Here is a 288,358-nt window from a genome sequence, read left to right as displayed (position 1 = left end):
TCCTTATTTCCTATCTATCTATCCATCTGACGATGCCTATCCTGACAGCGGGGGGAACTTCGTTTACAACACGGTGTTTACAACGCACTACCTTAACAACGCTGCCATTACAACGCAAGTCGTTACTACGACTTGCGCTGGATGGTTCTGTTGGTTAAGGAATATTGTAATTTTATATTCCAACACCTTCCCTACTGTTACGTGAACTGGTGTTGGAATATAAAATTATAATATTTCACAATCCACGCCCTCCAACGCAAGTCATTGCAAGTCATTGTAACGACTTGCGTTGTAATGGCAGCGTTGTCAAGTACTGCAATCTAAAAGATCGCATTGTACTGTCTACCGGTCAATTTGGAATGCTGCTGAGCTGGGGGGTGACTGATTTCGTTCATGGAGATTTGCATGTGCTAAACGAAATTTGTTTTGCATTAATTATTTCAAAGCACACACAGGTCTCCATGAACAAAATCAGCCCCAACCGCAGTGAAATCAGCCCCCAGTTCGGCAGCATTCCAAACTGCCCGGTAGTCAGTCCAGCCGTGTGTCCGACGCCCGGTGGAGCTGGTCTGTTCAGCTATTGAGGAGATCGGCCTCGGTTCACCCCCTTGACTGTCACCTTCCCAGCCGGACTTTCGGTACAGTTTCCTCCCCATCTCCCTGTCTTCGCCCATTTCCCCCTCATTGTTTTTTGTAACTCTGTTTTTTCCCTTTACTCCTATCTTTCTATCTATCTATCCGACCGATGCCCGATGGAGCTACCGTGAGAGCTATAGGCATGATTGGCTGTGGATTCCCTCCTCGGCCCTCACCTACCTAGTTGGTCATTGGGCAGACCATCCCTTCATCTCTCATTCCTCCACCCCTCTTCCTCTCCCTTCTCATGCCCCCTCTCCACCTTTGCGCTCTATTTTGTCTCTCGCTCTTTAAGGTGACGCATTTATTTAATGTAACGTGTAATTGTTATCATTGTTGTAACATTGTTGATCCTTATGTAAAGTGCTCTGATACCTACCGGTCTAGCCAGCGCTATATAAAACTCTTTAAATCAATAAATAAATGCAGAGATGGTGCTGTGTGGATGCTGAGGTAGTGCTGTGGTAGTGCTGAGCGATCCTGAGGAGATGATGCACTGGTGCTGAAGTGTTGGTAAGCGGTTCTGTGGTGGCGCCGAGTGATGTACTGATACTGAGGAGATGCTGCATTGGTGCTGAAGTGTTGGTAAGCGGTACTGTGGTGGCGCCGAGTGATGCACTGATGCTGAGGTGGTGCTGCTTCATTGATGCTGAAGTGGTGCTGCTCCACTGATGCTGAGGTGGTGCTGCTTCATTGATGCTGAAGTGGGGCTGCTGCACTGATGCTGAGCTGGTGCTGCAGCACTGGTAGTGAGGTGGTCCTGCTGCACTGGTAGTGAGGTTGTGCTGCTGCACTGGTAGTGAGGTGGTGCTGCATTGGGGCTGAGTGATGCGGAGGTGGGGCTGTGCTGGTGCTGAGGTGGGGCTGTGCTGGTGTTGTGGCGGTGCTCAGGTGCTGCTGAGTGATGCTCTGCTGGTGCTGCAGTAGTGCTGCTGATATGGTGCTGAGTGACACTGACTGGTGCTGAAGTGGTTCTGTGCTAGTGCTGAGGTGGTGCTGTGCTGATGCTTCCATGGTGGTCGGGTGGCGCTAACGTGGTGTTGTGCTGGTACTGAGTGATGCTGATGTGGTGCTGAGGTGGTGCTGAGTGGGTGCTGCCCTTAGATGATGCTGCGCTGATGCTCGGATGGCGCTGAGTGATGCTCAGGTAGTGCTGACTGATGCTGCACTGGTGCTGGGGTGATGCTGCACTGGTGCTCAGGTGGTTCTGTGCTAATGTTGAAGTAGGGCTGTGTTGGTGCCGAGTTGCTGCTGAGGTGGTGGTGCACTGATGTGGTGATGATGCTGTGCTGGTGCGGAGGTAATGACTGGCACCAGTAGCAGCACCCATGCACATTCAGTGTGCTTCTCTGGGGATCTGGAAAGGGCTCATTTTGCTTTCGAACATGGCTGTCTGCATGAAACCTCACTTCACAGACAATCCAATTAATTTAGAGATGCAGTGGCTTCCAGGATGGGAACAGCTAGAGGTCAATCACAGAAGAGCTGGAATATCATACCTGGTCACCACACCCAGCAGCCTAGCAAGAGAAACAGAAATCCCTTGCAGTGTAAATTCACAAATTGCTGAGATTTACAGAAAATTCTGTTTTTTTCTCAACTTGTGTATCTGTGTAAGACATAACATCTAACCATGCTCTCTAAAAATGGCAGATATTTATTTCAGTAAGTGTGTATTCAGGTACATTATGTATATTCGTCAATAGAACAGGTGATACAAACTGTATTTATCACTACTAAATAAAAGCCATATTAACAATCGTACAGTAGCAAAATATTGAGTAAAAACGTATGCCTTCACATGCTACACGGAGTCTTTTAAAGTGCGAACATGTCTGGGTGATTTTATTAAGGAACCCTGCAAGAAAATCATTAGCCCATCCAATTTCGTAACAGAATATTAAAACAAGTGGCTGAAACCTTGAACTCTGCAGAAGGTACATTAACCCTCTGAGTTATTTTATGATGATTTAGACCCGTTACCAGCGAATGCACACCGATCTCTTGAATAAATGCAAAATTACCAGTTATCTCAGCAGCGTCACATTGTGAGCCCTGCTGGATGCACATGGACCTCAGCAGCAGGTGCCTTTACCTCCAAAGCTAGCTTAAAGTGCAGTCTGTTAAATACCGAGTAAGGAAGCCAGAAGAGCGTGGCCATCACATGCTGCCGTTGCCACTTGGGGCAGAATATGTCAAAAGAAAAACAAAAATAACACATAGGGTGTCTGTAATTCACTCATACTGCTCTTCTGGACTCCTCCCTCATCACTCCGCTCCCTTATGCCATCGTCCCCAAATGATGGGTTCATGGGGTACATTTGTTTTCAGCACTGAACAAAAGCGCGTTTTCATGACATTTGTTTGTAATATCTTCACAATCAACACCCCACACACCACCCCCCATTAAGACCGCCGTGAGCCGCGGTGAACTGCCAACAACGCAGCTGTCTGCAAAACGTATTGGCAGCAATTAAAAAAAAAATATATATAAATAAGTATTCCTGGCCTCATTCTGTCGGCAGTTTTGTGTAACTTTCTTCCTTCCCTCCAAGAGAGGATGTGGCTTAATGGCTGGAGCGGCCGACCTTCAAACTGGGAAAGGGGTTCTAGTCTCGGCGTCAGCTCAACATCCTGTGATTTTGGGCAAATTACTAAATCTCCATGTGCCTAACAAAATAAATGCTTCTTTTGTAATGTAACCGGTGCTTATGTATAGCGCTCTACAACAAAAAAAGTGCCTTCATCGGAATGCACGAGACACTCCTCTACATGTGAAAGTACACTTAGCCATCGAGTCACCAGTCACATCCAATCCCCAAGCGCATTGCCTACAATCCCCAAAGCATTGGCAAAGCCAACAGGACAGGCCTCCATGTGATAAGCAGCACCACCCACAGTGAACCGGAAGAGATCCCAGGAACAAAGAGACCAACACATGACACCCGACAAATGGGTGACCACAGGCGGTGGCACTGCGATCCCAAGGGACATGTACCACTCATAGTTGGGGAAACCACAGCATCCTGACAAAACCACCTGAACTCTCACCTTGCATACAGTGCACCACACAGCGCCCATGAAACGGCACTGCAGGGACACCAACGAACCCACAATGCTGCATGCAGGCACCAGCTCACACCAAGCACATCAGGCATGACAACGAAGCACTGTGAATGGTCAGGCCACTCACCAGCCCCCTGGAATTCGCCCAAACAGAGTTCCCACACATTTGGCGCCTCCAAGCAATGCAATTAGGCGCCACTGCCCTTCTATTGAATGGCAGCTACCCTATCGACCCCAGAAGATAGAAGGCCCACGTCCTCCTGGTCCGGCCCTCACTACGTGACCCCCTGTCCAGTGCAAACGACCGCAGCAGTCTCCACCCCGCTGAGCCTTTTTGTGGCCGCACTCCTGCCCCCATGTGTGCCCGGCAGCACGGCTGCTAGAGCCCACCCGCCCCAACTCCACGCTTATGTCTGTGCGGCGAGGCCCAGCAGAATGCAATTGCACAGACCTGCCAATCAAACACCATGTGGCTAACTGGGCGCGCGTTTGTGCCTTTACGATTTTTAGGCTGACACATGACATGTTTGAAACTCAATGTAAAAAAAGGCAACAGGGACACAGAATTTCTCTGCTCGGTGCGTGCCCCACCACTTTTAGGAATGCCACAAGACCTATCATTCAGTTTTAGTTACAGAAATTAATGACAGCTTAAAGGCGCCTTGGCAGCTGTAACTCTGGTTCAAAGTGTGGACAATTTGCAGTGAGCAGCCGGTGGACCATGTTACGGGACGAATGCCATCTAGTGATTACCATGTGTAATAGCAGTCAAAGTGTTTCAATAGCCACGAGGAACAAGAGCGGCCCCCCAGCCGCAAGAGGAGTACTCATGCAGACCGACCCAGAAAGCGTTTCCCTTGCCGGAGTGAGCAGGGGGCACCATCTGTTGCAAGTTAATTACAAACAGATGTCACCAAAGCTCGCTCCCGCAAGGGAACCGCCAAATGTACACACGTTGCCATTCAAAGCAATGCAATGCTTGCACGTTTTTGCCCTCCAAATCGAATCGATTACAAGAGGTCTCCTATCAGGGCATGCGCGCTGCGTAGGCGAGACCTAAAAAGGGAGGTTTTGCTCCCACTGCTCAGCGTATGAGCACAAGAACAGGAGCCGGTCCTCGATGCAGTGAGTGATGGTGTGAATGCAGTGTTCAGGGCATTCCTTACCTGATATGTGACTCTGACCTATGATTTGGGTGTTTGCTATTTAATGGGGACATTGTTTTTCCACTATATGGCCCGATTAAAAAAATAAACAAGTGGGCCAGCCATAGATGTTATAAATGCTCGTGTGAACATGATGTTTGGAGCTTATTTTGTTATCCCTAAAGATGGAGTTGGTTTGGGTATTTCATACCCTGATATGTCATTTCAGTCAACACTGTGCATATATATTTAAACAATGATAAAGAGCAGTGTATCCATTATAAGAAATTGCTCACTGGCATAATTCTCTGCACAAATGTACTGCATGTTTTCAAACTACATTGACTTAGGGCCATATGTATCAAGCAAATTTGCATTCGCAAAGGCCGAAATCCGCAATTTGCGAATTTGCTAAATGGTATGTATAAAGAAAAATCGGGTGCAAAAAAAGGAATCGATTCCTTATTTTGCTAATTGCATTTAAGGAATCGCAAATTTTGCGATTCCTTAAATGCAATGTATGAAGCAAAAAAAACCAGCAAATTGTCCTTAAGGAATCGCAAATTTACCACCAACTTCAAGTTGGTGGTAAGTTGCGAAATCCTTGAAAAATGCAAATGTTTGCACTTTTCAAAGTGCCATGTGACGCACATACATGCCCTTAGGGCATGTGTGTGCACCACATGTGCACGCATGCTTATTTCAGGGGTGCAACAGGGTGTCCTTTGGACACCCCTGCACCCTTGAAATAATTCTCAATTTGCCATTCTCAAATTGCGAATCGCAAATTGAGAATAACTTCCCATTCATTTCTATGGGCCTCCTGGCCAATAGAAATGAATGGGAAAGTATTCCTTAATTGCGATTCGCAATTTGCTAATCGCAATTAAGGAATACTAAGAATTCGCAAAAAAAATGCGAATTTGTACATACATCCCAATTAGCAATTTCTAAAAAATCGCTATTTCAGAATCGCAAATCAGCTTGATGATACATATGGCCCTTAGTTTCCTCCTTTCAGGCGACAATAACTTTTGCCCAGAAACCTTTTCCTATGGCCTACTGGTAGGGGTTTACCGGGGGGGGGGGGTCATATGATATATATTACATTTAAATGTTACAGAGAGTAAGAGTGGGTAGTGCGGTGTTTTGAGACCCACTTTAATGTGATTAGTATGTGTTTCCCTTCTTGTTTTCTGTCCACTTCTTCTTTTTTTAATGTAGGTCTGTTTGGCAATGAAACATGTCGGCCATTCACAACAAAAATAGTCTAAACATGCAATTTTGTTTTTACTCATGAGCATAGGCATAGAATAAAGATGTTGTAATATGTCTTATTTGACTCATTTTTGTTATTTTTATGAGGAAGACAGAATTGTCATTTCTTCCTTTTTGAAGTTTAAAGAGAGATCACACACAGTCAGCACCATTAGCTTCAGACATGTTGTTGGTTTGTTCTGTCAATACAGGTAAGTAGCTAATGATGATAAAGCGAGCAAGTTAGTGAGTAACATCCAACCAGCTCATGTTGGTCATTTATTTCATTTCAAAACTTTATTCGATTCATAAAATGGATCATAAAAGTACTGAACATACAATTCATCGTACCTCATAGAACAAGAAAAGTTTTTTAAATACACAATTTTCCCAGATTTATAAAAGACATAATAAAAATGACTGTTATAAAAATATATAATACATGATTTTCACCAGAGAATATTTTAAACAATTTGATGCTGACCATAGGCCTTCCTAATCTTTAGCGAAACTCTGATAAAATTTAGCATGGCACAGCAGGTTTCTACAGAGGATAGTGCTGACAGATAATCATACCCTTCCTTATAGGTGCAAGGTTGCCTCCCCTTCAAGATTGGTTTAATAAACCGGAGTCTTGGCTCTTGATATAAGGAGCAAAAAAGGACCACATGTATAGTGCTTTGGCTATCCCTGTTATTACATGGACAAGGGGGCAGCCTCTCACACCAACCCCCTTGTTTCGGGAAAGCAAGCAAAAAATGCAAAATGTCCAGTCTAAGCCTTGTTAGTAGGAATCGCCATTGCACATTAAGGGTAAATGTTAGATACAACTGAGGTTGGGGCTTACGAGCATAAACATTAGCATCGTCCAAAGATGGTGGATTCAATGATTTCCAATACATTGCCTTTATTTCCGCCTTATGGTTTCCCTCTATTTTTTCAGGATTGTCATAATAGGAACCCAATCCAATCTTATTTAACATGTTACAAACATAGGACAACCAGGGGATCTGTTTTGAATTTTCTAAAGCCATGCAATCAATGATAATATCTTTAGTGAGTTGCAGGTCTTCAGATTGCCATACTTTGCCCCATAACAGTAAAGGGGACAAACGAATCGTATCAGAAACACTGACCATTCCAATTTCTTTGTGGCAGAAGATGTTTGAGCAGCCTTTGGGAACTGATAAAACCCTTTTTATGAAATTATTTTCCACCACCTGTATCACGGATGGTGTTTCAGTCCCCCACACCCCTGCCCCGTAGGTGGCCACTGATAAACATTTTGATGTGTAGAGGGTTTTGAGGTGCGTAACATGTTTTTGCCCCAGTTTGCTACAGAAACGGACAATGCCCTCTATAGCCCGGGTCGCGTTCTGGGCTCGAACCTTTATGACTGGCGTCCAGCTTAATTTACTATTAAACAAGTTACCAAGGTAGTTAAAATTTTCCACTTTTCCAATTATGCGATTATTTACCACAAACTTCCTGATGTTTGACCCTTTAGGACCACAAGACATTACAAAAGATTTATCAAAGTTCACCTTTAAGTCAAGGTCAAGCATGAAAGTATTGAAGGCATCTAAACATACTTGCATGCTATTTCCAGTTAATGTCATTAAGACAGTATCGTCTGCATAAGAAAGCATGGGAATACTTTTGCCTTTAATTTTTGGAAAGTCACAACCCTGGTTTAATAAATACTTTTCTAGCCCATTTGTATAAACCAGGAAAAGAAAAGGCACCAAAATGCATCCTTGACGCACACCCTCAGTAGAAGGAATTGATTTTGTCATTTCACCTCCAGAGCCAAATCTAATTGATACAGTTGTTGCTGCATGTAACCTGCGAAGCAATGTGACCAAAGGTTCCTCAAAGCCCATGTCATCCATCATCCGCCACAACTTATGTCTACAAACAGTGTCGAATGCACTTGACAAGTCCATGAAGGCAAGATATATTGAGGACTTTTTTGCCTTCATGTACTTGCCTAGAATTAGTGCCAGGTTCAGGCACTGCTCAACGGTCCCCTTTCCACGCCTAAATCCGTATTGGGAGTCAACTATAAGTCCTGTTGAATCTGCCCAACTTTCTAATCTCGCTAGGATTACCCTGCCCAGGATTTTGCATGAGGCATCTATTAAGGAAATCGGGCGATAGCAACGTGGGTCGCACCTATCACCCTTCTTAAAGATCGGCACTACGATTGCCTCCTCCCATGTACCAGGGATGCGCCCGACCACAACAGCCTTGAAGACATTCAGTAATATGGGTGCCCACAAACTAACATTATGTTTAAAAAGGTCCAAGGGGACATCATCTGGGCCTGGGGCTTTTAGTGATGATCCCTTCTCTAAGGCTTCCTCAATCTCTATCAGTGTAAGTGAAGAGGTGAGGGTCAAAGCCGAGGGAGATGCCACCAGTTCCCCTGTCCTATCCGTACTTGCCATTATTGAGATGGAATTAGGATTAAAAATCTTAGTAAAGTGTTGAACCCACTGTTCAGCGGTGACCTGCATAACTACAGATTCTTTATTGTCGCTCTTAAAAAGGGGGCGATTTAGGACCTCCCAAGAGAGTCTACTATCTTTTAGTTCTGCAGCCTTTTCAAGGTCTTCCCAGGCAATGTTTTTTAGGTCCTGCTTTCTTTTTACAATAGCCTCCCTATAGGCCTTTCTGCTAGTTCTTACAAGCTCTCTGTTTCTTGGTTTTTGGCGCAAGGCTAATTTTAGCGATCGGTGTGTGGCAGAACACACGGAGTCAAACCATCTAAAGGCCTTTTGGCCACCCTTTCCCTTGGGTTTCCTAAGGTGCTTTGCTACATGCCCACACAATTTCTCAAAGCTCTCAATAACATGATGGGGGTCAGATACTGGGACTAGACATGATTCCATTTCCGTTTTGCAATTAACAAGAATATCTTCCTCCAATTTTATCGCGTTTAGCTTCCCCCATTTCAAGGTAACGCCCTGATTCTTGCTATACTTAATTGACTGTTCCCAGATCTTTGGTGATTCTTGTGCTGGCACGCACAATGACAACATTAGGGGACTATGGTCACTTGCGGGATTGGCCACCACCTCCAACTTATCAACGTATTTGAAAAAGCTACTGGATACCAAGACAAAATCAATTGTGCTCATCTCCCCCCTTGTACCCTGGAAAGTTGGTATATGCGGTGTGTCGGGGGCAGACCAAGGATCTACCACACATAAATCATTCATGATGATAATATTGTTCATAGCATCCCCCTGGGGTGTGTGTTTAAAGTGGGTCAAGGGCTGAGCGTTTGAGTCCTCCAGTCCACACACGTTCGAGCCTCCAAAACTGCACAACGTACAGTTGAAATCGCCAACCCAAATGACAGACGATGAAGGGTGCCTGATGCGTGCTTTACCCACTGCGTCCTCCAAACTTTGAATTATTGATATGTCATGTCCATTAAAGATGTTGTGATACCAGTTGATTAACAACACAGGTTCTGGGAAAAGATGTTCTAATAACAGCAGTTGGTACCAATTTGTGTCCACCAGTTTCGAAGTCTTCAACTTCTGTAGCTTTATAGACAGCGCTGTCATTATACCACCCTTTGCCCTCCCAGATGTCGATGGAACGGCCAAGACACTGAATGATTGAAAACCCTCAATGTCACAGGTGGTCCTAGTCCAAGTCTCCTGTAAACACAGGATTCCCTGGGCTCCCACAAAGTCCAGCCATGCATCATCTTCCAATCTGCCTGTTAGTCCGGCAATGTTCCAAGATATTAAGGATATTAAGGACGGCCCCTGTTTCCCATAGGTGCTTCCCAAAGCGTCACTTGTACTTGAGGGGTCTTGTTCAGGCAGTAATGTGTGTTTCTCACAACCCAAACAGGTATTTCCCCCAAAAGTGACAACATTCTCTACGTATGGGGGGCCAATACTCACAGTATCACAATCAACAGTCACCAGCGCTGAGTCATCATTGCCGGCTATCCCTAAGTATTCCCTCTTTCCCAAGTCTAGAACGATAGGCGCGTTGCCCTCAAACCCAGTTGATGGTCAGTCTACCCCGTCCATACCCATTAATGGATCAAAGCGGTTTCTCAATGGGATATTATTATTTGAGATCCATCCTGGGTATTCTACGCCCTGAAACCTTGGTCTTCGTGGGTTAAACGGGACTTGTGTAAAAAGGCCAATACTTGGTGGTCCCATAAAGGGGCCATTTGTCTCATGCCAAGGGGCACAATAATTTTGTGGGCCTTGATTCATGTTCAGGTTATGTGCCCAACCCAAGTGATTTTTGCCGTTTGTTCTATACCCACGGTGGTTGGGGTTTGAGGCAGTATGATAAAGGTTGGGGTAGAAATATTCGAGTCCCACACACTGGATGTCCCCTATCCTACCAAACCTCGCTTTACTGCAGATAATATCCTTAACCCAGATGTCTCTAAAGTTAATCAGGATGCAATCTCCCTCCAAATCTTTTTTGCTTGGCCCAACCCAGGGGACCCTCCGCACGCTTAGGATTTTTGTAGCAGTGTCTTCGGATAGGGGCCTGTTATTATTTAGTCAAAAATTTGTTTTATTTAAAAGGTCCTCCATTTTCTCATATTTGTTCTCTGCAATTAATGGAACACCTGTCAAAATTGCCATATACGGGGCAGCCTCAGGGGGTATGTTAACATAGATCTGTTTACCAGGCAGGGGTGTTTTGCTAGGGGCTAGAGGTTTACTAACTGGAGTTTCTTTCCCTTCAGTATTTGGGAGGGGTAGGGCAGCTATGTTTACTGGTGTGGCCACCACCATAGAGTTGTTTAACTTAGAGCCCGCAGTAGTCACCAGCTTAGTTTTGGATAAAGTAGCTGGTGCTATACAAGGGGTAATACCGTTAGGATCTACAAACACTGCAGTTTTAAGTTGCTGAGGTTGTGTCTGGTTTTTCTTAGCACCCTTTTTTGCTAAACTAGTATTATTACCACCAGTAGCAACAGGTTGTTTGCTATTACCTACAAGACTCTCCAGTAAAGCGGTGTTTTTAGATGTTAAAAACTCTAGTTGGTCTAGTTTTAGATTAATGATTTGGGTTTTTTCCATCAGGGGATTCAGCAGGCTTTTTATCAGCTTCTCAAGACTGGCCATAAGGTCCTTATCTAGTCTGTGGGTTGGTTTTTTATCTAAATTCAAAAGACTTTTTTCCATGTCCAAGAGCTGGGATCCTATCTGTGAAAGTCTCACTTCAAAGGGAGTTAGGAGCTTTTTGAGTGTTTCCCATACCACAGTCAAGAATTCTACGTCTTTCCCTTTTATGACGCAGAAAGGCACCCCACTAGTTTCATTCTCTATTACGAGATTATTATTTTCATGAGTTACCACCAGCGATTCTGTGTCAATTTCTGGTGTTGGTTCAGAAGGCTGTGTGTTGCTCATTGGGGGTGGATCTGGGGGTAGCAGAGATGGTGCCTTGGTGGATATCTGTGCCTTCGCAATCTTAGCCTTTTTCCTTGCGTATGCTGTTAAGTTGTTACGCTTCCTTTTGTTATGTGACCCTCGTTGTTTAGTACAAGAATTTCCCCCGCCCGGTTCTATGGATTTGGATCTTGGCGCCATTCCCAGGGGACCGCCCTCACCCTCCTTCTCTTCCCCGTCTACCCCGACCATAGAAGATTTTAGGGACTTAGAGGATACTAATGGTGAGCCCCCCTTTGGTATGGATATAGTGGGTACTAATGGCTGGTGAATATCTGCCTCAGTTACAATCAAGGTAAGAGGTGGACCAATTAAACGATCAGGGGTTTTAGCGAAGGCTATGGGCCCTAATGAGGATTTTTTGGCCACTGCTAACTCCTGTGACAGTCTCCTTGCGGCATCTAGTTCAATAGAGACTTGGTGCTGCATTTTAGCAATCTCTGTGTCAATGGCTGTGTGGGTCCTGGTGATAAAGTCATCTAGGGTACCATTTTTCAGTTTGGACTTGGCTGCCCTCTCTTTGTACTCACGGGATGACATATTGGCTAGTCAGAAAAACGAACTGACGGTACAGTTGGTACCGAAGGGTACGACCAAAGAAAGTGGCCCAGTCCAGTCTCTCCCAGCCTCTAACGGCCTCAAACGGCCCGCTCTTTGCCCGGTCTTCGCCCCGTGCTGCGTCCCGCGCTGTGGGAGATCAGAGCTGATTTGTAGGGGGCTTAGAGGGCGGTGGGCGTGCCAGCGGGGAGAGCGGACCGGAAGCTGGATGTCGGTCACGCAGGGACTCCTGGTTGTTGGAGTCCCTGCTACGCTCGCAGCCCCGCTGGTGTAGCTTGCCCGGTTCCGCCTTTCCTCCTCAGTCGACAAGCAACACCCGGCACAGCAAGGCGACGCGGCACCAGCGAAGCGGGTGCGGCGAGGTGTGGAGCCGGCTGTCAAGGAGTCCACGAGTGCACGCTCCCAACTGATGTCCTGCAGTGGCAAAGTTCTTTCGGTAGCAAAGTCCCACACTGGTAAGATGGGGGAGATAATTTTAAAGATCCTCAGGTGGGCAGTGGGCGTGCCAGCGAGGAGAGCGGACCGGAAGCTGGATGTCGGTCACGCAGGGACTCCTGGTTGTTGGAGTCCCTGCTACGCTCGCAGCCCTGCTGGTTTAGCTTGCCCGGTTCCGCCTTTCCTCCTCAGTCGACAAGCAACACCCGGCACAGCAAGGTGACGCGGCACCCGCGAAGCGGGTGCGGCGAGGTGTGGAGCCGGCTGTCAAGGAGTCCACGAGTGCACGCTCCCAACTGATGTCCTGCAGTGGCAAAGTTCTTTCGGTAGCAAAGTCCCACACTGGTAAGATGGGGGAGATAATTTTAAAGATCCTCAGGTGGGCGGTGGGCGTGCCAGCGGGGAGAGCGGACCGGAAGCTGGATGTCGGTCAAGCAGGGACTCCTGGTTGTTGGAGTCCCTGCTACGCTCGCAGCCCCGCTGGTGTAGCTTGCCCGGTTCCGCCTTTCCTCCTCAGTCGACAAGCAACACCCGGCACAGCAAGGCGACGCGGCACCCGCGAAGCGGGTGCGGCGAGGTGTGGAGCCGTCTGTCAAGGAGTCCACGAGTGCACGCTCCCAACTGATGTCCTGCAGTGGCAAAGTTCTTTCGGTAGCAAAGTCCCACACTGGTAAGATGGGGGAGATAATTTTAAAGATCCTCAGGTGGGCGGTGGGCGTGCCAGCGGGGTGAGCGGACCGGAAGCTGGATGTCGGTCACGCAGGGACTCCTGGTTGTTGGAGTCCCTGCTACGCTCGCAGCCCCGCTGGTGTAGCTTGCCCGGTTCCGCCTTTCCTCCTCAGTCGACAAGCAACACCCGGCACAGCAAGGCGACGCAGCACCCGCGAAGCCGGTGCGGCGATGTGTGGAGCCGGCTGTCAAGGAGTCCACGAGTGCACGCTCCCAACTGATGTCCTGCAGTGGCAAAGTTCTTTCGGTAGCAAAGTCCCACACTGGTAAGATGGGGGAGATAATTTTAAAGATCCTCAGGTGGGCGGTGGGCGTGCCAGCGGGGAGAGCGGACCGGAAGCTGGTTGTCGGTCACGCAGGGACTCCTGGTTGTTGGAGTCCCTGCTACGCTCGCAGCCCCGCTGGTGTAGCTTGCCCAGTTCCGCCTTTCCTCCTCAGTCGACAAGCAACACCCGGCACAGCAAGGCGACGCGGCACCCGCGAAGCGGGTGCGGCGAGGTGTGGAGCCGGCTGTCAAGGAGTCCACGAGTGCACGCTCCCAACTGATGTCCTGCAGTGGCAAAGTTCTTTCCTAGTTGACTCCTTTTTGAAATAAACAGAAAGTCAGATGCAGAATGTAGACATGGACTGGTGTGTCGACGTTTCGGTCTTATATGTTTTTATCCCAAGACCATCATCAGGACGGAGAATTTTAATGCAGTATGGATGACCCCTCAGCGCTCTCGAAGTCAGCCACATGAACAGAAGGTAGCCTTGACTCCAGATGTCTTATCTCATCTGCACATGGGAGGCTGTAAAGGAAAGAATGCGTCTGCTGTGTCAGTTGCAGGTTGACCACCTCACTCCAAGCCATGTTGGTCGCTTACGGTGGGCTTGAAAAAAGTATCACACAGGGTCTGACTCTAAACTGCTTCCGGAGTTTGACATACCCCTAATGAAACCTTTGGCTTGAGCGGCGTGTCCTAGAGTGATATATATTTTGTGTGACAAATATCAAGGGCTGTGTTGTTGGATTGGCATTTTCTGACTTTCCAGACCTGGTAAACCTGGGAATGTGAATCTAAATGTATGTGTATTGTGCACACCAATGTTCTTCTAATATGCGTCTTCTCCTTCAAATTTTTCATGTGGTGTGTGCAACACTGAACCGTGTGCTGCCAAACATACGTAAAAAAAATAACAAAAAGGCAACTACTGCTTGGTACCTTCGACTCAGTATGCACAGCATATGAATTTATCCTACAGCATAAATCAAATGTTACACTTATTTTGAGAGCAGTTTTTTAGTAGGTGCGCGGTTGCAGGTATTTATTTAGAGCATCCAGGCATATTTTGCTTATGCTTGTGGGTGCCTGTTGGGAAAAATTCATTAGTGGTGTGGTGTTTTTATCTTTTTTACCGCAAGGGATTTCCCAGAAGCCAGTGGTTAATATCCTATTGCGAGCACCGGCAGATTTCACTGTGTGCATGTTGTCTGGTGGTCCGGGAAGTATTTGTGGCTCTTGTGAGAGGCAGGCATTATTTGTAGGATATCATTGCTTTACACACAAAGATAGTTTTGATTTCTTGTTTCATGTTTTTTTTTTCAAACAGCTTGCACTTGTCAGCCACATCTGTGGAAGCTAAGAGTAAAAAAAGTGCAGTTGGATCTTATGAGGAACATTCTGGGCTATACAGATTTTAACACCAAGCACATTTGTGCAAGGTGGGTGGTGGATTCTGCAAGTCACTAGAACATTTTTGTCTAGTCTTTTATCCTGATGAGACCGTTGAGGGCAGCACATGTTTTATTGGTTTACTCACCCTGTTCACTCACTTTTATTTTTTCCTCGATAACTCATTGTGCATTTGATTCAAATGTTTTTGTCTAGATTGCTGCATGCCACAGTATTTTGTTACGTTCCTTTGTTTGGAGCTATGTCACATCAGGAACTTTGCAAGGATTCTTTTCGCAATATATCCTAAATTTGAGCAAGTAATGCTCTGGTAACACACCACTTGCACAATTGTGTTCTCTGTTCAGAGTGACCGCTGAAGAAGGGACTCCATCCTGGAATGCATTGGGCATTACAATTCTGATTGGAATGAACAGTAGATTAACCATTGTGTATTTTTTTCTTAACTAATGGTCTTAGGTTTATAAACACAGAATTAGTCTTTGTATTTGTAATAGTTTTAACTATTTTGATGTGTGAACAAAGATTAAAGCCTTAACCGCCGCGGTGTGGGCGTTCTACAGAGTGGGCGGGGCTACGTCGGCCGTTGGCCGACGGCAGCACCCGCGAGGTAGTGCTCCGAAGCATGGAACAGATTAATAGTGGAGACTTCACAATAAGTATAAAATCTGATTTATGCTGCAGGATAAACTCATAAGCTATGCACTCTGAGTCTAAGGTACCAACGATACTTGGCCTTTTTTGTTAAACTTAGGAATGTGCCAAAAAGATACACTTTCTTGGGAGAGGCGTAACAACGACTATTTAATTTAATTATCCTTGCTACTCTTTCAATGTGCGATGCATTCTGCAGCACATGTAGATGGAGGAATATGCCTCTCAGTATTCGTCTTATGCTGGAAAGTGCCCCTTCATGTACACATACATTCCTGCATGCAACACAAACACCCTTGCACTATGCTGGCCACGTTGGCGCTAGCCAGCCAAAACGGCATTGGCGCAGGGGAAGAGGCAGTAATACATTCAATTAGATACAGCACATTCCTGTCCTTTTGCTTCCACGTATAGCAGTGCATTAAGGTGACTCGCTGCGCTGCACTATGTTGCCAGGCACAAATTATGCCCCTCAGTGTACAGTCACAGGACATTCAGTGACGAATACTTTAATCCAGCTGTATGAGGCTGCCACCAGCACACTTAGGTGCAGTACAAACACTCAGTCACCGCACAGTGTTTCGTGCTACACGCCCTTTGAACTGTACTAGAGTGTGTCACGTTGAACACACACTACCAGTACACACACATTAACCATGAGCACACTGTTCCACATTTCAACCTATGTGTTGTGAATGTCTTGCACTGTGTAGGAAAGTGGGTTTCTGTTCCAGTAACCCCTCCACGTTTTGTCAAACTACTAAAGCACTTTCACTTGATGTGCCTTGGGTCCCTGCCAATCAGGTTCCCAGGGCCTGTGTCCTTTCCTTAAAACTAACCCAATTGGCATCTCTGGCCACGGGTCAGCCCTGGTAAATGGTACCACAGGTACCCACAGCACTGTTAACAGGGCAGGCCTCTGAAGGCTGCAGCACTTATTGTGCCACTCTTAGAGGCCTAGAACCTCTACACACACGCAGGCTGCATGTTTTGATGCAGAACAAAGTGAAGAGTCGACATGGCACACACCTCTGTGTGCCAGTCCTACAACCCACTGCCCTCACATATATTAGTGACTCCTCTAGCTGGGTGCACTATACCAGCGGTGAGGGTACAGGTGCATGAGCCCTGTACCCCTACAGTGTCTAAGTCCATTCTTAAACATTGTAAGTGCAGTGATGCCATTAAGAGTATGGTGCTGGTAGTTTGTCATTATGAACTCCACAGCGCCATAATGGATACAATGAAAACTGAGAAGTTTGGTATCAAACTTCTCAGCACATTAAACCCACACTGATGCTAATGTGGGATTTAATGAAAAATGCACACAGAGGGCATCTTAGAGATGCCCCCTGAAAACGAACCCACCAACAGTGTCCAGGCTGAGTGGCTGCTTTCAGCTGCCATCAACAGACATGTTTCTGGACCCCTGGGTCAAGAGCCTGCTGCTCTCTGGGCCCTGAGACAATGCACATCCTGGGACTAGGTGCCAAGCCTCCTCCCCCAGGATGGGCAGGGTTCATGAAGGGAAGGCTTCAAAGGCTTGCCGCCTTTGTGAGCTTCCCCAGGCCACTTGCTGCTCTCAGGAACTAGTCCCCACTGGTTCTGACCCCCACTTTGGGCGGGAGAACCACCAGGAAAAACAAGTGAGGAAAAGAGGTATGCCCACCTCTGCCAACTCCAGCCCCTCAGGTGGGGGAAGTGAGATGAAGCACAACTCAGTCCACGCCATCTTGAAGATGGGGGACTCAGCCAACCAGGGAAAGGCTCATGCCCCCCTCCCACTTGAGGGTGGCATAATAGGAGGTGTACCCACCCCAGGGAATGGTTCCATTGGTCCCTGCCTTTTACCTACCTGTAACACCCCTAAATCTAGTATATAGCGTCCCCATGAACCTTGCTTCCTCAGACAAGAACCTGCAAGAAGAAGAAGGACCGAACAGCCGTGCAGCAGCTAACAAGAGGAAGACGCCCACTGACTTGGCCACAGCCCTACCGGCCTGTCTCCCGCTCGAACTTGCTCCTGCGAAATCCTGGTGTGTCCTGCAGCCAGCAACCTCAAAAACCCCAGAGGACCTGCCTGCCTTCAACTACAAAGACTCACTCACCTGCCCTCTTGATTTTCCTGTCGGGTGACACTGCTGTTGGCTGCACTTTTGGGGGCACACAAAGACGGTTTGGCCTACGGCCCACCACTGAAGCTGCCATTCACACCGTGGGACTGGGACTGTATATCCCAGCAGCCCCTACCGGCACGTACCATCAACGCAGCAAGAAGCGCCGGGAGGCTGTAAATTGAGCAAGCGCCTCCTGCAGCGCGGGACTCACTCACCTGCCCTCTTGATTTTCCTGTCGGTTGACACTGTTGTTGGCTGCACTTTTGGGGGGCACACGAAGACGGTTTGGCCCACAGCCCACCACTGAAGGCGCCATTCGCGCTGTGGGACTGGGACTGCATATCCCAGCAGCCCCTACCGGCGCGTACCATCAACGCAGCAGGAAGCGTCGGGAGGCTGTAAATTGAGCAAGCGCCTCCCGCTGATGTATATAAAAGTACGCTTCTACTGCAGACCTATACACACTAATTTAAGATTTCACATGTATGTATGTGAATTTGCCTTGTAGGTGAATCAGTACTCATATACCTTGATTATGAATGACATCACTGATGTGGCAAGTGGGTGTTGAGTTTGAGATCCTGAGTACAATGTGATATCTTACCCTGGTTGCATTTATTCTATGCTATTTACTGATGTATGAAATGATTATTAACAACATATTGATTAACTGTTTCTGTTTTACATTGTACTGTGATGCCGGAAATGTAGACAACTTTAGCAACCAAAATGGTCATCTTGCACACTGATGAAGTATGTCAATGTGGATTGATAAATATGTGTATTTATGGACCTAGTCTTTAAAAATGGTTAAGACATATGTGTACTTTGTACTTTTGGTATCACATATGTACCTGGATTTAACATGTACACATGAATTAAGGCTACACTTTTGGCGCATGACATAAATGGAATTTACATCTACTTCTTCCATTATTGCTCTTGATACTTAGGGCAACATACAAGTTTGCTACCATGTGTGGCACATTTGCTTAGGAACACATAATTTGTTTAACATCAATTATTTTAGGGTAACTTTAACAAATTACAGAGCCTATGTACACCACTGAACATACACACATCTCACACTAAGCTAACATGCTCCCTTTCCTTTCATATTGACTTGACTTGTGAACCCCATGATTATTGTGTTGCTTTGGTGACCAGTGTAGAAAAATTGAATCTTTCCACTCACACTGTGCGAGTTGAAATAATATTTCTCAAAGTTGATTTTCCCTACTTCCAGTGCAGGATTAGTGAGGAAATGACACAATGGGGCATTATTATCCACTTTTTGGAGTCAGTTATTCCCAGGATGTGCATATGAATCATGATCCATACAGAAACACAGAGATGGCAATTATGCCAGACATTACAACTTCTTAGTTGGTATTGACTATATTTGTGGTTTCCTTACCAATGAGTAAGCCATTCCCATAAGTGCCATTCGGAAACAGCTGTTTGACAGTACTGTGGCGGAAGATGTTGAAATCATGTGCACTCCCATGATATTTCACCAGCACATTTAAAAGCATTCCCTGATGGCCCACTATGACCTGGACATTGATGGAGTATGTTTGCTTTCATTTTCTGTAGAGGTGGGATGTTGCATCAGCGAGAATAAATTGCACATTTGTGCAATCAATTTCACCAAGGACATAAGGAAATCCAGCTATGGCATAGAATCCTTGCTTTGTAGCCATTTGTTGGTGTGGAGGTTTGGGGAAGAGAATGTACTGGGGTGTGAGTCTGATTCTGGCATCTAAAACACAGAGGAGAAAGGAAGAAAATGCTCCCTGTGATATTTCTGCCAATCTGGATGTTGTGATTTGAACGGAACCTGATGCCAGCATGTGAAGCACAGTCATAAGTTTTACATGTGGTGGTATGTTGTAGATGGTGGCTGGAGACATGGCCCAAACTTTTCCAGCAATTCAATGATGGACTCTCTTTTGATCTGGTAAAACTGTATGACCTCCTCCTTCCTGAGGTCTCTGAGGGATATGCTTTGCCGGAAAATACGCTCCCTTCTCCTTTGCTGCATACATGGTTGTATTGGTGGTGGCGGTGATTTCCTAGGTCCTCTGAATTGCAGTATGACAACTTCCATGGTATAGTTGAGCTTGCCAATGGGTTTTGTGTTGTTCAGGAGGTATTTATACCATTACCACTGCATCATTTCCTACACCTGGTTTACCAATGAACAGCAATTCTGGTGCATTTCATGTTTTGTGTTGCGCTTCCCACGATGCTTGATGCAGTGCTGCGGCGCGGCCATAAATACCACTGCTTTACAGTTGTGTCAGATTTTGCTTATATTAAATTGTGTGCGACACAGCTCCTATCGGCACAGCTTCTGCCCCATACAACACTTAAAAAACAACTTATTTTTGCAAATGTGTCCATTTATAAACACGGCTTAGTGCTTGCACCGCCATTGCGTCACAATTTGTTGTGCACCGCCGGCACAAGCCTCTCATAAATATGCATCCAAGGGCTTATCCATCCATAGTGAAGCGCGTGCAATTGCACTGCAGTCCAGGGGTGTGATGAGACCACTGCATCTTAATGATGTCAGCTTTTTAGTAAACAGCCAGAGTATAGCAGGGCAAAATTTCCTTGCTTGACTTAGGGCCGAACGCATCCTAGATACATCACTGGTTGACACAAAATGTAACGGCATTGAAGGAGGTCCCCTGCAACTTATGCCACATTAGTTAAAGGGACTAGCTCATACACAAACTACAACATACTTGACACCACTACTATCAATTAATTATTTTGTCATTTGTACACATGTTAACATTGTTTGGACAAAGGATTCCCCTAGTTAGTACTAGTTTGATACCCAAATAAAGCAATACGCAACTGCACGGTAAACAGCCAAAATTTGTGAAGTGCCTTCCACTGCACAGCAATAAGCACCACCGCAATTTGAGTAACTTTTGACCTGTTTGAGCTAGAAACATATTTTTCTGTTGAAATCTGCAAAGCATACAGTAGATGATAGATTATGTGGCAAATGCGGTAAATCGATAAATGTGCAAAAAACACTGCAGCCACTGAATCACATAATTCCAGCGGCTCTGACTATAGTGAAACACATACGAATATTAACAATGAAAGTGGGATTTGCTGGATATTTTGCGGCTCAGAGTGATGGTTCCCTAAAGCATGGAGTTGTAGAGTGTGAGATTTTCTCGAATAAGAATGGACAGAGAATTGCTTCATTGCAAGGCAGTCGTCTTATGCTGTAATTCTGCAGATTTGAATCCTCCTCAGGTGGGTGAGAGTCAGCTCTGGTGTAAAGAGTTTCAGAGTCCCAGACAAAATGACAATTTGGGGGTTCCACCACCACAAACAACATTGAAAAGTTTGAGGCCATTTGCCACCCTATGTCTGGTGGGACTGTAACATAACTGGCTACTGTGACCTTAATGTGGTTGTAGCCCTGGCAAGAGGGAATTTATGACTATGTGTCCACTCAATCATTGCCCTCCTGGCAGAGACTGATATACTTGCCAACACTCATTATGGTTTTGTGGGTGCGGAACCCCAATAATCACCTGAACCCCACTAATTATAACGACACAATTTTTATCTAATCATTTCAGCTCCAAAGTCTCCAAATGATCTAGGGTTTAAGAGGCAACACTTCTCATTGTTAAAACACATAATTACCACTGTAAAACAACGTAAAATATGGTAGCATTAATAACTAAGTTATAATCAAAAGAAAGGGCAAAAATAGATATATTGCAGAAATAATAACAAATGCAGTAGAGAAAATAAATGCATGAATCGCCATGAAGGTTCAAATACAGAAAGGCAGTCATAGAACTCAGCCTAGTTAGTCAAGGCTAAGCAAAACCCACAGAGTCAAACTCATAGAGTACTGACAGCATCTCGCAAGAAAAGTGTAAGATAAATGGACATATTCTCAAGAAAAAAGAATGAAAGTCATCCCAGCAGCAGCTGATGCAACACTTAAAAATTATCCCCACAACTCTAAAACCTAAGAATATTTATACACAGTTCAGACAAGCTATGAATAGATTCTGCAAATTCAGCATGGTATGATCATGGTTAGGGTTGCACTGGCAAATATGAAACAGCAATGTAATTTTCTAAATCTTTAGTATTAACCCAATTCTTAATGTTAGAGAAGTCTTCCCCTGCTCCCTGTAGAAAAGAGGAGTATTATGTGGAGTGGTGGTTAGTCCTTACCAGGTTATTCTATTACAATACCCCAAAGATGGTCAGTCATTGGATTCACACTAATAAATCCTTAGCTCATTCCTGGTAGAGTGGCAAAGAGCAGTCAATAGAGGAAATGTATTAAGCATTTCAGAGTACCAACATGGACGATAAGTAATTGACATGACTTGTGAAAAATCTGACCCAATTTATAAAAATAAAGCGTATTGTAGCCAACTTTAAGCACCAAAATGAACCGAATTGCATACATACAACTGGAGTTATAGATTGTAGAAGTAATAGAAAATTAATACAAAATAATACAGTGAAAATGTAACATTGCGGTCAATGGTAAAAATCACCAATGACAATCGGTCACTTGCAGGTTGAGTTGCATTGTACCCCTGTAGGAAAAGGTGATGTGGGTCCCAGGACCAAGCCATGACAGTCAGTTCAATTTTACTTGGCCCATGGAGCCCGGGTGCTGAGTTGTCCTGGCTGTTTCTGGTCCTGAACGAGAGCAGCGTGGAAGCTGCTTTTACTGCTTTTATGGTGCTACTGGAAACAAGATGCAAAAACACAAGAGTAGGACCCTTCTCAACATGGGTCGCAGGTATTGTGGAATGCCCTTTTGATGCAGCATCAAGTTATGGGGTTGGTGACCGTACTGGTAACCATTTAGCCTTGGCCGGGAAGGGGGAAGGGTATGGGGATGCGGTATGTCATTGAGTTGTACAATGCAAACTAAAAGCAAAATATAAACTTACCTTGCAGCCGGGTCCCACGTCTCTGCTCATGCTCTCCTCATGGCCATGGGACTCTAGGAACAGCCAGGCTCCCCTGACCAATCACAATTCAGCATTGTGATTGGTTTTGAGCATCCTGGTTCGACGCTCAACCAGGGAAAGGAGGCCTGGGAATGTTCTCCACGCAGGTTGTAACACAGCCCCGCCCACCAGCCGGTCAGCAAAGGGAACATACAATTATAACAACTCAAAGTTATTCTTTTATATTTCATTTACTTTGCACTCCTCAAAAGCAGTGCGGGACACTCCTCCACCGTAGCAGAGAAGCGGCCACTGGGGAGGCAGGAGGTGAGACCTACCCTACGGCACAGGACTTTCTTCCTGACTCCTGGGAGTAATCACACTGCCTTGTGGGAGTTCAGAATCATGCCTTGCAGCATTCAAATGCGGGAAACGCAGACTTGCCAACCAGAGCACAGAGAAACTGGGACACCCAAGTGGACAACATCTACGGCAGCCCCCTGGGCCCATGCCAGCCTCCTCTTGTCACGAGATTCATATCAGGGGAGAGAAGGCATGTGGTTTGACACTAAGCTGGATATATTTAGGTTGTGCTGAGAGTTGTGTTTGCGGAAACCGCAGGTACATCCCCAATGAGGCACACCAGAAATGATCACACAAAAAGTGCTTCGTGAATTCCTTGAGTTTATCACGTTTATTTTCTTTAAAGTTACTTCTTTTTTGAATCGTTAGTTATTTGCTGATATTCAAAGCATATCAAAAGACAACATCATTGTGCATCCGAACTGTAATATCCTATGCATTTCGGGCTGTTTAGCCCTTGGTCACGGATAAGCTGAGGAGGAAGAGTAAAAAGGGGGGGTGTAAGGGATACTGCTCTAGAGTCTAGCATGGATAATATGTACAAAGTGCTCATGGTGCTGTTCAAACGGATAGTCTACGGTGGGAGGCGTGAGGTAGTAGTGACAAGTAAGGGTGAAATAATAACAAACTATGCGGGCACGGCTAACTCATAGCGTCAGATGCTGAGATTCGAGCAGAAGGGTAACATGCAGGTCTAAAGAAGAGTATTTAAGCCGGCGTGGGCGTGCTCCGCAAACAAACGGTTGCGTGTGGGGTAAAGGCGAGCGAAAATAGCGCGTTAGCATGCACTTACTTCAGGATGAAAAACATAGCGGCGTATAAACGCGTGCTAGTTCGAGTGGCAGCCGGTTGTCTGTCGTGTTGGGAAAAAAACACGGGTAGATAAATGCTTAGAAAAATAAAACTAAAAAGTGAAGGTGGACTAACGTATAACAGTGAAGCTCGAAAAGTGTGGCGGCCATCTTAGAATGGTGAAGTTATGGTGAAAATAGGAACAAGGTACATTCAATGTGTGAGCAATATCAGAATATGCATGGCAAAGTTATAAACACTATATACAAAATTATAGAAAACAACTTAATTCAGTACGATCATTAAGCCCGTTCGGCTTAAGAGTCTGTAGCATGTAAATCCATTCAAGTTCTCTCTTAAGTAGGAACTTGGTGTTGTCAGTTCCTTCTCTTTTCAAAACCGTTTCAAGAATGATGAATTTCATTTGAGCGATGGTGTGGCTGGCCTCAATGAAATGCATGGCAAGGTTAGATTTTTCAGATCTTAGTCTAATGTTAGACTTGTGTTCGTTGAGGCGTACTTTCATCTTCCGTTCTGTCTTGCCAATACGAACTCTCAGCAGTATCTAGTGGTGTGCAGACGGACAACACCACCCGGTGAGAGCACCCTAAAACGCAACAACTTTCGCATTAACTTCCTATATAACATTGCTGTGCACCTCCCATACTTTTTCTTGATATATTTAGGTTGTACCATAAGGAAGCCCGGGTCTGTCCAGGTGCAAGCTATGTTATCCTTTGGATGGCCTATCACTTATAGTGTACTTTAATGGTAAAGACACCAGTTGCGACCGGCATGACTCGCGGGTGGCAGGCGGACGGTGGGGGGGGGGCGGGGTGCTGTGGGCACGAGGTACCTTCAGAGAAGAAAAAACAAATTACAAACTTACCTTAACACTGTTCCCGCCTCCGTGTCTCTGCTCCTTGGTCCTGCTGTCTCATTGTGATGTGGGACAGGAAGCCAGGCACAACAACAAGCCTCCCCTAGTGAGACGCTCCACCGGGAAATGGGAGCCTGGGCTAGTTCTCTATGCAGGCTGTAATGCACCCTGCATGGAGAAGGGGTAAAGTGTGCATGACTGGGTTGGGCGGCCCGAGGGGGCCGACCAAACAGTCACTGCTCACTTTTAGGAGTGAGTGAACCACTCCTCTCCTTCCCTTCTCCACATGAGCAGAGCAGCCCGCCCACCCGCCTGCAAAGGAAGGAAACATAAATGAAAACTAAAAGTTATTATCATTTTATGTTTCCTTTCCTCACACTACTCAAAGCAGTGGGGCGACGCTCACCCCTGAAAGACACTACGGAGACATATAAGCTTGCACTTACATGTCTACACTCTTAATATACTGCACACTGCCTGGTGTATGGGACAGGAGACCATCTCTAGGGGTGCCTGACATATACTAGAAGCACATGGTGTGGACAAAGTCAAAATGGAGAAGTTGACATCTTTCCTGCAGTTTGCAATGGCAGGCCTGCTTTTCTTAGTTTACCTGGGTCACTCAGAGTGGCACAAACTGCTGCAACCCCTGGGTGCCCCTTTACCAACCATGCCCTGGGCACCACAGGTATCACCTACCAGGGACTTATAATGGAGGTATGTACTATGCCAAATGGGGATGGCAATTACATTCATCAGTTTTTGGGAGGGAGCACTGGCATCGGAGCCAGGTTAGAAGGCTTCAGAGCACTGTCAGAGTAAAAAACAGCATCTAGTAGTCCAAATGGGGGACAAAAGCGGGGACATCTACAAATAGCTCTGTTTTCTTACACTCCCTCAGTAGCTAAACTCTAGAGAAGTACAACACAAAATGAAACATTTCCTAAACATTGGCTCATAGACCTAACACTCCTGCAACTTCATTTCCAGTGAAAGTCCTTAAAAATTAGACTTTGGATACTCTATGAAAGCTTAATTCAGAATACATGTTACTTAACCCATTGTACTTCTTTGACTCTTTGATGTCATTCACTTGGTGCTCCGCGGAAAAGAGAGGAGAAATGCCTTCCAGTGGGACACTGATTGTGAGGGGGAAATGAGCAGGAGCAAGATGAACAGAACACCAAAAACTGCATCCATTTTTAAATAAATGTTCAACATGAATCTGTGACAAAACTACTTCACAGTATTAATTATACTTCCAAAGGGTAAAGCAAATTAATTTCAAGTGCAACATTATTAATTAATCGGTTAGGACTCCATGCATCATTAAAATCATAAAATTTCAAAAATAAGTTTCACACCTTGTTGGCATATTTGCAAAACTGCTATGGTTTTAAATAACCCTGGGCGTAGTTCGCGGAGTCGGACTCCGCGGAGCTACGCGAAGACGTAGTTGCACTCCGCGAACTACGCGTAGCTCCGCAAACATGCGGAGTTGCTTGCTGGGCCCGTTCGCGCGCCGTTTTTCGTCTTCGGGAGCGCGGTGCGCGTGTTCGGGGCGTTGCCTGCATGCTCGGGATGGCTAGCGCGCTAAATTACCACAGAGGTTTGTCCCGCCTGCTTGCGTTCCCTTATTTCCTGTTCCGGGTCACAATTAACGTGGTCGCGTTGTGCAAGACATGTTCGGGAACTCATCTTCTCGTTCGCACTACAAAAGTGCGTGATCGCGCTAAATATCGCGCGAACCTACCCATGCGGTCGCGATGGGCGCAGCCATCTTGTGGATCACACTCTGGCTATGGTTTTGGGCCTACTTTTGCATCCTGTTAAAATCTCTTTAATCCTTGTCTTTTTACCCACTTTTTCTAACTTTCTTTAGTTATTACCTATTTCTCTCTGTGCCTAGGTTTATATTTTTCATTTTATTTCTACTTTTACAACTTTTCTATTGCTTTTTACTTCCTTCTTGTTCTTTTACCTTGCTTCTTCTTTCCCCTACCTTTTTGTCTTGAACTTTTAGTTTTCTTCTACCCTCCACCCAGAACCATGGTCAAGGGCGCCAGCAGCAGCGGCGGCTCAAAGGGCAAGGCGCCAGTGCCCCAAAAAACTAGGCTGCCTTGCGGCAGAATGCGCCCCCAAGGGGTGAGGCCCCGCCAACTTTTTGGGGAGGAGGAGGTGGCTGCCCTTGTTTTTTTTATCCAGCGCTACCTCCCCTTGATGTTGGCAGCAGGTGGCAGGCCCGGCTCCGGCTACCAGCATATTGAGGAGCGTCTCCGGCGGTGGGTGAAGGTGCGCCGGGCAGTCTTCCGCTGCTCCGGTATCCGGCGTACCCACCACCAGCTGACCCACCGTTGGGCAGACATTTTGGACCGGGAGCAGGACCTGTTGGACCTGCTTGGCGTCGAGGTCGTGGGTCTTGGTGAGTGGCTACCCAAAAAAAAAGTGTGTGTAATATATCTCTATACTATAGTAGTATAAGTATTGTTGTTGTATCTTTGTAAATCTTGGCTGAATAAGTAACGCAATGACTGGTGCTCCTAGTTACATTTCCGGTGTATTCCGTTATTATATCTACTGTAATTGTATGCCACTGGTCTATGCTGCGCTTCTTCATCTTCACTGACTCTTGCGTGTTCAATTTGGCGCTAGCTTTTGCTGTTTATTGGTGTGAGATTTTCTTTATTGTAGAGAACTGAAGTTAGTTAATGCTATTAATAGAGTCTTCTTGTCCTTCCTTTGTCCGTCAGTGAAATAGCCGTTGATGGATAATTGTACGTGTTTGCAATGCATATTGTATCTTTTTTTCACGGCCTTCTCTTCTGCATGAATAATACTCCTCTGGCAATGAATGCAAAAGTTACTTTGTTCTTCTTACCTCAGCCAGGGCCGGATTTAGGCATGTTCAAGCTGTGCAACTGCACAGGGCCACCAAACGCCAGGGGCCACCCCACCAATATATATCCTTAATTTAATAATCCTCAGAGGATGGATACATATTTGCGTGGCGGCCCCTGGCAGGGATTTGGTGCCTCCGGCTCTGTTCCACTTCCAAACACCCTGACTCCCCCCTCTTCACTGGCCTCCGTGCTCCGCCCCGACCTCCTCTTCCGGGCCCCCCACCTACGCTCCCTGGCCAGGAGTCCAGGACCACCATGAGCCTATAGCTGCCCCTGCCTCAGCCCTCCATAGAACTGATGTAGTTTGTTTATTGAGTGGGTAGGGCAGCAGTAGCATTCAGTCAGTAGCAAAACAAAATATGATGCCATGAACGTACAATTTCGTGTTAGTTAGTATGCACAAAGTTAAGCTTGTCTCCTCCTTGCGATCTAATTATTTTGCTGGCAAAAAATGAAAAAGAAATGGCTACTTACATTCTTGAATCTGTGGTGTTGTTCAGGTCTTACTGCCTCTGTGTTACTTAGTAATCTGCAATCAGAATGTTTATGGAACATTTGATTTGTTTTCACCAAGTACACTAGTCAGTGAATCATGCAAGGCAGTAGTCATTTGGTAGACCAATGTTTGTTTCTTTTAATGTTGTAGCAGTGGTTTTTGAAATGCTTGCTGTCTATGTTTCACAGCACTCAATGTTTTCTCTTTCTTTATTATTTCTTACATGAACCACAGAACCCAGGGGCAAGCAGAAGGCTGGGACCGAGTCGGCGGGTGAACGTGATTGTGAACCACAGGCACAGAGCTCCTCTACTGAGGATCCTGCTGCTGTCCCTAGTAAGTCCAACAGTGTTTTCTTTTGGAACAATGATATTTCCCTAACTTTCTAACGGAGCTTTTTTTCCAACCGAATGACATTTCACCTAACTGTTTAGTTAAGGTATCAATCGTTTCAAAAAATCTGTGATCGAATAGCGGAAGGCACAGGGTCCACTCCTGTCTTATGCTTTTTCCTCTATAATGTCTCTTCTTTGGCAATTGACACCAACCAAGTATGCATGCAGATAATGGTCTACTATTTTGTAAGCGTTAGTAAGAAGAATACCACTACTACTCTTGCAGGTATTCTTCTATGCAGTGACATACATAACTATGTATGCACCCCAAAATTGGATGTTGTTGTTGTTGATAGGCAGGTTGGACCTTACTTACTTACAGTCTTACACCTCAGTCACAGAACTCAGAGGAACCCACAATTCAATGAACGACAACCTATATGGGCTCAGTCATTGGTCAATTATTCAATTACCCCTTTCCTGAACCCCAATATGAAGATGCCAAATGCTTTTTTTATTACACAATCCATAACCTAAGTAACCCCCTTTTTCTCACTCTCTCGTGTAAGTCTACAAGACAACAGACACTGAAAATATACTCCCGAGTCAATGTGGTACTTCAAAACCTTTATTTTGTTAGAAGTAACTAAGTAAGTAACATCAATGTTTTTAAGTTGTTCTGTCAAATACGTCAAGGGCAGGGCCACCAGAAGAAATCCAGAGTTAAAAAAGGCTCAATAAAAAGTATCCTACATTTGTACAGCTACCAGTGCACGATAGGGAAATGTGGGAAATGTCCGAGACCCCTCACCATTGAGCGTATACTGGTTGCATATGCCTCTTGTTGGTAAGCTCTGCAAATCTTTGCTTCGTAGAAGTAAATCTTCTCATCTGCCGAAAGATAATGACAAAAGTGGTGCACGTTAGACAGTATGAAAACATTACATACATTTATTCAACTTTTTAGCTGTCATGCAAAAAAGAAGGTGTAACCTGAGGCTGTAAGGAAACTGGACTCCACAATCCACATTCAAAAAGTAAATACGGGCCTCTATTTTCCAAACTCTTCAGGTGTATGCTTTGAACTATCATGTGGCCTCAAAGGCGTCTCCTCGTACTGCGCAACAAGCTGTGAGGTAGCATGCGCAAAACTGTAGACATGTCATTGATGTACAAAGTAAACTGGTTAGGTTACATGGTTCAGTCTAACTTTCCAAGGACTAGAGTACCAGTATAGAATAGATGAGATGAGCTTGGGTACCATACCATACCAAATAAATGCTGATATGTGTAGTGTGTTACTTAGTCTGCTGTACTAGGCAATGTGGACTACTAGTGATTACGTTGTACTTAACTGTTTTGCAGAACTCCGTTCTTGGTGAACAAGTACAATGGGGGCTGTGCATCCATCTAAAAAGGTGTACTTAATTACTTATTTTTATTTTTGCAGAACCGGTACCATCCACCAGTGCCGACGGGGGCAGCGGCGCTGCAACGCCGTCAGCAGAGGCGATCCCGGAGGGGAATGGAGGACCACCAGAGGCACCTACAGCAGCACCGGCAGCAGCGGGGGAGGAGACAACAACGGTGGGCGATGGTAAGTTACATTCAATAGTGATCCGCATTACTTGGTGGGTGGGGAAAACTTCCTCACTGTACTCTGATATTTATAGTGAACTTGAAGTTCTACTGGACAATATATGACGCCACTGTTCTCATTACCAAGCTTAGCAAAAGCATTACCACCGGCCAGAATTGATAAAATTAGTTATACATGCCTCTTCTATGTGACTACAACTCAGCTGTGAAAGGTTGGTGGCAGACTAAAAAAGTGTTATCCACAACATTACATGACCGCGATGGATTAACATGAGATTGATTTAACTAAAGTATGATGAAAGTTGCAAGGAAAAAGCTCTAATCATATAATATAGAAGGATACTTTGGAATCAGCAATGCAGGTGTTTGAGAGCAGTTGGATGCGTGGGTTGTTGTGGAAGCATAGAAAGTGGAAAACACAGCTGCCTGCGTGGGTGGGAGACACATCCAATATTGGTGGTTAGTGGACAGTGGATACTAGTGTTGGCAGCGGTGTTTTGGTTAAACACAAAGGCAAGGGAAGGAGGGGACCACTGGATGCATTCTGGGTCGTTGCTGGCGAAACACAAACCACCTAACGTTTGTTGGCGATATAAAGAATGATAGTCTCTAGTCTAGAGTAGACATTTATTAGTACTAGCTGGCCACTGTTAATTTAATGTTAGTTTGAGACTGTCACTTTTCCCGGAAGCACAGAGTATATGAAATAAAAGAACGAGATATGAAAAAGACAGGTGTTCGTATGTGACCGTTCAAGTACACCCATACTATGTTACTAGGGCAGGCATAATGCCGTGCCAAAAAGGCAGACAAATGAAGTATATAAGGCGTAGAATAGAATGTTCAAGATAGATAAAACAACATTTTAGGTACTCAACTTGCTTGCTATTGCTACTGTACTGTGCCGCCCACTATGTGTTGGATCCATTTTGCGTTCTTTATTTGCTGGGATTATTGATTACAACAATTCTGTCTCTTTCTTTATAGTTACTCCTTCTAAACCAACCAGGAAGGAGCTGGCAGTCCGGGCCCGTCAGCGGAAACTGCAGGCCATCGTTGAGGCCTACCGCCGGCTGGTGGCTCAGGCCGAGGAGGAGGAGGAGGAGGCGGCGGCAGCAGCTGCTGCCTCTTCCAATGCCCCGGCCCCCAAGCCTGCAGGAGTACGTCGGCGTGCTCAGGCAGCCGCCCGCCGCCAGATTTTCCCTGCATCGTCCACCCCCCCACAACAACATGGCTGCCAATGTAGGTGCCGCCAGTTCCAGCGCAAAATTCTCCTCCGGGTAGCCAGGCTGGAGGCTCAAAGCAGTCAGACTAAAAAACAGATAGAGGAGCGTGTCAAGATCCTGGTGGATCAACACTTAAAAGCCCGCCGGCTATGAGATGGACCCTGTTTGCCCCTTTTTCAATCCTTTTGTTGGTGGGTGGGAATTGGGTGTTGGGTTTTACTATTTTTTTACATGACATTGAGCGTGGGAATTTGGTTGGGGTTAGGGGAGGCGGGTAGGGGGACAGCTTGGTGTAGGATTTATATATATTTTTGTATCATCTTTAGTTTTATATATATATTACATTATGTTAAAATAAACGAGACAAAGTTATTGTAAAAAGAAAACATTTGAAGTTCATTTGCGTTTCTTGTGGGGTTGGAGGGGGGAGTGTTTCACCAAATAATGTACGTTGTGCAACCTCGCAAGGTTTAATTTGGCCATGCAGGTCGGCGGACAGTGCTTTTTAATAATAAAATATATTGCCCACATCTTTAACATGCAAACAGATAGATGCAGTAAACCCTCACCGAGTTATATTGGTAGTATTAGAAGAACGACCAGTCTGTCTTGCGTTATACCTCACTGCAAACTTATCTTACCTGTGATTGCTGATGAGATGATGATGATTTATCATGAAGTGTGGCACTGCAAGGGCTGCATTTGATTTCAAAGACAATGGCGAAGAATCTGTGGTTCAGAATCAGAACTTCTGTGATAGTAGACAGACCCTGCCAGTAGCGACAAAAAGAAAGAGACAGTCATTCGCGTGACAGTCAATGTGGGGGTAGTATAAGTAAGTACAGTACATTGCATGGGTGACCCAATATTGCAACTGCTAAACTGAAACAAAACAATGGTTTTGGGGACTGGAAACAAAGTGCAAGAGAAGATAAGAAGTTCAACGTTACTTGTAGTACTCACGGCAACGTCAAACTCTTCTAAATCATAAATGCTTTACACTTTAAACCCAAAAAATAAATTACGCCAATTCATTAGATGCATTCGTTGTTTGATGTAAAATGGTAAATTATTTGGCGTTATACACAGAGCTTGAGTTGGGAAGCCGCAGAAGATCCTGGCCATGCCTTGTTGACATTTCACTATTGTTGCTTTGACCACATCTGCCCCAGCAAGCGCGTGATCAAATTGTTGGTGTATATTTAATGTAAGAAACATCACACCTCAATGTAACCACGCAGCCCGGGGGAAGAGGGTTAGGGATTGTTTAATGGATGGGTACGGGGGTTTTGGGAAAGGTTTGAGAAAGAAAAACAGTACGCATGGAGATTGGAGACAACAAAAGCAAAACAATGAAGACGATGATTTATGATGTTGATCAGCTAGCTAATGATTGTGAGCAATGGACGTAAGAAAAGGACACGCTGAATATGATTCTTGGTTTCCCGCAATCCAATTGCTTGATGATGAGGATCTGTGGTAAGGATGAGAGTTGATGCTCATACTATAAAGCAGTGGGTGAACCGTGAAAGATGTCCAGCCTGAAAAAGAAAAGGCAAATACAAAAGAATGTGAATGACCTAAACAAATTGTAATACAGTGAAGATAAAAAAACAATACAAAACAAGAGGAGTAGTCGTATGAGAGGACTTTCAGACTGAGGCGGCTTGGATACAATTTGTATAAGTCTACTAGTTGCATATCATTTTTAATGTAGAAGTACAAAAAAAGACAGGAGCAAGCACACAACAACAGGCCCACGACGACACAGGTTTGGCCGTTATACAAACAAACTGCATTTCCCTAAAAATTTCAGACCCACAGAAAGGTGAATGAAATTGAAAAAGCAACCTAGCATTTACAAAATTAATCAACAAAATCAATGCGTCATTCTCAGTCATCAATCATACCACTATTGTACTCTACCACAGCACTGTGCACAAACATGTAGTAGCCTGGGTCTACTGTGCTGTGACTCTTATTTGTATTTTATTTATTACCTTGTATTCCACTCCAAGAAACATCGTGCATCAATCAGCTCAGATCCAACCGCCGGACAGCAAAGATAAATTAAGTCCTGACTGCATCTGTAGTAGTAGGAACACAAGTGCGTAAATAATTTCTATTATTAGTAAATAACATGGAAGAATTGGCTATCACGTGAGTCTGAACTGAAGTTACTAATATACTTCAACTCCATGCACATTAGCTCAGAGTCAGCCAAAAAATACATCCCATGCAATGCATGGCATTCATTTTTATACCTGTTTTGCTCTTCTTCTCTTTCACTGTCAGAAGATTGATCACAGATGCTGCCGAGCCTTTGTAATGCGAGTCATCATCACAACAAGTTGACTTCAGTTGTGGATGCCTGCTCAAGTTTCTTTTGACACCGAAGAGTCGTCTCTGAATGCCTGCAGACAGAGGTGGTAGCCTTAACAGTAAGACTCAGCAAGGCAGTTATTATGAGTTGCAGATTTCAAATGAAATAGAGGATGGCTGTAGTCATGTACGGTTCACTTATTATGGAGGGACTGTTAGAGGCTGCATTATTGTTATTGTACTATACTCCATCTACAACATCAAATGTATGGCTGCCAAGATGGAATTGTATTGACTTGAGTGGGAGTCAAGAAGATGCAGCAAGACTCTGAGGAGTGCAGTCAACATGGAACATAAATGCACAGGCGTGCAATTCCAGGAGGTAATTAAAAAAGATACAGCCAAAATAAAATGCACAGGTGTGTAACTCCAGTAGGTACATTAGAAGAATGAGTGGTGGGGATGGATTTGGTTGAGCTTTTTATTTTAAGATTAGCAGTTATGCACCAGAAAGTCATTTTTAATAAGAAAATAAATAACACAAATAAAAGAAGGGAAAAAGTCACAATTTAACAGCCTATTGGTCAGGGAAGAGGTGCTCGTCCTCAAACTCTGCGGGTCTGGACAGCAGTAGGTCATGTAACCCAGCAGTGATAAATTCTTCGGGCTCGCTTTCTTCATCCTGCTCTGATTCACGTACAGTATAGTCTGGTGGTATGAAGTCTTGATTCATTTTTATCATTGTCAGCCTCTCGACGCTTTTGGGGGAGAGACTGGTCCTTTTCGATGTCACAATGGCACCAGCAGCACTGAAAACCCGCTCAGAGGCGACACTGGCTACAGGACAAGCCAAATACTTTATCGCCAGCCTGCTCAGCACTGGCCACTGTCTCCTTCTTTCATACCAATAGACCAATGGGCTTTGCTCCATGAACACCTCTGTTGTGTCATCCAGATAGGCCTGAACCATCCGCTCAGTGTTCAATGGTGCTCGGCTTTGCTGCTCCTCTTTCCCCTTTGCAACAGCAACAGACTTACCCATTCCCTTCTGTAGAAAAAAAGCAGTTATGCTTTTGGTTGTGTCTGCTGAATCAGATCGTGCAGGTGCTGCTTTTGGTACTGTTGGTGCCTGCTGGGAAGCGGACGCACCGCTCTCATGCTGTGATGAACTTGCCAGAGTTGCCTCAGGAGGATGGCCTGGAGTACTTTGACTGTCCTGGGCTGGCACTGTCAGGCCTTTAAGTAACAGCCGTTCAGTTTCGAAATCATTAGCTTCCACAGCTATGGAACTTTTGTAATTGGCAACATCCCCATCTGAAAAAGGAATGACTGCGCTACTGCTGACAAACAATTTGTACCGTGGATCCAAGATTGTTGCAGTTATGTAATTTGGATCTGACACAATCATTTTAAGCCTTGCATTTACAGATAAGCGGTTGCGTAAGGCCTTGGCCAAGGTACATGCATCAACTTTTTCTTCGTCACCTTCGTATGCTTCACAGACCTCCTTCAGCTGTTGCTCGAGCATGTACAACAATGGGATTGCTTGGCCCATAGTACAGTCCTCCCTGCTAACTGCACGTGTGAACACCTCAAAAGGTTGTAGCATCTCTGTCAAGCATTTAATGATGTCCCACTGCCACATCTCAACGGTCAGGCTTTTAAGATTAACAGTAGGATCCACTAATCTTCTTGACATTACATAAGCATTCAGTGGTATGTACTGCTCAAAGAGACGCTCAAGCATGAAATAAGTCGAGTTCCAACGTGTTGGGACCTCCTGGATCAGTGCTTTGACTGGCAAATTATGCTCCCGCTGAATGACGCGTAGCAGCTTCCGCGCTTTGAAAGAATGGTTAAAATGCGTGCATATTCTTCTGCAGATGGTCAGTATGTTGCTGACTTGTTGTTCATGTTTCAGAAAGTCTTGCACGACTAAGTTAATGCAGTGTGCCAAACAGGGTACCCTGAAATACTTTCCATCTTTCATTGCCCTCACTACATTACTGCCATTGTCGGTGGCAACAAAACCAATCTTAAGGCCTCTTGGTTTCAGCCATTCAAAGACCTTGCTGTTAAAGTCAGACAAAATGTTGTCAGCAGTATGAGTTTTCTCCATACCAAACATGGCTACAGTTGCATGTTTGCGAGTGTCATTGAAAATCCCAGCAACATCAAGAAGGCCTGATGTTAACTTGTCTTTCACACCTGCAAAAGAGATCCAGTGTGCGGTGATGCACATGTAATCTGCTGTGGCTTCGCGACTGCTCCACATGTCGGTTGTCAGGTGGATACAATGGACAACACTCTGTTGTAAGGCTTTCCCAATCAATCCCAGCATGTCGTGGTGTAGTGCTGGAATAGCAACTCTTGCAAAATAGTAGCGACTGGGAACGTCCCATTTTGGGGCGAGTGTTGCCACTAATTGCCGAAATCCCACTGCCTCAACAAATGAAAATGGGAGAAGGTCCAGTGCCAACATTTTTGCAAGTTTCGCATTGTACAAACGTGCTGTTGGGTGGTTCCGCTCGTACTTTCCCTCCTGCCTAAACATGCCAGTAATGGTAAGCTGCTTGGTAATTCTGTCTGTTCTGCTAGACGGACCACCTTTCAACGCAGACTTTTCACTCCTTGCCCTTGGTGTCTCCGGCTGACTCTGGTGCCACTGAGAAGTTGCTGATGCTGAGGATTTGGACTGCACCACTCCAGTGCTGGCGACAGGGCTCATTGGTGTACCACTCCCAGATAGGTCATCGTCTCCCTCTTCTTCCATGAGTCGACCTTGTAGTACTGTATCCTCCCCACCAACACCAGTGCTTACATCTTTTTGTAAGCTTGCAAGGTGGTTCTCCCATACAATTGTGTGTGTTATTTTCATATGGGTCGTTGGGCCTCCAGTACCATAGTTTGTACCAATCTTACCACGACTAACATTGGTGTGACAAATGGAGCATATAGCAATGTTCTCCTGATGTGGGTGAACCGTAAAAAAATCCCAGACTGGGGAGCTAAACTTTTGTCTCCTGCCATAGGAAGAGGAGGACCCACTTCCAATCCCGGATGAACTGGAGCCTTTTGGTTGCATTTCCCTATGTGACAGTTCAGTACTAGTACTGCCACTACCTCCTTCTGTTGAGGTGGCGCTTGCGCTGGATGTCGCACGCTGCCGGGCCTTCGCTGATGCAAAAATGGGAGCTGGTGTTACTTTGGGCGCTGAGTGTGTAGGAGTTACACGTGCTACCTGCTCATCACTAATCGCAGCCCTTCTAGATAGGGTGAAAATGCTGGTCTCTACATCCTCTGCACCAGGAATAACGCTTGTGATGATGACATTGTCAGTGTCAGACCCGTCTTTATCACCATCAGCATCCTGTTCACCTACATCGAACTCCGGAAGTTCAAGCCTTGACGGATCCTTCCTTTTTCCCAGCCTGGTCTTTTGATGCCTCTTCTTTGAATGCTCAGTTCTTCGTCGTGGATGATACTCCTCATCAAGGTCATCTGAAGGGATGCTATGCGAAGAACTCGATGCACTGCCACTAACCCTCCTTTCCTTTCGTAAATTTAAAGACAGTAGATCACCTCCAGAAGTGGCTTCCTCTTCTTCTTGCTCGGAATGAGGCTCTACTTCCTGAACTGCCCCGACATCGGGAGGAACAACTTCCACTATTGCGTGTGGAGACGGTGGTTGTTGTTCTTGAGGAAGTACTATAGCGTGCTGTGGTTCTTCAACAACTACTACTGTGGGATTTGGTTGTTGTTGAACAACTATTGCGGGCGGTGGTTGTGGTTGTTGAACATCTACTGCTGGCGGCGGTTGGTCAGCACTTTCAGCTTGCATAGATTGTGTGCTACTTTGAGACAGCGATAAGTTAAGTTCAGGCTCAGTATCACTGCTTTGTAACACTATGTCGGCTACCTCTTCGACCCTCATGTGCTTGGCCCTGGGTTGGTGGCTTGCCCCCGCTAATGCCGATGTGCTGGCTCCAGCTTGCACCATGGACACCGCTGCTGCAGGCGTACGTTTTAGGGGCCCAAAAAAGGTTTGGGTGTCCATACCAGCCTTAAGTGACACTTCCTTTTTCTGTACCTTCTTCTCAGCAACTTTCTTGGTGGTGGAGGACCTGGTAACTGCTCTCTTAGGACCCATCTTCTTCTGATGTCAGCAGCACACAGCAGCACTCAGTAGCACAAATTGCAGAGATGTGTGGTCAGATGAGTCACACCCCACACGTGGCGTACAATTGAAGGACGTCCGTCTGGCAGTTGAACGGGCGATGGATGAAAACAGCCAGCACCTCCTCAGTCTTTTTCTGTGCACCTACAAGCAAAGAAGACAGAAAACGTCAGTCAAACAAGCAGTAAGTCAACAACACATGAACAATTGAAAGACACACAGGGCAATGTATAAAACACAAAAAAGAAGACTAATAGTACGGGCACCACAGCTCCCAGCTAGAAATAACCAATAATAAAGTCAAGCAGGCCTATCATATACCAACATGGATAGAAAAAGGAGGTTGCCTGCTACACATGAGTCATGACAGGTTAATGCAAGGAAAATCGAAATACACCATGGCTAAGAGTTTGTAAAACTTCACGGCAAAAACACATACAAGTCATAAAATTATTCCACACACAAAAAAGTTACCTACCCCCCTGCCCAGACAACCAACTTGGAAATGCAATGGCATACACACATGCCGTAATGATGGTAATTAAATAGACCAAATAGAAACAGCTACATAAAGCAGCCCCGTTCACTAGTAACTAACTACCACCTCTGGGAGTCTGCCCTACTATCAGATCAGACCAAAAGCAGGGAGGCCAATGATAAATGCACAAAGGAAGTACCTACAAAATGGCCGCCACCACATGGCCTGTCCAGGAAGACAAAGCTACAACCAAAGAAGTAAATAACACAAAAAATGAGGACTTTTTGGTAGCACAGGGGACACATTAAACATTTTCGAGGAACTTTTATGCAACTCGGGACATATTGTTCGCGAGAATGCAAAATCGGCGTGTTCGGCAACGCGAATCGAGTAAAAAGTCGTTATCGCGTTCCCGAGCCAGTACATTGAGCGCGCGAAAAAGACAAAAAAGGTAAGGTCGCGTTCCCACACGGCGCGACGTTACCAAAACTACCCGAGCGGTATTCCTAGGGTTACCTAATGGCAGGGAGTGCCATAATAGCTACACACAAGCAACCAAAAAACTAAAAGTACCACCATTACAAAAAAATGTGAAGCAATCCAAAGCCATACACGGTGTAATTAAAGTTACACCCCAAAAATAGTTGATTAACTTGAATGCACCTATGGCTTTGAGTGGTAGTACCTACAAAAGCCTTGGATGGCTATGGCAAAAGAAGAGGACCAGGGAAGGACACAGAAAATGGCCGCCTCCATAGGGCCAGGAGGACAGGGACACCCAAAGACAACATGGAAAGGGGATGCACCCAAAATGGCCTCCACCACATGGCAAAATCAGTCACAAAGGAAGCATACACAAAATGGCCGCCACCACATAGCCTGCCCACCAACAACAACATAGCAGAATCATCACAAAGGAAGTACACACAAAATGGCCCTCACCACTACATGAAAAGAAAGAGAGGACAGACAATAAATGCCTATGCCAAAGGGACAATGCTTTGCTTCACAAAATGAACACACCAGACACCACCCCCCAAATTGGTCACCCCAACCATAAACAAGAAATCATTACATAGAGGACAGAAAGGAACTGGGAGTGGCCCATGCTCCAGGAAGACAGAGCTACAACCAAAGAAGTAAATAACACAAAAAATGAGGACTTTTTGGTAGCACAGGGGACACATTAAACATTTTCGAGGAACTTTTATGCAACTCGGGACATATTGTTCGCGAGAATGCAAAATCGGCGTGTTCGGCAACGCGAATCGAGTAAAAAGTCGTTATCGCGTTCCCGAGCCAGTACATTGAGCGCGCGAAAAAGACAAAAAAGGTAAGGTCGCGTTCCCACACGGCGCGACGTTACCAAAACTACCCGAGCGGTATTCCTAGGGTTACCTAATGGCAGGGAGTGCCATAATAGCTACACACAAGCAACCAAAAAACTAAAAGTACCACCATTACAAAAAAATGTGAAGCAATCCAAAGCCATACACGGTGTAATTAAAGTTACACCCCAAAAATAGTTGATTAACTTGAATGCACCTATGGCTTTGAGTGGTAGTACCTACAAAAGCCTTGGATGGCTATGGCAAAAGAAGAGGACCAGGGAAGGACACAGAAAATGGCCGCCTCCATAGGGCCAGGAGGACAGGGACACCCAAAGACAACATGGAAAGGGGATGCACCCAAAATGGCCTCCACCACATGGCAAAATCAGTCACAAAGGAAGCATACACAAAATGGCCGCCACCACATAGCCTGCCCACCAACAACAACATAGCAGAATCATCACAAAGGAAGTACACACAAAATGGCCCTCACCACTACATGAAAAGAAAGAGAGGACAGACAATAAATGCCTATGCCAAAGGGACAATGCTTTGCTTCACAAAATGAACACACCAGACACCACCCCCCAAATTGGTCACCCCAACCATAAACAAGAAATCATTACATAGAGGACAGAAAGGAACTGGGAGTGGCCCATGCTCCAGGAAGACAGAGCTACAACCAAAGAAGTAAATAACACAAAAAATGAGGACTTTTTGGTAGCACAGGGGACACATTAAACATTTTCGAGGAACTTTTATGCAACTCGGGACATATTGTTCGCGAGAATGCAAAATCGGCGTGTTCGGCAACGCGAATCGAGTAAAAAGTCGTTATCGCGTTCCCGAGCCAGTACATTGAGCGCGCGAAAAAGACAAAAAAGGTAAGGTCGCGTTCCCACACGGCGCGACGTTACCAAAACTACCCGAGCGGTATTCCTAGGGTTACCTAATGGCAGGGAGTGCCATAATAGCTACACACAAGCAACCAAAAAACTAAAAGTACCACCATTACAAAAAAATGTGAAGCAATCCAAAGCCATACACGGTGTAATTAAAGTTACACCCCAAAAATAGTTGATTAACTTGAATGCACCTATGGCTTTGAGTGGTAGTACCTACAAAAGCCTTGGATGGCTATGGCAAAAGAAGAGGACCAGGGAAGGACACAGAAAATGGCCGCCTCCATAGGGCCAGGAGGACAGGGACACCCAAAGACAACATGGAAAGGGGATGCACCCAAAATGGCCTCCACCACATGGCAAAATCAGTCACAAAGGAAGCATACACAAAATGGCCGCCACCACATAGCCTGCCCACCAACAACAACATAGCAGAATCATCACAAAGGAAGTACACACAAAATGGCCCTCACCACTACATGAAAAGAAAGAGAGGACAGACAATAAATGCCTATGCCAAAGGGACAATGCTTTGCTTCACAAAATGAACACACCAGACACCACCCCCCAAATTGGTCACCCCAACCATAAACAAGAAATCATTACATAGAGGACAGAAAGGAACTGGGAGTGGCCCATGCTCCAGGAAGACAGAGCTACAACCAAAGAAGTAAATAACACAAAAAATGAGGACTTTTTGGTAGCACAGGGGACACATTAAACATTTTCGAGGAACTTTTATGCAACTCGGGACATATTGTTCGCGAGAATGCAAAATCGGCGTGTTCGGCAACGCGAATCGAGTAAAAAGTCGTTATCGCGTTCCCGAGCCAGTACATTGAGCGCGCGAAAAAGACAAAAAAGGTAAGGTCGCGTTCCCACACGGCGCGACGTTACCAAAACTACCCGAGCGGTATTCCTAGGGTTACCTAATGGCAGGGAGTGCCATAATAGCTACACACAAGCAACCAAAAAACTAAAAGTACCACCATTACAAAAAAATGTGAAGCAATCCAAAGCCATACACGGTGTAATTAAAGTTACACCCCAAAAATAGTTGATTAACTTGAATGCACCTATGGCTTTGAGTGGTAGTACCTACAAAAGCCTTGGATGGCTATGGCAAAAGAAGAGGACCAGGGAAGGACACAGAAAATGGCCGCCTCCATAGGGCCAGGAGGACAGGGACACCCAAAGACAACATGGAAAGGGGATGCACCCAAAATGGCCTCCACCACATGGCAAAATCAGTCACAAAGGAAGCATACACAAAATGGCCGCCACCACATAGCCTGCCCACCAACAACAACATAGCAGAATCATCACAAAGGAAGTACACACAAAATGGCCCTCACCACTACATGAAAAGAAAGAGAGGACAGACAATAAATGCCTATGCCAAAGGGACAATGCTTTGCTTCACAAAATGAACACACCAGACACCACCCCCCAAATTGGTCACCCCAACCATAAACAAGAAATCATTACATAGAGGACAGAAAGGAACTGGGAGTGGCCCATGCTCCAGGAAGACAGAGCTACAACCAAAGAAGTAAATAACACAAAAAATGAGGACTTTTTGGTAGCACAGGGGACACATTAAACATTTTCGAGGAACTTTTATGCAACTCGGGACATATTGTTCGCGAGAATGCAAAATCGGCGTGTTCGGCAACGCGAATCGAGTAAAAAGTCGTTATCGCGTTCCCGAGCCAGTACATTGAGCGCGCGAAAAAGACAAAAAAGGTAAGGTCGCGTTCCCACACGGCGCGACGTTACCAAAACTACCCGAGCGGTATTCCTAGGGTTACCTAATGGCAGAAATTGACAGACACCCGAAACCTGACATACCCCACACATAAACATAAGATTTTCTAAATCAATCCAGTCCATCCATGATTTCCTAATTAGAGGTACACCAGAAAAACAGTTGATTACCTTTCATGACCCTATGACTAGTACCTCTGGCCTACTGGAAGAGTAGGCCACAAGTTTGGAGGCCTATGGCAAGACCAAAGTGGCTGGGAAACATAAAATGGCCGCCAACAACACATGGCCAGGCCAACCACAGAAAGTTATTACAATGAACTCAAACATGCCTACACACTAACTACATGGAGTACTAGGGTCAGCTATTGGCTTAAAAAAATAAAAAAACTTTTTCATTACACAAACAGAAATTCCACAGCAGACATTGCTATTGCAGAATGATGACCATAATCCAATGCCAGCCATGATGTTTGTTTACAAACTTGAATAAAAATTTAAACACAGAATTATGATTTTACCCATGGGTACCTCTCTATGTAGCCTGGATGAAATTTAAAAAGAAATACAAGTTGGGACCTCATAAAAGTAGGCACCCATCAATAATTTAAATCAAGGAATGAATAATGTAGTTAAAACATTTTAAATCCAACAAACACAAGTCTACAACATCATACTCACTCATACATTACTGAACTTACTTGAAAAAGAGAATTCAAAATCCAAAAGTCCTCAGTAAGATTCAAAAAAAGCAGTAATGCAGCCAACACACACAGAAAGTGATCCTGCCAGCTCAAAATCCAAATGAAAGTGACCACCTCATGGACAAAGCACTGGGAGGAGCCTGGTGGACAGGAACAGGAAGTTGTAAACTCCAGAGCCCTTCCTCCTTAATATTCAAAAATACAGTAGAAACAGAAAGAGGACTCCTTCCCCCCAAAAAATACATCCAAAGGTACAACTTTGAGGGGTTTCTCACTTGTTTGCTAACCAAAATGGTAATTTATTATTATGGTTTAACTTTTAACATGCTCGCGAGATATTCTGTGCAAGATTGCAGGTTCTGCGTGTTCGGCAACTCGATCTTACCAACAAACATACTCGCGCGTCCTTATGGCTTTATCGCGCTTCCAATGACGTTATCGCGTTCGCACAGCTGCACGGAAGGGTTTACAAACATGGTGGCCGACGCGACCGGGAAAAAGCGAACGCAGAACCAAGGTAAGCCATTGCCGCGCACGCGATAATGTTATTTAGCGCGCGACAATGTTATTTAGCGCGCGACAACTACGCTCCGCACCGGATAGCGGAGTTATCGGCAGCTACGCGAACTCCGCGGAACGCGGAGTTGCCAAAACTCCGCAAACTCCGCAAACGGAGCGTAGTGCTTCGCCCAGGGTTAGTTTTAAAGTAAAACGTTTGGGTAAAGCGGTAAAACACATTTGAAAGAGGCATAGTAATTATGTTACAGGGATTTTTTTAGCAGTGCTGCCACCTATGTTTTTGTCTCAGTCTTTCTACTGCTTTTTTGAAAGATGTGCCTTTAACCTATTAACATGTAAATGCAGTGCTTACTTTGTAAAAAAAAGAATAAGTGACACCCTCGTCAGGAGGCCACCGCAGGTTTTCACCACACATTGCCACTGTACTTACACAACTGCTAACAATCACAGTGCTACAAGTGTGATAATTCAGACTGTTCGAGGCTGCCAAAGCTTTAAGAATGGCTTGGGTGGTAGGTACACGTTGTTTTTAATGTATGTTAAATTAACAAGCAAATATTTTTCAGCTCATCTTTAAATTACACAAACAACACCAGCACGTGGTAGCTGTCATAAGTGCAGGTTCAGGCAATTAAGTGCTGGTGCGGAGAACAGGAAACCAAGGTTCAAATTAAGCACTGGGTAAAATGACAGCCCCCTGAGCAAGATCAGAATCATCAAAAATCCCCTGAAGGCTCTCTAGTGCGTTGAAACACATGCCGCTGGTTTACTGAAACTTTGATAATGATGGTAAGGCAGGGCCAGTGGAATTATGTGACTTTGTGGGCGTGACGTTTTACCGCATAATTGTGTAATTATTGCAGCAGTCAAATAAATCAATATCTGCTGCAAAATCTGCAGATTTTAACCCCCAAAAAAGTTTCTAACTCAAACATATCCAAAATTACTAAAAACGAGACAACACTTGTCGATGCAGTGCGAGACCCTTCCCTAAGGTTGACTAAACATCTTTTTCTTCCTTATTGCTCTAGCTGTGTGTCAGACCGGTACTAATGACCTGAAAACGATTGCTCGGATAGTTTTAACGTGTAAAAATTTTAACATAATGAGATATCACCATCACAAAATGTATCACATTATGCCGCATAATTAGCCTTTTCCTGTCGCATAATTTGATGAACCCTGCCAAATAATTTGGTCATGCCCTGAAGCATAATTCCAGTGGCCCTTGGTTATGGCTAGCTAGAGTGATATGTCATTTAGATTTGATGATGTCATGTGAGTCAGAAGCCACACGGTCATATTGTGATCTGGATCCCATTTTTATATCATGAGTTGTGATATGATATCATGGTCGGAACAGCGATTCTCTGGTGTCATTTCCGGTGATGTCATCATTATCCTAATTAACGGTTTTGAAACCTTTACAACCAAACCTCTTGTTGATCAAAAATGTTGGTAGTGTAAACCATGGTGCACATAAATTATTTTTTCTCCACATGTGTCTGTAGCGAAGGCATACACTTGACCTGTTCATCTACCCGGCAGGTTTGCTGTACACTGAGTAAACAACAAAATGCTCAGCTGCACACTACTGAGGACGAAACCCGAATACAGCACAAAAGAAACGAAAACAATATGGTACAATCAAGGAGGCAAACCTAATACAAATGTGACATAATTTTTCATTGAGATGCTAGTCATGCTGAATAAACACTGCGGCATCTTTCTGTAAATACTGTACTTCAAAGCGAAACCGGCTTGAGCAAAGAAGCAGACGAGGCAGTGCTGGCCTGTCCACGTCCCTCCCTGTTTACAACTTTACTCTTTCACCCAGCCCAGCCTCCCAGGGACAGTCCCTGTCGGAAGCGCGCGGCTTCCAGCATGTCGCCGAGCTGCCCCCGAGTCCCAAGCAGCCCTCGTGTTCCCACGCCCGTCTCTTCAGAAGTGGCCTCTCTCTTTCCTGCCTTTCATTATTAGCCCGGGCATCCGACCAGGAGGGACGTGGTTCGCCGTCGTGCGGTGCTTCACTTGGGAGATTTTAAAGCGCGGAGCCCCCCGCACCATGTGCACTGCCAAGCTGCGAAAGAGCGTCCTCCTGTCCACCGGCTACCTGTGCTACCTGCTGGCCGGAGCGGCGGTGTTTCAGTGGCTGGAGCAGGGAGCAGAGACCGAGGTTAAACACAGGACCAGCCACCACAAACTCGCCTTCCTTCGCAATTTCACCTGTCTGCAGCTGAAAGACTTGGAGCGTCTTATTGAGGTAAGAAAGCTGTGACAGAACAGCCAAATTCATCGAGCTGCTGCCCATGTTTGGTTGACGCAGACTAATATTTTATTGTAACTGCATTTATATAGTGCCTCTTAGCCCTGACGAGGCGCTGGACCGTTTTCTGGATGGGTACTGGGTAGCACGCTACTCCCTGACTTAGTTGGAAAACTACGTCTGTCAAATGGCCCACAAGTGTAGTGTCGATATTGTCCACGTGGACAAAAGTTTTGCTCTAGTCTTGTTTTGTGGCTCATGACACCTATGCAGAAGTGAGAGATAGCATACTGAAAGTTAAGAAGTGCCTCATGCAACTATGCAAGCCCTCATGCAACTATGCAAGCCCTCGTGCACGCGACCTGCCAGTGGCTTACCAAGCCATAATGCTGGTGAGGACAGCAATACCAGGGCTTTACGGGCCCCTCAGCGTAAAGGGCCCTGGCGCCACTGCACCTGCAGCACCATTTACAGGTATGCCCCTGATACCTACCTACCAACATTTTATGTCACAGTCTCAGAATAGTGGAACGGCTTGTTCAGTATAGAATTTGGGCAGTTCAGAGAAGATTTGGACTCATTTGTGGGTTTTTTGTCCTGTGTTACATAGCTTACAACGATTGTCTCTCACTGCCCTGCAATATTTAAAAGTAATAAGTAAATAAATCTAATGCAGCCACATGTCAACTGTGAGTATTATACCCAGGTCTGGTTTTCGCTTTTCATTTTGATAGCTGTAAAGTAGTTCTCTGCTATAAATGTGCGACTGCACATATGATGTTGCTTAATGTGTGTTATGTTGTATGTTATCGTGTGCTGTGCTCCTTCCCCCTGGTTGAGCTTCTTATTGAGTTCTCTGGTACTATGGTTCTACAACACAAGCTCTATCACTTGAGTGAAATAGTTTGAGTAAGAGGAACAATTTTGGAACGGTCAGCTTTTTTTCCCAACTCTTTACAATATTAAAATGATGTGATTAGCCCTGGAAAGCCAGTCGTTCTGGCCTTTCTGAAGCATGTGCAAAAATGTACCACTCATGGTCTCAACAAATGCATCATAGGCGTGGATAGTTTGGTGGCTATAAAATGTGGTTCAAGGAGACTTTGTGAAGGAGTCAGACAGTTATTAGATGGCGTGGGTGTGTTATCTCTTTTCTTTGAAGTTGTTTTTATAGGACACATTCTAAGAAGTCCACATGGCTAGAAGATGTAGAGAGATGTATGAAGTTATGTCAGGTTATCTGGTACTTGCATTGTACCAGCTGCCAATAGTTTGACACTTCGCCTCTAGAATGGCAGGTGGACCTACTTATTTGGTTTGAGAAGTGTGTGATTTTATGAAGTATGTCGTGGGAAAAGTCTGGGTGAGAATCAAGACATCTTGAAGTGATCTGACCGAGTTGCGGTGTGTAAGTGCCCTGCTGGTTGGTGGCTATTGGTTAAAAGGCATGTTTGGCGCATAATAGATTATGTGGCATGCAGTTTATTTTACCTGCTGTTGTTGAGCTCTCTCCTGGAAGATGTATTATCATCTTTCGTGTTGTGGTTCACTAGTTTTGAGGTTGTCTGGTGGTTCCCTGGTGGATGCTCGGATATCACTTAGTTTCCAAAAGTAAAATAAAAAAACACGTTTTTAACAGCCTTCCCCACAACCAGTTGTTTTTTCTGGTGTACATGTGGCTGTAGATCCACAGTTTGCTTACTTGGATTGAGAAGAAGTGTTGGACTGGATTGTCAGGCACTCTGGCACTGCCAAATGGTCCAACTTGAAAGGACCAGTTTGTGGCCCATTATTGGACCTGTTACTGCCACAGGACTAAAGAAAACGGCCCACACAGTGGCCCTTTCAAGCTTGGTCATATGACAGTGCCAGACTGCCCTGCAGGGCAGTCTCACACTGCTGAGAAAAGAGATGTCTGAGCTGGATTTTGTTGAAATGTAATAGTTTGAGATGTAAGCGTGTTGCATCACAGGCTTCATCTAGGGCGGCGGGTCTTGGATTTTTGTCATAGGTATGGTGGCCCATTCCATACAGCGCGCAAAGTGTTATAAACAATGCTTTGAACCTGATCCTTTGAGACACTAGGAACATGTGCATAGTTTCAGAGAGAGCGTTTATGTGATCCCAGGGTATCAAGTGGCAGAGTAGCCTGGCCGCAGAATACTGCAACCTTGACATTTGCTTCAATACATTTCTGGCTCCTGTGCCCATGGTTCAGGCGAAAGGACAAGCTGGCCTGCATCTTTGACTGGCTGATGACATTTGTTGAGCATTTCCCTAGAGCATCTATCTGCATTTCCAAAGTAAGAACGACATTTAGGATGACTCATCGGTTTTGGTTGTGTTTCTATGTGGGAGGTCTTCTCCGAGATCTGCAGGCCAGGGCGGGTTATTTTGTGCCGGTGTCTGGGTTCCACATCTAAGAATGGCTGTTTTGACTGGGTTGAGTTTAAGATGGTTTATCGTCAACCAGTTTTTCACTATGGTGAACAAATCTGCAATCTATACCAATGTGTGTGTGTGTTTGCATAGGGGCTGGAAGTAGGGGTGCTGCAGCACCCCCAAAAACAACTATGTTGGAGTTCAGAAGGTGAATGAACAATAAAGATGCCTTTAGATTTTGCGTTCATCTTGTCACATTTGTTATGTGTTCAAAAACAGAGGTCAAATGTCAGGCATTGTCTTCTGACAATCTGCTGCTTATTAGGAAACGGGTGTTTACGTTTATTTCTCTGACTGCAAAGCCAGATAATTTTGTCAAAGTGACCTAAGTGACAACCTTGCTGGGGTACTGAAAGTAAAAAGAAAGGCTTCAGTATGTCAGTTTTTTTCTAACACACAAACACACTTAAATACCTGTAAATGAACACAAATACACTTATTTCGAGATATGTCAGCATTTGGAGAGAACAAATAAAACACATTTTTAGTAACTCTGAAGTATGTTTAAAACAAAGATTTTAAAGGGAACAAAATAAAATTAGACACTTTGTTTTGGGATGCGCAAATGATAAATATTCTCTGAAACTCAATTTCCGAACATTATTTTTGTGTGCTATACAGTTGCACTAGTAAACTGCACGTGTATGCATATTTAGTGGCCATGTCAATAGAACATGTGCTGTCTGTAAATGACAGTGCGCAACCACAACAGTGCTCCAAAACTCACCACGGGCTACATACCACACCCTCCTCACTTTCTTACTGATGGGCGTGATACATTTGCTACACTTGTTTTTGATGTGACCCTTGAATTTTTCACAATCGTTGTGACTTTAGTGATGTAACATTAATGGCAGCACCCCCACTCTGAAAAGTGTTCCAGCACCACTGTGTGTGTGACCCAGAGATTGCCTGTAAGGTATGGGAGGGTTAGTCAGTTTGGCTAAGGAAACTAGAGATCTAAAGAAAGTTTTATGTCCAGGGACAGAGGCTATGCTTAGAGCAGTGTTAACAGTGAGACGTTGTCTGCCTCCATGGGATAGATCTACTGTCAGTGTGCTACTCAGAGACAGGACTAGAGAGAGACAGAAAATGTTGGGTACAGGGTGTGGATGTGTGCCTCTGGGTGGCAGGTTTAGAGAAGTGCCATAGATCACACTCAGGGCCCCAATGTCAAAAGCCATCTGTAGCTTGGGAATTGTCAGCTGTGACTTGCAAGGCTCAGCTGTCTTTGGGCTACTTTTTCTAATCAGAATCAAGGGATTTGAGGTTCATTGACATCTCCTTTCTGACCTTCCCCTTTTTAGGTTGAGCCTGGGCAGGGCATTTGCTGCTCTGTGAGGCATGCTGTATTAGAGTATGGACATGAAGCTCCGCCTATTCTCTGCCCATATTTCTCATTGTTTTGTGTCACTGTCCTTTGTAAACACTGGCTTCTGATTTGTTAATAGGGTTGTTAGCCCCTCCTTAGTACCGCCTTGTCTTCATTTGTAACCTCCCATGAGGACTGGCTTTTTTTACGTCTGCTGTTACATGGTCTGTCTTATTTGGTCTGTAAGCACTATTTTCTTTAATGAGTTTATTCTACTGCAGGCTCTACATGCTTTAATGCAACATTCAGCGCGCCAAACACGCTTTCACTTTCTAAATCAGCCCGGGACAATGGCGGCCGCTTCTTTGAAATGAAATGGGTCTTGCATTTACAATAGTTTGAGCTATTGGCATTGTGAATGAAAATGCATTTTATTTATGTGTTAATTATCAAAAACAGATAAATAAAAGACATTGTCATTTACAATGCCAATAGCTTAAACTCTTGCAAATGCGAGACCTATTGCATTGCAAATGCATGTTTGTAATTCCAATAGAGCTCTACAGTCACTGTGTTTCCTTGCAATGGTTAGACTCTCAGATACTTAAGTAGGTTAGATTAAGCCACCTTTGAAGTAATTGATATTTACCGTAATGCCACATCACATGAGAAGTTTGAGGCCAGAAAACTTAAGGGGCATATTCTCAAGGAGCTATCACCACGTTAGCTGCACTTTTCTGCCGCTAATGCGGCGATAATTCTATCGCCCTATTACCAAGCTGTCGCTAACAGCGACTGTTTTTAGGCGAAAACCTCAGTTGTAAAGATCTCCACATCTGTTAGCGATAATTTTATGCAGGAGAGGCGTTCCCATGCAAAACACCAGCAAACCCCACTTCTCCATATTCACAAGGGGATCCCTGAAGTCCTGAAGACCAAAACAACTGGCTCTAACTGCAGTTAAAAACAGTTACTTAAGAGCAGAAAAAGCTGGTCTTAAAAATGGGGATAACAATGGGGGGCTCAGCTCAGCAGGTTTTGGTGCTGGACAGCTCTGCAAGCAATGTTGCAACGCTGCCCTGCGACAAAACTACAGTGCAGGAATGTGCACCATCAATAAGATAGTGCATATTCCTGGGCCCCAGTCATGAAAAGTGTTGCAGCGCTGCGACAAGACAGCGTTGCAACACTTCTCACTACACCCTTCCTGCGACAGCATGGATGCACTGTATTCACTGGACAGTGCTCCATGATGCAAGTAATGACTGATATGTCAGGAATCCTGACGTATCTGTCTGCGCTAAAGTCACATATTGCTGCAGTCATGTCACAACCATGACGCAACTCCATCAATGCATGGGGCCAGCCTATCCCTGAGACACTGCGTCACCCTACCATCAGGCAGGCGGAAGGTACTGACGCAGTGCCGTGCATGAAGGGGGCCCGATTGTCCGCGCTGTTGGAGCTTCATCTGTGGTGGTTGCGCGCTGCGGTGTCTTCGTGTGGAAGCATTGGTGGAGTGTTGGTGCGGCGGGATTTGACGAGACGTTCTTCAGTGGCCTTGATCCAGCTGCAAAGGGGTGCAATGATGGCAGTGGCATCTGGTGGGCAAGGTGAAGACATGATGTTACCAATGATGGTCGGTCCAGGAGAGTCCGGTTTTGTGGATGTAGTGGACGTTCCAACTGGCGGAGGTGACGTGCTCGACCATGTGCCTGCTATGTGGCTTGTTGAGGTGACTTGCCGCTTGCATCTGATGTAGGGGACCTTACCCAGGAGGGGGTGGTATTCTGGTCACTGGGGTTGTCCAGTCGGAACTTGAGTTCACCGAGTAGGATGTCGTCAGTGGATGGGAGACCCTGGGGTGCAATGAGGTCTACAATGCTATTGGAGAATGGGGGGCCATGGCCCGCGGGGCCTGCACATGAGGGTACCGGAGAGGGTGTACTTGGGCTTGGTCCGGATCTGGGAGTTGAGGTGGTCAATGTTCACCCCTGGGTCATCAGAGTGCATGGTCACTCATAGTGTGCTTCTGTAGGTGATGGCAATGCCTCCTCCGTGACAATCGGGGTGCTCCTTGCGGGTGATACTGGAGCCTTCAGTAATGGCGATGGTGATGTCCAGTCCGGAGCAGACATTGGTCCTGGCAGGTGAGGTGGCGTCCAAGGTTGATGGCGAGGAGGGTGCTGGCGTCGTAGCAGTGGAGTGTCCAAGAAGAAGGCTCCTTAGTGCTGAGTGTGGTCCAGGGGCAGACGGACGCAAACGGCATAGCCTATGGTTTGCCTTTGGCATGGAGACGACCATTACAATGCAGGCAGTACATCGTTAACAACGAAACTCCGACAACGCAAGTGTCTTTACATTGCATTTGATTACAACGCATTGTGAGGTCAGTAATGGGGTAACTAAAAGTTTTTCAGGTGGGTATGGGTTTCGGATGTCAGATAAAGAAATTGGGGTGTGTTTTTGGTTAAAATATGAAAATTGGGGTGTGTTTTGGGGTAAAATATGAAAATTGGGGTGTGTTTTGGGATACAATATGTATATTGGGGTGTGTTTTTGGGGTAAAATATGAATATTGGGTTGTGTTTTGGGGTTAAAAATAGATTTTTGGGATGTCTTTTGGGGCTCAGAAAGGAATTACAGGGTTCACGGTCGGGTTTGAGGTGCAAAGGTTAGTTTTGGGTTGCACTCACTGAAGTGGGAATAGTGATATTTATGTCTCCACTATGCAACACCTACTCTACTGTTGCAATGTGTATAGTATTAGTATGCATTGGAACAGAATGCTATGTTATGGCATGTTTTGCAACTACGTAAGTGCCTTTGGAACACTAGTGGTACACACGCTGTGCATGGGCGCACATCGGTGCCATTAAGAAGTGCTGGTGGGGGCTGGAAATCTGTGAGGGCAGCCAGGTGGTAGGGCATCGGGTGACTCGAAGGTTAGTTTGGGTGATTGGGACAGGTGCCGGCAAGTGTCCTCCAGTGTTGGGTCGCCCATCTACGAAGGGTGTGTGCTACTGGGCGGTCCTTCAGGGCTAATTAGGAGGGGGAGAGACGGAAAGCTTTGATAAGGGAAGGGCGGGGAATAGCCTGGGATAACGGCTTGATGCCAGGCAACCTTGAGCGTGGAGGGGCATAGAGTGCCCTTAGGGAGGGGCATAGAGTGCCCTTACGGGAAGGGCATAGAGTGCCTTTATGAGGAAGCACCAGCCAGCATGAAAGGGGCACAGAGGCAGGCAGTAAGAGCATATACACAGTGCAGCCTGAAAGGAAACCCCTAGAAGGGGGAGTGGAAGCAACACCAGGCTTCCAGGGAAGGTAGCTCATAAGGGCCATCTGGGAGCCTAGGCAGGGTGGCCCTTCAGGGGTGGAAGGGTGATCGTGGTTGGGCAGGGGTCGCGCGCATGCACCTTGGCTGGGGATGGCAATGGTCTAGGGCTGCAGGGGTGCTCAGCTTCAGATGGATGGACACGTGCATCGATGCACACATCACAAGAAATGGACAGGAACTGCATGGGTTTACAGGTGATGAGGGGCAGCAGAGGCCTTGTATAGGTGAGATATAGGGCTGGGTAGTAGCTTCATGGATGCACAACGTTTTGTGACTGGGCAGGTGCAGGGGAACACTGATCACAAGCAGTGGCAAGCTGCTTGCTACATGTGAGCACAAGACTGACTGGGTATGCAACTCCTGCACAATGAACCGAGATGCTTCTGTCTCACTTTCATTGTAGTGAATGAGGCCACATTGTTGCATATCGCTTGAGAAATTGAAAGAGGGCTGCATGTGTGCACGTAGACTATGAGGTGGAGAGAGAACTCTGGGTCCATACATTATATGGGACAGGGTGCTCATTAGAGTGCAAAAACATATTATAATGAATGATCAATGACCTGCATGGGTACCCATAGAATTAAGAAAAGCCATGAGGTTGCATGGAAGCCATCGTTAGGATAAATGGTGAGGGGGCTGTATGTGTGCAAAGACAACATATAATAGGCAGAAGTTATTGCGATGTAACGTGTTATGCAAGGAGTTGTGTGGGTGCCCAGTTCATGTGCAATATAACTGGGGTTGCATGGGTGCCCAGACCAAGTAGGATAGACGCAGGGTTGCATGGCTGTTCAGCTCATTTCAGTGTCCTACCTCATGTATCGCGGACACAGGGTTGCATGGCTGTCCAGCTTAAGTGCAGTAGACATGGTATTGCATAGCTGCCAAACTCAAGTGCAATAGACAGGGGGTTGAATGTCTACTGGGTAATGTGCATTAGACATGGGGTTGCATGACTGCCCAGCTCATGCGCTGTAGACATGGTTTGCATGCCTGCGCAGCATGTGCAATTGACTTGGTTGCTTTAGTGCTTAGGTCATTGGCTAACGCCCTGGTGTTGCATGACTGCCCATCTCATATGTAGAATGCGTGGGGTGCATAGGTGGGCAGGTCATGTGCATTGTCAGGTGGCTGTAGGGGTGCCCAGGCATTGCATATTTGCATGCAATGGATGGACTGCATGGGTGCCTTGACAATGAGAGGGGCACTCGGTATCCAGAAGCAGAAAAGCAGCAGAATGCGAGGGCTTGGCTGCGTTGCTTGGAGGGGAACCCTCTGTTCAATCATGTCTGCACAGTGCTTCACATAGTACAAACTGCATGTTGTGCACACGCTGACAAGCATCCGCGTGCTGAAGGGAGGGCAGAGAACAGGAAACGAAGACATTTTATACACAAAACCGAGGCAGGATCAGGCTTTGTACAAAGCTAGCACAACCGGTTTCACAATTAATTAAAAGGAGGAAATAGGTTTTCTTCTGAAAGTGACAGTCACAACCATGCAATATTGTTCGAGCTGGGTACAACTACTTTGCCACCAACTCCAAGTCCCTGTGTGGGCACGACAGAAGTCGTGGGGTGTATCAGCGTCGCACCTCGCTGCCTGGCACAACTCTTACAACGTCTTGCATCTCTCCAGATTTTTGGGGAGAGAACGAAGGGGCGGGGTTTAGAGAGAACAGCAACAACAATCAAAAACTTAATTTGAAGCCATGTATAGAAATAAACCAAAAATATACATCCTGAGCTCCACTCAAGTATAAACCCGTTCACCATCCGGTAAGCCCGCTCCAAAGAACTGCAAACTTTTATCAGCGCTGAAGTCATGTATGACGTTTAGAAAGGCGTATCTGCTCATCAATGGTTCACTAGATGCAACTCAATCACATCTTAATCTGACTTTAAATACATCACTGACAACGCCAACACTGGCACAGACGCCTTGCTTGTTGGGGCACCTCTGAAAGTATGGATGCCCATTTGGGACAATGGTCAGTCAAAGACCGTTATATGTATGGTCCTGTGAAGTTCAATAGGCGAGATCCTTCCCATAAAGGCGTACGTGCTGGTAGGGGCTAGGGATTGATGGAGACAGCTAAGAAATTGGTTGTATTTTATAAAGTAGTGAAAACGTACACAAAAGATTACTTTGCTGGTTTTTGCAAGACCAATGCAAAATAAAATTATCATTTATAATATTGACAAGGACCAACATCTAGTTGGGACTTTGCTGGATGAAACCGGATCAGAATATAACTATTGTGGAAAAAGTTTTGCGAGTATAGCAATCCAAACATAGGAAACTTGGGGGCATATTCTCAAGGACTTATCGCCGCGTTAGCCGCACCTTTCTGCCGCTAATGTTACTATCGCTAGGTATCACCCGCTAACGCAGGATTTCCTATGGGCTTCGCGCTGATGTTAGCAACAGTTTTCACAGCCGTTCCCTGATACTATTGCCATGTAGCGACGACTGGTTAATACGCCGCTAACATGGCGAAAGTTTTCAGGGTTAGGCTGCGATAGAAAAACTTCCGCTAATTGTCGTTTGCGATAGGTATCGCCGGTCCTTGTGTATATGCCCCTAAATGCTCCTCACTTCGAACTAATTCTCAAATAGTGCATAGTGAACAAAATGAGCATATCAGCCGCTTCCTAACAAGGTTTTTTCGGAGTAATTCTCAGTCAGAGAAAAGTTTGAAAAAAATTGGGCAAATGATACATTTTCAGTGAAAATTTGAAATAAGTTGGCCTAAACTACTTTTGTAGGCCAATTCAAGGAGCACTCATGGAATTATGCATGGGATCAATAACCTTCGCACTTGCCCCCACCTCCCCTATTTGTACAGTTCCCCATACTGCATTCCCATTCTGCAAAATAAACCGACATACACTTCCATCTTGTTGTGGTAATTTGTTGGCCGCAGTTTATTTTTTAGAATACAGTGACAATATACATAACTTTTGTACTTTTGCTGTTTAGTCTCTTTTGGCCCTTGCAGGTTGTTTTCCTTTGGTAGATTGGATTTGGGCTTCCCTTGTGCGGAGGGAAGGGGCAGCTTCTGTCCCAGGAGTTAGGCCACGACTCGCTACCTTTTCAGGTTCTGGTTGTGCCCTGCCATCCGGCGGGGGCTGGGCTGCGAGCACCGTCTCTGTTTTTGCTACCCCCCTCTATTTTGGTAAGCCGCCTCACCCAGCCGTGAGGCATCTGAAGGTGAGTGGTCTTACCCCCTGTCCTTTGGCCAGCTCTCCCAGCCGTGAGGCATCCCAGGTTAGTGGTCCTGTCCTGGCACACCGCCTTTCGGAGTCCCTCTTTACCAACCATTGCCCACGTAGTTCTCCACCACGCCGTCTGCGAGGCTTCCGTCTCCCGTCGCCCCCCTCCCTCCGACTACGCCCCGTGTCCCACTACTTGCTTCCTACTAATGCCATGGCGCCCCAGAGGTTGATCCAGAACAAGCCCATGCCATCGCCTGTCAGGTGAACGCCGTCTTTGGCGTATAGTTCCGGGCGACCTGTGTGAATGAGACCGTGCCTAACTGACGCCAGGCCATTAGCCCTGCAGTATTTGCTCACTGCCAGGTTCAATTTCTTGTGGGAATTATCGACTGCCTTTTGTGATTCAGCCCGTGCCATTCATGCCAGCTGATTATCTCAGACCACACTACTGCTGAGACCCTGAATGTCCTGGCTATTTCCGTGAGCTCCCTCTGTATGTTGTGTAGGAGTGTTCTCCTTCCGAGCTGTGCTAGGTCATTGCCCCCCAGGTGTATGATCAGTACGTCAGGGTGCCATGCCGTGTCCGCCCTCAACTCCTCGACGGTTGCCAGCAGCTGTTCCCATCTCATTCGCGGCCGACCAAACCACTGGATGCAAGTGTCCGCTGGTCCCCCTTTCGTCTTGTTGCCCCCTTCGCACCACCAGGTCTGCATCCGGGATATGAACAAGTGTCCCACCACCCATACCAGGCGTGGTCCCGTTCTTGTTAAAGTGAGGTAAATGAGTCACTCCTTGTTCAACCCGTTACAGGTTAGCCTGTCCTGCGGGTCAGAGCAGTTGGGGTCTTACATACGTTCAGTAGGCCTGTGACCTCCATCTCCCTACTGCCTTAATCCCTGCCTCGGTCATCCTGTGCAGTACTGCCCACGTGGCCGCCCCTATCCTGAAAGAGTATGACCTGAAGGCTGCCGGGCGAAATCCCACTTTACCTAGTGCGTTCCGCATGACTGTCGTGAATTGAACCCTGCTTAACTGTGTTCCATCTCTGTGTTTGAACAAGGGGCCCTCCCCTGCCGGTTGCACTGCCATGAAGGCGAGTGTGCAACATACCGCTTAACACCCCTGTTCTTTTATGCAATGCAGTCTTATCCTGGTTCCTTTCCCCACTTGATCGGTCTTTGACCATCTCAATATGATCTCCATCCCTGCTGCTGTGGGTGTTACATCGCCCGCCTGTAAGCATTTCCCTGCCGATCCCAATTTGGTTGGTGCTACTAGCTCGCTGAGGCGGAAAGCCCCAAAGAAGGCAGTGGAGAATGCCGCTCGAAACAGCACTAACTCGAAATCGTCTGTGATCACGCCCGAGTGTGCCGAGCAATACTCGCAGTTGTGTGAAATCTATGGGACGTCTGGTATCCTTTCTTGGGCCTTCTTTCCGTCTCCACCCCTTCATCGCTGCCTTGATGTAGTGTGATGCCACCGGGTCTTGCCCCGTCTCTATTCTTGCAAAATGGGCCACAACGGCCAAATGCGCCTGTGCCCAAGACCTAGATTTCCCTGCCTTGAACGCCCATTGTATAAACTGCTCAGGTGCCCTGCGTGTCGCGCACATGTCGCCCAGGGAACCAATCCCGCCTACCCTCATCACTGTCTCTACGTACTTTGTACCTCTTGGCTGCTTCGGGTGCGAGTGCATGGCGAACCAGCTCCGTCAGGTCTGTCCTGCCAGTTTCCACAGCTGCTCTGGAAATAGGGTAATGCTCTGCTCCGCCCTGGGTGCCAGCCTCCTGAACCTGTCTGTCTGCTGCTGGACAGGGCGTCTGCCACTTCATTCTCCACCCACGGGACGTGGCGTGCTCCCAAGTCCATGTTGCCATCCAGCTGCAATGCAACCAACCCATACATTAGTCGCAGCGTGTCCGGACATCTAGCTGAGCCCCTGTTAATGACCGCCACCAACCCCTTGTTGTCTGACCAGAGTGTTAGTTTCATGTTCTGCATTTGTTCACCCCATATTGTCAGTGCCACTAAGATCAATCAATCAATCAATCAGAGTACTTGTAAAGAGCACTACCTACCCGTGAGGGTCCCAAGGCGCTGAGGGGAGAGGGGGGTGCTGCTACTGCTCGAAGAGCCAGGTCTTGAGGAGTCTTCTGAAGGTGAGTAGGTCTTGGGTCTGCCGTATGTGGGTAGGGAGGGTGTTCCAGCTCATGGCGGTGAGGTAGGAGAAGGATCTACCGCCGGAGGTCGTTCGTTGGATGCGGGGGACAGCGGCGAGGGCGAGGCTGGTGGAGCGGAGCTGGCGGGTGGGGGTGTGGAAGCGGAGTCTGCTGTTCAGGTAGGCTGGTCCGGCATTGTGGAGTGCTTTGTGTGCATGGGTGAGGAGCTTGAAGGTGATCCTCTTGTCGATGGGGAGCCAGTGTAGGTATTTCAGGTGGGGGGGTGATGTGGCTGTGGCGGGGGACGTTGACGATCAGTTGGACGGAGGCGTTTTGGATGCGTTGTAGTCGTCGTAGGTGTTTGGCTGGGATTTCTGCGTAGAGTGCGTTGCCGTAGTCCAGTCTGCTGCTGATGAGGGCTTGTGTCACCATTCTTCTTGTTTCAGTGGGGATCCACTTGTAGATTCTGCGGAGCATGCAGAGGGTTTTGTAGCAAGAGGCGGAGATGGCGTTGATCTGCTTAGACATGGAGAGGGAGGAGTCGAGGATGAATCCTAGATTGCGGGCATTGTCGGTGGGTGTTGGTGCTGTTACCAGTGTGGGCGGCCACCAGGAGTCGTCCCAGGCTGAGGGGGTGGGTCCGAGGATGAGGACCTCCGTCTTGTCCGAGTTCAGCTTCAGACGGCTGCTCCTCATCCAGTCGGCGACGGCCTTCATTCCCTCGGGGAGGTTGGTTTTGGCGGTGTGTGGGTCCTTGGTGAGGGAGAGGATGAGCTGAGTGTCGTCAGCGTAGGAGATGATGTTGAGGTCGTGATGGCGGGCCACTTGTGCGAGGGGGGCCATGTAGACATTGAACAGCGTTGGGCTGAGGGATGAGCCCTGGGGGACGCTGCTGATGTTGTCGGTGGCTTCGGATCGGAAGGGTGGGAGACGGATGCTCTGGGTTCTGCCGGAGAGGAAGAATGTGTGAAACAGTTCTAGGAAGGTGATGCCTTGCCTGCGCCATTTGGTAGGCCCCTGCCCTGCACACCATTTGTCTCCCAGGATAGCCTCAAAGCCTGTGCTTCCAGATGCGTCTGTGTACAGCTAGATCTGTTTATTAGTTTTCCAGCCTTCATACCAAATTAACGTGCTGTTAAAGTTGGTCAGGAAGGAATCCCACATCACCAAATCCTTTTTTACCTCAGCCCCCAACCTGGCGTGGTGGTGTTTCTGTGTGAGCCCGCATGTTAACTGTGTTAATCTCCTAGCAAATACCGTGCCTGCTGGAATCACCCTGGTCGCTAAATTCAATTTGCCTATCAGCCTCTGGAGCTCCCGTAACGTTGCCTTCTCCTTCCCACATAGGCCCCTAATCTCCTTCCGGAAATCTTCTACTTTTTCAGGGGGAAGCCTGGAAGTACCTGCTACGGAATCCAGCTCTATCCCTACGAAGGTGATCCTGGTGGCCGGCCCTTCTGTCTTCTCCTCTGACAGGGGAATCCCTAGCTCTTTAGCGAGTATCTTGAATGCTGACAGAGTGCTTCCACACTCTGCAGATTCAGCTGGACCCGTGAAGAGGAAGTCATCCAAGTAATGGAGCTTTCCCCCCGCTGGGTGTTTGCCATGCAATGCTCACTGTATGAAGGTGCTAAAAATCTCGAAGTATGCACAAGACACCGAGCATCCCATTGGCATAGCCTTGTCTATGTAGAGGCTCCCTTCCCACTGGAAACCTAACAAATGAAAGCTCTCTGGGTGCACCGGGAGTAGGCGGAAAGCGGATTCAATGTCCGCTTTCGCCATTAGGGTCCCCGGCACCATAGCCCTCAGTAGGTCTATGGCATCATCAATTGTGGCGTAGCTTACTGAGCATATCTATTAGCTAATACCATCATTTACTGATTTTCCATCTGGGAATGATAAGTGGTGGATTAGGCTGTATTGCCCTTCTTCCTTCTAGGGAACCACTCTTAGCAGTGAGATCACCAAACCCTTGCTCATCCGAGCGGGAAGGGGACCCTCAATTCTACCCAGCATCCTCTCCTTCTCAATCTTCTTGGGTACCACCCCTGGGTGTTGCATCATGGGTTTTAGGTTCGTTTTGCTGCAAGGAGGGAGGTTGCCCGCTCCAGGTGCTGCTCCCCCTGCTCCGGCTGTGGACATGGAGCTCACCTGGGGGAGCAGGCCTTTATCCCCCCTTTCCTTTGTCTCTTGCCTACCTGTTGGCTAGGCCCTCATTGTAAATCGCCTCACCCCCATTGGCCGTGACGGGCGGCGCCTGGCCGGCGGTCACCGCAGGGGGGGGTCGGGCTAGGGTGGTGAGCCCGGGCTGTTTTCGCGACCAAAGTATGGACTTTGCACCATCGTTTTCTACTGTTTTGACTAAGAAAAGGAGCTTTTAGAAAAAGGCCTGAATATGTAGTCATTAAATATTCCATTAATTTTATGGTGTGCCAAGCAAGTCTGATCCTTCCTCAGAAAACAGGATTTGGGACACCTCACATGAAAACCTATTCAAATTAAAAGATTTTCAGTCATATCTTGACAGAGAAATTACTTGTAAGGCGTTGAGTAGGGAAATAAATGGATACACTGATCGCATACTCCCCCCAGGCAATAGGACACCTGGGCTATCCCTCAGGTCAAACATATCTTTTAAACAAGTGTTGCCACACAGGCTCAGGCAACCTACATTTTGGATGGGTTGTGCCAGTATTTCACGCTCCAGACTCAGGCAGCAGTAGCAACGATAATGTCATAAGAAACTTGATCAATAGAGATGTTGAAATGCCTTCGCGTGAATCATGAAATGACACCTTTGCAAAAAGCGCCCTTTGGCACCGAGGACATATTATCAACAGTAAGTGACACCAGCTCAGAATGAGCAACCCCATTCGACATCCACTTTAAATATAAAATGGAAATGCAATTTCCGCCCTCCAAAAATCAGCTAGACAAGTCCTTTGATTATCAAATAGAACACCTTAAAAATGCACACTTTTTATTTCTAAAAAAAGTTTTTCATTTTAGTTAAATAACGCCGAAGTCTTGTGCACTTGTTTTGACTATTTATAATCAAAATACCAGCTTTGCATTTTTGGAAATCAACTAGTTTTGTCCCCAAATATCAGCTGGGCATTTTCATCAAATGCTAACATGTACCATTGTCACACAAAACAGAATCTGACTCCGATATCTATGCACCACAACTTCATCAGGGATGGCCATCACATGTGTGTGGTGGTAATCAGACAAAATATCGAAAATAAAATATCGTAAAGACAAAATATCGAAGATAAAATATCGAAGGTCAAAAATATTGGGAAGCAAAAATATCGGATACAAAAATATCGTAATAGGTAAGTAAGTATAAATATCGAAAACAATAATATCGTATGACAAAATATCGACAATACAAAATATCGTGTAGTAATGGAAAAAATAAATAGTATAGGAAAAAATAAAATAATTGTACATAAAATTTTGATAAAAAGGTCTATCGAAAAAAATTCAAATATATTTAATAATTTATTTTTTTTTAAAAACATATCTAGTTTTAGGAGCGGGTAATTGGGTTTATAGGGGATAAGGGTGGGGAGTGTATTAAAATGTATGTAAAAAAACCTAAAATAATAAAGAATATAAAAAAATATTTAAATAAATTTTTTTTTAAATAAATAATATAAAAAAATAATAATAGATATCAAGTTTTAGGAGCGGGTTATTGGGTTTATAGGGGATAAGGGTGGGAAGTAATTTAATAATAATTAATTAATTAATATATGTTTGTAAATATTTTTAAATTATAAATAATTGGTAGTTAATTAAAATTAATTAGTTAATTAATTTATATAATTTTGTACATCTTTTTAATTAATTGGTAATTAATTAATATTAATTAGTTAATTATATTAATTAGCCTAATTTTTTTTAATATATATTTTTTTGTTATTGTTAATTAATTTGGAAAAAATAATATTTATTATTAAATTTAATTAATTACTGCTAATGTGCTAATATATTTACTTTATTGTTATTGTTAATTAATAATTAATTGGTAATTAAATAATATTAATTAATTTTGGGTAAAGGAGTATTTTTAGGGTTCAAGGTCAGTTTTCAGTTTTTGGGTAAAGGGGTATTTCTTGGGTTCAGGGTCAGTTTTCAGTTTTTAGGTCAAGGGGTATATTTTGGGTTCTGGGTCAGATTTCAGTTTTTGGGTAAAGGGGTATTTTTAGGGTTCAGGGTCAGTTTTCAGTTTTTGGGTAAAGGGGTATTTTTTGGGTTCTTGGTCAGTTTTTAGTTTTTGGGTAAAGGGGTATTTTTAGGGTTCAGGGTCTGTTTTCAGATTTTGGGTAAAGGGGTATTTCTTGGGTTCAGGGTCAGTTTTCAGTTTTTGGGTAAAGGGGTATTTTTGGGGTTCAGGGTCAGTTTTCAGTTTTTGGGTAAAGGGGTATTTTTTGGGTTCTGGGTCAGTTTTTAGTTTTTGGGTAAAGGGGTATTTTTAGGGTTCAGGGTCAGTTTTCAGTTTTTGGGTAAAGGGGTATTTCTTGGGTTCAGGGTCAGTTTTCAGTTTTTGGGTAAAGGGGTATTTTTTGGGTTCAGGGTCAGTTTTCAGTTTTTGGGTAAGGGGTATTTTTTGGGTTCAGGGTCAGTTTACAGTTTTTGGGTAAAGGGGTATTTTTAGGGTTCAGGGTCAGTTTTCAATTTTTGGGTAAAGGGGTATTTTTAGGGTTCAGGGTCAGTTTTCAGTTTTTGGGTAAAGGGGTATTTTTTGGGTTCAGGGTCAGTTTTCAGTTTTTGGGTAAAGGGGTATTTTTTGGGTTCAGGGTCAGTTTTCAGTTTTTGGGTAAAGGGGTATTTTTTGGGTTCAGGGTCAGTTTTCAGTTTTTGGGTAAAGGGGTATTTTTTGGGTTCTGGGTCAGTTTTCAGTTTTTGGGTAAAGGGGTATTTTTAGGGTTCAGGGTCAGTTTTCAGTTTTTGGGTAAAGGGGTATTTTTAGGGTTCAGGGTCAGTTTTGGGTTTTTGGGTAAAGGGGTATTTTTAGGGTTCAGGGTCAGTTTTCAGTTTTTGGGTAAAGGGGTATTTTTAGGGTTCAGGGTCAGTTTTGGGTTTTTGGGTAAAGGGGTATTTTTAGGGTTCAGGGTCAGTTTTGGGTTTTTGGGGTACAGTCGTACAGGGTAAAAATAAAATATATTTAAATTCAATCAATTAAAGGAAATTACAAAAAAATAAAATTACACCTACTCTAATTTAATGTAGACTGGAGTTGGAATATTATTTAATAATTAATTAGTGTCCAGCACCTACTACAATTCAATGTAGACTGGAGTTGGAATATTAATTATTACACAATTAGTGTCCAGCACCTACTCTAATTTAATGTACGCTGGATTTGGTATATTAATAATTAATTTATTAGAGTCCAACATATACTCACATTTAATATACAGTGCAAAATTTCTAATAAGATTGTTACATTATAGTAAGATAATGATACAAATAGTTCAACATGATTGTAGAAACATTATTTTTATTTATGTTTCACAAATAAAATGTTATTTCATAACAAAAATATTTTTATTACATTTGGTTTTAAAAACATATTTTATAAACACAATGATAAACAACTATACAGAAGCATTATTATTTTCTTAATTTTTGTACAAAAATGAAAATTATTTATTATCTCTTTTACATATTGTAATTTCAGAAAGAAATGTAGAAATATCAAAAGTATTTTTCTATTATGATTTTTTCTGCTTCATTTCTAAACATCAAATATTTATAATATAAGTCACACATTTTTAACACATTTTTAAATTATTATAATTTGTGACAATGTAGTTATATTTCTAGACATTGTTAACATAAATATTATTGTTTTCATAATATGTATTTATTACATTCATTTACATATTTGTTAATCAAATCATCGTAGGATTAAAGTAAATATTGTTTTACAATAATAGAAACTTAATGTTTATTTTTGCCAATTTAGTTAAGTATAGATATTATATTTTATACTTGGGACTATTTTATTGCATTTGGGTGCTTTATTTTGTAACCGGGTTAGGTCGTTTTGGGTTATTTGGAAGAAGGGCTGATCGCGGTTGGGAAACACTTCACGTCGCTTCAGGTAAGGTTTATTTTATATGTTTTATGTGTATTTTTATGATGTTTTGAGACTAGTGACCTTATATTTAGTTTTGTTGAATGTGAGGGAGTTATGTTTTAGATTTCGAAAACAGATAATTACTTATGGTATATACACGTAGTGTTAGTTAGTTAACTCATTTTTTATAGAGTGATTTTTAGTCTTTTAGGGTATATCTACAAGTGAAATCATCAATTTTAATATGTTTGTACCTAATTACTAGCTAATTAATGTGGGTGGGAATGTCTGTTTTCTATGTTTTTGTCATAGGTGTACGCTACATCGGAAGTTTTTTTTTTTAAAGGAAGTGTTTGTTTGTTTAATTCAACACTGCTTTACAAACACTTCTTTACATTTTTCGGTTTTCCAGGAGCGATTCTTTCTATTTTTCAACTTTTTCGGGTTTTTTATGGTTATTCGATGGCTCTGGACAACGTGGATTTCTTAATTTTGGAACAGTTGTATTTTTACATTTTTTTGGGGTTAATTTCGCTCTACCTGGATTACTTTGGTGGAGAAGGACGTTATTGGATTGACAACATGATTGGTAAGTCCTTGCTTTCTTATTTTGTGTGGGTGGGTAATGTTATTTTTATTATGGAATTGTTTTTTACTTGTTATTTAGTTTTAATGTGTGCATATATTATAATAATATCTCTATATATTGCATACATTAAATACTTTAGAAGCTCACGTTACATATTTTTGCATACTTAGGTGATAGTTTTAGTGTTTTATAACATTTTGGGAATTAATTAGAGTAGTGTTTTGGCTATGATGTTTAGGTATTCTATGCCTTTTGTACTAGGGTAAAGTTTTACTTGTTCTTCCAGGTACTTGTGCATTTGTTTATTTTGCTTTGATGTTTTAGGGACAAGTTCAGTTACAGATTGGTCCATTCTAAATTTCTAGTAGCTCTGTTCTTTCTGTAGGCATTTAATGAAATGTTCTAGAGTAGGTTTGGTTCTGCCAGTTGATTGTACAAATGCATTGTGCCAACCTTCCACTGCATTGTTAGTTTTTGATTCTTCGTTAAGGGTACTTTTGTAAACGTTCCACCAGGGTATGAGGAATTTGGGATTTCGTCTGTGGCCAGATCTGTGGAGTCTGCCTACCCAGGTGTCTTCAAAGTAGTCGAGAAATTGACTTAATTTAGCTTCATTTTGTTTGTAGAAGGGGCTGTCTATAAGAATGTTGTAGTGTTCAGCTACGTCTGTTTCAGGGACATAAGCAAGTGCAATGAGTTTTTTAATTTGGAAAGAAAACGATGAGTTTGTAGCATATTCGACACTTAGGGTAGTTTTTTGAAGGTGTCTCCATAAACACTGGTTTAAATGATAATAGCAGCCTTGAATGCAGGTATGGGGGTGGATTTTTAGGATAGTTAAGAGCATTGCATGATCAAAATCGAGAATGATTTTTTCTGGAGAAAAATCATTAGTTTTTTGTTTTATTATATTTAATAATTCCATATATGTGGAATTATTTTTGTTTGGCAATAGTGCATATAGCAAAGGTATGTTGCAGTTGTGGTAGAGGCCATGTATTGTGTATAATTGGAAAAATGGTTTGGGACAGATGTTAAATGTTCCATCCATCATCCAATATTGGCTTTGCTGCAGTTTAACTAAATTCATATTGGTACCAAAAATTATAAGCCTTTTGTCATTGTTTTCGTTGTCGTAAACTATAAATGGTTGTTTATTTAAAGTTATTATTTGGTTTGCAGTTAAATTTATATCCTGATATGTTCTGGGAGATGGTGTTGTAGCAGTAGTAGCTTTTTTAGTTCGTGCTATAGTTCTTTTTAAGGAGAGAATATTTGGCATTTGGGTTGTGGCTGTTTTTGGGATTTTAGGAATGGCTTCTTTTAAAATGACATTTGTTTGCTTTTGGGAACCTGTACTAGCTTCTTTTATATTTTCCAAAGCTGTTCTAACTTCTATTTCAGTAACATTAGGTGGATGATTGTGTTCCCTAGTATACAGTACTGTAGCTTCTCTAGTTGTTGCTCTTCCATAGCACTTGTTAGAATAATATTTACAACATTTCCAATTAACTTTCATGCCATATTGCTTTTCTTGTGTATAAGTGTAACCCATGTAGCATAGTAATAGTTTTCCTTTCTGGCTGGTCACAAATTCGGCCCCTTCGGTCATTTTGTACTTTGTATATCTATAAAATATATATATATAATAGTTAATGTCAAATTAAATGTGATAAATAATCTATGTTAGTGATAAGTAGGTATGTTTATACTTACGTGTTTTAGAATTTACAGCAAAATTAGGAGTTGCTTGCTTCTTTAGTTGGGGAGAATTGTTTGTGATGTTGTTGTAGCTGTTATGAAAAACATGAAAGTAGTATATTATTAATTAATGTTTCGGTACATTTGCAATGTTAGAGCTCATTTCTACTACAAAAGTGTATCTTCATGATTCACATTGTGAAGATACTTACATATTTTTTTAGGTTGGTCTTTGCCAGTATAGTTGTTTCTTCAGCTTCTGGAGAGTAGTTTGTAGTGTTATCTTAAAAAAAAAAGGAACATATGTGTTAGAATAATCACCATGTTGGTACGTTTTTTAATAGATTATCTGGTAATTATGTTCTTTAATATACTTACTTTGTGATTAGTATCTGTATTATTCAGAATGTGGAGTTCTGTATTATGTCTGTATATCTATTCGTCGTGTTTGCTCTGTAAATAAACAATATATAATAGAAAATAATTAGAACAGTTCTAAATGTTTGTATGGTTTTTCCACATTTATTTCAGTTGCATAATACTTACTTAGTAAAATGTATTGTAGAAATAGTACTGATGTCCTTAGTTCATTAGTAGTGCAGTTTTCAGTAGTAGAATCTACAGAAAAAAAGAAATATGTGGGACAAAAGTCATTATTTCTGTGTGTTTAGATTTATGTGCACATAATGAAACAATGTGAAATTACTTACATAGTTATTAGAATCTGTATTCGTATGCTTTGTTCACAGTTATTTTGAGTAGAATATTCAGTAGTCGTAGTATCTAAAAAAAATAGTTTTATATAATTATTTAGCATGTTAAGTAGTATGAATAGCAAAGGGGCACTGGGTATTTAGCAGGTAAGTAAGTAGTAGTAGCAAATAATGCAGTTTCTATGTTATTTACTTACTTAGAAGATGTAATAGTAGGTTGATAGTCTGGTTCTTCTACTTGTTGTGCAGCAATTCGGATAGAGATGAATCTCCTTCAGTGACTTTTGGCAAGTAGTTTGTGCTTAGATTTTAATTGTTTATATAGGGGAGTGTCAGTAGTAATTACTTTGCTATTGGTTCATTTAAAAAATTAGGGTTGTGATTGGTTAGTTAGTATATTTGAATTTCAGTTGTGATTACTTTGTAATAGAAGTGACAAACCAAAAAAATTATAAAATTATACAAACTAGCATAGAATATTTTTATATATGTAGGTGATATAATTATACCAATAGGATATTTTTGACGAATTAATAGTGTGTCTATAGTATTAATTTAAGTATTGTGTGTTTATTTAGATGTGAAAACATATAAAATGTTAATTAGTTATGCTAACAGATGCATATAAAAAGTCGATATAGCTGATAATCCGATATTGATGTGCACGATATTTTTGATGTCGATATTATAGTTAATGTCAATATTTTTTGTAGAAAGCGATATTTTTGTTTTCTGATGTTAATGTAGTCGATATAAAAGTAAACAATGTTTTTGTATATCGATATTAAAAAAAAGATATTTGTGTATATATCTAGTTAAGTATACGAAGCCGATATTTTTGATTTCGATATTTTTGTTCCGATATTTTTGTAAGTCGATATTGTGAATTTCGATATTTTGTCAGACATTCGTGTGTGGTAGCTCCCAATTGCATGGGATAGCTTCCTTAGGCGGCATACACAACATAAGCCAAGGGAAGCCACCATACCAGTATTGGCTACAGCTGTATCTGGAATGGCAACAATACTGCAAAGATTGTTGAAAATATGCAAGGCAGAGCCACCTGATTCCACGGTTGCCATCACACCAGAGAGGACTGAAATGATGCATAGAATTCCCACAATATGCAAATGACAACCACCTTTTTATTCAGTCACTCAATATTTAATTACGTTTACAGTTGTAAGCGATACAATTTAAAACAAATCATAAACAGCAATAAAACATTAAGATGCATAGTGCATAATATGGCTTATCCGTATACATATTTCTTTACCTATGAAAAAATATGATAAAACCAAAAATATAAAGTGGGCATATGAAAATGAGCACATTTCTGCCCCTTCAAGCATAATTGAACAATTTAAAAAACAACACACATAGCCGCATCATTACATCTTATGAAACCACCCGCATCACCATGATCCAAATGCCAAGTTAAATATGAAAACAGTAAGAGCCAGGCCAATATAGTGAGGAAAATCTTGTGGAAATAAATTACAAATATATCTCTGAATCAGGCCCCTTCTGGAATACAAGCATTGTCATATCCAACTGAACGGATGTGATGCCTCATATTTGGCACTAAGCATGCTAGTATGCATACCGTTCGGTTTCAGCTCATTGGAGAAAGGCATTCTAATGTTCATACTAACATTATGCAAGAACGAGACCGATAGGATGTGGTAAAAATATTTTAGAAACCTGATGGGAACTCTACTTGATTGGTCCTCTAGAACTTCCTGTACAGAATCCTTTTTGCTTGAGGTTTACTCTGGGGCACCCCTCTTCTCTTGGTCTGATTGTCACATGGATAACACAATTACACAGTCCTGCTAGCATTTGTTTCATACAAGCTCTCCTCTTATGATGGTGCATTCTGTAAACTGAGGTTCTAAAAGAGCCCCTACTTTAATGTGGGATGGTGAGTTCTAAGGCCTAAATTCATCTTTCTCAGTCTCCCTCTAATGTACTAATACACTAGTCTTGGAATTAGCTCATACAGGGCAAAATATCGCAGATCTATTCCTGCAAATTAAATTGCGGTGACATTTCCACAATCATCAAAGTTCTGCTCAGAAAGGGAATATACTGACTATCACACAGTACAAGATAATATCTATCTAGTGGCCTATCTGGGCACCTACACTCAGTGCTGGAAAGCTTTGCATGGCCGATGCTCTTAATTTTGTCATAATGCTTCATCAGTGCCTGCATTTCATGAACCTCTCCCTCCAGTTACCATAAAGATATTACCACACAGCAATCTTCTTTGATGTTTTAGTTCAGGACAATATTCTTCTAGAGTGGTGCTGTACATTTCCAAATAAGGTATTCAAGACAAACAAATATCTTAATTTACACATTTATATGACCCCCCTAATTAAACAAAATAAATTCATCAAATAGGCGGTCAAGCAGCTCTACAGGCGGCACGGATTTAGGTTGAGAGTCAGTTCGGAGGCATAAGGACATAGCTTGCAGTGTCTTATATTATATTTCTTGAAAAGGAAGCAAAGTAGAGTTTCCTTGCTGGCAGGGAAATAGTACAGAGCAGCACAAAATGCGGAACAGTTTCCTCGCTTCCTTGCATACATTTGCAGGTGGCAGAATTAAGGCATTTAAATGACCTGTGTTTTAGGGTAAACCGATACTGGCAGAGTACCTATCCTGATCCTTATATATATAGTGATCATTTTATTTCTGGCAGTAACTGGTCCAAATGTTCCTCGTAATTTAGGAATGGCTTCATTTCCTGGCATCGTGCCTTTAGTTTACCACCCTGCTTAACTTTCAAACATGATCAGTAATTCTTGTTTGTTACTTTCACACTTGAGGGGGGTTATAGTTTCTGGATCAGTCTAAAATTCGACACGTCCTATGTTGGGTAAATAGCCCCATCTAACTAGGAGCCAGAAACACCTCGTGTTGTTGTATTGTACTGCTAATTTTAGTGTTGCCCATACATGGAGGTGCCTCTTCTTATACTTGATGAAGTGCTTTTTGTTAAGCATGCTTCTCCATCTGATTGCTATGCCTCTTTTTTAAAGCGTTTGCTTGAGACCCCTTTAATTTAATACATTCGCAAACAAACCATTTAATTCCCATATATTTATTTGGGCCAGATCATGATGCCTACCTGAACTTCATGTTAGCATTATCAAGATTTCCAGTTTTTGGATAGCTCCTGGGCTTGATGTCTCCTTGAGCTTTAGCAGTCATCTCTATTCATATTGCCAATGATTCCCTGATATTCTTTTTTTTTGGTAATCACTTCTCTAGAGTGTTATCCAGGCCCCGAAGAGCATCAGACAGGTGTGCAGTATTTACAAAAGAATCTCTTCTTAAAAAGTAATTGTCAAACCAGTCCTACAGCCCCTTATTCCTTAGCACAAGGAGGTATACCGGTCCTACCAACGCCAAAGATCTCCTTACAAGAAAGTAAGAAGGCTTACAAACTCTTTTACCTGTTGGAGAAGAAGGATGCAGCTTTACAGTTGAACTTCAGTTTCACATTCCTCGATGTTGAAGGTCTAAAGCTCCAAACTCACTGATTTCCTTTTCTTTGGTCAATGGACATTTTATTAGTTGCCTGAGAGGTAAGAGGGAGTTAACATCTACTTCAATTTCGATATCACATGAATAAAGGTAGTCATGCGATAAAGCCAGGACTATTAGATTGAGTTAAAGTCTTTAATTACAGACTCAGAAACTAGCTGATATAGATGAGTCTCAAAAGCATATCAAGAAAATATAAAATGACCAGAATAAATCCAAATCTCCTAATGAAATTCAGTGTAAACAAAAGAAAGCATAGTAAAAACTCTGTGGCTGCGATACAGAAAATGAGAAAAATAATCTTAAGGTTTATTCGCAAAATTCGATCCTCCTGCCTAGTCATTAGTATATCTGTTACAATCTAACTTACAGTAACTTCGAGAGAACCCTAGTCAAGCTATGGGAAGTAAGGAGCAGGTGTCAGCATAATGGAGTCTTTCGTAAAAGTACTCCAAGTCTAAAGAGTATATCATGAAGTCACATAATGAGAGGACTAGCATAAGAGGTCTGCACCTCATTAAAACCTTGGGGTCTCTTCTCACCTGCTAACAATACAACAACTATTATCACACAAAATATTCAAATAAGCTATCTCCTGGTATCGGAAAGGCAAATAAATATTTCTCAAAAATGGACAGTCTGAATCTGTCTATAATAGGCCGAAGTAATGTTGTCAAAATTATGTTTATTTCCAAAGTGCTATATTTCTTCCAGGTCATCCCACTTGAATTAGGAAATCAATGGTTTAGGTTAATTCATGAGATGGTAATCAGCTTTACCTGGGTCTACTGTAAAACCAGAAGGGCTCTCAACAATTTGACTATCCTTAACGAAGAGGAGGATGGGCCGTCCAGAATTCTAAATTGTATTACTGGACGGCAGCTCTACAGTATATGGTTATTTAAATTGAGGAGGAGGATGGATCTCGAGCTGTAAGGGAAGAAATTCCCTTGTTTCTTTATCCACTGCTTGGAGCAGAGCCTAGGGGGTGCCTTCACCATCAAATGGAACCTAGTTATTTTCTTTTTTTTTTAAAAACGATTCAAGATCATACAGGGAGCTTGTAATATTTGGACAGCACTCCGGAAACAACTGAGACTGGGGCAATTTAATTTTTAGACACTCATTCAAGAAACCTTAGTCTCCCAGGGGTCTTCTGGGACTCTTATGTACTTGGGTGGCAGTGTCATGATCTTAGAATATTAGGGGACGTTTATACTGATGTGGGAATTATATCCTTTGAGGATCTAAGAACAAAGTATGAGCTTAATCAGAAGGATTTTTTTAATTATCTGCAGGTTAAGAATATTTTATTTAGGAGGTATGGGGGCGCTCAAGTTTTTTTTGGAGTAGAGCTCATGGATTTATTTGTGGGGGCCTACACTTTACGATTGGTTGGCTGTATAAGGGGTATTAAATTACCTCTCGTAGGATGACATAGAGAGGCAATCGTTCATATGGCAAACGAAACTTGGGGCCACAGACAGTTCTTTTTTGGAATCCCTTAAGCTAGGTCATTCTATATTGTTGTTAGCTATTTCAACCGCACAACACTATAAAACCATCTATGACCAATACTATACTCTGGTAAGATTGCTCAGTGGTTGGTGGCACACATACCAGATGCCCAAGATGCCAGTGTTTGGGGGTAGACCTGGTTCATATGTATGGTAGTTGTTCCTCACTCTAACCGCTTAGAGCAGAGATTGGTGAATTCCTTGACAAAAGTCTGAAACTCAAAGTATCCCCTACCCTCCAGCTCATACTACTGAGTGTGCATGGTGGAGAGGTCCCTAGTTCGGACCAGCTCTATATGCTCGTCGCAATGGCTGTATTTCAATTATGTATCGCGTTGGCCTGGCTTGATCAATCTCCACCCTCTTTTCATCAATGGCTAGCTCTATTATTGGCAGTCTACAATCTGGAGCTCTTGCTATATTCTTGCAAGGCTAGAAAAGCCAGGAAGAAAAAGAACCAAATGTGGGTTACATTTATAGAATGGATAACGGATCAGCAAGACTGATGACGTTGTCTTCTAGGGGATATATAAAGGGTGCTCTTGTCGTCACTGTTTCTGATTATTCCACTCTGGGTTAAACCTACAATGCACTATTGTATGCTGGTTGATTACACCCTGTGTGTATTCTATATATAGCATAACATCTATTTTATTGAGTTAAGGTTACATATAGTTGATTATATACTAGAGACTATCATTCCTTTATGATGTATTATAATGCTGTTAGACCGAATTCATAGGCTTGCTGTTATTTTTAAGGGAACCTGTAATGCATTTTGGGTTGTATACTCTCTTTGGTTAATTGATCACATGCTCTCCTCTTGTGTTGATTGGAAAAAATGGCAACATTTGTGCAATAAAATAAAAAAAAACTAAATCTTGTTTATTAGAAGGATAGAACATACAAAATAAAACAGATGACAATCTGCACCAATCAACGTAAATATGTGATGTTCAAGGGTGGAACCAAATTAAGCTGGTCCAGAAGCAACCAAGAAGTGAGGACTACATGTATTTATGGAAAAGATAGCCTTTTATATTCAATGTTATCATTTTAGAACAGTCGAAGGGTGTAGCAAAAATGATAATGAGTGCTTTTTGACCACATGAAGAGGCAACAGAGACAAAAAAGTGGCATGACCTTTGGTCATGATGGCAGCTTAATGTCTATCATGCACATTTTAAGCCTGATAAAGAAAAAACCTACAATGATTGTTGAATTTAGAAACAACTTCACAATCTCTCCGAAACCTATACAATGAAGACATGGCACAAGAGGAAGTGTAGGGTGCAGTTGCAACTGTCAACCCCAACCAATACCCCATATGATGCGCTCAGTAAGTTCGTCAGAGAAGGTCTGGACATCACTTTCTTGCTGGTTCCTGGAAGCTGGTCTAGAAAAGCATCTGTGGCTCCACTTCTGTAGTTTTGGAGAGTGAGCATTCAGCTCAAAATTGAGAGTCTGAGGACAGACTAGGGAAATCATTGAGAGCACAACTGCGACTCCTAAGTGACACTGATGTAGGCATTTATTCACTGAAGGGGTGGGTGAACTTCACAGTCAAGGGGTGGTTTTAAAGCCTTGTTGTTTAACTGGACTGTTGGGTGAACTACATGGGAAACATCCTTTACACCGTGGATGTTTCAATGCAGTGCTGTTACGACGCGTCCTTTACAACGCAAGTCGTAACCACGATTTGCGCTGGAGGGCGCTACAGGTTTAAGAATAGTATATTTACTATTCCAACACCTTCCCTAGTGTCCACGGGGACCGGTGTTAGAATAGTAAATTATACTATTCTTGATCCGCGCCCCCAACGCAAGTCGTTGTCACGACTTGCGTTGTAAAAGGCGCGTTGTAACAGCAAGCGATATGACGGTACGCGTCGTAACGTCATACATCCACTACAATAGTGCTAGTCAAGGGGTGGTTTTAAAGCCTTGTTGTTTAACTGGACTGTTGGGTGAACTTCACTAATGTTAGTCAAGGAGTGGTTATATAGCCTTGTTATTTAATTGAGACTATTGATGTACACGCATTCTTGTGCCAAGGTGGGCCTTTCGTGTGTGGGTCCTTGTCTTGCACATTTGATGTTTCGTGAAACTGGGTTGGAGTGGAAATTAATAGCAGGCCGCAGCTACTGGGGGAAAGTTGTTCTGAGTTTGACTTTATCAAGGGGGGGGGGGGCTGTCCTCTTCTTAAGTCACAACCTGAGGATCACACAGCAGAAGAAAGATTAGCTCTGCCTTTAAAACACAGGATTGACAGTTGCAGCTCATTAGTGCATAGTTTCAGTTCCTTCCTACATAGTGTCTGCGTGCCTCCTCATATCGAGAGTTTGCCAAATAAGCAACTTGAAGAGGTAAAGGATTCACTGCTGCTCTGGAAGCACAAAGGCCTTAATTATGAGTCACCCAGTAATTAGAGGTGAGGGGGGGGGGGGGGGGGACCAGAGGTAACAATTCCTAAAATCACTCAAACCCCGTTTTTTGGGGACATCCTTTATTTTTGGCCCCTGAACGTGATATAACATGCTGGGTATAGAAATACTGGGGACTTTGTCACATGCAGTTCCCAATACCAGGGCCCTTTCCACGGACATTTCTGGCTGCTATCAGCAGGTGGCAAATAACTGACTAATCGTGGTTAGTTTTACCAGGTTTTACCACTTACCACATTATCACTGATAGAAACATAGGGGCATATTATGAAGAACAGGCGATAAAATCATCGCCGCTTTATCGGCAGGAAACTGCTGCTAAAGCTGTGATAATGGCCTTGATAAAATGTCCTTGTAAATTCCCATAGCAGCCCAGGTTAACACCAGAACCTGGGCTGCTATGGGAATTCACAAGGATATATTATCAAGCCCATTATCGCCGCTTTAGCGGCAGTTTACTGCCGATTAAAGCGGCGATAATTGTATCGCCTGTTCTTGATAATATGCCCCACAATGTATTTCTATTCTTCACAAAAGCAGTAATTCACACTCTTTGGCTTCAATTATGTACATTGTTATCAAGTGCCCACAGCAATAGAAGTGTCTATTGTAAACACTTGCTGGTATTCTTTGTCTTAAAATACAGAAATTTGCCTGACTGGTGATATTCAGCACATACTGTAATGAGGTGGACAATGAGTCTTTTTTTCGTGTATTCATTATTGTTTTCGTGCTCTTGATGCCTTGGTGTGGTCCACGTCATTGTGGTGGATGTGGGGGCAGATGAGCCCTCCCTGTGTAGGTTTCTTATGGCGGGGCTCTGATGATGTCCCTGTGCTCCTACAAATCCCCAGCTACACTACAACACAATGGAAAGCCTGGGTTAGTTGTTTTGCCTCATTAAAAAGGCAGCGCCCACAATTGAAATATACTGGGAAAATCATTGACATCACACATGATGTGGGAAAGGAAATACTGCGACTCCAAGGCACAATGTGTTCACACGGGTCGAGGTCAGTGCTTGAAAGCACTCATCTAAACATGAATGCAGTCCAAGTGGCAGTGCCACTGCTCAGTGCCAAACTGTGGATTGAATAGGCGTACTGTTTAATGATGGTTTTTCATTTGGTTATGCTTCAAAATATTTAGTTTCAAATTTTGTTTTTATATATATATTTTACATGGACAATATTATTTACATGTTATAACGGCACAGCCATCATATATGTTCATAGCTACACACATTCTGTTTTACATTTGCTACTCGATCAGTTTACATCATAGTTTTTAGCACAACTAGGGCGCATTATGGAAAGCGCCTAGGGGCGCAACAGGCACATGCGCCTGCTTTGTGCGCCCCTTAGGCACTTTGGTATTACAGAAAGGGCTGCAGATGCTTGTGCAACCCTTTCTGTACTATAGATAGCGATGGAGCACATATACCGCCAGCTCTATCACCAGAGGTGGTTCCCTCATTTGCATGGGAGCGTAGCGCCATGCAAATGAGGGAATCCCTTTCCCTCTGCGCCTGTGCCGTATTATGGACGCAGGAGCAGAAACAAAGAAGCTGTCAGGTGTCGCACTATCAGTGTGCCCCCTGATACCAACCCTCTGAAAGGGGAAAGAGTGTCCTATGAACCCCCAGACATTCCCTTGCAGGCGGCTGCAGTCACTCTCTGCACCCTCCTGCCAGAGGATCTCTAATCTCACTTAAAAGTGCAGGTGGGTTGCCACCTGAACAGTGAAACACGGAGCGACTATTTCAAAGCTGCTCCACATTTCACTTGAATGCGCTTCCCCCGGAGCAGTATGACATTGCGGCTGCCCTGAGGGCAGCGCATTAAAAGTAATACAGCGCACATCTCCTTATCAGCGCCGAGCGCACCTTTTGAAATGTACACGCGGCAAGGAAAATGCTCCACATTGCTCAATATGGCCCCAGGGGCCGTATTATCCAAAGTGCCCCGGGAGCGCAACGGGCGTTTGCACCCACTTTGATCACCCCCAGGGGAACCTTTGGCATTACAGAAGGGGCCGTAGATGCTTCTGTGGCCCCTTCTGTAACACAGATAGCGCTGGTGCACACATAACCCCAATGCTATTATCGGAGAGCATTCCTTCAATTACATGGGGGCTTGGCCCAATGCAAATTATGGAATCTCTTTGCCTCCTCTCTTGTGCATTATTATAGAGGTGGTACAAAGGTAAAGAAGCTGTCAGGAGGCACGCTGATAGTGAGCTACCTAAAGTAGGGCGCACTGTCAGTGCACCCCTTGACGACAGCCCTCTAGAAGGAATGAACAAGGTCTTATGGTCCCCCTAGACATCCCCTCGTAGGCTGGTATAGTCACTCACTTCACCCGGCATCAAGGGGATCTCTCTACCCTCTTAAAAGTGCAGTTGCGGTGCAGCTGGCACAGTGAAACATGGACCGGCTGCTTCAAAGCTGCTGCGTATTTCACTTGAACTTCACCTCAACACCCAGACAGCCCCAACAGACAGCAACACAACAGACCCTCAGCACACCATCAACCACGATCCCCTGCTAGCCTTGGCCAGCGTGAGCATCAATGACACCATCAAAACCATGCGCACAATCCACTCTGGCTCTCCTTCAGACCCATTCCCGCACCATGTCTTCAACAGAGCAAGCAGCTCCATTGCACCCCACCTGCGCAATGTCATCAATCTCTCCCTCGAGACCGCGACCTTCCCAGAGATCTGGAAACACGCCGAGATCAACTCCCTACTCAAAAAACCTAAAGCAGACCCAAGAGACCTCAAGAACTTCTGGCCCATCTCTCTGCTCCCCATCCCGGCCAAGGTCATCGAGAAAACCTCCAACAGACAGCTAACCCGATACCTTGAAGAAAACAGAATCCTGGACCCTTCCCAGTCAGGGTTCCGCAGCAACCACAGCACTGAGAGTGCCCTCATCACCGCCACCGACGACATCAGGACCCTGCTGGACAACGGCGAGACCGCAGCACTCATCCTCCTAGACCTCTCTGCCAGCTTCAACACCCTCTACCACCTCACCCTATGCGCATGTCTCCACGCCGCATGGATCAGAGACAAGGCTCTGGATTGGACCACCTCCTTCCTCTCCGGCAGAACCCAGAGCGTCCGCCTCCCCCATTCCGTTCCAAAGCCTCAAGATCATCTGCGGCGTACCCCAGGGAGCCTCCCTCAGCCCGACTCTGTTCAACATTTACATGGCCCCGCTTGCACATGTAGCCCGACAGTACGACCTCAACATAATCTCCTACGCTGACGATACTCAGCTGATCCTCTCCCTCACCAAGGACCCCATCACTGCCAAAGCCAACCTCCACGAAGGAATGAAGGCCATCGCCGACTGGATGCAAACCAGCCGTCTGAAGCTGAACTCGGACAAGACGGAGGTCCTCATCCTCGACTCCAACCCTTCAGCCTGGTACGACTCTTGGTGGCCAACGGCACTGGGGGCAGCCCCGACACCCACCGACCATGCAGGCAACCTGGGAATCATCCTCAACTCAGCGCTCTCAATGACCAAACAAGTCAACGCCGTCTCCTCCTCCTGCTTCAACACCCTCCACATGCTCCGCAAGATCTACAGATGGATCACAACAGATACAAGAAAGACAGTCACCCAGGCCCTCGTCAGCAGCAGACTCCACTACGGAAACGCCTCTATTCGGGAGTCCCGACCAAGCTCATCAAAGGACTACAACGCATCCAAAACACCTCGGCACGAATGATCCTCGATGTACCACACCATGGCCACATCACCCCCACCTGAGACACCTGCACTGGCTCCCCGTCAACAAGAGGATATCCTTCAAGCTCCTCACCCACGCACACAAGGCACTCCACAAGACCGGCCCTGCCTACCTCAACAGACGGCTCTCCTTCTACATCCCCAACCACCAGCTACGCTCCTCTGCCCTCTCACTCGCCACCGGCCCGCGCATCCGAAGAACAACCACTGGTGGGAGATCCTTCTCCCACCTCGCCGCCAAGACATGGAACACCCTCCCACTGAGCCTATGACACACCCAAGACCTGCTGACCTTCAGGAGGATACTCAAGACCTGGCTGTTCAATCAGTAGCGGGTATGTAGTGGCTTTACAAATGATTGATTGCTAGTGCAGAGCACACCGCTTGAAATGTGCGCCTGGCGCTAAGAAGGAAAATTCTCTGCATTCTATAATACGACCCCTCGATGAGTTAACATGATCATGGTCACTTTCCATTATGCCTCATAAAGCACAGCACTGCCCTCTTTCACTGTGCTCAGTAAATCATGGCCTCAATCTATAACATCTAGTTAGCCACACCCCAATCTGTCCAGTTTGGACATTATTGACATTGTCAACTGTGTCTACTTAGCCGATCCCCACTAGGTGTTTCAGTCGAATCAGTTAGCACTTGATGGTCATATCCTATGATGTACTCTTAAAAGAATTATACCAAGTTAATAAACCATGCCATATATGCACGGTTAACCAATTACATCTATTTGCCATCACACATGCTATATGATGTATTTGCATGGAAGGCTTCTCTCACTGGTGTTAGGTTGTCTTGCTTGCTGTTGCTTTGATGAGAGCGGTTCAAGGCTGTAGCTTACATGAGTGTTTGGGGAGATCTGTGGGTGGATGTCGTCATCTGTGGGAAGAAGTGAGTTTGGGAATGTATGACAAACAACGCATTCCATTGCAGTGCATGCCTTTACCACACATGCATTAGAATGCGAATGCCTTTACCACACATTCTTTTATACCGAGTATGTCTTTACCATGCATGCCTTTACAACAAATTTAGTTGTAAAGGCATGTATGTTAAAGTCCTATGCGTGATAAAGGTTTTCCCTGACTCCTGCCCTCAGCCCTGAAACTGGCCTCCTAACCCCCAGCCCTTTTTAAAAACACCGACCCCTACCCTAAGCCTTGAAACTAGACTTCAGTCCCCCCCACCCCCCATCCCGCTGCCTTTTTTAAAAATACAGGAGCCCCAGTGCTTAATTTGAGCCAGTGCTTTCTGCCACTAGATTGGTTTCCGATGCTCCGCACCAGCACTTAATTGACAACACTACACTTATGGCAGTCTTCCACATGGTGACGCTGCTCATCTAATTTAGAGATGAGCAGAACAACGGTTGTTTATAAATACAACATACATTAAAAAAATAACTAATACTTGCTTCCCCAGCCATTCCTTTAGCTTTGGGGACTTGGAAACTGTGGTACCTGCAGGCGAGAGAGATGGTTAGTAGGTGTTTTGGTAGTGTTATTGGCAGCGATGACGGGGCAATGGGTGGTGTAAGCTGCAGTGGCCTCCTGTTCGGGGCCATGATACTTATTATATGACAAATTAAGAACTGCCAACCACTGTCCTAAGCTGGGCTGGCTTTAATACTGATGGCGCCCTGTGCGACAATGTTTGTTGGCGCCCAACCAATGACCACCTCTGCTACGGATTCCCTCACCCCGTCCTTTAACACTGCCTCTCAAGTCTTCAGTACCACTGTCTCTCAGATTCATTTAGTTTTATAGCACCCCTCATACCAGTCTAAGGTGTCAGAGTACCTTACATTACACATACATTGCACAGAGACAATCATAGGTGTGTGTAAATCAGTGTATAGGAAATGTTACATCAGACAGGACTACAAGGTGTAGCGTAGGAGTAACATGTCATCGATACTGGTAGGCGATATAGTTTAAGAGTTGTTGTTCTGGAAAAGCACAAATTCAGAATTTAAAATGTAACACCATTGTTAGGGGTTCTCTCTAATAACAAAAATTGTTTCCACCCAAATGAACCCTTTTGGCAAGATTAGGATAATGAAAGACTGGGCACAAAAGATTTATAGCTCTAAGCATAGAAAACAGCCCAGCACACTTATACGTATTACAAATGTAAAATACACAATTACATAAATTCAGGACACAGCTGTTTCCCCAAGAAAGAGTCGATGAAGTCTTGTCAATTTATACTTCATCCTTTATTCATTTTTCTTTTAAAAGCGTTATTTTTTTGCAACTGCCAAACCGTTTCATCCACAATCGGACTTCTTCAGGGCTACAAAAGTACATAAAAAACTATTTACAACATGAATAACAAACATTTAAAAATAAAAAAACCAGAACAGATTTCTGGAACAAACATCCGCATTAATTGACCACTTATTACTTTGGGAAAACTTTTTCCACCTAAGTATATACACATGTATGAACAATCACATTGTCTAATATCTTTAATAAACGAAGGGAGGAGCAATCCTGTGTATAGAGAGGAATTCTTGTTCTAATTTGAACATTATATCCCATTGTGATTACATATTCACTACTCAAGTATAAATAACATTATTGGTACTTTCTTATTAAAATACAAATAGTGTGCACATACCTCACAATGTATGCTTTATGTGTTTTCACAACTCCATTGCTAGTACATTGGACCAGTAAATCTGCCAAAATCAAAAGATGTATGTACACTTATGTTTGATGATTTGTGGTAAGCTATATCATAATTATACATGATAGCATTATATCAAAAATATAGTCAATCCAATAAAAAAAACTCATTCTAATAAACAAGTTTTTTCAAAGCGGTTCTATATGCCCACTTCTTTTCATAGAATAACAGTTAAACTAAGTTTCTTTATACATAAGGGGTCATATTTATGAGTTCTGGTGCATCTCTGCAAATCAGCAGGGATGCGCCAGAACAAATGCGTCACGCAAAACTACCCTTGCGTCACGGCGGATGCGCCGCATTTACAATGCGGCGCGCCGTGGCGCAAGGGTAGGCAGATGCGTGACGCATATCATGACGTGAAGGCGACGCATCGCTGGAGTCGTGTCGCAAGCGCAACGTGACTCCTGCAATGCTCGGTTTTGCCCTATACTTAACGTGCTGCATCAGAAGGAATTGATGTAGCAGCGTCGCACGAGTGCCTGCGTGAAATCTTGTAGATTTCATGCAGGCACTTTTGCAAGATGCACCTGCCCCAGAACGCCCACCCTGCGCCGGAACGCCCACATGTGGCGCCGGGCTTTACAATGGGACGCATCTGCCTAGATGCGTCACGTTGTAAATGGGCCACAAGGATGCGCCACGTTTATGCTGCCATTGCGTCACGCAATGGTGGCGTAAACGTGGCGCAAGTGCCTTGTAAATCTGCCTCTTAGTGTTTTCCCAAGTGACTCACATTCTGTAAGTTTCACATAACCAATGCTAAAGGCATTAGACTATTTTGGGTAATCAAAGACCAGAGGCATGGACTACTTTGTTTTGTAATCGGATACTAGTCCACTTTTTGATTATAAACTCAAACTTATTTTGACGATGCACCAAATAAGCATTCCATATGTCGGAAAAGAAATAACTTTCATATCAACTTACTCGAAGTAAAAATATCCAGACAGTGACATTTTGCCACTCCAGAGATCTCAATAATACATGTGTATCCTAAAAAAGAAAATACAGATGGCTATATATTGTTTAGGTCATTACTCTTTAAATATGTACATTTGCTTAAGAGAATGGAGTGTTAATGATTCAGCCATGACACTTATTATTTGACAAATTAAGTACTGCTAACCCCTGTCCTAAGCTTGGCTGGCTTTAAACACTGGTGGCGCCCTGTGCGACAATGTTTGTTGGCGCCCCCTCCACCCCCCCCCAATGACCACCTCTGCTACGGATTCCTTCACCACTATCTCTCAGATTCATTTAGGTTTATAGCACCCCTCATACCAGTCTAAGGTGTTGGAGCACCTTACATTACAGATACATTGCACAGAGATAATCATAGGTGTGTGTAAATCAGTGTATAGGAAATGTTACATCAGACAGGACTACAAGGTGTAGTGTAGGAGTAACATGTCATTGATACTGGTAGGCGATATAGTTTAAGAGTTGTTGTTCTGGAAAAGCACAAATTCAGAATTTAAAATGTAACACCATTGTTAGGGTTTCTCTCTAATAACAAAAATTGTTTCCACCCAAATCAACCCTTTTGGCAAGATTAGGATAATGAAAGACTGGGTACAAAAGATGTATAGCTCTAACATGATACTTACAGTTTACACGCAGCTCTATGATGACAGTTATTAACTCAATGTTCTATAGTAGGATTTTGACTTACAAACAACATGTAACAAAAGGAGCTCTCTTACAATAGCAGTAACCCATTGACCTATTTACATTATATGCACTTTGTTATCTTCGTGGTACACTTTCTTAGCTGCAGGCATTTTAACCCTCTGCGCTGCATTTCCATAAGTCAAAACTGCCACTAGACAAACCTCCATCTCTTTCCAGGAAGACGATTCATCACCAAAGTTATCTTGACATTTTAATTGATTCCGGAAAATTGCTGGAGGCCAGGAAGGTAGCATGTGCTTTTAAATTGTTAATATACTTGCAAAAATGACACCCCCATCCCAAGTCAGCGCCCGGTGCAAGGGCACAGATCGCACTGCCCTGGAGCCGGCCCTAGCCCTGAGCCCTGAGCCCTAAAACTAGACCCCAGCGCTACCCTTCCCCGTTCCTAGCCCTTGTTAATAATACCCGTCGAGCGAGATGGTTAGTAGTTGTTTTGGTACCTCATTGGCAACAATGATGGGGCAATTGGTGGTGCAAACTGCAGTGGCCTCCTGGTCATCGCGCTGGCACTTATTATTTCAGAAATTAAGCACTGCCTACCCCTGCCCTAAGCCCTAAAACCCGAAATCTGTGCGACCCACCCTGGCCCCTCAGCCCTTTTCAAAATCACCCAGCGGGCCCTAAAACCAGAGCCTCCCCCGGCTCTTTTAAAAAATACCCGGCCCCAGCCCTGAACCCTAATACCATGCCATGGCACAACCTCACCCTGGCCACCAGTTCCATAAAAAGAACACCTCCAGTCTAAAGCCCTAAATATAGGACTCCCCCTTCCCCACCTGCCTCCGGCCCAATCCCTTTACCATAACAATGAAGAGGCAACTGTTTTGGGGCGTGGCACAGGTTGTCAAGTGAAACAAAATGGTCTCTCCATTTCCTCTAATGACTACAATAGCTGTGACCAACGTTACCAGCATGTCCTAAACACCAGTACACGTATATGTATGTATAATGTATAAACCATTTTGTAACGCGCTCTGTTACTGGGGAGTATCCTGGCGCGGGGGGAAACAAAAAAGGCAGAGAACAAAACATAGAGGGGTCCTCCTAGACTGCACTCATGAATAAGTGAGTTTTCAGGTGCTTTTTGAAAGCAGTCACTGTCGGCGTGGAACGCAGATGGAGAGGGAGTGCATTCCAGGCCCGCGCCGCTACCACAGACAGCGACTGGCCACCAAGTTTGGCACGTTTAAAACGGGGAAGGGACAGTTTAAACAAAGAGGCGGATCTCAGGGTGCGTGCCGGGATGTACCTTGTAAATCTCTTTCTCAAGTACGAGGGACCTTGGTCATGAATTGCACGAAACGCCAACACCAAAGATTTGAACACAATGCGTTGTGCTACAGGAAGCCAGTGAAGCGAGCGCAGCTCAGCGCGAACGCTCTTCCATCTAGGGATGTTAAATAGTAGACGTACAGCCGCATTCTGAATAATTTGGAGGCGTTTAACCAGGTATGCCGGGATGCCACTGAACAGTGCATTCGCGTAGTCGAGGCGAGCCAATATGAGCGCCCTGGCAACCGACTCTCTGGCCTCCCTAGGGAGCAAGGGGAAAAATTTACGGAGCATTTTCAGAGTGGCAAAACAGGTGCCTGAAAGTTTTTTGATATGATGTTCAAATCTGAGATCCTCCGTAAACCAAATGCCCAGATTTTTAGCTGGTCTCCCTATCTCTTTTGGGCAGGGAATATTAGAAGGCCAAAGTGTGCTCATAAATGAGGGGGGGAAGGAGCCATAAAAAAGCACTTCGGACTTGTCCTCATTGCACTTCAGCTGGGCCTGTGTTAACCAGCGAAATACCGAGGCCAGACACAAGTGAACTGTAGACGTGTCCAGATTGTCGTCTGGCCAGGTGAACAGCAATTGGGTATCATCAGCATACCCTAAGATTTTAGCCCCAAACTGTTCAGCTAGATAAACCAAGGGTGTAATATACACATTGAACAGTAAGGGGCTAAGTGTAGACCCCTGCGGGACCCCTGTAAGCAGAGGCTTGGGCTCAGAGGCATGGGGGGGGGCATCCAAACCTGCTGGGTCCTATCAGATAGAAAAGAGGACAGCCATTCCAGCACCACTCCCCCGATGCCTATGGCAGACAGCCGACCGAGGAGGAGGTCATAGGGGACAGTGTTGAAAGCGGCAGAGAGGTCCAATAAAATTAGGACCGCTCTGCCACCTCCGTCTAGACATTCCCGGATTGCCTCGGTCATCTCCACCAGGGCCATCTCGGTACTATGAGCAGCCCTAAAGCCCGATTGGGCAGGGTGGAGGGCATTAGATGTTTCGACAAAGCTCTCCACTTGTTGAAGAACTACCTTCTCACAGATTTTCGTGAGTGCAGGTAGAAGGGAGATGGGTCGGTAGTTCCCAGGAACCGACACGTCCAGTCCTGGTTTCTTCAAGAGCGGCAGGAGTTTGGCTTGTTTCCAAACCTGGGGGACCGCGCCTGCGGCCAGGGAGAGGTTCACTATCTGCGTGATCTCACTGCAGACTGTTACCGCCACCTCCGAAAGCACTCGGGCAGGGCACGGGTTGGCAGGAGAGCCCGATTTTAAGGACTGGAGAAGATGTAGAACATCACCCTCCGCAATTTGTGCGAAGGTGGTAAGTTGGTGACCAGAGGATGAAAGAAAGGGCAAACAGGGGCCAGCTGCAGAGCAGTCGGCAGGAAGTGCCGCTAGGAGGCCCTGCTGAATCTTTGCTATTTTAGTGATGAAAAAGGTGGACAACTCCTCGCACCATTGTGCAGAGGACGGGAGGGGCACAGCTTCCGCGACAGGGGACACAAAGCTTTTAACAATCGCAAAGATCTCTCTGCTGTTGTTATCGGCCTTGTTAATGCGCCCAGCATAATAGTTACCCTTTGCAGCCCTAATGGCTGCATAGTAGTCTTTTTGGGCGAGCCGTAAGGCGGACTTAGCCTCAGAGCTATACTCCCTCCTCCATGTTCGTTCTAGTTTTTTGCAGCCCAGTTTCATCTCTCTCAGTTCAGGGGAAAACCAGGGTTGGGAGGGCGAGCGTCTGGCTCTAGTCAGCATGGTTTGCTTAGTAGAGGCAGTCGCCGCCTGCCGTACCCATTCATTAAACACACCAACCGCCTCGTCCAGACACCCCTTAGATTGTGGACGAGTGTTAGACAAGGCAAGTCTAAACGCGGGTAGATTAATTTTTTGAGAATGGCATGTAGGGGGCGGGGGGCTGGGCTCTGCCATCTCCCAGCTGAACCTGACCAAGTCATGGTCAGACCAAGTTGTTTTTTCCACAATCACAGACTGGATGGGGAAATTCGTGCACACCAGGTCAAGTAGATGACCACCCGCGTGCGTCGGACCAGAAACCCATTGTTCTAACTGGGCAAGCTCAAGAATTTCCCCAAGCCTGCGAGCTTGGGAGGAATCGGGGACATCCATGTGAATGTTTAGGTCACCGACCAAAAGAAACTTAGGAAAACCTAGGGCCCGCGGCACTATATATTCCTCTAAGGAGTCCAGGAATTGGGTAGCCAGGCCCGGGGGCCTGTAGATCAAAGATCCACCTAAGGTAAAGTGGGGAGAAATTGTAATGGAGAAGTGAAGAACCTCACTCCCTAGACTCACAGTCAGAGGCTCGGATTCAAACCTCCATCCTTTCTTGAACACAACTGCTAGTCCACCCCCTCTGCCCAGAGGGTGGTCCACTCTAACTATCTTGAACTCCCTGGGGACCGCAAGTTCTACACTGGGAGCGGAGGTGCAAGTCATCCAAGTCTCCATGAGGAATAGCAGCTCCAGTTGGCCGTCCGAAAGTAGTTCGAAAATATCGGCCGCATGCTTAACTGCTGATCTAGCATTGATCAGTCCCGCCCTAATGTTGGTAGTAGTGGCGTTATTGACTGAACGTGGGAGGGGGAAGGGTTGGGGAAGGAAACCACACGTAGCACACTAGCCCAGAACACCGGCTAAATCAACACGTGTGCAAGGCGGGCCCTTACCGTGGGGGGCAAGTCTCAGAAGATCAGTGTGTGAATATTGTCGCGTCGCTGAACTGGGCATCACAAAAGGAGGCCAAGCAGAGTGGCTGGCCCTGGGCCCGTCCGAGGCACCGACGGGCACAGACGGGCCCTCCTTTGGCGCTCCTTCGGCGCGCAGACGGCGCGCCCGCTGCGCGAGACCGCTGCGCGCTCTGGGACACATCGCTATTTGATGGCCAAGCCCCTCCCCGAGCTGGAGAGCTAACTCCGTTCCAGTAGGGGTCCGGGACACCCAAGATGGCGCCTAACCTGTCCCTCCACACAATCGGCACAGGCAAGCTGCGGTGGACCGGGGACCAAGGGGGCCGGGGAGCAACAATAAGGTATGATTATTATACAAATGGCAAACAGTTTAAAAACACCACACAATTCTTTACATCAATTGAGTCAGTGAAAAAAGGGGAGCGTTTTTTTTAAAAGAAGGTTTAAAAAGCATTAAAAAGCGCCAGCAGCGATCGTGCTTTGCAAAAGCAGTGCAGAAGAGCTTAACTCGCAGTCTGCTCGCCTTCGTGTCCCAGCGCTGTTACAAGGTGCTGCCACCACCTCGTTCAAACGCACAGGACTGCCCAAGACGATCCTATTTGACGGCCAAGCCCCTCCCCGAGCTGGAGCGCTAACTCCGTTCCAGTAGGGGTCCGGGACACCCAAGATGGCGCCTAACCTGTCCCTCCACACAATCGGCACAGGCAAGCCGCGGTGGACCGGGGACCAAGGGGCCGGGGAGCCTTTAACCATTCATACCTTTTCCAACGTTAATTTGTTGTAAAGGCATGTGTGGTAAAAGCTTACCCCCAGATTCATGAAATCCATTTTCTGCGAATTCTAGATTGCGATTAATACCGAATCGTAATTTATAACTCGCATAATGGGATTCATGTAAATATGTGTTAAAAAATAGGGATTCGCATTCAGCCTCAAAAGCCGATAGCGATTTTCCCAAAATCGCACATTAATCGCAAAATCGGACAATTCCCGTGTTGAAATAGCGAGATCGCAAAAACGGGAAGTCGCATTTCGAGCACAATGATGACATCACAACCAGGAAGCAGGCAGTTCCCTCCCTCATTCTGAATACTGAGGCTGATTTGGAAGAAGCACTGCCCAGAGCTCCACTCTAAACCACCTCCAGCATTGATTCAGGCTACACCACACTGCAGCAATGTCACAGCAAGAAGTAGGGGCCAGTTCTACAGGGAGAAAGCGAAAAATTAAATTCTCCGAACAGGAGCTGGAACATCTGATAGAGGGAGTCTGTAAAGATCATGATAGACTGTTCGGGAAGGACTCCAGGAGGGTGCCAGAGGCCGAGAAACAGCGACTGTGGTTGCGCATCCGCGCAAAAGTAATCTCTGTTGGAGTCACCCAGAGATCAATTGATGATCTCAAGAAGAGGTGGTACGACCTCCGAGGTCGTGCCAAGGAGAAGGTTGCCGAGAGGCTGGGTGAGCTCCTTGCAACAGGAGGGGGAGAGCCAACAGTCCCTCCCAACACCCCATTGGAGGATCTTGTTGAGGACACATTGCAACCTGAGGCATGCGTGGGGGTAACCCGGCTGGACTCCTCCTGACCCACCCAAGACAGCCAAGGTAAGTGCCATGCGACTGTGATCCTGTCCGCTAACAATGGCCATGACCCAAGAGCTACCCATAAGAAACCCCAGTCATGCAGCCCAGGCACACCAGAATATCCCTATTGCATTGTGGGACATGTAGTCTGACCACAATTTACATTCAGCCCCATACAGCCAGACATGTCCTAATAGAGTCAATCCAACAGCCAGTCAGGGAATGGTAGCCTGCATGCATGTACCAACCTTCCATGTGAAAGATACATGTAATTAATCAACGTCCACTTTACATCACAGCTGAAAACACCAGCAGCGACAGTGAGGGGCTGCAAATTGATGAAACTCATGAGGATTCTGAGGGTGAGGAAGATCCATCCACACAACCAGGTCAATCTGGGCAAGCACCAGCCAGCAGCCTTACCACCACCTGCAACGCCAGCGACAACAGGCGCACCACCATCGTCAGCTGTGAGACCCATGCCAGTGGCATCGGCAACACCAGAAGCCGCCAGGCCACCATCACAACGCACAACTACTGTGCCCACTCAGTCCAGCGGACAGGTCAGGGAGCGGCGCCAAAGTACACCACGTGCCGGCAGGAGGGAGAAAGCCCCGGTGCGTGTGCCGGGGCTTTCAATAGAGCGCTGCATGCTGCGCGTCCACCAACTACAGGCACGACACCTTGCAGCAATACATCTGCAGCTGCACAATACAGCCAGGAATGTTGGCCAGCTGTCCAACCGGATGGACCGAATGACCACAGCTATGGAGGCAAACACTGCGGCCATGCTCAGCCAGCGAGACCTCACCCGGCGCCGCCACCGGCAGCTCCTAACACGCCTCTCGGTGTACACGCGCTCCAACTTTCCCGTAGATCATTGGCCATGCAACTCCAGATGGTCCAATGCTGCCAGGATGTGGCACGGGCACTTGAGCAGGCAACCACTGCAGGTCAGGCTCTGCAGCCAACTGGCCACGGCCAGGCAGGAGGGGATGACACTAGTGAGGGAGCATCTAGCCACAGCAGCCTTTCTTTGTCACAGGTTAGTGTTCTACACCGCAGCAGCAGGCCCACTGTGGCATCACGTGCTCAGCCGGAGGAAGAGGTCGAGAGGCGACTCGGAGCTTCACGCCGGAGGCGCCAATGACATTTATGCTCATAGGGCAGGGACATGCTGATGACATAAGCATGCCCACTACAAAATCTGGAGATGTATGACGCAATACACCTCAAATGTTACTGTAGAAAATAATGCAATATTATTGTGAAACCAACAATAATATTTATTCAATAATAGTACATCAGACTCATGTCATTATTTCCATTGTCATGCATGAGTGAAGTGTTGGGTGAGGGGAGTGGGTGCACTAGAAACAGTTCATTGTGATTTGGTTGCGCCATCTTTGTCCTTCAGCGGGATTTTCCCTGCGTGCATGACGCGCATGTGCAGGTGTAGGGTTGTCCCCTTCTGACTCACTGCCAGATATCTCTACAGGTATCCGGCACTTGGTAACAATGTTGTGGAGTATTGCACACACGGCCACAATGCGGCAGCAGACCTCAGGCTCGTATTTGATGGCCCCACCAGTCTTGTGAAGTATGCGGAATATGCTCTTCAAAAGGCCAAATGTCCTCTCAATGCAATTTCTTGTGCGTATGTGTGCAGCATTGTAACTCCGTTGCTGTGGTGTTGCAGGGTTGAGGTATGGGGTGAGGAGGTACTCACGGAGAGCGTAGCCACTGTCACCTGAATGATAGGAGCAGAGGGTGAGTGCCTGTTCTGCGCAGCTATATGATCACAGTGTACTATTTTGGGGCATGTGTACTTACCTAGTAGGTGTCCTTCCCCAAAGTTTCCCCTGGACAGTCGTGTGTGGATGCGGCTGTGCCGGAATATGAAGGAGTCATGTGTGCTCCCCGGGTACTGTGCCACTATGTCCGTGATGAATGTCTTGGCATTGCACACCATCTGGATATTGAGGGAGTGGTAGGACTTGCGGTTGCAGTACATGTATTCCGTTTGTGCTGGTGGGCAGATGTGGATGTGGGTACAGTCAATGCATCCTATTACATGTGGGAATTGTGCAACGTTGTAAATTGAAGCTTGGTCTCATTCAAGTCCTGTTGGCTGGTGGGGAATGAGATGTAGTGGTGTAGCCGGGTCAGCATAGCCTCCAGGAAACTCCTTAGGCAGAGGGACATGGTGGGCTGGGATATCCCCCCTGCAACAGTGACTATCCCCTGGAAGCTTCTGGAGGCCAGAAGGTGCAGACTGCACAATACCTGGACATGTGTGGGCACGACATTGGTCCTCCTTGTTGGGTGCTGCATGAGGGGGTCCAGGTCCCGGATCAGCTTGATGATCATTGCCCCATTCAGGCGGTACTTAGCGTAAATTTGCTCCGCAGTTTGGCCCAGAAGGGTGACCCGCTGGCGGAATATTCGCTCCTGGATCCTACGTCTGTTCCGTGATGCTCGCTGTAGCCTTCGCCGCCTGACCACCATGTAGAGTCCTGGCATTGTGAGAGTCCTCATGCTCCAGCTGCATTTCCTTAAGTGTGTTTGGTCAGGCCTGTACCTGTTGGTAGTTAGTTAAAGTTTTTTGGGATTTTTTTTTCTTACTGGTTACCACCTGGATTGGGTTCTCCCTAAATTGCACGTCACTAATAGCGATTTTCGGGTTTTTCCGCATTTAGCAATTTTCCTTGAATAGCGTTTGCGATTATTTTGCGATTTCGCAAATAAATTCGCAGATTCCATGGTTTCTCGCTATTTCCAATTCGCTAATGGGCTTCTACCAGGATTCTGCGAATTTATTTGCGAATTCGCAATTTTTCTTCAGCGAATTCGCTTTTTTTTAGAAATTTCACTATCATGAATTTCTTTTTATCAAATTGCAATCACAATTGCTAATTCGCAGCTATTGCGATCGCAATTTGGTTTCATGATTCTAGCTGTTAAAGCTGTAAAAAAATGTATGGTAAAGGCTATGCGTGGTAACACTGCATACATTATTATGCATCCGTGGCAAAGGCTCTGCGTGGTAACAACCGCATTGTAATGGCTGTTTCCCGAGTTTGATGCTGTAGGGCCAGCGATGTTCTTCTGTCTGTCACAGAGGACGTGCTACTGTAGCCCAACATTATAGTGTGGCAGAAGATGTGTCGGATAGCTTTAGAGTGCATTCTCCTATGGGAATCAGAAGTGGTGCAAGGTTGGAGGGTGTGCTGTCCAGGAGGAGTAAGTAGACGAGGACCTGAGATGTGCTCCAATCGTGTCACCGTAGGTTTGTTTCTGTGTCTAGTGTTTGAATGGTAAGAGTGTATGGGCCTGTTTGAGTGAATACATGCATGAGTGGGTGGAGTATGTGGGAATGGCAGTGATATCTGAAGGCCAGTTATGTGCTACCACTGTGGTGAGGTGTTCTTGTAAATGCATCGAGCACAAGAATAGGGCTACCCTCAGTCCCAAATATGAACCTGGTTATATGTTTTTTTACAAAAAACAATGGTTCATCTGTATAAATTGTAAAATTTAAAGACATACAATCTATAGGTAGATGTTGAATCAATCACAATATTTTTTAATTTTACAGGGTTTTATATAGCGTGAACTTGACCCGAATCGGGTATCAGAGCGCTTTACATAGCACTAGTTGCATTACATGAGGACAGATTCATTTTTGTTAGGCACTGGGAGATTAAGTGATTTGCCCAGAATCACAGGATGTTCAGCGTCATTGCTGACACTCAAACCCAGTTCCCCAGATTCGGGGTCGCCCGCCCTAGCCGTTAGACCACCTCCTATCCCCAATACTTTGAGCATTAGACACTGAGTAAATCAGTATGGTACAAAATCAATAATATAGAGAAAGCAATTTATATAGAGGACTGTGCTGTGATATTCTGTATGAAATTGATCATACAGAAAATGCCATGATTACATTCTGGTACAGTGTTCCGGTAATTGTGCTGCACAGTGCACAATGCAGTAAAAAGACACATAGAGTTGGATGCAAATAAAAGGAAATGGTGAGGTGACAGTGTTTTCTAGCCTAGCAAGAAAAAAGGCAAAAGTTCATGCATATTTTGAAATATAAACCACACAGTAGTTTCATTGCTCATTCGTTCACTTGATACCGGTTAACGATCCAACCTTATCGCTAAGTGTTTATGCTTCATCAGGACAATTGTTAATTATCTATATAACCTAACGATTCAATCTATGAAGGTGGCTGTTTGGAATTTTAGAACTTGTGGATATAATTACTCTTGGTAGGGAAGAGTGAAGATGTAACCAAGAAGATATGTTTTGGGTGCAGTTTCACACAACTGCTGAAGTTATATTTTCCAGTGCAGTCAAATTCATATATTTTTGCTAAACTTCCCAATTATTTGCCATTGACAATTACTCAGTGCTTAGCTGCTGCGTAAGTAGCCTTGTAGCACCGTAATCGTGTTTGAAGACATGGTTGGACTTGAATTTGGGGGGATAAGTATGCGTCAAAAGACAGCCATTCAATGTGTGCATGAGATGGGCTTCGCTCTTGTGCTGTGCTTGGCTGAGCATAACATGGTCAGCATGGTGTGATAATACAGTAGAAGCATTATAGCAGAGGCGACTCCGCTGCTAAGGCGAAGGAGCGTCGCCCCTCAGGAAAAATAAAATGATAATTAAAAAGTAATTCAGATTTTATTTTTCATTATTGGCTATGTAAAGGTGTGGGCGGGCTGTGCTTCCTGCAGAGCAGGAGGAGGAGGGGTAAGCTCTCTCTTAAACTCGCATGACGATTTAGCCGCTCGGCTTGGCCAGGCTAAACCGTCATGCTCACTTTGCATGTTCCCCACTGGCTGTATTGTGCAGCGTGAGTGGAGAACATGCACAGGCTCCCAGTCCCAATCTGAGCACTGAACCATGGCGTTCAAGCCAATCACAACGCTGCTGAATGCAGCGCCATGATTGGCTAGGGGTGTCGTGAGCCTGGGTGCTTCCTGCTTTGTCAACCGAAAAGTACGGAGGAAGAGGCAGCTGCTTCAAGGTAAGTGAATATTTCCTTCTTTTCTCTTTTGCCCTTTTTTCTTTTTTTTAAACCCTGTCTCCCCCACTCCCTACCACTATTGCCTGATAGCAACTGCTGCTGTATCACAGGAAGGCAGATGATTCTATTAGGCCTGTGGCCTTCCACTGCAGGCCTGTCGTATTACTCCAACATGCTCCTTTCAATAGCATAGCAAAGATGCCATGGTTCCTTGTGTAAGCATAGAAACTTGCACCATTCCCTGCTGTTGGGGCACTTAAATACAGCAATTATTAGGGGTTAATGCTCCTCTCAGTGGTCTGGGCCCAGGTGCTATTACACCTGCTCCACCAATGGTAGTTACACCCCTGGATACTCTACATATCTTTAGTCTTTTCTTTCTGCCACCCTTCTCTCTGACCTTTTTCTACACTGAGCAGCAGACTCCTGTAGGCCCAATGGACACACAGCCGTGGAGGCCATGACCTGAAATCAGAGATCGGATTGCCAGCCCTTCACTTTTTAAGGTCCCTTCATACATGAGCTTTGTTTATTTAACTTGGAATCTTTCTCTCACTCCTGCTCATTGTTATGATTTTTTTATTCAGGATTGCCTCCCCCAGCATTACCCCACCTCACTTATAATTTTTAGGAGGAATGACCCTCCCCACCACCTTAATATTTTGTTTTTAGGTCTCGCCTAGGCAGTGCAAAAGCGCTGCTTAGGAGTGACCTCTTGGAATCACTCAGGACTTTTTGGGAAACTCATGTATGTACTGCACTGTTTCCAATGAGCACTCGTGCATGTATGGCGTTTACCTTGCGGGAGCGAGCAGCTTTGCCATCTGTTTCCAATTATCACCCCCTGCTCGCAGTTGCGTTATTTGGAAAAAGATGGCGGTCGCGTTCACTTTTGTGGCTGCTTCTTTGTACTGTCTCAGTCCCAAGCTATCTCTTCACTCCACAGATGGTCTGCTGCTCCAGTGCTTTGCTTCTGGACTAGACTCTATCATTATTTGAAGTTTAAGAGCTCCATGCAGTGCATTATCCTGTCCTTGCCATACAGCTTGTATTTTTTAATGTTAAATAAGTCACGTGGTTTCTACTCTCTGCATTTATGTATTAGTCAGTTGTTTGGAGTGCATGTTTGTTTTGTTAGGTTTGGCAAAAGCAGTAGGCCTAGTCCGGCAATTTTGGTTCTCCCTGAGCTGGTGCGGAATCTCGGAACCTGGGACTTTTATTGTCTCTCAACGCAGTTTTAGGACTGTGGCACGTCCAGTTGACGTCTGTGTATGGCACTCAAGCACTCCTGCCAAAACTGCGACAGGCATTGTGCGACCCTATCAGAGTCCTTTCTTTCACTGCTGGGTTAAAGAACACGACTGGCTAACGCTGAATCCCACTGAGGTACACATGAAAATGTGCACCCCAGCAGCACTACGGAAACACACATTGTGATTTTTTTTTGTTAAGAAAATGGGAGGGGATTCTGTCTCATACATATATGTCCTCTGATGAAGAACTTAATTCATATTGAGGAAAAAGGAAAGTGCTGAGGCCTCAACACTCGGGTCTGGAGGCTGATATGCATCTATTGTTAGGTATTTTATTATGTCTTTTTTTTACTGAGGGTCCTAACGTTGTAAACTTGTATAATTATGGCTAGATGTAGGTAAATCAGATTTACCAATTCATAAATACCGAATTTTACCAATTCGGTATTCATGAATCGGTAAATCTGATGTAGGTAATTATTCGGTAACAAATACCGAATCGGTAGGATTCGGTATTTACCGATTAGGTAATTGCCGAATCGGTATTTGCCATTGATTCCTATGGGCCTTGAAGCCCATAGGAATCAATGGCAAATACCGATTCGGTAATTACCGAATCGGTAAAAATACCGAATTGCCAAGGGGGACAGGGTGTCACTTTGACACCCTGTTGCACCCCTGTTTCTGGCTTGTGTGCCATGTGGCACACATACATGCCCTTAGGGCATGTCTGTGTGCCACATGGCACAGGCGTATATGCACAGATGTGCATGTACACAGGAATTCGTTATTTACCATGCAATAGTATTACATGGTAAATAACGAATTCTTATGGGCCTGTGGCACTGTTTGTAGGGCCACCTACATATAGATTTACCGAATCAGTAAATTTACCGATTCAGTATTTTACAGAATCAGTAAATTTGCCGAATCGATAAATTTACAGATTTTGTAAAATTTAGGCACCTATATCTCAATCACCAAATACTGGTCGGTTCCGAAATCGGTTGTTACCGACCGGTATTTGGTGACCTACATCTGGCCCTATAAGTTTAAAAAAAAATCAAAAAGCGGAGTTTCTTGAAAGATACTTACGATACAACTGACGTAAATTACTTTTTATAAAATATCCCAGAATTTCAGTTAGAGGTTTGTGAACCATCAAACAACCCTTTCACAAAGAGCACAAGAGTAGAGTGGACGTTTGTTATGGATGCGAGGCCGCAAGCACAATCCAGAAATTTTACAAAACCGTGCAACAGTGGGGATTCAGTCATTTTATTGACACTTATAAGGTCCCAAAGGCGAGACCTATTGGCTACGCCAGTGCTTGTTTTATGGAGCATACCAACTGTGCCTGTCTCTGCTGCATTTTTAAACCTTTTTCCGCCTGTATCTGCTGCAGTGTGTTTTCCTTCAGTGTGGTGGTTGCCAGGGAAGTGACCGAGAGGGAGACAGCGGCAGAGAGTGTTCTGCATTACATCCAAGATGCTCACTTCATGTATAAAGAGTACACAGGTTGGACTTCTGAAAGACTTTACAGGGGAAAGAGAAGCAGTGCGTTTGGCAGTTAAATAAGATTTCCTTTGCGATCTACAGTTAGTAGTCCTCACTTTCTTTCAACAATGTCCGAAAGCATCAGTTTATAGTTTTTAAACCAAGGCGAATCGATTTTTTGCAGTGTAAATATTTAAAGTTCAAAAGCCGTGTTACCTTTTAACGGGATTAGAGAAGTACATTAGAAAGTAACATGTAGGAAAAACAGTTTATTCAAAATGTTCTGTTCGCTGATGGGTCCAGAGGGGTAAACAAATACTTTGGCACACAGTTGTAAGAATTTGATTTTATAACACTTTCGTAGGTATGAAGTGTGCGCTGGGTTTCTGAAAAAGACAAAAAACAGCAAACACACGAATAATTCAGGGGGAGAGCCTGTCAGTTCACAACGAGTGTCCTCCGGAGGTAGAACATATTGCAGGTTTAATTCGTGGATATGTTCTATAAACACATTCTACGCAAAACAAAACTCTATAAAAAGACATTCTTGTACGAAGAAGCAAGCATTGTGAAAGTCAGTCTGGCTTTAGTTTGCTAATGCATGTATACTCCATTTGTGAATACGTGTGTGTCTCTCTGTTACCACATTAAACGAGGCATATTTAATTTGCCAATGCGTATTTTGTGGTGAGAATTTTAATGTTGTGCCTGTTTGTACTTATGTGTGCTATGTGTGCTCTGTGTGTGTGTGTGTGTGTGTGTGGGTTGGTGTCTGTCTGTATGTGTCTGTGTATGTATGTGTATGTATGTATGTGGGTAAACATATACTTGTGATGTGCTCAATGAATGCCTGACTAAATAGTTTAAAAAAAGGCCGCAGGAGTGAAAAAAGAAAGAAAAAAGTATTGGTTCTGCATACAATGCCTGTATAAGGTAACAAATATAATATATGAATCTGAGGGCAAGTCCACTCGATGTATAGTCTAAAGAATTGGATGTATAGTCTAAAGAATTGGTGACAATGAGAGCCCACCCCCCACGTCTAGGGGCGGGGGGCCTTTAGTGGCATTTTGTGCGGGAGGCAAGAGAGGTTGGGCCAGTGTACCGCTGGTTAAGGGGAGTGGGAGGGGTCGCAAGGAAATATGAGGAGGCAGAGCAGGCTGGTAGGGTAGTGCATCACTCAAGTGCACAGGCGACGAGACCCCTCCCTCCAGGGAAGGTGATAAGAGCACCGGACACTAGGTAGAAGCCCTCTTTGTCCTCTCGCCTCGGGCGCCCAGAGGGTCGCAGCCAGAAGCAAGTTGCCCATCCTCCCATCCCTGTGTTTAAAGGTTGAACTGTCAGGGTCCCGGGCAAGGAAAATGGCGGGGACTCCTTTTGGTGGGGACTGACCTAATCCAGGAACAGGGAAGGCAGTCCATGGGGCTCCGGCTGGCGGGAGAGGGGGCCATCCTGCTGGTGGTCCTGGACTCTCGGGCCCTACCCGAGATGCCGGTGCTTGGAGGAAGCAACTTTGTGAGACCTGGTGCGCAGTAAAAGGCGCAAAGCGGTGCCCTGGTGGCCGCGTCTAGGGGTAGACGATGGGTAGTTACCTCAAATGGAAGCATTGAAGGTGGGTTGAGGCCTTTTGGTACAACCCGCATCCCATGGGGCTCTGGAGATCCTGAATTGTAAATGTAATTGTAACCTGCGGTTCAAATGAATATTGCTTAACACAATGTTTATCAATGTGTGTTGTCTTGGTAATAAAAGTTGGTCGAATGTTGACAGTGCATCAACAAATAAAGATGACTTTATGAGAAATTAATAAAGACTACACAGTGAAGATCAACCACTGGTATGGTGCCTTTTCTGGTGGGAAAGGGGGCAAAGTTTTGTGGGGTGAATCGCACATGATATGCCTACTATAGGTCATGCAGAAAGATGCCCTTTCAAGCAAGACCAAAATCTATATCAAAACGAGTTCAATGTATCAACTCATTTTTGTGAAGCACAACACACATGTGCTTTGAAATACGTAGAGGGTAGGCTGATGAGAGTTGAATTTAGAATATGCAGATTTTCAACATGGCTGTGCTTTGGGGAAGAGGGTGCGCAGCACAGACCACTGATACAGGTTTGTGTTAAAAAGGCCACTTTATTGAAACAGATGTGCATCACATAAACAACCCTATGCCTTTCTCCGTACAAAACTAAAACCTCACTATACACAAATCCGCATCTATGTTAAACTACCCCAACCCTAAATGTCCCACCCCCAACAACACAATTCTGCAAGTCTCTACATCCTCCTGCTCTGTTCTTCTGCACATGAGACCTTCAATATCCCATCCAGGTTTACTGCATCTTTTACCCTCTAACTAACTTAACTTTCTAATGAACGTTTAACTTTCTACTTCGTCCAGGCGTGAGCTTGTCCACCCATATCCTTTCCGCCTGGATTGCTGCTGATTTGCTAATCCTTGTCAACTTTTCGGCCAACCGATACCCAGCAAAAGTCTCCAACCAGCAAAAGTCTCCACCCGGTAGACTTTGTCTGCCCCCGCCCCCCCATGACGCTTACCATTGAATATCCAATAATATCCAATGTAGATGCCAATAGCTCTCTCAACAGAAGGAGGTACAACTCCTTACCATAGGTCGACAAGTGGACACTGTTACCCCTAATAAACTCTGCACAGTCATAATGCAAATCTGCATGCTCAATCCTGCCAATTTCAAGCTTTCAGTAATAATTCTGCATCTCTTTGTTGATCTTCCATCTGGCCTTATCTATTGCAATTAATGCCCCTGTCCAGGTCCTCCTAGGAATAAAAAGATGTAGCATCCCAACCACTGTCACTGAATTTCCCTTAAGTCCTCCTTCCTCGACCTCATCATCTATAAACACTTTTTTACCACTAAATCATTCTCCCCCACATCTAGGACTAGAACACCTGTACATTTGCCTCCTACCCACATTTTGTTAAGACAAGGCAAAAGCTTTCTCCATCACATGCCTCCCTTTCCATGCCACCAAGCTTGCACCCGGCTGCAGTCATAGCCCAAATGTGCTCTATTGTTTCTTTGGCTTCCATGCTTTTTCGACCATTTTACAAACAACTGACCTACAATCCACACTATCAATCCAGCAGCTTTTAGGCCTGGCACCAAACCTGGAAAACAGTAACAGCAAGGGAAAAAAACAGGAGTAGTTCAGTAATCCCCTTCTCCCCCCGAAACATAATGTCGAAAGCAGTCGGAAGATCACCTACCCAGTCTCATATTGTTCTGCTGACTCCAGCCTTGCCTGCCAGACTTTGAGGCCATCCCTATGCGAAAAGAGTGGGATCCATAATCCTTTGGATCCACTCTGGCAAATGCAAACACGTTGCGCAAAACTGCAAAAACTGGAATGCTGTCACCGGCTTACCTTCCTCATGCTGAAATACACTCCCCTATAACAACCTGGTCCGAGCAGAAAGAGTGGCCCCCCACTTCACCAGGCAAACCCTCTCTACTGGGTAAGTCCAGAGTAAAACTGCTCTACCATGACCCCTCTGGTCCATCTTGGACCTATATATCCAGACCTCGATCCCTGCTGCAAACCGGCTCACCTCCACCAAGCATTTCCCTTGCATCCCCATCTCCCCAGCAACTCTGACACCTGGAAAGCGCCACCAAAAACATACCCATCATTAAAGTGGAAAATAACACTGCTCCATGATACCCGCCGCAGACCGCGGGCTGACTGGCATTGGCCCTACTAAATGTACCCGAGCATATCAGCCTCCTCTTCAGCTGCTCAAATGCGATCTCCCTGGCCCACTTCCCAGCATCCACTTCCCCAACTCTCCTGCTGATGAAACATATCCCCAAAACAATTTCTCCATGAAGGCTATATCCGCCAGTTACTGCGAAATCAAAATCTTAGTCTGACTTTTCTTAATAAGGGATAACATGGACCATACCACATCCTCTATCCTGGCCTATCCCTCCTGCTGCTTCTATGCCCCACTATCCAGGAACTTTGCCCAAGCTTGAGCATATGCTCTCTTTATAGACAGCGCCAATGACCCTACCACCAACTGCAGCATCCTCTTTTGCCTACTGCCCAAAGCTCTTGTAGCATTCGTGTCCTGTCTCTGTCCTCTTCTGTGGCCAGACCTTGGAATCTCTCCCACTGTGATAAGGCATCCACACTGTCATTGTCCACCTCAGGAACATGTCTCTCTAAGTACAATAAGTCATACTTCAAGCACCGTAACAAAAATATCAGCAGCAATGTTAACACCTGTACATCCCTGACTGACTGCTGGTTTACTACCCATACCACCACCATGTTGTTGATCCAAAACAATATTTTCTTATGTGCTATTAACTTCTCCCAGAGCCTCACTGCTACCATCAAAGGGAAGAGTTCCAGAAGGCAATACTTCATGCCCCTTGTTTCCATGCTATGGGGTATTCTTTTCCACACCACGTTCCCTGCCAGTACACAGCAAAACCTACCCCTCTCTGGCATCAGAAATAATCTGTGCATCCCATTTCAATTCCTCAAGCACCACCAGAAGTATGCCATTGACAGATTCCAAGAAAAAGTAAAACATGCACAGGTCCTCCTTGACCCCTACTGACAACCGCACTATGTGATGTAGCAAGGGTAAGCCCGAGAGCCCTAAGCACCTACAGAATGTCCTTCCTGTGCATATTACCCTACATGCAAAATTCAAAGGTCCTAGTGACACTTGTACCTCCTTTACTGTCACTTCAGGCAACATTGTGTCTAACAGCAAGCGCTGTGTGATTTTCTTGTCCCCTGGAAGGCGGCTTCCATTGCCACTGAACCAATTTCAATGCCACGGAATGACAGCACCATATTTCATCCCACAGTCTTCTCTGGCACCAAAGGCAACCCTAGGTCCACAATAAGCTCCTGAAAACGTACCATCTACCACTGGCAGTCCTTGGAACCTGTGTTCCCCACAAAAATTAAAACATTGAGGGGGTGTGTGACATATACGTGTCCTGTGGACCACATAAAAAGCCCCTGCATGAAAGTACTGAACCTCTCAAATAGGGAAAACAATATGAAACACCCCGTGGAAAGTGCCTTATCTATGTTTGGTCTTCAAATTGAATTTCCCAGCAGCTGGAAATCCTCTGAATGCCCGGCAGCAAGCGGACAGTTGAAGTCATCCTGGCCCCTTTACCAACCTTCTCCACCAAGGAGATTGATACATCCACCAAAGAGTAGGACACTGAAACCTGGTCTCCTGGTATAGAGTCATTGACCGAATGGCCTTCTGTCCATGTGAGGTGCTATATCAAACAAAATTGCCCCTTCTCTTTTTTAGGCATCCCTCCGATGTGGGACATTATAAAATCAGCTATGGGCCATTCACCAGAAGGGTCCATCACCCTGCCTTCCTGTACCTCTTTCGTCACCTTGTCCCTCACCACTTATTTGTGGCACTCACTGACTTCAAATTGTTTGCTCACCGATGCTCCCTCTGTACCCCGTACCCTCTATGTGAACCCCCAGCGGAAACGTTCCTTTAACACTATCACTGCTGCGGCAATTCCCCTCCTGTGCTGAAAATCCTTGGAATCCATTGTTCATGACGAGCTCAGCTTGTCATTAGCACACGATCAGTGTACTGCATGACGAGCTGAGCTCGCCATGAGCATCGAAGGGGTTAACAGAGTGCTAGCCTCCCTTCAGTCATACTGTGCCAGCCAGAATTTGGGCCTCTCTAATCTAATTGACGTATGAGCTCTTGCCCAGGTCAATGTCTCCCCCACCAGGAACTCGGACAATTGACCACTCTGCTGTCCCCCGCGGTCCCCTGTGGCTGTTTCCATTGCCTCACCAGTCTGCCAATGTGCCGCCAGGTTCCGTAGCAATGTATGACTGTATGTCTGTGGGCACATTTTGAGCTTCATGCTAAAACTTTTAATATTCCCTCGTGCACAGATCCTTTATTAAAGTCCTAACAGGCTCTTGTCTAACCTGACTACTCCTTAGTTTGTGTCCTCAACCCCCCTCTGGTGGCGCACTCCTGAAAGGGCCAGTAGACTATCGGAAACCCACTGGCAGTAATAATCATCTTCCTGAATTTAGAGAGGGCCATGATATGCTGCCAGAAGTCAGAATTTAACTCTCCCCACTGCACCTCGGGTTCCAGAGCCATGCGAGCCCAGCTGTACTCAACATCTTACTGGGCCCATGCATAACCCCCATAGTTGATCTGGGCCTTCGGTATTACGTCCATATACTGGAAAAGTGCCACACATCACTCTGGGTGCTCTTCACAATAATCACTAGCTTATATTAAGAAAGCGGCTGTCCAGTTTTCTATTGTTAATGGCACTTGGGCCGCTTTGCTAACTCATATTCTTCATCTTTTGACCCCTCTTTAGCCCACAATCCTTAAGCAGTAACTTGAGCATCTCTACATATTTGCCCTTCCAAATCTTCTCTTTGGTGGCTAACATGAGGTGTGCACCAAGGGGCTAAGACACTCCCATGTATGGCAGCTTCTTGACCTTTAGTTCCTTGCTCTATAGCCTTCCCTCTTGCCTTTTCTCCCCGGCATCCTTGTCCTCGCTCTTGTGGTTCTCTTTACCTGTGGCCTCCTTTTGTCCCTCTCCCATTTTGCCCTCAGCCTTCCGAGGTTTAGGAGATCCAGAGCAGGAGGTAGATTGTTCAGCGAGGCCGCGGCAAAACTTTGGAATTCTCTTCCGATTGAACTTAAGCAGGCCTCCGACCTTCTCGCATTTAGAAGAAATTTGAAAACTTGGCTTTCCCCAAACCCCTAGCTTGCTATCAGTTGCTCCCTTTTTCGATACGAGTCTGTCAGCGCCAGGATGGCTTTCTGAGGTAAAAGTGCGCTTTAGAAGTGAAATAAATAAATAAATAAATAAAATTACTAGTACCTTGCTTACTGTCCTCTTGTAATGTCCCTCCTCTGGGCCCTGCGCTGTTTCTTCTGCTCTTATGCCTGCTTCTGTCACATAGCGGCTCCTCCTCAGCCTAGTGTCCCCACACTCTGAGGTCTCCCTCAAATCCACACCAATAGACACCATTCTGGAGGCATATGCCTCATCTGCGAAGTTCTCACCTGGCACCAAAGTCAGTGCCTGCTCACGGACCTGCCATCTTGCCACATGACATTTCCTCTCAGGCACACTTGCCATCTATACCGTTGTGAACCATCCATTTTAACCTGGAAAACACTACTGAAAACCTGGTTAGACTCCCATGCCTGCCTGGCCAGACCCTTATTGCCACCAACTGACTTCTGCCACTCATGGCTCCTCGTAGTCTAGCACTGTCTCGCCCAGTGCTTCCGCACCCCCTGTAACCCTGTCAGCTGCCACCTCCTGCCACTGAGGTGTTACTGAATATCTGACACTTTTGCACTGCTCTACTGCTACGAGGGGGCACAAAATACTCGCCCACTAGTTCCCCAGCCACATTCAGTAACTTGTGTTACCGGGGGGTCATGTCGAAACCTTCCACTGGTTGTACCAATGAGACCACCCTGTATCTTCTTCTGTCAGACATCGCGCTGTCCAGCACCATCATCCAGCTGACCGAACCAGGCCCTGATTTCTCTTCTCGGGACAATAGAGCAGCACTTTGCTCTCCCGAGACCGCCACAACTTAAGATTTCCCCACCTCCAAGAAAAGATATACGTCCGCTATGTTGATACCTGAAATACATGCATCCTGAAGTGTCCCCATATTTGGCATCCAACACTATTTACAGCGGACTGCTCACTGCCCCACCTGTTCCTCACTTTTGCGCCTTGCTCTCCCTGTGCTCCTCTGCCTGCTCTCTCCAACCCTGACTTCTTCACTTCTACCCCTTGGCTCTGGCCCACCCTGCCGTACACGCTAACCAGCCGTCTATGCCCTGCTCCCATTGGCCGGCTCCTCTACTAATCCAGCTGGAATAAAAAGATGTAGCATCCCAACCACTGTCACTGAATTTCCCTTAAGCCCTCCTTCCTCGACCTCATCATCTATAAACACTTTTTTTACCACTAAATCATTCTCCCCCACATGTAGGACTAGAACACCTGTACATTTCCCTCCTACCCACATTTTGTTAAGACAGGTGACCAAAATTGCCCTAATTTATACTGGGCTATACGTAAAGTCCCAATACAGCCCAAATATGGGGTGCAGTCGCTGGACTGCACCATTACTCCAATACTCCTGGAGAACAGACATCTCCATGGTCAGCTATCCCCTACTGCACATGCACTGATCTATGTAGGATGTAAAATCAGGTGAAACATAATGTACTTGGGAACTTCCACTGTGATCCTTTGATATACCTTTTAATCACTCAGAATTAAATTATACTTTTTATGAGTAATAATGAGGATCTCTTTTGTCATCTTATATTATTTTTGTAACATAATCCCTATTATTTCCCAAATGAGACAAAGACCCGAACAACCAACGATCTGAATTTAGCTACTTTACAATAACAAAAACATGGTGGCCCCGTTGCAACATGCTGCAAATATTAAGACCCATATAGATCATAGTGTTGTGCCCTTGTGTGACCCTGCATGGCTTGATAAATATTAAGTAAAGCAGGGCAGTGCAAATTGCTGCATTACGTTACTCTTCCCCAGGGAGGCCTTACATGGTGGAACGTGAGTGCTCCCACTCATCTACCAATGGAGTCTGGCGCATTCCCAGAACTACCATTAGTGGTAGACCTGGGAATGCAGTAAAATACTACATCTCCCCAGGTGAGGCGTAACAAGGAGAAATATCTTTATTGCTTCTATTTTTTCTTCTTTCTATGCGTGCTGCATTCTGCAGAACACATAGAAAGAGGAAAAGGCCTCTGAGGGCTGTTTTGTGCAGGGAGGTGTCCCTTCCTCCACAAAAACAATCCTGCCTACAATGCAGGCACACTTGCACCATGGTGCAAGGGTGCCTGCATTCGCGCAAGGCAGCACATTGTGCACCAGCGCAAGGAAAGGACAGGAATGCACTGTATAATGGTAAATACGGCACATTCCTGCCCTTTCTTTTTCAACAGTGCAGGGCAGCATGGCAAGGTAGATTGCTGGGTTCTACTGCATGAAAGTATGATCAATCTGGGCCTTTGTCTTTTATCATTTCTGTTGGACGTAATTGCTTTTGTTTGTTAAATAGTTTATTTGAAGCTTCGCTAACACACAACAGAGATATGGGATGGGGGTGCAATGCAAGCTTCCCTAACACAAATAACAGCTACAGCACATATAGCAACAGAAATGAAGTAAAATACAGGTAGTCACTGTGCATTCTTCCTCAAACACACAGAAAATCCTCTTTTGGAAGAGCACGCTGTGAACAATGACCCTAAACATAACACAACAATGGACCAGAAGAAACATCTTGATAAATGGATTCCCTGTATCTTCAAGATGTGCCAAATTACTCAAAGGAGTATTTTTTTAATGAAAAGATATGTAAGGGTGGATTTTAAAATGGGTAATTTGTAGTAGACATCTGGGAGTGGAGACGAGAAAATGGTAGTGGTAGAACTTTGACATGTCTGACACATTGAGCACAGAATCCACGTATACCCATACCCGTGCCACTTAGTTTGGCACATCAAACATACAAAAGGTAATGAGAGGAATGGATTAAGTCTAGCTATTGGCAATAGAACGCTCAGATGTGAGTTCAGGGAACATTGTACCACTAGAACCAGACCACACCTGACTGATGAGCCTCAATCAGGATGAAACAGATCTTGGATTCCTTGTGTTTTGGTACAGGCAGGAAATGGCCAGGCACTTTGGACTGGACGGTTCTGATTGGAGCAGGGCCAAGACTTATTTGCATACGGAGGGGTCCAAACTGAAGTAGTATGGTGGGCAGAAGAACAATTGGTTGGAATTTTATTCCTATAGCTGTCAAGTTTTCAGTTGCTTTTGTGTAACATTCCAATGTGTGCACTGCATTCATGTGTGACATTTCAAGCCTTACGAATGACACTTTATTGTGAGTGAAATAAGACAGTTGCATCCATGACAAGAATTCATTTTTAGAAATGATGCTCTTTTCTCACATGTGATGGTCCTTAATGCGTGAATTGACCCAGGGGCGCTTTACATGAGAATCAGATAATATTTAATTAGCATGAGTATGTTCGATGGTTTGCTCAGAATTACAGAATGTTGGAGGCCCCGTCTATGGTTCTCAATTAGAAGTGGCAGATGCCACCGAATAGCATGGGTGGGGAAGGGGCCGCGGGGTGGGGGGAGGGGGCGATAGGAAAATAAATTAAAACATTACTTACCTTGCTGCCAGACCGCCGCCACACATCATCCTCTTCTGTTCCTTCTTGAAGCAGGAAGCACAAACAGGCTTCCCTAGCCAAACACAACGCTGCAATGAAGCGTTGTGATTGGTCTGAGAGCTGTGGTTCTGCGCTCAGACAGCGCAGTGGAAGCCTGTGCATGTTCCCCACACGATGTGTATTTCAAGCTGGTGGGGAACATGCAAAGTGCGCATGACTGTTTGGCTAGCCCAAGACGGCCAGCCAAAGAGTCATGTGTACTTAAGTGTCCACGCTCCTCCCCTTGCTGGCTGCGACACAGCCAAGCCCTGCCCAGTAAACTGGAAAAATAAAATGATAATAACATAGTGTTACTATCATTTTATTTTTCCTCTATCAACTGCTCAAAATGCAGTGGGGTGATGCTCCTCTGCCTTAGCGTAGGAGCCGCCACTGTAAAATAGACAGTCTGGTTGCTAGGCCACACCTCGTAACGCCTCGCCTTCTTCTCCCTGTACAGTTCTCCAACTAGGTCCCTCTTTTACTGCAGTTTAGACTAACCCATTGTTTGACATGTATTTAGAAGCTTCGCTTTGTGACTGGACATCCACGTCTGTTTGGTGCTAGGGATTTAGCAAGAGGTGATTTTTTTACCTTAACTCGGCGGGGTGTGGTTTTGTGTTTCAATCTTCAAATCTCACCAGATTCATTATTTCTTTGGCGAATTGTCGTAGGCACATTGCATAAACAAAGCTTTGGTCTATAAGATTGATTTAAAGTTTTTTTTTTACATTTCCCTAGAACAACAATAGTTAGAGAAGAAAGGTTCCAGTACCTCTTGAAGATAGAAATGTAGAGAAATGTTTGAGATGATGAGCCACAGTGACATGAGCAGCTGACCAATGGTATCTGTATGTTATGTGAGACGGGTCCAAATTTAGGGCCCCATTAGGATGGCAGGCAGATCGCCCCCGCCAGGCCAGCGGTAGCCTCCGCAGGCCTGGCGGGGGCAATCCGCCCACCATCCGTGCCGGAATGACCCCGCCATATTATTATGGCTGGGGTGTCCGCGGCGGATGGAAAGACCGTCCACCGCTTTTCCGCCCCGGTCGCCTTGCGACTGGGTGGAAAAGGGTTCTATATGGTGGCTGTGTCTATCAGACACCGCCAGCCATATTAGAATGGGCATTTAACAATGCCTTTCCGTGGCGGCATTGCCGCCACGGAAAGGCATGCAGAGTCTGCTTTGGGGGACTCCGGGTGGGTGGGGAGTGCACATGGGGGGTACCTATGGTACCTCCCAGCAGTTCCATGCACAACATAGCAGGCACAGCGCGGAGCCTGCCATGTTGAGCATGGAATTGCACAGCATGCCTTCCTGGCACTGTGGCGGGCGGTGCTGAGTGCACCGCCCACCACAATGTCAGGAATGCTAGATGCGCCTGCCACTGTGGCGGGCGCATCCTAATTGCAGGCACAAGACCCCCGCTCTTATGGTGGGCGGTCACTGTCTACGATGGGATGGCGGGCAGACAAAGCCCGCCCTTCATCCTAATGGGCCCCTAAGCATTTTTGTTTTTCTATCAAGCTTTCACAGAGTATTATTGACCAAAAAAAAAAAAATTACTATTTACCTGAGGAAGCGCAAAATATCAGGCAAAATGCATTGAAAAATACAAAGCATTATCATTTGCTTGTGAAGTACTATCATTTAAAGCGAATGATAATAAGAAGGGATACATTTTTTATTTTTTTTATTTTTGTTATTAAAGTTTGCGAGAGCTGGAATTCTTTATAAGTGATCACGATGAACATGGGGAATTTATTTTCTTCATCATGTAATTGTTTTAAACATTTCACAATCCTAAACTTCTCTATGTTATTGGCAATTATTTTAGATCTTGCTTCCAAAGTGTATCATATTAAAGTTTATTTAGTTGCAGTGTGGGACTGTTTGATTCCTTGAATTTGTACTGAGAAGTAATTCGGATGTTTTGCTATTAAATACTTGTTTTCGTATTGCAGGTCATAGAAGAAGCAGTTAAGCAAGGAATTCACCCCTTGGGCAACACTTCAGGAATAGATCACTCCAACTGGGACTTTAGCAGTTCCTTCTTCTTTGTGGGATCAGTGGTAACAACTATAGGTGAGTATCTCTTTGGCAAGGAATAATTTTTTCACTGTGCAAAACAACATTCTGTCTAGTTGATTTGACTTATTTTGGAGCAACACTAACTCTATCCAAATGAAAACAACAGTCATAAGTCAAACAATAAGAGTTGTGTAGAAAAACAACCAACCATTCTCGGTATTCTTTAGAATATTCAGTAGACTGAATGTTTTTGTTAACATTATCCCTTTTACTGGAAATATTCGACTCGGCCATGCATCAAGACAGCTAGAAGCACACACCAACCATCAAGGTTACAGTACATTTCACCAAAAGAGGATTAAAAAATAAAATAAAGATGAGTGAAAAGCTGGAGTAGCTGAGAACGTTGAAATATAACTGGAAGTAAAAGGTGTCCTTTATGTGGGATGGTAGAAAAATATCACAGGGTGACCAGTCAGGAGACCACCTAATTTTCTTAATTGTGCATTTTCTGGATCTGTGCTCCTTGGCAATGGCCGATTTTGATCTCAAAATCACATAGGTTAGACCCCGGGAAACAGAATTCATCAGTGCCAATGCCCCTAGAATTTATGAGTACAGCAGGCATCTACCAAGAGTCAGATTCATTTGGAGACTTAAACATCATGGTCCAGTGACAGTAGGAAGTGAAGAAGGCAACAGAGCACTGCGCAGAAGCAATGGAAGGGGAGCATGCACTTATTGTGGAGAGATGGCAGTGCTGGTGCAAATGTAGCATAACAAATGGTCACATTGTTCCAACACATTAAGTGAGATAGAAGCAGGGTGGGATTTGTCAAGATAGCATGTAGGCCCTCTATGCGGTGGGGGCCACACTAGTGGCTCTGAGTATAGGGTGTGGGACAAATAACATTGCTACAAACTATAATAATGAAACAATTGTCATGTTGATGCCAACTGCTAATAAACTCTAGCCTTGTGCAGCTATAAAATAGGAGGTATATACAGGCAACTATTTAAGGGGAATAACAGCCAGTAACTGGCAGACAGGGTAGGCGCAAATGTTGTTCCTTTAAAAGGCCTCCACAAAATGAATATTGAATAACATGTGATTCCAAAGAAATCAAGACAGAAAAGCAATTCACCATATTGGTTGTGAAACTGAAATTGTCATCATGACCATGTTGGTCATTAAGAGTTTGGTGGGGCAGGAGCAACACTTTAAATGTGAAATGCTCCTGCCCTACCCAAATTATGCTTTTCACACTCTTTTTAGAGTCTGTAGCAGCTCTGGGTTTTTTCCGGCATAGTCTCCGCTGGTGTAAACATACAACCTCAAAGCCCTGGAGTGGTTCAGGTCCTACCTGAATGATAGATCCTTCCAGGTATATGAGGGCAATGCCACCTCCACCAGTAAGCCTCTGGGATGTGGAGTCCCGCAGGGATCATCATTGAGCCCGACGTTATTTAACATCTACATGAGGCCACTGGCTGAGATCGTCCGTCCGTATGGCATTAAGATCATTACCTACGCGGACGATACTCAGCTGGTGGTCTCTCTGGCGCAGGAAGGGGGCTCCTTAGCGGGTGTGGATCTTGCAGGCTGTCTGGAGATAGTCAAGAGCTGGACCAAGTCTTGTCTCAAACTCAACGGAAACAAGACTGAGCTCATGCTCCTGGGTCGGCCCGCACAATCTTCCATCGATACTCTTTGGCCACCCTGCTTAGGACCTGCCCCGGCACCCAAAGATACCATTAAGAGCCTTGGTATCTGGCTGGATAGGTCCCTGTCATTTGACCAGCAGGCAATAAGACTATCTGCCATCTGTTTCGGCATCCTCAGAGTCATCAGAAAGATCCTCCCTCTACTCCCCTTTGAAGCAAGAAAGACCGTGGTTCTGGGCCTGATTCAATCTCGGTTGGATTTCGGGAAAGCTTTATATCTGGGAGCCCCTGACTTCACTCTGCGCAAATTGCAATTGATACAAAATTGCGCTGCATGGACTCTTTTACACATCCCCCGCAGATCATCAGTAAAGTCCGGCCTAAGGAGACTGCACTGGCTCCCCGTCAGGGAAAGAGTCAACTTTAAATCCCTCTGCATTGCACATCAGGCCTTTTGGTCTTTAGGCCCAGTAATCAATCTACCTCTCATTACACCCTATCATCCTGCCAGACAGCTGCGCTCAACCAATGCCAACTTGGCCATTGTTCCTAAAATAAAGAAATCAAGATCAGGAGGCCGCTCTTTTTCCCATAATGTGGCCCAGTTGTGGAATGCTCTTCCCCAGCATCTAAGGTCGAACCCCAATCTCATCTCATTCCGCAAACAGCTGAAAACGCTCATGTTCATTAATCAGTAGTTGGGTAGATATCCTTCCCTCGAGCAACCTAAGCCTCAGTGGTAATCTTAGCGCTTGGAAGCCTCAGGGCAGCTATGTGCGCTCTATAAAACCCATTTCATTCATTCACATGGCTGTCAGTCCAAAGTGACAGTCAAGGATGGGGCTGCTGTCACTGGCACTTGGTGTTCCTTACCCTGAACCTTCATGCAAAGGCTGGAGGTCCTAGGGAGAGAAAATGCACATTGACCCCACCAATCAGGGAAAAAACTATTGTTACATCAGGGATAGTTGGGATATTTCTTTCCTTGAAAACAAAACAAACCTTTGATAAGCTAGTGCAAAAAACATTGTCCTCACTTGGCAACGCTCAGTGTTCTCACTAGATTTACTGGTGCAGCAACTGGTGCTGGTGCATTTCCTCTACTGAAGGTACAGAAATCCACACCTTCTTGGTGGGATCTCTGAACATGGTAGGTGGCCCTCGGCCAGGATAACGTAGGCTATAGGCCCACTAATCTGGTGTGCCACTAGCCAGGGTCTAATTACGTGAAAGTTTGATAAAATAATTTGGCAGGTAAAACTGCATCAGATTGCATAGGAAATGGTCACTAAATACTGGGGTCAAAATCATCCAGCAAGACAGTAAATTCAATACTCAATCTGACATTAAACAGACAATACAAGACAAAGTTCTCAAAATAGTAGGTTTATGGTTTATGTGTACTTTGTAGCAGCATCACTTATACTCTGAAATTGGTCAGCACTGATCAATGACTACATTTACATTGATCTTCATAACCAAGAAGGATCTCTTTGTGCTGATTACATAAATGTGCAATCACTTAAACAAATCAAAATGTGATTTTTTTTGTGAAGTACATTTTTGAGGCGGGTCCTCAGAATTCGATGGGTAAAGATTCTCAAAATGTGGACCTTTTCAAAGAAAGAGCTCCCAAATTCCGAAGTTAGTTTAAGAAAGGCCTTTTTAGTGAGTTTTTATTGTTGATATCTAGTGGGGTTCTGATTAGTACAGTTGCACCTTCTTTTAACTTGTTTTACAGTTAAAGAGGAGCAAAGCCATTAATACATCTATACATGAGATAGGGAAACCAGAGTAAAATCTGTCTGCCATTAGGAGTCCTTGTAAGAATATCTTTGCTTAAATGACTTGGTCTAATATATGTTAAGCCCAGACTAGTTATGCGGCAGGATTTTGTACCCTCTGAAGCCAAACATTTTTGATGCTTGAAGTCAGTGTCAAAGGATTTAGAGCAGTTGAGGCATGAGATGACAGGTGCAGTGACCAGTAGTGTCTGATAGTTAGTAGCTAGAGTTGGGCCAAATATCTGTTACAGGAATTAGAACATTTAAATTTAAGATCACTGAACGACCGCTTCATGGAGGACAATCCACCAGTTGCTACATTTCACTCTTCGAAAACTTCCTCTTATCTAGACTTTACGTTAGCAACACTAGCCATGTTTAATAAAATAACAACTTAAAAAAAAGGGGACAATGCTCAGAGCAATCACCTACCACAGGAACTGCTGTTGAACGTGAGGCCAGCAGATATACTAGACGTTTGGAACCCAATTGCAACTGAAGAAATCTCCAATCTAAAGCATATACGGTGCAATGCTAATAATATTAAAGCACTTTCAGCCTTCGCTAAAAACCTATTTAGGAGAGAAAAAGAAACTGTTGTCCCAACTGCAACAGCATGGGAAAATGTTATCACGACCTTCAGTGGGAAATTTGCAACCAGGACTGGGACCAAACCAAGACAATTGAAAGACGAATTAACAAAAGTGCAATCTAGCCCGGAATCTAAGAGCCTAAAACGCACTATAAAACAAACCCTACGACAACCTCGAAAAACACCAGGGAACTTGGAGTTGTAGTCTACTCTTCGACAAATGAAGGCATTACTGAAAAAGAGGAAGTGGTGGAAAATAAGACTAAAAAATGATGAAATGTGAGCCAAGCTACTGTATGATGCCAAGCAACACAACAGCGCTATGTTTTGGCAAACAAACCATAAGTATAGCGACCAAACCATCCAGGAATTAGTTCTAACAGAGGCTGATTGGGTAGATTACTCTCTGCCCATTTTAATAGTAATAGGCAAAAGGGAAGGGAATCAACCAAGGAAACGGGCATCGCTCTAGCGGATAGGAAATCCGCTAACAAGGGAAACGTGACACAAAACTGTGCAATTAAAGATCACTTGGCTAACAGCACTATTACCCATAAGCAGCCGAGGATCCTCTTGGCTGCTGATTTAGATTCAATAGACCTAATTGAAGAGCAAGGATATGCTCCCACGGAAAGTAGATAAAAGGTCAGATAGCCAGGGGTAGAGCTATGGGAGCATCCGCCCCAAATGGGATCCCTCCGATGTTGTACAAATGCGACGCCGACTTTTGGAGCAAGGCTCTATTAACAGTCTTCAAAGGCTCAAAATCTACAGTCAACATCCCGGAATCTTGGAAAGGATCAATTCTTAATCCAATTTTTAAACAATGCAAAAGAAATGATCCAAACAACTACCGACTGATCTCCATTATTGACGTAGACACCAAACACTACGCAGGAACAATCTTAGATGAGTTAACCTTCTGGGCCTCAGAAAATTCCATTATTTCCATTAATCAAACCGGATTTTGCAGTGGCCAATGAACAACGACCAACATCTTGGCTGTTACATTGTTAATGGATGCAGCAAAGGAATTAAAAATGCCTCTCTTCCTTTGTTTTATTGAAGATACAGCTGCCTTTGACCATGTTGACCGTGCCAAAATTTGGGGAAAACTGAAAAGCTGGGGTATACCAAACACACTCTTGGATCGGCTAAAACAGCTGCACACAGATACATGGATCAGGATCAAATTAGGCGCAGGGACACATATCTCAAAACGAATCAAGACCTCGACAGGCCTCAAACAGGGGTGTGTCCTTGCCCCGCTTCTTTTTAATCTCTTTTTAGCTGATCTGCCAGGGGAGTTGACCAGCTGTGTATCCCATGCACCAACATTTGGAAACAAGCTACTGTCTAATTTGCTATATGCTGATGAACTGGTTTTAATCTGTCGGACACCAATTGGTCTTCAGCACCTTTTAAATACGACAAGCAGTTTCTCTCACCTGAACACCCTCAAAATAAATCTCAAGAAAACCAAAATTATGGCGGTTAACTATTACAAAAGGAAGAAGAATAGCTGGTTCCCAGATGGCCAACGTCTAGATCAAGTACAGGGTTATAAATATCTGGGAATACTAATGGATTATAAAAGCTTATTCAAACTTCAGCTAGAGTCCATGCGGAGACAGGGACCTACAACGTATTTAGCACTGAAGTCACTGAAGAGACGGCTCTCCAACCTCACTCTTGATCCCTTTCTACAGGTCCTGAGGGCCAAATTGTTGCCGACACTGACATACAGGAGTGAGGCTCTTAAAGGTAAAGACACAGCAGTTTTAGACATCGTAATAGCCAACTCCTATAGAGAAATTTTCCATCTTAAAAATATGTCTCTCCAGCTCAAATACGGCTGGAATTTGGGGTCCAAAGACAAACGGTGGAAAGAACGAGTGCTTATGTTAAAAGTTGGCAAAAAATCCGAAGTGCTGAGGCTGGATTCCTAAATTTCCACCTCTAGAATGCCTTACTTCATCAAGAAAAATGCTCAGCCAGGGACTACTTGTTTGACTGTATTGAGTTGTTGGGCCTGTCTGAAATCTGGGCCATTCCAACAGATCATTTTTCCTTCAGAAAAGCAGTTTTAGAAGACAAAGCTATTCTTCCTAAAAAGGCACACGGCTGGATAGTGCTCAGCGACTATGTAAGGCCCAAACCCCAAGCCTACTTGAGTGCAGGAATCAAGATAAGAGCGAAGGACAACTTCCTAAGGCTGTGTTTGGGGGTAATTGCGATTAAACCCCATCTTCCACCATGGGAAAGGAAAGGACGTACTCGGACTTGTCGTCTATGCGGAAGCGGGAAGGAGGACATTAGTGAAGTAATTTGTAACTGTCCCAACTTAAAGTATATAAGATGCACCTCATTACGTCCATTTTTCAGATATTACGGCATCCGGTCCTGTAGGCAACCCGGTTGACATTGAGCGTAACTGTCGGCCAACAAAATTCTTTACAACGGTAACTAAGAGACTTAAAAACCTGTTGTTATCAGAAATATTTTAAAGACAAGAATGCACAGGCTTCTGGAGGGAGCTTCCCCAAAAAATGGAAAATTAATAATAATACTTGTACTAGTGCTTTTTACTTATTGTTTAAAGGTTAAGAAAATGCTTCTCATATGTAAAATTAACTTCATATCTTACTTTAGTTGCACTCGCAATTTTTATTACCAAGCTTCTAACATGATCAATGGACTTGGTCAAGCTGTGTCATTCGGTTTGGGATTTAATGGTAGTCATTGTCTGTTCTGCAGTACCTCAAATACAAGAACTTAAGAGTACTGCTTTTAAAACAGCTAATTGCACACATTGGGATTATTTTATTGATGATCCTTTTTAATGTTTTCTTTAAATGTAATAATTTGTGTACAATGGGAATTTTTATTATTATGTATTCGCAAAGATTTTAATTAATCAAGCAAATTAAACATTGTTTTATCTTATCTAGTGGCTAGAGTAGGAAAAACCTTTTATGAAAGCAGCTTACCAGGAGTGTATGCATCTGAAAATCTGAATCACAGTACAATGTGAAATTTTAGTGTACACACATACAAAAACTATGTCCTTGGAACTCCAAGGATTTAAACAAGATGAGAGAGGGTCTTCATCGGGGTACAAAACAAAGCACATTTTAATTATACTACAGATCTTGTGACAGGATAATTCCTCCTGCAAAGTAAAATGGTGTTTTAAATGAGGAAGAGAGTACATTAAACAAAGCAGAGGAAAAGTTCTTCATGTTGTCTATCATTTCATCCCAATAAAATTATAGCCCTACCCTACAGCATTCTCCTGAGTCTCCCATGTAAAATGATACCTCGCTTGTGTGGCATTAGAATTCTCTGTGCTATACCCTTACTCCCGATGTTTTGGGCTCTCCTCACAGTCACAGGGCCTTGCCCCACCAACACAAGTGAGGTAGAATTTTACTCGGGAGACTCAGGTTGTGGCATAGGACATTTGTGCTGGCATGGTGATTCCACACAAACATATGTGGAAAATGTGTTTTTTCAGCTAAATCTCTGTGGGTGGCCATTGCAGAATTGGTTAAAACATATATTTTTTAAATGTAGCGCTTAGAATTCTCAGTGCTATACCCTTATTCCCTATGTTTTGGGCTCTTCTCAGTCACAGGCCCTTGCCCCACCCACACTTTGGGGAATGCGGTGTGTGTGGAATTTTGTGGATCCACGCAGACTTCAGAACTTTCCACCACAGAAATGTGAGGAAAATGTGGGGTTTTTTGGACAATTTTGTAGGTTTGCAAGCAAAGGATTCTGGGTAACAGAACTTGGTGAGAGCCAGTCAAGTCACCCCATCCTGGATTTCCCTGGGTGTCTAGATTTCAAAAATGTGTAGGTTTGCTAGGTTTCCCTAGGTGCCAGCAAAGCTAGGGTTCAAAAACTACAGCTAGGCACTTTCAAATAAAGGGTCATTTTTCACTGTGAAAATGTTCTGTCCACATTGCAATTTGGGCCGTTTCCTATTATGGGCACTAGGCCTATCCACACAAGTGAGGTACCATTTTTCTCCGAAGACTTTGGGGAAAGCAGGGTGGGTATAATTTTGTGGATACACGCAGACTCCAGAACTTTTCACCACAGAAATGTGAGCAAAATGTATTTTTTGGGACAAATGTTTAGGTTTGCAAGGGATTCTGGGTAACAGAATCTGGTAGGAGCAAGTCAAGTCACCCCCTCCTTGATTTCCCTAGGTATCTATTTTTAATATGTATAGGGTTGCTAGGTTTCCCTAGGTGCTGGCAGAGCTAGGGTTCAAAAACTACAGCTAGGCACTTTGCAAAAAAATGGTAATTTTTTACTGTGAAAATGTGGTGTGTCCAAGTTGCGTTTTGCGCCGTTTCCTGTTGCGGCACTAGGCCTACCCACACAAGTGAGGTATCATTTTTCTTGGAAGACTTTTGGGAACGCACGGTGGGTGGAATGTTGTGGATCCAGGCAGATTCCAGAACTTTCCACCACAGAAATATGAGGAAAATGTGGGGGTTTTGACAGTTGTTTAGGTTTGCAAGGTATTCTGGGTAACAGAACCTGGTGAGAGCCAGTCAAGTCTCCCCATCCTTGATTTCCATTGGGTGTCTAGTTTTAAAATATGTATAGGTTTGCTAGGTTTCCCTAGGTGCTGGCAGAGCTAGGGTTATAAAACGACAGCTATGCACTTAGCAAAAAAAAGAGTCATTTTTCACTGTGAAAATGTGGTGTGTCCACTTTGAGTTTTGCGCCGTTTCCTGTCGCGAGCACTAGGCCATCCCACACAAGTGAGGTACCATTTTTCTTGGAAGACTTTGGGGAACACGGGGTAGGTGGAATTTAGTGGATCCACACAGATTGCAGAACTTTCCACCACAGAAATGTGAAGAAAATTTGGTTTTTTTTCATAATTTGTTTTAAGGTTTGCAAGGGATTCTGGGTAACAGAACCGGGTGAGAGCAAGTAAAGTCACCCCATCCTGGATTCCCCTGGGTGTCTAGCTTTCAAAAATGTATAGGTTTGCTAGGTTTCCCTAGGTGCCGGCAGAGCTAGGGTTAAAAAACAACAACTAGGCACTTTGCAAAAAAAGAGTCATTTTTTTCGTTGTGTTTTGAGCCATTTCCTGTTGTGGGCACTAGGCCTACCCACACAAGTGAGGTACCATTGTTATAGGGAAACTTGGGGTAATAGAGAATTGTAGAGCAACTGTTATTATCTATTGACTTTTGATGCATTTCTGCCTTCCCAATGAAAGGCAATGTGTGAAAACGAAGTCATTTTGAAAAGTGACCTATAATTCTCATGCTAGTATAGGTATTCCCAATTTCGGAAATGTGCAAATATCTAGTGTTTCTAAACTCTATATTATGTTCCCATTTCAGAAATACATTGATGTCTTTCATACCGATTTTCCATGTATACATTTTCCCAGAATAATTGCTATATACCTGGTACATTATTATTATTATTATTATTATTATTATTATTATTATTATTATTTATTATTATTATAGTTGCTTGTAAAGCGCATCTGACACCCTAAGGGCAACCTGGCGCTATGGTAAGAGAGGTAGAACTAGGTGTAGAAAAAACTGTAACTCCTGTCCAGTAAAATTAACACTTTTCAAAAGTAGGTATTTTCTTGTCTAACTATCCAAGCCTGCCTCTGCTAGGTTGTGTATTCCTTATCTGGAGTTTGAGTGACATGGGCTGGGGGATTCAAGGAGACGATGAGTCAGCCCAGTGGTGAATAGAGAGATCTGCATCTAGATGGGTGGGAGGAGTTACAACTGGGACCTGAATAGGGCTGTGCCTTCCCACCACAATGCTGGCTCCACCTCCTGTGGTGCGGCTGATGTCTCTGCCTGTAACTGTGAAAGGAGAGAAGGAGTCGTGTCAACAGAGTGCTCCAGGGCTGTGCCTTCCCTCCACAATGCTGGTTCCACCTCCTGTGGGGCGTATGATGTCTCTGCCCAGCACTGTGAAAGGAGAGAAGGAGTCATGTCAATAGAGTGCTCCAGGGCTGTGCCTTCCCTCCACAATGCTGGCTCCAACTCCTGATGTTTCTGCTCTGCACTGTGAAAGGAAAGAAGGAGTCATGTAAACAGAGTGCTCCAGGACTGACAAGAGCTGGTTTGGATTAGGCAAAGGCCCCTCTGCCCTCAAAGCACCAAGGATTTTGGGGTATAAATATTGGTGCCCTGATCCCAAGAATGTAGATCACTTTTGGACAACAAGAAGAAACCTTTGCTGAGAAGATGAACCAGAAGAAACTAAGGAGAGACTATCCCTAAGCTGAAGTGCTGCTTAGGGGATAGGCCTGCAGTAGTTGCCTGACTGACAAAGAAAGGAGAAAGGAACTTTGTGTGCTTTATTCAACTTGTAAAGGATCTCCAAGGGCTTGAGAGAAGATCTTGCCTCCTGCTGAAGTGTCAGGGACAACCGACTTCAACCGCCAGCTCCCCAAGAGTTCTTTGGAAGTGCCTGCTGCTGTTTTTGGCCTTCTAAGGGACTGCGTGTCGCAAGAAGCTGGAAGCATCTCGCAACAAAGAAGAAGCGTGTCGCAGCCGCTGCCGCCGCATCGTGGGTGTCGCCGCTGTAGCTGTCGCATTGCACCGCATCAAGAGAAGCGTCTCGCACGAAAGAAGAAGCGAGTTGCAGCCGCTGTCGTCTCATCATGGATGTCGCCGCTGTAGCTGCCACATGGCACCGCATCAAGCGAAGCGCTTTGCATCCACGGAGAAGCGTGCAGCCGTCGGAGCCGCCGCATCACAGAACAAGGGTGTCGCCGCTGCAGCTGTCTCATTGAGCGGAAGCGTCTCGCATCGTCAAAGTGTCACTGCCAAAGTCGCTGTCGTCTCATCACGGAACAAGGGTGTCGCCGCTGCAGTTGACGTGTCAAGTTGAGACTTCTCGCAACAGCGGAGAAGCATGCCACATCAGGAAGAAAACTACATGTTTATTTCTTTGTAACTAAATTTCATCGCATCGCGACGTTGCTTGCTGCATCGCCCCAGAAACGCAGTAAGGAATCCACGCATTACCATCCTTGCAACACTTTTGTTGCCCTGCGTGTCGCATCTTAAGGTAAATTGACTCAAAGTGTCGCATTTTAAGATCTAAAGAGAACTAAGTTAATTCTACCATCTTAAGTACAGCTTTGTGGATTTTGGTTGTTTGTGGTCTTGTATTAAGTCTATAAAAAAATACTTACTTTTTAATATACAACTGTTTGCTGTCCATCTGTAGTGTTGTCACCGGATAACTGTATGTGTTCACAAATGCTTTACACATTGCCTCTGAAATAAGCCTGTCTGCTCAGGCCAAGCTACCAAGGGGATGAGCAGGGGTTATTTTAGGAGTGTACCCCCTTACCCTGACTAGAGGCAAGGGTCCCTATTTGTCACAAGAACCTACCTGTGCCAACTAGAGACCCCCAAATCTAACAATGGGTTAGTAAGAATTAAAGTATTTTATTATGATAGAAGTAAAAGCAGAGAGGTTTAGATCCTTTATATGGCAGGGCACATGGAGGAAGAATAGCATAGCAGGCATTGAAGACAAACAAGGGTAATCCTGCTATAATTTTTTTTAGTGTTTAGTCTTTTGCTAATTTGTGTAGTCGGTTTGATCACAAAGGAGCACGTAGTGAAAAGCTGACTAACATTCCATTCCTTATTGCAGGAATCATCAATATCAAATGAAGGAAATGTAAATAAATTGAGGTCATGCCAAAATATAAAACGCCTGTGTCAGATTTTTTTTAGAATTACATATGATGAACATAACCCAGTTTGTTCCGACTGGCTGAAAATATAGAAGATTTTGGGTGATTCGTGAAGTGTGGCCCAAGAAAAAGGGGGATCAAATAAGTGTGTTTCTCATGGTAATTCCCATAGAGATTTTAAACACAACTACAGCCTGAACTGTTGGACGGAGTTACATCAAATTTTGCAGAAAGGTAGCTCTTTGTCCAGAAAGAACCTTTTTGTTATTTGGTGTAAATCCATTCAGTCGTTTTTGAGATATTTAAAGAAAAACAAATTTGTATATCTAGAGTCATGAAGGCTTTGCTAATACTCCCAATCTCGTAGAAAGATAACTGATTGGCTGCCAACACTTCAACCAGGAAGTGTTGACAGCCATTTTGGGACTCGGCCTAAGCAGAGTCCCAAAAAAAAGTAAAAAATGAAGAAAAGGGAGCAAGGTAGGAACATCCTGACCCCATATGCCTGGCATTGGGGTTCTCCAGGCAACCCCCCAGGGCAAAAAAGCACTGTTTCTAAAAACATTTGCAGCACAATCGTGAATATTTTATACAATAAAACCAAGCGCAGTCTCCTGCACTTGTTCTTTTTCAGCCCCTGGCGTGCCAGGTCCCAGGGGCTTGGCTACTTTATTAAAGAAAAGGGGAGGGAGCGCAAGCGGGCCCCCTCCCCAAGGGTAGTTTACCCCCCTGGGATCAGAATAACCCCAGGTTTTTTTTGCATTATAGGAGAGGGTCTGCGCTGCCCTCCTTCTCAGGCCTTTAAAGGCCCCAGAGACCACCACCTTCCCAGGGCGTGTAAATATAAATGGAGGTGAGGCTGCATGGACCCCCATCCGATGTTAAAAAATACCCCAGGGACCATGTGTGAGTGCCTCTGTGAATGATGTCTTCAGCGCTTCATTTGAGATGTCATCAGTGATGTTACTTACCATGTGTGATGTAGTGATGTAAAATTTGAGGTCATAAGCAGTGCATCGCAGGGGTGTAAGTTATAGTTAGCTTAGGTAACTATAACTGCCGAAATCCACTGGTTTTGTATAAGTGAAATCTGACCCTAACTATAATGTCCCTGTAACCTTTGTTTTTTTGTGTGAATTTTTAAGGTTTTTTTTAAATTCTGTTTCCTAACTATATCGTCTCTGTATCCTTTGGTTTTTTAAGTGAATTTCTACAGATTTTTAATGTTATTTACTAACTATAATGTACCTCTGAACCTTTGTTTTTTGTGTGAATTTCTATGTTTTTAAAATATTATTTCCTAACTATAATGTTTCTGTAACCTTTGGATTTTATAATGAACTAGCGGCCCGTCCTGACGTTGTCCGGGAGCAAAAGGCTGCTTCTGGGCCCGCGCCCGCCCTGACCTTAAGGCTGCTTCAGGGCCCCCTGCAATACTGACACCCGTCACAGTTTTTGTTTCGCGCAGCAATTGTGCCTGCCACCAAATTATGCCATAACAAACTAAGCAGCAGGGACAGGACCACCTTGAATAACGCAGCGTCGCGCCTCCGTCTTGCTTTTAAATCAAAAGGGGCTTGTCAAAACTACTCCCCCCTAAAAATTTTAATAAATGGAGCCCATTTGCTGTCTGGAAACAATCACCATGCTCGCACAGCATTGCGTCTTTGAATGTGCTGCCAGCTCGCGTTGCTATGAGTGAACACCAGCAAAAAAAGGAACGGCTTCAGTGACCGTCCTTCCATTATGTAGACTTTTTTCTGTATCGGGGCCCATAGCAAAGGAAACAGCTCCCAACTCAAGAGCTGCACCCGAAGAGGGTATCGGAGGCATTGGCATTTTTTATCACCATTCTATGCAAAAACACTTATTTAAGGTGCAAAGTGAGGAATTATCTAAATTTAACAAATTGTCTGCTCCTTTCCGGGCTCCAGGAAGTCCCTTACCTCGCGTCCCACTGTCGCTGCCGCTAGGTGCAAAGTGAGGAATTATCTAAATTTAACAAATTGTCTTCTCCTTTTTGCGCTCCAGGAAGTCCCTTACCTCGCCGCCGCTGTCTTCCGTGCTCCTCCCGCCGAACGCCGCATTAGTTTTCCTCCTCACGGCTCCGCACATTTCAGTGAACCGGATGTCGGTTCCGCGCCTTCTTTACTTTTCCTCCCCACGGCTGTACTCCTCGCGCTCCTGATGTCAGCACATTCGCGCACATGGCCCGCGCTACTTCCAAGGGGCTACTTTTTTTTGTAAGGTATATTTTTTAAAGAACGTATATTTTTTGGGGGTATTTAGCCTATGTCACTCTGCAGACCCTGCCAATTCCAATGATGTATTGGGTGTTTGGATTGGCGCTGTGGTTCCCGAGTTTACCCACCTCAAAGGTTCCCAGTTCTTACTTTATAATAGTAGTATAGATTTCTAAGATTTTTTTAATTCTATTTTCTAACTGTAACCTGTAACCTTTCAGGGTGGGTGTATGAGTGGCTGTATAGGTAGGTGTATGGGTGGCTGTATGGGTCTGTGAGTGGGTATTTGAGTGGCTTTATGGGTCTGTGAGTAGGTGTGTGAGGGGCTGTATGGATCTCTTAGTGGCTGTGAGAGTAGCTGTATGGATCAGTGAGTGGTTGTGTGAGTGGCTGTATGGGTCTGTGAGTGGGTGTGTCATTGGCTATATGGGTTTTTGAATGGGTGTGTGGGTGGCTGTATGGATATGTAAGTGGGTGTGGGAGTGGCTGTATGGGTCAGTGAGTGGGTATATTAGTGTTTTTTTGAGTGTGTGAGTGGCTGCATGGGTGTGTGAGTGAATGTGTGAGTGGCTGTTTAGGTATGTTAGTATATGTGAGAGTGGCTAAATGAGTGTGTGAGTGGGTGTCTGAGTGTCTGTGTCAGTAGCTGTATGAGTGAGTGGGCCAAAACGAAACGTCACTTGCCCCTTTATCCAACCAGAGTCCACGGTTTTGCAGGAAAAGTCTAACCAACTGGAGTACTTTTTACTGGTTAATGAGTAAGTGCTACCTCGTTGGGTAAAAACTAGTGCATATTCTACACTACAGCTGCATAAAGGAATACAGGGAAATGTCTCCAGTGACATTGTGAACATGTAATTTAGCAAAGTGATTCTTCCTCGACCGTCTTGATCCACACATCAGTGATAACATGAATCCTCGTATAGAGAAGAGGACAAGACTACAAAATGGGGGAATCTCTGCCAAACAGTGCTTCTTTGTTTGGTGGAGATGTCCTCAAAATTCCTCTGCATCAAGAACGTGTCACCAAACTTGTCGAGAGACATCCTCAGAGGCCTTATGGTAAGCTGCCCATCAACGTGGGATAAGGCAGGAAGACCTTTGTATACTACTAAGGAAAAGGGGATTGGGCCAAATGGGTGGACCTTACAGATGATTTTGGGCATTTGCATACTGAGGGTAAATAAAAGAAAGAACCATTGGCTCTGCTCTTAAGACAATAAAGAAACCCCTCGTCACAGCCACTACAGATCAGATTGTGCTCCGGTAGATCAATGATGCATTCAACTCCATTAAGGATTTCAGATTATTTTTCAATGTGGAATATGAGAGGAAACACACTTTTCAGTTTATTTAATTTAAGTAAAGCCAAATTCGACCCGAGGACCCCATCCCCCGGGTCCCAGCCTCTCAACGCTGGATGCCCACCCAAGACACCCAGTCTGCAGCGCTGGGGACCGCAGGGGGAGCCTCAATGCCCCCCCAGTCCCTGCCGGCTCTTCACCTCCAATGGGAGCCGGCATTGCTCCTGCACACAGTGAACAGTCAAAAATGCTACTCGCTGCACGTGGGATACATTTTTTCATCTGATTTCCTTCTCACTTGACAGTGTGTAGGAAAACAGATGAAAAGTCTGCTTGTTGGGAGGTGTCCAAGCTTCTGCTAAGCAAAAGCAAACTGCTGTCTCCCGAAGGTGGGTACCTCGGAATATAGGGAGCCGTCCCTGGGGGTAGTGTTCCCCAGAGCCGTTAATGGCTCTAGCAGGGGGGCAGCATGGCCCCCTCCTTGACTTTGCACAGTGCCAGCACTGGGGAGGTAGTGGTCCCTGGGGCTGAAAACAGCCTGGGACAGGGTCCACACAGCCCCCTCTCACCTTTCTTTAACCCATACTGCAAGGAGGTGGTGGTACCTGTAGTCCAAATATGACCCTGGGGGGTGGGGGTTGGCTGTGCAGCCTCCTCTCCCCTCTTTATAGTTTTGTGCCCCGGGATGGTAGCGGTAACCAGAGCAAAGTTAAACATTTAGAGGGGGGTCCAAGTGGCCCTCCCTCTTTTATGCTAATAGGCTACTGGGACGTAGTGGTCCCTGGGGCCTTTAAAGGCCAAAGGAGTGGGGCTGCGTGGCCCCCTCCCATTATTTGGTGAAATAAACCCCAGGGAAGTGGAGGTCTCCAGGGCTTAACCTGCATTTTGGGCGGTGGGCTGCATGCACCCCTCCCCTTTTGTGTAATTAACGCTTGCCCCGGGACCTGGCCTACCATGAGGCTGAAATACAAACAGGCTTAGGAGACCGTGCTTGTTTTTTTTAAAAAAAAGTCATGGGGATTTGTGATCTTTGCGATTTTTGCAGTGAAAATAAAAAAAAAGATTTTGGCCCTGGCGGGGTCCCCAGGGGACCCACCACCAGGCCTAGGGGGGTCAGGGTAATCCTACTCTGTCCCCTTACCTTTTTGAACCTTTTTGTTTAGAACTCTGCTGAGCCTGAGTTCCAAAATGGCTGCCAACACTTCTTTATTGAAGTGTTAACAGCCAATGAGATCTCTGCATGAGATTGATAAGAATCACGGAGGGTCCATGCCTCTAATTACACAAATTTGGTTTTCTTTTAATATCTCCAAAACTACTGATTTACACCAAATAACAAAAAGGGCTCTTTCTGGACCAAGAGCTAGCTTTCCAGCCAAATTTGGTGTAATTCTGTTCAGAGGATCGGGCTGTAGTCGTCTCTACAATTTCTATTGGAATTAACATCGGAAATGCACTTTTGACTCCTCTTTTTCTAGGCCCCCGCTTGACGGATCACCCTTAAACTATTAAACTATTGATGCACAACTAGACAGAGTACGGCACTATTTTTAGAACATTTTGTGAAGATTCGTAAAATCGCACCATAGTTATAAGCAAGTGACATGGGAACTAGGTCCTAACTATAACTGCCTACTGCCAACCACCAGTAGGTAAAATATATATAAGAGAGAGATAGTTTTAACTTACCTTATTGATATTTCCCTGCGTGGTAAAGATAAATGTTGTCAACAACATGTGGTAGAGGCATGCGTTGAAAAGTCGTACAACTGATTTGCATATGACTGAGTCAAACTTGAGGTGGCATGGCGCGCAAAAGAATTATTAGTTGCAAGGCTACCCAGACCAAACGTCAGGGGTCAGACTTATTTGCAAGTATTCCTCCCATCACCTGTTGTATGTTTGATGTAATTCCCTAAGTGGCAGGGTTAGTCCCAGACGGGGGTCCAGTGCATTCTGTGCCACTGGAACCCAGCTGCATCCGACTGATGAGCCCAAATCAGGGCAAAACCATACTTGGGTTGCTTTAGTAACAGATGACTCAAGGAGTTAAGCCTTAACTGCTTACATTTTAGGATAATGTGAAAAGGCTGGGTCCGCTGCCATTTACTTGCATGACCAGAGGCTTGACCTGGCATTTATTCCTTGGGTGGTCCTGACAGCAAAGGAGTCCTAGAAGGGAGGGGAGTAGAGATTACGGAAGGAGAAACTAAAAAGAAGATTTTGACCAACAGGAGGAGAAAAACAGTGGATATCTGATGTTAAAAGGCAACAGAGATATGCAGAGTGGAGGAGAGAAGGAGGAGACTGGATGCAAGGGAGGAAGATGGAGTGCGAAGAGGAGGAACTGAATCAGAGAAGAGACGCTGATGGGGAAAGAGACACAGAGTGAGGAAGAGACATGGAGCAAGGGGGAGGTGCAAGGTCAGCACAAAAGAGGGAGCTCAGATAAAAAAGGAACTGCAAGGCTCAGAGAGACCAGAGCAAAGATGAAGATACATGCTTCTCACAGCTCAGGAGAGTTGTGGCAGCCCGGTTGAGTACCCAGGCACCAAATAAGGGGTGTACTTAATCCCTACCTGTACTTAATCCCTACCTGTTTACCTTATATTCTTCCCAGGTGTCACTCTGGTCATAGTTGGCATTCTTAGATGGGCTAGGACGTCACCTTAGGTGATTTTTATTTTTGGACATACCAGGTGACTTGGATACCTTGTGGGCACCAGGAAGTTCAAGATTTAAAGGCAAGAGAGGAAGGTAGAAGAGTCCCACTAAGTACACAAATTATAGAACCATCTTTTTTCTTCTTTTTTTTCTTCTCTCACTCTCTCTACTGTGACGGTAATCCATTTCTGGGTTCAAGCCAAAACTACTCACTAAGGGGGGGCGTGGCTACCGGCCGTGGAAAATGGCCGCCTAGACCCGGAGCTCCGGGGCCGTACCAGCCCTAACTTGAAATCCGCACAGTAATCCGATAAATGGGAGCCCGTCGAGAGGTTCCCCTGACGTCGGAACTCTCCCGACACACATCGGTCGCATCCCGATCTTAATCCGATGCCGCCATCTGCGATTCTGGCCATTTGAATGTGCACGGCCTAGGAGGGCCTGGAAGACCGGTGACTGGAGTGACTGAGGTGGCCGCTGGTGGTCTTGCAGAGGCGTGGGGTGCAACGGCGCTCGTGAAATCTGGACGGCGATTCCGCTGTTCGTGCTGCCGCCAGTAGTGTCCACTCTCGCCAGCCAGGAACCGGATACATATTACAGACCCCCCCCCCCCGGCACTCATGTCATGACCGGCTTCAGCTTCAGACTCTGACACAGGATCGGGGAGACCTGGAGCAGCGGCCGGGACGAGTTGTGGTGCTATTGTTGATCAGCCTCGTCCTCCCTGACGCCTCCCCCTGCGACCTGTGGCAGCCGGTTGGTTCCCCGAGAATGCGTTTTTCTGCCCTGGGTAGCGCTATCACACAGTCATCAGAACTCGCCGAATCCACGAGTGCCCAGGCAGAGTTTGGAGGAACATTATGTTGCAGGCCTTCCATTCTGGCCTTTGAATTCGAGTGAACCTCTGGCTGGCCTGCTAGAGACATCGTGGTTTGAGGGTGAATCTGCCATATCCTGCTGGTTCGTCGGAGGTTCCTCTGCTGCCTGGGGGGTTGACCTGAAGTCTGCACTGAGTGTGGCGGCCTGCGAGACCTATCATCCACATAGTCGCAGGGGAGATATCTAGTCCGCCGGGTGCCTGGCCCCCCTCTTCTCCCAACCATCGACACACGCCACTGCGGATCGTTTCACATTGCATCAGCTACAAACTTGGGGGTCCAGAACACTGGGAGTGGGACAGTTTGGACATATAATAACAATAGAACTTCTTAAACCACCCCGTCAACACCAGCTGTACGCCGGTCAGTCCAAGGTAAAATGGCGGGCAGAGGGCCAAGAAATCAGTCTGCCCAGGCTAAGTTGGACAAGTTTGCTCTTGATAAAGGATCTAACACAACGCCGACTCACGGCAAAACGCAGGAGGGGGATGGAGGGAAGAAGGTCACGCTGGATGACATCATAAAGGTGCTTGCGAATGTCCAGACGACGGTCGGAACGATATCCACAGACTTCTCCCTGCTGCGGGCAGACCTCCACAAAATGGCGGACAGAGTGAAGAACGTGGAGATAGTGGCAAAATCCTTGGTTCAGGACACGTCTGACCTCCAGCTGTCAGTGACCCGCTTGGAAAAGGACAACAAAATGCTAATGGACAGGCTGGACAACCAGGAACAACGTCAGAATTATAGGTATTCCGGAGTCGGAGGGCTCCCAAGCCAAGGATCTATATTTAGAAGAACTGATAAAAACTAGGTTACAGCCTAAGGGACTTTCACATTTCTTCTCGGTTGAACGCGCTCATAGAGTGCCTGGTGGAAGGCTGAAGCCGGGGCCGCCACCGAGACCAGTTCTTGCGCGTCTCTTCAATTTTAGAGATCGAGACGCAATTCTGCAAACGGCAAGGATCTCGCACCTATCCGGCTACTAAACTCAACTCAAACATCTCCTTCTTCCCGGATTACACGGCAGCCGTTTCAAGGAGACGTCGCAGCTTCTTCAAAGTTAAAAAAACGCTCCGGGCGCACAAGTTGCCGTGTTCTATGCTTTTCCCGGCGAAGCTGAGGGTAGTGGCTGAAGGAAAGACCTGGTTCTTCGACTCTTCAGAGGCGACACATGAATGGCTGGAGGGAATGGCGTCCAGTAAACAAAAAAGACCGGGGGCCTGGGGCGAGCCGCCGTCGGGTGTGGGAAGGCTCCCCAGGAGACATGGGCTCTGGCAGTCAGGACACACACCACGAACCACCTCTTGAAGAAGAATAAGGTTGGACGTATTGAAAATAATCCTTTATAGTTGTTGATGCGGCACTAAAGACATTAATGTTTGAGTTAACTCAAGGTTTTAGACTAGGGGGGCCTTAAGGACTCCAAAAGTCTGCTGCCTCGTAGGACTCCTCCCCCGACACGCAAGTATTGCAACACTGGGTGGGAAATTAAAGCGCTCTGCAAAGTTGGGGTGGCGGGCACTTGTAGGTTTACTAAGCAGGGAGGCAGGGAGGGTGGGTTGGACTTAGGATAGGAAGGTAACCGCAGCACTAAACTCTGTTGAATATGTTACATATTTGATTTTTCTTTGTTGTATTGGTGAATGCAAACTGGATGTGACAGTAATATGGGATGATACTTTAGCTTTGCGGGCCAAATTCTAGATGTTCGAAACACCTCACTGTAGATGATGGCTGAAACTGCTTCACTAGGTCTACAGGCTCCCCGTAACACCCTCACTCTACTCACCTGGAATGTTCGGGGATTGGGAGACAAAATAAAGAGAGGCCTAGTACTGCAATGCTTGAAGCGTTATGACCCTGCGGTGGTCCTCTTGCAGGAAATGCACCTGGTTGGGTCAATGGTTCGAGCTATGGACAGATGGGGATTCCAGATGGTAGCCCATGCAGACTTTTCCTCTGGCTCCAGAGGCACGGGGATTCTCATTAGAAAAAACTTCCCACTGGTGGTGCAGCAAATATGAGTAGACGATCAAGGCCGCTTCGCGGCACTGACCTGTCAGTGGGAAGGACGGTTATTTAATTTGGTCTCTGTCTACATACCGCCGGCACTTCACACGCAAGCTCACTCTGCTCTTACGGCATTTCTATTGACACTGCTGGTGGCGACACTTATTATAGGGGGCGACTTTAACAACATAATTGATGGCAAACTGGACAGGTTCCCCGTTAGGCCTGAGACACAGGGTGGGCGACGTCTTCTTGGTCTCGTAGATGCCCTAGGACTAACGGACAGCTGAAGATTCAAGCATCCGAATGAGGCACGATTCACTTACTACTCGGCAGTCCATGACTGTCGCACACGCATTGATTATTTCTTGACCTCTGCAGATGCCCTGCAGGGTAAAGAGGAGGTCACTATCCGCCCTAGGGGCATATCGGACCACTCCCGATACTGTTTAAATATACCCATCACCAGGCCTGTAGAATGCGCATGTTCCCGGTGCATGCTGGCTTCCTTCAGATGGCGCCAGTTACAACGGCCCTCACACACACTACCAAGCAATTCTTCCAAGAGAACCAGGGCTCGGTAGACTCACCCAGTATACTCTGGGAGGCATATAAAGTGGTCCTCCGGGGCCAGGCGATGGCTTCCATCTTAGGTCACAAACGGGAACGGCGGGCGGAGTTGGACAGCCTCAAAGCTGAGCTAACCATGGCAATCGCAGAGCAGGAGGCCCACCCTTCTCCGGGAACTGCTCGTGCAGTCCATATAAAGCAAACAGAAGTTTTGGCCCGCCAAAGAGAAATGGCGCAAATCAAGATACAAGCCACTAGGCATAGGGTGTATGAACTGGGAGACAAGGCGGGGAAAATGCTAGCCTGGCTAGAAAAGAAAGAAAGAGCGAATAAAGTCATTGAACAACTGATATCCCCTGCGGGTCCCTAGTCTCTGACCCTAATGGTATAGTCAATCTTCTAGCCGACCACTTTGAACAAATAAATGCTCCCCGGGAAACCTATACGGTCGGAGAGGCACATGAATATATTAAGGATCTATACCTGGAGGCAGCGCTTCTGTTGGAGGCGGACATTACCGCTGATGAGGTCCAGGTGGCTACTTACGCACTGGCGTCTGGCAAGGCGCTGGGGCCAAATGGGCTCCCAGTTAAAATACATAAGAAAACGATGCAGACGACAAAACCGAGGTTTTACTCTTACCGACGAGACGAGCACGGGAGGAGTTCTGCTTTCACAGGCTCTTCCGTGGTCTCGGACGCACCCTCCCGCCTAACCACTTCCCATTCTACTTTTTTTCTTCTTCCTAAGTATGTTATCCCATAGCCTTGAAACGGGGGAGCTGCCGCAGGATCAGCAACTGGCCACAATTGTCGCGATCCACAAGCCTGGTAAACCTAAAACAGATTGCGCCTCCTACCATCCAATTTCACTCATCAACGCGGAGGCTAAAATACTGGCCAAACTGCTCGCGTTGCGCCTTACTCCTCACCTAACATCACTAGTTCACCCGCACCAGTCAGGTTTCATGCCGCATCGGAGCACAGACCTAAACCTCCGTCGGCTTCATTCGGTCCTGGCGCGTGCACCATACTTCAAGGAGCCTGCTGTCATCCTTTCACTGGATTCTACTAGGGCGTTTGATACAGTCGAATGGCCTTATTTATTCGCAGTGCTCAAACATATGGGATTTGGTCCCAAATTTTGCACCTGGATTAGTTTATTATACACTAAACCTTTAGCGCATGTTGTCGCAAATGGGCACATTTCACGAGACTTCCCTCTTGGCCGGGGCACAAGGCAGGGATGCCCGCTATCTCCGTTGCTTTTTGCCTTGATTTTGGAACCTCTTGCGATCTTGATCAGATGGGAATCTTCCATCAAAGGGATCCACTGGACCGATGTATGGGAGGACCGTATGTCCCTCTACGCGTACGATATCCTTCTATATCTCACCTCCCCTAAAAAATCTATTCTTGAACTGTTAATTATATGCGAGAAGTTCGGTAGAGTGTCAGGTTATATGATTAACTGGACTAAATCAATTCTGTTTATCCTGGCCGGTCCCCCGCCTGTCTTGCCTCTAAGTTGCCCCCTGAGGACTACCACAACGACATTCAAATACCTGGGTATATTTATTACACCAAACCTTGACGGATTCTACAGCCTGAATCTCCGCCTCCTTCTAGAGAGGTTTAAGCGTGACGTTAAAGTGTGGCAAACTCTCCCTCTCACACTATTGGGCAAGGTAGCATTGTATAAAATGATAGCACTCTCACGCTTCCTTTACGTGCTTGAAAACACACAATCTACGGTCCTTTAACAATATTTCAAGGCTATCGCTGCAACAGTATCCCATCTACTGTGGGGCGGAAAGCTGCCCCGAATCGCGCAATATAAGTTAACCAGAGACTGGTACAATGGAGGGATAGCACTCTCAAATTTAGAACTATATTATTGCGCGGCACATTTAAAACAGATTAACTTCGGTTACATGCTCCACAAACTGAGCCAGCATATCTTGCTGACAGACACTCCTTGGAAGGCAGGGGTCTATTGAGTAATCTCTACAGCCCTCGCCCACCTCCAGATTTGATAGGCCCGACAAAGCACTCTGTGCAGTTATGGTACAAGGCCAACAGGCATCTTAAGGGCTTAGGGAACATCACCCAAATGACACTGTTGTGGGACTCCAGCAAGTTAGGCTTCCTCCGTACTAGCAAGGGATTCCAGGCCTTGGATACCATTGGTATATCGGTGGTGGGTGATCTCTGGAAGAGGGGTAAGGTGGTGAAATTTGCTCATCTACAAACGCAGTATAAATTGTCACAAACTGAGAAGTTTAGATACTTACAACTTAAGCATGCGCTACAGTCAGTTATACCGACAGGTACCGTCCTACAGGAATCGTCTCCTCTTGAAGACAGACTCCTGACCGAACACATGCAGGACAGGGCCACTTCCCTCACATATAGAAAGCTCATAAATAACCTCCCAGATGTGACGGTCGCCTTGAAACAGAACTGGTCGGAGGCGGTGGGCCCCTTTGACGACTCCGAATGGCATGAGGCCCTCGCCTCACCCCGAGAAGCAGCTATTCCCTCAAGATTGAAACTGATACAGCTTAAAATACTGCACCGTACATACTACACGAGAAGGATTTTACACAGGATAGGAAAAGCCATGCATAAATTCTGCTTGCGTAACTGTGGGGAGGAGGAAACGTTTTTCCACACCATCTGGGAATGCAGATACATGACGACATACTGGACGGCAGTGATGCGCACGATTTCACAAACAATAGACATCTCTTTGCTCCCGGAGCTCGTCGCTGTCTGCTTAATGTCATGGAACCCAATGACCTGAACCATCGAAAACAGGACTGGGTAATGTTGAGCATGCTGATATCAAAACTTAACATCGCCAGGCTCTGGGGTTTGGCAATATCACCGATGCTTCGAGATTGGTGCAAGGATGTGGACGAGGCGATGGTGGCAGAGAGGGCGGTCTACATCCACCGTGGCTGCCCAGGAAAGTGGGGTAAAATCTGGGGGGCATGGAACGCATTTAGGGGTAACATTTGCGAACCACCATGTATCACTGGGGAAGGTGAAGACTCTGATTAGCAGAATATGGTCAAAATGTGCGGCTGAGGTTATGATATATTCAGATTGTCATACTCGATATCTATGATCTGAAACTGACTGTAATTGTGTTGTACCCGCTAAAGTACCCATATATGTGATGTAACGAATCTGTGCAGAACTGTCCCGTTTGCGATGTTAATATACAATAAAAATATTTAAAAAATAAAAATAAAAAAAAACTACTTACTAAGGGCGTAATTATGAGTCTGGCAGTCCCTGAACCACCAAACTCATGGGGACCCACTACAATTAGGGTGGTCGGACCGCCATTGCCCACCAGAGTCATCAGGGAACTGCCGTTCCCTGACGGTGTTGCGGCGGGCATGAGGCCTCAATATGCTTGACGGGACTGCGGCCATGAAAATTGTAGCAGAGAGCAAACCAAGCGGGCCTGTACCACACCATGTGGATGCGCCCAGGGGCATAACATGTGCCCCCTGGTGTCCCAGACCATGTGGATGCACAAGGGGGGCACAACATGTCCCCTCCTGTATGCAGTTACCCCAGTTCCCCAGTTCCTGCACGGCATGAACTTTACAGTCTATGCCGTGCAGGAACTTTTTTTGGCGTTCCCATTGCGGTGCCCATTTTCAGGGCACTGCTTTGGGGACATTAAACAAAGCCTGCAGGACATGAGAAATACTTGCAATCAAGGAGGACATCCGACCACGGGTTTGGCGGTGCGACAGCGGGCAGACCTGGCGCCGCACCACCAAACTCGTAATCAGGCACTAAGGGAATAATAAATAGAAAGATGAATATACTAGGTTGTCTGTTGTGTATGCTGCTTGTACTTACCAGACATTCCTTTATTTCGAGGGTTGTCAGAGTACCAACCACTAACTTAGAGGGAGAAGAAAAGAGATCACTGAAGGATTTCCGTTCCAAGGTCCTGAATCCCACCATAACTTGGAGGATGTTTTCAGGACTTCTGTTGGATCAACTCTCCTTTTTGACATTGTGAACATATTTTTTTTTATTCCACAGTATTCTTTAAAATCAAAATCTCCAATAAACCACCACCATTCATAAACAAGAACTGCCTCCTAACAGTTGTGTTCTGATAAGTAAATTCCCTGACACTTGTAGCTTTAATTGTGTTGCTCTATCACATGGTATTTATTCTATGTTCTCTGATGAGTGATGCATTGGTGTTCTTTCAAAAGTAAGCTGTTTGCTGGCTGGAGAGGGAGCACCACCTACAGTCATTGTCTCTACAATAAACACTTATCAACCATTTGGAAGCCTCAGAGTCATCTCTACAAAATTTGGTGACAATTTTAACCAGCCCATAACGACTGTGTTTCAGGGTGGTGTACAAATCCATGAGCAGGGCAAAGGCACTCATGAATGATGAATGAATGAGGGATTTGTAAAGCACTGGACTCACCCCTGCAGGGGTATCTCCACGCTAGCAGCAAAACATGAAACACAAGGAAGTGGAAAGCAATCATCATTAAAAGAGTTCAGTTTTCAGTAGTTTTCTGAATTTTAGCAGGTCAGGCCAAATACGTAACGCAGTGGGGAGTGAATTCCAAAGGCGGGGGGCTACATAGGTAAAATATTTGCCTCCTGTACTAAGTTTTTTGTGAAAGGGCCTGAAGTGAAATTATGCTGTCAAGAGGATCTCATATCATATTATTAGAAGAAACTCAACATTTAACGGATCATCGATACACGAGAAATCCTTAGATGAGGACATTTGTGAGCAACAGACTTTTTTAACCATGTCTGTTAATGTATGCATGCCTGCCTCTCATGCTAGCAGCAGGTTGAGCTGTTGGATTCGGCTCTCCGCCCATCTGAACCTCCCAGGCGTGACAGGAATTCAGGTTTAACCCCTTCCTTGCTGCCGTCGGCCATTGGCCGACAGCAGCACTACCTCCCCAGTGCTGCCGTCGGCCAATGGCTGACGCGGCCCGCCCGTTTTTTTAAATGGCCGCACTGCGGGAAAATCGGGGCTGCTGTAAAGAGGTTGCACCACGCACTCTTACCTTTATGCTGGAGCCTGTTTACATAGCGCTTCTGTAATGCAAGGGTTCACGTAATGTTGTTGGTGTTGGCTGACAGCATACATGGCGTGAGCTACGTTGTGTAAACAAGCTCTATTGCCACTAGAAATTAGCGTGGCAATGTACGTTGTTGGTGGCCATCTTGTGCACTTGGGAGATCTTGCATAAGATATTGCTATGAGAAAGTTGTTTGTGTGGAGAAGTGCATTGTCTTTGACATCCAGGAAACAGCTGGTGGTCGTCACATGCAACGTAAACATAAAGGAATAGCTGTATCAATAAAGAGATTGTTTGCCTGAAACTATATTGTTAAAGAAATTATATGCGCAGAACAGTAATTGACATTGACTTTGATTAAAACTATTTTTACCCAGCAGGTACTGTGTCTTTAGAGTTTCTCAATTAATGAATCAATAATAATAATCCACATTTGTAAAGCGCACAATCACCTGTAAGGATCTCTAGGAGCTGGGGGCCATCGGGAAGATTAAGCAAGCTATTGCCCAGAGTCACATGGTGCTGGGCTGATCTGCTGCTGGTGATCAAACCGTGATCTCCAAATTCCGTAGTCAGTCGCCGTAGCCACGGCGGCACACCTCTTCCCCAAGGGTATGTTTATTTAGACCAATGGCCTTTAAACAGCACAATATTAAAATATTATAGCAAATGCATATATAATGATAAATTTCATCTAATAAAACCATAAAAATTACCCATATATATTCCTATAAAATCTGCAAGAAATCCTGTTAAATATATCCGCACTCCTACTAATTCTCATTAAACACAGCACTAGCTGCCTTCATGAATCTTCCAATAGCACATGCTATGTCTAAAAAGCGCATAACAGTTAAAAATGCTGTGGCGTGCCCGTGAGTCTTAATTTCTTATTTCAGGAAAAAAGGACGTAACCACTGTCTGCGCTGTTGTTGGATTTTTAGGCAATCCACCAAATTATTCAACATATCACATTTAGTATTCAACCTACAAGAAAAATTCCCTCCTATACCATTCATTTTTGATTTTACCATATCACTTACCTTGCAATGGTTGAGTCCAATTCTTACTCTCAACACTTCGGTTCTTAGCAACTGGTTTAGTAGGGTATCCACAAAGGGATAACTCGCTTCATTTTGCCACACGTTGAACATAAAATCCACTAACTTTTTCTCTCATAAATATTGATAGTCACTTTCGTTGGACAGTTCTTTGCCTAGTTCTTTTCGCTCACTCTTCGGGATTTCTATTTGTAAGGTCTGTGGGAGCAGCATTACTTTCATGTCAGTACAAAAGCAACCAAAGTGGCCCTAATCGTTTTTGCCCATTTTAATTCACTTTGCACAATTTCATTTTTGCACCACTGAGAAACTTTCTGTCCATCATCCCCACTCAATTTTCCCCATAATCTTATAAGGACTCTAGCAATCAACATATACCATGAAGTCATGCCAGTTTCTGATCTTATCACTTGGATCATGGCCAAACTGGGTAGGGACAGTAAATACTTTAGGCATTTCCCCTCCTCGGCAGCCCACTTGATTTTCCCACTAATATATAACAATTCAGCTCCATATTGAAGTTGCAGGGGTATCATTGATACAAAGGCTTTTAGGGCTGATCTACGTGACATTTCTTCAAAGGCCTTGTTACATTTTTTAAGCCCACTCACCGAGGCAATAGCCCTGATGTTTAAAGCCTCTAGATGAAATTTCCATTTCAAGGATAACTCGAACCAGACTCCAAGATACTTATAGTCATTAACTAATTGAAGTCTCTCCGAGCCTAGGTGCCAATGAAATTTGCTTTAAGTTTTTTCAAAGCAAAGCACCCTAGTTTTGCCCATATTTACCACTATTTTTTTCCACCTACAATAATTCTCAAATGTATCTAATTCCTTTGCAGGCCTTTTTCTGTCTGGTCTAAAATCACAAGGTCATCTGCATACAGGAGGCATGTTTACCATTCATCTTGGGGCTGAATCCATTTACGGCAGCTAGGGTCACAGACAAATCAGCGACATATAGAGAGAAAGGTAAAGGGGCTAATACACACCCATTATTCACTTTTATGTGTTGCAATAGAGTCCCCTCAGTATCAAAATACACTGGGCCCAGTTGCCCCTATGTAACTCCTGAATTAGCCTTAAGAGGTCTTTTGGGATATCTAATTTTCCAAGTTCCTCTCATAAGCGGTTTTTATCTACAAGATCAAAAGCTGCACTGAAGTCTACGAAGCAGCAAAATAGGCGCACCCTCTGCTCCACAGACTTACATACAATAGACCAGAGTGAGAAACAGTGGTCAATTGTCGAGTGCTGTTCCTTAAAGCCCCCCTGTTGGAGTGATACTATACCATTATATCTACCCAATCTTTTAGCGTTCCCAGGACGCATCCAGGAGGTTAATTAGCCTATAATATTTTGGGCTTTTTAAATCCCCCTTTTTTATGTATTGGCCTGATAATTGCCCCGCTCCAGTTTTGCGGTATAAGCCCAGTAACCAAAATTCTATCAAACAACCAATAAAATAACTCCACCTACCAGTCCGGGCGAGGTTTTATAATTATTGCAGGCATGATATTGGGTCCAGCAGCTCGAGTAAGGCTTAACCTTACGATAATGTTTCTCATTTTTTTTAATGCAAACATAGCACTTATATCCGCACTCAGTTTCTCCCTAGGGGATACTTGTTGTCCCCACCATCTCCACTTCCTTACCATATATCTCCTCCAGATGGTCCACCCAAGCTTGTTCCTCCACCGCACAGACCATCCATCGCTGAGTTTTTACTAATTTCCCAAAATCTTTAATGTTTTTAGCTTCTATTGAACCTATCATAAGGCTCCAATACTTTTCTTTATATTTTTTTTTCTGGTATTTGATTATAAATAAATCGTAAATCATACGTTCTTATATAGCGCCTTTCACCGTAAGGTCTCAAGGCGCTTGCTTTGGGAACCCGTCCTGGCTTTTCCCTGCGAGATAACCCCTACTGGGCATCCCCAAGGTGAAATCCAGGCATCCCATCGCGGTGGGGCCGTAGTGGAGATTAAGCAAGCTATTGCCCAGAGTTGCAGAGTGTGAACCCACGATTCGAGTAGGCACCGAGGCAAGAATTATCGAGTCCGTGGACATTTTGAGCTCAAGACCCTGCTGCGTCGGGAATTGAACCCTGGTCCCGGGTCTGACCTCTGCGTCCGGGTCTGCCTCCTCTAACCGGTGAGCCACACTTCTCCATTTCTTTTACATTTTTTTACCAGCGCCTTAACTTCATCAGCGCATTAAGGCTTTCTCTGTCATACTTTAATTTAAGGTTTCTCTCCCCTTTCCTTATCTGTGCCTTAAAGTTCTTACATTCCTCAGTGAACCATTTTTTTTACTTTGATTATTTAGGAGCTTTGCATTTCTTAATTCCTTCCCTTTTAAGACTGCTCTAAGACACTGCACTACCTGTCCAATGATATTCTCCTACCCTTCAGGGTGAGGCTTCAAGCTATCACTGAGTGATGTATTTTGCTGTAGATTTGACAATATTTCCATATGTTCCTCTGTTAATCTAGTGGACAGTCTTTTAGGGTAATCCATCTGCACGGGGATCACCTTTCCTCTTTGTACAACTTTTCCTCTTCTCAGTTTTAACTTCAGATGATTCTGATCACTTCCCTCTTCAGAGCCCACTTTGAAATCCCTTATTTTGTCAAAATTCCATCCATGCATGTACATATAATCAATTGGGCATAATTGTTGGCGGATCTTAAAAGTCTGTTGTGCTGGGCAATCCTCACCTACTTGCCCATTTAAGCAAACTAGACCTTTTGAGCCCAGGTAGCTTCCCAACACTATATCCCATTTAGATCCTTTAGTTCTAGGGAAATTGGCCATCTTTATGTTGAATGATTTCAGCATTTCTTTGGACCATCGATTCATTTTGTTTGGGTTCAGTCTATGGTTCTTTAGAATTTCTATTGTGACGGGTATACCATTATATTGCAGTGATAGGCACGCTGCGTTATCTCAGTGCCTTCACATGTATTGTGGAAACATTATACCTACAGTGATAAGCACACCATGCTAGTGCAGTGATAATACTGGCTGCAATTGTTCCTCCGCCATTTTTTTTAGCACAAGCAGAAATCTCACTTATTGATTGGGATGAATGGATAGGATTTTCTGTGAATTACATAGAGATATTAGATGATAGAGAATTCAGCAGTGCTAGAAAAAAAACTTTGTTACTAAGCACAGTAGGGAAGGAGGATCAACATATATTTAAGTACTTTCCTCTGGCTGTGGGAAATAATGATCAACCAATTACAAATGTGTATTTTGAAGCAAAAGTTAGATTAGAGAGAAGGTTTCCAGGGAAGTTAACATAGTTATGTGCAGGCATAAGTTTTATACCCAACCCCAGATGAGTCAGTGGACCAATTTGTAGCTAGATTACGCAAACATTCGGTCAAGTGCCAATTTAGGACCATGAGGGAGTAAATGAATTGTGATCAACTGATAGTGCAGTGCAAGAATAAGAAAATGCAGAAAAGGTTATGGGCTGCTAAGAATCCATCATTACAGGATGCCACAGAGATAGTAAAAGTTGTGGAGCAGTCAGATCAGTGTATGAAAGAGATGGGGAGGAAAGAGTGTAATGCTGGAATAACGTGTGTGAGGGAGAGGATGCAAAAATACTAAGTACAGCTAGAGTTTATGGAAGAGATATGAAGAAAGGTGGATTTACAAAAAGAAATGTTAGTTATACACCCTCCAGAGTTTTGGCTGGTGGTAAAAAATAGTTTCTAGATGTGGGAGTAATTTCCATTCTACTGATTTCAAAAATTGTTATGCCCTCGGGAAAGAGTGTAGACATTGTGAGTGAAAGGGGCATTTTGCTTGCATGTGCAAGGCGAGCAACAAAGGTAAAGTAACAGCTGTATAGGAAAGTTGGTTGGACAGCGATGAAGAAATTGGACCCAAGACCGAAGGCCTCATTTGAGATTGAGGGGGATTCAGTTCAACTCATTAAGGATTCGGGCTCTCTTTATACTATAGTGCCCAAAAGTATGTGCATTGACCATTGGCCATTGGTGCGTTTGCGACCCAAAGACATAAATCCTGGGGGATACCAAGGTGAGACGAGCGATATTGATGGGTATATGCTCACAGATATCAGTTTTCAAGGGCGGACAGTAAAAGGGAAAGTTTATGTAGCTGAAAGAGGTCTTCCAATCTTAAGTTGGCAACATCAATATGATTTAGGCATGATTACCAATCCCTGGGCTTCTAATCAGGAGATGGTGGTAGATGAATTGACAGTGGAGGATATTATTGAAGAGGCTAGTAAAGTATTTTTAGATAAATTTGGTGAGCTAAAGAAATATGTGCATAAGATAATGATAAAACCTTATGCAGTGTAAGTTCAACACAAAGTACGAAAGTCCCCATAATTGCTAGGCAGGAGGTAAAGCAAATGTTGGATGAGGTAGTGGGTCAAGGAATTATAGAACCCTTTGATACCTCCAATTGGATTTCTCCGGTGGTTATCACAGGCAAATCTGTTGGAAGTTTTTGACTTTGTGTGGACTTGCGCACGCTCAATCAACATATTGGTGTGGACAATTAACCATTTTCCAACATTAGTAAATTAGTGTTATCTTTAAAAGGTGGCAAGTATTTTTCAAAACTTGACTTGAAGAGTGCGTATACCAGATTACGCTGCATCGAGATTTCAAACATCTCACAGCCTTCATTACCACTGAAGGTATATTTCAATTCACGAGGGTACACCTTTGGTCTCTGCTCGGCAGCGTGTGTTTTTCAGAGGATGATGGGTCAAGTCTTGAAAGATATTGAGGGAGTTGTCTATTTCCAAGATGACGTTTTGGTATTTGGTGAGACAGTAGGGAGTCATAACATGGTCCTAACGAGGGTCTTGGACATGATTGCTGAGGCAGGTTTAACCCTAAAGAAAAACAAGTATAAATTTTGTGTCGAGGAGGTGGAGTACCTTGCATACACTTTGTCAGCTTCTGGAATTAAATCAAAAAGGGATTTGTTGGAGGCCATAAGGAGGTCTCCTGTACCAAAGGACACATTTTAGCTGGGGTCCTTTCTTGGACTAGTTGAATATTATGCAAAATTTGTCAAAAATGTTGCTGAAAAAACTGAGCAGGTAAAGAACCTTTTTATGGACTGATGGACAACAAAGAAAATTTAACAACATTAAGCATGAACTATATATGACCAAAGTACTGACTCCGTTCTACACAAGGCTCTTGTCTATACTAACTGTTGATGCCAGTGCCGTGGGAGTGGGGGCAGTTTTTTCACAAATGCATAATGTTAGCTTTTGCTTCCCGCTCCTTAACTGGTACTGAGAGGAATTGCTCGGTTGTAGAGAGGGAAGCATTGCCTGCGGCATGGGCAGCTGAATATTTCCAAATATATTTGTGGTGTATTTGTGGTGTTTTCCAATGATATTACGCACTGATCACAAACCTTTGTTGAAGATTTTGATGCCAGATTGGGCTGGGAATGTATCTGCAAGGTTAGCTTGATTGGCAGTGCCCCTTCAAGAATTTCAGTACAGATTAAAATACATTCCTGGATGGAGGAATACCCAGCTGATGGTTTGTCAAGGTTACCATTGCTGTGGCAAGAAGTGGTCAAAGAGGGTGTAGAAGCATACAATGATGAAGGTGCAGTAGCTTGTTTGAGTGATTTAGTGGAGTAGAGTCAAGGGGCCATTGGGAAAGAGCGCTGATTGTAGTGTATGAGAGAGGATAGTGTGTTATCAGAGGTTGTTGATATGATTTTCAGAGGGTTCAGATGAGAATGTAGTATCTGTGGCAGTCCATCCTTTTGTAAACATCATCGATGAGTTGTCGGTATGTGAGGGGAATTTGATATCTAAGGAGATAAATGTGCTCCTTCACATGGTTTACACATTGACCCCATTAACTTTGCTCATGAAGGCCATTTTGGACAGACACATACTAAAAATTTCATGAGAATTTTTGGTGGCCAGGCATGGATCAGGGTGTTGCAGATTGGGTGGTCCAGTGTGTGGATTGTAAAGAAGGTTAAAGGTAGGTGACCAGTCTGTGATGCGTGTAATTGTTGATCCAGGCAAACCATGGCACACAGTGTTTATGGTTTTTTATAGGGCCATTGAGGGGTGTAACGTTGGAATTCAAGTTTTTCTATTAATGGTAGATGTACATTCTAAGTGGCTACTTGTGAAGTTCATGTGTGAGATTACAATCAAGAATACTATTATAGTTCTCGAAGAAGTTTTCAGGGAAGAAGGATGTCCAATTAATCGTATTACAGACAATGGTACCCATTGGGGAGATAGGTTTTTATGGACCACTGTGGATTTTTTCATGCTTGCACATCATTGTACAACACACAAACCAATGGTATGGTTGAGAGGGCAAACTGTATGGTCAAGGGTGTGATTCAGATGGCTTGTGTAAGTCTGGGTTATGTCAGGAGGATGGTGAATGATTTAGTGTGGGCATATTGGACCTCTGGAAATGGTGTTACCAAGAAAATCTCATTCAGTGTAATGAGGTGACGTGAAGCGATTACCAAGCTGTCTCCTGCATGGATGAACTTGGTGTGTAATCAAGGAAGAGAACGAAGTGACAGGGCATGAGAATCCATGAGGTATGGGAAGATAAGAGCAGGTGAATTAGTAAAAATTAAAACAGAAAGAGGGGAAGGGAGCTTTATGAAGTTTTGTGGGCCCTTTAAGGTGAGAGAGTCTAATGATTTGCATGTTGTGTTGAGTAAAGGTGAACATGGAACAAGCGGAGAGTTGCTTTATATGAGAAGGGTTCTGTAGCATTAAATAGTGGTGTAGAGGAGAAAGAAGTTGGAATGGATGAGATGGGTATCGAAGGCTGTAGTGGTTTTATGCTGATGGATAGGCACAGAAACCCACCCAAGAACTTGGAAGATTATGTGTGCGAAAAGGTCTGTTGCATTTTGTGTGCATGAAGTAAGGGTGATAACTTAAGTTTGGTTTTGTAACTGTAAGGGGATAAGATGTGTTGTACTCTGATAAGTACATTCCCTGGCACCTGTAGTTTTACTTGTCTTGCTCTATAACATGGTATTTATTCTATGTTAGAATGTTCTCTGATGTGTGATGCAATGGTGTTCTCCCGAAAGTCAATTGTTTGCTGGCTGGAGAGAGAGCACCACCTACAGTTGTTGTCTCTACAAATAAACCCTTATCAACCCTTTGGAAGCCTCAGAGTAATCTCTACAAAACAAACCCCTATTTCTGCCTATCCCTTCCCAGATAATCAGCAGGATATGTGTTCGAACTCTGCTTGAATCAATGCAGGCTTTCAGCTTTCTGTAGTCGATAAACTAAATTGCAATATTTTTTACAGTACATTGAAATGTCCACATGTACCCCAGATAAAGAAGTGAACTCTAAGGGTCAATTGTCTGATCTCTTGTGTAGCTACAGGAACAAACCAATCTACAACAGGTAATTTTCTCCTGAAGTGTCAAGCGGACCATTAGCAACTGCACCTGGACCGCAACTGGCTGTCACCTCTGCCTGACATTCCCTGAGTCTCCATGTGCCTCCCCTCAGGTCCTGTGGGCTTTAGAAGTGCACTCCTGTGGTTGTGTGCCCACCAGTAGAAAGTTTACAAACTTTAAGAACTTTCCAAAGCTTCAGTGAGCCCCACAGTAAAAAGTATACAAAAACAGCTTCACTGAATTGGATTGGATTTCAGATGAGTCCCACTCAAAGGTCCCTGCACCTCATAAAAAATGACTAAGGGGGCGATTTCGATGCAGTCCAACCGCATTGAAATGTCCCATACATACAGATTCCTTTCTGACTGACCCATTATGATGTGGTCAGTCGGAAAGGAATACGAACGGGCTTTCCGAATGGCTTCTGACGGGCTCGGAGAGCCCTTCTGCCATTCCGAAAAGGGCCAGTAATCCCAAGAGCAGCTCTTTCAACCCGAGGGATTACGATGTTGGATTTCAACAGCCTTTTTGTTCTGGCTTTTCTGACACAGAAAGGCTGTCGGAATCCAAAATTGAGGGCCCCCAGCATGGCCCGCATGGGTGAGAAGGCATCCGATGACTGCCTGTAGATCCCTACACCTTGTGGTGCCTGCTACGGGGTGCAGGGATGAACTGCACCTCTGCACTTTACAATGAGAGCATGCATACCGGTCGGAATGCATGCTCCCATTGTAAAGAATAGGAGTGCGACCGAACAGTGTTTGATTGCATCCTAATTGCTGGTTTGGGACCGCTGCTAGGAAGTCGGTTGGACCTAGTTCCAGGTCGATGCTGGACGGACTCAGATCCATCTGATATCAAAATCAGCCTCTCAGTATTAGTCTGCATTGGAGTTTTCAGCTAGAAATCTCCAAAGCTCCAGAGCACCAACAGGACACACCCCCTTCAGGTATCTGGCCTTGGATGCCATGGTGGAGGCTACAATTTAAGCAGAGAAACCCTCAGGGAGGATTTTTCTTTCATTAAAGTGGCAAAGTCTTTTTCTGCTTTGGGACTTGGAAGAAATGTCAATGCTTTTATTAAAAAAGAGACAAAATACATTTAACCTCCAGACTTTCACTGGGACAAAACTACTTGGTGTATCTGACGTCATCGTGGTTAGTCTTGAGTTACACCATGGTCAACTTCTGCCATGTACATTGATGTACATTGGATGCTATGTTTTTCTTGGAGCTTTTTCACCTTAAATCTTTAAAAATTCATATCTCTGGTTCCCATTATTCGATGTTTGTCATTTCCATGTTCCTTTGTTTATTAAATTGCTTTCTACTGTTATGTATTGGAGTGGAGGTGTAATTTGGTAGTGTTTTTGACTGTTTACTTTTTTTTGGTTCTTCTAAATGCTTTACAGATTTCCTCTAAATTAAGTCTGTCTGCTCTGTGCCAGAGCTACCAGGGGTTGAGCTCCGGTTCTAAATCCTTAAACCTTTGATTCCACCCCAATTAATAATTTACTTTCTTACACACCATTTGAGAATGTTACCATCCTTTCTTTAAATCATAAAGAATGAAAAATGATTACATGAAAACGTTTAATGTGGCCCTCTTTTAATCGAATATTCTTGTTTCATTGATTGGGAAAAGGTTGACTAGGCCATCATCTCTTTAAATCCGTCAGACTTCGTTAAAGGACAGCTTGGGAATTCGAACAATCAGGAGTTCATCAGTTTGCAACACAACTTGCTCCGTAAGGCTTCCCAAGCAGCACCGTTGCAATTGATACTGAAAAAAGGATGTGATAGGCTGAACAGGTCTTTCATTTGTGACTACTTTAAGCTTTATTTGTATTTTACCCTTCAAGAAAATATTTAAATCTTATATTCAAATATAGAGTGATGTGTTGCTACTGATGATTTTGTCTGATATGAATCACCATTCACAGAGGGACCAGAGATGGACAAATGATATCTCCTGTTCTTGACAATTACTTGTACCTCTTAATTATCATACAAATAAAGAAAGCTGAGAAAACCAGAAATATTCTAATGGTTTATAAGGCAGTGTAATGAACTGATGCATGCTGACTGTATTTTACTTTTTATAACAAACTCTTAGCCATCAATCATGACAATCTTAAGTATGATCAGTAATGTAATGTAAATGTAATGTAATGTAAAATAAATTTATAAAGCGCATAAATCAACCGAAGGTCTCAGAGCGCTGGCAGATACCTCAGAGCAGATAGACAGAGCAGGTCTATGGGCTAGCAGCCAAAAAGAGCCAGATTGTTAAGTGTTTACGGAACCTTAGATGGTTAGGTTCAGTCCTAATCTGAAGGGGAAGGGAATTCCAGGCTACGGGGGCAGTTTTACTGAAGGCCCTATCGCCATTTCTGACTGTGCGTACCCAGGGGATTGTCAGCAGTGACTTGCTAGTGGATCTGAGGGTTCTTAACGGGTTGTGGGGTTTAAGCTTTTGTTCAATATACATTGGTCCATGTCCATTGATGGTTTTGTGGACTAGGCAGCACAGCTTACATTTTATGCGCTTTTTTACTAGGAGCCAGTGTAGGGTTTTAAGGCAGGGAAGAGATGGGGTGCGCGGGGGAGATTTAACACCAGTCTAGCCGCAGTGTTTTGGAGAACCTGCAGGCAGGCCAAGAGGGTTGAAATGACTGAGGACAGTAGCAAGTTCCCATAGTCTATCCGATTGATAATGAGTCCCTGGACAACGGGCATGCGAGATGGGAGAGGGATCCATTTAAAAATCTTCCACAAACTGCGCATAAGGAGATACTGGTCTGAACTACTTTGTTGACGTGTTCAGTCATTGATAACTTATTATCAATGATCACCCCAAGATTTCTGACTGAAGATTTGGGAGCGGGGCAGGGGCCGAGGGAAACTGGCCACCAGTCATCGGACCAGGTCTTATCGGCCTTTCCAAATAGCACAATCTCCGGTTTGCTGTTCAGCATCAGGAAGTTCTTTGTCATCCAGTTTTGAACGTCAACCATGCACTTTTTAAATCTCAATTTGGTCTCATCTGGATCATGGTTTATTGTAATCAGTATTTGGGTGTCATCTGCGTAGGACACGGTTTCAAAGCCGTGTGCTCGAATAACCTTTGCCAAGGGGGAGACATAAAGGTTAAAAAGGGTGGGGCTCAAAATTGACCCCTGTGGGACACCCTTGTCATTAGCATGATAGCAGGAGGAGTGGGAGCCAACTTGGACCTTTGACCGTCTGTTGGTAAGGTAGCTTTTTATCCGTAATAGCGCAGAGCCCTCGACACAAGCCTCAGCAAGTCGTTCTAAAAGAATGTGACGCGAAATGGTGTCGAAGGCTGCGGACAGGTCAAGTAGGACAAGTATGGCCGACTGTTTAGAATCCAGGGTCATTCTGACATTGTCAATGATCTCAAGCAGGGCAGTTTCGGTACTGTGGGATGCCCTGAAACCGGACTGTGATGGGTCCAGAAGTCTGTTAGACTCAAGGTGGGTGATGAGCTGCCTATTTATTAGAGATTCCATGATTTTGCCAAATAGAGGCAAGAGGGAAATGGGTCGATAGTTTGAGAGTAATTTAGGGTCAGCTCTGTTTTTTTTAGGATTGGCCTAATTATCGCCTCCTTCCAGTGAGTGGGGACGGAGGAGTGCAGGAGGGACTTATTGAGGACTTTGGTTAAGACGGGGACCAGGACAGGGGCGATTTTTGCTAAAATTTGAGGGGAGGCGGGGTCTCCCGTGGCTCCTGACTTCATTTTATGCAGGGTTGCCTCCACCTTTGTTTCAAAACAGGTTGAGAATTCCCTTAGGCTGTTGATGTGGGTTGTTGGGTCCCTGAAGTAGTTGGTGGGTGGCAGAGTAGTCTGAGGCAGGGGGGGAGGTATTGAGGAAAGGGTTTGTGTATGACATTGATTTTTTTCATGAAAATACAGGGCTACGGTTTCAACCCACTCTTTAGATTTGTTGGGTGCTTGCTGGCAGGCAGGTGGATTGGTGAACTCTTTTACAATTTTATATAGCTCTCTCTGAGAGTTGGCTGCTTGGGAGATCCTGTTTCCGAGATACACTTTTTTGGCCGTGGCAATTTTACTCATGTGGGACCTGTGAGCTACCTTATAGTGTAGCTTGTCATTAATGTCTTTGGTTTGGCGCCATTACCTTTCTGCAACCCTGACCAAGTGTTTGGTTATTTCCAGGTCCGGAGTGAAGCATGGTGAGATCTTAGAGGGAGAGAAGGCTCGTGCCGGGGCTATAGAATCTAGTGCCAGGGAGATGGCAGAATTCAGGTCGATCGCTGCAGTATTAGGGTTGATATTATCTGTGATAGGGGCGGGGAAAAATGGGTGGCAAAAGCAGTCTGGGTGATTTTGTTCAATGATCTGCTCAGTAGGTCTGTGAATCATTCCGGTTATAAAATAAATATTTTATATGGCATCTTCCTCCTAAAATCATCTTAGAAATTAGCATCTCAAGCAAAGGAAATACAATTAAGTGTCTTGGTATTTGGATGCCAGGAAATCTATATAAGTGTAGATCTGATCTACCAAGATTTCAACCCATGGTTCCTTGTTCATGATTTATTTTGGGTTCACTACAAGTTTTAAGATGATGTTTCAATCAGGATTACTGGAAACTGTTAGCACATTGTCACCTAATATTGAGAGTATATATTTAAACAGACAAAATGATCAATTAGCCTTTAGTGTGTAGTTGCAATCACGTTCAAATGTTCATAATTGTGCCCGCACTGGAAGGGCAAACTGAAGGGAGCTATAGATATCCATGAAGGTTGCATTCCTAAAGTAGCACCACTTTATAACATTATTTTTGTATGCTAGTAGTCGATGTTTTTAGCATATTGCTTTCAACACATATATTTGAGGCTGTGTGCTGTAGCGATAGAATACCTCTCACCTCTTAAAGAGCAGATAGAGAAAATATAAAGTAGCAAGGATGTGCTACACAACTAATGAGGTTTTTGTGTCAGCTTGCTGTGATATTGACTGCACAGTGTTGGCTACAAACATATTGTCCATGTGAGTAGATGTGGAGTTAAAATAGTACATATTATGTACTTGTGATCACCCAAGTGCAGAAAGTGTGGTAACTGGTTATATGTCGGATATCCTGGTCAAGAACATCGACCTGCACCACTGACTTTCGACATATTGTCAAGGATGGAAATCTACACTGGGGAATGTAGATTTCCATACATTTTGTGATTGGTTAAAATACCGGTCAGGATTTAGGGCCTTATTACAAGTTTGGTGGTCCTCCAGCAGGGGTTGCAGTGTGCCGTCCGATGGAGGAATGCAATTACGAGAGTAATCCTGGTCAGGTGCGCAGTGCAGGGGTAGTCTGATGGTGGCGGTATGTTAGGCTCAATTGAGTCCCTAACATACAGACTGCCACAGTGAGATTGTGGACTTCCTGTTCCTGCACCATCACACCATGCAGTAACTGGGAGTCCTGCATGGTCACACCGTGCAGTAACTGGGGGGGCACCCCCAGGCCCAGGAGCAGCAGGGGGCCCTGTTGGGGCCCCCTTAGTTGTCTCACCATGAATGGGGTGGTGGAAAGCCAACTCAGAATATGCTTGGCGGTGCCACAGTGGCACCACTAGCATATTTTGGCTCCTGATCGCTGCGCGACTGTAGCGGGATCCTGGATCCCCAGCGGTCCCAGCCGTCCTGTCGCGGTCTGACTGCCACACTTGTAATACTGCAGGCTGCCCCAAAGTGTGGCGTTGATTGGACCGCCGCCGCGAATACGGCGGTCCTATGGACGGCCGCACTCGTAATAAACCCCTCAGTGTTCATAAATTCTCATTGATACTGTTGAAGAATTCAGGAGAATCTTGATAGTTAACAGAATGTGGTACTTCATCCTTTGAAGATGTTTTTTACTTGCAAGTAATGACCCCTGTTATTTCTCTATTTTTTGCAGGTTATGGTACACTGGCACCTAGAACAGCTGGTGGACAGATCTTATGCGTTATCTATGCTCTGTTTGGGATTCCTTTGAACCTGATATTTCTAGCACATATTGGCAAAAAACTTTCGGTACTTTGTCATAGACTTGGAGAATGCTTAGCTAACAAAGGAATGGAAAAGGTAATATTTACATTACATCAGTGAGTCTGGCATTAAAATATACAGCAGTAAGTGAGATTGGGCAAGTGTGAGTGAGAGTAAGCAAACATGCAACTGATTGATTTTGCTTGTATACAGCTATGAAGACGATCACTTAGCAAGAATTTCAGAATTATAAGATATCCATTTTTAGCTTGGTGCCTAATAATAGTGCTAATTTTCAAATTTTCTTACGGATACTTTTCTCGAAGTGCAGTCTTACTCCTTTTGGATACATGCTTCTGAATGCACTCTTCTTAGGACTGGATTGACCATTATATCTCACAGGCCCTTTTATGTCTAAAAGTTTCTATTATTACATTTATGTCCTCTCCCTCTTCCTCACCTTTACACATTGGTTGTTCACATCCACAGGGTAATGAACTTTCGACCTAGATATGTTATCAATAAATAAATGGACACCACAAACACACACACATGTGAATCTACACACCCTTACCTCTTATTTGACTGGCATTCATTATGCGGGTGCACCTTCACTCATATATACTTTGTGCAGTTTAGTAATGTATTTCGAGGGGTATGTTTGTAGTTGTGTACCCTTTTCGTGATCCCCCTTGTTATTGTTATCTTTGTACTTTACAAAGAGATTACCTTCTAGGTCTTTGCTGTATTCCTGCCTGTCAGCTTTTTGACTTGCCATTCTATTGGACAAAAATCGTCTTTACGATTTCTGGGTGCTCAAATGTATGTTTTGCTCAAGGGCGCCTTACATATAAAACTGGGTAGATACTAGCTGCATACTAAGGAAGCACCATGTAAAGCTTTGTTCCCTATCTCAACATGGGGCCACAATAAATTGCAACCTGTATATGCCAACAAGAGTGGTTCTATTTTGGAAAGGGGCGACCATTCGGTCCCCCCGAACGTATGGCGGAGTACCACGATCCCCCCGGGAAGCCATCTTGGGCGGGAGGCGGGTCCCGGCTGGTATGCCCAAAGCGGCGTAGCCGGGGCGCGCTTTTTCCCGCCCTGGAGTGGGCTGGCCTAGACACTGACGCGGCCGGCCACGCCCTTCGGGGCAGGCAGGGGCGGGTTTACTCCCGCCCTGAAGACGGATAAAAGGAGCAACAAGCCAAGAGAGCTTCCTCTTGTTCCTGTGCTCTGAAGCTGCACCTCCTCGCTGCACGTGAGCTCGAGACGGAACGAAGAGCCAATTTCCTCTTGTTCCTGTGCTCTGAAGCTGCACCTCCTCGCTGCACGTGAGCTCGAGACGGAACGAAGAGCCAATTTTGAGCGTGGTAATCTTTCTTTTTGTCTTACAGATACTCTGTCGGAGAATGCCTAAGAAAGTCGGAAAGCGAATGACTACCGACCAGATGCTGCGTATACTCATGAAAGAAGTGACCGATCTGAAGAAACGGATGGCGGATAGAGACGGGGAAGGGGGACCGAAACGACCTTTGGCAGGAGCAGCTCCGGGAGGAAAAGGCAAGAGGCCCAGAAGGGGAGCAGCTGGGGGGGACATCCCGGTTCCCTGTGCCCCACTCGAAGAGCCAACTCCGGTGCCGGCAGAGGGGAATCCGATTCCGGGGGGGATATGCCGCCCGAGCTGGCAGCACAATTAGCAGCGTGGTTGGGGAAAGAAAGCGAGGGCGCCACGGCTGACGACGCACGGGTGTTGATGAAGCAACTGCGTGAAACGAGGGAGGCGGCGAAGGCATCATCGCCAGTTATCACGCCGGCTGCGGCAGTAGAAAAACCGCCAGGAACAGGTCCAGCCGCAGATACAGCTTCCGGTTCAGGTAAGCGGCCATTGCCGATTGCGAGGGATGAGTCTGCACCTTCACGAAGGGAAACGTTGGGTCAACATGTCCCTCTGGCTATTAAGGAGAAGATATGGGCAAATGAGTATATAAACATCTTCTCGTTGCTTACCGATCATTATGAGATGGAGCATGTTTAGAGCCAAAAGGAGCTCATGCATCCGAGTGTTTGGCGCGCAAAGATGGCCGCCTTTAAAGTTGATGAAAACATTGGCACTTGGGGGAAGGCGTGGGGAATTTTTACCTCCATCATGGGCGAACGTAGACCCGAGTTGCTGTCCGAATTGCCGATATACCAGACACGGATCATGGAATATTCCGTATCATATGGGGGCAATCAGTGGTTCTGTTACGATAATATTTTTAGAAAAGCAAAGGAACACGATAAAAACTTAACTTGGGATTGTTACGATTCTGTTTCATGGTCAAAAATGGAGAGTACTGGTATGTTAAAAGTACCATTAGTAGGGAGTAGCGGGGGTGAATCCTCCCGCCAATATGCCGGGACCCCCTTTCGATCAGGTACAGGTAACGAATACAACTCGAGGCCGAACGGCAACACAGGTAAAAGGGGGATTTGTTGGAACTTCAACAGAGGTAAATGTACGAGGCCCCAGGGGTCATGTAAATTCCGTCACGAATGTGGAGGGTGTGGGCAGCCGTCCCATCCGGAGTCCATGTGCAGAGCCAAAACGGGTGATAACGGGGGGAGAGGAGGCGCCAAACAGGTCTAAAATAGTCCGAGGGGCGCCTTTACCTACTCCGGTTGATACCATGGCAATGATTCCTTGGCTCAGCGAATACCCGGATCACGCTTCCGCTGGGGTGTTGAGGAACGGGTTTTCATATGGTTTCCGCATCCCAGTGGGGGAGTTTCGGGGTGTAAGACAATGTAAAAATCAAATATCGGTCTTGCAACATACGACCGTGGTACAGGAAAAGATTGGGAAAGAGGTTACTCGAGGTCGAGTCGCCGGTCCATTTGATGAGCCACCGTGTGCTAACTTTGTTTGTTCTCCTTTGGGGGTGGTCCCTAAGAAGGACCCGGGTGAGTTCCGACTGATACATAATTTATCAGCCCCACGTGGTCTGTCCGTAAATGATGCAATAGACCCGGATGTGTGTTCGGTGCGGTACGCATCTTTCGATGAGGCCGTGGCCATGTTGAATCGCCTAGGGCCCGGGGCGCTGATGGCAAAGTCAGATATTGAGTCAGCGTTCCGGTTGCTCCCGGTACACCCAGACGATCAGCGTCTCCTTGGTTTCATGTTTCAGGGTCAGTATTACATGGATAGATGTATGCCAATGGGTTGCTCTATTTCTTGTGCATATTTTGAACAGTTCAGTTGTTTTCTGCAATGGGTCTTCACAAAGAAGACGGGTTTACAGCATGTCATGCATTATCTCGATGATTTTTTGTTTCTGGGGGCGGCCGGGGGTCCGGAATGTGGACAGGCTTTGAATGAATTTTGTACTTTAATGAAGCATTTCGGTGTGCCATTGGCACCAGGTAAGACTGTGGGTCCCTCGACTTGCCTCGAGTTCCTGGGGATCGAACTCGACTCTGTGGAAGGTTGTTTTAGATTACCTAAAGAGAAGGTGATAAGATTCAGGGCTGCCCTGGAAGCTTGTATTAGCGAGTCCAAGGTCAGGCTGCATCAGTTGCAACAATTGGTGGGACAGCTGAATTTTGCCCTGAGAGTCATGCCGATGGCCCGCCCCCTTTCCCGCTCGATCGCTCAAGCCATGGTCGGCCTGAAGGAGGGTCATCATCGCACACGGTTGTCGGCAGAGGTTCGTCAGGACATGCGCATTTGGTTGGCATTTCTGGCGGATTTCAATGGTCGAATTGTCTGGAACAAACCGGCGGTGTCCTCCGAGGAGCTGGGGCTGTGGACAGATTCGGCAGGGAGCACTGGTTTTGGTGCCATATTCGGCACACGATGGTCGGTTAAAAAATGGCCGTTATGGTGGCATGAGTGTGGACTGACAAGTAACATTGCCTTTTTGGAACTTTTTCCCATTCTTGTGGCCCTGAAAACTTGGCCCGAAGGGTTCAGAGATCACTCTGTGGTGTTTTGGTCTGATAACATGACCGTGGTTGAGTGTATCAACAGCCAGGCAGCACGATGCAAATGGATTCTGAGATTGCTCAAAGAAATTGTGTTATTGTGTATGGAGTTGAACGTACTATTCAAAGCAAGACATGTGCCAGGGGTAATGAATAAAGCGGCTGATGCGCTTTCTCGTTTTCGTATGCAGGCCTTCTGGGGTTTTCTGCCCACAGCGGACCCGGTGGCGGCACCCTTCCCCGAAGCTCTCTGGTCTCTCGGTGCCCCGAATTACAGAACCTTGTGGGAGAGAGTTTAGCACCCAGGACGAGGAAGGCATACCAAGGGGCGTTCTGATCCTACTGGGCCTTTGTGGGGGATGCTAGGAGGGAGCTTTGGGGCCAGGAAGAACTAGTAGTGGATTTTCTGCTGTCCTTACATCAGGCAGGCAAATCAGTGGCTACGGCCCAGAGGCATCGGGCCGCCATTTCCTTTATGGCAAGGGCTCATGGGATCCAGGACCCGACTGCGTCTTTCGTTGTGCAAAAAGTGCTACGTGGGTGGCAACGCCTTGAGGGTCGCAGAGTAGATGAAAGGCGCCCGATTGGTCTGGATAGGTTGGCTTTGTTGTTATCTGTACTTCCTGCAACGTGTTCATCCCAGTATGAAGCAGTGTTATTCCGAGCCGCTTTTGTGCTAGCATTCCATGGGGCTATGCGGGTAAGCGAACTAGTGGCAAGGAACAAGCAGGATACCATGGGGGGACTGTGCCGAGAGCACGTTCAGGTCAGGGGGGAGACAATGACTGTCTCATTTGTCAAGTCCAAGACCGATCAGGGTTCGATGGGGGACTGCATAATGATACAAAAGATTCCCGGGTCGTCCATGTGCCCGGTGGGTTGCGTTGAGGAATATTTAGCGCAAAGGGTGGCATCATGGGGGGGGACCTTGTTGAGACACGCTGACGCCACCCCACTGACGAGGTTTCAGTTTCAGCGGGTGCTTGCGATGTCGATTTCTGCCGCGGGCATGAACCCCGGCGAGTTTGGGACCCATTCCTTTCGGATAGGGGCTGCTACCGAGGCTACAGCCAGGGGTCTGAATGTCGATCAAGTAAAACGTGTGGGGCGTTGGTCCTCGAATTGTTATAAAAGGTATGTGCGGTTGCACATGTTGTGAAGCTGTAATGATGTACTCACGCTTCTTGTTTTTGTTTGGTTTCAGTTGCGCAAGCCTACGAGGCGGGGCGGACTGTGCAGTCGACCCAACACCGGGCCAGCGGTCAGACATCACCGGCTGTGAAAAAGGAGGTGTGGGTTGTGGGCCACTCATACGTGAGGCGTGCCGCGGACGTATTCAAAGCAGGTGACATGATTCACGTGGCTGGGGAATACGGGTACAGTGTGTCCTTCTACGGAAGGGGCGGGCTCTGTATTGACCAGTTTCAATCATTTTTTGAGGGTTTGTTAGGGCGGACGAGGTCACCGCCGTCTATAGTCATAGTACACCTTGGGGGCAACGATTTGGTGACCACTGGTAGACGACTTCTTCTTGAGGCGATGCTTTCCACTGTAAGTTGGTTAGCGAGAAGAGTTCCAGGGTGCACAATTGCATGGCCCCATATGATCCCACGAAAAGTGTGGCGGGGGGCTCTCTCGGTTTCAGCTCTGAATCATTCAGTAAGGAAAATTAATAATAAAATGAGTAGATTGTTCCGTTCAAATACACTGCATTCTATTTCGCATGGTTGTATTAAAGGGGACAGTATGTATTTAGGGGATGGTGTCCATTTGTCCCGGGTGGGGAACGAGTTACTCATAGGAGACCTGATAGCTTGGCTAAGGACTTTATGACATGACCTTTAGGCAGGAGTGTTGTGGGGGGTCCGGATAGCCGGTCAACTATCCGGCCTGTGGCGGTAAGGTCATGATCGGTGAGCAGTAATTGGAAGATCCCTAGGGGTGGGCGTCACCCATTACGGATGGGAGCGCTCGAGGGAGGTGGCCATTGGCCCCTCAACGGGGAGGCGGTCCCTTCTAAGGAAGGGCCGCCGAAAGGAAAGGAAAGGCGGTCAAGGCCCCTTCCTGGGTAGGAGGGGCTACAGCCCCCTCCTGGGGAATTTCCTGGGGCTAGGACATCTGCGACGGCAGATGTGGTAAGTTGTGTGGGGTTTGGGAGGGGGTCTACGCTACCTTCTAGATACCTCACACGAGTCCTCGGACGACCTTTAAATGGCGTCGAGTTTATTGGGGCCCCCGCCAAGTCAAGGGAAATTGGTAAATGCACTGGAGGTACGCCTCTGTGCGGTCGCCCCTCACAAGTGAGGGGGATATGTCTGGTTTAGGGATCTTGACACCGGTTATGACCTTGCCGTTGGCCCTTAAACGTTAGGATGTACAATTTCAATTTAAAGTTTTGTAGGATGTTAGATCGGCTAGGAGAACCTTTGTATTAGAGAATATGTTAAGGTTAGCCAAACATCGCAAATGTGGAAATGAAATTGTACATTATTATGAAACTGTTATTTTAACGTTTTAATTTTGTTTCATATTTTAATAAATACGGCCGGGAGGGTCACTCCCTCCCGTCTTCCAAAAAGTCCAGAACGTTTCCGGTTTCCCATTATTGGGGATTGTGTTGAGAGGGGGTGGCGGGTATCTCAGCCATATGGAAAGGGGCGACCATTCGGTCCCCCCGAACGTATGGCGGAGTACCACGATCCCCCCGGGAAGCCATCTTGGGCGGGAGGCGGGTCCCGGCTGGTATGCCCAAAGCGGCGTAGCCGGGGCGCGCTTTTTCCCGCCCTGGAGTGGGCTGGCCTAGACACTGACGCGGCCGGCCACGCCCTTCGGGGCAGGCAGGGGCGGGTTTACTCCCGCCCTGAAGACGGATAAAAGGAGCAACAAGCCAAGAGAGCTTCCTCTTGTTCCTGTGCTCTGAAGCTGCACCTCCTCGCTGCACGTGAGCTCGAGACGGAACGAAGAGCCAATTTTGACCCACCCACCAGCCCCTGAAGACAGCAAGTGGTTTTGAATAAAGTTTATGTGGTAACGCTGAATTTTGCAGGTTGTGATGATTATCGTGATAACTTTGAATATGCAATAAAGAATGGTTAAATTGTGGTATGTTTTGCAAATAAAGTAATTATGCACTAGTGTTGACCAGTAATCATGCCTTTTAATAAATCGTAATTGTTACTGTCTTTAGTGATTCAGTCATTTAGTAATTTAGTTAGAATTGTCGTATTTATTTTGGTCGGGCGGTAAGGTCATGATCGGTGAGCAGTAATTGGAAGATCCCTAGGGGTGGGCGTCACCCATTACGGATGGGAGCGCTTGAGGGAGGTGGCCATTGGCCCCTCAACGGGGAGGCGGTCCCTTCTAAGGAAGGGCCGCCGAAAGGAAAGGAAAGGTGGTCAAGGCCCCTTCCTGGGTAGGAGGGGCTACAGCCCCCTCCTGGGGAATTTCCTGGGGCTAGGACATCTGCGACGGCAGATGTGGTAAGTTGTGTGGGGTTTGGGAGGGGGTCTACGCTACCTTCTAGATACCTCACACGAGTCCTCGGACGACCTTTAAATGGCGTCGAGTTTATTGGGGCCCCCGTCAAGTCAAGGGAAATTGGTAAATGCACTGGAGGTACGCCTCTGTGCGGTCGCCCCTCACAAGTGAGGGGGATATGTCTGGTTTAGGGATCTTGACACCGGTTATGACCTTGCCGTTGGCCCTTAAACGTTAGGATGTACAATTTCAATTTAAAGTTTTGTAGGATGTTAGATCGGCTAGGAGAACCTTTGTATTAGAGAATATGTTAAGGTTAGCCAAACATCGCAAATGTGGAAATGAAATTGTACATTATTATGAAACTGTTATTTTAACGTTTTAATTTTGTTTCATATTTTAATAAATACGGCCGGGAGGGTCACTCCCTCCCGTCTTCCAAAAAGTCCAGAACGTTTCCGGTTTCCCATTATTGGGGATTGTGTTGAGAGGGGGTGGCGGGTATCTCAGCCATATACCCGCAAGTAAAATCTACCTTGATCTAATATAGACAATCTATTCCAAATTTCTAGGCTAGATCAAGTCCTCTCTGAAAGGGAGCATGAGCAACCCAGATCTGTACAGAACCTATTTGGCCTTATCAGTGTGATGCTGCTTAAGTGAACATTGCACAGCTTTTGTTCCACTGTGGACTAGAAAAAAGTGATGGGTGGGCTGCTTCAAATATTGTCAGGCACTGGTAATTATTTTGGGCACCACTCCAGTCTATATTGTATTTGTTCATCATGCCACCTAAGACAGGAAGCAGCCCTATACAAATCAGCCTTAGTCCTGCTCCAATAGAAACAGCCAGTCCTAACTGACAGGCCAAGTCCCATCTGAAATGGGCCAAAAGCAGCCTCAGACCAGTTGGGGCTTAGTTGAGCCTCATCAATAGGATGCAGCTTGTGTCCTACAGCACATTGAGCACAGAACTCATGCTTGAGCATACATGACGTACTTAGGACACCTAGCCAGTGGGAAAAAAGTGAAGGGTGGATTGCTTGAATTAATCTCAAGGAATTATTCCATGCAGAAAGAGAATAGGTAAAACAAAATTGAGATTAAGGGGAACATGTTAAGTTATATTGACATCTCTACTCTTCTCCTACTAGCCTCTTTCCATTATGTGAGCTGTCTTCCTTCTTCCTCCACCTTCTTTGGAGTCTATACTGAAGGACCAAGGGAGGAGGTGATCAGGTTATTGCATGTGTAGATAGGACTGTGTTTGGGCTGTTGGACACATTTTCTTGGGTTACCTGTGTATTGTGTGTCTCATTTGGCCTGTTGTTGTCTCTTGCCCTGTCAGCAAAGGTAATCGTATGACAAGCAGAAAGGAGAGAGGTTTAGGGATGGAGATCTCAGAGTAACTTGCGCCAACTCACAAAGAGCTTCAGGTTCTCAGTGCATTGGTGCCTCATTTTTAAGTCTGTTGTCATTTTTAAGTTTCCGCATTTGCTGTTGACAGAGAAAAACACCAATACTGATAAAAAGAGTATTCATGCATACATCTTTGTTTAGATGTGCCATACTCATTGTTCTTTACAACCCACCTGCATGACATTATTAAATAGACTGTGTTTACTGATTCTATCTTTGCAGTTGGGATTACAGTAGGTGTTTATTGTGCAATTACTGAATCAAACTTTGTCATACTAGTATGAACTGAAAAAGACTTTGCTCATTTATAGATCCAAGTTCAGGCTTAAAATTGTAGTTCCTTGATTCAAGAACTCATTGCTTCTGCCCATCTAGATTCCAACAACGTTAGCCTGGTGGGAGATTTTAATATGGATGCAGAGAAGGTTACAGATAAGGCTGTGTCCAAATTGTTCAATATTTATATGTCTCACTGTGTAGAAGAGTGTACCCATTCTGCTGGTCATATTCTAGATCATATGTATTCTAGCAAGGATTGAGTCAATATTCGTTCAATATTAGAACTAACATGGTCTGACCATGAGGCTATTTCTTTCCATATCAACCCTAAGAGAGAGGCACAAACTAATATGAGGACATCCTCTACAGTAATCCATTGCCCCGCCTCAAAGCTAGACCTAGCTCAATGAATTGCTCACCTGACTAAAACTATGTCTGTGCCTCAGGAAAAAATTAACATCTATGTTATAGATTTTAACGCATTGGGTCATTTGTGCACTAAAAACAATTCTACCCATCAAAACCTTGATTTCACATTGCTTGCCTCCTTCAGTGCCGTGGTACACTCCTCACTTGACTTTAGTGAAGAGAGGATGTAATAAACTGGAATGAGAGTGGCAACGCAAGGATATTTTATAGGATGAACTCATTTAGAAACAAGAGCTTAGGCTCTATAAAACCTTCATTAAGGAAGTTTGCATGAACTTTCATCACAGTAGGATTCTGGGTGCAAAAGATCTGATTTAGGAGGTGTTTTCTATTTACAAATCTTTGGTCACTCCTGAAATGCTTACCTCTCCTATCACTGCATCTCAGTTGTTATGTTCCCTGTTAGCTACCTTCATTTATAAAAAGAGTGAGCATCTCCTCGTACCTTTTCCCACCACTATTAATATCACCAATTCGGTCCTTAATCTGAAGAGTTCATCCACATATCCCTGAACAACCTCAGCATCTTAGTCTGATTTCTGTCACATATCAGAGGATAAAACAGTTTCAAAACGTAACTGCATTAGCGCAAGCTCTCCGCTGGGACTGTGTCTTGCGAAATACCTCATAATATGGCAAAAGCAGTGGCTCCAGTACCTGTCTCAATTTACACTGCTTCTAATGCATAGGGTCAAGTTCCTGACTTCTGTCAAGCCGCTACTGTCATTCCACTACTCAACAAACTTATTTTATATCTGCACAACTTTGCCAATTTTTCTTCAGTCTCCCTCTTGCCAGCAATGGCCAAAATAATGTAAAGTCATGTAATCTCTCAACTGTCACATTATATTTAGGTTAACACTATGCATACCAGCTTTCATCAGACTTCAGTCCCTCCTACAGCACAGAGACCATGTTGACCAAAGCCTGCAATGAATTCTGCATGATCTTGGATAATAGCGGCTCTGCAGCCTTCATACAGCTTGATCTGTCTGCGGGCTTCGACATGGTCCTACACAAGATTCCTTAGACAGACTTAATGAAGTGATTCCACATAGGTGGGTGCCGAACTTGTTTGAATCTTTTTTTAAGTCAAGGTCCCAAGCTGTCCGTCTGTGGTCATTCCACTCAGCCTACCGAAAGCTGGCTGTGGAGTCCCTTTCATTGAGCACTTCATTCAATATATACAAGATACATATACTCATATGCAGATGACACATTATTTTGCAGCTTGAGGGTGGCCACAGATTTATCCGAGACCAATTTAAACCATGCCTCACATAAGTAGCCAACGGGAAGGATACTAATTCCGTGAGGCTAAATGTGGACAAGATGGAGGTCTTAGTGTTTTGGAAACCCTCTATCTGGGTTGCCTAACTGGTGGTCTCAATGTTTGGGTGCCTGCCCGATGCCAGGTACAGGTGTATGTGATCTGGGTGTGAATTTTGACTCAAACGTATCTTGTCAGTAAACTCACGGAAAGCTGGTGGGGTTGGAATGATGCCTGTTAGAGTTTAGTTGGCGAGCAGGACCCTATAGTAAATTTAGGAAGGGCAGAACCAGTTCCAGCCATCCTGCCCCTCCATCTCCCCCATGCCACCCGACTCGGAAGCGCGTCTAGCGCCATCGGTTGAGAGGGCGCCCAGGGTTACGCTTGAGCCCTTGTGAAGGCGGGGGGTGCCGCGTCACTTCTGCGCACAGCACCCCCGCCGCCACTCTAATGCCTGAGCCGGGGTGACCGCCATAATGGCGGCAGGGTCTATGCTGAGCCCCCCTTTCAATTCTTACTCTACTTTTCCATGAGGACATCTAGGGGGGTGTCAATGGACAGGAAGAAGGGTCATCTACAACATAAAATTGTACAAGCGTACATATCAAGTAGGGGATGTTTTCGAACTCTTGGTCCCAAGTATCCGACACAACTCAAGCCTTGCTGTCGTCTGTGAGGTCAATCTAAAACCCCGGAAGTTAAAAACAAATACGTGTCCTGGCCATGTACAATCCTGTGTACTAGTAAATTATGATACCCACTGTATGGTGTGGGAAACAACGTCAGGTTTTGCCAACTTTCTCCCTAAAAAATGACCTATCCCTGGCAATGTTTAATTTGCATTTTATGGAAAACATAGAATTCTAGAAGCAGTAGTCTGATCAAATAAGCAGCCCGATCACCTCAGTAAAAGCTGTTCGTTCTTAATGAAGCACATGTAATCTGTGCAGAAACTTTATTATGATTGTTTTATTTTTAATATTACAGTTAAAAGCTCTTATGCTGTATTTGTGTGTCTGTTGTCTATTTGCACATCCTAATGTGTCATTCTTTTTCATTGTTTGTATTTTTTTTCAGAAAAAAGTGAAGCTTGTAACAATTGTGTTTTTCTTGGTTACTGGACTTGTGGTGTATTTGGCAATACCCCCAATAGCGTTTTCAGACATGGAGGGCTGGAACTACAGGGAAGGATTCTATTTTGCCTTTATTTCACTAAGCACCATTGGTTTTGGAGATTATGTAGTCGGTAAGTCTTAAACAGTCTATAAATCACAACATTGATCATGCTTTGGTTTTAGCATATCAATATTTTTTTTAAAAGTAAATTGATAAGAAATATAGTGGGATGGGTGAACAGTGGTTTGAAATGCTTTAATTGTAGGAAAGACTGGAGGACACGAGGAGTTGAATTGTAGCAGGAGTTTATTAGAGACACGTCCTGTTAAGTCCAGTGCATCAGTTCATAATGCCACAATTCTAAACCACAGATCTCAGCATGTACATTCAAAAGATGCTGCACAAGGCATGTGCACAACAGCCAGAGACAGCCACGAGATGTCACAGGCAAAGCCACAGCCACGTGCCATCTCGTGGTCACAGATAACAATATGAGCAGTATACAACACACCTCCCTTCCTGTAAATAAAAAAAAACAACAAACAAAAAAAAAAAACTATGCAGTAGTAAATCTTAACACATGACAAAATTCTAGTAGTGAACAAGAAAAGAAAATAATAACTTAAGCAATCCTAAAATTTTAATTCATGACAAAGTCCTTGTATCTCTCAGGGAGACGGTGAGGCCTCAGACATTTTTTTGAAACCACAGTGGAAGGAGAAGACCTTACATCCTCAGGGTTCCCATTCTCATTCAAAAGACATCCTGAAGATGTTCCCGCATTACCAGATTCAAAATCAAGAAAAACATTGCTGTCATCGCTTGACACGACACCCCCACTCAGCATACCTTGACCTTTAAACACAGAAACTCTGTTCAAGTTCCAAACACTTCCATCCTCAATTCTGACAGCATGCTTGAAAACTTCAATAACTTCCATGGGACCGGACCAAATTTGACCCCCTTTCGGAACACCTTCCTTTCTTTTAATACGGACAAGATCTCCAACTGAGATGATATGTTTGCTAACAGATCCCTGCTTGGCTTCCATCCTTTGCTTCATCTTATCCTTATATGCGCTGACTCTATCTCGAACCAACTCATAATCTACCCTTGAAGAAACTCCATTCTCACCTAAACTTTTTTTTAGCCACCATGGAGTTAAACGAGTACTGGGTTTACGACCCCTTAAAAGTTCAAATGGACTTACCAAAGTGACAGAGTTAGGAGATGTCCTATAAGACAGTAGCATAGACTGAAGGGCATTTCGCCAATTTAATTGACCTTTAACAGAAAGTTGGATCGCCTCCTTTACAACTCTGTTGAATCTTTCAACTTGGCCATTGGCTTCAGGGTGGAACACAGCAATCCTATTGTGCAAAATCCCACATTTGGTGATAAAGCCTTGAAAATCCTTACTAATAAACTGTGGTCCATTGTCCGTCACTATCTCTTCTGGGATTCCTTCCCTGCAAAATACATCATCCAAGAACTCTATTACGTTCTTGGTTGTTATCTCTTTGACCATTTTTACCTCTGGCCACTTTGAGAAGTAATCTATTAAGACCATTCCAAATCTCTCACGCTCAGGTAGAACAGAAAATGGACCAATGAAATCAAGACCTAATTTCTGCCAAGGACCAAGAGGGTATTCTACAGGACAAGGTTCAGGACGCAGAGGAACAGCAGACTTATCACTGTTGACACATTCTGGACACTTCTGGACAAAGTGTTCCACACAACCATCCACTCCTGGCCACCAAAAGAAATCTTTCACGCGTCTCCTGGTAAAAGAAATTCCTAAGTGCCCTTCATGGGCAATGCTAATAATAGTATTTCTTAAAGCAAAAGGAGGAATGAATTTGTCACCTCGCATTAGAACCCCATTTTCAACCGCTAACTCATCTTGAATTTTGGCATAACTCATCATATCGCCTGAAAACTTCCTTTGTTCAGGCCATCCTTGTAGAATGTAATTCTTAACCTGAGTCAATTCAACACTCTTCTCCATTTCTCTTGCCCAGGACTCTTTACTCAAATCAAACTTCTCCCCAAACACTAGCATGATGTCTTGCGAAGTGAACGCAACCTCACATTCGTCATTGTCAGGTGGAAGATCGCAGGGAGTGTGCAACCTAGACATACAATCAGCATGAATGTTGGTTTTCCCCTTTACATACACCATCTCAAAATGAAAAGACTGTAGCCTGGATGCCAACCTGGCTAAGCGAGCTGATAAAGTTCGACCTCCACCTGGTGCCATCATGTAAATGAGAGGCTTATGGTCCGTCTTGATAACGAATTTTGTTCCCCACAAAAACGTTTTAAAGTGTTCGGCTGCCCAAACTGATGCCAATAGTTCTCTTTCAATAACTGAATAGTGTTTTTCAGCGTCCCTCAAAGGCCTTGAAGCATAGGCGATTACCCATTCTTTTCCGCAGTCATTCTGCATGAGCACGGCTCCTAGTCCTGTGCTACTTGCATCTACCATGATGGTACACTTTTTTCCAATGACAAAAGGTCTTAAACAAGGTGCATTCACAACATACCCTTTAAGATTCTGAAATGCCTCTGTCATAACATCAGACCATAAGAACCTTGCGTTCTTCTTTAGAAGTGGTCTAAAGGAATCAACTTTGGAAGAGAAATTTGGAATAAATTTAGCATAGAATTCTATTAATCCTAAAAAAGCTACCAATTGTTCCTTTGAAACGGGCACAGGAGCTTTAATGATGCTCTCTATGTGTTTTTGCTTAGGTCTGATCCCAGAACCACTTATGGAATGTCCCAAATATTCCACTTCTCTTTCTCTTATTTTACATTTATCAAGACGAAGAGTAAGACCTTTAGAAGACAAGGCGGAAATGACATTCCTTAAATTAATATCATGCTCCTCTACATTTTTCCCAAATACAAGAATATCGTCTTGAAAGGCGATTGCCCCTGTCAACCCTTCAAGTGTCTCTTTCATTAGTCTTTGGAAGACGGAGGCAGCACTAGCCAACCCAAAAGGCATGCGTTTGTACCTAAAGAGGCCTTCTGGCGTAATAAAAGCCGTCAAATTTTTGGAATCATCATCTAGAACGACTTGATGATAGGCGCTTGCCAAATCTATACACGAAAAAATCACAGCACCTCCCAATGTTGAAACCATCTCATGCAAATTTGGCAAGGGATGAGCATCCACCCAAATAGAGTTGTTTAAACTGCGAAGGTCAACACAGAGTCTCAACTCGCCGTTGGATTTGACCGAAATGACGATCGGGGAAACCCACGGGGAGGACTCAATGGGCTCAATGATGTCCTTGTCACATAAATCTTTGAGAAGCACCTTAAGTTTATCCCTGTAAGTAAGAGGGACGTTCCTGACTCTGTGCCGAACAGGAACAACACCATCGTTGAGTTTAATAGTATGTTTAAAACCCAAAAACTGACCGAGTTTTCCACTGAAGACATGAGGAAACTCAGACTTTAGATTATCAATCATAAGCTCACGATCCGGATCATTGGTGTTAGTAACAGAGTATACAGGGGGATTAGCTCTAGGGTCAATCTTAATGCCCAATTGATCTTGATGTGGCCATCCTAACAAAGGCTGCCCAGACTTAGCAACGTATATTTTACCGTATGTGGATTCCCCTGAGAAGGTGATTTTCCCCCCAAAATAACCTACCAATTCAATCCTGTGTCCGGTGTAACCCCCTGGAGAAATGTCGGATTCAAGTAGAATTTTGTTGGGCCAATTTTTTTTTACACCATCTAAACCCAATAATGTATACCATGCACAGGTGTCCACAAAAATGTTAATTGTTCTCCCCTCTATAATCACATCACAGGATGGAAATTTACTTACACCTTCACTACCACAAATATTAATAACTGTATTAATATCATTTTCATTAGAATCGTATTCATCAAAATCTTGAACTATGTTAACTTTTTTCGTGGTAGATTTACAAAACTTTGTTAAATGCCCTTTCTTATTGCATTTCATACACATTTTATCAAGGGCAGGGCAAACTTTAGAATTTGCTAAATGGTTTGGACTTCCACATCTGAAACAAATCCACTGAGTGTCGCTCTTCTTATCACTTTTAGTGTACTTAAATTTTGAGTCACTCTTATTACTAGCAGAATCACTTCTAGAAGTAAATGGTTTCCTGAATTTCTCTCCTTCTTTGGAAACGCTAAAGACATCTCCCTTTTCATTCCCTCTTATCTCCTTTACGAATTTCTCGGAATGTTCAATCGACCTTGCAATGTCAATGGCTGCATTTAGAGACATATCCGAGGTTGTCCAAAGTCTTTCCTGGACCTTTTTATTATTTGTTCTCATCAGTATTTGGTCTCTTAGTACCTGTTCATAAGTTATGTGTTCAAAATCACATGTTACGGCAAGAGATCTGAGAGATGATACAAAGTCATCAATTGGCTCATCTGCAGATTGTTTGCGAGAATAGAAAATAAATCTCTCCATAACAACGTTCTTTTTCTTTCCAAACCTAATTTTTAGTTGTTCTGCTGCACATTCATACACATCTTTTTCTCCAGGATTAGTTAAAGCTGGAAGAGTTACGAATTCTTTTAATCCAATTCCACCTAGGCAATGTTTTAAAAGAGATAATTTCCTCTCAGGTTCACATTCAGTGCCATCCATAACTTCAACATAGGCTAGAAAAACAGGTTCCCATATTTCCCACTCCATGGGGGGGTCACCTTTATTAGCCAAAAACGAAGGAGGAGGAACAATTCCACTCATGTCAGAATTGTAAAACAATTACTTGATGTGTTAAAGAATTTATGTTCTGAAAGTCTAATCAAAAGTACTTTTAATATCAGGCAAATACCTTTGTATGGGGTCGAGTTGATAGACGATCGAGTTGAATGTATTTCAGGAGACAGAACAACTTGAAAATAGAAAAAAAACGGTGAAAAAAGAAACAATCCGATGATGGTTACCAACTTAAGATGGCCGCCGTAGAAATCGCTTTCTCTTTAGAGAAAATTGCCCTTGTCTTGGCAGCGTGTGACGTGAGGACGCCTTCGCGTAGTGCGCGCATGCGCACGTGACGTTAGAAGCTCGTAGTGCAGACAGAAGCGCGCGCTGGGAACTCGCGCTATGAGACAGTCTTCAGAGCCTGAAAAACGCTGAAAATGCGTTTAAATACCTTCGAAACAGAAGGGCGAGTCGTCGGAGTAGCTGCGAAGGGCCGCTTGCGTCGCTGCGAAGATCTTCAGATCGAGTAGGCCAGGGAAGTATTTGTTGAAAATTACCTTCCTTTCTTTTTTTTTAAATTGTTGACGAAATCTTAAATAAGGTGATGAGAACGACCATTCACCCTCGTCGCCAGTGTAGGAAAGACTGGAGGACACGAGGAGTTGAATTGTAGCAGGAGTTTATTAGAGACACGTCCTGTTAAGTCCAGTGCATCAGTTCATAATGCCACAATTCTAAACCACAGATCTCAGCATGTACATTCAAAAGATGCTGCACAAGGCATGTGCACAACAGCCAGAGACAGCCACGAGATGTCACAGGCAAAGCCACAGCCACGTGCCATCTCGTGGTCACAGATAACAATATGAGCAGTATACAACATTAATGATATATAGAATTATAGAGATGGGTAACAGTGAAACACGGGGGTGTTTTTCACAGACGGGTTCTGAATGACATCAAATAGACAATGAGAGCGAAGCACGAGTTGTCTATGATGTCACTCCGAATCCCGTAGGGAAAAAAATCCCCAAAGTCCCCTTTTTACCATCTATAATTTGATGTTATGTATGGCATCCAAAATAATCTGCCCCTGCTTTCAACTGCCACTCAGGGGCAGAGGAGTTGTGGAACAGGCATACATGGCCTGCCCTGCCCTTCCTGTCCCAAATGTAAAAAACCATACCTTTCCTAATATCCTCAACTACCAACCACCCCCTTCCCGGCCTTTCTCCCTCCCTCCTACAGTTGTGCTTTCTGCTTTCAATGAGAGGCTTTTTCTGAGAGAGCCCTGTCAACCTGGCCTTAAAGGCCTTTATTACGTAGCGTCAGAGGAAACCAAGGTTTGCTATGTATGGCTCCCATAGGCAGCTGCTCATTGGCTTTGCTAGGACTTTTGCAGCCCGTGGCGGCCCCTGCGTTGCCCGCCCCTGGCAGCTGAATTTAGGAGCTGGGTAGGGGTGGAGGATGCTGGCAATTACTCCACGATCGCCACAAATAAGAGCGGGGAGGAGAGTCTGCTGCCCCAAAAACTCTTGCCCCCCGGGGCGGACTGCCCCCCACCAAGCCTCTTCCTTGCTATGCCACTACAGCTGCTATTTCAGTTTCTAAATCTCATAACCCAATGCTGTGCCATAGCAATAGTTGCTAACCAACTTAATTACCCACTGTTGTGAGGTCATAAAAGCCTTCCAAGCCAGGCTGGGAGGCCTCTGTGAGTGGCTGAAATCAGAAAGTACAGATGTTGGAGGGGGAAGAAAGATAGTAACGGTGATGGGGGTTGATCAAGGATGGCAGGTATTTTTTGTAACCTTTGGAACAGGGATACAGAGGCCATGTTATGTATGGCTCCCGCATTACTCCTCGGCCAGTGTGGAGAGGTTGAAAGCATGAGCAGGTGATTTTGGGAGCCATACATAATATAAAATTATAGTTGGGTAACAAGTGAATTACGGGGATGTTATTCACCTCAGGGCTCTGAGTGTCTATTTAATATCACTCAGAACCCCTCAGTGAAAATAAAATCTCGTAAATCACTCTTACTCATCTATAAATCTCCTTACTTACCACAGTCCGCGGGCAAAACACTTATCAGCACCTTAGTGTTCTCAAGAACCGATTATTGTAACTCCCTTCTTCTGAACGCTCAGGAAAGGGTACTCAATAAACTCCAGACGGTGCAAAACGCCGCGGCCAGAACCCTACTGCACATCCCCAAATTCACCTCCACGTCTCCTTACATCAAAGAGCTACATTGGCTCCCTATTAGGAGCCGAATCAAATTTAAGGCTCTGTGTATAGCCTACAAAACTCTGAACAACTCCGGACCACAGTTCCTAAAACAAGCCCTCTGCCCAGTGGAACAACCAAGGACCTTACGATCGTCCTCAGCCTACTTGTTGAAAGTCCCACGGACAAGAAAGGCCAGCTGGGGAGATAGATGTTTTACTATCGCTACTGCCAAGCTGTGGAATACACTACCACTCCACATCAAAACGGCCCCTACGCTGCTCAAGTTCAGAAAGAGCCTTAAAACATGGCTGTTCTCTGCCTAATTCCCCCTCATCGCAAGAAGTGAGTTCTGTAACGATAGCGCCGAGACACCCGTACGGGTATTTGCGCGCTTTAAAAATTGCATAAAATAAATAAATAAATAAATAAATCTATATGTTATCAACTGTTGCTACATCATAGCAGTGAGTTACCAGATATAGAATCTGGTGTAAATGATAGAGGCTTCCTGTGAAAGCCATGCATAGCATATAGTAATTCTATTTTTACCCATCTATAATTTTATGCTATGTGTGGCCCCCAACATCATCTATCCCTGCTCTCAACTGCTGCCCAGGGGGTGAGGAGTATGTTGTATCCTACCAGACGCAGCCGAGATGAGTTTTGTAAGTTTCTTTATTAACTTCTTGTTCCAGAATATTAGATATGTATATTAGTCCATCAGCCTGGTGTTCCTTAATCTCCAGCCCTACCAGGAGCAGCCTGCCTGCTGCTTATCCCATCTCCCAACTGTCACCACTCATCTACACAGGCACCCAAGCATTCCAAGCATCACATTCACACCAACATTCCACTGCCAACACACATACTGGCTGAGCAACAGGGATAGATATCATAACATAAGCAGGATATAACATATCCGCCTTCTTTTTTTTTTAAGTTCAAGTTTATTGAAACCAAGCATGAAAAACATACAGAAGCATTGCATCAAAGATAGAGAATATATAAAAAACAATAGAAATATAATGCCAAAGTACAATGAAGCGGAATCAATAAACGCTTAGCTCTAAACCAAGAAAAAAGGAAAGGAGGAGAGAAACTAAAGCACATAATGGAATAAAACAACATATGCAAGTACGACATTGTATGCAATAGGTAAAACAATAAAAAGAAGTATCAAGAAGAATAAATATCAAATAGGAGATAAAATGACAAAAAGCTATGCAAAAAGACAACAAGAGAAACTCATGGGGGTCTACGGACTTCGTCGGAAGAGGTGGGACTAGTGCTAATGGTTGTGGGGTATGGAGGAGACAGTGAGGATAGATAAGTGGTAAGAGGAATCCAAAGTAAATCCCTCTTGATGGCAAGGGAAATAGGGGTAATGTAATTGGTATCAAGTCTGTGGTTAAAACAAATAGCATTCCACCAAGCAGAATAATTAAGTTTTGAGGACTCCTTCCAGTTGGAGGTAATCAAGTGGAAGGCTACAGCTACAAAAAGATCTAGTAACTTGTAATGAGTGGGTGATTGGGGTAAATCCAGAGAAAGGGAACCTAGTAGGGCATGGAGGGGGAAAAAGGGAGTTGAAGGTTGAAGATAATGTTTATACGTGACCAAATTGAACGCCAAAAGGTGTCAGCGTTTGGGCTATGAAATAGCATATGGAGTAAGTCAGCAGACGGGGAAGAACAGGACCAGCAGTTAGAAGAGAGGTCAGGAGAAAAGGAGGCTAATTTAACCGGGGAAAACAATAACCTCTGATAAATAAAATAAAAGGTCTGCTCATGATGTTTTGGGAATTTTTACCCATAGCTTATCCCATAAAGAGACTGGCCAAGAGACTGACAAGTCTTGCTCCCAAGCCAATTCAGTCTTCGTTTTAAGTCGTTCAGGGGGGGTTAGCAAACAAGTGTAAATGCGGGAGGCCGAAGGAGAAGAAACCAATAGCGGGGAAAGATGCAGATAAAGGGGAGGAAAATCAGGAGAGGAAGGGAGAGATTGAAGATATTGAAGGAGTGCGGGGAGTAGAAGATAATATTGTTTCTTAAAATTATTGGAAAGAAGAAATTGAGATTGAAGCTCAGCAAAGGTAAGGGGAACCTTATCAAGGAGAAGCTGGGAAATCCACATTAAACCTTTGGATTTCCAGGATTTCCAGAAAAAAGAGCGATTTTTAATTCAGAGTAATTTATTGTGCCAAATGGGCTGTTGGGATAGAGAGGACAAAGAAGGGTACGTAGAGGGTACTAAAGGAGTCAAAAGGTGACGGGAATGAGCAATGATAGGAGAATGTAGAAAAGGGACGTTAGCAGAAAAAGCCAAAATTTCAGAAAAATCAAATGGTGAAATGAGGGATTTTTCAATAGACAACCAGACCGGAGGGTGAACAGGAGTATCCGTAGACAACCAACGGGAGGCTTGCTTAAGGATAAAAGAATGATGGTAGAATTTAAGGTCAGGAAACTTAAGACCTCCAAGAGATTTATCTTTTTTAAGGGAAGACAAAGCAATCCATGGAGGCTTACTGTTCCAGAGAAACTTTGATAGAATCAAATCCAGTTTCTTGAAGTAATATCCAGGTATTCGAACAGGTATCATTGAAACAGAGAATAAAATAATAGGTGCCAGCATCATTTTAATTGAATCCAATCTTCCCCACCAAGAGAGGAAGAGAGGATGCCATTTGGTGATAGAATCAGATAATTTTTTAATAATATAGTCAAAATTGGCTTTTAAAGTTTCCGAAATAGAAGGGGAAAACCATAATCCTAAATATTTGATTTTAGTTGATTGCCAGGAAAAACCAGTTTAGTCAAAATAATGACGAAGACATAAGACATTAAGGGGTAAAACTTCACATTTATCACGATTAAGGTGATAACTGGAAACCAATGATAAAGTGTCAACCTGACGCAGAAAAGAGGGTATAGTGGATTCAGGGTTGGAACAGTAGAAAAGGATATCGTCCGCATAGACAGATAGTTTGACTTGGTTGGGTCCTGGGTTATATCCAGTGATGTGAGTGTCCTGTCGAATCTTTGTCAGAAAGGGCTCTAATGCTACAATAAATATTAAGGGTGATAGGGGGCAACCCTGCCGAACCCCTCTGGAGAGGGAAAAGTAGTCAGAAATGTTCCCATTGGCAAAGATGGAAGCTCTAGGACCGGAATACAAAATGGAAATAAGGGAGATCAATTTAGGGGGAAAGCCAATCCAGGTAAGGGCGCGAAACATAAAATCCCAACTAATCCTGTCAAACGCCTTCTCGGCATCTAAGGGTATGGCCGCCAATGGATATTGTAAGGAAGAGGCTCTGCTAAGAACGTTAATGAAAACCCTAGAGTTGTCAGAGGACAAACGACCCTTAACAAAGCCAGATTGTTCAGGGTCAATACGTTCAGGTAAAATGGGATCAATACGTAAAGCAAGTAACTTGGCGAAGGTCTTATAGTCCGTATTTACGAGGGAACTGGGATGATAGTTCTTACAAAAATTGGGGTCCTTATTGTCTTTGGGAAGCAGGCAAATCATCGCCTCTTGAAAAGTACCCTGGGAAGAACCATTAGCAATAAAATAATTAAAAAGAAGGAGCATATGTGGAAGGAGAAGTTTTGAAAAATGATTATAAAATTCAATAGTGAAGCCATCCGGACCAGGGGCTTTACCACGTCTGAGGACCGAAACTGCATGAGAAATTTCTGCTAAATTATATCTGATTCAACTGAAGCAAAATCGATATGGGAAGAGGGAGGAGAAGCAAGTGAATGAAAGTAAGAGTACAGATCAGAAGGAAGGGGGATGGATTCAGGAGTATAAAGTTGTTTATAAAAAGTAACACATTCCTGTAAGATATCGTCATCTTTGAAATGGGAGGCGCTGGTCGAATCCGTTATCAACGAAATCCGAGTTCTATCCTGACGAGTCTTCAGATAAGTAGCCAAGAGTTTTCCCATTTTATTTTGACCCCCATAATAGCGAGCACTACTCTTCAATAAGTAGGAAGCCGCAGCATCAGTAGAGGATTTATTGAAAGCAACTTTGACCGTAATAAGGTCTTTCAGAGAAGATTCAGAGGGAGATTGATAGGAGGAATATTCTAATTTTTTAATCTTGGCAAGAAGAAGAGAGGATTGTTGCTCAAAACCTTTTTTATTCTGAGAAACGTAATTAATTATAAACCCCCTAGCGGTAGCTTTAAAAGAATCCCAAACCTTAACCGGAGAAGATTCAGGTGTAGTATTAGTAGTGAAAAAGTCAGCAACGAAAGAACTGAATTGGCTAGAGAATTTGGGATCAGCCAGAAGGGAATTATTAAAGCGCCATCTACCAGGAGAGGGAGAAAAGGGGATCAGGTCAAAATCAACAATAACAGGGGCATGGTCGGATATCAGGTTGAAACCAATCTCTGAGGAAAGAACACATTGGACGAGGGATTTCCAAAGAAAGGTAGTCAATACGGGATTGTGTTTTATGGGGAGGAGAGAAGTAACTGTATTCCTGGAGGTCAGCATGACAAAGCCTCCAGATATCCGTTAGAGATTTACGTCTTATGGTAGAGGTAACTTGAGAATGCATCCTGGACCTAATAAAAGTAACTGGAGAGTGCCTATCAAGGAAGGGATCATGAACTTGATTGCAGTCACCACCAAAAATGATATAATTGTCATCCAGGGAAATTAATTTGTCCGATATAAGAGGCCAGAAGGTATTGTCAACAGATACTGGAGCATTTACATTGAAAATAACAATAGGTACATTATCAACTGACAATTTTAAGATCACCCAGTGACCATCAGAGTCAATTTCTTGATGGGTAACAGAAACATTAAACTTTTTGTGGACTAAAATAACAACACCATTCTTTTTTCCTAAAGCTGGGGAGGAGAAAACATGACCGACCCAAAGCCGTTTTAATTTAGAAGCTCCAGTCTCATTAAGATGGGTCTCTTGTAGTATGGCAATGTCAGATTTTAATCTAGCCAAGTGAGATAGTACTCGTTGTCTTTTAATGGGACTATTCAAACCTTTAACGTTCCATGAGGTAACTCTGAATGTAACACAGTAAGAATGTACATTTTATACAAAAAGCATACAATGCAATAAACAAGCTTAAACCAATATCATGGAGCAATTGAAAGAAAACATAGTTAGAGAGAGAAAAACGAAGAATAGAATAGTAAAGAGGAAGTAGGAAGAGCAGAGAAAAGGAGAGAAGAAGAGAAGGAGAATAGAAAGAACAATAAGGAAGAAAAAGAGAAGGAGAAGTAAGGGGGAAAATGGAAGATACAGAAAGATCGAAAAAGGGTAGGATAAGAGCAAAGGAGAACAAAGAGAGCAAGAAGAGAAGAACACATAAGAACAACCAGAGAAATACATGAACCAGAAACATACCTACAAAGGAAGGATTCAAGGATACAAGGGGAGGGGAGAAACCAAACGGGACGACGGCACAACCGGGATCAAGCAAAACGGAGGACCGGGAGGCATCATGTTAAAGGAAGGGAAGAAACTGTGGGGAAAAATAAGAACCAAGAGAACACGGTAAATATAGAAACTAGCAAAATAAGAGACACAATTCAGTTCAACCAACAAACAGACAAAGGTGGGAAGTCAAACAACCAAAAGAAAAACAAATAATCAGCCAACATTCGATGAGTCGGATTCCATGGGATCAAAATGATGGGAGTTGATGAAACTTTGAAGACGGAGTGGGTCCACATAGGTCGTTGTTCTGTTGTTGTAGGTGACCTTAAAGAGACACAGGTGAAAGAGTCCATGTCGAGCGCCCATAGCACGAAGAGCAGGTCTCATGTTTAGGAAGGCATTCCTTCTGTTTGCAGTAGCCTTGGCGAATCCTGGGCAAAGAACAAATTAGATCCGGACCAAGTGACTCATTGAGAAGATTTAGCTGCAGAAAGAACATTCAGCAAGTCTGTATACTCCAAGAAATACAGGATTACCCCCCTAGGCTTCTGTGAGGAGGAGGCAGAAGAGTAACGGCGGCCCAATCTGTGCGCTCTTTGAATATTAAGCGTGGTGGCCTCTGGCATGTGAAGGACTTTGGGGATAAAGGATTTAAAGAAAGTGAGGGGGTCGGACCCCTCCTGTCCTTCTTCAAGCCCATAAATACGGAGATTATTGCGTCTGTTGGGGTTTTCAAGCTCCTCCACTTGACGTTGAAGAACAGAGACTTGAGAGTGAAGAGGAGTTATTTTCGCACAGTCATCTGTAATTGAAGAGAGCGATTGTTCCACAGCTTGAGGACTTGAAGTTTAGCATTTGTGTCTTCCATAAATGGGTGTAAAGCTCTAATTTCCTCTAGTAATATCTCCATCGAGTCTTGCAAACGAGAGAACTTGGAGAACAGCTTCGAGTTCTTAATAAAAATATGTTTCGCTGGTGTTTTCGTAGATAAGGAGCCTTTGGACCTGCCCATAAAGAAGGGCTATAGGAGCGGGACCAAAAATGTCAGAGAAGTTAGTAAGTACAAAATGGCCGCCGAGATGAGGTCAGTCAGAACAGGCACAATAAAAAACTTTGAGACATGTGGAGAAGGTATGTTAGCCTCCGACACCAGGAAAGATGATAAAAGTAGAAGAAAAAGAGCCACAATCTTCCAAAAGACGCATTGAAAGTCGGCGTCACAGCGCAACCAGAAAAACAAAATGGCGGTCGCAAGGCAGCGACAATGAAGAGAAACTCACATAGTCCATAAAATCGATATGCCGCTGTCAAGCAGAACCATGAAGGTCAGAGGAGGAGGAGTAGTAGTTCTGACGTCCTCGCATCCCGAAATTAGCGCTGGAACAGCATGAGAAGGTTGCCGTCGCCCGGTCAGACCGAGGAGCTTCACTCGGGCGCCGCTATTCCCGTCGGATGCCAAGCCACTCCCCCATATCCACCTTCTTTTAAATGAAAAATGAAAAGAACAGAAAAAATGGGAAGAACTATAAGAAATCATATACACAAGCAGAGAAAAAGTTCAGAACTCAGGGAAGCAACCTAAAATACAAATTTGCAAGAGTCTGAAAACTGCGTAACCTGAAAGAAAAGGTAAATATTGACAAGCAACACTAAAACATTGACAAGCAATATGACCCATCCTGCCCAATAAACAGTTTTTGAAAAATGCGTAAAATGTAGCAAAGGTGAACCACACCCTTGGACAAACACCCATGAACCACAACTATCAAAAGGGTGAGAACAATGTGAATGGGACTCGACCCCTGAGACCTACCCTGTGTGAGGGTGTAAAACCAAGGAACATGTGAAGCACCAGGTGACTTACACACCATATGTACGGAACATGAAGCACGAGGTGACTTACACAACCAATAACAACACGTGTTGCACAAGGTGGCTTACACACTAGACAAACAAGAAGTGTAGCACATGACGACTTACACACCGACAAGACCAGACATGTAGCGCATAGCGACATAAACAATGTACCAACAAGACGTGTAGCACGTGGCAACATATACACAACACCAACAACAAGTGTGTAATTGTGCACAAGAAGAGATTCTGCTCGATGCTTTGCAAACAAGGTGTTTGAATGTGTCTTTATCGGCGAAGGAAATGTTACGTCTGACCTTTTGTGCTGCCTACAGGGGCGTATCTCCGCCTTCAAGAAATTACACTGTGCTTTATTTTAACGAATTGGTTTTGGTTCTGACGGCATGTTGAAGTGGGGCAACATTTGCAGTTCAACCGCTGCATGGCACTGGCACACTGATCCTGCATTCAGATGTCTCACACCTCAGCAGAACACCCCAACTCCTACAACAGCTAATGCACAGAAGCCTGAGGCTTTTTTAGTCAATCTGTTTGTTGGCCTAAGTGTTCATCTTGCCAATTAAATGGGTTCAAATAATCCACAGTGGCCCAGTTAAAAAAAATCTGCACATGCAACAGGTTGACCATGCTCAAGCTTCTCTCCAAACGTGGGCTTTGGAAATGTCTTACCCATCCTGGGTTTCAGAGACAAGCTTTTCTAAGTGCATACACTAAAGTACATATCTCGCCAATATTCACTTGCACCATTCCCTCTCCCTTGCAAGCTTATGAGACTCCTTTTCAGATTCATAGGAAGGAGAGAGTCGTTGTGTAATACATAGAAGGGTCGATTCCGATTCGGGAAAAACCACTGTGAATAGCCGTTCGGAGCGGTTTTCCCGTACGAATCGTACCCTGCAACGTCCCCCGTACGTACGATGAAGTACGATTCGTACCTAGAGCTGGATTACTTACAAATCGTACAGAGACCGTACAAATCAAATCCCCATACGAATCTCCCTCAGAACCCGCTGTACGCGACATCAGTACGGTTTGTGGCTGCTTTTTCTGACCCAGCAAGTACGATTCTTGTCGGGTACGCACCGTACGACCCTTTTTCTACGGGAGCCGAAAACAGCCGTAAAAGCAGAGTTTGCCCCAACACAGGTACGGAATGCCCCCCCCGGGTATGATGCGTACACCCCATGATCACAGGGGTATGGTGCACACCCCTGCGATCACGGGGTGTCCGCACTGTACCCCGTGAACTTGGGGTGTACGCACCGTATCCCATGTTCGCTGGGTGTACAGTGCGTACACCCTGCGATCACGGGGTACGTTGCGTACACCCCAAGATCTCAGGGGTACGCAACGTACCCCTGCGATCATGGGGTGTACGCACCGTACAGTGTGTAAGTGATTGTGTGCTTTTCCGTACGAATCGCCCTTACCTGACGTGGACCGTATGAATCGCGTCCTCATACCCTGGTCCGGATCGTACTCGTCGGGTCGTACGGCATGCGTATGAGTCGTATGGTTCACTGTTTCCGCCTTTCAATACGTACGAATCGCGACGATTCGGACCGATTGACGGAATATGGATCATACTACGCGACTCGGACGGACGGGTACGAATCGGACGGAGATGGCTCCGGATGAAAATCGTACTGACGTTTTTTTTCCGGGATCAGAATGGTCGAGTGTATCCAAGACCCCAGAGAGTAATGAGCATCAGTTTTCCCAGACAGTAATGGTTCAATGCATGGTGATGGCAACAGACATCAATTCACCATTCAATAACATGCATCAGTGCTCCCTGGCAGTTTGTGACTTAATGGTTGTAAGCCAGTTTTCATCATTTGCCTCAGGTATTATAGGTCTCAGTGGACCTATGAATCAAATGCAGATATTGTCCCAGGCAGAAAATACACATTAATGGCCTCTAGAGTAGAGGAATCACCATGTAATACTGCTTTATCGACCCACAGAGTAACCAGCTTTAATGGATCCACACTGTACTTAACTGTAACAGCCTCCCAGATTTGTGACCTTTAATAACCTCTCTCACTTAACAGCATTGAAGCACCGTATTAATAGCCACACTTAGTAACAAGCATGAATAGACCCACATAGGAAGCTTTAGTGACTGGCTCTTACCATCAGTGTCAGTCTGCTGCGTCACAGTGAGAAGTGAATTCAGGGGTTTCTTTGAGGCCAAAAGTGAAGGGATGCTGTGGATGTGCACTGGCTCCTCCGCAAGTTATTAGTCTATGGGACAGGTGGGACTAATACATTTCTATAGTCAAATCCCCAAATGTATTACCCGACAAGTCCCTTCATGCTGGATGAACTTACCAAAATCTAATTTGTATCATCGTCTCAGCATACAATTTGTGGCGATGCATTATTTAAATTGACAGGGTTTGGTAAACTAATATCTGATTCTATTGTACTTATAAATCAAAGATACACACCTCTAATAAAGACAAACTCATTTGTATATTTATAATGCTTTATCTAAATATTGTGAAAATGCTCATCAATTTCAAATACAGTATGAATCTTAGACCATCACGAGAAACAAAAATAGAGAAATTACAATAGATTGCATCTCAATAATTGTGCACAAAGGAGTGGAAAGGTGCAGAGACAAAAGGTCCAGAGACAAAATACATTTGCAAGTGACTATGCAAATCCAGTTTCTGTCTATACTAACCCAAAAGGAAATGGGAAAACTACTCTCTGGCCAGAAGAGCAGTGAGGCTCCTCAAGAAGATTTGAAGAGGCAAAGACTAAGTCAGGAAATAACAGACAGGGACAGCCAGCTCAAGAATGGGAGACAGTAACACGGGCCTCTCGTCACACAGGTAGGAAACACGCAAGTCTCCTCACCCCTCCCACCGGGAAATTCAATTATACCCTAAAATTCAAAGACCAACCCACAATTGTGTCAGAACAGACAGTTTCTTCCCAGTCGATGGGTTAGGGAAGGGGGTGTACTGTCACACCACTCTCGTCATGTCGCTTTATTCAGGGACCTCATTGTTCGTTTATTCAACTTATAAACTTCCAGCCCAGGAAATACAAATTAAAGCCACTTTCATAGTACACATTTCCTCCATCCCGTTCATGTAACAACTTTCGTGCCTCTATTGTTCATTTGTACTGCTTCTCTAAGGAAGTGTTCTTCGTCCGAAGATTATTTTGTTTTTCCATGCAAACTTTGGCAGGCACATAGGACCCGTGAAGGACAACTGTCTTCCACCTTCCCCTGCTTACCTTCAATTAAACCGCATTTATTTCTTTCATTTACCTAAACATTTCCTGCAGTGCAGAAACTCCTACTTCTAAGGAAAACAAACACAGGCATTATTAAACACTTATAATGCTATACCATAACACACCCACTCTGTGTTGCATCTACCTATGCGCAACCCGAGTAAATATTATTTTCCTAGCAAAAATGAATAAATGCATTAAGGGAGCATTAGTCCTTTTACCTTACATTAGTCAACAGCCTTTGCGGCCTACTCCAGTGTTTTAGTTTGCACAATAGCTTTTTCCATCACGTTAGGCCCTTTTCTGCATATATTTTTCATAGCACACGGTTAATAGATGTTACTGAGGGTTCAATTCGAGCAGGTTTCATTTCGCCAAAACCCTGCTCCATCAATCCCCCCTTTGATGGCATCCCTGAGCCATCACCAAAATACCCACCAATACAAATTATCACTTTTAGAAAGCAGTTGTTTCATCATACTCCCGTCTAAATCTTTAATCATTTCATAATCATTTCCTTTTCTGTCCTCTAATTCTATCTCTTCTCTCTTTCTCTTTTTTGCTCTTCGTTTAGCATCAGGTGACTCTTTCTTGCACTTACAACACTTTTATATCAGAAAAATCATTAGTAGCACTGTAGCCACTGCAATAATTGGTGTTAGTATTCTCCCTAATACATTATTCCCAAAAGTAGCAAACCAATTACCCATAGAGGAGAAACCCTTACCAAGTTTCTCCCAAGCTCCTTCAACCTTCAGTTCAGATAAATCTTCTTGAAGATTTGTAATATTTTTCCTGTACCCCTCTAGACTCTTACTCTTGTCAGGGATATATGTGCAACATTGTTGTATTTTTAACATATTGCAGACTCCACCCTTTATCTAATAATACATCAAGGGCAAGTCAATTTTGTAAAACCATAGACCTGATCGCAACTATTTCAGTATCAATCATCAAAAACTCACCAGCAGTGTCTGTTGATAAACGATAAATCACCGTGGACAATTTCCTAATTTTATGTGAATTTAGAATAACTCCAACTAAAGGTGCCAATGCTCCAAAAATATCTCCCACAATTTCTGAAAAACGTGCTCCCCTTTTTCTATGTGTTAATCCATTCTTTACTTCATTGATTCCATTATTCTTGTTCAGGTGATACACCTTAGGAAAGACTATGCCCATATAACAACAGCCATACCAATGCGCAGGCAAACTATATTAGGTATTCTTACCACACACATAATAGACTCACGGAAAAACGGGAACAGTTCCTCCTCTTATTCCCGTCCTCCCTTAATTAGGAAAACATGATCACACTCACTAGAACCAATGAAATAGTTGTTAAATTCAGTTTTTAATCTAAGCAAGCAAAGCTTCCCTCTATGATGCCAATTCAGGGTCATGGCAGCGTATGTCTCACGCTTTTTATAATTTTCTTTTCTATAAGCGTATGGAGGTACATGAGACTTTTTCTCAGTAGCTTATCCCTTAAAATTTTGCCTTCTATCCTCTATCATGTTAATGAATTATATTTCTTCCAGCTGCAAACTACAGGTTCGATTATTCCTATGCCCGTATACTGTATCTATTGACTTTGTTGAATAAAGGAATTCCCCCATAAACTCTGCATCTTTAGCACTATTACCTCTGTTCATGTTTTTTCTAATGGATATTTATGAAAATACTAAAACCATGTTAGAATAATAATATTGTAAACTACCCTTCTCATAGAAAAGACTGATTAGGACACTACAAGATACTCCATGTGGTAAAGGTATGTGATGGTAAGTCACCCCCTCTGAGACAGATGATGGTAATTGCATACACACATAACAGTCTCTCATATCCATCGTGTCCGCATATTCATACAACAGCTCAGTAAAAACATTTAATGAAAAGTCATTCATTTACTTATCTTGATGATAAATACTGTCATCTACCATTCTCTCTATATTAGTATGTGAAACTTCTTTAAGACCTTTAGAATCTACTTTCTCACTCATCACACTATTCTATTAGTTAAGATGAAAACAGGCACAATAACAATCAATGTTAACCACACCAACATTAGTAATAGAATACTAAAGAAGCAAGCATTAAATACATCTACGTTTGAATCTAGAATTTTGATATCCAGTCTCTGTCTTATCTGCCATTTCTAGAAAAATGTGTATCAATTTAAAAACTTTTTTTTAAAACTAAGAAAACGATTAAAATATCCAAAGTAGTGTATCCAAACACTAATAAACTATCTAAAGTAGTCTATCCAAACACTATAGCCTTCTTTCTTCACACCCTCTTTTTATATATATATTTAAATTTCTGCTTCAGTTCTCTGCACTCCTCCAAATGAACTTTCACCTTTCTGCACCCTACAAATTTTCACAGTTCTTTTAGTGTGGTTCATAACTGTTTGTGTCACTCAGTTTATGCACCAACGTTTTCTTTGCTTTGATCTGTGTGCTCAATTTCTTCCAAAACCCCATATGTCCATTCAGGTGCTGTGTATTTATTGTTCAGAACTCTTGCTCTTTTTGTTTTCCGTACTGTATCTTCTTCCGACTCACTCTGTTCAGTCTGGCATGATATTTCAACTAACGTGTCTGGTGTTTTTCAGACTTTTCACTCCTTTTGGCCGCACATCACCTTTTCTGGCTTTCTTAACTTTCATAGTTTTCTCTGTTTCAGAATCAAGTTCGCAACTCCTCTTATTCAATTCTTTTCTTGGCCGCACTTGCTCTTGATCTTCGTTCAATATTTCTCCATCATTGCCTTCAACAGCAGTCTTACGAGACCCAGTACCTGGTGCCCAATTTATTCGATTTTGTTCAGGTTCAGCTTCATATTCAACAGCTTCAGGATCTGCAGCTTCAGGCTCAGTGGCCTCAAGCTCTGCAGCTTTCGTCTCTTTTCGACTCTCTGCCTTTTGCTGTTCTTCCTCTTCCAGTCTTTCAAGGGGACTTGGGACTCTTCTTATATGTCTTGCGTGTTTCCAGTTCGGCAAACCACCACACTTCACTGCTGTCATTGTCACAGTATTACCTGGTATGGCCCATGCCAACGAGGCTCCAGACACAACTTTCTTACATGCTTCTTCACCAGGATCCATTCTCCTGGGCTTAAATCATGTGCTTGCTCTTGCTGTGTTGTGGTTGCAACTTCTCCAACCTAATGAGCCACAGAACGCACCACATCAGCCAATCCTTTGCAATAATCGAGCACTAGATCATCAGTAATTTTCATCAGTTGATTTGCTGGTACAATCGGCTGTCTCATTGCTCTCCCCATTATAACTTCATGGGGTATAAACCAGTCTTTTTTATCAGGAATGCTTCTCAAACTCATCAATACCAGAGGTAAAGCGTCGGGCCATTTCAGTGCTATGGATGCACACACCTTTGATAGTCTGGATTTAATAGTGCCATTAATTTGCTCAACCACACCTGAGGCCTCTGGTCGATAGGCAAAATGCAGTTTTTGTTCAATTTGTAATGCTGCACAAATAACCAAATTATTTCATTATTAAAATGTGTACCTCTATCCGTTTCTAAAGAGACTGGCACTCCAAATCTAGGAATGATCTCTCTCAAAAGCAATTTAGCAACTGATAAACTATCATTTCCTCTTGTTGGATATGTTTCCACCCAACGAGAAAACAGACATACGACAACCAATACATATTTCAGTCCATTACAAGGAGGGAGCTCTATGAAGTCAGCCTGCACCGAGTAAACAATCGTGCTGCTTTTCTAATTTGTCCCTAACTAACAACAATCTTTCTCCATGGATTCTGCTGCTGGCAAACTGTGCATCTTTGGCAAAGACTCTCTGCAATGTCCTTGAACTTAGGGTTATACCATGACTGTGTGAAAAGACTGTGTGAAGAGTCTAATCATGGCATCTCCCCCTACATGTGTCAATCCATGGTACATCCTGGCCATCTGCAAAAGTAGGCAGTCTGGCATTACTGGCCTACCATCTGTACACACCGTTAACGTTACGTTACGTTAAAATTATTTATACCGCGCACTTTCACCAACGGTTTCATGGCGCTCTTTGACAAGTACATTGATCGAGGGTGAGGGGGTTATTCGTAGGCAGATTGGAATAGCAGGGTTTTTAATAGTCTGCGGAAACGGTCATAGTTGGGGCATAAACGAAGTGTGGGTGGCAGGGAGTTCCAAGTGGAAGGGGCCAGAACAGAAAAACTCAAACCACCGTGCTTTTTCCGTTTGAATTTGGGGACCACGAGGAGGTTGAGAGATGCTGAACGAAGAGCTCTAAGGGGAATGTGGCGAGTCAAGGCAGAAGAGATGAAAGCAGGGGCTGCACCAGAGAGGGCCTTGAAAACTGAGCATGCCAGCTTGAAGGTGCAGCGCTTGGAGACAGGGAGCCAATGCAGAATACGGAGGAGGGGAGTGACATGCTGATGTTTAGGCTGGCGGAAAATCAGGCGGGCAGCCTGATTCTGCACCAGCTGCAGTCGGTGGAGGTGGCATGCAGGAATCCCTACATACAGCATGTAGGCGTAGTCGAGCCTAGAGGTGATGAGAGCGATGATAACTTGAATCAGGGCATCTCTAGTGAGAAACCTGCTGATTTTGCGGATCCGCCTACACACCCACACTTCATCTTCAGCTCTTCGTGTACAACCTGATTTAATCAAAATCTCTTTTTCTTCCTCACTGACCTCTTCCTGCTATTTTTTACCGATTCCTTATTATTCTTTATTTGCGAATTCGCATTTTGCGAATTCGCAATTAAAGAATAATTTGCAATGCATTCCTATGGGCCAGGAGGCCCATAGGAGTGATAGTGTAATAATTCACAAATTGCGGTTTCGCAATTAGCTAATCGCAATTTGAGAATTATTTCAAGGGTGCAGGGGTGTCACAAAGACACCCTGCTGCACCCCTGAAATTTACATGTGTGTGCATGTGGCACACATACCTGCCCTATGGGCATGCATATGTGTCACATGCCACCCTCACAAATGCCAAATAGGGCATTTTTAAAAAGAAATCGCAAATTACCACCAACTACAAATTGGTGGTAATTTGCGATTTCTTAACACAAATTTGCAATTCCAAATAGTTACATACATATCATTTAAGGAATCGCAAAAATTGCGATTCCTTAAATGCTATGGCAAAATAAGGAATCGCAATTTTTTGAGATTTCTTAAATTGCGATTATTTGATACATAGCAAATCATGCTCAAAGACCGTTTGCGAGTCGCAAAGGCCGAAATTCTGCTAATTCCGGCCTTTGCGAGTCGCAAAAGCCTTGATGCATCTGGCCCAAAATCATTTCCTGATTTATGTGCCGGACATTTGACCACTGCAATCTCTTTTGGCAACTGTAATGCATCCAGCAAATCTTTTACATCTATGCTGTTTTAATCGGAGATCCTGAAGAAGTCAGGAACTCATGTTGCATCCACAATTGTCCAAAATCATGCACCACCCCAAAACTATATAGACTATCTGTAAATATGGTTACTCTCACATTGCTGCTAATTATGCAGGCCTTGGTAAAAGCAACCAATTCCGAAATTTGTGCTGAATGTACCCCTTTTAGACAAGATGCTTTAAGAACCACGGCAGTTGTATACACAGTATAAGAAGCACGGAAAGCACCTCTTTCATCCCTCAAACAAGAACCATCTACAAACATCACATAATCTGATTCTGGCAATGGTGGATCTTTTATATCAGGCCTTGGTTTGGTGCAAAACTCTGTCACATCCAAACAATCATGATCTGCTTCATCTATTACTTCTTCACAACTTGCACTCGGCAACAAAGTTGCTGGATTTAGTGTTGTGCATCATGTTACTATCACATTCTCAGCACCCAACATCACTCTCCCATATCGAGTCAAGCGACTACTCATGAGATGCTGTGTTCTTGTCCTTGTCAGCAAAATTTCAACAGAATGTGGCACACTCACATTCACCAGATGTCCCATTACAATTGATTCACTCTGCTCCAGACTCACACAAGTAGCAGCCACCGCTTTCAAACATCATGGCAATGCTGTAGCCACTGAGTCCAAAGTAGCAGAGAAATATGCCACTGGTCAATGGGCCATTCCATGCGGCTGCGTCAAAACTGAAAGTGTACATCCATCTTTCTGACAACAGAACAGCGCAAAATCTTTACAATATTCTGGCATTCCCAAGGCAGGTGCTCGACAAAGACTGTCTCGCAATTCAATAACAGCCTTTATGCTTTCTTCATCCAATTGATTGGCTCGACCACATCTTTATGAGTCAATCTCTGTGATGGCTTGGCTATCAGTGAGAAACCACTGATCCACTGTCTGCAGTATCCAACCATGCCCAGAAACATTTTAACTTCTTTCTTTGTTCTGGGAGGACCCATTTGCAAGATCAAGGCAATCGATCTTGTGACACTTTCCTGACTCCTTTCTCAATTTGGTCTCCCAAATATTGAGCCTCTTTCTTGCAAAATTGCAATTTCGATGATGACACTTTATGCCCACCTACTGCCATATGGTTCAGTAGAGCAATTGCATCTGTCACACATGCCTCTCATGTCCTTGATGCCAACAATAGGTCATCTATATATTGAACCAATACTGACTCTTCTGGCATTACCAGTGACTCCAGACCTGTTTTATTTATAAAGAATATCTATTTTATTGCATCAACTTATCCTGTATACAATACGTGACTGTGAAAATGATCTTTTTTAATTAAAACAAATATTTTTTGATATCAATTCCATGTTTGTGTTATAGTTCATGCTCTTTGTTTGTACATTATAATGTTTTGACATAGCTAGTGTTTTGTTTGCAAGATAGCCTGGGTTGATACCTACAAATTACTAGTGACTCCAGACACTTTTTCAAAATATGATTGAAAATTGAGAGACTCTCTGTGTACCCTTGAGGAACTCGGCACCATGCCAAAACACGGTCTCCGAACCGGAAAGCAAAAAGATATTGACTACGCGGATGTAAGGGTATTGAGGAAAATGCTGGGCACCAATCAATCACTGGGGACCATTCTGCATCACAGGGAATTTGATAAAGAATCACTGTTGGGTTGGCACTATCGGACAACAGGGTACCACAATCTTGTTCTCCTTTCTCAGGTCTTGCACGATCCTATACTTGCCACTCTGTTTCATAATTCTCATAATAGGTGAATTACAAGGACTCCCTAAAATCTCTCTCAGAATACCCTGTTCAATCCTTCCCTCAATTACAGGAATAATTCCAGCAATAGTCTCGGGACTCAATTTATACTGTGGTGTTTTTGTAAACTCCGCTCCTTGTTGGACTGAAATTTGAATAGAATCAACTCCTTTCATTAATCCAAAGTCTTTCCCTGTAAAATCCTACATATCAGTCATCCCTGTGTCTCTGAATTCAACAGGCAAATCCTTTGCTGTAAATAAAGGATATAAATCATTTACTTCTGTCTCTTGTCTTGCTAATATCACCTTGAAAGCAACATCCTCATCTGGTGTTTGAAAAGCAATGCCATCTGGTGTACAGTAGATGGTGCAAATCATTTTACACAAGTCTCTACCTAAAAGGTTTACCATACTTGTGTCACACACCACAAACTGATGCAAATCTCTAAACTCTCCAATGTGAACCACCATTGGTTTGGTCACCAGAGTTTTAATAAGCTTATTTGAGACTCCTACAACTTGGATAGTTTCTCCCGAGAGGGGTAGGTTTGGAATTTCTGCTGCTCTCACAGTAGAACGGGTAGCACCAGTGTCCACAGGAAATGTAATATCATTACCTTCCACTTTCCCATCCACAAAAGGACCAGACTGATCTACCGCCAGAGATGCGGCAAGCACGCACTCTTCCTCCCCCTTCAGGCACCATCATTGAGATGAATATGAATCACTCTCAGGACACTGTAACCAGTATTGTGAAACCATTTCTACATTTTGATTCCTACCGAACATGTTCACCCGCATGAAATCCAGCATTCGCGCTGTATCTTTGTACCTGAACATTCGCATTACTAGGCATAGGAGCTTAAGGCACTTGTACTTGTTGTACCTGCTGTACCTGTGGTGTAACTATCTGTTGCTGCTGCAGCTGTGGTTGATTCATAACCACATCATTCTGCATCTGCGGATTGAAATTTTGAACCATTCCATTATTTCCTAAAAAGAACTTACACTTGTTCTTCCAATGTCCCATCTTCCCTCACGCATGATGAGGATATTTCTTTTTATCTCTTCTCTATTTTTTTACTTTTGCCTTTTCCCTCAATCTGCATTTGAATGCCACCATTTGGTACAACACTCATATTAAGCACCTGACCATTTTGAAAATTCTGATTCTGCCCTTTCACTTGAAAACCTGTTTGAGAATAGCCAACAAAATTCCCATTTTTCTGCGGTGCCGCTTTCACCTGTGCCCATATCATTTTCTCTTTCAATTTCTTATGTCTTGGTTCAAGATCGTCACTACAATATTTTGCATATCTCAGAATATCATCTACTGTTTTGTTTTGCCAACAAATTAGATGCTGCAGAATCATATTACTAATGTCTGGTTTCAATCCAAACACAAACTTATACACAAAATGTCCCATATCTTTGTCAGTTATGCTCTCAAAACCACTATACTGTTTAAACACCAGTAAAAGTCTCTCATAATAAGCATGTACTGATTCTTTTTACTCAATTGTCGTCCTGTCAATCTTAACCAAATTTGTTTCTTTTGGGGAAATATTACTCTTCAAATAAGTAATTACTTGATTATATTTCTTCATCACCTCTTCCGAAGGTGCTCCAGTTTTAACATCTCTAGGATATTCCTCTTTCGGCCAATCGACTGCAATCTTACACTTGGTCCATAAATCAGCTGGAACCACAATGTCAAACAAACCATCCAAATCTTTCAACAAAACTGTTAAAACCTTTAAAAACCTATCTACCTTTTGTACCACTCAACAGGCTTTTCTCTCTATCTGTCTATGAACGAGCGGGGTATAAGAACGTGCAGATCTGTAATTATGGCAACCTTGAAACCAGCAGACACGCGATTGAACTGCCTATTACTAAAGTTCCTTGCAGCCCACTCCCAAGCGCTAAAACACACCATGGCACCCCGTCAACAAAAGGATAACACAACTGTGGTAGCTCGGGCAGAGAGCTCTCCGGAACATAAAAGAGGAAAAAATCAAGAACTTCAGAACTAAGCTAGACAGACTGTATTTTCATTACACTTCATTCGATTTTAAATAACAAACTCGGTTTTAGATGGAGAGTGTTATAGAATATACTAACAGAGATTGTACATATATATTAAGAAATTTTAAACACATTAGTCGATTCCTGTAAAATGTATTGTTGTGGTTTTAATTAACTGAAACAATAAAAATCTTTCATTCATTCATTCATTCATTTTCTCTTTACCTGGGAAATTCATTTGTAAAATACAATATATCCTGTCTTGACCAAGGAATGTTAACATATCCCCCACCTGGAACGTCTCTCATTGGATATATAATTTCAGCAGAATCTGTCTCTCTTAACGGAAGCAACGTAGATGCAGTCACACCTTTATTTGCAAGCATTGCTTCTTTCTTTTTCGCCCATCTGCCTTTCCATCGTTCCAATTCACCGAATCTTTTCAGAGTATTAATTAACTCTTTTATCTGCAATTGTTTAACAGATGCATTCAAACTTTCTAGATCCTTATCACTGAAGTCTAACCTACATCTTTTGTAAAGCCTTTGATTTCTCAATATTCACTCCATACGCCTGTGCAGCTTCTGCAAACTTCTCTTGCAAATGTTTCCCTTTCAATGTAATATTCTTACACAAGAATAACAACTCTTCTTCCTGATATTTACTCAATCTCTCTGTACTTAATGTACCAATAATCATTTCTTCCAGATCAACTCTTAGTCTACCTACATCCATACTCGGTTTAGACTTACTAGGCGCCATTCCTCTAATCCAATCATCCAACTCCTCTGATGAAGGTTCCACTGAACACCTTGATACTGGAATTGTTTTTCTCACATTCTGCATTAGTCTTCTAGGTTCTATCTGCACACCCCTTTTTGGTGTCTCTGAAATGTCAATCAGTGATGTTCCCATCTCATTTGATCCTGATCCACTACCATTCCTAGTACTATTCCCTGGAATTATCAATGCATGCACCCTTGAAATATTCTGACCCTCATTATATAATGGACTACAGGACCAATTGTCACCGGAACTGACAACGCCTCTGTATTTAAACTCATCTGATTAATTTTCTGTGTCAATTCTACCTTTGCTTTATTAAGTTAATCACTCTCTCTCTCCTGTGAAACTCATGTAGCCTGTGAAGACTGTGGAGCTAACTGAACTTGTGAAGCTTGTGAAACCTGTGGACCTTCTATCTCATTAATGGTGCACTCAATGTAATCCCTTCCATTCTCTCCTGATATGGTGGAGGTCTTTTCAGTAACATCTCATCCAGTAACTCATCATCAATTTCATTTGGATCTATATCTGGTTCTGTACCATCTACATTATTATTTTTCTCTTTGCACTTCCCTCAAGCCTGATCTTCAGCAACCATCACTGGATATAATCCCTCTGTGATTACATTTCTCCTCCATCTTTTCATCTGTGCATCCCATTTAGCCTCCGAATACCATCTCATTGTATTCCTGTATTTTATCCCATTCCTATCTCTCTCTCTCCTGTACGCCTCATGTTCCCATTCTTCAAGCGCCTCATACTGCATGGGTCTGGGATTTGGTCTCATTGAATTCATTTGTCTCCTTGAATTTTCTAAAATCCTTACATTAAAGGTACCATGCTATGGAAAAGCTAAAACTCCATCACCTTCCATATACTTCACCCAATTCTCCAACCTTGTACATGAATGATATCCATTATCCAACAACATATAAGAAGCAGGCAACCTAGGAGGACGTATAGGAACTCGCTCTCTGGTAACTATTGGCCGGCCACCTGGTGCAGGGAACTGCAGAGGGGTCCCATAGGTACCCCCAAGTGCACCTTCCCACCCCCTTCCCCCGGGGGCCCGCAATTTGCCACCAAAGCCAATCCCCACCAGCCTTTCCTGCAGCCATGAAAAGGCCTGTGCCCAACCCACATCATAATGTGGCTGGCGGTGCCTGCTACACACTGCCACCATATTACTGGCCCAGCTCCGCCCGGTCGGCAATTGTAATGATTGCCGAGCGGTGGAAAAGCAGCAGACAGACTTTGCGTCCACCGCGATACCCACCGCCATCGTAATATGACATAAAATACCATAATGTCACATTCCTGGCTCAAACCAGCGCCAGGAAGGACTGCGGTGGCCAGAAGGCAACGGGGCCACAGGACACAGCTTGCCCCTCCCCCAGGCCAGCGGGGGCATACAAAAGATCTCTCGCGTCTCGAACCAGCGCCAGGAAGGACTGCGGTGGCCAGAAGGCAGCGGGCCACAGGACACAGCTTGCCCCTCCCCCAGGCCAGCGGGGGCATACAAAACACCTCTTGCGTCTCCCGCTCCGCGGGAGACGCTCGAACCAGTGGCAGGAAGGACTGCGGTGGCCAGAAGGCAGCGGGGCCACAGGACACAGCACTCCTCCCCCAGGCCAGCTGGGGCATACAAAACACCTCTCGCGTCTCCCGCTCCGCGGGAGTCGCTCGAACCAGCTCCAGGAAGGACTGCGGTGGCCAGAAGGCAGCGGGGCCACAGGACACAGCTCACCCCTCCCCCAAACCATCGGGAGGTTGAATCGGCGCCTAATTAACCGCGATCTGGAACGCGCGCAGGACAGTGCTGGGCAAAGGGCGGGCCATCTGTGGTTGTCAAGGGCCGGAGGAGGCCGGGCTGGGCCACCCCCTTTCCATCCGTCTATTCAAGCCCTAAAAGGTGCTGTACTTTCATGTCCGTCTGTAGAGGGGCAGTTTGACTAACTCCTGTTCACAGAATTAAAACCATAGCAGAGGGGAGGGTCTGCTTGCTCTCCTCGTAGGGAGGCTCTATTTACTGTATTACCCCCTTGCTTACTGTGTCTTGTCACTTGTCACTATGGGGAAGAGGAAGACTATGGAATGAGGGGGATACCCGCCAACAAAAAAGGGAAAAAAGCCAAAAAAGTGCCCCCTGCAGCAATGAACTGTGTGCTGTCAAGAATAGAGGAACTTGGGAATGACTACGATGAGGTCTTAAGTCACAGTAGCACCAAATTTGCGAATAATGCCACGCCGGAGGCCATCGAGACTCCCTTCTCTGTTCAAGAAAAAACAATCCCTTCCATGTTTGTCAAACGTAACACCTAACACCCGCAAACATGGAGTGAGTACTAAGAACACTACCCTAGCCCTGACTGAGGAAGGACTAGCTCCATCTCCCACTACCCACCTAACTCCAGTTGTGGATTCCTCCAGGGGGGGCGGAAATGGGTCATGCTCTGCCCACCTTGGTACCTTGCTCAAACAAGTTCGCACCTTTAGATATAGAACCTGACATTGCTGCTACATTCTCCGTGGGGGGTCATGTGCATGCTGAGAAGCCTTGTATTGAGAATTTGGATAGTTGTAATTTGTGTGGGCTCTCCAAGATTGATCTACTAGCGAGAATTATTGAGTTGGAAAAGTTGGTAGCATCCCTGGGTGACAAGGTGGAGGGCTTATTGGCTGGGCGGGCAACCTAACAAATTATCCCAGCTCAATCTCTCCTTCGAGGGTCAAACAACACAGCTAAAAAGGCCAGCACAATCCAAATCAGGGGTGTTCCCTCTAATCTTCCTCTCCCACCGGGCCTCCACACACAGGGCCATGCAGGGGCAAATAATACTCGCCCCATTGTGAGGTCATACGCTGACTCTGCGAGACCAAGGGCACCTGAAGGGAGTTCCAAGGGGCAGGTTCCATCCCCGACTACGAACTGCTCTTCGGTCCCCCCTAACAAAGCTCTGAGCAGACCATCTACAGTTGCAGGCCCGCAAAGTGGCCTGTCTCACTGCTACAATATCAGGGCTACTGTATATATGACACAGGTACCTAGATTGGCCACAGCAGGGGGTTATGAAAGTAGTGAGTCCATCCATAACAAGGTGATACATTGGCTGAGGCACACAAGGGGTTGCAGATCATTTATACAGGAGGACATGGCCAAAGTTAGGTGGGTCACAATGGTGAATTCTGAAACCAACTGTGTTGAAATCCAGTTCTTTGACTCCTCGATAGCAGAGAATCTACTAGCTCTTGAGTTTAGAACATCTCCCCCTGAGCATTCATCCTTTCAGATTCGTCGGTCCCCGCTCTGGTCAGTGGCCTGGGGGGTGGGTGGCTCTGGATTGAGCCAAGTTGACTGACTACAGGGGGGACGCCTGGCAGATTGTCCTTCTGCTCTCTAAAGCCGCCCTCTAGAAGATGTAGGTATGTGCATGGCCCCACTAGAGCAGGGCGATGTAACTCACAAAGACACTAGGGAGTCTACAAATGCAAATTCCGTCTCTCCGGGGTTGGTAGAGGCGAGACATGTAGATCACTGCTCTGCCACTACGGGGGTAATCCAGCTGCTCTCCTGGAACATAGCGGGCTACAAAAAAAACTGGCTCTTCCTGAATGGAACAACTTCATTGGCAATTATGACATCTGCTTGTTCCAGGAGACATGGAGTCTGGTCCCCTTGTGCATGCCGGGATTTACTACATACCACATTCCCGCGACCAGCTCGGGTAGAGGGTGGCCCTCGGGGGGCTCCTGATCTGGGTTAGTATCGGACTGAACTGGTCGATATCTATCCGCAACACTCCCTCCCAGGACATTCTGCACTTGTCCATCGGAGGGACCGATGACGCTGCCCACCTGGAGATCTTCAACATTTACGCTGGAGGATCTCTGGGTGTTGAGGTGACATTATCCCTATCGGTCCTCCATGCAGAGTTGTCAGCTATCTCTAAAAAGGCTGGGGTCATTGTTGCAGGCCACCTTAATTGCACGTTCGAACCGTTGAGTGAGGATGATATCTTGGGCACTAGGGATGAGGATTCTAAATGGGCTATCCCAGCACTAAACCTAGCCCCAATAAAGAAATGGTCCCAAAGAGCTATACAAATTAATGCTCTGGCCCTAGAACAAAATTGAAGAGCAGCTAGCGGCAGGACTCGTTCTGACCCTAATGGGGCTCACACCTTCAATAGGATTAGCTCCCCATCCCGTATTGATTATATTTTGTTAGATGTGGGTCTATGGGCCGACCTTATCGATATGGAGGTCATCCCGAGTCTAGACAGCGATCAAAACCCTTTGTCCATGAAACTGACCCGAGCAATAGATATCACATCTACAGCCACAGGCATAATTCCACTGCTGTCGACAAGGGAGGTACAACCATCTAATTGTAATCGCCGCCTGAGGTGGCACGTGGTCGCCAAGCAGGACCAGACCCTGGAAAGTATAAGGGATATACTGGAGCTGAAGACTCTTGAGCTTGATTCTCTATCTATCCCTACTTCTACGGCCCAACTGGACTCCAAATTTATTGAGATATATCAGGAGGCCACGGGAAAGATAGGGGAGTTTTTCCGCATAAAGGATAATGGCGGCCGCAAACCACACTCCACACAAGCAATGAATTTGTGGTACACTGCCCTATGTAGGGAAAGGAGACAGGACCTATCGCTAGCTCTCAAAACAAAAGACCAGAAAAAAATAACCCTAGCTAGAAAACTCTACTACAGGACCATCGACAAAGCTAAGAGGGCATGGGAAGAAATACACTGGCAGGAGCTTAAATCTGCTGCCCAGTTGAAGGACTCTACCCCATTCTGGGAGCTTATTAACATCAGCACAAGGAAGGGAGATGCCCCAATCCCAAACCATATTACAGGTCGCCAATGGTTTGAGCACTTCCATGGCCTGTATTCGGGAGGGAGGGGGGCTTACCACTAGAAGAGGGGCCATGGCAGGTCGCTTTTGGGACCCCTGATTCAGGGGATGTGTTTGGTCTTGAGGAGGTACAATCAGCTATTGCAAGCATTGCGCCGGGCAAGGCGGCGGGACCAGATGGCCTCCCTGGTGACCTAATACGCCATGATAGAGAGGTCTGGGCTCTCTTCATCCTCCGGGTCCTGAACCGCATCACAGGCGGCTATCCCGTGCCGGATTCCTGGAAGGGAGCCAAGGTGGTGACGATCTACAAGAAAGGGAATAGGGAGGATCCTGCCAACTACAGGCTGATTAGCTTAATCGACGTAGTGCAAAAAGTGGTTGGTAAGGTCCTCCTTATGAGGCTGAGGTCCTGGATAGACGAGGATGAGATTCTGTCTCATTTCCAGCCTGGATTCAGGCAGGGGGTGGGCACGATGGACCAGGTCTTCAGATTTTTCATGATTTATTGGAATTCTGTAACACTCGAGAAAGGCAGCCTGTATTTGGCATTCATTGCCTTAAGAACAGCCTTCGACCTGGTCCCTCGTGCCAGGCTCTGGCAGGTCCTGTCTGACTTGGGCGTCCGCCCCGATATTGGATTTGATTGTTCGCCTTCATGAGGGGAACTACGCTAGAGTGAGGTGGGGCCGACAGGGACACCTGACTGAGAGAGTAGCGGTAGAGAGAGGGGTATGCCAGGGTTGCGTTCTGGCCCCAACCTTGTTCTCCCTCTTTGTTAACGGGGTGGGGGAACACCTGAGGGAGGACCCTGCTGATGCGCCAACCCTGGCAGGGTAAAAAACACACACACTGCTCTTTGCAGACGATACCCTTCTGATCTCTAAAAGCCCGATCGGACTCCAAAAACTGCTGGATCGGTTCAGCCAGTTTTGTAAGTCCAGAGGCTTGTGTGTAAATACAACCAAAACCAAGCTAATGGCTCTGGCCCCATTCAAGCGTTTTAGAAACAATATCAAGTTGGATGACTCCCCTTTAGAATCAATCGAAGCTTTCGACTATCTGGATGTACGGGTCACAACTTGATGAAATAGAACTCCCATCTGACAAAGATGCTACTTAATCATAAACGAGTGTCGGGGGCCATTACAAGACATCAGCACCTCTCCCATAGCCGACCTGTCGCCCCGCCATCATGGTCTATGAGGGGAAAGCATTGCCCTCGTCCCTATATGGGGCAGAATTGTGGGGCTTTAAGAACTTAATGGAGCTAGTAAGATCGGAGAACAAGTTCTACAGGGACCTGGTCTGGCTACCTCCATCGACCCCACTGGTCCCTCTCCTACACGACCTTGGGAAACATTCAATAAGGGATATAGCTAGGTTGCGCCCTCTCCTATTCTGTGTACGCCTCAAAAGGACTCCAGAATTGTGCAACTATGCCTCTGGTCTGACGAAATTGGTCCGCCTAGACACAGACTAAGAAATACCCTGGTTATCCAAATTGAAACTGTTGGTGGGGGCTATTGGTTTGGCAGATGTCTGGGATAGCCAAACCCCGCCACCAAAGCAAGTAGTCAAGAAGGCCTATTGGGAGTGGGTGCCCAACGAAGTCACACGAAATATGAAACACGGCTCTCTGACAACGAAGTTTCTAGACTTCAAGCCGACCCCCAAACTGGAACCCTTCCTAGATTTCATCGAATCCCCGAGAGACAGGGTACTGTACCTGAAGATGAGGTCTGGCACACTCCCTTTGAACGACTTTACAGCGGGGTGGAAAAACGTGAGGGAGAGGGTTAGCGGATGCCCCGGCTGTGCTTCTCCCTCCCACTGAATCCATCCCCCATTTGCTCTTTGCCTGTCCAGTATATAGCCAGGATGTTTGAAACTTGTGTGTTCCAATCTGGGGTCTGCAAACTACAGGGAGGCACTGCGTATTCACACAACGTACACTTCCGTCCCCAGTGTAATCTGTGGGACAGCAAAATACTTGAGATGTGCCTGGTTAATTAGATCCAAGCTCCTCAGGGCGAGCAATCAGTTAGGCAGGCATTATACTCTGTAACACAGGCTAGACTGGACCCTGCGGTGACAAAACAGAGTGGAGGGGGGGGTGGAGTGGGTGCATCTAGGAATACGTAGCCATCTAGTGTGGGGCGAAAGGCATTGAAGCTGCGAGTGATCTGCCTAATGGTCCCATAGGGAGTGGCTAAAGGCTGTGCCAATCTCAAAGGGACATCAAGTCTCATGCTTATGTAGGAAGGTGTGACTGAGAAAGTAGTCAGCTTAAAGCACCTTGTAGGAAATGGAAAAATCTGTTATCAGCAACAGGGGGTAACTGTTTCCTGACACATGTGCACGAAAGAGATCTACAGAAGCAGGAACTGTGGCCATGGCCAAGTGAAGGAAGGAGTCTCATATATTATTAAAACATGTTCTCAAACATTCAATTATTAAATCAGACATTCATGGGTGGCCGCCACAGTCTCAAGCCAGTCTTCAAGAGTTGGAGCCATGGGTGCAGCCTCCCTGATCAGGATACACAGTTTTGCTGCTGTTAGACCATCCAGCTCTTTTCATGTTTGGTAAGCCTTGCTAGGTTCTGAGTATCGGGTAATACTTCCAACACTGATGTAAGGGGCATGGGTCATCATGGCTTTCTCTCATCATAAGGTGGACCCCAGCCCAGATGCGCCACAAGGAAGAAATGACCAGAAGACATGAAGAATGTCAATGTCAGCCTAATGACATAGGAAGCATTTAGTAGTGGGCACCAACTCACCTCTGTATAATTTAGCAGGGGACCAATGCTAGTCTTGAAGCACTTTAAATTAACAGCTCCCTTGAGGCCTTTGTCTTGAGTGTCCATGAGTTGGGACCAGACAGTGGGGGACTATGGAACTTGCAGTTGCTTGTGCCATCAGAGTCAAAGGAGATGTTCAAGGGACTCAGAAAACAGCGGGGGCACTGCGTATTCACACAACGGACACTTCCGTCCCCAGTGTAATCTGTGGGACAGCAAAATACTTGAGATGTGCCTGGTTAATTAGATCCAAGCTCCTCAGGGCGAGCAATCAGTAGATTATGGAGCTCCAGCAACGTTCCACAATGTTGCGGTTTTTATTGTATATAAATTGCTTTTAAATTCCTTTAACTTTTTAACGGTCTTTTTAACGGTGTTTCTATACCTTGTTTTCTAACTCCATTGTATTGTATGTATGGCCAAGCGATACTCTTTTTTTGATTACACTTAGTCTTTTTAAAGCGATGAATGAACTTTGTACACTTTTATGATACTTGTATCGAATAAAGTCATACAACAACAGCCATAACATGTGTATTTATAAAGCGCATATTCACCCAAAGGTCTCTTGGCTCTGAATAACAGATGTTTATAGTTACCCAACTCAATGGTAATATGGCGGGGGATATTTCTCGTCACGTTGGCGTAACAGTCACCACCGCCGGTGGCGATCGTTATGCCATCATAATGAGCCCCTAAGTCAGGAATCAGCAGACAGGGACAGCCAGCTCAAGAATAGGAGACATCAACACGGGCCTCTCCTCATGCAGGTAGGAAAAACGCAACTCTCCTCACCCCTCCCACCGGGAACCTCAATTATACCCTAAAACCCAAAGACCTACCCACAATTGTCTCAAAAGAGACAATTTCTTCTCAGTCGATTGGTTAGGGAAGGGGGTATACTGTCACACCACTCTCGTCATGTCACTTTATTCAGGGACTTCATTGTTGGTTAATTCATCTATCAACTTCCAGCCCAGGAAATACAAATTTTAGCTGCTGTCATAGTGCACATTTCCCCCATCCCTTTCATGTAACAACTTTTGTGCATCTATTGTTCATTTGTACCGCTTCTCTAAGGAAGTGTTCATCTTCCGAAGATTATTTTGTTTCTCCATGCAAACTTTGGCAGGCAAATAGGACCCGTGAAAAACAACTGTCTTCCACCTTCCCCTTCTCACTCGGAATTAAACTGCATGTATTTCTTTCAGTGACCCAAATGTTTCCTGCAGAGCAGAAAACTATACTTCTACGGAAAACAAATACAGGCATTATTAGACACTTATATTGCAATACCATAAAATACCCACCCTGTGTTGCATCTACCTATGCGCAACCTAAATTACTATTATTTTCTTAGCAAACATTAATAAATGCATTAAAGCAGCATTTGTCCTTTTACCTTACATTAGTCAACAGCATTTGCTGCCTGCTCCAGTGTTTTAGTTCGCGCTTGCATTTTCCCCCATGTTATGCCCTTTTCCGCAGACATTTTTCACAGCATACGGTTAATAAGTGTTTCTGAGGGTTCAATTCCAGCAGATTTCATTTTACGAAAACCTTTCTCTATCAGGGTCACACACACAGCAGGTGGCTGTTCAATGCCAGCTGAGGTACATGAGCCAGCTTGGCCACCACAACCTTGTGACCAGAGCGGAGGGATTCTTTTTATTTAATAGTCAATAACAGTGGAATTACTTACTTTTGCCTGCCAAGAGAACGCTACTTTGTTATCCCTAGCAAGTGCCTGGAGCATGAGTTGTTTAGCCAAGTCACTTCAGGCAATGCCCCTACAATATTTTGCCATTAATACACTTCTTTTCAAACCTTAAATGGTTCTCCATGCCATGCAGATCAAACTTTATTAGCACTGTGAATATTGGGCTGAACTATTTTTGAGAGGGGTTTGCAGAAGTTTTATCCTAGTGTGGCACTGCTGGTGATCTATTTCTGGGAGGACAATGCTTTCCCACTAGACACAGGGTACTGAAATCAATTAGATTAACTACTAGAGTCAGTCAAATTTGCCCCTTGTTGGTAGGATGTTGAAGGTTTGTCAGAATGGAATGTCAACTGAGAGGAACCTTTGCTTAAAATATTCTGCTGCCCCGTTAAGTAGAAAAACCAGTTAAGTCAATGCAATTAAACCATTGTTTGGAGTGTAATGTCGTGAAATTAATGGATGTGAACCATTGTTGGGTAGCTGTTGATGACAGTAGAACCAGTGGCTGGGCCTTAGGGTAGTTGAATGTTGTTGTTGTGATGCTGCAATCTGATGCGGTTGAAGTCAACGGCAGTGGCCCATTGTTGGGATGTACACAGTCGTGTGAATGAATGATGCTATTGGTGTCTGTGAAGATTAAACAGTTTTGGGGTGATAGGTACAATAAAAGTCCACTGTTGTGAAACATTGTTGGTGGTGTAATGCTGCAGTATGATTTCAGTGATTGTGAACTTTGGTTGGGAGGGTGATGCAGCAGTTTGATGTCTAGAAGGGGTAGAGTGAAACAGTGGTGGGGGTTGTTGTCAGTGTGTGGATGGTCATGTCATTGAAGTCAATGGAGGTGAACCACTATTGGGAGGGTGATAAAGAAGTTTGATTTCATTGAAGTAGTGGAGGTACACTGTTGATGGGAGGTTGATACAGGAGAAAATGCCTTTAGAGTCAATGGAACTGAATTATTGTCAAATGACTCAAGACGCTGATGGTGAATCATTATGGTAGCACTCTGCCTGCACATTGGAGGGTAATGTCTCTAAACTTAATGGGGTTAACTGTTGCTGATAAGGTGATGCCATTGAGTTCTGTGTTTGAATCTATGTTTTTATTGGCATATCAGCAAGAAAACATAACAAACAGCAATTGTTATTGGTACCAGGATCTCCCAATGATTCCCCATATAGGCAGGCATTATAATCTGTAACACAGGCTAGACTGGACCCTGCGGTGACGGGGGGTGGAGTGGGTGTATCTAGGAATATGTAGCCATCTAGTGTGGGGCGAAAGGCATTGAAGCTGCAAGTGATCTGCCTAATGGTCCCATAGGGAGTGGCTAAAGGCTGTGCCAATCTCAAAGGGACATCAAGTCTCATGCTTATGTAGGAAGGTGTGACAGAAAAGGTAGTCAGCTTAAAGCACCTTGTAGGAAATGGAAAAATCTGTTATCAGCAACTGGGGGTAACTGTTTCCTGACACATGTGCACAAAAGAGATCTACAGAAGCAGGAACTGTGGCCATGGCCAAGCGAAGGAAGGAGCCTCATATATTATTAAAACATGTTCTCAACCATTCAATTATTAAATCCGACATTCATGGGTGGCCGCCACGGCCACAGTCTCAAGCCAGTCTTCAAGAGTTGGAGCCATGGGTGGAGCCTCCTTGAGCAGGATACACAGTTTTGCTGCTGTTAGACCGTCCAGCTCTTTTCATGTTTGGTAAGCCTTGCTAGGTTCTGAGTATCGGGTAATACTTCCAAAACTGATGTAAGGGGCATGGGTCATCATGGCTTTCTCTCATCATAAGGTGGACCCCAGCCCAGACGCGCCACAAGGAAGAAACGACCAGAAGACATGAAGAATGTCACAGTCAGCCTAATGAGATAGCAAGCATTTAGAAGTGGGCACCAACTCACCTCTGTATAATTTAGCAGGGGACCAATGCTAGCCTTGAAGTACTTTAAATTAACAGCTTCCTTGAGGCCTTTGTCTTGAGTGTTCATGAGTTGGGACCAGACAGTAGGGTACTATGGAACTTGCAGTTGCTTGTGTCATCAGAGTCAAAGGAGATGTTCAAGGGACTCAGAAAACAGTTTCGCTATAAGAAGGTCATGCAAACCAGAGATCAGTTTCTTATAATGACCTCATCGCCCCTAGTATAAATGCAGTTGGGAGGGGAGGAGGATCATGCACCAGTGCACTGCTGGGATTGGAGGCAGTGTTGAATCGGGAAATATCTCCAAAAGCGAAATCTCAAAAGTTGGTATTCCACAGAAAGATTGGCAAAATCTGTGATTTTACCCTCATTTAGCAAATGATGAATCTCTAGGATGCCGACACGTGCCCAAACCGGCCGGAACAATTTGGAGTGGTCGATGATAATAGAGGCATTGTGCAAGAGAGGTGCTTTTGGGTGAAAGAACCATCCTCATTGAGTAGTGCATAAGTCGAATTCTAAACCGCGTTTATCTCCCTCAGCATCAGGTTGTGGGAATCAGTTGAGGCCTGAGGAACAGCATAAAGGTCAAAGAAGGCCCTGTGTACCAATTTTTAGTTCACCCAGAGAGGTGTTTTAACATGCAGGTGCAGATAGTGGGCTATTTGTGCAAGTGTTGTGCCCTCTAGTAGGTCCTGAAAGTGAGACAGGTGAAGGCCCCAAAATGTTGTAGGGGCATAGAGTTTGTTGGAGGCCAGTCTCAGAGGAATTGCGCCCCACACACATTTACTCACAGCCTGGCCTACCTTCTACAGTAGTGAACAGGGATACTGAAAGAGAGCATGCCAAATAGGTAGTGACATCTGGGAACTGTAACCATTTGACAGTCTGAATCCTACCCCAAAGAAACAGTTGAAAGGCCGATCATTTGGCAAAGTCCACTTTCCTGGTCTCGAGTAGATGGAGGATGTTGTTTTTAATCATGGCGTTTAAGTCAGTGCTCACAAGGATGCTGAAGTATTTAATTCCACTCGGTATCCATGTAGCTGGTAGCTAATGTAAGGAGCACCAGGAAGTCTGGGAAGATTGTGGCAAAGCCTCTGTTTTGCTCCAATTAATTTTATATCTGGAGAAAGAAATTAATAAACTATATCCATAAGAGCTGGGATTGAGGCCCACCGTTTACTTAGCATCAGGAGCACATCATTCACATACAGCAGTAAATTCAGTTCCCCAGCCAGGGTGACCATCCCCGTGATTAGTGCCAGAATTCTGAATGCTATTGCCAGCATTTGTAAGGCAAGGAAGAAGAGAAGTGACGATAGCAGACACCCCTGCCTAATATCCCATGTGATGACCGTCAGGTCTGATAGGAGGCAAATGCAGTTTATCAAAGCTGTAGGAGAATTATAGAGCCTGCGGACCATCCGGATAAAGTTCAGGCCGCATCAAAATCTGGCCATAATTTGGAAAAGGTAAGGCAATTTTCTAGGTGGAATGCCTTTTTGGCATCAAGAAAACTGAAGAGTTTGTCATCAGTGCCACTAAGCCATTGAGTTCTGGAAGAGAACCACTGCTGCCAGGGCTAATATTCTCCATTGGATTATAATGCTCCTGAAATAGAGGGGTGAATTACTTTTGGGAGGGTGATGACATTAAAGTCAGCGGAGGTGAATCATTACTAGGTGGATCATGCAGCTTTGTTAGAATACTAGTGCCATTGAGTTTCCTAGAGATGTTTGGCCGGGCGAGTGGGGGGGTCGCTGGGTGAGGATCATTCCAGAAGGGAGAACTCTCTCTGTACAAGGTCAGCCGGGAGGAAGGAGGTACATCGTCAACATGGTCCCTCTTATCCACATGAGAACTCATCCAAGCACCCGTGAGTTTGAAACCATCTGCCAAAAGGCAATACAGTTTTTGATGGGGAATATATAAATACACATTTTTTCTAATAAATGTCCTGTTATATAAGGGTAATTTAATGATTTCATAATGCCTCTAAAATTAGCACTGGTACTGTGATTGGTCTTGCCTTACCCCTTTATTTAATAAGCGTTCCCTTCATTTCACATGTTGCAGGGAGATTAGAGGCACATCTTGACAGACAGAATTGTCAAGTGGCCTCATATCATAGGCGAGCTATTCAGGCAGCCCTTGCTCTTTCAGACAAGGTACTCTACATTCTGGAACTTGCCCTTTTATTTTCCTCTGGTGAAAACAGTTCCAAGACCACCAGACTGCATAGTGACATGAGCTGAAAGGTGCTGCTAGATAAAGGTCTTACAAAGAGCATAGGTTTCCAATGTGAGATGCATTAGCCCTTCCAGACTGCCTTCTTCTATTTATTCTGGTACTTGCTGTTTGCCTGTTCTCACAATAAATGTACGACCCCAAATATCAGAATACTAAGCAATGTAAGCTGAAAGGGTACCATTGGCTATATATCTGGCTAGGACTTACATTGTCTATCTCACTTCAGCCATGTTTCACTACTCTCACAAAATACACAAGGAGTTTAATCTATTTTCTCTTGAGCAGTAAGTCTCTTCTTCCATTCTAATCTGGTCTCTCCTCTCACCTCATGAGTTCTTAAGTGCTCTACTTAGCCTCAGAAAAGTTCCTTTCCTCTTTCCCTGGTGGTGTGTTTTCCCAGGTTACAGGTTCCCTGAGTGAGGCAAAAGAGTCATGCCCAGATGCAGCTGGTGTGTGTACATGTGGGAGGAGGCTCCAGGAAGAGGAACCATATTAAAATAAAAAAGATGCTAGCTGTTGGATGCATTCAAATGCTGCTGCTTGCATGAAGATCTTTTGTTGGTGGTGTATGTCCATGGTGAAGATTTGCTATGGGTCTAAATTATGTGTTTAGGTAATACACAAGATACCTTGTGAATCGTGTAACCATAGAGTTAAAGGCAGCAATTGCATTTGCTGCATGGCATTTGCAAGATACCGTTTAAGAAGGTTGAGCGTCAGTTGAAAGATCTGTGTTTTGTGGGTTCAAATTTACCGTTTTTCCAAGAATCGGGGGTTAAAGGATAGCAAGTTAGACTGATGGAAGGGTTGAAAGATACCTATTTTGTCTGAGGAATTGTTAAGCAATAGCTGTTTTGCCAGATGATGGGTTGAAAACGAACCGTTTATCATTTAAAGATAACTTTTATGTTACATGAGATTAGAATGTATACCCTTAAGATCACCTACTTTTACTTGAAGCACTGTAAGAAGTCTTATCTTCTGTCATCCTTTTTCATTCTTCATCTTCTTACTTGCACTGCAAAACCCGTGGACTGTCAAACACAGTATTACTATTAGGCATCTGTTACTGACAAATGTATACAAGACTTAAGGAAATGGAAAAGCTTTAAGGAATCTCTGCCTCTATGCAACTCTGTCTTCTAAATGTATTGTACTGGATTTCGTTCACTTAGAAAAATCACAGCTTAGCAACATTTATCCTTATTCTTATAATTATATCTAGACTTGACCACCTCCTATGTTTCACTATCCTTTTTTTTCCTGTTCTGGATAAGTGGGAAAGCAGGAGAGCTAATTCAGGTGATGCACACCTGTCAACGTCTGTACATCTTGCCTTAATTGGTGGAATGGAGGATGCTTTTCACCCCATTTCCACCATACGCTTTGCTAGTAACAGTGCTAGTTCAGCAAACCTACCTTTCTGCTTACACGAATCAGAGTGTACAAATAGATCCAGCAAATGGGATTCCAGACATTTCAAAGGAGCAAGTTGATGCTCCATTAAACTTGTGATCTACGTTCTACCAGTTTGATGTTAGCAAAGGGTCTTCTCTGATCAAATGTAAAAAATTAGCTTTGACTGCATGACACCTAGGGCATTCACTCTAATTGGAGCCAGATATTATGCACAGATCATTTGGGGTTAAATATGTTAAGTGCAGGCATTTAAACTGTATAAGCAGCACATGCAGTCATCCATTCCAGAATGTGTTAACTTCTCACCCTCAGGGATATATGCAGGAGATTTTCCTTAACTCCTTGACAACGCATTGTCTCCTCTCTGCCTGCCGTACTCCAATTTCACTTTGATGGGAGATTTTAATTTATATATCGGTAAAAGTTTTGACAATCTTGCAGTCTTTGCTTGATACACTAGCATCTTTCAGTCTTCACCTACATGTCTTCATCCCCAGCTGCTGGTCCCAAATGCTGTCTCCCCCTCCATAGCTGGCAATGTTGCTAGGAATTTGGGAATAAAATTTGACAACCAGCTCTCTTTCCACCCTCAGATGATTGCAGTTGCCGACACCTGCTTTGCCTTCCTTTGGCGACTGAAGAAATTTCTCTATCGGCTTCCGTTATGTTACATGTAAAACAGTGATAGGCGTTTTGACTTTGGCAAGGCTAGACTATGACACTGCCCTTTATCTGGGTCTTCGTACTTACCTGGTTAAGCGGCTCCAGAAAATGTAAAAAGCTGAGCACGTTTAATTCTAAAAGCACTGCATTTGACTCTTGTGTCTCAACATCTCAAATTGCTGTCTATCCATAACTGGATCCATTTCATGCACTTTTGTTGGTCCATAGATCCTTATATCTACAATTTCTAAATATCTGTCTAATCGTATGGCTCATTATACAACTACTAGTTCTTAGTGATTCTCAGAGGCTTACCTTATTTTTAATTTAAATGTTTTATTGTTTGTCATGACCAGTAACAAGATGCATTACAGAATACACACCCAGGTCACAGGGGACAACACAATAATCAACCGGTACATCATACAATCTGCAAAACAGGCAACATACTACGACCCTCAGAGGGGACTAATGATGACAAAAGATAGGTCAGTTAGCAACAGGGTGCAAACTACAGGAGGTAAAGGTAGAAAAATTAGAAAATTTCAATTGGGTAAAAAAGTGGGCACTCTGGAGGGGGTCTCTAATAGGGGTGGGAGCAGTCCCCTTCAATGGGAAGCGGGGGTTGAGGAACACACCTCTCACGAGTCTAAGTGGGTCCGATGGGTATGTAAGTATTGCAAGCATGTTGGCAGGTCGGCAGGTCCTGGTCCGCTGTGGACCATCCCCTGAGTATAATCTCCACACTGGGATGTGGGGTGTGATGTCCTTATACTACAAGGTTGGGTGGATTCAAAGATTTTCCTAGGTTTGGGCCCAGGTTCAGGTAAGGCAGACGTTCTTTCTCTATTTTGGCAACTAGGACTTGGAACAATCTTTTCTGCATATTTGCATCATAATAGCAATAAGATGCATTTGCTTAAACTTCTTAAAATTTGGCCATTTGCCTCTAATTTATTTCTGTGTGGTTCTGTCACCCTGAGGTATTTTCAATGCTGGGGTGATCCTTGAAGCAGCTGTGCTCTCTACCCATAACACATTGGTTCATCCATTTATTTCTGTTCATTGTTGCCAATTTCTATGTATGTATTTAGTGTCCATTTACCTCTCAACCCCTGCAGCAGTGGATGTATGACTAGAAACAAGCCATAAATCACATATAGTCTCTTTCTCCCTGTCCCTATTGCCACAAATAGCTGGACATTGTCAGGTTCAATTGCTTTTTTTTCCAGATCAATCTGGCAGCTTGAGCCATACAATAACAATTAACTGGCCAAAGTAATTTATTAATTGTTTGCCACAGGTTCATGTATATAGAATAAGTTGTCATCCATGACAAGGAATGGCTCCATAGGTAGGTTAAAGAATCAAAATAGGGAACAACCTTGTAAAGCCTCTCTTTCTGACAACCATTAGAGGAATGAATGTGCCCATTACGAATCTTAGTCATTGACGCTGTGAAAAGTAGCACAGTCCAAATTCTTATTTGCACACTCGTCCTTAGGTGCTCCAGTAATGCAATGAATCAAAGGCCTTTTTAAGTCTGAGAAAGCTATTACTTAAGTAAAGCCATCCTATTGTTCCCTTGAAACTAGATGAAAGAACCTTCCAAGGTTAAGTGTGCTGCTGTGTCCTAATACAAAAAATGTTTTGGTCAGTGTGCATCAAAGGCATTGCCGCCAATGGAATCCCATTTGCCCTACATTTAATAGTTGAGGTTTAGTAATGAGGCCCTCTCGCAAGCTAATCTTTATCAGGTTTGAGAATCTGCTAATTCATTTTTTTATTGATTGCCGCAGTACTCTTGTCTTGATGTGTAATATATAGACCAATCTAATATGGGAACGAGAGTGAAGTGCGATAGAGCACTATCTTCTAAGGTAGGAACCTTCTTATTTTATTTTGAAAGCTTCATATAGCGCAAACATGACCACCAAGGGTATCAGAGCGCGTAACAGACTATGCATCACGAAGGGTATAAGCAAACAAAACAGAATAAACAAAGCAACACATTCAAAGTCTAAAATTGTCCAACATTCTCATAAGGGAAAAACAGACACAACCGAATCGACAGCGCAACAAGATCACAGTCTAGAATTGTCCGAGATACTCATGAACCTGGTGGCTGGGCCAGAGTCAATGGGTAGGGACCCAGAACCAGATATGCTCCATACACCTCTGAACATATGGCAAGATGGGACCTTCAAGGATGAGTCAATCTTTTTATCTGCACAATCCTTCAGGACATTATCCTTAGCCATAGACTGATGCCCCACCAGACTGGCCACAACAGAGTCAACATGAACTGACTCCGGAATTAGTATCTTCCATGTCCCTCAAGGGGTACAGCTTAGACATGACGCTAAGCATCATGATGCAGTGGGACTACTTCCACTTCTTAAAAAAAAAGTCCATCACGAAAGGATGAATGAGAAGGGCCTTGGTAGACTGCTTCCGAAACGGAGGCACAACCATGTCCTTGGATGTGCTGTTGACCTCCTCATCAGGGAAACCCATATTGTCACTCACATGGGAAAGAATGTCCAGCAACATATTGTATGAAGCTGGCTCTGTATATACTATACCAAAGTAAGGTTTAGTGTGCACAGAATCCAGTGGATCCCCAAAGATAAGCAGAGGTAAAAATAGATAATACCATACTCTCATTTTTAAAACCAAGCAGGATTTGTACAGGTAAGTGTAATTATAATTTTCAAGACAGATTGAGCATCAAGGAAGCTGGATAAAAATCACTTTTGTTACAGGTTTGTAAATTATTGAAAAATAGTTGAAGTTACCGTTGGATTACTTTTGAATACTTTTTAGATTATTTTTCTACTCAGTGGGATATGCTTAGGTATCACCTGGACAATTTCCTAGATAAAAGTTAAGTAAAACAGTTTTCACAAAAACGCAGTTTCTTATGCTTCCGTACAAACACCCTCATACTTGAAAGTTGTTCAGAGGAAAACAGTCAATGCAATCCTATAGAGAAAAATGAGGTTATCGGTTTGTAGGTAAGGTAACGGTCTTTGGGGGTGTGTTTCTGGGGTTAGAACAAGAGTTCCCCAGGGACAAGGTTGCACTCAAAAAGCACCCTCAGTGGCACTAGGGTGGCCCGTTACAGAGTGCTGAGGCCCAATGTTATCCAATGGGTGGTAGGGGGACTCTGGTTGGTGGCTGCTCACGGGCACGCACTTGGATGTTGAAGCGAAGCTCCTAGGGTGTAGCTCAGGGAAAAGGGGTATCCGAGTAAGCACACAGGGTGCACCCATAGTGGCAAAGTGGCTGCTGGGTGCAGGGTGCTGATTTGGCGTTGGATGCCGTGTTTTCAATGGGAGTTGCCGGTTTTGGATTTTGGCGGCAGACTTGATCCCCGAAGTCTTCTGGGAGGAACCAACAGTTGTGCAGGTAAGTTGGAGGGCTAGGGGGGTAGGTGCACCTCAGGTCCTCTTCTCCAGTTTAATACACTGAGTACTTCTTCCATGGGAGTTTTTGTTACAAACATCTGGAGGATAGGTTCCCCATTAGTATTGTGCACCTGACTTCATACGTATAGTAAGACACCAATGCTCAGATTTAAAAAGCTCTTGCGTTGCTATTTCATCAAGCAACATGGTGCAAGGCAATGCAAGAGCTTTAGTGGGATTCATTGGTGGCTGGTGCAATTTGAGACTGGTGGGTCATTAGAGCAATGGATTCAATGTAGTGAGGCTGATGTTTATGAGAAGGTTTCTGGCGGGGAGGGTTTGTCTCCCCACCCTCCCAAGAAGATTTTTAAAAATCGATTTCTATTGAAGACATTTTGAGCACTATGCCTGTGATAAGTGGACCACAAATACTGTCCGTATAGGCATTTATAAAGGAAAACTCAAGAATTTCTGTTTTGCTAACCAAGTCTGAGAGACTGGGGTACCAGGCAAGACTGCTTGGGCTTTCCCCTTTCTATCCTGTACATATATTTCTAAAAAAGGTACACAGTAGTCAACATATTTACAAGGCTACAGCAAAAGAAAAGCAGTTCTTTCAGATGAGTGGGTGCGTTGGGTGGTGAAGTGAAGGAGATGTGAGGAATTGCTTTCAGGAGAGAGTCAAAAGGAGGTGCTGAAGAGGAAAGACATGAGGTTTAAGGTATATAGCTGGGCGAGATGTGGAGAGAAAAAGGGCATACATATATAACATAGAACACAGAGTGAACACAACTGGAGAGGTTAAAAAACTCTGCTGCCCAGTGCCCTTTCCACAGTTCTCAGTAATGTTTAATTCACAGTTTTCCAATTTCAGCATTTAAACATTTTCAATATTAATTATTTACAACAAAATCATTGTTTATCTCATCGACCTAACAACCACTGACAAAGCCAATAGTCCTGTCTGGTTTCTGGCATATGCCCATTGTCTGGATTGTCTGGATGTTATAACCGAAAGCTCAGAGAGAAAAAAAAATATCAGTCGAGTTGCATATTATAGGTATGTCAAAAAAATGTCGTTTACATGTTTAAGTCACTCCCTTTATTACACAGGCAATGACACTTTTTACCCCTTCAGCCCCCCCCCCCCCTCCCCCCACACACACTTTTTTTTATCGCACTCTCACTGAAAGCCCTGTTTGGACTTAGTGTGTTTCCAAACTTTACTCTCTCTCAAGGTCAGCGGCAGGGAAGTAACCGCATAAATGTGCCTTCTTGAAAAGTTTAGCATGTTTACAAAGTGTAGAGGGGCTTGGAAACAGACACGCTTTCGCTCCAATGCAAATAACTAAAATACAAAGCAGAGAGCGCTTGCAGCTGAGGGCCCAAGATAGGCACACATAGCATAAACTGGTTATCTGCAACATCCCACAGACGAACTGGTGGACAGACAGCAATGCACCCTCATCTGAAGTTCTCTGATATAGGGGAGGGCATGGACGTTTTAACACATGGGCAAAGTGAGCTCTGGCCAAGGGCCGCAGTCTTTCAGCGGAATCCCTGATAGAGCCTGCTCTGTTCTACAGAGAATACTGCCCTAAGGCAGTGAATCATTCTTAGGCAAAATGGTTTAAATAATTTTTTTCTTTAATTTATTTTTAATATGGGTATATGTGGAGTCTATTACAGACATTTTGCAGAGAGATGTTGTGTTTATGTTTCATGCAACATACATGAAAAAGTTTCTTTTAGATCAAAAGAGGACCTCACATATGAGAAATGGGAGGCTGTCACAGAATTTATTTGCAGTAATATTAGTGAGCTGCTGCTGTATTACAATATTGAAAACACGTCACTATCCCTAAATGTTAGATGTAAACACCTTCGGAATTTCGCCGAGTGCATGTGTGCACTGTCAGTGACCTGTCCAGAGTGGGCATGAAAGAGCTGAAATTGGGTAATACATTCATAGCTGTTTCGAACATGGGCCCCATAAATATATTTGGATCAGGGCCCCCAAAAGCCTTTCGGTGTCTCTGGGTGAGGGCGGGGCCGATAAAAAAAAGTTTGCTACTCCTCCCTGGAACAGTTGCATGGGGTTCTGCTTCAAACTATATGTTACAACAGTTCCCAATCTCATACAGTGCTCTTGCATATCATCTACAAGGTTGATTTGTGAAGGAAAAACAAAAACACAAGGCAAGATATTGTTCCTTTGTTGCAACCTCGTTTTAGGTAATGGGTCGAAACAGGCAGTGTTAAAGTGTACAAATAATAACTTAATTTGCCCATGAATTATAGTGCATTACGCCACATAATTTGCCTTTTCTTGCTGCACAATTTCGACAACACTGCCACATAATTTTTTTCTTCCTGCTGCGTAATTTTAGTGTCCCTTGCTACAACTAAATGAACGGGGTGCTGGTAGTGAGATGCAAAGAAAGTGTCACATTGTGTAATTAAAGTGCTATGTTTTTGGTTATCTGTAGTATACCTTAATACCTAAGTCACTCTACAGCCACATTTTCCTTTTAATTTATCTCTATTCCTTTAGAAAAAAAATACAAATCTCTTTTATTCTACAAAAACGAATTGAGGGTCATATTATCAAGGACAGCGTTAAAATTATCGCTGGTTCAGCGACGATAATGGGCTTGATAATTTGCCCTGTAGAATCCCAATAGAAGCCCATGTTCACACCAGAACTTGGACTTCTATTGGAATTCTCAAGGGCATATTATCAAACACATTATCGCCGCTTTAGCGGCAGTTTTCTGCAGCTAAACTGGCGATAATTGTTAACACCGTTCTTGATAATCTGCCCCTCTGCTCGCATGTAGAAGGCAACACAATGTATCCTTTGCAGATTTCTTGTACCCAGCCCCCTCAGGCTCTCTTGCTTTACTTTACAAAGGTAGCTGCTGCTTCCTGTATTCTGAATCAGCCCACGCACGGTTTATGAGTGGAATAAAGTACACCGCCTTTATGGCACAGATTAACTTTCTAATATTATTTGGATGCCGCGAGTTAACAATTCCATTAACAATGTGGATTAAATACGTTTTCCATGAGAAAAGGATGACTCCCCAATGGAAGCGACAGTCGTAGGCCAGTCTTCCCCTGGGGTGCTTCGTGTGGGGAAATCCGGATATGGGAAAGAATAGGTTTAGGTAGGGAAAGGGGCGGGTTGTTAGTTTGAGGATAAAGGAGTCAGGAAGGGCGTGTCTATCCTCTTCCTGACTCCAGGCACCATGGGCAAGGGTCATTAGGCAGTTTAGCAAGGACCGCCAACCCACCCTACATGTTTTTGGGGTTCATTGGTGCCCATTCAATACAGCCTGTTGCCAGAATAGGACAGGTTGCAGGGTGTAGGTGTTATTTTGGAGGGTGGAGAGTAACATGCAGGCGTATTCACCCCCTCAAGGGGGGAGGGAGCACAGGTGACAAGAGAAGATGTGCAGGATTTTGCCAAGCAGGAAAGAATTTAATTGGAGAGCATTTGGCATGGTAAAGGAAGGAGAGTCTGGATATATGGAAGGAGATCTGTGACTGGAAGAAGGAAGAATAATGAAAAGACATGAGGGCTTAGAGGTGTAGGTGTTCATGGTTATGGGAGGAATGGGAGTGTCTGATTTTATGAAGTTTTTTATGTTATGTGTTATGGTTAAATATGTTAATGTAAGTTTGAAACTTTATCCTAATAAATGACCTTTTGTGCTAAAACTATGGCCAGTGAGTGTTTTTCTATTCACACGATAAATCTTGTGCTTACAATTTTTTTTCTCCAGTTTGTGAGAATCTCCACGTGCCATTTACTTGTGTTTCCTTGTACTCTTTTGTGAGTTTTAGACTTGCGGCACATCCTTAAGTGCAATTCTGTTTATGAAGACGACGACCATGGTCCACATCCTAGGATATGTGTCATTTTTGGGTAAATGACACATTGTATGTGGCAATATCATGTGATTTCTTTTTTGCACTAATCCCGAGAATTTCATACAAAGCTAGTTCTTGTGTCTATTTGGTAGTTTAGTTGAAATGCTTTTCCATGCAAACAGACTGAGCGCCGCACCAGGAAGGCACTTTCTTCAACACAAATAAGCAGGCACACTCACTGTTTGATCTGTCACAGTCAAAAAGAAGCTTACACTTGTGACTTTGCCTCTAGGCTTGCATGGGAGTTTACAGCCCACCAGCTGGGTCTTCCAGTCCCACCCCTGCGACTCCAAAGCCAAACTAGATGGTGCTTCCTTGCTGTAAACACCATGAGACCAGCATGAGGATTGGCTTGGTCAGGGGCTTCCGATGCTCCTTTGGAAACTTCAGATGTAATCCCTCCTGGGCTCCTTGTATTGCAGGTGGGCAAGGGTTCAAGTGCGCATGCCGGACTGGACAGAGAAAGGCACCTGTCCAATCCAACATGCCCACTTCACCCTAAGAAGGCCCAGCGATGTGTCACACTCAACGACAACCACCATTCAAGCTCCACCCCCCAATGTCCGACTCCGCCCGCCCTCACCTGACTACTGCAAAACTGCAAACTTTGCTCAGCATGCCTAGCACTGCTGCAACTAATAAAAACATTGGAATCAGCTAGAGCTTGGAATTAATATAAGTAAAGTAAGTAATCATTTGCGTGGCTGTTTGTGACTTAGTAAATCCAGAATGACGCAGGGCAGCACAAGGCACTGCCTTGTATTACTCTGGTTGTGAAGGCATTCCATGGGTGGAGTGCGAGTGTTTCCATGCTTCCAGCCATGGTTCTTGGTGCAGTCTCATGTTTAGTAACACTACTAAACCTGGGAATGTGTCAAAATGGTACACCATCTAAAAAGTGGCATAATGGAAAAAAATATCTTTATTTCTCCTTGTTATTCTCTCTTTCTACATATGCTGCATTTTGCTGCACACGTGGAAAGAGGAAAATGCCTCTGAAGATTATTTATTTTCAGGAAGGTGCCCCTTCGTGCACAAAACAATCCTGTCTGTAACCCTGGAAATATAGTTCGAGGGTACCTCCATTGGCGCTAGGAAGCATTAAGTGCCCCAGCGTAAGGAGAGAGCAGAAATACATCATGTTTTAGTTGATATGGCACATACCTGTTCTCTCCTTGTCAGTCAATGCAACGCAGCAAGTTGACTTGCTATGTTGCATGTCTTCTTAGTGAATCTTACCCATACTGTTCATGTGTGGTTGCAGACAAATCATTTAACTTCCACATACATCCTAAACCAAAATATGAACAGCAATCTTGGGTTGCAATGTAACAAGCCTTAGTTTATCAACCAATGAACAAACCATAACGCTTTCACAAGAATGACAACCGCACATGGTGGCAGCCATCTTGGTTATTCCACTTATATATACCAGCACTTGTTCTGTAAGAGTGCATGTCCAACATGATTCCTAGAATGTTATCATGCCATTTGTGTAACACACTTGGCTTCAGGAACATTTTGGTAGACTGAGTGATCTTCTTAACATGGATGTAGATACATATTAGTTGTTGCTAACAGAAGATCAAGGGTTGTTCTTTTTTTAAAAAACAATTACCAATACCCACATTTTTGACCTATAAAACCTACACGATTCTATCATCCTTAACCTGATTGCTAAAAATTAATGCGTCATGGTAGGCCTCATTTTTCTATTGCTGGTTTCTTAATTTATCATTTAAAATTTCTACCTAACCTTATCTGGTGGCAATTTTTCCAAGCTTTGGACAAACATGAAAAATGTCAAATTTTTAGGTCCCTACATTACGTGGTTGATCACTGAACTCAAGGGCACATGGAAAAGATTCATATTTGTTTTATTATCTATGTGTATGCTGTGCAGTTATGATTTGGTGGTGAACATAAGAATGTTCAGTTTAGCAATCAGTGCCACAAATGCAGGGTTAATCGCTTCTTGTTTGAGTAGGGTTATATAAAGTAAGGCTCACTGACATAATATCAAGACCACAAATACCGAGTTGCAGAATTATCGCAACATTAATATCATTTACAAAAATATTGAGACGCTATACTTAATTTGAAAAAAGTCACTAATATTGAAAAATAAATATAGACGTCAAAAATATCTAACATACATCGAAAACAAAAAGATCAGAAGCAAAAATAATTAATATAAATAACCATAGACTATGTCAAAAATATCAGTGATCAACAATATCGACCACATAAATATTATTAAAACATGTAATAATTACCAGTAAACAATACAAAAACACAATTTATAAATAAAATATAACATTTTACTTAACCAAAATAATACATTTAAATATATGAACAAAAAACGCCTCTAAATAATAAATGCAAAACAGAAAAAATGGCTAGCCAGAATACTTTGATTTGAGATTAAAGACCACACAGCCCATGAGTACTGTGTAATCAAAACATTTGTTTAGCAAAACATTTATTTTTGTTCAAACTCATTTTTCAAAGTTCATAAAACCGTGACATAAAAGAGAAAACACTGTCGGAAATAGTCAAGTCAAAGGCAAAAACAGACAGTTGTGTGCACCATAAATACAAAATATACAGACATGAATACCAAATATTCAAACGATTATATGACACCAAAGTGCAACTTAGAATACACAAATATACAATCCAAATAAATTTATAATTCAAAACCTTACAGTATGAAGAAAAGGAAAAATACAACCAGTCCTTTAGCTGAAATACCAGTGGACAGGCGGAATTAGGGGTGGTAAACCAATGCCTGCCTTTCTAACAAAACCTGTGACTGAATGTTCAGTATGGTTGCAGACCAGGGCCCACACAAATGGACTTAGTTGTCGTTTTAAGCTCCCGTAGGAAAAGAGTTGTACAGAGTGTTGTCGATTTGATTTGTACTCGCTGGGTCGGAAAATGCAGCTTCGATTCGTACGGATATCGCGTACTGCGCTTTCCGAATGCGATTCGTACAGATTAGTGAGTTGTACGGTCTTCGGTACGATTCGTACGGAGAACTGCTTTGGGTACAAATCGTACTACATTGTACATACTGGTACGGTTCTGCATACGATTCGCAGGGGAAAAAAGCTCCGTACGGCTATTCGGAGGGCATTTTACCGAATCAGAATCGGCCCCTAAATGTACACGTCACTTACATTTTTTTAAATTACATTTAATAAACTCACATCCAAAAATAAACACCAACACAAACTTTTTTTAAAACACTGCCCACCCTTATGCCCTATAAACCCAACATCCCGCAACAGCATTTCTTACATTTTGAAATTATAAAAAAAACAATAATGCTTAACTTTATAAAATACTTACCACTCTTATCCCCTATACACCCAACATCCCACTCTGAATGTAATCTTTTACTTTCAATTTTTTTTTAAAAAAACCATTACAATATATTCACTAATATATTATTTTTAAAGTACTTCCCACCCTTATCTCCTTTAAACATCCCGCTCCTTAACATTTTAATGTGACTAAAAAAGAAATATTTAACAAATTAAATTATAAAACAATTCTTATAAAAATTACTAAAAAAGTATAAACAATTACTATAACTAATTCTAAACAAAAATGAAATATATATTACACATTATTTATCACAAAAAATATTAGAAACAACAATATTAACTACATCAATATTAAGTACATCAATATAAAAAACAACACCTAAAATCGATATTTTTATCAACGATATTACATACAACGATATTTATGTGTCATGATATTCTTGACACAATGTTTATGTTACTCAGTATTGTTTTCGATACTTTGCACGAGTACCTAAAGTAAAGTAAAGTATATTACATTTTTAATTTGGGCATCAATAAGGATAACAGTTAAAAGGTCCATAAAATAACTTTTCAGAAATATTACCTGCACTTGTAATTTGAATTAACAGTAAGAGTGCCATTTTCAGCCTTTGTCATATATTATCAGGTACTGTTTATTATTTCCTTCCTTCTGATGCCACTATGTTACACAAACAAGGTGACACTGAGTGGCTGCATGTGTAACATACTATTTTAAGACTAATATGATAAATGTGAACTTGTCTAAATCATGCTTCCTTCATGTGGAACACATGAATGTTCACGCTTCTATTTCACTAGGCTCACTAATATTTATTCTTTTGATTTCATCATCTCCAGCATGCCGAAAATACTGTTGTTCAATTTCAGAAACTAATCTTAATTATGAACAACATTATGGCTATGTGTATGCCTTGAAGAAGCAATAGTGAAATCTCATAACACAAGGTGGTATCTGATAATCAAATAAGACATGTGGCATATAATATTTGTCTGAATGAGAACACTTTGAATGGATGAAATAATTGGAGTTTTGCTATATAACAAATTCATTTGAATCAAATGACTAATTATAACTTCACGCATTATAGAAGAATTCAATGAGACATTACATGTGATTCACATACTGAGTCTTTGTTTTCCTGTACCACCATCATCCTGCACCTTCTTCTTACATCATCATTTACAATTTCTATTATGCTAAGTGTAATTTTCCAATAAAAGGTAACTTAAGGCCTGATTATGAGTACAGCGGTCCGAACACCGCTGTACTTGTGGTGACGGTCCGACAATTAACTTCTCAGTAGTTCTACAGCCCGCTTATGCCCATGGCAGTCGGGACGCGAATAGACCGCTCACACAGCCAGGATCCTGGATCCCTCGGCGGTGGGTAAAGCACTGACGTCCCAATCATGACTTGCCTTTCTGTCAACTTTTTCATGATGGGGACCCCACCACGAAGAGGTTGGCAGAAAGGCAGGGAAGGAGCCTGAAACAGAGCTCCAGGCCGATTTTCCCCTTGGGCAAAGTGCATGGGGGCACATGTCATGCCCCCCTCTTACTACACTGTTGTGCATGCATGTCACATACTGCATCCGATGTGCAAGTGGCGCTACCATGGCGGCTGCATATGCTTCAGGCTCTCTACGTGCTGAATCATGCCGCCAGTGTGACATTGCCGACACAACACTGCCAGCCCGGAAGTGTAATCCTAATAAAGCAGTCAGGATGCTACCGGCTTGGTGACATTTTCCCAACCGTCGCAACAGCGGTCCAGCAGTTGAACCACTACCATTTTTATCAAGCCTTTAACCTTAAACCTAATCACACACTTTTTGTTACATAATCCTATGTTGCATATACTTCCCTAAACTTAAACCTAACATTTCCTTAATCCCTTTTTCAAATGTATGCATTTGTGCCACAACTTTTAAATACTTTTTTGTATATTATACTCGTAGTTTTTTACATCTCTATCTTTTTGTCTCCCTACCGTATTTGCTAATTTTATTCTGCAACACACTAACTACAACTAACATCAGTCTGTTTTTCTCCGTGTTCCTATGGTTTTAGTTATTTATTTATTTATTTATTGTCCTCATGCATGGCATTCAAGAAAGGCTGAGACTGGGTGCGTACTAACTGGGATGACCGGCTCTTCACCTCTACACATATAGCCAAGGCTTTATTAAACTATATATCAGGAAATATACGCGCCACAAGGAAGAAATGACCAGAAGACATGAAGAATGTCACAGTCAGCCTAATGACAAAGCAAGCATTTAGAAGTGGCACCAACTCACCTCTGTATAATTTAGCAGGGGACCAATGCTAGCCTTGAAGCACTTTAAATTAACAGCTTCCTTGAGGCCTTTGTCTTGAGTGTCCATGAGTTGGGACCAGACAGTAGGGTACTATGGAACTTGCAGTTGCTTGTGCCATCAGAGTCAAAGGAAATGTTCAAGGAACTCAGAAAACAGTTTCGCTATAAGAAGGCCATGCAAACCAGAGATCAGTTTCTTATAATGACCTCATTGTCCCTAGTATAAATGCAGTTGGGAGGGGAGGAGGACCATGCACCAGTGCACTGCTGGGAATGGAGGCAGTGCTGGATAAGGAAATATCTCCAAAAGTGAAATCTCAAAAGTTGGTATTCCACAGAAAGATTGGCAAAATCTGTGATTTTACCCTCATTTAGCAAATGATGTATCTCTAGGATGCCGACACGTGCCCAAACCGGCCGAAACAATTTGGAGTGGTCGATGATAATAGAGGCATTGTGCAAGAGAGGTGCTTTGGGGTGAAAGAACCATCCTCATTGAGTAGTGCATAAGTTGAATTCTAAACCACGTTTATCTCCCTCAGCATCAGGTTGTGGGAATCAGTTGAGGCCTGAGGGACAGCATAAAGGTCAAAGAAGGCCCTGTGTACCAATTTTTAGTTCACCCAGAGAGGTGTTTTAACATGCAGGTGCAGATAGTAGGCTATTTGTGCAAGTGTTGTGCCCTCTAGTAGAGTCCTGAAAGTGATACAGGTGAAGGCCCCAAGATGTTGTAGGGGCATAGAGTTTGTTGGAGGCCACTCTCAGAGGAATTGCGCCCCACACAAATTTACTCACAGCCTGGCCTATCTTCTACAGTAGTGAACAGGGATACTGAAAGAGAGAATGCCAAATAGGTAGTGACATCTGGGAACTGTAACCATTTGACAGTCTGGATCCTACCCCAAAGAAACAGTTGAAAGGCCTATCATTTGGCAAAGTCCACTTTCCTGGTCTCGAGTAGATGGAGGATGCTGTTTTTAATCATGGCATTAAAGTCAGTGCTCACAAGGATGCTGAAGTATTTATTTCCACTCGGTATCCATGTAGCTGGTAGGTAATGTAAGGAGCACCAGGAAGTCTGGAGAAAGAAATTAATAAACTATATCCATAAGAGCTGGGATTGAGGCCCACCGTTTACTCAGCATCAGGAGCACATCATTCACACACAGCAGTAAATTCAGTTACCCAGCCAGGGTGACTTTCCCCGTGATCAGTGCCAGAATTCTGAATGCTATTGCCAGCATTTGTAAGGAAAGGAAGAAGAGAAGTGATGATAGCAGACACCCCTGCCTAATATCCCATGTGATGACCGTCAGGTCTGAGAGGAGGCAAATGCAGTTTATCAAAGCTGTAGGAGAATGATAGAGCCTGCGGACCATCCGGATAAAGTTCGGGCAACTTCAAAATCTGGCCATAATTTGGAAAAGGTAAGGCAATTTTAGGTGGAATGCCTTTTTGGCATCAAGAAAACTGAGGAGTTTGTCATCAGTGCCACTAAGCCATTGAGTTCTGGAAGAGAACCACTGCTGCCAGGGCTAGGAGTCTCCATTGGAATATAATGCCCCTGAAATAGAGGGGTGAATTACTTTTGGGAGGGTGATGACATTAAAGTCAGCGGAGGTGAACCATTACTAGGTGGATCATGCAGCTTTGTTACAATACTAGTGCCATTGAGTTTCCTAGAGATGTTTGGCCGGGCGAGTGGTAGGGTCGCTGGGTGAAGATCATTCCAGAAGGGAGAACTCTCTCTGTACAAGGTCAGCCGGGAGGAAGGAGGTACATCATCAACATTGTCCCTCTTATCCACATGAGAACTCATCCAAGCACCCGTGAGTTTGAAACCATCTGCCAAAAGGCAATACAGTTTTTGATGGGGAATATATAAATACACCTTTTTTCTATTTATATTTATTTATATATCCTTTATTTCGATAAAATATCATAAAAGCTACAGGTACAAGATAAAACATTTTCATTTTACATAATCCAATTGTGAATAGCTGTACAGATAAAATATCTATTGGAGGGAGTGCATATCATATTCAAAATAATTAAATAATTAAAAAGGCACATCAAATCAACTCCATAAAATCAGCAGAGATTTCCAATTACTTTACATCTTTTTACAGTTTTTCACCCGCTTTTTTGCTAATAAAATATCCAGCACGCAGGTACCTACTAATACAAAAAACGATAACTTGTCGCGTATCAGTTGTTAAAATTCTTTCTGCGAATCTATACATCCTAACACCAATACTTGTACAAAGGGGTTTGATCCATTTTTTCCTGGCTACCAAATATGCGGGGCAAAAAAATAGTATGCGAGCGTTATCCTCCTTCATACCTTCACTACACATACCGCATTTATCATTGCCATTTGGACTCCACCTTTCTGTATGACTTTTTGTCATCAATGTTCCATATCTAAGCTTTAGGTATAATGTTTTTGCTAAGGGAGGGTTTACTTCATTCAAAAAGGGCTCGAAGCAAGGCTCTATCTTAAACAGGTAAAATTCTTTAGTTAGAGAGCCATTGGATAAATCATTAGTTCTCCGTTCATTCATATAAGCCCTGAAAGAGATTTTTAAAATCATTTTTGACCATGGAGTTAGTGCAGATGGATTTGCCCAAAAATGGGGTAGTCCAACCCTCACTAACCATACTCTGATATGGTCGAACCATGCAATACGGCTGAAAACATCCAGGTCTTTTAGCTCAACTAGGGCTGCTCTATAATGTATCAGCTCAGGTGTGGTCCATAGCCTAACCCATAACATTAACGGTCTTAGTATGGCATGATGATCTGTCCGCTTCATATTTAACTCAAGAAGCATTTGTATTGTTGGGGTACACACTGGCAAATTAAAAAGTGGTCTATAGAATTCATTCTCTTTGATCTCAAAAGATTTTCTACCGAGGGGTCCCCACAGCTTGGCCCCATATAGGGCTGCCGACTGTGCTTTTGCCCGAAAGACTTTAAGTGCCGGTAGCACAGCTTTATTCCAGCTATCTCTATGTCTTTTTAGTATGGGGTGACTATTCTGTGTTAAAAGCAGCTTACTTTTTTCAATTTGGGATATTCACTGCATTTTAGAGTCAAAGGATACACCCATGTATATAAAAGTTTTAACATGTTCTAACTTTTGATTTTCTAAAACCAAGTTTCCCTTAAAGGAGCTATGTGGATTTATTGCCATGTACTTGGTTTTGCTGGTATTTATCTTGAGGCCTTTTCTATTACAATATGAGTAAAAAGTATTAAGCAATGATTGTAACCCTCTCGACGTTTGGGATTTCAAGATGGTATCATCTGCAAATAGTAAGGCTGACACTGTTTCACCCCCACAATTTTAGTGAATCGTTTTTACGCTTGCTTAGGGAAGTGGGCATGTCATTAACGAACAGGGAAAAAAGGGTTGGGGCAAGGACACAACCTTGGCGAACCCCTCCTTTTATTGGTATCGCTTTAGTGAGTTTGCCACCTGGACCCCACCTCACTTTCGCAAAGTTGTTATGGTGGAGTCTTTGTACCTGCTCCAAAATATTTTTGGGTAAACCCTGCTTCGCTTTCCACAACAAGTGTCTGGGGATGAGGTCAAATGCGGCTCTAAGATCAACACGTGCCACATACAAGTGGCCCTTCTGCAAATTAACATATTTCTAGCATAGGCAGCAGAACTTGAATAATTGATCTATAGTGCTAACTCTTTCTCTGAAGCCTGCTTGGTATTTGGTAAGGACATCTCCATCCTCAATCCATTCATTGATCCGATTTAAAAGGTGCCTTGCATACATTTTTTGCTGTATATCTATTAAACTTATCGGGCGGTAATTTGCAGGATCACTCCTGTCGCCCTTTTTAAAAATACAAATGATTTCCGCCCCCCTCCAAGTTTCAGGCATACTAGCACCCGCAGCTATATAATTACACAAGTGGTTAAGATATGGTCCCCAAATTTTAACATCATGCTTGAACAAGTCTCCTGGTATGGAGTCTAGTCCTAGGATTTACCAGGTTTCACAGAGTTGATAGCTGTGTCTGTTTCCTTAAGGGTGAATTCTAAAATGGGCTCAGGTAAATTCGGAGATATTGGAGTATCCAATTTGGTCCCTGAATCAGGTGCTGCATATAGGTTTGTGAAGTGATCCATCCATATCTTTTCTTTCAGAAAAACATCTCTAGTACCCTTCACTTCCCTATTCTTATTTGCAACTATTTTCCAAAAACGAAAGGAATCCTTGCTCTTTACTGCGGTCAGCATGTCTGCCCATATTGCTTCATCCCAGATCTTCTTAGCAGTCTCGAGTGATGTTTTATACTTCTGCCATGCTTTCCTCACCTTGGAGCTATTACAGTTAGTTTTAATTGCTATTATTAGCTCAGATTTAGCACAACGGCAAGCTTTGTCGTACCAAGGTTTCCCCATCAACTTTTTGTTTCTATTCTTAGTGTCTGGTCTAACTAGCTTAGTTATTATTGGGGTTATTTCCAATATAAATCCTTTGTGTAGTTCTAGGAATTGGTTCCCCTCCATTTCTATTTCTATTGCTATATAAGCGGAAAAGGTGCTAGCAAGAGAATCATAAATTTTTGCCAGTTTCTCGTTGTAGTCCAATGTGTGGGCCCATTTAACTGCGCGACGATTATTGGTCACAGTTATGTTATCAATGGTATCTAAAGCAGGAGATTTATAATCCAGTGTACTAGATATAATCTCTCTTTTTAGTGTTAATTCAAGTGGCCGATGGTCACGCTCAGGGGTTAGAGGCGGCAGACCCGGAAGCTGAGATCGGTCCTGGACCAGGGTTCAATTCCCCGCCTTGGCGGGTCTTGGGCTAAAAATTCCACAGACTCGATAATTCTCGATCCGGTGCCTTCTCGGCTCACGGGTTCACACTCTGCAACTCTGGGCAATAGCTTGCTTAATCTCCACAACGGCCCCTCGCGGCGGGATGCCTGACTTTCACCTTGTGGATACCCTGCTATCACACAGGGGAATATCAGGACGGGTTCCCTAAGCAAGCGCCGGGAAACCCACTGCGGGTAGCTGTGCGCTATACAAGCTCAACTACCCTTTTCTTGACCTTAAAGTCTACTATATATTGCCATAGGTCAAGGGATAGAGCTACATAGTCTATCTTGCTTTGCATGTCCTTCTTAATGAATGTGGGAACCATCGGTACATCAGAATTATGTCGACCATTGCATGCTCTTAGTCCATGAGTGGTCATTAAGCTTGTTATTTGAAGCGCTAGGGATGTGCATGCAACCTGCTTCAGGCTAGATAACTCGGGGATCTCATTCGCCATATCTTCATCCTCATGGATGCAGGCCAGCCCTTTTATTGGTTCGTACTCACAGTTGAAATCTCCCCCTAAAATTATTCCTGTACCTATTTGTGTTTTGCTTAAAACGTGCTCCAGTTGGGCAAATACATGTGATTCCTTTGATGCCAGACCAGGGGGATTATATAAATTATAAATATTCAAAACCCTTTTATCATTGGCCAATATTTGTATGCCTAGTATATCAGGGGAGATTGTCTCTACATGCTTTATAATACCATTAATGGTGACTTTTGTCCAGATCAGTAAGCCCCCTGATGGCCTACCTTTTTTAGACGGGATTGCACCAATGCAATAGGTTTTGTATCCTGCTCGGTGGACCATTTTGGTGGCCCAGGTTTCCTGTAGTAAGCATATGTCGCTTTTTTCGACATATTCGTTCCACTCCGGATCTTTTGTATTCTTTATCAAGCCTGCAATGTTCCATGAAATTATTCTTAGCTAACACTGTCTTTTTGTTGATCTCGTGGTCCATTAATTCCACTTGGGTTAGGAACCAGAGCTGTTATGGGTGCACATCTGCGCAACCATTACAACCAGTTTCTTCCCTATTACTATTTATAGTTTCAGGTGTTTTAGAATTAGACCCTGCTTCTTCTTCTCCCTTCTCCTTAAGTAGGCTTTTCTGTATGAGTGGCGGGGGCAGTCAATCCACTCCATCTAACTGTGATAGCTCCTGGAATCTATTATGTGTCACTACTGAGAATGCCATGTTCGATATTAATCCTGTAGTGTGATACTGAGGTTTATAGACATACCCTAAAGGGAGAGCCTGAATATTTGTCTGGCTTGCAGCTGAATCTTCATGAATTCGAAGAAGGGAACGCACCAAATGTGGTTGCCTAAAATTGACAACTATGCAATCTGCAAGTATAACTTTTGGTGAATTACCCACCCATCCTACTCTGCGTACCATTAGAATCTCATTTGCTTTCCTAGTATTGAGGTTTTTGTGTTTAGATAGCCAATCCATTACTCTATTTTTTAGAACGTCCCACGACTCCATCTGTTCTCTTTTTAACGCAGGGACTCCTGCTAGTACTAAAACATACGAGCAGGTTGCTGGGGGCAGATCAAAAACATCAGATTTAGGAACCAAATCTGTACCTTTGGAGCTATAGTGAATCTCCCTATAGGAGTTGGACACTACTCCATTCTTTGCCTTGTGTCCAGGCGGGCTAAATGAGATCCTCTTGGTTACCAAAGGAGGAGTGATAATTTCATTGTTAGTTCTATTACAAGATTTATCCAAATGTCTTTCTCCTGGTTCGGGTCCTTTGCCCAATGGGGTTCCTAGTTCAATATGGTCCTTATTCTTTGTTTTGGTTACTTCTAGTTTAGCTATCAAATCCCCTCCCTCAGCAATTATTCTATTTCCCTCAGTTATATTTTTACCTAGATGGACAACAGCAACATTTAACTGGATGATCTCATTATTTAGCTCTCTTAGTTTGTGATCCATTGATTCGCTTATTTGGTTGTGGACAGAGATTAAAGTTGTTTTTATAATATCTGCTACAATCTGTTCTAGACCATCCACTAACCCCCTGTCGATTATAGATTCATTAGGGTTGATTACATCAGTTTGGACCCGGATAGATCTAGCAGTAAGTCCTGTAGGTTCTTGATCTTTCGCATGCAGATCACAACCCCCCCTCTTCGTGCCGGCTTTCGTTTTCTTCTGGCTTGGTTTCTTCCCCCTTGATGATTAGTCACCACTACCCCCTGTCTGCTTAGTTATTGTAGCTAACGGTTTTTGGACCCGCAGTCTAGTAGATATTCCGGGACTCGTCTCTGTGCTTTGTGTTTCTAATTCGATTAGGGTAGTCGGGTGATCTAATGTGTGCTCTAACTGATCCTGTTGATTTGCTACTACTGGTAGTGAAATTTCTAGTGGGTGTGCCTCCCTGACTACTGTGTATGTGGGGAGTCTAGAAGGGTCAAGGGATAGTCTCCTCTGGGCAATTTCGATTTCTTGGTCCAAAGCCTTTTCAGTTCGTGTAATAAAATCGTCCAGTTTTCCCACCGTGCCCTTTCTTTTACTCATTGTTAATGTAGACATCCTCAAGTCAAAATGTCACACCCTGCCCGTGTGTTTGGTATATTACAAAAGGATTGGATGTAAAATAAAATTTGTTTCCTTTGAACAATATCTTTTCCTACAGGCGGGCCAAGGGAGGGGGCCCAGCCCAGCCTCTTCCGGCCTGTGACGGCCTAGGATGGCCCCGCCCTTGTCCCGGGCTGCTACCGGCGATGCCTGCGCACGTCCCGCGACGCGGGAGTGCTCACGGTCTTTTGTGCCCCACTGAGCACGAGATGGAGTGGGCGTGGTCCTCAGGGCTTATGGGAAATATAGTTTCCCCCGCTCGGTGGCTGCTCGCGATGTCCAACAGCGGTGGCGGCGGGGAGAAACCAAACTGCAGACCAAAGAATCCAACCAGGGTGCAGAGAGAATCCTGGTGAGTCTTGCCCCAAACTGTGCAACGAAAACAGGAACCCGCTCTCCTGCAGTACTCGCGGTCTTTTGTGCCCCACTGGGCGCGTGATGGAGTGGGCGTGGTCCTCAGGGCTTATGTGAAATGTAGTTCCCTCCCTCGGCGGCCGCTCGCGATGTCCAACAGCGGCGGGGGGAAACCAAACTGCAGACCAAAGAATCTGACCAGGGTGCAGAGAGAATCCTGGTGAGTCTTGCCCCAAACTGTGCAACGAAAACAGCAACCACCTTTTTTCTAATAAATGTCCTGTTATATAAGGGTAATTTAATGATTTCATAATGCCTCTAAAATTGGCACAGGTACTGTGATTGGTCTTGCCTTACCTCTTTATTTAATAAGCGTTCCCTTAATTTTACATGTTGCAGGGAGATTAGAGGCTCAAGTTGACAGACAGAATTGTCAAGTGGCCTCGTATCATAGGCGAGCTATTCAGGCAGCCCTGGCACTTTCAGACATGGTACTCTACATTCTGGAACTTGCCCTTTTATTTTCCTCTGTTGAAAACAGTTCCAAGACCACCAGACTGCATAGTGACATGAGCTGAAAGGTGCTGCTAGCTAAAGATCTTACAAAGAGCTCAGGTTGCCAATGTGAGATGCATTAGCCCTTCCAGACTGCCTTCTTCTTTTCATTCTGGTACTTGCTGTTTGCCTGTTCTCATAATAAATGTAAGACCCCAAATATCAGAATACTAAGCAATGTAAGCTGAAAAGGTACAATTGGCTAAATATCTGGCTTGGACTTGCATTGCCTATCTCACTTCAGCCAGGTGTAACTACTCTCACACAATACACAAGGAGTTTCATCTATTTTCTCTTGAGCAGCAAGCCTTTTCTTCCATTTAAAGCAGGTCTCTCCTTTCACCCCATGAGTCCTTAAGTGCTCTACTCAGCCTCAGAAAAGCTCTTTACCTCTTTCCCTGGTGGTGTCTTTTTCCAGGTTGCAGGTTCCATGAGTGAGGCAAAAGAGTCATGCCCAGATGCAGCTAGTGTGTGTACATGTGGGAGGAGGCTCCAGGAAGAGGAGCCAAAATGAAAAAAAAGATGCTAGCTGTTGGATGCATTCAAATGCTGCTGCTTGCTTGAAGATCTTTTGTTGGTGGTTTATGTCCATTGTGAAGATTTGCTATGGGTCTAAATTCTGTGTTTGGGGCATACACAGGATACCTTATGAAGCGTGTAAGCATGGAGTTAAAGGCAGAAATTGCGTTTGCTGCATGGCATATGCAAGATACCGTTTAAGACGGTTGAGCGTGAGTTGAAAGATCTGTGTTTTGTGGGTTGAAATTTACCCTTTTTCCAAGAATCGGGGGTTAAAGGATAGCAAGTTAGACTGATGGAAGGGTTGAAAGATACCTATTTTGTCTGAAGAATTGTTAAGCAATAGCTGTTGTGCCAGATGATGGGTTGAAAACGAACCGTTTATTATTTAAAGATAACTTTTATGTAACATGAGATTAAAATGTACACCCTTAAGACCACTTAGTTTTACTTGAAGTACTGTAAGAAGTCTTATCTTCTGTCATCCTTTTTCATTTTTCATCTTCTTACTTGCACTGCAAAACCCGTGGACTATCAAACACAGTATTACTATTAGGCATCTGTTACTGATAAATGTATACAAGACTTAAGAGAATGGAAAAGCATTAAGGAATCTCTGCCACTATGCAACTCTGTCTTCTAAATGTATTGTACTGGATTTCGTTCACTTAGAAAAATCACAGCTTAGCGACATTTATCCTTATTCTTATAATTATATCAAGACTTGACCACCTCCTATGTTTCACTATCCTTTTTTTCCTGTTCTGGATAAGTGGGAAAGAAGGAGAGCTAATTCAGGGGATGCACACCTGTCAATGTCTGTACATCTTGCCTTAATTGGTGGAATGGAGGATGCTTTTCATCCCATTTCCACCATACGCTTTGCTAGTAACAGTACTAGTTCAGCAAACCTACCTTTCTGCTTACACGAATCAGAGTGTACAAATAGATCCAGCAAATGGGATTCCAGACATTTCAAAGGAGCAAGTTGATGCTCCATTAAACTTGTGATCTACTTTCTACCAGTTTGATGTTAGCAAAGGGTCTTCTCTTATCAAATGTAAAAAATTAGCTTTGACTGCATGACACCTAGGGCATTCACTCTAATTGGAGCCAGATATTATGCACAGATCATTTGGGGTTAAATATGTTAAGTGCAGGCATTTAAACTTCATAAGCAGCACATGCAGTCATCCATTCCAGAATGTGTTAACTTCTCACCCTCAGGGATATATGCAGGACATTTTCCTTAACTCCCTTGACAACGCATTGTCTCCTCTCTGCCTGTCGTACTCCAATTTCACTGTGATGGGAGAATTGAATTTATATATCGGTTAAAGTTTTGACAGTCTTGCAGTCTTTGCTTGATACACTAGCATCTTTCAATCTTCACCAACTTGTTTCCATCCCCAACGCATTAAGCTGGTCACACAATTGATCTTGTCTTCTCCAATATCACACTTTTGGTAGAAGAATCTCTGTAACTGATCTGGTCAGATCACACTCCTATTTCTTTCAATTGGATGCATTCCATCATGCACATTTCAGCTAGGCCTCAACAAAATCAGACCTTTCGGGCCTTAAGCAGGGACTCCCCATCGGAACTATCTTTAATCCATTCCAATGGGCCTATGTGAATGGTTGCACAGAAAATGAATAAATTACTGTGATCAGCCACTGTCGCAGTCACCCCAAAAATGTTTTAAAAATGCAGACACAAGATTATTTTGCCCTTTGTTTTTCTCGCTTACTGCTAACTTCAAGCCAATATCGCTTTGCCTGCAGCGCCTAAAATGTTAGAGCAACTCATCAATCTACAACTTTCTGAGTATCTAGAAATGTTTGGTATTTTATATTCCAGCCATTCTGGTTAGAGATCCTGACACAGCACGGAGACCGCTCTTTTGCAAGTGTTAGATTTTATCAAATGTGCTCTATACCAAGGAAGGAATACTGCCCCTATTTTGTAAGACTTTTGGGTGGCATTCAATATGGTCTTGCATTCCATTCTTCTGCAAAGGTTGGCAGATATTGGCATTGGCGAGACAGCACGGGCAGTCTTATCTTGAGGACAGAGAGCAAACTGTAGGGATCGCTCCTTTCCACTCAGGAAGTAAGCCTCCAAACCAACAGGTTTTAAGAGACTAAGGCTACCCATGCGTCCTTTTGAGCCTGTTCAACCAGAGTATTGGAGGGAATGAGAGACAGCAATGTTAAATCCAACTCAAACAAGATTGAAATTCTATCCTTTGACTCAACTCAAGACAATTGGTTAGAGAACTGCTGGTCCCAAATGCTGCCTCCCCCTCCATAGCAGGCAATGTTGCTAGGAATTTGGGAATAAAATTTGACAACCAGCTCTCTTTCAACCCTCAGATTATTGCAGTTGCCGACACCTGCTTTGCCTTCCTTTGGACAATAAAGACATTTCTCAATTGGCTTCTGTTATGTTACGTGTAAAACAATGATAGGTGATTTGACTATGGCAAGGCTAGACTATGACACTGCACTTTATCTGGGTCTTCCTACTTACCTGGTTAAGCGGCCCCAGAAAATTCAAAATGCTGAGCACGTTTAATTCTAAAAGCACTGCATTTGACTCTTGTGCCTCAACATCTGAAATTGATGCATTGACTGCCTATCCATAACAGGATCAATGTCATGCACTCTTATTGGTCCATAGATCCTTACATCTACAATTTCTAGATATCTGTCTTATCGGATGGCTCACTATACAACTACTAGTTCTTAGTGATCCTCAGAGGATTTACTTATTTTTAATTTCAATGTTTCATTGTTTGTCATGACCAGTACAAAGATGTATTACAGAATACACACCCGGGTCACAGGGGACAACACAATAATCAACCGGTACATCATAGATCATACAATCTGCAAAACAGGCAACATACTACGTCCCTCAGAGGGGATCAATAATGACAAAAGATAGGTCAGTTAGCAACAGGGTGCAAACCACTGGTGGTAAAGGTAGAAAAATTAGAAAATTTCAATTTGGTAGAAAAGTGGGCACTCTGGAGGGGGTCTCTAATATCGGTGGGAGCAGTCCCCTTCAATGGGAAGCAGGGGTTGAGGAACACACCTCTCACAAGTCTAAGTAGGTCCGATGGGTATGTAAGTATTGCAAGCATGTCGGAAGGTCGGCAGGTCCTGGTCCCCGGCGGACCATCCCCTGAGTATAATCTCCACACTGGGATGTGGGGTGTGATGTCCTTATACCACAAGGTTGGGTGGATTCAAAGATTTTCCTAGGTTTGGGTCCAGGTTCAGGTAAGGCAGACGTTCTTTCTCTATTTTGGCAACTAGGACTTGGAACAATCTTTTCTGCATATTTGCATCATAATAGCAATAAGATGCATTTACTTAAACTTCTTAAAACTTGCCCATTTGCCTCTAATTTATTTCTGCGTGGTTCTGTCATCCTAAGGTATTTTCAATGCTGGGGTGATCCTTGAAGCAGCTGTGCTCTCTACCCATAATACATTGGTTCATCCATTCATATCTGTTCATTGTTGCCAATTTCTATATATGTATTTAGTGTCCATTTACCTCTCAACCCCTGCAGCAGTGGATGTGTGACTAGAAACAAGCCATAAATCACATATAGTCTCTTTCTCCCTGTCCCTATTGCCACAAATAGCTGGACATTGTCAGGTTCAATTGATTTTTTTTTCAGATCGATCTGGCAGCTTGAGCCATACAATGACAATTTGCTGGCCAAAGTAATTTATTAATTGTTTGCCACAGGTTCATGTATATAGAATAAGTTGTCATCCATGACAAGGAATGGCTCCATAGGTAGGTTAAAGAATCAAAATAGGGAACAGCCTTGTAAAGCCTCTCTTTCTGACAACCATTAGAGGAATAAATGTGCCCATTACGAATCTTACAGCCTTATTCATGAAGCCGAAATTGGCTCGCAAAAGGGCCAGATTCTGAGAATCTGGCCCTTTGCGAGTGCGATTTTTGCATTTGGGATTCATCATCCCAAATGCAAAAATCGCTAATTGCGATCTCGCAATTTTGCGAGGAATTACATTTAAGGAATCTCTATTTGAGATTCCTTAAATTCAATTCATCATCCAATTTTGTTTTGCGAATTCGCAATTTCTGGCCGCAATTTATCGCGAGGTCAGACCTCGTGGTAAATTGCGAAAACTCAGAAAAATGCTTTTAAATGTATTTTTCTGAGTTGCATGTTACACACACACATGTCCTTTGGACATGTGTGTGTGCAACACCTGTGTAACCCTTTAAATCGCTATCTTATTTGCGATTAGCTAATTGCTAATCGCAAATAAGGAATACTCCCCATTCATTCCGATGGGCCTTTTGGCCCATAGGAATGAATGGTGAGTTATTCCTTATTTGCGATTAGCAATTTGCTAATCGCAAATAAGGATTATGTAGGAATCGCATTTCTTTAAGCAATTTCTACATGAATCCCGTTTTGCGAGTCCTTAATAGCGATTCGCTATGAATCGCTATTAGGGGCTCGCAAAACGGGAGAGTGATGAATCAGGCTGTTAGTCATTGACGCTGCGAAAAGTAGCACAGTCCAAATTCTTATTTGCCCACTCGTCCTTTGGTGCTCCAGTAATGCAATGAATCAAAGGCCTTTTTAAGTCTGAGAAAGCTATTACTTAAGTAAAGCCATCTTATTATTCCCTTGAAACTAGATGAAAGAACCTTCCAAGGTTAAGTGTGCTGCTGTGTCCGAGTACAAACCAATTTTGGTCAGTGTGCATCAAAGGCATTGCCGCCAATGGAATCCCATTTGCCCTACATTTAATAGTCGAGGTTTAGTAATGAGGCCCTCTCGCAAGCTGCTCTTTATCAGGTTTGAGAATCTGCTAATTCATTTTTTTATTGATTGCCGCAGTACTCTTGTCTCGATGTGTAATATATAGACCAATCTAATGTGGGAACGAGAGTGAAGTGCGATAGAGTACTATCTTCAATAGTAGGAACCTTGGGGCATATTACCAAGCAATAGCGATAATTATCGCTATTGCTTGGTTAGAGACAAAAATTTACCGCTGAGCTGCAGCGATTTTTACCGCAAACAAACCTTGGTATTACCAAGGTTTATCGCAAATGCGATAAAAATCGCTGCAATGCATGAATATCGCTGAAAAGTCCGCGATATTCATGCATTACCGAGCTAATGCTCTTAGCCATGTTATCCACCTCCCATTGGATAACATGGCTAAGAACTGCTCAGGGCAGGTGTTAGCTTTTGGAGATGTTCGTGCTTAGTGCAAATATCTCCAAAAGTTGGTAATAGGAGATAGCGATGTTAGCGACTGTTTTCAGTCGCTAACATCTTGGCACGCCCACTTTGCATGTCATTAGTGATAAATATCACTGACATGCAAAGTGGGGCCCAAGATGGTCGCTATCTTCTACTAGCTGTCGCTAACTGGTGTTAGCGACAGCTAGGTAATAGGGAGATAATTTAAAGCCAATTTAAAGCCAAAAAAGCGGAGATAAACCCCCTTGATAATATGCCCCCTTCTTATTTTATTTTAAAAGGTTCATATAGCGCGAACATGACCACCAAGGGTATGTAGTGAGGCTGATGTTTATGAGAAGGTTTCTGGGGGCGGGGGAGGGTTGTCTCCCCACCCTCCCAAAAAGATTTTTAAAAATCGATTTCTATTGAAGACATTTTGAGCACTATGTCTGTGATAAGTGGACCACAAATACTGTCCGTATAGGCATTTATAAAGGAAAACTCAAGAATTTATGTTTTGCTAACCAAGTCTGAGAGCCTGGGGTACCAGGCAAGACTGATTGGACAAGCCCCTTTCTATCCTGTACATATATTTCTGAAAAAGGTACACAGTAGTTAACATATTTACAAGGCTACAGCAAAAGAAAAACAGTTCTTTCAGATGAGTGGGTGCGTTGGGTGGTGAAGTGAAGGAGATGTGAGGAAGTGCTTTCATGAGAGAGTCAAAAGGAGGTGCTGAAGAGGAAAGACATGAGGTTTAAGGTATATAGCTGGGCGAGATGTGGAGAGAAAAAGGGCATACATATATAACATAGAACACAGAGTGAACACAACTGGAGAGGTTAAAAAACTCTGCTGCCCAGTGCCCTTTCCACAGTTCTCAGTAATGTTTAATTCACAGTTTTCCAATTTCAGCATTTAAACATTTTCAATATTAATTATTTACAACAAAATCATTGTTTATCTCATCGACCTAACAACCACTGACAAAGCCAATAGTCCTGTCTGGTTTCTGGCATATGCCCATTGTCTGGATTGTCTGGATGTTATAACCGAAAGCTCAGAGAGAAAAAAAAATATCAGTCGAGGTGCATATTATAGGAATGTCAAAAAAATGTAGTTTACATGTTTAAGTCACTCCCTTTATTACACAGGCAATGACACTTTTATACCCCTTCAGCCCCCCTCCCCCTACCCCCCCCACACACACACTTTTTTATCGCACTCTCACTGAAAGCCCTGTTTGGACTTAGTGTGTTTCCAAACTTTACTCTCTCTCAAGTTCAGTGGCAGGAAAGTAACCGCATAAATGTGCCTTTTTGAAAAGTTTAGCATGTTTACAAAGTGTAGAGGGGCTTGGAAACCGACACGCTTTCGCTCCAATGCAAATAATTAAAATACAAAGCAGAGAGCGCTTGCAGCTGAGGGCCCAAGATAGGCACACATAGCATAAACTGGTTATCTGCAACGTCCCACAGACGAACTGGTGGGTGCCAGACAGCAATGCACCCTCATCTGAAGTTCTCTGATATAGGGGAGGGCAGGGACGTTTTAACACATGGGCAAAGTGAGCTCTGGCCAAGGGCAGCAGTCTTTCAGGGGAATCCCTGATAACGCCTGCTCTGTTCTACCGAGAATACTGCCCTGTGGCAGTGAATCATTCTCAGACAAATTGGTTTAAATACAGTTTTTCTTTAATTTATTTTTAATACGGGTATGTGTGAAAGTCTATTACAGACATTTTGTAGAGAGATGTGTTATGTTTCATGCAACATACATGTAAAAGTTTCTTTTAGATCAAAACAGGACCTCACATATGAGAAATGGGAGGCTGTCACGGAATTTATTTGCAGTAATATTAGTGAGCTGCTGCTTATTACAATATTGAAAACACGTCACTATCCCTAAATGTTAGATGTAAACACCTTCGGAATTTTGAGTGGACATGAAAGAGCTGAAACTGGATAATAAATTCATAGCTGTTTCGAACATGGGCCCCATAAATATATTTGGATCAGGGCACCTAAAAAGCCTTACGGTGTCTCTGGGTGAGGGCTGGGAAGATGAAAAAAAAAGTTTGCTACTCCTCCCGGGAACACGTTGCATGGGGTTCTGTTTCAAACTCTCTGTTACGCTATATGTTACAACAGTTCACAATCTCCTACAGTGCCTTTGCATATCATCTACAAGGTTGGTTTGTGAAGGGAAAACAAAAAAAAAAGTCTTACTTCATAAGGCAAGATATTGTTCTTTTGTTGCAACCTCGTTTTAGGTAATGGGGCGAAACAGGCAGTGTTAAAGTGTACAAATAATACGTTAATTTGCCCATGAATTATAGTGCATTACACCACATAATTTGCCTTTTCTTGCTGAACAATTTCGACAATACTGCCACATAATTTGTTTCTTCCTGCTGCGTAATTTCAGTGTCCCTGGCTACAACTAAATGAACGGGGTGCTGGTAGTGAGATGCAAAGAAAGTGTCACATCGTGTCATTTTTAAAGTGCTATGTTTTTGGCTATCTGTAGTATACCCTAATACCTAAGTTACTCTACAGCCACGTTTTCCTTTTCATTTATCTATTTTCCTTTAGAAAAAAAACACAAATCTCTTTTATTCTACAAAAACTAATTGAGGGTCATATTATCAAGGACGGCGTTAAAATTATCGCTGGTTTAGCGACGATAATGGGCTTGATAATTTGTCCTGGAGAATCCCAATAGAAGCCCATGTTCACACCAGAACATGGACTTCTATTGGAAACCTCAAGGGCATATTTTCAAGCCCATTGTCGCCGCTTTAGCAGCAGTTTTCTGCCGCTAAACCGGCGATAATTGTTAACACCGTTCTTGATAATCTGCCCCTCTGCTCGCATGTAGAAGGCAACACAATGTATCCTTTGCAGATTTCTTGTACCCAGCCCCCTCAGGCTCTCTTGCTTTACTTTACAAAGGTAGCTGCTGCTTCCTGTATTCTGAAGCAGCCCACGCACGGTGTATGAGTGGAATAAAGTACACCACCAATGAGCGCAAAGCGATTTAATGCGGGAAGCCTTTATGGCGCAGATTAACTTTTTTAATATTATTTGGATGCCGCAAGTTAACAGTTCCATTAACAATGAGGCCAGGGTAAGATCGTCATGTTCAGGGTGTGGTGAAGGATTGGATTTTGTATGCTAGGAGTGACAAAAGTAAAACAGTACCTAAAGCTCCATTGTCTCCTGTTGAGACTCCAGAAGAACCTTGGAAGAAGCTGGGATTGGATTTTTCTAGTTCTTTCCACCTTCTACCTCCAAGTTAAGGATCTGTATTATTAAGGTAGATTACATGTCCAAGTGGGTAGTGACTAAGTTTGTGAGCTCAGTTGGCACTACAGTGGAGATTAGCTTCTTGAAAGAGGAGTTTGTTTGGGAAGGTGTGCCCCATGAAATTGTTACGGACAATGGTGTCCAGTTAGCATCTCAGGAAATGCATGAATTTTTAGGAGATTTGTCTATAGTTCATCTTAAGAAGATGTTATATTGTCCACAAGCAAATGGTCTTTCTGAGCGCATGAATCTGGTGGTGAAATCGTGTGGGCAAAAAGCAGTGGAAATTATGAGACCCTTGTCGGAGGTGTTGAATGAAGTATGGTGGGCTCATTGCAATACTCCTTGTCCTGTAACAACCAAATCACCTTTTCCTGGATGAGAGGTAGAGTTGTTAACACAAAATGTAATCCTGCATGGATGAGTGGAGGAGCACAAGCGTTGAAGTTGTTGAATAGAGAAGTGGTTTTGGGTGAACTCAAAAGACACAGCAAGTGGGTGAGAGGAAGGCATCAAAATAATTACACAAACTGTTACGATCAAAGTAACTGCACCAAGTCTTGTCTGTGGATGGTGGGTGAAAAGGTGCAAGCGAAAAGACCAGGATTTGTGAGGAAGGATGAATCAGGTTGCATGGTGCGTTCACAATTAAGAAGGTCATGAAAAATGTATTTAGACTGCATAATGGTGATGTGTCCAGTATGTGTAGACTAGTGAAGTGGAATGAAACATATCCTGTTAACACAATTGACAAATCTAACTTGCAGACAAATGTTAATCCATGTGCTTTGTGGGAGCAGTGGTCCACAAGACATTCACTGTGATGGTTTTGCTTGTGGAACAATTCCCAGGCATACCACGAGATCTTCAGCCAGATGCAAGTGGCGGAAAGATTATATGGTATTGTGGTTATGCTATAATATTGGAGTTGTAGTAATATCATGCTGCTGGGGTGTTGTAGTGACATTATAAATCAAGCTTTTCGTTATTAAAATGTAGCATTTAAAAAAAAACCAATGAGGATTAAATACATTTTCCATGAGAAAAGGATGACCCCCTGGGGTGCTTCGTGTGGGGAAATCCGGATATGTGAAAGGATAGGTTTAGGTAGGGAAAGGGGCGGGTTGTTAGTTTGAGTATAAAGGAGTCAGGAAGGGCGTCTCTAGCCTCTTCCTGACTCCAGGCATCATCGGCAAGGGTCATTAGGCAGTTTACCAAGGACCGCCAACTCACCCTACATGTTTTTGGGGTTCATTGGTGCCCATTCAATACAGCCTGTTGCTCGAATAGGATAGGTTGCAGGGTGTAGGTGGTATCTTGGAGGGTGAAGAGTCACATGCGGGCGTATTCACCCCCTCAGGTGGGGGAGGGAGCACGGGTGACAAGAAATGATGTGCAGGATTTCGCAAAGCAGGAAATAATTTAATTGGAGAGAGTTTGGCATGGTAAAGGAAGGAGAGTCTGGATATATGGAAGGAGATCTGCGACTGGAAGAGGGAAGAATAATGAAAGACATGAGGGTTTAGAGGTGTATGTGTTCATGGTTATGGGAGGAATGGGATTGTCAGATTTTATGAAGTTTTTATGTTATGTGTTATGGTTAAAGATGTTAATGTAAGTTTGAAACTTTATCCTAATAAATGTCCTTTTATGCTAAAACTATGGCCATGGAGTGTTTTTCTATTCACACGATAAATCTTGCTCTCACAATTTTTTTCTCCTGTTTGTGAGAATCTCCACATGCCATTTACGTGTGTTTCCTTGTACTCTTTTGTGAGTTTTAGACTTGCAGCACATCCTCAAGTACAATTCTGATTATGCAGACGACGACCATGGTCCACATCGTAGGATATGTGTCATTTTTGGGTAAATGACATATTGTATGTGGCAATAGCATGTGATTTATTTTTTGCACTAATCCCGAGAATTTCATACAAAGCTAGTTCTTGTGTCTATTTGGTAGTTTAGTTGAAATACTTTTGCATGCAAACAGACTGAGGGCGGCACCAGGAAGGCACTTTCTTCAACACAAATAACAGGCACACTCACTGTTTGATCTGTCACAGTCAAAAAGAAGCTTACACTTGTGACTTTGCCTCTAGGCTTGCATGGGAGTTTACAGCCCACCAGCTGGGTCTTCAAGTCCCACCCCTGCGACTCCTAAGCCAATCTAGATGGTGCTTCCTTGCTGTAAACACCATGAGACCAGCATGAGGATTGGCTTGGTCAGGGGCTTCCTATGCTCCTTTGGAGACTTGGAGACTGCAGATATAATCCCTCCTGGGCTCCTTGTAGTGCAGGTAGGCAAGGGTTCAAGTGCGCATGCCGGACTGGACAGAGCAAGGCACCTGTCCAATCCGACATGCCCACTTCACCCTAAGAAGGCCCAGCGATGTGTCACACTCAACCACAACCACCATTCAAGCTCCACCCCCCCAACATCCGACTCCGCCAGCCTAGCACTGCTGCGACTAATAAAACAAGGGGATCAGCTAGAGCTGGGAATTAATATAAGTAAAGTAAGTAATCATTTGCGTGGCTGTTTGTGACTTAGTAAATCCAGATTGACGCGGGGCAGCACAATGCAATGCCTTGCATTACTCTGGTTGTGAAGGCATTCCATGGGTGGAGCACGAGTGTTTGCATGCTTCCAGCCATGGTTCTTGGTGCATTCCCATGTTTAGTAACACTACTAAACCTGGGAATGTGTCAAAATGGTACACCATCTAAAAAGTGGCATAATGGAAAAAAATATCTTTATTTCTCCTTGTTATTTTCTCTTTCTACATGTGCTGCATTTTGCTGCACACGTGGAAAGAGAAAAATGCCACTGAAGATTGTTTATTTGTAGGAAGGTGCCCCTTCGTGCACAAAACAATCCTGCCTGTAACCCTGGCACCATAGCTCCAGGGTACCTGCATTGGCGCTAGGAAGCATTCAGTGCGCCAGCGCAGGGAGAGAGCAGAAATACATCATATTTTAGTATATATGGCGCATACCTGTTCTCTCCTTGTCAGTCAATGCAACGCAGCAAGTTGACTTGCTATGTTGTATGTCTTCTTAGTGAATCTTACCCATACTGTTCATGTGTGATTGCAGACAAATCATTTAACTTCCAAATACATCCTGAACCAAAATATGAACAGCAATCTTGGGTTGCAATGTAACAAGCCTTAGTTTATCAACCAATGAACAAACCATAACGTTTTCACAATAATGACAACCGCACATGGTGGCAGCCATCTTGGATATTCCTCTGATATAGACCAGCACTTATTCTGTAAGAGTGCATGTCCACCATGACTCCTAGAAAGTTATCATGCCATTTGTACAACACACCTGGCTTCAGGTACATTTTGGTAGACTGAGTGATCTTCTTAACATGGATGTAGATACATATTAGTTGTTGCTAACATAAGATCAAGGGTGGTTCTTCTTTTAAAAACAATTACCTGTTTTTCGGTTGTTATAGTTTAATAACCATATTTTTTGACCTATAAAACCTACATGATTCTATCATCCTTAACCTGATTGCAAAAAATGAATGCGTCATGGTAGGCCAAATTTTTCTATTGCTGTTTTTTTAATTTATATTTTAAGATTTCTACTTAACCTTATCTGGTGGAGGTGGCAGTTTTTCCAAGCTTTGAACAAACATGAAAAATGTCAAGTTTTTAGGTCCCTACATTACGTGGTTGACCACTGAACTCAAGGGCACATGGAAAAGATTCATATTTGTTTTATTAACTATGTGTATGCTGTGCAGTCATGATTTGGTGGTGAACATAAGAAGGTTCAGTTTAGTAATCAGTGCCACAAATGCAGGGTTAATCGCTTGTTGTTTGAGTTGGGTTATATAAAGTAAGGCTCACTGACATAATATCAAGACCACAAATGCCGAGTTGCAGAATTATCGAAACATTAATATCGTTTACAAAAATATTGAGACACTATACTTAATTTTAAAAAAGTGACTAATATTGAAAAATAAATATAGACATCAAAAATATCTAATATACATCGAAAACAAAAAGATCGGAAACAAACATATTTGATATAAATAACCATAGACTGTCAAAAATACCGGTGATCAACAATATTGACTACATAAATATTGGTAAAACATGTAATAATTACCAGTAAACAATACAAAAACACAATTTATAAATAAAATATAATATTTTACTTAACCAAAATAATACATTAAAATATATGAAAAAAACGACTCTAAATAATAAATGACACATGTTTACACCCCACTTACATACAACACATATTTAAATTTGCCAACAATATTATGTTTTTTACTTAAAATATATACATATAATATTAAATACAATAAGTTATCTTCAATACAGGCATAAAAAACATTTTTCAAATAAGGAGATAGCAGAAAAAAATAATTAAAAGAAATCTAAAATACCCAATACTAAGAAACTATGGGCCAGATGTAGGAAGGCTATTACCGGTCGGTAACGGCTGAAATTAACGAATTTTGTCCGTTACCGACCGGTAATAGGCTTTTCCGATGTAGGGGACCGAAATTAAGGATTCGGTAATTTACCGAATTGGTAAATTACCGATTCGGTAATTTACCGATTCAGTAAATTACCAAATTCCTAATGTAGGGAGCACTTAAATGAATGCTTTTCCCATGTTAGGATTCGTTATTTACCACCAACTACAAGTTGGTGGTAAATAACGAAAACATCCCAAAAAGCAATTTTAAGCAAATTTCTTCAGTGCCGTGTTGCAGACATACATGCCCTTAGGGAATGTTTGTTTGCCACATGTGCACCCATACACAATTAAGGGGTGCAACAGGGTGTCAAAGTGACACCCTGCCACCCTTCACTGTTATCCCCCTTTTACCAAATCGGTATTTACAATTCGGTAATTGACATTCATTCCTATGGGCCTCCGTAATTACCGAATCTTAATGATTCGATAATTTTTTCCGAATGTTTTGCTTCATAGCATTTACTGATTTTAAAATACCGAATCAGTAAAATTCGGTATTTTAGAAACGGTAAATACTATTTACCTACATCTAGCCTTATATAGGCTAGATGTAGGTAAACAATTAAACAAACAATGTAAAAAAACAGCAATTTAACTAAAAAAAATGGCTCAGAAACGCCAAACACAAATTCCTGCACCACATAATATACCTATACAACACCAAATAGCATCTAAACAAACAATAAAACACACACTAAACTCACCAACAACACCACACATTTCATATACGCAACTATCCTACCTCCCCCTACCTTTGAAATACCTTAAAAATAAGTAGAAATAAACGTACCTTTACCGACGTAAAGCAGCACCAAACCGTGACTTCTTACCTCCATAAATAAGGCAAAAAATAACAGCAATAGACTACTAAATTGAGTTAACGGTAGAAAAAAAAATGGTTGCCTAATAAAAGTAAAAAAAAGACTAACCCCTGCAGGAATCAATGGGAAACTTTGCAGAAATGTTATAAAAATGTATTTTAAAAAATGTTAAAAACATTAGAAAATATGACACATGTACAACAATGTTCCAAACATGAATAAAATATATTTTAAATAATATTATAACATGTACACAATTATTTATTCTATATTAAAAATATTTATGTAAAATAACACTTCAAAAATGTATGTCAAAATGTTTATGAAAAATATTAAACTGTACAATGGTAACCATTCCAACTGCAATACAACATACCTCAAAGGAGGTTTTAGCCACTAAAAGGCTTAAATATACTTTTCCCACTCCAAGATAAAATAAGTCAGGGAAGGTGTTAGACACTAAAGGGGCAACAATGAATATTCCCATTCCAATCTAACTTAACACAGGGAAGGGGCTGGACACTAAAGATGCAACATGAACCATTTCCACTGTGATACAACTTCTCTCAGGGAAGGTTTGGGCACTAAAAGAGACAACCTTGGGGGGCGGAGCTAGCCGGCGTCGATGGCGGACGTGTGAGCTCTCGGCTCCTCGCTTAAGCCCCTTAAACATCCTGCAATACTATCCTGCTAAATGCCGAATTGACTGGGTTCGGTGCCCGGTGACCCCCGGTGGCCCCCTGACCCGGTTGGTTGGCCCGGAGCACCGGTGGCTGTGAGTGAAGACCCGCGCAAGATTGGCGACGGAGAGAGACGCGGACCAGGCCTGAAGCCGCGACCTGCCCTGCGGAGCTGGCCGCACGACGTCACCTGACGTGCGGCCCTGTCACCCGGAGGAGCCGGAGAGTGCCACACACAGATTCTGGGGCGGTGCGCGATTCACATGCCCGCCGAGGCTCGCCTGGAAGACCAGACGCAGGGGTGATACGTCTGAAGGGACACTGTCATTAGTACGCCTGTCGAGGCCGGACACGGTGCTGGGTGGTTGGAGCATCCCGACACGAGGAGCACCCCGGAGGTAATTACTGCGACGCAGCCGTCATTTTGGGCTCGCCAGTGCCGCGGTCGCTGGGACCGAGGAGAGTGTGGTCCTCTACACTTGCAGCTCTGCCTGGACATTTACGGGGTGAGACCCGCACTGGTGCCGGATCCTCGCCATGGGGAAACACGATGCAACGCAAGCGAAACTCTCGTTTGACCGCCGGAAAACGAGGGGGCCGGAGTCACAAGCGGCAGAGGCCTCCCCAAAAGGGGCCGCAGCGTCCTCGACCCCTGCGGACCTAAGAGAGCTACTGGCGGCGATGGAGAAAGGAATCCAGAACAGCATAGAGGCGGTGGGCTCCAAGATCGACGATTTGTCGTACCGCATGGACCGCATGGCAGAACGTGTGGACAAACATGCTGAGCGCCTCGACATGGCAGAACGGCGCCTCATGGAAGTGGAGGAGGCGCAGACCGAGTGGGACAAAGACCGTCGACAATTCGGCAGGCTGCTCCAAGTGATCCGTGATAAGGCCGAGGACTTGGAAGCGCGCTCCCGCAGATCGAACATTCGCATAACGGGAGTGGCGGAATCAACTCAGACGGGCAGAATGGAACTCTACGTGGAACGCCTGCTGAAAACGCTACTTGGGGAGGAGGCCTTCTCCCCAATGTTCATAGTGGAGAGGGCGCATCGCACTTTGGGCCCTCAACCCCAACCCGGTCTACCACCTCGTCCCATCATTGCCAAGCTCCTAAACTACAGGGACAGAGACACGGCCCTGCGACTAGCACGGGAGAAAGGACAACTACAGTTGGAAGGTATGAAGATATCGTTGTACCCCGACTTCACGGCAAAAGTCCAGGAGGAACGCCGCCAGTTCATTCCACACAAGAAGCAGCTGCGCGAGCTGGGCCTAGACTATGCGATGCTGTACCCGGCCAAACTGAGGATCAACACCGGCGGGAAATCGTATTTCTTCACGGACCCGAAGGAACTGCAGAAATCACTGAAAACTTGGGCCAAAGACCGCAAGGAGCACCGACAGCGGCACGGAGAGGACTCGGAGGGGGCGTCAACGATGGAGGAACAGGACTGAGGCGTTGCGCCTGCTTTATTTTCAATAGTAGTGTGTTTGTCGGGTTGGACACTGCGGATGCACTCTGAGTCTCCCTGTTATGGCCCGTGGCCTGGACTAGACTAGAGGTAATGGCCGGGAGACGGGTGGAGGCGCGTCACAACGACTCATACCGCTCTGTGGTTACTGGACCGGTTCACGAATGCTGGTGAGGTGATCACTATGTTATGCTCAGGGAAGGGTTGGGGGGCGCGGGGGGAACCGAGCGAGTTCAGTTTGAGGCATTGCAACACGGGGGGGCTGGGCGGGGGGGCGGAACTGGAGATAAGAGAACTTTTACACCACTGGTGGTTATTACGCAGTTTCGGCACGCTTTGCCCCTGTGCTTTTGGCTGAGGCACTCCCCAGAGAGTTGGGACTAGTTTCGCCCGCTACTTTGGGGCTTTGAGTTGATGGGGACTTGTGGGGGGTACTGTCTGGCCGGGTTGGGGGTGGTCAGCTGTGGGTGGGGCGGGGTCAGGGGGGAGGGTGGATGGACGGAAGTTGAGGGGTTTGTTGTTCGGGAATTGAAGGGCCTGTGGTTTGCTATGAATGCCTGGCGAACGGTGCGTGAGAGTGAGCGGGGTGACTGTCTGCTTGTCTTGTGTGATGATGTATGGTTTGGGGGTCCGATGCCTCCCGATGGAGTCACTATGGCGTACTATGATGCAAGATGTCTGCTGCTGTAGTGTCTGAGCACCCGCAGCCGGTGCGTGCGCTGTCCCTGCTAACCTGGAATGTTCGAGGGCTGAATGACCACCGAAAGCTGAGGAAGGTGCTGAGCTTCCTAAATAGGCACCACGTGGATATAGCCCTGCTACAAGAGACACACCTGCCTGCCCACAGTAAGATGTTACAGGTCAGAGGGTTGGCCGGGAATATAGCAGCAGCGGGTTTCACCTCACACGCCCGCGGTGTAATCACCTGGGTTAACCCTGCCTCGAGTTTGAAACTTACCCCTCTATCTGTGGACACTGGGGGTAGATATGTGGTGGCTAAGTGCACGGGGAGGGGGTTGGACCTGCTCCTGGTGAACGTTTATGGCCCTAACCATGACAGCCCGGAATTCTACACAGCACTGTCAGCCACCTGTAGGTCACACACACACACCAAAATGTTATGGGGGGGAGACTTCAACTTTGTATTTGACCCCGACAGGGACCGTTCGGCGGGCCCTGTTAGGAGACCAGTGGCGTCTGCTGTCTACATGAGAGCGGAAATGACGAAGCTGGACCTGGTGGATGTTTGGCGGGAAAGGCACCCTACACAGGGCGGTTACACGCACTACTCCGCATACCACAACATACACACTAGGATAGACTACTGGCTCGCCTCCTCCTCGATAATGGGTGGCATCGGCTCGTGTACAGTTCTCCCACGCACGTTATCGGATCACTCCCCGGTCTTGCTCAGTCTCTCCACTGCCAGGAAAGGGATCCCGCCATATACTTGGCGTTTCCCGCCCTACGCGCTCCTTGATGACGCCTTCCGCGGGGAACTAGCGGAAGACATCGAAAGGTTTTTCGCCACCAATGCTAACTCCGTAGACAGTTCTTTACCGTGTGGGAGGCCTTCAAGGTCTATATCAGGGGGATGGCCATGTCCAAACACTCCAGTGTCCTACGCTCAATAAGAAGGGATCTCTCTACACTCGAGAACAAGATTGCGGCCCTGGAGAGGGAACAACTAACGGATCCGGAGAGAGAGGCGGGACGTGACCTAGCGCCCATGTTGGCAGAATATCACACGCTCGCGGATAGGGAAGTTCTCTATATGGGAAAGTACGCCACGGCTCGGGCTTATGGGGAGGGGGAGAGGCCGGGGGCCCTGCTGGCGCGTATGGCCAAAGGGTCCCGTAAACCATTGGTGGTAGACGAATTGCAGACTCCGGAGGGCGTCCGAGTGGTTGAGGAGGACCAAATATTAGAGACGTTCCGCCGCTATTACTCGGACCTGTACCGTGCTAGGGCGGGGGGTGTGGAAACCGAGATAGATGATTATTTAGATTACATCTCGATGCCATTTCTTAAGAATTCAGACAGGGAATTCCTGATGGCCCCCTTTCATGAGGATGAGATTCTGGATGCACTGACTGGTATGCGTTCGGGGAGCGCCCCGGGCTCTGACGGTCTCACGGCAGGCTTTTACAAAGCCTACAAGGACCTGTTACTCCCACACTTGCTTGCCCTCTTTGACACGATCTGCGAAGAGGGCGAAATGCCGACCTCAATGCGGGAAGCGCTGCTGGTCACGATCCCGAAACCAGGGAAGCCCCCGGACCAATGTGGGTCGTACCGCCCGCTCAGCTTGCTGAACGTGGATGCGAAGCTCTATGCGAAGGTTCTAGCTAACAGACTCGCGCTGCTGGTCCCGGACTTAGTGGCGCCGGAACAATCGGGCTTTGTACCTAGCAGGAACCTAACCTATAATATCCGTACGGTGCTGGGGACGATACAGCATGTGAAGCAGGAGAACCCCGCCTTGGCGATATTCTTAGATATGGAGAAGGCGTTCGACTCTGTCGAATGGCCGTTCATGATCAGGGTCCTGCGCAAACTGGGGCTGGGAGAGCCGTTTCTTCAGAGAATAGGGGCCCTTTATCATCGCCCCTCGGCCCGCCTGCGTCTCGGCGACCGGGTCTCGGCACCGATACACATCGGTAGAGGCACCCGACAGGGATGCCCCTTGTCCCCCCTGTTATATGCATTGGTGGCTGAGCCACTGGCGTGTGCCATGCGAGAATATCATAGCCTGGAGGGCGTCAGCTTCCCCACATACAAGATTGGCATCTCCACTTATGCAGATGACACATTACTGTACGTCCGGGACCCGGTCACTAATCTAGCACCGATACTCAGGGAGGTGGTCCGGTTTGGGGCGATGTCGGGACTCAAAGTGAACTGGGATAAGTCCATTGCTTTCCCCCTGACCCCAGTCACGCGACCGTTTGAGATGGAATATCCCCTGCAATGGACGGACGACTCAGTGAGATACCTGGGCATCCGTCTCCACACGGACCCAGAGGTCCTGATTCGCGATAACTATGGGGTTGCGTTTGCCAAGCTTGAGGATGATGTGGACGCCTGGATCAAGCTCCCCCTCTCCTTGTTGGGCAGGATTGCCCTTATGAAAATGGTGGTACTCCCCCGGTTTCTCTTCCTCTTTGTTAATATTCCGGTGGTTTTGTCGAAATCGTTCTTTAAGCGCTTGAACCAAGTCCTGATTAAGCTCGCCTGGGGCGGAAAGCAACCTCGTGTTAAGTGGATGACACTGATGCTCCCATGTGAAATGGGGGGCCTGGGGGCGCCGGACCTGGAGCGCTACTACAGGGTGGCACAGGCGACCCACTTACACTCCTGGATCCATGGAGATGCCCGCATTCCGCATCTCATACTGGAGAAACTATTCGCTGACCCACTTCCCTTACCCGCCACGATTTGTCTCCCAACAGACCGGGCAGTTGGGCGAATGGACTCGCTTAAGGCGACGAACCATGCGTGGCAAGCACTGCTGAGAGAAAGGGGATGTCCCTTACTGTACTCCCCGCAGATGCCGGTAGCCTGGGCCCTGTGGTTGGATCCGCTCAATGAGAGGGGGGTGACGGAGGCCTTGAAAGCCCTGGGCGTGCACACAATGGAGGACTTGTTCTCGGACGGAACACTGAAAACCTGGGAACAGCTCCCCCCTGTCGCCCCGGCCCCATCGCTGCTGCAGAAGTTTCAGTATCACAGGATACGGTCGGCCTGCAGAGTAATACTGGGCCCCGCGCTACAGGAGCCTGAAGAGATCCCAGAACTGACACACATCATCAGAACGAAAACTCCGGCCAAATTGATCTCTGCGGTTAACAGGCTTGGGCCTGCATTTCAGGCGATAACTACTTCAGCCCCTAGGGCGGCGTGGGAAGCGGATCTCCAAACCCCCATAGACGATGCTATGTGGCGCTACTGCTGCGCCAACACTCGCAGGGTCTCGCTTAATGGCAGACACCGCTTGGTGCACTTCAAATATCTACAGAGAGTATACTATACGCCGGAGCGGCTACACCGCTACGGCCTACGTGGCTCCCCGGAGTGTGAGCGCTGCGGGGCCGGGTCCGCTGGTTTCCTTCATCTGGCATGGCTGTGCCCGGGAGTGGGTGCGTTCTGGGAGGAGGTCTTCGCGGAGTTGGGACAGATTATAGGGGAACCGCTGTTGAGATCCCCATCGCTTGCGCTACTGGGCTTCTCCAAGCCGTTGGCACCTGCGCTGCGCAGATTAGTAGACGTAGCGTTGCTACTGGCCAGAAGGGTGGTGGCTGCGTGCTGGATGCGCGGTCCTCTCCCCACCAAGGCGAGATGGCTCAGGGATCTCCAATACTGTTGCACACAGACGGAACTGTACAGCGAGCTGCTGCCGCCCAAGAGTAGACCGAAATCCTTTTGGGAGCTTTACAAGGAGTACCAACAAACGGGGGAAGTGGACGACAGTGACATGTCGGAGGACGTGGACCCTCAAGAAGAGGGGTTAGAAACTGCTATGGAACAAAGGCAATTACCGCAGGGGGGGCTTTAGTGTTCCACTGGGGGGAGGTGGGTTCGTGGTCAGTGTAGGCGAGTGACGGGGTCGGGGGGATTGGTGTGTTATGGCTTGGGGGACAGGGCTAGCGGGGGACGGGTGCAGCACACACACGATATGTACAAGACATCACGCACACGGGAAGCGCAAATAGGACTCCTTCACGGTACTCAATAGTAAACGGGGTGGGCCTGGGGGGTGGTTGGGGGTAGTTTGGGTTAGTTTTTCCCTTTTCCACTTTTGCTTTCCTGCCCTTTCCTGGTTCACGAAAGACCGCACTATTATGTTTCCATTTCTTGCCTGTCGACTGTCTGGATGCTGCGCTGGGGGCCAACTGTGCACGATCGCATTGTTCTTCATTACGTTATGACATCGAGTTACGCCGCTGGGCCTCCGGGATGCCGGCACACAGGCTGTGTATTAGGAGCAGCGAATCTGTTCTTAGAGCTTATGTAAACTTTGATGCACTGTACAGTCGAACTGCAAGGACTTCTGTGTTCTGATGGTTGGCAACATTCGCAATAAAGGTCTTTTTTCAAAAAAAAAAAAAAAAAAAAAGAGACAACCTTTACTACTCTCACTCCAATATAACTTAACTCTGGAAAGGTGCTTGACACTAAAGGGGCAACGTTTACTATTCCCACAGCAATACAACTTATCTCAGGGAAGGTTTTGAACAATAAGGGGCCTGTTAGAACTGGCTATTTCTGGTAGGCTAAGGCTGACGCCAAAGCCAGGCAGAAACCACCATTCTAGTCAGGGCAAGGAAGTCACACGCCAAGATAACCTCAAGCAGTAAGGCTAAACTCGGAGGCAATGTGTAAAGCATTTGTGCCAGCGCACAACAGCAACAACATACTAGGCACACCACAAAAGAGACTCCACACAAGGTTATTATAAAAACAACTTTTGTATTGTAAAAACACATCAGATAAAAATCACACATGTACATTGTGCCAACTGGCACGGCAACATTCATAAGGGATTATGTACACAAGACAGGGCCACATGGGCGCCTGTCAGAATCAGATATAGCACTTCTAGATAAACATGTAGAATGTAAAATCACTTCTAGAATAAAGAATAAATTTAACATAAAATAATAATCAAAGATAACAACCAGTAACCACTGGTAACAGGAACCAGGACCTTACTAGGACCACCTGTACTAAGAAAGAAGAACCACCTAAGTATCACACAGCATTTAGGGGTCTAAGAAAGAATACATTACTCATGATGCAATAAACCTACATTCAGAGGAGTAGAAAAGACAACCACCTAAGTATCACTCAGCATTTAGGGGTCTAAGAAAGAATACATTACTCATGATGCAATAAACCTACATTCAGAGGAGTAATAAGGGAAAGAAAACACACATGATGCAATAACACATTCAGAGGTGCATAATAAATCAATAGCGCAAAAAATCACATTAGCAATAACTATTAAAAAGCATAGAAATCACATTGCGCCAACACTACATATGCCACCACCTGTGGCAGTCCCTAGGCCAACTGGCCTTGATGGGGCAAGGATGCCCTGTGTCCAATGTCAGGGCGCGCTGCCATGCAGCGCCAGTCCAAAAGTACAAAAAGCCTAAACGTGGCAGCTGCCCACAAAGTGCTGGGCAACTGTGTACTAAAAAGCTGTGGCAGGGCTCTCAGTAGCCCCTAGAACAAATCTGCGCCACCTGAGCCACACAGGCTCTAAAACAAGTAGGGTGCACGTTGGAGCCACACAGGCTCTGGCCAACACTGGTCAAACGTTGGAGCCACACTGGCTCTAAAGCAACATGCCCCCTGGATTGGAGCCCACTGGGCTCTGGAAAGAAGTAGGGGGGGCGCTGGAGCCATCTGGCTCAGGAATCCACTGTGCCCCCTAGAGCCCTCATGGCTCTTAACTAAAATAGGCCCACAAGCCTCCGTGGCTCTGCAACAAAATGCGGGCATCGTGGGAGCCTTCACGGACTCGTGGACAAGGGCGCCGTGAGACTTGCAAGGCTCTAAGTAAATGAAACATGCCCACTTCGTTGGAGCCTCAAGGCTCTGGCGTAACGTTGGGGCGACCCACTGCCAACCAGGGCCGCCCAAGCACCAATTCTGCCTCACCGGCACACAAAACTCCACCTGCTCCCTCACGGAGCAGCAACAGCACTGCCCTCATCACACCCGGCCCAGCCCTAACTTACCGGGCCTCGGGCGGGGCTTCCCCACATCGCGGGACTCCTCGGGGGCAGCAGGCGGGGCTCCTCTGGGCGCCGGCTCCCCACTCGCGGTGGGGGCAGGCACCGACAATGTGCCTCGCGCCCCCCCGCTATCCCTCCTCTCGCTGCAGGGCTCCCTCCGCTCACGGGAGCCCTGCCGACATCACTCTTCCTCCTCTTCTCCCCCGGGCCCGGCGGTGATTACTTCTCGGCAGCTTCACTCCTCTCGGGCTGCGGGGGCGGGACTTCCGGCCGGCCGCGCTGCGATTGGCCGGCCGGCCAAGCACTTCTGGGTCACCGCGGGCAGCGCGGCGGCCCGTTTTCAGTCAGGCAGGCTGGCAGGCAATAAAGATATCGGCGTGGGCAGCCGAAATTAAATAAAAGTCAAGAATAAGCAAGGTGGGCACTCGCCAAGGCGGGCAAAGCGCTCCTCAGCGCCATAATCAAAATAAAGCGCTCCAAAGCGCTATGGGGCAATAAAGCGCTCCCAAAGCGCTTGACACAAAGTACCAAGGTCCTTCCAGGAGTGCAGCTCCACCATGCTGCACAAAGGTCCCAGAGAGTCTCAGGGGCAAAACAAAGTCCCCCCCATCAGCCCATCAAGGCAGAGGGGTCCCCCAGGAGTCCAGGAAAGTCCATCAGAGGTCCAGGGGATGGGCAGGGCCCAGGGATTCCCCTGAGCCCCAGCAGCAGCATGCCCCTGGCAGATTCAAGTCAGAAACAAGAACAAGTTGGAAGGAGAGACAGCCCCTTCTTATACATAGAAAAGCCTTTGAAGTCTTTTGAAGTCCTTTGAAGCAGGCAGTGTGAGAACCAGCTAGACTGGTTTAGAGGGAAGTCCTGTCAGTATCAGGGACAGAGGTGACTGTCACCCAGCGGGAGGTGGAGCCAGCTTTGTAGTCAGGCAGGCACAGCCCTTCACTATCAGGTGCCATCTCCTCCCACTTCCCTGGCAGCAGATGCTGCCTTTCATCCATGGGCTGACTTCAGACAACCTCCTGGGCTCTCTAGCCCCTGTCATCCTCAAACCAGACAGTCAATCCACAAGCAGTCCCAGGCACTCTGGGCCAGGCTCACCAGCCAATCACACCCCAGCACCAACTTACACAAATATGCCAACTTCCAAAAGTAGTACTTCTAGACTAGACACAGTCATGCCACATACATCATTTTGCAGCATTCACTCTCACGAGTTCATACATACCAAACTCGCCCCTGCACCCCCCACGCATCAGTAACTACCATGGGCATACATATTCCCCATTCATTCCTATGGGAGGGCAGGTCACTCACCATTCATTCACAGAGAGCTCAAGCACTTTACACTGTACCACAGTGAAAAAGTGCGCAGAGGCCTAAAATCACCAACACCAGGTTCCAATAAAAAGGTTAGGAAAAAGCAAAAAGTCTAGGGGTGAACCTGCCCAACGGGCCGGGTCCAACACAACCCCCTTCCAGCCAAAACGCAGGGTAGACCAATCACTCCACTGATAGGCTTCCTTGCTTTGGGCGACAAAAACACGGAGACGGACCCGCACGGCAGGGACACCCTCCGGTTTTTCGCCACTCTGAACCTACATGGTTTCCTCCAAACAATAACTCTCTGACATAACTAGGATACCCCACTGGTACTCCCTAGTCATCCACAGCCAAGACCAGGCCATAGGCCATCCAAATCACAGGTCTTAACTAATCCACAGAGTGGGGGGTAGTAACCCCTGGCACACAATAGCCAGTCTCCACTCTCTCTCTCAGTGTAGCTACAACTACCACTGATCCAACAACCTAGGGACCATACCCTCAGGCTGACCAGAGGTTCCGGGCAAGAATGCCCCACTCTTCCTCTACTTCTGGGTTTCCGCACCCTCACAGAAAAGCACTTCACCAGAACACAATTCTCCTACCAGATCAGGACCTCACTCCATCACTGGTCTACCACCTGGAAACTATTCTACTTCTGAGGTACAAAGCACACAGCACAGTCCCTCTTCAAGCAGGTGGGGGGACACAGCACACAGCAAAGCCCCCTTTCCTCTACCTTGGTGGAAACAACAAACTGCAGGTGAGCCCCAGAACACACAGCAAGGGCATCCCCCTCAGTCTCTTCAGTTGATCCACTTTGGTAGATATTCCTCTTGACCTAGAAGTTTCCTAATCTCCCAAACCTTCAGGTTGCACCGGGGTCAGAAGTAAGGACACCGTCCCTCTGCACCCCCTTCCAGTTCCAGTATGTCTCAGGCTAGACAGAGCACACGCCAGCGGCGTATCAGCGACACACTCTCCTTCAGTACTCCCTATCACAGGGTGATTCTCAGTATGTCCCAGGCTAGACAGAGCACACGCCAGCGGCGTATCAGTGACACACTTTCCTCCAGTACTCCTTCCAGGTCAGGCCACACCCCAACCTGGCTTTCCCCCCTCCTCGGGGAATGACCTCCAGAGGCCCCACAAATGGTCAAGCACTCTAGACGGTCAAATGCTCAGCGAGCCAGGACTTTTGCACCCTCCACTAGGAGTGGTGCTGCCCAACACTAGGACCGCCGGAGTTCTGGTTACAGACACTCCCCGTCCTCTAGACACAGGAAGATCCTCCTCAAATGACCTATGTACAGCTTAGGCCCCTGACCTGGCGCTCCCTTAGGGAACCCTCCAGGCCCTGAGATGGGGTTTCAGGCCAACGTGGGACACACCGTCCCACACTCACTCTGCCTCCACTGAGACAGGGCGTGAGCCCCTACACCCCTACCATACTACTGGGACCTAGCTGGGTTACACATGAACCTCTTCCCCTTCACAGGATCATCAGATGCACAAGCCACTCCTTTTCGAATCACTCCCTAATGCCTCTGCAAGACATCTAGCACACCGCCAGACATCCACCTTCCTGTCAAGTGCCTCTACAGGACCTCCTCTGCAGGACCTCCTGCACACCACCAGAGGTACACCTCTCATGCAAGCTCTTTAACAAAAAGAAAACTCACACCAACTCCTCCAGTTCAAGACATCACTCATTCACACACTCCCCCCCTCGGACTGGTAAGGCAGTTACTACCACCCCTGATCACTCAACCTGACCACACGTGACACAGGTACCAAACTCTGGTAACGGGGAATGGGAATTAACACACTGGACACATTAAAGCTGCCACCACTGGATCCTACCACACTGGGGAATCCAGACACACCCACTACACTCAGGGAACAACCACCCTCCTGAGCTAGTCATTTCTCCTCACACTCCCTCTCTTCCATCTACCCACACAGGGACAGGATTTTGGGATTGGACGCTGGACCCAGCAAGGGATTCCTAATCTATGGGAACCTCCCCCTCTACTGGCGTCCCACCCTGTCACTTTCTCTCATCTGCCACTAAACATAAAGCGCAGAAACACATTTGAAAATGACACTCTTGAGGAAAAAAAATCAAAAACAATAATCCCAAACATGTGACTATCTGAAATAAAAACAATTGCAGAGTTTTGTAATGTAGCCAGTTGTCGCTATGGCACTGCGCAAACACAAGTCCAAAATCCGCACCGCTGACCAACAATAATAGAATGGTGGTTTCTGCCTGGCTTTGGCGTCAGCCTTAGCCTACCAGAAATAGCCAGTTCTAACAGGGCTGATTATGAATCTGACGGTACACGGAGCTACAGACATGTGGGGGCGAGGTGCCAATGGTCTCCAGACCACCCTATTATGATTAGGGCAGTAGGACCGCCATTGCCCCGCTGCTAGGGAACCACTGTTCCCTGACAGTCAATAGGCATCAATATGCTTGGCTGGACCACCGCTGTCCTGACAAGCATATTAGGAGTTTCCTCTCCACCGTGTTTTTCTTGGCGGTTATACCTCCATGAAAACCATGGCGGAGAGCAAACAAATAGGGCCCTATAGAGCCCCCTTGTGCCTCAGCACCCTGGGGTGCATGTGTGCATGCACCCTAGTTCCTCACATCTTGGACTTTGCAGTCCATGTCATGCAGGAACTATTTTTGGAATTCGCATTGCTGTGCTCATTCTTAGAGGCAGCGCTGTGGTAATGCCAAAAAAAAGCCCACCTGACAGGAGGAAACTCCAAATCTGGCGGGTGTCCCCACCACATCTTTGACAGTGTGGCGGCAGAGCAGACTTGGTGCCGCGCCGCCAAAGTCGCAATCTGGCCCTTAAAGGGTTACATATACTATTCCCACTTCAAGATAAAACAAGTCACTAAAGGTGCTGGACACTAAAGGGGCAACCATTACTATTCTGGCTCCAATTTAACCTTACACAGGGAAGGTGCTGGACACTAAAGAGGCAACATTAACCATTCCCACTGCAATACAGCTCACCTCAAAAAGGGTTTGGAGACTAAAAGGGATAGATATACTATTCCCACTCCAAGTTAAAATGAGGCAGAGAAGATGTTGGACTCTAAGGACTTCATTACGAGTCTGACGATCCACAGGCTGCAATATTCCTGGAGGGGCAGCGGTGGCGGTCATAAGGGTGGTTGGACCGCCTTTGCTTTGCCGCAGCCTCCCCTGGTAGTGTTGCAGTGGTCAGGAGGCAGTAATATGCTTGGCAGGACCGCTGCAGTCTCGCCAACATATTGCAAGTTTCCTCTCTCCTTAGGTTTACACAGTGGTTCTACTGTCATGAAAACTGTGGCAGGGAGGAAACAAAGGGTAACCCACAGGGCCCCCTTGTGCCTCTACACCATGTGGATGCACACGGGGACACAGCATTTGCCCCCCTGTGTGAATTCACATCAGTTCCTCCACGTCATGGACTTTACAGACCATGCTGTGCAGAACCTGTTATTTGCTTTACCATTGCCGTGCTCATTTTCAGGGCATCGCGGTGGGAACTACAAAACAAAAGCCCGCCAGACACGAGTTACATTCCTAATCTGGCAAATGGCCTGACCACGGCTTTTGCGTTACGGTGATGGGGCGGAACCGGCGCCGCACCACCAAAGTCGTAATCAGGCCCTAAATGGGCAACAATTGCTATTCCCACTATAATCTACCTTAACACAAGGGAGGTGCTGGACACTAAAGATGCAAAATGAACCATTCCCACTGCAATACAACCTATCTCAGGGACGGTTTCGGACAATAAAAGGGGAGCATTTATTATTCCCAATATAACTTAATTCAGAGAAGGTGCTGGACATTAAAGAGACAACATTACCAACTCCTATTAAAATAAAACTTATCTCAAGGAAGGTTATGGACAATAAAAGAGATAAATATACTATTTCTTCTACAACATAAATTAAGTCAGGGAGCGTGTTGGAGACGAATTGAGCAATATTTACTATTCCCAATCCAATTTAACTTATGTTTTTCAATATTATTTTCCATTTTCACAACATTAAAAAAACATTTATTACAATTGTTTTAAATATTTTTTTAATGTTGGTAAATATTACATGTTTTTACAAAGTAATAATAATGTATCACCAAATATAGCAAAACACAATTTATTTGAAAATAAGTTTTTTTCATTTGGAAAAAGAAAAATAGTTTATCAATTTTTTGAATTTTTAAAAACAATTATAAATGTTTTTGTATTTACAAAATGAAAAGTCAAATAATATTTATTTAAATGACTTTCATTATGCAAAAACAATGTACCACCCTTATTCAATATTAAGGGGTCGATTCCGATCCGGGAACTGAATCCGTACGATGATTCTTATTCGTAGCCGTTTCCGTACGAATCGTACAAATCTGTACGAATCGCATAGTACGATCCGTTGCGAGAAAATACGTCTGAATCATTGTGAACCGTACGAAAATGAAGGGTAAATCTGTACGACATCGACCCGCACAGTGAACCGTACGATTCGTAAAAATGCCGTACGACCCGCCAAGTACGTTCTGGACCGGGGAATCAGTATGTGTTTCGTACGGTAAACGTTGCATATGAGCAAATCGTACGGAGGGCAACACTATCACATACGCACCATACCCCTAAAATCAAGGGGTGTACGCACAAGGTGTACGCACCGTACACCTGCAACCTTGGGGGTGTACGAACCGTACCCCTACGGTCCATACACCTACGATCATGGGGTGTTTACACGGGGACATACGCACCGTACCCCTGAAATCCAGGGGTGTACGCACTGTACCCGGGGGGGGGCCGTTTCGTATGCATTTCGAGGCAAAATCTGCTTTTACAGATGTTTTAAGCTCCGGTAGAAAAAGAGTTGTACGGAGTGTTGTTGATAGGATTCGTACTTGCTGGGTCGGAAAATGCACCTTCGATCCCTACGGACATCGCGTACTGCGCGTTCCGAATGCGATTCGTACGGATTAGTGAGTTGTACGGTCTTCGGTACGATTCATACGGAGAACTGCTTTGGGTACACAACGTACTACATCGTACATACGGGTACGTTTCTGCATACGATTCGTACGGGAAAAAAGCTCAGTACGGCTATTCAGAGGGCATTTTACCGAATCAGAATCGGCCCCTAAATGTACACGTCACTTAAATTATTTTTAATTACATTTAATAAACTCATCCAAAAATAAACACTAACACAAACCTTTTTTAAAACACTGCACACCCTAATGCCCTATAAACCCAACATCCCGCAACAACATTTCTTACATTTTGAAATTATAAAAAAAACAATAATGCTTAACTTTATAAAATACTTATCACCCTTATCCCCTATACACCCAACATCCCACTCTGAATGTAATCTTTTACTTTCAAAAAATGTAAAAAAAAACATTACAATATATTAACTAATAAATTATTTTTAAAGTACTTCCCACCCTTATCTCCTTTAAACATCCCGCTCCTAAAGATTTTTATGTGACTAAAAAAGAAATATTTAACAAATTACATTATACACAAAATTCTTTTAAAAATTACTAAAATAAGTATAAACAATTACTATAACTAATTCTATACAAAAATGAAATATATATTAAACACTATTTATCACAAAAAATATTATAAACAACAATACTAACTAGGTCAATATTAAGCACATCAATATCAAAAAGAGCAACTAAAATCGATATTTTTATCAACGATATTACATACAATGATATTTATGTGCCACGATATTCTTGACACAATATTTATGTTACTCAGTATTTTTTTTCGATACTTTGCACGAGTACCTAAAGTAAAGTAAAGTATATTACATTTTTAATTTGGGCATCAATAAGGATACCAGTTAAAATGTCCATAAAAAATAACTATTCAGAAATATTACCTGCACTTGTAATTTGAATTAACAATAAGAGTGCCATTTTCAGCCTTTGTCATATATTATCAGGTACTGTTTATTATTTCCTTCCTTCTGATGCCACTAGGTTACACAAACAAGATGACACTGAGTGGCTGCATGTGTAACATACTATTTTAAGACTAATATGATAAATGCGAACTTGTTTAAATCTTGCTTCCCTCATGTGGAACACATGAATGTTCACACTTCTATTTCACTAGGCTCACTTTATTTATTTCTTTGATTTCATCATCTCCATCATGTCAAAAATACTGTTGTTCAATATCAGAAACTAATCTTAATTATGAACAACATTATGGCTATGTGGATGCCCTGAAGAAGCAATAGTGAAATCTCATAACACACAATGGCATCTGATAATTAAATAAGACATGTGGCATATATTATTTGTCTGAATGAGAACACTTTGAATGGATGAAAACATTTGAGTTCTGCTATATAACAAATTCATTTGAATCAAATGACTAAATATAACTTTACACATTATAGAAGAATGCACTGAGACATTACATGTGATGCACATACTGAGTCTTAGCTCTCCTGTACCACCATCATCCTGCACCTTCTTCTTACATCATCATTTATGATTTCTATTATGCTAACTGTAATTTGCCGATAAAAGACAACCTTAGGCCTGATTATGAGAACGGCGGTCCGAAGACCGCTGTACTTGTGGTGACGGTCCGACAATTAATTTCTCGGTGGTTCTACCGCCCGCTTATGCCCATGGCAGTCGGAATGCGAATAGACCGCTCAGACTGGATCCTGGATCCCTCCGCGGTGGGTAAAGCACCGACGTCCCAATCATGACTTGCCTTTCTGTCGACCTTTTCATGATGGGGACCCCACCACGAAGAGGTTGGCAGAAAGGCAGTGAAGGAGCCTGAAACAGAGCTCCAGGCCGATTTTGCCCCTTGGGCAAGGTGCATGGGCACATAGTATGCCCCCTCTTACTGCACTGTCGTGCATGCATGTCACATACTGCATCCGATGTGCAAATGGCGCTACCATGGCGGCTGTATATTCTTCAGGCTCTCTACGTGCTGAATCATGCCGCCAGTGTGACTTTGCTGACACAACACCGCCTGCCCGGCAGTGTAATCCTAATAAAGCAGTCAGGATGCTGCCGGCTTGGTGACATTTTCCCAACCGCCGCAACAGCGGTCCAGCAGTTGAACCACTAACATTTTTATCAAGCTTTTAATCTTAAACCTAATCACACACTTTTTGTTACATAATCCTATGTGGCATATACTTCCCTAAACCTAAACCTAACATTTTTCAAATGTATGCATTTGTGCCACAACTTTTAAATACTTTTTTGTATATTATACTCGTAGTTTTTTACATCTATATGTTTTTTGTCTCCCTACCATATTTGCTAATTTTATTCTGCAACACACTAACTACAACTAACATCAGTCTGTTTTTCTCCGTGTTCCTATGGTTTTATTATTTATTTATTTTTTGTCCTCACACATGGCATTCAACAAAGGCTGAGACTGGGTGCGTACTAACTGGGATTACCGGCTCTACACCGCTACCCAGGTCCCCAAGGCTTTAATAAACTATATATCAGGAAATATATGCAATCTGCCCTGACTCCAGCAAAGTTTAATATGCCTTAATCATTGGACTTTACTATGCCACTTATCCTAAATCACAAAATCGGCAGAAAGTGCCCTTACACATCATCTCCTAAAAGCATATCCCAAATTGGTTTCCACATCTTAATGCGTCTAGGTGAAACTTTTATACAGTCTAGTCTGCAGGAGTTCTTAACATATAAAGTCCATTCCCTTAATGATGGCGCTGTCTGTGTTACCCATATCGTTATTCTCTTTGTGCCATTACTATCAATGCAAATAATAAATGTGCTTGTAATGTATTCGCTATATATTTTTTATTACCTTTATGCATTATCCCAAAAATAACAAGAACAAGGCTTACCTGGACTTCAACTCCTAGCATTTTGGAGACAAACTTACCCACCTCGCACCAGAAGATCTGGATTAATGGACACTGCCAGAAGATGTGTACGTCGTCCACATTTTTCAGCCAACACTTAAGGCAGTATCTTCTCGTACTTCCTCATAATTTGGCCAACTTTTTTATGGACCAATAAGCTCTGTATAGAGTAAAAAGATGGTTTCTTCTTAAAGGTGTGGGTCTAATGCTTGACCAAAGTGCTGCATATGATACTTGCCCCAAAGGGTGGATATCTTCATCTGGTAAGTCCGTTCTCCATATTTCCTCTGGTGCGGGTAACTTGCTATCCTCTCTTTCCACTAGCATCCAATACCACTTAGCCACTTCCTTTTTTAATACTCGGTTTTTCACAAATTCTCCCTCCCATTCTGGGTCCGCACTGATCTGTTTTTCGTTCCTGGCCCAGCTTGTCAGTTGAAGATATTTAAGTCTTGACAAAGTGTAGTTGTAAAATCCTTTTTTGAAGCTCGTAAATGAGGCATAGTGTTTTGTGAATTGTCCAGGAGGAGATGTCTAGTGTTTTTAAAAAAGAAAGCCCAGTGATATAATTTGAAGTCCGGCAAGGTGATCCCCCCATCCACTTTCTTTTTACGTAGCTTTTTCCATGCTATTCTCACCGCTTTGTTTTTCCATACAAAGCTGGTCAGATCGCTTTGCAGTTTCTGAAGCCATTCTGATTTAAAGTGTAATGGTAGAGCATTGAAAATAAACGTGAACTTTGGGAGAATCATCATTTTGATCAAGTTTGTTCTGCCCAATACCAATAGCGGCAGCTGCATCCATGATTCTAAATAGTCTTAATTTCCAGGTGTAGTTTCTTAAAATTAATAAACACTATATTATTTAGGTCTTTATGTTATTTTAATTCCCAGGTACTTAATCTCTGGCTTTTCTAGATGAGAATTTATTGGGTCATTCCAAGTCATGACTTCTGTTTTATCTTTATTCACTTAATAGCCAGATATTGTACCAAATGTTTCCATTAAGTCCATTACACGTGGTAATGCTGTCCCAAAGTTTGGTGTGTAGACCATCAAATCATCTTCGTATAACAATGTTTTTATTTCCCAGTCCAGATATCTAAACTGAATAATCCCAGTTTCAGATCTTATTCTTCTAGCCAGCGGCTCTATATACATATTAAATAATATAGGGGACAAGGGACATCCTTGCATCTTCCCATGTCCTATCTTGATTAGGGATGAGAATACTCCATTTACCAATATCTTAGCTGTTGGCAATTCATAAATAGATTTTATGGCCTTTAAAAAGTTATCCCCCATATTATTTTGTTTTATAACTCTGTATAGATACTGCCAGTTTACTCTGTCAAATGCTTTAGCAGCATCTATCATTATGACAGTTAGTGGAGTTTTTATAGTAGTGGCTATGTCAATGGCTGTAAATAATTCATGAGTTAGATCCTTCAACTGTCTGTTTTTCATAAAACCCTTTTGACTGGTGTGTATGATGCTCCCCAATATTCTGCCTAATCTCATTGCTAATATTTGAGTAAATATTTTGTAATCACTATTTAGCAATGAGATTGGCCTATATGACATTTTATTGCGTCCTACCAAAGCTTTAATATCAATGTTATTACTGCTTCGTTCCATGAAGATGGGATGGGAGCTAGCTGGCTAAATATAGTGTTAAATAGCTTATGTAGATGTGGACCTATAATCTCCTTTAATATTTTGTAAAGTTCCTTGGGGATACCATCCAGTCCTCAGCTTTCCCCTTCTTTAGACTAGAAATTACTTTTTCTATCTCGTAGATATTGATACCTTGATTTAGCATTTCTTGTTGGTCGTTGTTTATACGTGGTAGGGGGTCCTGATCCAGCCACTGACCTGCATCTAATTGAGGGTTCTCTTTCTTTTTCAGTGTACAGATCTTGGAAAAAGTCACCAAATGCCTTGCCTATGCTAACATTATCCTCACATAATTTACGGGAACTTTCCTCCCGGATTTTCCTAATCTCATTTCTCAACTGGTCTTGCTTTACCTTCCACACGAGAAGCTTCCCACAGCCTTCCCCATATTCATAATGCACCAGTTTACTGGCTTCCCATTGTTCCTTAATCTTCCCTTCTAGGTACTCTGCCAACCGCTCTTTAGTCTCATTTAGTTTATCCTGCAGTCCTGACCTTGAGGCAATGTTTTGACAATTTGTTAACTTTTCCTGCGCTGTATTAATCTTTCCTTCGTGCATTTTAATTTCTTTTTTCCCTTCTTTTTTATAAAAAGCAGCATGGCTTATCAGTCTCCCCCGCAGGTATGCCTTAAAAGTGTCCCATAATCTATGTGGAGCTGCAGAGTTTAAGTTAATATCAAAGAATTCTGTCACTTCTTTCTTTAATGCAGTCACCACTTCATGCTTGCCTAAAAGTGTTCTATCTAGAGTCCACCTATGTTCAATTACATTTCCCCTCGTAAGCATTTCTAGCCTCACTGCTGCATGATCTAACAAGTGCTCTAGTTGATGTGTAACCCTGATGTTGTTCTCTCTTAGTCTCTCACTCACCTAGAATAGGTCGATTCTTAAGGCATGTGAGTATTTCTTATTACTATATGTAAGTTCCTTTTTATTGCCTGCCATAAGTCTCCATATATCTACTAGACCTAAATTCATTATCAACTGGTTTACACTCTTTTTTGGGGCATGTATTATGTGTTGTGATGTTGATCTATCAAGTAGGGGATTCATTAAAATATTAAAGTCTCCTGCCATAATTATGTCGTTTTTAGTTTCTAGCAATTGTCTATGTAATTCATTCAGGGGGGAAGGGTCGTCCACATTAAGACCGTAATATACTACCAACGTGAGACCTGAATTATCTATTTTAATGTTCACAATTACCCATCTGCCTCCTTTATCTACTTTAAAATTCTCTATATTAACGTTTGCCAGTTTTTTTAATTATATGGCTACTCCCTTAACATTGCACGATTGCTTAGTACACACCATATGTGTTATCCATTTGTTTTGTCTAAGAATGTTTCCCCATTCCTCTTCTCGTAAATGTGTTTCTTGCAGTATGATTATATCATTATCGGACAGTTTAATTAATTCTAGGATCTTTCTCCTTCTTTTATGTACTCTCAGCCCATTAACATTCCAGAATATCATTCTAAGATTTTTCATTATTCATTTTCTACTTCCCCTTGTCCTTATTTTTAATTTGTAAGGCCTCTTTTTGTTGTCTAAGTATGTCATGTATGAGGATTTTTTTGAGATTTTTTCCCCTAATGCTCCCCACCCAGTGCTACTGCTTACAAGTGAAAGTGTGCATTCCTCTCGTTGAAGCCCTCCTCCCTCCCTTGGGAACCCTCCCTTGTTCCATATGGGGTATTGCATTGCACCCCTTGCTGCTCCGACGTTCCTAACTTATCTTAAAACCTAATTTGCACCTTTTTGACTGTTTATATGGTCTATCAGGCTCTCAACCTCTTTAACTTCCCTGAAGTTGTGCATTTTATTCTTCCACAAAACTTTCAAGGTGGCTGGAAATTTCAATTGTGCTGTTGCCCCTAGGGCCGCGAGAGTGTTAATGTGTTCTCCTAACTCCCATTGTCGATTTAATGTAGTATTAGCAATATCTGATCTTACAGAGTAGGACCAGTCTTCTTTTTGAAATACTTTCACCTTAAGAGCTGCTGAGAGTATTGCCTCTTTGATAACAAAAGTGCTAAAATTCACTAGTATTTTCCGTGGTTTGTCCCTTTTCGGGTCGTGTCTAAAAGGGTCCCTATGAACCCTCTGTATGTCTTGTTCAAGGTCCCAAGTTTGAAACTCTGGCATGGCCTCCTTAATGATGGTCACCACAAAGACTTTTAAATTCCCCTTCTCCAGACCTGGGACATTCAAAAGCTTTAAGTTAATGCATCTAGAATTGTTTTCTAACGCCTCTAACTTATCCTTGATTTCCTTCTCACTGCTTTTTAAGGTTTTAATATCCTTTTGAATATTCTTCACCTCTTCTTGTAACTCCCCACCGTTGTCTTCATTGTTGTCAATCTCGCTGTGATGTCAGCCATTTTTGTTTCCAAGTTCACGCAAGATTCCTGTATTTTCGTTTGGTTACTCTCCGATATGGAAAATTCATCTTTTATCTACTTAGAGAGTTGTTTCAACATTGCGCTTATGTTTACAGAATTTTCCTTTATTTGTCCATCTGGATGGTTTTCTACAAGTACGTTTGTCTTGGAGATATTTAAGATGTGTTCAGTTTCTACTGAAGCGTTTAATAAGTGCTCCTCCAAGAGCATGCCTGTGTCTTCTACATCCTGTTCCTCCAGTACAGAGTATCTGTTTGAAGTAGTTAAATTAGTTTTGACTGACTGCGTTTCCAACAATATAGTTGCCATGGTAGCTGTAGTGACTGTAACTGAAAGATCCCTCTGTAATGTTAATGTCTCATTAGGTTCTGCTTCTTTTAACTTAAAAAACCATCTTAGAGATGCTGTAACTCTTCGGTTCCCTGTGTGGTTCTTATTCCGTCTTGTAAGTTTCTTTGGTTTCTCTATATTATCTTTCTGGGTTAAAGGTTTTTGCGTTGGGAGAAGGGGTGACACTCGAGTTAGTGCTGCGCCACTACCTATCCCTCTATCCTTGTCCTTGTCCGAGCTCGCCTCTCCTCCCTCTTCTTCTCCTTCAGCTAACAACTGTAAGCATTCAGCGTTCCTCAGGGAATATCTGTTTTTCGTCATGTACACACTTCCAAGTGTTAAGCTCACCTTAGAAGAGGGATCTTTATGAATGTTATATGTATTCTTGAGTGTCTTAATGGAAGAGTCTGGCGGTTCAGGCGCTGCTTCACAGGTTGCCTTGGTGGTTGTTTGCCGTGCCTTGACTATTCTATCTACGCTACCTTGTCCTGGCTGCACCAGTACCACAACTTTTAAATACTTTTTTGTATATTATACTCATAGTTTTTTACATCTCTATTTTTTTGTCTCCCTACCGTACTTGCTAATTTTATTCTGCAACACACTAACTACAACTAACACCAGTCTGTTTTTCTCTGTGTTCCTATGGTTTTATATGTGCAACGTGCCAAATTTAGAGTATAAGATAGCCCATGTACACAGAGAAGATTTTCTTAATCTCCATGACTGAAAGTCACATGTGATTAAGGGCACACAAGTGAATAGCACGTTATCCCTTACTCGCTTTAATAAACTGCGGATTAAGAAACCTCCATGAGAAAATAAAAACGATACTTATTCGTTTGGAGTTAAACCATATCTGGAAGACTGCAATGTCAGTGGCATTGCATCTTTGTTGCAGCAGTGGACAGATGTTATGCTATTTTAGGCTTATTTACATAGCAAGCATTCTGGCTTCAGTATGTCCTTACAAGCTACGCTTTATTTCCCCTGTCAGCCAGTAGATGTGCAAAATATAGAAACGTTTATGGCTTCAGTCATCGTTGATATCAAATGATGCCAGCTGTTAATTTGGGAATTTCAACAGTAAGAGAGAGAGCATTAGTTGGTGTGGATGGTAGTCCACCACAAGTAATTTTTTTAAATTATTTTTTTTCAGTTTTTTCGAGTTTAGAAGGAGGGTTTCCAGCATCATTCTAAAAGACGTAGGATTCACATACTATGTCATCTTTCCGTCATCTGTCTATAGGGGAAGCATGGCCTCATAGAATAGTTTCAGGGCCGATTTCTGTGTCCTCCGTCAGCTCAGGTGCCTGTGCCCCGTTCCCTGGACTTTTTACCTGCTGTGTTTTATCAGAATAGCTTGTAGTGCTAATGCCTGCTCTTTAGTTTTTTGTTTTGGTGAGAGAAGCTTCTCCTTCTGCTGTCTGCCCCAACAATTGGCAAAGTTGTGAGATTTTGAAAACTTTTTCTGTAGAGTTGTGATTCAGAGGGCTCCCAACTTCGAACACCTCTTTACCTGTGTGTCATTTCTATTCGATCTCATACAGTGCTTCAAATTGGCAACTTTTGCCAGGCTCTCAGTACCTGTGCTTCGTTTTGTGACTGGGAGTAAGTAGGCACCCATTGATACTAAGTACCTGTACTGATCCCACCTCCTTGTTGTTGAGACTATTAAGTAGGGATGTGCCTTCTCAAACACGCAGCTTTACAAGCTTTGCTCACAAGGCATCTCGCCATTTTTTTAATATTATTTGAGTCAAATCTACTGACTTTGACACCTTTGTGACTGCTGGTTATTAAATGGCCCTGCTTATCAAAACATTTCACCCATGCAGCAGTTTGAATAAGCTGTGTCGTTTTTTCAAAAAATGGAAATATAGCATGATCATATATGCATTCTCTGGGATTTATGCAGTTTATGATTACCACCAGCTGAATCTCCAGCTGAATCTCCAGTTGCCCTTTAAGTGGATATTTGCTAAACACATAGGGGGTCATTACGATAGGAAGTCGGTCCCCCATCATGTCAGGGAGTGAGACCGACCGCCTACAAGGCTGCGGTCCCACAGGGGGTATTACGATACGACCGCCATGAAGGCGGTCGCACTTCCCAAACTTTACATTGCGGGGTGTGCTGCTGGCTACAGCACCCGCTGCAATGTAAAAAAATTATTAGCAGAAACACTGGATCCTGTGGAATAATACCCAATGCTATAATGATAAGAATATGTGCAATTGCAATGGGAAGGGTTAAGATAATGCCAAAAGGAGAAATAACCAAATACACCTTTGTATGAATTAATCCAAGTTACTTTTTTTATATTTCTCAAATACATACAAAAATGAATAAAATTATAAACAAATGTGCGAAGTGTCCCCAGTGAAACTGGAACCTAAAACATGAGTGACAAATTTGTGAAAATGATGACTGGTTTCCAAAGCATCTAAAAGTCTACCATTTTGAAAGTATATACAGAGTAGATCGCGACTATATACAATGATATGCGCTGGTTTAATGGTTCGCCTTTGTTTCTTTGTCGGATACGTTTCGACCCTGTGTGCAATGTAGGGTCTCTTCAGGACCTAAGAGTGTAGGGAACACTAAGAAAAAAGGGGGGAATATTACCAGTGCGTAGCCATACAATTGGCAGCAATGCTTGAATTAAAGTAAGGGTTTTAAGGGTACCTGGATTGATGAATGCGCAGCCGAGTAAATAGGTGTGTGCCACAGGTGAGTGGAAAAGAAAAGGATACTCACAAGGGACCCAGCCAGGTACTGCACATGTGAGTCGTAAGATAGAATAAGTATTAGTGTGTTATAAACGGACATCAAGAGTTCTGGGGGCATATTACCAACAACTAGCGATCATTTTTGTCTCTAACTTGTTTAGAGACAAAAATTATCGCCGCACATCGGCGATTTTTATCGCAGATAAACCGTGCTATTAACAAGGTTTATCGCAAATGCGATAAAAAACGGCCGAAATGCATGAATATCGCTGAAAAGTCAGCGATATTCATGCATTATCGAGCAAATGCTCTTAGCCATGTTATCCACCTCCCATTGGATAACATGGCTAAGAACTGCTCAGGGCAGGTGTTAGCTTTTGGAGATATTCCCGCTTAGCGCGAATATCTCCAAAGGTTGGTAATAGGAGATAGCGATGTTAGCGACTGTTTTCAGTCTCTAACATCTTGGCACGCCCACTTTGCATCTCATTAGTGATAAATATCACTGACATGCAAAGTGGGGCCCAAGATGGTCGCTATCTCCTACTAGCTGTCAAGTTCAAGTTCAAAAGTTTATTATGATTTGGCTCTCATTGAGGGCCACATAAATAACATACATATTAACATAGTAAAAATAAACACAAGCTACATACAGCAACAGGAATAACCACTAATTATCTGCAGATAATGCAATCATCAGCATCTCCCGGAAACACATTAATATAAATCTAAAAATTCTTTAAAATATTTAAAAATTCTAAAACAGAACATTTCGTTAGGGGGGCAATAAAGTGCATGGAAGAACATTTTTACATTCACAATTCCCAGTTGTAAACAGATTAGTTTTATCCATTTTTTGCGCATAAGGTGCAATACCGGACAAATAAACAGTACATGGTTAAGATCTTGAACAGCATTATTACATAAATTGCATAAAGGAGAAACTCCATACCATTTTGCTAGGAGTGTATTAAGTGGAAGCAAATTATGACGTAAAAGGTACCATATCCTACGGACACCATGAGGAATGTTCCAAATTAAGTATTGTTGGGCTAGTTTTGGTGTATAGGTTAGGACCAGGGCTTCTCTTTCTTTATACTTCTGTTGGGCGAGTATATCCAGCTTATAACAAAGTTCCCAGGACATACTTTTTAACTTTAACTTTAACTCTAGTGGAGAGAGCAAAAATAACGTGCTTTCATCCAGTTCAAGCAGCGAAACCGCTTTTCTAAAATTTTTTACCAGCTGCGAGAACTCATTAAAGTTGCCCAATAATTCCTTTTTAAGATTTCTCGTAAGGTGCCTGGTTTACCTCTGGCCAAGCAGGCTACCCATCTTACGAGGGCAGCCAACCCCTGAGCCCAGCAACTTCGCAGTCCGAATTCCAGCCTGCATGAAGATGTAGAGCAGGCTGAATTAAATGAGGAGATGTTCCTTAATACCTTTCCCTCCATTTTTTGCATAAAATCCCATTGTTTCAGATCCACTAATTCCATTCCATAAAGGAGGGTAGCAGGAATTTTCGCTCGGAATACCTCCAAGCATAAGGAGAAATGCCTCTTCCCTGTCGCTTTATACAAAGAACATAATCCCCTACCATGGGCCATTGCTTTTCGAGAACTATGTTCGATGTGGGGCTTCTCACTAAGGTTAGCAGATATTATTTTGCCTAGAAACATGTAGGAATTAACTACCTCAAGTTTTTCTCCGCTTATTGTCCAGTTGAAGCTACTAGATCTGCACTTCTTCTTACCAAAGATGCACATGATTTTGCTTTTAGAGCTGTTAATTTTCATATAATGTGCATCAGCGAATTCATTCAATGCATGGAGACGATTAGCGAGACCTTTCGGGGTCAGATCTAAAACAAGTATGTCGTCCGCATACATTAGAATTGATATAGCTGTCCCTCCAATTTTTGGGGCTAGTCCCTCACAATCTGCAACAGCGGTTGGCAAATCGGCCATATACAGGGAAAACAGTGTGGGTGCCAATATACACCCTTGTTTTAGTCCGTTCCGGGAGGGGATAGATTGAGAGAGACCCCTTTCACCGCCTTGTAACACCTTGCACCATGTGTTCCAGTGTAAGGACTTAACTAAATCCAATAAGTATCCCGGCATACCCAATGCCGACAACTTTCTCCACAGCGTCGGACGGTCCACCCTGTCGAACGCTGCGGAGAAATCTATAAATGCTACGTATACGCCACCACCACGTACACGAGCATATTTATCCATAATTACCTGTAGCAATGTTAGGTTATCTAAAGTTCCGTGCTCTTTTCGGAATCCTGTCTGTTCCTTAGGTATAATATTATTTAAATTTGCCCACTCTGTTATTGACACTAATAAAAGTTTAGCAAAAATTTTCCCTATTGCGTCTAATAAGGCAATTAGACGATAATTGGAGGGATTATCCCGATCTCCTTTTTTAAAAATTGGGATCAGGATACTTCCCCGCCAAGAGTCGGGGACTGTTCGAGTTTTAAAACACGCCAGAAATACTGGAAGAAGAATCCTGCTCCAAGTGGTTACGTCTTGCTGGATTATAGACATGGGCAATTCGTCGGGTCCCATAGCCCCGGAGGAGCGCATGCTCTTTATTGCGGTAGCTATGGATTGCTCAGTGGGGAGTTCCATTTTAAAATCGGTTTTAAGACCTGGAGCCCATGAAACGCCCCCTGCATCATTAGGCGCATATAAGGTGGTCACAAATTGGGTCCAGACATCTTCAGTAATAACAATAGGAGTGGACGTTTTTACAGATCCACATCCTTGCCTTATTATGGACCAAAAATCTCTAGAGTTTTTACAAGTTGATGCCTCTCTTAGCTTGATCCATAAAGTATCTTCTTTGTCTCTTTTTAACTTGGATCTCAATCTTACCCTCCTTCTTTTTAATAGAGCTAACTGTAACTCATTCTCCCCTGATCTATTAAGGTATTGCTTCCTAACAAGTTTATTGATCTCTTTATTTAACCTTAATAGAAGACTAGGAGAAAAATATTTCTTTTTGTGATTTCCTGTACTCCTAGCCATTGCGGTGACTTTTTTAATGAGTTTTTCAAGGAACATGAATTCCCTACCTTGCCAGTAGTCGAGCTCAGTTAGTAATTGGGTAAGGATGTTTTGTACATCCTTGCTATTAATAGATCCCCAATAACATCTATCTGTGTGACAATTAATAGTAAAACCTCTGTTCTTTAGGGACCAGAGGTCAGTATCAGGGGGTATTAATGAGACAGTTAATTTGATAATTTTATGGTCACTCAAGGGGGTATGAGTGATTACCAAATCTTTAAGAAAAGAGAACGTGTCAAAGTCTGTTATTACATAGTCCAAAATAGATTCTCCCCTAATTGAACCATGTGTATAATTAGCCAGGGTATCTGAAGGCATTCTGCCATTTATAATAATTCCCTCCACGGAACTGAGTTCCCCGAGAAGAATCTTGCCTCTTTTATTAGATTTTATTTTATTGGGCAGGAGGGCTTGGGGAATATTATATACTTCTTCCTTTACTTTATTTCTAAACATGTCTAAAGAAGTATTAGACACTTTACAATTTAGGTCCCCCACCAGTAGTAAGTATGGGGGGTCATCCACCTCAATTAATTGTTTTACATAGGAAAACATACGTTTTAAAACTATCGTAAAATTATCTTCAGGGGGAATGTAGGCATTTAATATTATAAACGAGGACCGTTGAACAACGGAGTCCAGGTTAGAAATGGTTATGGATTGGAATAGATTACTCTCGTCCTTGTAATGTGAGAATTGCCATTGTAATGCATTAGATAACAAACAGGCAATTCCGCCTTTAGCATGGCCTTTTTTAGATGGAGTTGCAGCGGCCTCTAGGACGAAGTAATCATTCCCTCCATATGGAAGAGTTTCACACCATGTTTCTTGGATACATAGCACATCCGCATTCAGGGAGAGGAGATAATCAAATTTCTCAGGGCAATTAGACAAGCCAGCGGCATTCCAAGAGACAATTTTTAAACAGGGGTTAAAGATGGGAAGATGGTCGTGGGTTTCTCGAGGTGGTATTTGAGAGAACTCCAGGTAACCAGTTCCACATCGAAGAGTCTTCAGTTAGAGGGTTATCTGTGCTACCAGGTAATGGAAGAACCTGGGAAACCATACGTTTGCCTCTGGAAAGCCAAATTTTTAGGTCATTATTACATATAGGAAAATCATCCTGTCCAGAGGTCAACTTTGTATTTCTTTCGGTAAGAGAAAGACACAAATTTTTATTAACAAAAGGTAGCACGTCAATTCCTCTACATTGAAAGGCTTCGGCTTGTTGAAGGACTAAATTAGCAATTATTTTAGAGTAAAACTTTACCCTTATTCGTTGCCCATTTATAGATCTTATTGGGAGAACTAAATCAATGTCATTTGTTAGAACCAACTTTAAGCTTTCAATCTCATTAAAGCAATTAAGTAGCCAGGATCTATTCATTTTTAGATCAGAATCAAGTAATGGGAGAAAATCCAATGAAAGAGTATCCACATATAAAATAGGGCTTTTTGCTGATTGAGGTATTACATTCCTAACTACCTCCGTCTGAGGCAGAAAGATAGGTGCTGTTGGATTAAATACTCTTGTTACTATCGGGAAATGTATATTATCATCGATACTTATAGGTTGGGGAGCAGGAGCATCGACTAAAGATCCAGAAACCACCCTCTTCATAGTTACTTCAACCGGGGTACTCCCATTGGCATCATTTATGATACCTTCCTCTTCCACCTTATCCGGGATATCTGAAGGTGGGCTATACCCTCTTTCTATAAGAGCGGGCGTTTCAGATATTGTATGTTTTTGAAAAATAATTTGTCTGGGTCTTTTCTTTTTATATTTACGTATCGGTTTCCCCTTTTTCCCTCTTGATTTTATTTTGGCAGCTCTGGGAGACCCCGAGGGTCCTTCGGGCTCCTTTTTATCATGTACAAAAATGGGAAAGAGATCATGGCCCCCCGTTTGAAGTTCTTCACTCACATTTTCTTCCTGCTCAACCAACACTGGTTCTGTTCTCAGAAGCAGGGGAGATGAGGTGGATTGATTAGGGGACTTATGAATCTCCGCCTCTATAGATAATCCCAAAGGGGCATTTCCCTTCACCTCAGTAATGTTATCAACCTCTTTATGGACATCAAGAACAGGGTTAGCAGAAGTAATGAGAGGCTTAATCACATTTTCAACATTTTTCACATTTTGTGCCAACAGTGCCTGCAATATCTCCGTAACCGAAGACAAGATACAATCAGAGTTTACAGCAAATTTACCCATTAAAAGTAATATGGAAGACAGAATTTGCTCAAGGGCTATGAGTGACTCAGAAATGGGTTTATCATTTTTTGGGTAACTGGATGATGTAAGGGGCAAATCCCCGATAAATTAAAATGCGGGGATTGTACATCACTCTGCGGAGAAAGATTATCTGTGGATTTAATGGAGGGCGTACTGCTATATAATAGCAGACCAGATGGTGTTTCTCCACTAGGAGTTTTATTTGCCACTAGGTGGGATAAAGATGTCTTATCCACATATCGACCGCAGAGTTCCAAGTCAATGCTGGTAGCTATTGAGGCATCACCCTTATCTTCTTCCAGAATATCATTTCCTTTGAGAATATTATGATCCAAAGATTGCGCTAATATTAACAAAGGATCAGCATCAGCCACATGTACAGGACATATAGGAAGGTTTACCACACTTGACTGACTCAGTGACCTTTTCATTTCCACCATAGGGACCAACTGACTAACTTCCTCTACATTGGGACAAAGTTCCAACTGTGGTAATTGATCAATATCAGATTTCCTAGAAACTTCTAGGGATTTATTCAAGCTTTTCTCCCAGATTTGACTTAATTGCATCTGTCCTTTTATGATGACATTGTTAGCTTGCTTTTTCCTCAAATGACTCGGACCGGGTATTGTACCAGGATTCTCCATTACAATTTTCCCGGAACGTAATGTCTTTGCCTCCATAGTGCCGTAAAGGAATCTAAGCCTACAATAGTATTCCCAGTCTTACAAATGAACACAGTGTAAAATAATATAAAATCACAGGGGATAAGAGTGGGAGAAGAACTAGCAGTTAAAGTACTTTGTGGCTATACTCCTATCGGCGTTTTAGCATATCCTTAAAATCTAGTAACACATACGAGAATCTGAAGAAATACAACTAAAATTCAAGATACCGGGATCCAGCCCGGCCTACCTCGGCCACTGAGGGCCACAGAGGGCCCGCCCTTTGCCCGGGCTTAGCCCGGCGACACCCGCGCGCGTCCCGCGATGCGCGTTACCTCAGCGCAATTTGTTCCAGCTGAGGGGGGCGTGGCAGGGAGGTTCTCAGAGCCCAACTGGCTTCTGGGCGTTGGTATTCACTTGCCTCCAAAGCAGCCAACAAGCCTTCCACAGCGAGTGTTTCCCGCGAAGCGGGAAACGCGAGAGGTGAGTCACAGGCGCTGGCTGATAGCGCTATGAATGTTAATGGAGCACTAGCGCTTCCAGATAGCGCTACACGAAACACAGGAGCCTTGCAGGTTCAGGCCACACAGTGAAGAGTAAAGTTTTCCAAAGCTAGGCAGCCGACTTCTTCAGCAAACAGGATAGAGAATTCCAATCTTCAGCGCTGCCTCAGCGCAATTTGTTCCAGCTGAGGGGGGCGTGGCAGGGAGGTTCTCAGAGCCCAACTGGCTTCTGGGCGTTGGTATTCACTTGCCTCCAAAGCAGCCAACAAGCCTTCCACAGCGAGTGTTTCCCGCGAAGCGGGAAACGCAAGAGGTGAGTCACAGGCGCTGGCTGATAGCGCTATGAATGTTAATGGAGCACTAGCGCTTCCAGATAGCGCTACACGAAACACAGGAGCCTTGCAGGTTCAGGCCACACAGTGAAGAGTAAAGTTTTCCAAAGCTAGGCAGCCGACTTCTTCAGCAAACAGGATAGAGAATTCCAATCTTCAGCGCTGCCTCAGCGCAATTTGTTCCAGCTGAGGGGGGCGTGGCAGGGAGGTTCTCAGAGCCCAACTGGCTTCTGGGCGTTGGTGTTCACTTGCCTCCAAAGCAGCCAACAAGCCTTCCACTGCGAGTGTTTCCCGCGAAGCGGGAAACGCGAGAGGTGAGTCACAGGCGCTGGCTGATAGCGCTATGAATGTTAATGGAGCACTAGCGCTTCCAGATAGCGCTACACGAAACACAGGAGCCTTGCAGGTTCAGGCCACACAGTGAAGAGTAAAGTTTTCCAAAGCTAGGCAGCCGACTTCTTCAGCAAACAGAATAGAGAATTCCTACTAACTGGTGTTAGCGACAGCTTGGTAATAGGGAGATAATTTTATCTCCGCTTTCTTGGCTTTTAAAGCCAAAAAAGTGGAGATAAACCCCCTTGATAATATGCCCCCAAGTTCGTAACAATGCGGTCAGATCTTACCAATTGGGAACTTACCCCAAGTGAAGGTGGGAGAGGGCTGGCGTTCTGGATATAGCACAGCGCTGTCAGTCAGGTATAATGTGGGAGCACCACAATGTCTGCGAACAATAAGGAACTCTGTGAAAATAAGGGCACTGTCAGCCAAATATTACACTAACAATGGGAGACCAGTCCATGTAAAGGAATTAAACTACATACCAGAATGCCTGATGTGGTACGCAGGTTGTGCGTGCATGCCAGCTATTTCTCTTAATTAGATGCCAGCTGCTTTAGTCCTGTGGGAAAATGGGTTTTACTTCCTGTGAAATGACAGGAATGAGCAGTTGTAATATGTCAATGAGAACGCAATATATGCTAATGTGGCAAAAGTATAACTGAGTCATTATTATGATTTTTACCCATGCGTGAATAATTAGATGCAGTTGATAGCGGCATGCCACCTCGGGGCAGCTTGTATCAGAAATAATCCCCAGGTATAGTGATATCCTATAATATACAGGAATTTGGGTATTCAAATAATGCTTAAAATATAAAAAAGGCACTATTTACAATTCCCTGCACAACATGGCAAGCACTATGCGGTGCCTACCACATGGTGCATGGAAATGTAGGGAGGCACCATAGGTGCCCCACAACCCTCAAAAGAAAGTGCCTGTGCTGTTGGGTGGCCTGCTATGGGCCCCCAAGCTCCCATTCCGCCAACTTGTTCATGGCGGGTTAACCACAATGAACAGGAAGGCGGAAAGGGATATCATAATGCCAACGGCAGTACCTGACAGGCATTGCTGTCATGCTTGGCAATGCAGCTGCTTCAACAGTTGGTCGGAAAATGATTCCTTGTCAGAACAGTGGCGGTCGGTCTTTCTGACCGCCACTTTTCTGCCCGCCATAGTAATCTGGTCAGTGGAAAACCGCAGTACGATGGCGGAGGGCTAGCTACTGACAGGCTGTCGGTGGCAGGCCTTCCGGCATCATAATCAGTCCCATAATAAAGGGTATGGGGGAAGCGGTTGACTTCAGGAGTGGTAGGACTCGAGGTCATAAGGCATGCAAATTTTCATACTCCCCAGGCCACTGTTAGAACAGAGACCAACCTTGCTATTTAGTATAGATTTTCTCCCCTTTTGGCAGAGAGGCCATCACAGTGCTATCCCTCGGAGGCTATGTGGCTTTGGAATAGTTTTTTCAGCTAGTTCACAATAAGGTGCTTAATTTTTGTAGGTCCAAATATTTTGATCCAAAAATGTCCTTCTTAAATCTTACATTAAATGTTGTTAGTTTTCCAAACTTAGGACCAGATGTACAACGTTTTTTCAGCTCGCAAACGGGCCGATTTTCAGAATCTGGCCATTTATGACTGGTAAAAAGCATTTTCAAATATATAAAGCCTGTTTTGTGAGTCGGTAACATATTATAGACTCGCAAGATAGGCTGTGTGCGTCATAATTAAGAAGGGACGTCCCTTCCTAATAGCACGTCAAAAAGGGGATATAAGATTTTTTTTATGACCGGAATGGGGTTGCAAAACAATTACAGTTTACCACCTACTTCAAGTAGGTGGTAAGCCAGTCGCAAACTGGAAGGGGTCAACAGAGGACCGCTTCCCCTTTGTGAATGGTCGCAAAAACGTTTTAAGGGCTGGCAGAGGTATAATGGACCAATGCCTACCCTTAAAAAATGAAACAGAAATGTTTCATTTTTCTTTTTGAAACACGTTCCATTTCCTTTAAGGAAAACAGGATGCATTTAAAAATAAAAGTTGCTTTATTTAAAAGCAAACACACATATGGTGGTCTACTGTCCCCAGTAGGCCACCGCCCCGTCTTATTTCCCATTCTCACTGGTACGCAAATCCAATCTAATCCAATCATGAATATGGATGAGGCAGGGGAATTGCTACCCCCATTGTGAATCTCTAATCTGTCTGAGACACATTTCATTTCACAATTAGAAACTCACAAAATGGAGTGTTTGAACATCTGGCCCTAAGTGCCTTGCCTATATTTCCATTGTCCTTTTGTCCAAAAAGACTTGCCCATGTGATGCAAATGTGCATTCCTTATGTGGTATGGTCTGAACATGGTTTCAGCACAATGACGCACATCATTGGAAGGCAAGGCATACCTGGAGGTTTAAACCTTTTCCTGAAAAATCTCTGCATGGAGCCAGATATTAATATTAGCTTGTTAGTCTACATTAGTCTATAGCATCTTAAAGCATGGAAGACATTATTCCATGAAACTGGTGGGTCTCGTGCTAAGGCAGATGTCTTTGGTTTACCTGTCTCATCCCTTTTATGACATGCCTCTAATCCAAACACCGGCATATTAGTTAGTTAACGTGGTGATGAAGTCATTTAGATTAGACCTCTCCTGTCACCACTGATCTCCTTTAGTTGCTGCTGAACAGACATCTGCTGCCTGATCATTGTAAACAGCACACATGTGAGCATCAATAAGCACTGTAAAGACAACTCCACCTGGGAAGTAAAAATTGGATCTGGCAACTGCAAACACCCTTCAAGGTTGAATGCCAAAATCGATGACTTGTTTGAGCAAATATTAGCTGCAGGTTATAGGACCCGTCCAGTATTGATTCTCAGTTGAGTCATTGGCTATTATGCCTTATTTTAACAACAGAGATTTGCTCTTTTTCTGAAAGAACACTCACACACAAAAGTGCTTCTTAAAGTCACAAACTGATGGGGACAAATCATAGTGTAAGTCTACAATAACCCCTACCATCATTGTATTGGAGAACGGATAGTGCCCTCAAAGCATTTATTCCCTTTTCTCATCTGGTACATAACTGACTGCTACTAGTCAATTTTAATAAATTGTATTTTTATACATCACTACACCACATTTTCTTCATTATACATTTCTCTCAGGGCAGATCTACTCCCATTACATCTTCAAGAAAGTGACTTCCCTTTTGGCTTGAATAGGAGTTGCATGTTTTTACGTCATAAGCCTTTTGTTGTGAGTCAATCTTAATCAATTAACCCCTTGGGCGCGGCCGCGATTCTGCGCCTGTGCAGCGTTTTTCAAAGTGGGCGGGTTTATGACTGATCCCAGCCGTCATCAGCACACGAGTCATCAGCATCGAAAGGGTTAAAGCAATCACAGAAGTTCTACGTAGAGTGCCACTTTTGGTCAATGTTAAAGTCATTATTGTGGTCATCCATATTTCTGTGTACAGATCAACCCCTTAGAAAGGCATTGTAATGGAAAGGGCTATCCCACAAAATCCTGCTATTGTACACAGGCTTCCGTAAATGAGAATGCGTTGAAGTCCAGTGCTAGCTAATGCAGCGGGGGAACAGTCAGAACACTGCGGTCTTAACCGCAGGTGGTTCCGACTACACAAGCACAACCACGCTTGCCTTAACCACATATTTGTCTAAATCAAGCATGTGTGTGGTTAAGGCAGTGCGGGTTCTAGCTGCTGCAGGGATGGAAGAAAGTAAAGACGGTAGCAGGAAGACGCCGTGGTGAAGTGAGTGGGGCTGGGGGCGTCAGGATAGGTTTCAGGGTACTAGAAGGGTTGGGGGGTCTGGGTAGTGTTCGTAAAGGAGCAGGGTTTTAGGAACAGAGCTGGGGGTGTGGGTGTAGGAGCAGTGGGGATTTTACCCACAGATACCCCTTTACTCTTCATGCCTGTACCACGAAATTGCGTGGTAAGGAATGTGTGGTTAAGACACATTCGTGGTCCACTGCCTGATAGAGGCACACTTGGTGCAACCATGCATGCTTCTATCATACAACCTCTATCAATAGCGTTTTATACAGGTGAACTATACAATATTTGTTGCTCTACCCTGTCAGTGCATTCCTTCACCACACCCTTCCACCTGGCGCACAATGACCCTCACATGACTGAGCACAAGCACCATATACAGGAGTAAGCTCAAGAGGGGCGAGCACCGAGTGTAAAATGAAAGGCTAAAGGGGAAGTGGTGAAGTGTGGTCCTGAAGAATCTGGATTTGATAAGAATGCATAGACTAAAAGGAGCTTTTCAATTAATGACATCATCCCAGCAGTGGAAGATGCAACCAGTTAAAAGCTGGTCTGAGGGAGCAGAAATGTTAAACACCTCAGCACCGCTTTTGCTACTTTGGCCCTAAATTCAAATCCTCTGATATCCCTATCCATAAAAGACAGGGGTCACACGTAAATTAAATATATATTGAATTTAAAGGGACCGACACTGGCACTAAATATTGTGATGCCCGGACCTTCTAAAGAAATACATCAAACCCCGTACTTCCCTAATACGGGCCGCCCCTCATGTCTTACTGCAGAATATCAGTGCAAGAGATGGTGAAGTGGCCAGAACAGTTTTGAGGTTATTGTAGTCTGTGGCAACGGTGGACATTTCAGATTATAGTGTTTCCTGAACCTCTCCCGTAGAGCCCACCCTTGGACCAGCTGCAGCTAACAGCTCATGAGGTGTGCTTTTTACTCTCTGCCTACATTTTTCATTAGCTTGTGTCATTATCCACTGTAAACTGTGGCTGTTCATTGGTCAAAGGCTCAGTAGCTCCTCCTTAAAACCAGCTTGTCTCATTTTGTAACCTCCCATGGCGACACCCATTGTTACGTGTGTTGTTGCTCGGTCGGCTTTGATTACAGCCTCCGAGCACTATTTTCTCAAACAAGTTTGCCCTGCCTACTGTTGCAGGCAGGACATGCTCTCGCCTAATGCTTTTTTTACATTTTTATAGCACGGATTTGCAATGCAATAGGTCTCGCATTTGCGAGAGTTTAAGCTAATGGCATTGTAAATGACTATGCCTTTCATTTATCTGTTTTAAAAACAACACATAAATAAAAGGCATTGTCATTTACAATGCCAATAGCTCAAACTCTCATAAATGTGAGACCTATTGCATTGCAAATGCTTGTTGATGTATAGCCTTGCATTACCACACTTCCCTTCTTCTCTCCCAGAAGCCCAACGAGATCCCGTAGATGCGAGACATTGAGAACGCTGCATTGGTTGTGTGATGGAACCACGCATGTGTTTAACACGCCTGCCGGTTCCACACAGGCTCAACCACGTAAGTATTAACAACGCGTAAGCCTTTTCCACATTTGACTTTACAACAGAAGATGTGTTGTTACGGCATGTATGGCAAAAAGATATCTGTGGTTAAGACTTGACCGGTAAGTCTTACCCCCCCCCTCCCACAGTGATCCAACTCAAAGACGCTCAGACCACGATTTCAACCATAAAATTGACAAACAGTGATCTATTTTGGGGAGAAATTTCTTTACTTTCCTTTTGCATCATATGATCAAAACGTAAATTTAACGGGCTTGACTGAATTATTTACCATACTTGACTTTATCATATAAAGAAATTGCATATGTTTTCCTTTTATATGTTTAGGACTACAAAAATAAAGCAGCCAAAGATTTATCCCTATAGGAAACCAAATAGAGTAATAACAATGAGAAAATGCAACTGTTTAATACAACTTATCCTTTAATTATTCTAACGTTAAATTCCACTTTTTATTTATTTTTCTATTTTAACATGTTTATTTTTTATTTCTTTAGGTTTGCACCCACATAAGAAATATTTTCCTTACTATCGGTTATCTGTTGCCGTGTGGATTATTTTCGGTCTTGCTTGGTTGGCCCTTCTGTTTAATTTATTGACGGCCTTACTAGAAGACACCGAAAAGAAACTGACAAAAGACCTCAGAAAGAAGGGTAGGCGGAGCCGAGGGAAGGAAGAAGCCTTAGATGCACCCTTGGATCTTAGCATTGGTCCTGCTGATGGAGAAGATGTGCTGCTGAATTCCAGTAGTGACAACAGAAAACCATATTGCCAGGAGGATAAACTTGGCAGCACAAATCAAATGGAGCAAACTGCTTAACACGGCTTTTGTTTATGGTCCAAGACTTGGGAATCTAGGACAGAAGTCTGGCACTTACAGAGCGAAAAAAGGAAATGATTCAAAATAAAAACTACAGAATCAAATATTAGTTTCAAAAGAACCCTCTTCTGAGTGTTTCCAAACTCTTGTTGACTCGGGCAATCGTACCGATGTTCTGTGTGCGCACATGCTTTGGGGCTTATATCTCATAAACCTACCTACCAAGCAATGGAACACAGAAGAAGGTGGAACAAAGGGATGATGCAAGGATTATCTTCAATTGGGGGTTGGGAGTTGTCTAGTTGTGCTCATGCCCACAAACAAACTTGAGGTCCTTTACTAATGGCTGATTAAATGTTCCTTGAAGAGATGCCTTTTCAGATAATGACATATTTTGATGGAATCAGTATTCATTGATAGGCATGTGTCTGACAGTCTAGTTGCCTTGTCACTGTGCTAGAGAAATGGGTTGACATAAGCAGTTGTCTTTTTTACATAGTAGGAGGATTCAATTAAAAAGCAGCTGTTCTAGATTGTAAGCAACTGGGTTCAAATATTTTGCATCAGCTTCAAGAGTTCTCTTATATTGTAGTAACTGACAGGAACATAAAATACAACTGTGAGTAACAGTGTAAGGAAGTGGTCTTAATATTCAATGTCATCTTCACATTCAGACAGAGCTGTGAGTGCTGAGATTATGAACATGGATGATAAAATTTTGTTCCAACTGAGTTAGAGGTGTAAATATCGCAATTTGCACTTAAAACTATGCCCAGTTTAACAGGTTTGCATGGAGGAAGAGCTCAGCGGAGGAGGGGGTAAGAAATAGTAAATATATTCAATAAAAATGCAGACAGAAGCAAGGGACATTCGTGTCAAGCTTTCAGGACTGCATGCCATGTGCAATGACAACTGGCAGTGAAATATACAGAACAGTTGGGCTTAAGGGGTTCAGCTTTTTCTCCAGTGTTGCGCAGGGGCGGCTCCTCCATTATGGCGGAGAAGCATTGCCCCTTGCTGAAAGCGAGCAGAGGCAAATGGGGAAAATAAAATGACAATAAAACAATTTTATTATAATTATATTTTTTCCTTAGCTAGAGGCAGCAGGGTCCAGGAGGGGCCATCCTCAGCTTTTCAAGGAGTAATGGGCACTGCTAAGTGCACATGTTGGTATGGACGGCTGTCTCAGGCAGGCTAAAAAGACATGCGCACTTAGATTTTCCCCAACCCAAGCTGTGTTGCACAGCCGAGTAGAGAACACTTCCATGGTCCCAGGCACTGTCTGAGTGGCAAACCAGGCTGCTCAGACCGATCCCAGGGCTTCTCTCATGCTGGAAATAGTGTTCCCAGCATGAGAGAAGCACTGAGATTGGCACTAGGGAGACTGTGCTGTGTGCATCAGCCCTGGCCTGCCGGAGTCGAGGATTGGGAGAGAGGAGCAAGGGGGTGCCAGATAAGAACAAATGTATTTATTTTTGAATTATGTCTGATATGATTTCTTTGTTTGTATTTCCCCCGCCTCAGCACTTCACCAAGCGAGCAGCCTCTACTGTTGTTGTAGGTTCTGAAATACTGTAGAAGGAACATTGAATGGTTCCAATATTGTAACCAGAATATTGACGGCTAAATGATTATAGGAATGTATAATGTATAGATTTTCTTTATCTAACTCCATATCTATGTACCTTAATGATATATATATATAAGTATTTAGATGTGCAGTTAAAAATAGTAGATCTGTACTTCACTCTGTGAATTTACCTGCTGGATATTTTGATTTTTGATATGTTGGTCACAATATTGTGACCACTTGATATTCCTTCTATGATAATCCAGGCTACAACCTCTCCAGTGCTTCATTTGTGCCAGTGAAAACAAATGGTGGTCTCCTACATTAATTTTTGGGGACTTTAATTTGTATCATCAGATTTTGACCTAGTACAACGGAGAAAAGCAAAATATGAGGAAAAAGGGAAGAGAAAGATATCAAAATAATGAGTAGGATACAAAGTATTGATGAGCAAGAACTGGCTGGAACGAAATAAAGAGGCAAGGTGTATAGGATGGTGAAAGAAAAAGACATGGGGAGGCATCAAGAGTAGGTACCCTTGATATACAAATAACAATACCCCAGTCTTCAACAAACAAAAATTGAGATAGAAATAAAATGCATTATTCAAACAAAAAAGTAAATATAGGCCCAGCAAGCAGTCCATTTAGGGCTTAATCCCCTATGTTGCTTCTTGTGACATTAAATGTAAATTAACACTTTCTATGTAAATATTATTTATATACTGTTTCATGATTTGTGAAGTGCTAGCAAATATTCCTAGAAGCTTCTTGAGCTTTTTGGAATGACACTATTATGTTTTAGAGATACCTTATCTTGTTTCCTCTGACACTACCCTACAATGAGTGTGTCAGTCCTACTTCGGTATTCTATATTACAGTTTTGCAACTTAATGATATGATTACACTTTAAAAATATATTATAAGAGGGTGGATTGGTCATTTCTCCTTCTCACGATGGGGAAATACGGCTTCGGAGATGGGTTCCTTCACGTGGTCAGGACCAAATCTCAATTTCCCCAATCCCGGGTGTTGATCAATGGCTACTCGTTGCTTCCCTTCACTTTTAGCAGAGGTACAAGGCAGGGCTTCCCACTCTCCCCCCCTTTATTTACCCTCAGTATTGAACCCTCAACTGTGAAATTTTGAGCCAACGAGGAGATTCAGGGTATACATTTTGGAGGCACGGATCATAAAGCGTCCGTTTTCACGGACAACATCTTGCTCATTCTCACGGAGCCACCTCCTCCCTCAGGGCGGTGCAGGAGGAATTGAGGAACTTTGAGCTAAGAGCTGGTTTTAAAGTTAATGTATCCAAATCCTGCATACTAAACCTCACACTCTTCAACACGGAGGCAATCAGACTACAGGGTCAAACGAATTTTCACTGGGCTAAACACTCCCTTTTATCCCTTGGTGTACATCTTACCCCTAAACTCAGGGAGATATACCAGGCTAATTCCCCCCTCTGGAGACACAGCTTCAACAGGATTTCAAGAGATGGAAACCTCTCTACATCTCCCAGCTTGGGCAGATCAATGCCGTCAAAGTGACTGTCTTGCCAAAACTCCTTTATTTATTTCAGGCTCTCCCAATTGAACTTGACCGGGGTCTTCTACCACGCCTATGCACACTCGTCACTAGATTCATTTGGCCAGGAGGGAGGGAGCGCCTTCCATTTCATGTCATGCGACGTCCAAAGACAGACGGGGGGTGGCACTGCCAAAATTTCTGTTATATTTCCAGGCAGCACAACTACGGGTGGTGATGGAATGGTCCATTAGGGAATCCGATAAGCACTGGATCTTCATAAACAGGGCAATCATGGGGAGAACGATATGGGACGTCCTGTGGAGGCCGAAGGCAGACAGGCCGACAAACACATACCTGAGCACGCCCACACATACCACACTCACGGTCTGGGACCAAGTCAAAAAGAGGGAGGGGTGGATATCTTTCCCCTCCCCTTACACCCCTATTCACTTTAACCCGGCGTTGCCGCCAGCACTGCGCAAGGGGCCCTTTGACTGTTAGAGGGAGGGAGGTTGCTTAAAACTTTCGGGCCGATTCCACAACTTTGGTGTGTTGTCCTTCGAGAGATGCAAAAGGGAATTCTAGGTGGTGCACAGCAAGCATTATCACTATCTCCAGCTTAAGCATTGAGTCTCATTACCACACATAAGAGAAGCAGCCACCAGGGAGCTCACGACCATGGAGAGACTGGTTCTAAAAGCGGGTACCATGAAAGGGGTAATCTCCTCACCAAGGGCCCGATGTAGGTAAATCCTATTTACCGAATCTTAAATACTGAATCATACCGATTCGGTATTTAAGTGTCGGTAAATTGGAAGTAGTCAGATGTAGGTAATTCTGATTTTAGATTTACTGATTCGGTAGGATTCGGTATTTACCGATACGGTAAATACCGAATCGGTATTGCCCATTGAAGCCCATAGGAATCAATGGGCAATACCGATTCGGTATTTACCGAATCGGTAAATACCGAATCCTGCAAGGGTGCAGGGGGTGTCACTTTGACACCCTCTCGCACCCCAAGTACGGGCATGTGTGCCATGTGGCACACATACATGCCCTAAGGGCATGTCTGTGTGTCACATGGCACAGGTGTGCATGCACAGATGTGCATGTACACCTGAATTCGGTATTTCACCACCCAATTGTATTGGGTGGTAAAATACCGAATTCTGAAGGCCTGTAGCACTGTAAACAGTGCTACCTACATCAGGAATTACATAATCAGTAAATTTACCTATGATAGCCCCCTACATCTCAATCACCAAATACCGGTCGGTAACGGCCGAATTCGGCCGTTACCGACCGGTATTTGGTGACCTACATCGGGCCCTATATGCCATGCTATTAGCCACCCTATATGCCCCACGGGTGCGCTCCATGTCCTTTTGGGAACAGGTGCTAGGAAGGGGTGTCTCTGACGAGGAATGGAAACACATTTGGGGCGATAGTACTAAAAATAACCACTCAGTTGCTTTGAGGGAGGTGCATTACAAGACATTCCTGGACTCCTCTAAACTCAAACGGATGTTCCCTGACACCTCAGATGTCTGCTTGTGGGGCTGCGGTGTACAGGGGGATTTCCGGCACATCAGGTCGTTTTGGGAGGAAATCCTTTCACATTTCAAGGACATGCTGGGGTACCCCATCCCGACAACTATAGAAGGGTCACTACTGGGCATTAGGGATCCTGCCTTGGAGCACCAAACAACAGCTGACAAGGCTATAATATGGGCCTGCCTGGGCGCAGCAAAACTCATGATAGCAGCCACATGGAAAAAGAAGGACGCCCCAGCGATATCCTTATAGCACGCCCACCTGTGGAGAATCCTCTCTATGGAACGCCTCGCTGATATCTTCCTGGGACGATTATGTGAATTTTGAATGGGGCCTATTGGTTACTTACATGTCCTGTGGCTTGCTCTCGGCATTGTGCCCACTTTCTTTAAGGATGATATATCTCTTTCAATTTTAGTCTCTCCAATGAAGGTTGGTTGACACACTCATCTCCCTCTTAAGAGCCGTAGCCCTATGTATACTGCCTCATTTCTTAGACACACCTTCGATATCCGCTCTTTCTCGTGCCAATCCATTACCACCGGGGGAGGGTTGGGATGGTGAATTTCGTTTCTTTTTCCTTTTCCTGTTTAAGGGGCTACCCTTAAAGTTGAATGTTTCAAATCAGGTATCTTCTCCTTTGGCTACAGAGGGGTTTTCATAGACCTTGTGACATGTAATCTGGACTATAATTAGCAGAAAGTCTGGACCCAGGGTCCTGCGCCCTCTACTGTATGCTTGTTGTAACATATGCTCATGATGCTGAAAAATACAAATATTTTTTACAAAAAAATTATACATATATATATATATATATATATTCACTGAAAAAAACATAGGTTTCACACCAGTTATAGTTAGTAATTAGCAGTTAAAAAACCTATTAAATTCACTGAAAAAACCATAGGTTTCACACCAGTTATAGTTAGCTGGAAATTTTACTGACATAAAACCATAGAAATTCCATCGTTATAGTTAGTTGGACTCACTATAAAAAGCACGCCTGCAATGCACTGCTGATGACGTCACATATTACATCACTCATGACATCGTCAGTGACATCACTCATGACATCACTGATGACACCAGCCAGTGAATGTGTGTCTTTCTGAAAAATCAATATGTTTTATATATGTATTTGTAAAGGTTGATGGAAGAATGGAAAGGGGCGACCACTCGGTCCCCCCGAACGTATGGCGGAGTGCCTCGATCCCCCCGGGAAGCCATTTTTTGGCGGGAGGCGCGTCTCGGCTGGTATGCCCGAAGCGGCGTAGCCGGGGCGCGCTTTTTCCCGCCCTAGAGTGGGCTGGCCTAGACACCGACGCAGCCAGCCACGCCCTCGGGGCAGGCAGGGGCGGGTTTACGCCCGCCCTGAAGACGGATAAAAAGGGACGCAAGACCAGAAGACCTCCTCTTGTTCTTGTGCTCTGAAGCTGCACCTCCTCGCTACACGTGAGCTCGGGACAGAACGAAGAGCCAATTTTGACCCACCCACCAGCCCCTGAGGACAGCAAGTTGTTTTGTAATAAAGAAAATTTATGATTATGTTTGCTGTTTTCGTTTACAGGTTGTGATGGTATCATGTTTATGATTGACCATAATGAAGAATGGTGTATGTTGTGAAGGTTTTTACAATAAAATGATTCGATATAGTGTTGAATTTTAAGCATGCTCTTTCGGTCGTAGCGACCAATGTTTTGTAGGTTTGAGTAGCATTGTCGTATTTATTTTTGGTAGGCGGTAAGGTCATGATCGGTGAGCACTAATTGGTAGATCCCTATGAGTGGGCGTCACCCAACACGGATGGGAGCGCCCGGGAGAGGTGGCCATTGGCCCCTCAATGGGGAGGCGGTCCCGTCTAAGGATGGGTCGCCGGAAGTAAAGGAAAGGCGGTCAAGGCCCCTTCCTTTGTAGGAGGGGTTACAGCCCCCTCCTGGTGAATTTCCCGGGGCCAGTGACATCTGCGACGGCAGATGCTGTAAGTTGTGTGGGGTGGGGGGAGGTCCACGATACCTTCTAGATACCTCACACGAGTCTTCGAACGACCTTTAAATGGCGTCGAGTTCTTAAGTGCCCCCGTCAAGTCAAGGGAAATTGTTAGTAGTTGCACTTGAGGTAAGCCTCTGTGCTGTCGCCCCTCCCAAGTGGGAGGGGTAAGTCTGGTTAGGGATCTTGACACCGGTTATGACCTTGCCGTTGGCCCTTAAACGTTAGGATGTACAATTTCAGTATTTTTAGAGAATGTTTTGTAGGATGCTAGTTCGGCTAGGAGAACCTCTGTATTAGAGAATCTGTTAAGGTTAGCCAAACATCGCAATGTGGTAATGAAATTGTACATAACATGAAACGTTTAATGTTTTTTAATTTGTTTTTAATAAATACGGCCGGGAGGGTCACTCCCTCCCACTTCCAAAAACTTCAAGAACTGTTTCCGGTTTCCCTCCTTCTGGGGATTGTGTTGAGAGGGGGTGGCGGGTATCTCAGCCATATAAATGGTTAAATAAGTGTGTAAAAAAAAAAAATGGTTAAATAAGTGTGTAAAAAAAAATGATTGGTTAACTGCCTTATTAAGTGTATCTTATTGAATACATATATTAGCGAGTAACTTTTAAATATTGAAATATATGTATCAGTGTTTCACTTTGTGTATAAGTGGCTGCATGGATTGGTGACTGGCTCACTGTTTGTATGTGTTTTTAAGACAGCATATGTGCAGGACTGTATGGGTGGATGAGTGTGTATATGTGTGTGTTAGTGAGTGAATGACTGTCTCACTATTGTCTTTTTTAGTAACAACATATATTTTAATCTAGTGTATGTGAGTTTTGATGTATATAAGTCAGTATATGTGAAAGTAAGAGATTGTAAGAGTTTCTGTTTAAATAAGTATGTGTTTCTATAAGTGATTGTTTAAGAGAGTAAGTATGTGTAAGTTTCCTTAGAAGTAAGGAGGTAGTGTGTGTATAGTTGTACATGCAAATAAATGGATGTTCAATAGTTTATTTGCATGTGTGAGTATGTGTGTGAGTAACTTTTGGATGACTGTCGGTGTATAACAGGATGTATAGATGTATCACTACATATGAAGAGTGAGTATATGTATCAGTGACTATATAGAACTGTTGGTGAATGAGTGGATGTGTATATAGATGGTGGAATTACTGAATTGGTTGTTGTAAATGGTATGGGTATCTCCATTTTTTTGAAAATTTTAGTTTCTATTTTTGAATATGTGTTTCAAGGGTTACATTACACTAAAAGGAGGTCTTTCACTCTGTCACAAGGATGGTGTCATAAGTGATGTCATGAGTGATGTCACTGACGATGTCATGAGTGATGTAATATGTGACGTCATCACTAGTGCATTGCAGGCGCGCTTGTTATAGTGAGTCCAACTAACTATAACGTTCGAATTTCTATGGTTTTATGTCAGTAAAATTTCCAGCTAACTATAACTGGTGTGAAACCTATGGTTTTTTCAGTGAATTTAATAGGTTTTTTAAATGCTAATTCCTAACTATAACTGGTGTGAAACCTATGGTTTTTTTCAGTGAATTTCATAGGTTTTTTAAATGCTAATTCCTAACTATATATAGGGCCTCAAACCTATGAAATGTAATATTTTTTATAATGAATCCTATATTGTATATTTATATAATACAAATGTTTTTTTAAAAAAAAAATTGCCCTGATGCGCTCCCGGTGCGCGCCCCGGTGTGCGCACCGGAAAGCGCATTTTTCTGCGCGCCCCGGGGCGCGCACCAGTGAGCGTCCCGTTAGCGCTATTGCCGCGAACGAAAACATCATCGTGACGTATCGCGTAGCCGCGTCCGCGTGATACGCACCGCGTAAGCGCACTCGAGCGAATACGATCGCGCAACGTAAGCATCCGATGCACTTATGTGACGCGCCCCAGCACGCCCGGGGGCGCGCAGCATAAGCGCGTCGGGTCATGTGACCTGAAAATAACACTTTTTATTGGTGCAGAACAGTTTTGGTTTCTAAATGATGAAAGCCCGGGTCATGTGACCTGAAAATAACACTTTTCATTGGTTCAGGACAGTTTTTTTTCTCCAAATGATGAAAGACCCCACCTTTTTTCCTTATTCTGACTTTGTCCTTTGACTGAGGAAGACCTGTTTGGAGATCTCTGAATAATATTTTGTGCTTTAAAATGGCTACAGTAGCAGCAGCAGCTGGAGCATCTGCACCACCACCAAGAGGACCACCACAACATCACATTGGTGGTCAAGAAGAAGAGGAGGAGGAGGAGGAGGAGGAGGAGGGGAGGAGGTGACTGCCAGAAGGCAATACCCCATATAGGCTAAAGCAGCACATTGTATGGGAGTTTTTTTCCATCCCAG

At 44.2% G+C, this 288,358-nt stretch overlaps 1 protein-coding gene and 1 long non-coding RNA gene across 2 annotated transcripts; one reads left to right on the top strand and one right to left on the bottom strand.

The window, feature by feature from the left end:
• The first annotated feature begins 45,296 nt into the window (after positions 1 to 45,296).
• On the top strand, positions 45,297 to 279,970 carry LOC147690358 (potassium channel, subfamily K, member 16-like). Its single transcript, XM_086937990.1, has 5 exons — positions 45,297 to 45,741; positions 108,662 to 108,782; positions 149,707 to 149,873; positions 161,701 to 161,869; positions 279,013 to 279,970. The coding sequence occupies exons 1-5, from the start codon at positions 45,544 to 45,546 to the stop codon at positions 279,333 to 279,335; spliced, it is 978 nt and encodes a 325-aa protein (XP_086794116.1). The 5' UTR covers positions 45,297 to 45,543; the 3' UTR covers positions 279,336 to 279,970.
• Positions 75,594 to 82,297, bottom strand: LOC147690359 (uncharacterized). The gene is made up of 3 exons (XR_015299956.1): positions 82,230 to 82,297; positions 81,231 to 81,291; positions 75,594 to 75,692 (listed from the first exon to the last, which is right to left on the bottom strand). It is a non-coding gene; the product is annotated as an uncharacterized LOC147690359 (long non-coding RNA).
• Positions 279,971 to 288,358: the final 8,388 nt, after the last annotated feature.

The sequence above is a fragment of the Lissotriton vulgaris genome, chromosome 9 (genome assembly GCF_964263255.1).
Source record: "Lissotriton vulgaris chromosome 9, aLisVul1.2, whole genome shotgun sequence".
Classification (NCBI taxonomy): domain Eukaryota; kingdom Metazoa; phylum Chordata; class Amphibia; order Caudata; family Salamandridae; genus Lissotriton; species Lissotriton vulgaris.
The sequence above is the reverse complement of the archived record's forward strand: the minus strand, read 5'-3'. Positions and strand labels throughout refer to the sequence as shown.

Coding starts and splice junctions, on each gene's coding strand:
- LOC147690358 (XM_086937990.1), top strand. CDS start 45,544: ATGTGCACTGCCAAGCTGCGAAAGAGCGTCCTCCTGTCCACCGGCTAC. Junction 108,783..149,706: donor ATCAGTGGTAACAACTATAG/GTGAGTATCTCT, acceptor TATTTTTTGCAG/GTTATGGTACACTGGCACCT. Junction 161,870..279,012: donor TTTTGGAGATTATGTAGTCG/GTAAGTCTTAAA, acceptor TTATTTCTTTAG/GTTTGCACCCACATAAGAAA.